Genomic DNA, 253,112 nt, shown 5'->3' with positions numbered 1-253,112 from the left:
ACATGAAACAGACAGGAGGGTAGGATGGTAACCCCACTGTGAGGTCAAAGTTGACAAATGGCACAAGGGTGGTTGTACAGCAACTATAGCTAATAGGGAGGTTAAAAAGAGAGAGAGAGACCCATCATCAGATGAGTGGATACGGAAAATGTGGTACATCTACACAATGGAATACTACTCAGCTATAAAAATGAATGAAATACTGCCATTTGCAACAACATGGATGGACCTTGAGAGAATTATATTAAGTGAAACAAGTCAGGCACAGAAAGAGAAATACCACATGTTCTCACTTATTGGTGGGAGCTAAAAATTAATATATAATTCACACACACACACACACACACACACACACACACACACACACAAAGGGGGGGGGAGAAGATATAACAACCACAATTACTTGAAGTTGATATGACAAGCAAACAGAAAGGACATTGTTGGGGGGGAGGGGGGAGGGAGAAGGGAGGGAGGTTTTGGTGATGGGGAGCAATAATCAGCTACAATGTATATCGACAAAATAAAATTTAAAAAAAAAAAAGAGAGAGAGAGAGAAATTGGAGGAGCAAAAGGGAATGAAAGAAGAAAAAAGAAAAAGTGCATGAACTCTTGGTTGCTGTCTATGAACCACTAAGGACAGCTTCTGGAATTATGACAATAAAGTAGTATTGTTTTTCACTTCTTAATATTCAGGGAAATGTACTCCACTATGACCTTCTTCATGACTCGAATCATGTGTAACCCACATAAAGGGAAGCTGGCTTCATGGTTTCTTTCTACACAGAGCTAAATTCAAAGAAACACAGTTAGATAATCAAAACGTGTGCCAGGGATTGTCCTGTTTGCTCTCAAATCTATTTCCCACACTTTCCTTGCTCTGCCGTGTTTCAGAGAGAATTACATTTGCCAGACTCCTTGGCCCTCTGGCTTCTGATATGTTTAGCCACATTAGAGGCTGGGGAGCAGGAGAGAAGCCAGAGTGTTTCTTCCCCTAGCTTTCTGCTTCAAGTTGAATTCATGAAGTAGCGGCATCTCCACTGAGTTTCTAGCTCCCACCAGTCAGCCTCTTCCTCTGGGGCATGAGCTCCTGCTGGCCATCACCACTGTAGTTCTAGATCCTGCCAGATGGCCCTGGATTCTAGGCTGGAGTTACATACACCACCTCCTCCCTGTTTCCTTCTCACGCTGAAGGTGGTAACCACTTCCTGTAGTTGTTCATCTTTATATTGCCTCTGCACCCCCTGTTGGGATTCCCCACTGTTCCATCATCCATGTAACAATTTCCTGGTATGAAATTCCCTCTGTTGTAATATGGTAGTTTCTGTTTTTCTGATTAGACTTTGATACAAAATGTAACTCAGATCTGTACTCATTTTCTCATGTAATTAAAAAAGTGAGACACATATGCCTGAAGAGGAGTGAAACACCTTAAAAATCTGCTCTGTCTCCTCATCTCTGCCACTCTCAAAATCCTCTATAGAGATGACTGGCTGTCCATCGAGCTCTTTGAAACTTCTCCTCTGTACTTCTTCCTTGTACTTCTCCCCCCTTTTCTCTTTCCCTGCCTAATGGTTCATCTTCCCTTATCTTGTCTAAGTCTTCAAGTCTTTCCCACATTTTTCATTGACCTCCAGAAGCCTGTGTTCTGCTGGGGAGGCAATGAGGAGGGGTCCATGAATATTCATACTAGGAAAAAATGTTCCCTGTTTTATAAAAACAAACAAATAAATAAAAACCTATTTCTTGAATTTTTCCACTCCCTTTATCTCCCTCCACAACTTGAGAAGAAAATTTTTAAAAAATAAAGAATATTTTCCATGGGTAATCAACCAGTCCCTCCTATTGCTTGTTTTTCTCCTTTATAAAAATAATCACAGGGCTTTAAGTAGTGATTTCTTGAGAGCTTTAAGAACCTCAATCAGTTTCACAGCTGGAGGAAGAGAGATCAGTTGCAATGAAGAGTAAAATCTTTCTTTTATAAAAAGTAACTTCCCTTTTGAAAACACTGGTTAAGTAAAATATAATGTGCACTGCTCTTAGAAACACAGGCAGAAAGTTTGATAAAAGAGCAACAGGTACTGGTTGGCTGGCATTGACAAGACATGGAGAACGGAGAAATCTGAAGCTCTATGTATTAGCTAACAGTTTCTGTTTTCTCAACCACTTAGGCTTCCATTGTCTCCTAAGCTGTTAGTGTCAAGCTGGACTGTGGTGAACATAAGGATGTACTTACCACCCCCAGCAGGCACTAATGGCCAACACCCGCAGGCTGGTGACTGAAATCCTAGACACCTCTGGCTGGGAAAAAGGAGGGAGAGAAGAAGCAGGATATTCCCTGACTTTGCATCTTGAGTAAGATTCCTTCTTGATAGCTCAAAATAAAAATTAGATTCCTAATTATTCCAAGAAAAATGTGTGAAATTTATGAAGGAAGGGAGATGTGCTACTACAACAAGATTCCCAATGAGTTTTCTTCCTGATGCTGCTAAAAAATGGATTTCTGTTCCTTTTATCTCTGCCATGCATCCTGCTTTTGCCAGAACTGTCGTGCTCCCACTCTATATGCTTCTATGAGTTATGTGGCTCCACATTCCTTGCCTAAGGATGGCTAGTGAGAAGATTTCATCCCACTAGACACAGTGATTGCCCCAGGGGCGGGCACTTGACCCAAACAAGACTAATTCATTTTTTTTTTTTTAAGATGACCGGTAAGGGGATCTTAACCCTTGACCTGGTGCTGTCAGCACCACGTTCTCCCAAGTGAGCTAACCGGCCATCCCTATATAGGGATCCGAACCCGTGGCCTTGATGTTATCAGCACCACACTCTCCTAAGTGAGCCACGGGCTGGCCTTCCAATTTGTTTTTTTCTTTGCATGGGGCAGGAGGGAGTTGTTAGGGAAGAGGAGATCAAGGTTTTTTCTCTTTGAGAATGATGGATGCCTAGTGCCATCTCTACTACCTTGTGCCAAAAAGCTGCACAAGAATTACGTCAGAACAAATAAAATCAGAATCAGTAACTAGGGAAGGTTGGGGAGGTTTGGAGACACATAATAACAATGTTTGAATCCTTGAATCTAATCTGCCTAAGATACCTGGACATCTCAGTTACTCTTGCAGATCTGTTTTCCTGGAAAACAAATGCTGAGGATGGATTTTAGTGTGCAGGAATTTTATTAGGGAATGTTCTTGGAGGTAAATACCTGTGGAAGGGAAGGAAAGATAAGAAAGCAGGAATGGGCAGAAGGAGAAGTTGAACTATCATGTGGTCACAATCAGGCCTCAGCAGTCCCGTGAGGAGATTGGAAGCTAGGATGACCCTGAGTGACCTTGTACGACTGTTCTTTTCACTGAGACAATCCCAGTAGGTGCTGACAGCAAGGAGTAAGTCCTTCATTCTTGAAGTTAGACATGGTCACAACATCACAGTATTTAATCCAATTACATACGATGCAAAATTACCACCACTATCACTTTCTGCTTAAAGAAAATGGTTTGAGTTGGATTTCTACTGCTTACACCAAGAAGAGTTCTTATTATAGCATGGTATAACGAAACACACTTTTATTCCATAACCAGAGTCTCAAAGGTTAACGAAAGTTCAATAAGACTGCTGGAATGGGATCCAGATGTTCTATCTCCTATTTGAGGGAGAAAATAAAGTAAAAGAAGAGACATTCAGGGAGCAAGGGTAATTTACTGACCCAGGCATTTAAAGGCTTTAAGAACACAGTTTTAACTGGCATTTTACTTAACAGAAAGTGAAAATGTCTGGTGATTAAGATTTACATTTTTATCTCTTTATGTTAAATGAGATATATATACATTAATTCATCAAAACAAGGGGAAAATGAGGAAATCTCTCTAATTATTGATTTGAATTTAAACCTTTTCAGTATGTTTACTGTGATAAATTTGGGTTTTTTTTCATTAAAAAATCTATTTTTACAGACATAACTTGGTCTTATTAACAACAGCTAACATTGACAAAGCGATTTATACATGCTACATCCCTTATGTGTTTTGTCTCATTTATTTTTCATAACCACCCATTAAGGTATATAAAATGATCACATCCATTTGAATATTGGCCTGCTGAAGATGTCTAGGTACTAATCTCTGGTACCTGTGAATACGTTACCTTACGTGGTTAAAGGGGCTTTGCATGCGTGATTAAGTTAAGGATCTTGAGATGGGGAGATTACCATGGATTATCTGGGTGGGCCCCATGCAATCACAAGAGTGATAGAGGGAGGCAGGAGGCTCAGAGTCAGAGAAAGAGGATGTGAGGATGGCAGCAAAGGTAAGAGAGGAGAGAAGATGCTATACTGCTGACTTTAAAGATGGAGGAAGGGGTCATGAGCCAAGGAATACAAGAAACACAGCTCTAGAATCTGTAAAAGGCAAAGAAAGGGATTCTCTTCTGGAGCATCCAGAAGGAATGCAGACCTGATGATACCTTGATTTTAGTCCAGTAAAACTGATTCCAGATCTCTGACCTCCAGAACTGTAAGAAAATTAGTTTGTGTTGTTTAAAGCCAGTCAGTTAGTGGTAATTTGTTATAGCAGCACTAGGAAGCTAATACACCATTTTACAGATGAGAGATACAAGCCCAGGCAGATAAAGTAACTTGCCCAGGATTGCATGGCTACTTAATGCCAGAGGTGGGATTTCAGTCTGGGTAGTCTGATGGATCACTGCTTATTTGAGCCACCAGAACCATTCTATAATGCTAGGGAGTTTCATTGTAAATAATAAAATCATTTCACGAACTTTAACTGCCACACTAAGGCCCCTTGCTTGAACTCTGGTATTCTGTTCTCGGCTTTGCAATATGTAACTCTTCCGCACAACTGATCAGAGTGGCCCCTGGTTTCCAGTCTTCTTTCTGCAGTAAGCACATGCATGCAGAATCTGCTCAGTGCAAGAAGCCTGAAGAAATCTCTTGAGCAGCAGGTGTTAGGTTCCTACAATCAGCTTCTACATATTTCATCTAGACCTAAAGGAGGAAAGCTCACTCTCTGTGTCTCCTACATCACTTTTTCTTGTCCCAGGATGTATCTGAGCTCACATAGTCCCACCTCAGGCAGTTGGCAAAAGCTTGTTCTTGTGAAGATGTTAACTAGTGACTTAAGTGTTAGCCAGGTGAGAATTTCAAGTGTCAGTTTTCTTAGGAATGCTGGCATTGTAATAGAATTCTCTCCAAGACAAAAGACACATGCATTTCATATGACACTGAGGTCTAGCTTCCTTGATACTTTCAGTACATAATATTTGGCCTAACAAAACTAATAGGGTCTGACCATCTGCTAGGGAGAAATTGAAGATGTTTCACGTAAACAAGTGTATTCACAAGCAAAAATCTGTTAGCATACAAATCTGTTAGCATATAACTGTCAAAATTAGAAAATGTAACATGAATACAATATTATTTAATCTACAGTGCATATTCACAGTTTGCCGACTGTCCTAATAATGTTCTTTTATCATGATTCCTTTTTTGTACTAGTCCAGTATCTAATCTAAGGTTGTGCATGGAATCCAGTTGTCATTTATCTTTGGTCTCCTTCGAGCTGATCCAGTTCTTCAGCCTTTATTTTTGTTCATGACATTGACATCTTTGAGGAACACAGACTGGTTATTCTGTAGAATGTCCCTCATTTGAAGTATGACTGATATTTGCTCATGACTAGATTCAGGTTATGCATTTTTGGCACATCCTAGAAGTGATGTGTGTCATTCTCAGTGTTTCATATCAGAAGGCACACAATGTTGGTTTGTCATAGTACAGGTGATGGCCTTTATCTTAGGAAATATACACTGAAGTGTTTAAGTGTAAATGTAGGCAACTTACTCTCAAATGGTAGGAAAAAAAATAATATGGAGAGAGAGAGAATGATAATGTAAATGCGACAAAATGTTAATAGTCAACAAACCGGATCAAGAGTACACTGGATTTTTTTGTAATATCCTTGTAACTTTTCTGTATGTTTAAAAGTATTTAAAAATAAAACAGTTTTAAAAATCCGACATATTAGAAGCTACCTTCAGTGTGTGCACATTGCTATCGATGTTGGGGGCAGAATTATTTTGGGCGAGAGGCTGCTTTTTTGTTAGGGAAGATACTTTGATAGACTATTTGGTAATTAAAAGGCACTGCCTAGTTTAGGGGTTTAAGGTTGAGTCAGAGAAGAACTAACCTTCTCATCACAGTAAATTAAAAGGGTAGCATTCGTGGGTAGAGAAAATTCCAGTGTTGCCTGATTTGAGGCTTGCACTGGAGACTGTGGAAGAGAATATAATGGTGGATAGAAGAGGTTCTTGCAGAGATGAGAAATAGATCCCAGAGGAGGACAGAATGTCTGGCCCAAGAAAGGACATGGTCAATAAGGCCATGGCTTTTTTGTTCATGGTGATAATCTTAGAGACCAGGGATACACAATAATGATGGCTGGTTTTCCCTTCTTTGTATTGTAATTCCTTTATGTCTTAGCAAAACTCATTAACAAGGACAACACAGTGTCAGCCTTGAACTAATGGTGTTCTTGGGGGATAAGGCAGAAGCTGGCCATGGGGTGAAGTAGACTAGAGGGGCTTGAGGCAGCAGGGAGGAGCAGTGATAAGATGGCTAAAGGTGACCCAGAGGAACAGCAGGAGACAACCAAGAGGATATCAGCGGTCTGCAAATATCTGGAAATACTTAGGAAAGACACTGGACTTCCACCGTTCTCCGGGATGTGAATTGTAGTGATTTGGATATTAAAGGGAGGAAGACTGTGGAACTCTGGAGAACTTGATTATATGCAGGAAAGTAGAGTTAATTTGCTACATATGGGTCAAACGCAAGAAAAGTTAAAAACTATGTTTCAATGGTTTATTCAAGTTCAAAGGACAGAATTGGTGTGCCCATTTTCTACTGCAACAATCATTAGAATAATGATTTGGCCAGGCAAAGTCAGCCATTGCAGATGAGGTGGACCAAAAATGAGAATTTTGCTATGTGTGTATTTTCAAACTTTGCTAATTATAGACTATGTGTTAAAAATAATAAAGCAGATAATGACTATTTATTTTATTTTAATGCAGTGAGATTATTAATTTGTGGGCATTTGTGAGATTTATGGAATTACTTTCTGAAATTGAGTAGCTCAGTAATTAAAGAATTCTAAGAGACTCAATCAGAAAGACTTCAAATGAATCACAAGGCTTTACTTTCTCACGGATGTAAGAAGACATCTGCACACACTGAAGTTGAAACTACAGACGGAATGTGTGAATACTACTCTCAGTCCAAGGAAGTGAAAATATTCAAATTCAAACAAGAGTTGTATATAAATCAGGGACTACATTCATTTTTCTTGCTAAACTTCCTTGGGCTCAGTGGAGTAACAATTCTGAACAACGACAAATATTTTGGTGAAAATGAAACCACAATTTTTTGTTGTTGTTGGTAACTATGAATGTCATGTAAAATTTCTTCATTTGCTTTTGAACCTTAAATATCTATATCTATACATATGTAATTGAATAAATATTATTTCTGTCAGTGTGGTTCAGTTTTAAAAGAACTGATTGGACTTAAAAATGAAACATGCCCATCAAAAATGGTAAAGCATCAATAGAATTACTGTACACATGTGACTATAGATCACAAAACTCCCATAAAACACCTAGTAATGTGGCCCAGTGATGAACAATGCTTCGGTCTCAGGTGACTGTATAAAATTGCTATCATTGATAAAACAGCTGAAATCAGAGGCATGATGAGCAACGCAAACCCAGTGTCAAAATGAGGTACTCTCAGGCTGCCTCCATTTCTCATTTTCCCAGAAGAGTCTAATCTGTTACGTACCAGCATGGCAGGCATTGTTTCTGACTACTCTAAAGATTTTCTCATCTCCCTTCTCCTCAACTGCCTTTTAATGAAGAGGATAGAAAAGCCAATACTAGCTCTTCTAAACTTCCCAAACTTCCTTACAACTAGCCTTACAAAAAATATTCCAGGGGAGGAAGGTGGGAAAGCATTGTTGGGAAAACTTTTTATTTTTAAAAAATAATGAAAATAAAGTCAGGGGTGATGTCAGCAAAAATGGCAGCATAATGGACTGAATTGTGTCTGTCCCCCACAAATTTATATGTTGAAGCCCTAACCCCACATATGACTATATTTGGAGATAGAGTCTTTAAGGAGCTTCTATGTCATAAGTTTAAAGGTTATAAGAGTGGGACCCTAATCCAATAGTACTAGTGTCCTTATAAGGAGAGGAAGAAACTCTAGAGATCTGTCTCTCTGGGCACACACAGAGAAGAGGCCATATGAGGACACAGTGAGAACATGGTTGTCTATGAGCCAGTAAGAGAGGCCTCATTAGAAACCAACCCTGACAGCAGCTTGATCTTAAACTTCTAGCATGCAGAACTGTGAAAAATAAATGTCTATTGTTTAAGCCACCCAGTCTACTTTGTTATGGTAACCTGGCTAACTAATAATAAAGGCGAAGTAAGAAAATCTGTGGGCCTGTTGATCCCCAGAATCATTGAAAAATCTGGGGAAAACTGTCAGGATAATATACACCACGGAATACTCCTCTGCCATAAAAAAGAATGAAATTCTCCCATTTGCAACAACATGGATGAGCTTGCAGAAACTTAGGTTGAGTGAAATAAGCAAAGCACAGAGAGATGAATACTGCATGAGCTCACTCATAAGTGGGAGCTAAGAGAGAAGAAGGAAGGAAAGAAAGACCACAGTGGTGTGTTGGACTTGCAGAGGAAGAGAACATTCCTTGGGATACAAAGTGGAGTGGGGGGAAAGGGGGAGGGGGAGGGAGGTCGGGGATAATTGGGTGGGGGACACGGGGTACAATCGCAATTTGTAGTAATGGGCATGCTGCCAGTATGGATCTGGCCTTCACATCTTGGGCACAAGGGGTGACAATCAGCTTTGTATCTCATGAATATTCAAAACCAATAAAAAATAAAATAAAATAACATTTATTAGAACTCTGGAAGATAATGAAAGGTTTACAGCAGCCAAGCAAATGCTAACCCAGGAGAAAAGACCACTAAAACAGAGCTTTGTGGCATTTTAATTTACCCCTGTTACATTTCCCTCCCCAGTGGGGCGGTGAACTTGAAGACAGCAGCTTGTATTCCCATTGTGGGTACCTGGTTCTGAATGGAGCAGAGCAGACCTTGTTCCCAGGAAATAGTGTTTCTCTGTTTTGACCTGTCTGGGGGTTCCCCAAAGGACTGACATCAGGTTCTTGCCTTTGTTTCACCTAATTCAGAGCTCTCTCAGGGAGAAGCGGTCATGTGAAGATCCTTTCTCAAAAATATTAAAAAACAAGCCACTACCACCTGGGGCAAAAAATGAAAGTTGGAGAAAAATAATAGCCACCCTGAAAGTCTGGCCGGAAAAGCTGGGGTGTGAGATTCTTTGGGAAAATAAAGGCTTTGAAAAGCTTCCACACAGACCAGTGAAACTAGAAGTACACCCACATGTCCAGGGCAGGATGCATGCTCAGAAAAGAGCTAAGAAAGACAACCTTATGCTTCCACGTCCGGCTGATTTATAAGCTCAGAGCAAGCAGGAAGTGAAGGTTAAGGCACAATTGTACATGGACTGGCTAATTGAAAGATTGCCCCTACACAGAGCCAATCTTCAAGGACTTGGAGGGCGTGTTTTTCTTTTCTTCTTTCCTTCTTTTCTTTTTATTTTTAAAAAATTTGATCACAGGTGTTTGAGAAAATCTATGTCAAATGACTTGTTGAGCACTCATCTAAAGGAAGACAGACCTCATATACCACTCATGGCAAAGAATATAATCTTTACCAAAGCAGTTTGGAAAAATCACCAAACAAATAAACAGCTATAATCCACAGCAAACCACACAAATCCTAGAAAGGGAGGTGAATCTGAGCTACCACATTGCAATATTTAAAATATCCAGTTTTCAACAAGAAATTAGAAGGTAAGCAAAGAAAAAAGTAAGTATTTCCCATTCACAGGAAAAAAAAAAAGAAAAAGAAATTGACAGAAACTGTCCTTGAGGAAGCACAGATATTGGACCTACTCGATAAAGACTTTAAGTCAGCAGTCTTAACACAGTCTCCTAGAGCTAAAAGAAACCATGGACAAAGAACTAAAAGAAAGCAGGAAAATTATGTCTTAACAAATAGACATTAACGATAAATGGATAGAAATGATAAGAAGGAATAAAATATAAATTTTGAATTTGAAAAATACAATAATGGAAATAAAAATATATTAGAGGGATTCAATAGCAGATTAGAGCAAGCAGAAAAAAGAATCAATGGACTTGAATATAGATCAAATGAATTTATCCAGTCTGAGGGACAGAAAGAAATAAAAATGAGGAAAAATGAAGAGACTAAAAGACATGTGGGACATTATGAAGAATAATAACACACACATAGCGGAAATTCCAGAAGAAAAAATTTTTAAAAAAGAGAAAGGAGCAGAAAGAACATTCAAAGAACAAATGGTCAAAAAAGTCCAAAATTTAATTAAAAGATATAATTTATACGTGCAAGAAGTTCAACAAACCTCAAGTGGTATGACATATTTAAACTGCTGAATGAAAAAAGTCTGTTAACCAACAATTCTATGTCTGACAAAACTATCCTTCAAAAATGAAGAAATAAAGATATTACCAGATAATCAAGAGCTGAGGAAGTTAGGCAGTAGTAGACCTGCCCTATAATAAATTCTAAAGGGAGTCCTTCAGGCTGAAATGAAAAGACACCAGACATAACTTGAAGCCATATGCAGAAATAAAGAAAACTGGCAAAAGTGACTACATAAGCAAATATGAAGTCAGTATTAATGTATTGTCTTGACTGTATCTTTCTAGGTTTTTTTTCATGTCTTTACTGCTTAAAATGTGTTTTTTAAAATTTGTGAATAGGCTTCATTTTAGTCATCACTTTAAAAGTTTTGTGTAGGTAGAAAAATATGTTAACATTTACCTAAGAAAAGAGTTTGGATCAAATCTTGATTTTTCTGATCATGCCTTGTTTTATGAATATGACTTGGGAACTATGAAATATTTTATATGATTATAAAACAAAACTAATTAATATCTAAAAGTCAATCTCTAAAAATCAAAGTGAAATTAATGAATTAAACTGTGTAGCAAAACTCCTTTCTGACTAGAAAACAAAAAGAACTCCATGGATTTTTCACAAGACCTCGCTACTGAGTGCATTTTCCTTTGCTTTTGCTTTGTGACAAAAAATGAAAGGACAAAAATAAGGGAGATATGCAGAATTCACCTTTCTCCTCAACGTCAAAAGAGACCAAATCTAATTCCTCTAACATTAGCCCAAATGTTAAAAATAGTCATTGTATCTCCTTACTAAATCAAAGGGCAGATGGTGTTAGTGCTTTTGATGCAAAGTTGCTTAAAATTTCAGGAGCCAAAGACAATCACTGAGAGAAAGATTGGCCAAGAAATACTAAATTAATTTCACTCTACTCAAGCAAGGGGGATGGGGGGAAACATTAGGTCAAGCTCTGATTGAAAACAGTGAAAGATGAATGAGAAAAATATCTACCTCATTTGTCTCAGTGTTAGTTTCTGTAAATCATACATCCTATTTTAATACAGCATACTTTACTTTTATTTCCCACCATGGCCAATTTCAAGGATGGTCATGTTTAATATTCAGCTCAAAAAATTTCTGAAAATTTAACAATTAACTTTTATGAGCCAATAGGAGATGGCTTTGGCATAACACTGAGTGGATAAGAGCAAGATAAGGCCTGGGATATAAGATGAAAAATAAAACTGCTAAAAGGTATTTGTGGTTAAAAAAAGGGGGGGAAGACTTTACTTCTAAGATAAATTTAGTAGTTTGAAAAAAAGAAAAGAGAGACACTTAGGAAATTAGCAAGTAGGAAAAAAGAAAATTCGAGAGTCAGAGTTCATAAATTCTGGGAAACGACCAGGAGAAAATTAACCAAAAATAAGTAAAGTGAAAGAATTCCATGCAAACAAGTAGAGAAAGTTATTAATTTACCATTTTGGCTGAAAGAATTTCTTTAAAGAGGTTTTGGAGAAAAGAGCACCAGGAATAAATTCTGGCAGCTAGATATATTTGTTATCTATTGCGACAAAGATGTTGCATAAAAAACTATTCCAGATTATTGTGGCTTAAAATACTAATCATGTATTATCGCTTCTGGGTCTGTGGGTTGTCTGGGTAGTTCTTTTGGTCTTCACCAGGTTCACTCATGTATCTCTAGTCATCTTTCGGTCTGCTAGGTAGCTGTGATGATCTTGGCTTAACTTTTTTTATCATTTATTTGTTTATTTAATTGAAGTATAATTAATTATACATATTTTGGGGGTATGGCATTGACTACCACCACTTGTGTTCAACATGTGATGATCCAATCAATGTTATTAGCATATTCATTATTACAAATCGTAATTATTCTTTGTGCCCCTTACCCAATATCTTCCCAATTCCCTCTCCCTTCCCACACCCCACCTCTAGTAAACACAGATTTGTTCTTTCCTTCTGAAAGTTCAACTTATGTGGATTCTTTTTCTTTCTCTTTCTTTCTTTTTTCTTCCTTTTTTTCTTCCTTTCTTTCTTTCTTTCTTTCTTTCTTTCTTTCTTTCTTTCTTTCTTTCTTTCTTTCTCTCTTCCTTCCTCCCTCCCTCCCTCCCTCCCTCTTTCTTTCTTTCTTTCTTTCTTTCTTTCTTTCTTTCTTTCTTTCTTTCTTTCTTTCTTTCTTTCTTTCTTTCTTTCTTTCTTTCTTTCTTTCTTTCTTTCTTTCCCTCTCTCCTTTCCTTTCCTCTCCTCTCCTCTCCTCTCCTCTCCCCTTAGAACCCACTTATGAGGAAAGACATGCAGTATTTTTCTTTCTGTGTCTGGCTTATTCCACTTAACATAATTTTCTCCAAGCTCATCCATGCTGCTGCGAATGGCAGAATTTCATTCTTTTTTATGCTTAACTCTTTCATATATTTGAAAAGCATCTGGCTCTTGGCTCTTAGTTCTTCTCCATAAGTTTCTCATATCTGTCCAGCAAGATAACCCAGGCATACTCTCATGATGAGGCAAAGGTGCAAGAGTGAACAAGCCCAATCTTACCAAAGAGCAAGTAGAAACATATATCGGCTTTTCAAATCTCTGCTTGCATCACATTTGCTGGCATTCTTTTGGCCAAAGCAAGTCATCTGGCTGATGATTTAGAGTGACAGGGTACTACAAAGTTACGGTCAAAGGATGTAGATGGGGGAAGCCCTTATTTGGTACCATGAATAAAATCAATCTACCGAACTAAGTATTATGGTGACCATGACAAACATAGTCTTCCCCTTCTTCGTGGAATTCATAGCCTATTGGATGATGCAGAAGTGTTCACAGGCAATTAACATACAGTGTGGTAATTGGTATAATGGGGGAAGTTTATAATGTAATCGCTCCATATTCAGCAACTCGTGCCATCTTGTTTATGCTTGCTTTCAATACTGTTTAAATTAGACAGTGTCTGGAATAAAAACCAGACTAGTCCAGTGCGTTTTAATTCAGTCCATTAGTAGATTCATATAGCACCTGAAGTGTTTAGTTTCTGTAGAGAAAAAAGAAGACAAAGATAAAAAAAAAAAAGATATATTTCCTGTCCTAAGTGAAGCCAAGGTCTATCGGGGATTCTAGTATTCATTTTTTGGAGTCTGTGACTCTTTACTCATAATTTCTTCTTTATAGTTTATGAAAGCTGGACCAGGAAAGGAATGGAGAAAGACTCTTACCCAAAGCATTATTGATACAACTATTCAGAACGCAATGTGCTATTTGGCAAAGATCCAAGTAAATCTCCCTAAAATGGGGATGAAACCTATGGCTTCTGCCTCATTAATAATATTAGTATTAAGTAGGCAAAGAAATCTGTTATTTAATTACACTATAATGAGTACCATTATGGTGCTCATTTCATTTGGGGTGTTGTTCCAATCACCAGTTAATGAACCCCATCCTTCAGCAGATGCTGCCATCCGCATATCTACAGAAATATGCCCTTAGAAGTCATGTTTGAACTGCATAACCCTATCCCAGTTTGTAGCTGGTTGATCAATAGGTTAACACTAACCCAACATGGGCCAACCAGATTATTTTCCCTGAGATTTTTGAATACCTTATCTCTGTCCTCATGAATGGTTGAACCACTAATATCTAAATTTGGGGGCAATGAGATGGCCATAAGTTTGTGTCTGACAAAGAGCAAAAAGCCCATCTGCATCTAGAAAGACAAACAATACTTAAGTGCAAATGGAAACAGCCATGAGAATGGAAAGAAAGTCATGAAAGTGTTTGAATTTCTGGTACAGTCTGGTTTCGTAGTTTGCCTTAGAGACATATAGCTGATACACGGCAAGGCCAATATCAAACCTACATCTACCACCATTACATTCAGAATAATGTAAGATTCCATTCATTTGGAAGCCACTGAACCAAAGTTTATAATGTAATTGTATATTCAGCAACTCATGACATTTTGTTTATACATTGGAGTGGCACATGTCTAGATCTTGAAGACAATAAAACATTTTCTAAGAGAACTGGTATCGAGTATGACAGCTGATGAATAAGATTAATGGCCAGAAAAAGCCAGTTGGAAGAGTGTGCTGCTCTGGGTTGAACTGTGTATCTCAAAAAGATATGCTGACATCCTAAACAGCAAAACCGCAGAATGCAACCTTATTTGGAAACAAGGTGGTTGCAGATGTAACTAGTTAAGATAAGGTCATACTGGAGTAGGATGGACCCTTAATCCAACATGACTGTTGTCCTTGTAAGAAGATGTGAAAACATAAGGGAGAACACCACGTGATGACAGAGGCAGTGCTGCAGGTACAAGCCAAGGAATGGAAGGATTGCCAGCAATTACTAGAAGCTAGGAGGAAGCAAGGATGAGTGCTTGTTTTAGAGGAAGCATGGTCTGGCTGACAACATGATTTCAGAATTCTAGCCTCTAGAAATATGAGATAACAAATTTCTCTTTTTTTCTTTTTCTTTTTTTTTTTTTTTGTTGCTTCTGACCAGTACAGGGATTGAACCCTGGACCTTGGGGTTATCAGCACCATGTTCTAAACAACTTAGCTAACTGGCCAGCCCAAATTTCTGTTGTTTAATGCGTTTGTGGTACTTTGTTATGGCAGCCCTAGAAATCTAATACATGTGTCCTTTAGGGAAAACAACATGTTCAAAGGCCTAGAAGCAAAAGAGAGAATGGCTCAGTCAAGGATATGCAAATAGTTCAGCGTAGTTGAAATTTAGAGAAAATTATGCCAAGAAATGAAGCTGGCTAGATGAACAAGCAGGGATCAGATTGTGTAGTAGTTTGTAATTAAACATAAACATAAAGAAAAGGTTCAATGAATGGTTTAAGAAGGGAGATAAGGTGATCAGATTTATGTCTTAGAAGAGCACTATAACTTCAGTAGCAAATAGATTGGAGGGCAGTACTGTAGGCAGGAAAAAAAGTTAGGCTACAGAATTTGTCTAGGTGAGTATATAAGTTGCCTGTAACTGTGTCAGAAAAATTCCCAAAACTTGGTGGCTGAAAATATCCAAATGTTACTTCTCACGAGTTTGCAGAACAGTTCATAGGTGGCCGATCTAAGATAGGCATCTGTGGCAAGCTGAGAGTCAGATCTAGACTGGGTTTGGCTGGGAATGGCCACATCCCATGTTTTTATCTTCCTCCTGGAAACAGTGGGCAAACTTGGGCACATCCTTCTCATAGAGATGGGAAGGATGCAAGAGGAGTTGTCAAGTCACATAGCAAAGGGTGTGCATATAGGGAGGGGTGAAGAATTGAGACCATTATTACATTTGTCTGTCGTGTAGAACCCATACTGCAGTATTCTATCCATCATGATAAAATGGTGGCTTCAAGTACAGTACTAGGCAAGCTATCTCACAGGTCACAGAAAAGACTCATTGATCACAGTAAGATACTCAAATTACAGTTTATCAAATAAATTTTAACACACACAGCAAGAATCAAAGGGACTCTCAATGTGGTTTTAATTTTCATTTCCCTGATGACTAGTGATGTTGAGCATTTTTTCATGTACCTGTTGGCCATTTGTATGCCTTCCTTTGAAAAAAAGTCCATTCAGCTCCTTTGCCCATTTTTTAATTAGGTTATTTGGGGTTTTTTTACTGTGTAATTGCTTGAGTTCCTTGTATATTATGGATATTAATCCCCTTTTGGATGCATAGTTAAGAAAAATTTTCACCCACTTTGTAGGTTGTCGTTTCACTCTGCTGATTATTTCCTTTGCTGTGCAGAAGCTTTTTAGTTTGATATGGTCCCATTTGTTTATTTTTTCTTATGTTGCTTGTGCTTTCGGGCTCGTGTTCATAAAGTCTGTGCCCAGACCTAGTCGCTCAAGTGTTTCAGCGATATTTTCCCTTAGTAATTTTAGTTTCAGGTCTTATACTTAAGTCTTTAATCCATTTTGAGTTGATTTTAGTGTAGGATGAGAGGTACATATCTAGTTTCATTCTTCTGCATATGGATATCCAATTTTCCCTGCACCACTTATTGAAGAGGCAGTCTTTTCCCCAATATAGCTTTTGCTGCCTTCGTCTAATATCAGATGGCTGTAAGCCTGAGGGTTGATTTCTGGGTTCTCAATTCTACTCCACTGGTCTGCATGTCTATTTTTATACCAGTACCATGCTGTTGTGGTTACAATAGCTTTGCAGTATAATTTGAATTTAGGTAGTGTTATTCCTCTGTTTTTTTTTTTTTTTTTTTTCCTCAGGATTGCTTTGGCTATTTGGGGTCTTTTGTTGTTCCATGTGAAAGGTAAGATTGTTTTTTCCATTTCTGCGAAGAATGTCATTGGTATTTTGATGGGGATTGCATTGAATCTGTACATAGCTTTGAGAAGTATGGACATTTTCACAATGATAATTTTTCCAATCCAAGAGCATGGAATATCTTTCCGTCTTTTTGTATCTTCTTTATTTTCTTTCAAAAGTGATTTGTAGTACACATTGTAGAGATCTTTCACATCCTTGGTTAAATTGATCCCTAGGTATTTTATTTGTCTCATGAAAATTGTAAATGGGCTTACTTTCTTTATTTCTCTTTCTGTTAGCTCATTATTTGAGAATATAAATGCAACTGATTTGGGGGCATTTAATTTGTATCTTGCAATGTTACTGAAGTTATTAACCAGCTCTAGGAGCTTTTTGATAGATTTTTTTGATAGGTTTTCCTATATATAGTATCATGTCATCAGCAAAACCACATTGTGATACCACCTCACCCCAGTTAGACTAGCTAAAATCAAAAACAAGTGCTGGAGAGGGTGTGGAGAGAAGGGAATGCTCCTGCACTGTTGGTGGGACTGTAAATTAGCACACCACAACAGAAAACAGTATGGAGGTTTCTCAAATAACTACAGATAGATCTTCCATATGATCCAGCAATCCACTTCTGGGTATATACCCAGAGGAATGGAAATCATCATGTCAAAGGGATACCTGCACTCTCATGCTCATCGCAGCTTTGTTTACAATAGCCAAGATATGGAACCAACCTAAATGTCCATCGATGGATGACTGGATAAGGAAACTGTGGTATATATACACCATGGAATACTACTCTGCCATAAAAAGAATGAAATTCTCCCATTTGCAACAACATGGATGACCTTGGAGAAACTTATGTTGAGTGAAATAAGCCAAGCACAGAGGGATAAATACTTCATGTACTCATAAGTAGGAGCTAAGAGAGAAAGAAGAAAGGAAATAAAGACCACAGCAGTTTGTTGGACTTGCAGAGGGAGAGAAAATACCTTGGGGACAAAGTGGAGTGGTGGAGGGGAAGTGGGAGCAGAAGGGAGGTTGGGGATAATTGGATGGGAACATGGGGTACAATCGCAATTTGTAGTAATGGGCATGCTGCCAGTGTGGATATGGCCTTCATATCTTAGGCATGAGGGGTGACAATCAGCTTTGTATCTCATGAATACTCATAACCAATAAAAATAAGTAAATAAATAAATAAATAATTTAGAAACAGGAAAAAAAAAAAGAATCAAAGGGAAGGACATGAGATAGGTTCACACACTTAGGACACTGTTAAGGGAAGCAGAAAGACCACTCTACCTTAATCTTAGGATGTACAGTGGGTATAATTCCTTTCTCTCTCTCTGCTGCATCAGTCTTCCCTGCTAATGGTGCGGTTGTGAACATCTGAGTTGAGGTCTGAGTAGGAGGTCCACAGAGGAAAGGTGTTTGGGACCAATGACACATAATTTCCTCTGAGAGATGCAGAGACAGTTACATCTGGCCACAGCTGTAGCTTGCCAATAAGCCTACTGAACAACCGAGAGTTTTATTTGTTTTTGTTAGGCAGAGGACACTTGAGGCCAGAATGAGTGCCACCAATGAGTGGCTGAATTAAGACTTTATAATATGGAGTGTCTCAAATTCCTGAAATAAAAATAGTGTGCCACATGTACTTATGTATATTTATCATATGCATCATGAATAATAGTTTCCTGGTCCTTCCATCCTTTCTGATCTATGTTCTCACATATGTACTCTACTCTATTTATCTCACATGTCTTCCAGGTTAATAACTTGCTTATTGCTATGGACTGAATTGTGACACCCCCCCCCCCCCAGAATTTATATGTTGAATTCCTAACCCCTAATATGACTGTTTTTGGAGATAAGGCTTTTATGAGATAATTAAGGTTAAATGAGTGCATTGGTGTTGGCCTTTTAAGAAGAGAAAGAGAGAGAAGACTCTTCTTCTCTCTGAGCACAAACACACTGAGGAAAGGCCATGTAAGGACACAGCAAGAAGGCAGCCAACAGCAAGCCAGGAAGAGAGCCCTCATCAGAACCTGACCTGGCTGGCACCTTGATCTGGGACTTCCAGGCTCCAGAACTGTGAGAAATAAATTTACATTGTTTAAGCCACCCAGTCTATTGTATTTTATTATGGCAGCCTGAGCAGACTAAGACACTTATCTCTGCCTAACAAATTGTATGAGTTTTACCCATCCCATTTATTTTCCTGTCTTCTTCAACAGAATTGAACATTCCCAAATAATATAGCAAATACATAGTATATCACCACAGTGAGAGATGGTAGTGAAGTGAATTAAAGTAGAATAGTCAAGAGAGAATTGCAAGGGAGAGAAAAGAAAAGGTTCGGAAGTAATATCATCAGGAATTGTCGACTCAAAAATATGCGAAAATGGGGCTGAAGGACAGGAAGAAGGCAAGGCTGGCCTCGAGTTTCTTTCTTGGGCATCTGAGTTAACTGTAATGCCATTCTTTAAAGAAAAATTGCACAGGAAGAACACTCATTATGTGGAGAAAGAGAATGAATTCAGCTTTGCACAGGATTGAGTTTAGGTGGGTTGGGGAGAAGAGATCTCCAAGGGGATGTATTTGCTGGTTACTGGGACATACACACATGGAGCTCAATAATGAGGTCTGGCCTAGAGACATAGGTGTGGTGTCATCAGTAAGAAGAAGGTAAACAAAGTCATGGGAGAGTGCAGTATGAAAGGTGGAGGCCCCAGGGAAGAGCACTTCTCGTAAATCTTGGTTTGAGGACAGCAGGAGAGGAGGAGTCTGAAGTGGAGAAGAGAAAGGCAGTCAGAGAAGAGAACGTAACCCTGAAACTATGGGGCTTGGCAGCCACTTGAGTCTCACGTACCAGTCATGTGATGCCAAGAGTTTAAGTACAAAACAGGTGGATAAGTGACCCCTGGATTTAGCAACAGAAAGTTGATAGTGACCTCAGTAAGAGATTTCACTGGAGAGCAATGAGAGGAGCCAGATGGTATGGGTTGAGGTGAGAGAGTGAGTCACCTCAAAATGGCCAAGGCTGTGTTAGAGAAGAGAGAGCTTGGTGAGAATTGAGAAGACAAGCAGATGCCAGAGGATTTGGGTTCATTTTGTTTTTCAGTAGGAGCATGTAAGTGTTGTTGAGAAGGAGCTAGAACAAAAAGAGAAACTAAACCTGGAGGATTTTGGATAAAGAAAGGTTTCTGGGCACATGGAAGGAAGGAAATGGAGTTAGCTTTGGACAGGAGGAGGGGCCTCTTCTCTTGTAAAAGGAAGAAAGGAGGGTGCAGATGTGGGAGGGTTTTAGGGCTGGTAGCAGGAGGGTGAGGGACTTCCTCTTTGTGGTTTCCATTTTCTTTGTGAAAGAGAGGACAAAGTCATCTGCTGAAAGTGAAGTGGTGGGTAGACATTTCAGGAAAGTGAAGACAGTTTTCAATATTGTATCTGCTGTTCAGAAGAGGGACTTTAGTGTAGACATACAAAATGATCCCCAGGCCGAGTTAAGGACCCAGTTGAGCCTGGAATGATAAATCAGTAACGGTATGAGTCTGAGGACAACTTTTGTAGCTTTCCTTACAACCCATGTGCAAGGATAGAGGAAGGCAGTTGAGTTGGTCAGGGTTGGGTTTTGCCTGGCAAGTGTTGCAGAAGGACATTGCATGAGGGGATTCAGGAATATACCAGAAAATGGCTGAAATGATGGATGGTAGAATCTCAGATGGGGAGGATATCAACAAGTGAACTCAAGATGGAAATGAAGTCAAAGGGTGAAAAAGAAACTAAGTGTTTTGATGAGGCTAAAAGACGTGCATCTTGGGCATGAGGGAGGGAGGAAGCCCGAGGAGCAGGAGGTGGTGGTCAGAGGGTAGATGGCTGAGATGCATTAGAGTTGGTGCACAGGGATGAGAGATGATAGGGTCCAGGGTGCAGTTGTGAGAGAGGGTGGCTGAAGTGGAGGGAGGTGAGTATCTCTGCATGAGGAAGCCAAGGAAGAGTGAGGGTGTTGGAACCACTGCAGTCCCCCAGGAAGAAGGCAAGTGTGAGTGGAGAAGTGGGCTGCACTGCACTGCACTGCACTGCCAAGGTTCTTAATAAAGCAACCGGGCAGTCAGTAGGTGACCTCGAAAAGGAGGGCAGAGGGAGCTACTGCAGAGTGGCCCATACCTCAGAGGTTCACAGGGATATGCATGTAGGGGGAGGACTGAAAGTCTAGAAATGTCGGTGAGGAGCCAGGGCGCAGACAACTCTAGCTCCCACTCTTAAGCCATGGCACGTGGGAGTCCCAACTACTGTAGCTGCGTTGTCTGCAGGCCGAGTGGTCTTATGAGGGGAGAGAGGCCATGCAGTGGAGGACATGGTCAGCGAAGAGCTGAGGGTGTGGGGAGGTTGTTGGCAATGGGATGAGAAGTACAGATGTCCAGTGAAAGGTTTTGTAGAGGATAGGGAAACGGGAGATAGCGGAGCCCAAGTGGTTGCCCAGATAAATTAGGAGACTGTGGGAAGGATGGGATAATTGGAAAAGCTGACTTCAATGATCCTATTCCCTTTTCTTCATGGGAGTCCCACAAATGTATTTAGATACTTTCCTGGTTCCTTTCATTTAGCTTGAGCTCACTCAATCCTTTCCAATCTTCCCAGATGGATCAGTGGCCAAATCCCTTCCTCCCACCCCATTTGCCCTCCTTTAGTTGCAAAGTGGTTTGATGAAGCTACACAGAATTGTTTGAATCCTGACCCCTGCACTTACCAACTGTATGACCTCAGGCAACCTATTTATCCTCTCTCAGTCTCAGTCTCCTCATCTGAGGAGTGGGAAGTGGGATTAGCACCAACCTCGCTGGGTTGGTGGGAGGACTAAGTGTGTGCAACGCACATAGTCAGGTGCTCGACACATGGTAACTGCATGATGCATGGGTTTTACCTCCCTTTTTACATGTGGCACACAGACTTGAGAGAATGTTCTGGGTGTGGACTGACTGGTCAAGAGTGAAGGGAGATCTTCCTATGTGGTGGAGACCACATGTGTATGGTGCAATCTCAGACTGATTGTGCTACCCTTTTAAAGACTTGCTTCATGTTATTGGCTCATATAGAAGAGTGCAATCAACTACAACCACCAGAGCTCTTCTTTTATATAAACTGCAGCATTTGAGTGGGGGTAGCTGATAAAAAAAATATCAGGCCAAGTATATTATAAATTAAGGAGGAAGTGTTGTTACATTGGTTTGCTTGGGTTGCCGTAAACAACAGAAATTCACAGTTCTGGAGGCTACAAGTCAAAGGTCAAGGTTTGGGCAGGTTTGGTTTCATTCTTAGGTCTCTGTCTTTGGTTTATAGATGGCTGTCTTTTCTCTTTTTCTTCACATGCTCTTTCCTATGGGTGTACATGTCTGTGTTCTAATCTCCTTTTCTTATAAGGCACCGATCACATTGGATTAGAGCGCACATTCATAACCTAATTTTAATGTAATTGCCTCTTTAAAGACCTCATCACCAAATACAGTCACATTCTGAGGTACTAAGTGCTAGGACTTCAACACAGAATTTTGGGGGGACACAACTCAACTATAATGGTTGTGAATGTGAACTCCATTTTTTAAAACACTGGAAATTTCTCAAGACTTCTGGTCATATTTTAACATAAATTAGAAACACACAAGAGTTTAAAAGCTGAGAGAGAATGTAAATTAAGTTTCAGTAACATATAATACAGAATAGGACCTCTATATACCAAAGGGCAAAATCTCGGAAGAATTCTTCACTGAGTGAAGAATTAAGCAATGCATCCTCTTTAATAAAGATAAAATGTATAAAATGTTGAGACTAAGAAACAAAACAAAAATATTCATGTGGGAAGGTGGCTTTTTTCTAGATTTCAGGGCTGGGCTGGTGTTCCGCCATGTGTTTCTCGTTGGAAACATGGGCATAGATGTTTCAGTTATGGAAGAATCTCTGCTAAATTGCTGCAGGGATACTGTTGCTGTCCTGCAGATATATGCCTGGAATTCCTGTTGGAGATGTTGAGTAGACTGCACTAAATCAGCCGAATTCTCTCATCCAGTCCTTATTTGAAAGAGGTCACACAATTTCAAGATGTCCACATAGGCGTGGGAAGGGAAACCAATATTTCTTGAATATCTACTACTAGAACCACTAGCAAGTTCTGTGATAGGTGATGTGCATTTATTAATTTAATACAATATTTACATGAAGGTTAAGAAATACCTCTTCTCATCCCATTTTAAAGATGAGTAGGTTGCCTAAAGTCTCATGGTGGCAGTGACAGAGGTCGGATTAAAATTTAGATTTGTCTAAAAACAAAGCATTTGTACTTTTGATTATACCCACCAAATGGGTCTCAACTAGTGTTTTCCAATATCATAGCCATTAGCTGTATGTGACTCAATTTAAATTAAAATAAAATACAATTTAAAATTGAGTTCCTCAGTCACACTGGGCACTTTTCAAGTGCTCACTATTGGACAACACAGATATAGAACACTTCCATTATCATTGAAAGTTTTATTGCACAGTGCTGGCCTAGAAGTAACAGATCCTGATATACTTTAATTGTATGATGACTTCGTTGAATCTTTCATTGACAAGATATTTTGCAACAACTAATAAAAGCATGTAGACTGAAATCCTTCTTGTACTAATTTTTAGGAGTGTTTACATATTTTAGGTAAAAGTTCTTGTTAGATATTTGTATAAAAATATATTCTTTCATCTCACAGCATTTTTTTTTTTTTTTTGCTCTCTTAATGAGATCCTTGGATGAAGGGATGTTCTTAGTTTTTTATTTTTACTTTTTAATATTTTACTGTGGTAAGAACACTTAACATGTGATCTACAATTCAACAAATATTTAAGTGCTCGATACAGAATTGTCAACTATAGGTATAATGTCATAAAGCAGACCTGTAGAATTTATTTTTCTTGTATAGCTGAAACTTTATACCTGTTGAACCATAACTCCTATTTCCCCCTCCCCCCAGCTGGCAACCACTATTCTATTCTCTGTATCTTGCTTATCTCATTTAGCATAATATCCTCCAGGTTCATCCATGTTCTCATACATGGCAGGATTTCCTTCTTTTTAAGGCTGAATAGTATTCCATTGTACGTATATACCACATTTTCTTGATCCATTCATCTGTCCATGGTCCTTTAGGTTGTTTCAATGTCTTGGCTATTGTGAATAGTGGTGCAGTGAACATGGGAGTGCAGACATCTCTTAGAGACCCTGAGTTCAACTCTTTTGAATATACACTCAGAAGTGGGATTGCTGGATCATATGATAGTTCCATTTTTTTATTTTTTGAGGCACCTTCATACTGTTTTCCATAATGGCTGCACTATTTTACATTCCTACCAACAGTGGACAGGTGTTCCAGTTTCTCCACATCCTTGCCAAACACTTGTTATCTTTTGGGTTTTTAAGGAAATACCCATCTTAACAGGTGTGAGGTGTTATCTCATTGTGGTTTTGATTTGCATTTCCCTGATGATTAGTAATATTGAGCGTCTTTTCACCTACTTGTTGGCCATTTGTATGTCTTTTTTGGAGAAGTATCTATTCAAGTTGCTTGCCCATTTTTTAATCGAGTTTTTTTTTTTTTTTTTTTTTTTTTTTTTACTATTGAGTTGTAGAAGTACCTTATATATTTTGGATATTAATTCCTAATCAGTTATATCATTTGCAAATATTTTTTCCCGGTCTCTAGATTGCTTTTTCACTCTGATTATTATTTCTTTTGGTGTGCAGAAGTTTTTCAGTTTGATGTAGTGCCCCCTGTTTATTTTTGCTTTTGTTGCTTGTGCTTTTGGTTTCACATCCAATAAATCACTCAATAGGAAAATGGGCAAGCAACTTAAATGGCACCTTTATTAAAGAGGACACTGAAATGTACCAATGTCATCAGTAAAATGTAAAATTAAAATTAAAATTACGGAATGACTAAAATTAAAGGTACTAGCAATACTAAGTTGCAGAGAGTGTGTGGAGCATAGGAACTATCCTGTACTGCCCACGTGAGAGTATACTGGTGCAATTAATTTGGAAGTAACTTTGGAGATTTGAGGATATGCAGTAAACTTATTCCTAGATATATAAGTATGTAAAAATGTGGGCACAAACGCAACAGGATACATGCAAGCTTGCACATGGCAACATTTCTCATAATAAAAATTGTTAAGCTTGAAAAAAAGGTGAAAATTTGATCACTGCATTTTTAAAAATCTTTTTTTAAAAATCGTGAAATATGCATATCTGGGAGTGAATATAACATGAACGTACAATATAAATAATGATTTAAAAGTGCATACCCATGTAAACACCATCTGGGTTAAGACAAAGAACACTGCCTGTCCTCTAGAATCTCCCCCTTGGTATATCCCTTCCTGATCACAGTTCCTCTTCCCTCCAGAAGTAAATATTATCCTGACTTTATGTAATTATCACTTTCCTTTATAATTTTATCATTTGATGCATTGGTAAGCCATAGACTTTAATTTTGTCTTTTAAAAACTTTATATAAATCAAATCATAAAGCAGCCATTCTTTTTTCATCTTGTTTCTTATGTTCAGCATGATGTTAGTAAGATTCATCAATGTCATTGCATATAGCTATAGTTCATTCACTATCTTTGCAGTATATATAATATTCCCAGGGTATAATATGCCACAATTTATTTCTCTCTTCTACTGTGGATGGCCATTTAGATTGTGCAGTTTTTGACTATTAGAAATGTTTTTTTTCCTCTGAAAAAAAAAAAAAGTAGGCTTTTCTTCCCTGGCAAGGCGAGACTTGAGTGAGGCTTGGTTTAGTGGCAGTTAACAAACATTTCTGGCCACAGCCACAGTAAGAATACACTTTATATTGTCACTCAGTGCACTCATGACTGTATAGAACTGAAATAAAGATGCATCCAGAGAATACCTGACTCACTGCGTGCAGTGCACTTTGATGTTTTCCTTTATATTCAAGTCTAGTCTACTTTTTTCAAAAAATTCTGGTTGTGACCCACTAAACTGATATAGGGATCCGTTAACGGTTTGTAACCACAGGAGGAAGAATTCTGGCACGTAAGCTACAAAGACATGGCGATGTTAGGCTAGCAGGGCCCTTCCCGAGCAAGCCCTCCACAGTTTCCATGACTACCCACTGTTCAGGCCAAGAGCATCAACCATGCAGTGAACCAAAACCGTCATGGCAATCTGCTCCTTTCACTCTCCTTCATCAGAACTGGAGACACAGCACCCAATCAGAGCAGCAGGACTGTGACATCGGTCCACAGACCTCTCACAGGCAAACTAGGCCAGTCTCTGTAGGAAACCTCATGACCCAGAAATGGCTTGTCCATTCACCTCATCCAGGCCATGGAAGAGCTTTCCCCATCCCTCACCTCAACAGCCATGCTTTATTTTTGTATGGGCCTTTTGAGGACCTGGCTCTTCCCCAGGGTGTGGAGAATTACTGATGACTCAGAGAAGACAAATCCTGGCTCAGAATCAGGGCACATGCCACCTCTAAGCCTCCCCTTGTGTTTCCTGATGTGCCCAAGTCCACCAGGCTCCTGCAGCCCTGCAGGTGGTGTCAGCTCCCTCGCCATATGTCCCACTACCTTTTGCCACTGGGTTGACTTTCCTGTCTGGACATCGTAGGTCCTCTTTCCCACATTTCTGGAAAGGGGACCCTGAAGTAAAAGACCACGGCCTTTCCAGAGTGGCATATCAAGTAGCCGAGTCTGGTTCCTCTGCAGAGCTGTCAGCTGGGGGTGGCCAAGGGGAGTGGTGCCTGGGATTCGAGGGTGGGTGGGCGTGAAGGGGACAGCACTGCTCGACTTTTAGCTGCTGAAGTAAGACCATGTGAAGGCCTGGAGGACCTCGAGGGAGTGAGAGGTTAAGAGCAAGTTTTGAAAGTCAGAGGGCCTGGACTCAATCCCGGCTTTTCCCCTTACAGGCTGTGTGACTCTGACCAAAGTTTTAAACCTATACCGGGGTCTCCACGTGTATAACTTTTACTTTTCAGTCTGTTCTGAAGATTAAAAGAGGTAATGCATGTGACTCCCTAAATGCCTGGCATATGGCTTGGGTTCATTAATGGTGGCTGCTACAGCTAATGCCTTGTCATTGCTCTCTCTCAGACTGGGGAAGAGGAAGCGGCAAAGGTGCCGAGGCAGTGGGCCCCAGAATGCAGCTAGATGCAGGTGTAACCCCTGGGAACCATGCTTGTGCTGTGCTCTAACCCAGAAACTCGCCCTCCCCGATGGCAAACACTGGCTTGCCTGCTGGTTACTAGAAGCTTCCTGGATAGCTGTGCTGAGGACTCAGGCCATGGCAAGTCGCAGTGTGGCCACAGAATGTCGTGACTGATCATCTGAGAGAGCACTGGCAGGCAGCTGAGCGTTTACCCTTTCTTCCCCTTTAGGATTTAACATTATGTGATTTAGTCTTTAATGTTCCAGGCTTTTTAGGGTGACTCTTTAAAAACATGATTTCTGGTCAGCACCTCGGAGGGTGGTGTGTAAGCCTCAATCACATTTCTAAAAGGCCACATCCTACAAGGTGCATATTCGAGGAGGTGCAGAGAAGCATAATAGAAGTGGGCCAAGCAGGGGAGGGGAAGAGAAGTGGAGGGAAGGAAACAACCAGTGACAGAATAAGAAGAGTAAAAGAGAAAAGGTTAGAACTTGTGAAGCTTCCAAAACAGCAACCTGAGCTCCCTCTGGGCCCCAGCGCTAAGGCAGGAGGATGTTCTGTACCTGGCTGAGCAACTGCGCCACCTGCTGGCTAAGGAGGATGTGACTGCCGAGGGATCAGGTTGGAAATCACATATTTGAAAAATGTGATGAAACAGGAGCAATGCAGAGAAAATTTTGCATATTTAAGATGCTGTGTTCTATCACGGGTGTGTAAATATATCATTTGGCTATAAAAACTAGAGAGCACTAGAAGTGAGATAAGTAAATGAGAAACATGCATCCATTTTTTAATAGCTGACATTTATTGAATATTGACAGTATGCTAAGCACTGGTCTAAGTGTTGAATGTGTATTATCTCATTTACTCCTCGCATCAATCTTATGAGACACTACAATTTTACATTTGTCGAAATGGAGGCACAGAGAGGTAAATACACCTAGCCAAAGTCACTCAGCAAGGAATTGGCAGTGCTAAAATTTCAACCCAGGCAGTTTAGCTTAGAGCCTAATGCACATGTTTCAAATATAAAGGAAGCAAGAGACTGAATGTAAGTTTCAAGGATTTGGAGAGTAAGCAAGCAGAGAAAGAAGCTGAATAACAAAGAAGACCTAGGGATAGTTTATTTTTCCCAAGTGAATGAATCCACAAGTGTTTACTGAGCATCCAGTATGTTCTCCCTACTATGCGAGGCACAACCTGGAATAGGACACAGTGCCTGCCCTCGATGAGGTCACAGTCAAGTTGAGCAAATAAAATACACATGTAGGAAGGATCATAAGGCAACACAGAATTGCATTGAAACATGTAAATTGTGTAGGGCTGAGAATAGGTGACGAGCAGAAAAATTTAGGAGGTGGTAATGAGTGAGGCTGTGTAGTGGGGGTGGAGCATTTTAACATAAGCATCACCAGGTTAATGAAAGTGTCCAGAATTGAAAAGAGCCTGAAGCAAAGGACTTGGACTCCACAATGACAGATGAAATGCTGTCCAGGGAGGAGGAGCTCTGATGATAGATAATAAACAATTGAAATCATCTTCCTGCGTTTATTTTTAAATATTACCCTCCAGCTCCTTCCAAAAAGCATATTAGGAGTGAATCTCCAGGGCCTCTCACGTCAAAAGAATGCTTTCTTGCAGCTCTTTATTTTTGTGTCTCCCAAGAGGAGAAGTGGGGAGAGTACAGAAGGGAGATGGGCCATGTGGAGAGAGAGATGAGCTCAGTGTTTAAGAGCACGGACTCTCAGAACGAGAAATCAAGAAAGCCTGCCCATTTACAATAGCCACCAAAAAAATAAAATACTTAGGAATTGAGTTAACCAAGGAGGTGAAAAATCTCTATAATGAGAACTACAAACCACTGCGGAGAGAAATTAGAGAGGATACAAGAAGATGGAAAGATATCCCATGCTCTTGGATTGGAAGAATCAACATAGTGAAAATGTCCATACTACCCAAAGTGATATACAAATTCAATGCAATCCCCATCAAAATTCCAAAGACATTTTTCTCAGAAATGGAAAAAACTATCCAGACATTTATATGGAATAATAAAAGACCACACATAGCCAAAGCAATGCTGAGCAAAAAAAATAAAGCTGGAGGCATAACACTACCTGACTTTAAGCTATACTACAAAGCTATAATAACTAAAACAGTATGGTACTGGCATAAAAACAGACACACTGACCAATGGAATAGAATAGAGAATCCAGAAATCAACTCACACACTTACTGCCATATGATCTTTGACAAAGGCACCAAGCCTATTCACTGTGGAAGGGACTGCCTCTTCAGCAAATGGTACTCGGATAACTGGATATCCACATGCAGGAGAATGAAACTAGATCCATACCTCTCACCATATACTAAAATCAACTCAAAATGGATTAAGGATTTAAATATACACCCTGAAACGATAAAACTTCTTAAAGAAAACATAGGAGAAACACTTCAGGAAATAGGACTGGACACAGACTTCATGAATACGACCCCAAAAGCAAGGGCAACCAAAGGAAAAATAAGCAAATGGGATTAGATCAAACTAAAAAGCTTCTGCACAGCAAAAGAAACAATTAACAGAGTTAAAAGACAACCAACAGAGTGGGAGAAAATATTTGCAAAATATACATCTGACAAAGGATTAATATCCAGAATATATAAGGAACTCAAACAACTTTACAACAAAAAAACAAGCAACCCAATTAAAAAGTGGGCAAAAGAGCTAAGTAGGCATTTCTCTAAGGAATATATATAAAAGGCCAACAGAAATATGAAAAAATGCTCAACATCACTCAGCATCCGGGAAATGCAAATCAAAACCACACTGAGATACCATCTCACTCCAGTTAGGATGGCTAAAATCCAAAAGACCCTGAACGATAAATGCTGGCGAGGTTGCGGAGAAAAAGGAACTCTCATACATTGTTGGTGGGACTGCAAAATGGTGCAGCCTCTATGGAAAATGGTATGGAGGTTCCTCAAACAATTGCAGATAGATCTACCATATGACCCAGCTATGCCACTGCTGGGAATATACCCAGAGGAATGGAAATCATCAAGTCGAAGGTATACCTGTTCCCCAATGTTCATCGCAGCACTCTTTACAATAGCCAAGAGTTGGAACCAGACCAAATGTCCATCATCAGATGAGTGGATACGGAAAATGTGGTACAACTACACAATGGAATACTACTCAGCTATAAAAACGAATGAAATACTGCCATTTGCAACAACATGGATGGACCTTGAGAGAATTATATTAAGTGAAACAAGTCAGGCACAGAAAGAGAAATACCACATGTTCTCATGTATTGGTGGGAGCTAAAAATTAATATATAAATTCACACACACACACACACACAAAAAAAAAAAACAAAAAAAAACGGGGGGGGGAAGAAGATATAACAACCACAACTACTTGAAGTTGATATGACAAGCAAACAGAAAGGACATTTTTGGGGGGGAGGGAGGAGAGGGAGGAGGGAGGGAGGTTTTGGTGATGGGGAGCAATAATCAGCCACAATGTATATCGACAAAATAAAATTTAAAAAAAAAATAAAAATTAAAATAAAAATTAAAAATAAATAAATAAAATAAATAAATAAATAAATAAGAGCACGGACTCTGAAGTCAGTCTCGATTCAAGTCTCTGGTTTGCATTTGACGGCTGTGTGACTTTGGGCAAGTTACTTAATGTCCCTGGGCCCGTTTCCTCATTAGGTTGTGATCAGGATTAAGATGACTTCAGTCACGTAAAGTGTACAGAACAGGGCCTGGCAAATCAGTAAACTGTTTATATGCCTTTTTAATAGGAGTAAAAATTATATCTTATAATTCACATGAATGAACTTTTCTCTTTTGCATGTGTCTAATTCTGTCCATAGTCACACTGAAGCATCATTTGCCTGGGACAGGGCAATGGAGGGATGTGATTTGGGCTTGGAGAGAAGGTAGAGTGTTTGCATTGGGGGCTGGCAGAAATGATATATTTTGAGTTGAAGCCCTGGTCTTGAAAGCCAGTCCTTGTTGTGAGTGAACCATAGTCCATATTCCTCTGGCTCTGAGCACATCGAAAGCAGATCCTAGAGGGTGCAGGCCGCTTTGTTCCTGCAGTGAAGGGAGGACACTCCTTTAGCCTGGGACCCTGGGACAGAAGACTGGCTGCCCCAGAGTATGGAGGCTGGTAGGGAGGGGAAGTGGGCAGTGGGCCCTCAGGGACCGTGGGGTAGGGAGGCTGGAGGTGAGGCCCCTGTGTCCTGACAGTCCTTCTCCAGAACTAAGCCTGGGAAGGGGCATATGAAATTGGTAGAGACAATACCAATTTTTAGGCTGTTGTGCCTCTTCCCATCGGTGACTCTCTGAGGGACACTTGTCTGGGGGCCCTGCCTGATCCTGCATTACCAAGTAGGAGGAGAGGTGTGCTCAGACATACAGGGGCAGGGTCTGGACCTTGGGTGAGACCACACAGGCCCCAGAAGCCCAGCCTTGCCGAGAGGAGGGTGGGACGTGAGCTTTCAGCTGAGGGCTGAAAGCCTTCCGTGGTGCCCTCTGCGGGGAGCAGTCCCGTCCAGGGCCCAAAGAAGGAACAGTGTGGACTTGGGATTCACAGCTCCCAGCAAGCCAAGGCCAAGGACAGGCCCTGCCAGCTGCAGACCTGGGCAGACTCCAGCAGAACTTGGAGGGACTTGTATTAGCAAATGTGGGCCTGACCCAGCTCCAGGACCAGCCTCCTCATACCCCCCGTCAGGAGGTCACGCAGTCTCTCTCCCACACACCTGGGTGCTGCCATCCTACTACAGGAGGGGGCAGGGGAGGCATTCCGAAAGACAAAGCATTTTAAGTCAAAGATGTCCAGTTGTTCCAAAGAGACTCTTCAATTTAGCAGAAAAGGAGATACCAGGCTTAGCAAGTTGGGTTTTTGTGTGTGTGTTTGCTTTTGTTTCTGTTTTGTTCAGTTTGGTGCCCAGTGGGTGTAGGCAATCATGAGGAAGTTCAACTCCATTCTAGAATATAAAGAAGCTACGTTTAACTGAACTTCTGAGCACAGTGTGAGGAAATCAGTCACTCTCCTATCTTAGACACATATCTGATGTATGATTCACTGTTGTTGAGATCCAGACACCTGCCTTTTCTCATAGAGAAAAATTTCTGGAATATTGGAGAGCCCAAGTGCATTGTAATCACTGGGGAACTTTAAACAACCCTGACGCTCGAGTCTCACTCCAAGAGACATGGATTTAATTGATCTGAGGTGTGGCCTGGCATCAGCATTTTTCTAGACACGCCGCTGCCCACAGCCCAAACACACGCTAGGTGATTCTAATGGGCAGCCAATTTGAGAACCACTTTACAGAAAAACATTTTCCCTGCTGCTCAGAACAGTATCTCTGAATTCATAAGTAATAAATCAGAATGAGGAGTCTGTTCTTACTGTAAACACACTTTTCCTGGCAGGAGAGGAGGAAAACGCTATCCATTTAGCAGATCTTGGCTGATCCGGCATTTTTCTGGTGCACTTAGCATCCCTCATGGTTAAGGAGGTCCTTCAAGGTGTCCAAGCCAAACGTCTGGAGCAGCACTGTCCACTGTAACACATGCCACAAATGGGGAAATTTTAAATTTCTTAGTAGCCACAGTAAAAAAGTAAATAGAAAGAGGTGAAATTAATTTTAATAATATCTTCTATTTAGCCTAATATACCCAAAATACTATCACTTCAACATGTCATCAAATGTGAAAATTAAGATGTTTTCCATTCTTTTTTTTTTTTGTACTAAGTCTCCAAAATCCAGTGTACGTTTTGCACTTATGCACATTTCAATGCAGAATAATCACATTTCACATGCCCAGTGGTCACACGTGGCTAGTGGCTGCCATGCTGGTCAGTAATGGTGTAGACGTCGTGGTATTCATTAATATTAGACACTGCATCTGAGTGCTATATAATGATTCACATTCTAGCATCAAATTTATTTCCTTCAGAAACATGTTAGATGATATTAGGGCCCTGAGACATAATATTTTTTTTTTCTCCTATGATTCCAGGTAGCTCTGTCAGGGTACAAATAGTCCTGCCCTACCTGAGTATTCTTTGGGGCTTAAATGAAACACTGACATTTCCCTTTAGAATCAGTTCTTCAGAGAAAGTAGAGAATGAATTCATTCTTGGAGATGGAAAATGGAATGTAAAGAAATACCAAGGAGTTTAAGATCTAAAAAATGATATTAACACTCAGGCAGAGGAATAAGAATCTTTTTTTTTTTTTTTTTTTTTTCCTGTAACCCATGGTCCTGGGAGAAATCTGTGATCGTGGCGGCTGATGAAGACAACTCTTCCTCCTTACACAGCTCCTGGGAGCCTCTCTATCCTTCAAGAAAAAGATGTCCAGAGCCAACTGGTCAGATTTTAGGGCCAGGATTAGTGTACATTAGGCCCTTTATAGGCGAAAGATGTGCCCTCTAGTACAGGTGATTGAACATTTTCTCCTATTGGTCTTGTAATTCTAAGAGTACTGGCAGCGAGAAGAAATACATATGATGCTTATGTAAGTCTCATATATAAGATACTTATAAGAAATATAAGGGAAGGTCTTATGGCCTGCTTTTAAAAATTTAAACTACTTAAACCTTTCTGAAGTGAGGAAAAGGATACTTCCAGATGTGTCAGATCAGCTAACTGGAGTCCTGCATTGGAGTTGTGGGAGATAATTAAACTTATCTCTTTTTCCTCTTGATAAACATTGTCCTTGGTGACATTGAAGGGACAGGTGTATGGTACAGGTAGGGATGAAGTATTTCTTGGCCCCTGGCTTGACACCATCAAATGTCATGTAACTATGGCCCCTTTAGCAAACTGTCTTCCTCCACAATGAGAGCACATAATAGACACCACCACTAAAATAATCAGTTTGAAGAAAAAATTTTTTTTTCCTAATTTATCTATTTAAGATGTGTTAACTTTTTGTTCCCAAAGAATAAAAAATAAGATGTGAAAAAACAGGTTCTAGGCTCAGATATACTCTAACTTACTAGTTGGCCTTGGGTAAGTCCTATAATTTTTTCCAGGAGAGAAAGTATAGCGGCCCTAAACACAAATATTATACAACAGTTGCGTTTCAACTCCAAAGGTCTTTCTCTGTGACCTTCAATGTTTCAGTCCAGTGGCCCCCTTGTGGCTCTTCAGAGCATGGCTATAGCAAGCACTAGAAGCTGTGGAGGTCGCCCCCGGCACCCCCCACCCCCGCCCACCTGACTCCCCAGCAGAAACCACTTTCCGCTATTGAGTAAGGGCTGCCCTATACAAGCTCTGGCCTCTTCATAACAGGAAAATGCTACCAGGCTTGCTTTTTCCTTCAGTCTCTGACATCTGTCATACTAACCACATCTACAAATTGGGCAAAGTTTGGGAGTCAGGAGAGCCTAGTGATGAAGTGCTTGGGCTTTGGCACCAGACCATATTGGGCTTGAATCCCAACCCTGCTACTTACTCACTGTGCAACCACAGGAAAGTTATTTTGATTTTTATTTTTATCTCACCAGTCTCAGCCTTCTTTTCTGTAAAATGGAAATAATTACAGTAGCTGCTGCATAGGGCTGCTATGAGGAATAAAAATGATCACATGTATGAGACACTTAGCCCAGTGCCTGGCTCATGTCAACACTCATTTTCTACTCGCTCTCACAGTGGGGTCCCTGATCACCTTTCCAGTCTCACCTCTTGCTCATGTTCCAGCAACACTGACATATGGGCTTTTCCCTGAATATAAATGTCCTTTTCACTAATGCCAGGCTTTTGCACATACTGTGTCTTTTCCCAGAAACACTTTTTCAGTGCCTTCACCAGGTGAACATTTACTCATGCTTCAGATCGTAGGCAGAGGCAGATCCAATCTTTATGAAGCCTGAAGCTTAGCAATTTGGTTAGGGAAGAGAATTTGAAAAAAATAAAATAAAATAAGCTACATAATGAAAGCATACTTATTCAGAATAAAAAGAAAATTCCAACAAATTATGGGAACCCAAGCCATTCAGGTCCCTTCCTTCTGTGATCTTTTCAGCCAATGTGGCAGAAATGCTTACTAGACATGATTCCCAATTGCATCTTGACTTCTGCTTCCCACCTAGAACATGCTACAACTCCTAGAATTCACTGGGGGTCCCAAGGCTTAATCTTTATAAACTTCAGGGTAAGTTTACCTCCAGTCTCAGATTTTATGTCACTTTCTCTGTGAGTCTTCTCTGAACCTCCAAGACTAAACCTGGTTTTTCTCTGTCCCTAGGACCTACTGCGTATACCCCCATCATAGCTCCTACCCCTGTGCATTGAAATCACCAGGTCAGGTGCCTGTCTCTAAGTAGTCTATGAGTTCTGGAAATGCAGGGTCAGTTTCTTGCTCACCAACCTGCCTTCAGTGCCTAGTCCAGCACCTGGCACCTAGAGGTACTTTTAAAATATCTGTTGAGCTAACAAATATCTGGTTCACCCCCTCTCTAATGTCTGGAATCCCTGATTCTCCAGAGCTGAGCGTTCTCTCCCCTGATCGATCTAGATGGCACAGGTCCACAATTTCATTCCTGAGACACTAACAGAATCCCACTGGTAGGCATTCCCCCAGGATAATTGGGTATACTTGCCTCAATTTATTCAATATATGGCTTCTTAGAGAGGACTTCTTAACCAGGGGAATATAATACAAGAGATGGGGTAAGCAATACAATTTTTTTTTTTTTTGGAAAAGAGGAGACAGGGAGCTTTTATATTCTTCCGCAATTTATCAGCTTACCAGGGTCTTTATTTTTCTAAAATGTTAGTGAACGACATGATAGGCTGTCCAGCAAATGGCCATTTCCCCCAGTCTTTGTTGCTAGTAAGACAACAATTAAAAAAAGAGTTTTGGAGATGTTCTTCCTTCCATATGCTCAGGGATGGTGGCCCCTTCACCTGCTCCAAAAGGTGAATGTTATGTAGTCACAGGAAGCCATGAAAATCTCATTGTCCTTGCCAGAGACAGCTTCAGAGGTGGGAAAGTGACCCAACCCTGGCCAATGAGAAACAGGAAATTCTGCTGCGGGTGATGAGTGGCTTCTAGGGAAGATTTTCCTCCTGAAATAAAGGAGATACCCAGAGGGAAATCTCCTTTGTAATTTTGGATTAGGTTTTGTACATGGGATACCTGGAACTCAGGTGCTATCCTGCAATCATATGGTATGGGCTGGAGAATAATGACAAAGTTACTTTGAAGACAGTGACATTTTTAATCAGTACTGTCCTATCACTCACAACAGCATTTCTGTTGCTTTCAAAAATAACTGTGCAAGTGTGTACTAGACACCGCTAGTTAGTGGAGAGGATCACGATCCCTCTCCAATTCTTGGAGGCCTGCAGCCCTACAGCTGGGCACCATTGTTCTGCCACTCCATTTAAGAAGGTCACCTTGTTAGGAGGTGACAGGAGGGAACCATTCTCCTCTCTGCTGGGGCGGTGATAGGGATGGTTTTGCAGCACTACTCCAAAATAGAACTTCTAAATCCTGTTTTGTTTCTTGAGTACTATCACTCTTGAAAGCCTGGCTGATGAACAGTAGAGTTTAGGTAATTAAGATAGGAAGCTAACTGATAAGAAATTAAACCGGTATGCATAATGCATATGTCGAAGGAGGACGGTATTTCCAGGGCTCTAGGAAGCAGGCTAATCAGGTTACAATTAGGAACTCATCATTCAGAGCGAGATTAATTCAAGATGGGAGGTAGGGAGGGAGCAAAAGCACAGGCAGAATCTCAAAATCATTCTGGATAAATCTATCCTATTTGGCAAACCCCGTGACTCCCTCACATGGAGGTGCGTGTCACAGCAGAGTCTGGGTGGGAAGTTTTCTGATAACCTGCTGCAGAGATGCTGCTGCATAGTGCTGTACACTCCTGTAAAATGCTCTGGGTTCCAAAACCTGCTTAAAACAACACTGTTTTAGACCTCCTTCACCTAATAATTTCCAGAGAAACAGTCATGCAGACAGGGTGAAGAGGTGAAGGCATTCCCTAGAGCAGGCTTCTGCAGCAGGCTCAACTTCTTAGCACTTTAGGGGCCTGGTCTGACAGGGAGAGAACAAATTGGGGATGTTTCTGAATTTCCAGCTCTAAAAAAAAATCTCTGCTGCTATGAAGTGCCTTTTCCTGAAAAAAAAAAAAAAAAAACACTCAAAATGCTATTCATTTAATTATAAGGTATAGATGAGATTTCTGAGCTCTTTCCCAGTTGGAAAGATATTCATAGAAAAAATAGTCTCCTGGAAAGGGGACACCCAGTGTAATGTGGTCACAACGGAATATTATGTACTTTCCTCACCTCATTCCTAATCTTCATAATCTTGGGCCCAAACACTGTAAAACAGGGGAGGGGAGTGAACCACAGGCTCACATATTAAATGGCAAACATTTGAGGCTTCAAGTGGACATCCATGAAAAAGAATCACCCAGTTTGCTAATAAATATTTCAAATTTCTGGTTTTAAGCTATTAATTAGTGCTGATAACATGTATATGTTTTCTTCAAATAGCTTTTCAAAGTCTTCTGTAGTTTTACCAACATTCACAGAAGTTAAAAGTCACTCATAGTTTTAAATAAAGAGAACCCCACAGAAACGAACTGAGTTGATTCACCAGGTTGAGGAAGCTTTGTAAAAACAAATGAAATGATCGGCACAATTAAATGGAATGTGAACTTTACATGAGATCCTAGTACTGTATCAAATTTGATAATTATACTGTGGCTATGTGAGAGAATACCTTTATTCTTAGGAAAAACACACCAAAGTATTTAGAAATAAAGGGTGTAATGTCTTCAACGCAACCTCAAATGGTTCACAAGATAGAAAGTGAGAATAATAAAGCAGACATGGGAAAATACTAATAATAGGTGAATCCAGGTAAAGGATGTAAATTAATTCCTTGCACTATTCTTGAGGATCTTCTATTAGTTTGAAATTATTTCAAAACAAAACATTTATGAACACCAAATTAAGTAATTTCACATTGACCTCCTTGAATGCTATGCTTGTCGACATTCAGTTTTCTTAACACAAAGAGGTCTCTTTTAAAAGATTACACAGCAAAGGAAACATTCAACAAAATGAAAAGGAATTCCAGAGAATGCAAGAAAATATTTGCAAACCTTATATGTGATGAGGGGTTAATTTGAAAACATACATTGTCTCTAAAGAAGACATACAAATGGCCAACAGGTATATGAAAAGGTGCTCGATATTACTAATCATCAGGGAAATGCAAATGAAAACCACAATGAGATAGCTCCTCACACTACTATCAAAAAAACAAAAGGTAACTGTCGACAAGGATGTGGATAAATTGGAACACTTGTACACTGTTGGTGGGAATATAAAATGGTGCAGCCACCATGAAAAACAGTATAGAGGATTCTCAAAAAATTAAAAATAGAACTATCATATCATCCAGCAATCCCACTTCTGGGTATGTATCCAAAATATTTGAAATAAGGAACTCAAAAAGATGTCTGCACTCCCATTTTTATTGCACCATCATTCACAACAGCCAAGACATAAAAACAACCCACATGTCCATTGACAGAATAACTGAAGCAGTGGATTAAATGTTCCCCCAAAACTCACTGAAGCTTGACCCCCATTGTAACAGTGTTAAGAAGGTGGGGAATACAATTATGGTATTTGAAAGGTGGAGCCTTTAAGAGGTGATTAGATTGTCAAGACTGGTGCTCTTATGAATGGACTGATCCATTCGTAGAGTAATAGGTGTGGCTCCAACGGACTTAAAAGGAGAGCAAGTGAGAATGTTAGCACTCTTTCTCCAGCCGTTCTCACCATGTGACACCCTAGTTTCCATGGCACCCTGTAGAAGAATTCCCATCCAGAAGAAGGCCCTCACCAGATGTGCCACCTGAACTGGGAACTTACCAGCCTCCAAAACTGTAAGAAATAAATTTCATTTTCTTTATAAATCGCCCAGTTTCAGGTATTCTGTTATAAGTAACAGAAATTAACTAATACAATTGATGAAGAAAATGTGTTATATTCATACAACGGAATATTATTTAGCTGTAAAAAATAAGGAAATCCTGCCATTTGTGACAACATGGATGAACCTGGAGGACATTATGCTAAGTGAAAGAAGCCAGGCACAGAAGGGCAAATACAGCATGATTCCACCTACATGAGGTATCCAAAAGAGTGAAACTCATAGAAGCAGAGAATAGAATGGCAGTTGTCGGGGTGGGAGGTGGGGCGGGGGGGAGGAAAATGAAGAGTTGTTGTTCAATGGGTATAAAGTTTCAGCTATACTAGATAAACAAGTTCTAGAGATCTGCTATACAACATAGTGCCTATAGTTGATAATACTATACTATGAACTTAAAATTTTAAGAGGATAGATCTCATGTTAACTGTTTTTACAAAAAATAATCAAATCGAAAACAAAGAGGCACAAGGAAACTTTCAGAGGTGATGGATATGTCTATTACCTTCATTGTGGTGATGATTTCATGGGTGTTTGTCCATGTCCAAATTCATCAAATTGTACACACTAAACATGTGCAGTTTTTTGTATGTCAATTATACTTCAATAAAGATATTTTTAAAAGAAAGACTTATTCTATAGCTAAATTCTTTGCAAATTCACCTTCAGAAGCAAAGGGATAATTGAAACAGTCCATGTTTATCTGTCTTATGCTCTGAAATGATCCCTGTAATGACTGATATTTTTTCCAACCATGAACAGTCATTTATATTTGATTATTTGTTCATGTTAATACCAAGAAACCCCTTTGGTGTTTTATATTTCTGAATCAGTATTCCATTTATGTTTGTCTAGAACAGATGTATATCACCTCTCCTTTTTGTATCGCACACGGCAACAGACAGACAACTGAAGAGAATTTTAGTATCCAGCAGTGTAGCTTTAACAAATGGTGTAAATGCGTATAAAACATCGGAGGAGTTTTCATGGACTGTTGCCGTCTTGCAAGACTGAATCCTAGCACTCTCAAATTTCTCATCCTACAGAAGGAATTTCCAGGTGAGGTTACAAAACTATCATTAATCACACACACACACGCACACACATACACACACACACACACACAAATAGTCCCTGAAGTAAAAAAGCCATGTAAGGATTGTACAAGGAATAAAATGCAAGGAGAAACTGAAAAATTAATTTATTATATGAAGAAACATAAACAATATTTATTAGAGTCAATGACTGCGGAGAAGCAATCCACAAAAGCTCACATCCACAATACATTGGCTGAGAAGTACTGGCACATCCATTCAGAACCACAGCACTAATGTTCTAAGGTGGTTTACAAGGAAATGTTGTATTTGACAGTCAATTTTAATGTTTATTTTCCCATTTACAAGACTGAAAAGATTAAACCCACATTCAATTAATGCCTTGAATCAGGCATTCAAGTTGTAAAGCACAATTATAATAAGATGCTATGCCCTTTATGAAAGACGATACCAAAATAATAAACTCATTTGCCATAAGAAGCACTTTTTCAGATTCAGTGAGTCTTTTTCCTCTAAGTCCCATGTGTTTCGGTACTATGTTTTGTAAGCAACCAGTGGTAAGAGAAAGGGCAACTGCTGAGAAGGCCAAAGGCCCACATATCCACTCAAGACACTCATGCGGATGACACTAGGTATTTCTTTTCAAACAGTAAAAAAAAAAAATAATAACTTATGGATTTGAACAACTATAGTCACAACTCTTTAAGTATGCACGGCACTTTAAAAATATTTTCAAAGTATTTTCACATCTATTATTTAATTTGATCTTTCCAACAACCTTGTGAGGTAGGTTGGATAAATAGATCATCTACATTTGGTGGGTGAGGAAACTGAGCAACTAAGTAACTTGTAGGGCTGGACAGAGAGATGCCAATCTCTACACTGGGCTGTCTCCAGTAATGATGACAGAAAGTCTAAACATGCTTGATGATATTATTTCAATATATTTTGAGGAAATATTTCACTCCCATCCAGCCAAATAACAGTTATTCAGTTGGAACAGCTGTCATGACAAGTAATGGCATGTGATTAATTACACAAAGCACTGAGTTCTAAAAATTGGAATTATAACTGAAAGACACATTTTAACTCCTAACACGAGGAAATTTGTTTTTTTTTTTTGATGTCATTAGACAACCTAGCTCTGCAGTGTGAACTGTAATTTTGCCATCTTACAGATATAAACAATTTAAAACAAAAATTCTCAGTTCACCATGACTTATCACCACGCAGAAAAAAAAAAAATAGCAGTGATTTCTCTCCCCCAAAGTGAATGGACATACATGTCCTCAAAGCTGAGGTACCTGTATCACTGCAATGGCCAGATAAATACATTTTGTGGGTTAATACAGGGGTTAAAACTGATAAAATGTCCAGTTTAGTTATCTCTGTCTTTATAAATGTGTGAATTGGGTTTTGGGAATCTGACAGACCATCACTGTTAGTTTGGTTTGGGGTCACTCAAGATGCTTACCTACCTTCTAATTTAGAATTATTTAAAATGCATTTGAAAGTTAACATTTTGTAAAGGTTTTTGAGACAGGGTTCCAAATCAAGGCTGGGAAATACCAGTCTCTCCATCTTTCTCAAATTCTGAACACACCTAGTCAGTCACAGGCTGGTGGCTGCCCCCATTCCTTACTCCCAAGGCATGACATGAAGGCATTTCAGGTGGAAAAGGGGCACCATCACCCCACCATCAGCCATTGCAAAGCTTCCAGGCAAGAATGTTTCTCTCACAAAAAAGCTTGAAAATATCTGGTCTCAATGAACATTACTAACTGGTCTGATATAAAGAAACACTTGGAATAATTTAGAAATGGCCTTACTGCTCTCCTAATCATTATAGAACCCTTTCGTTAATTAGGAAATTACAAAAAAAGGATGTTTTAACATCTTAGCTTTATTTTACTCATAGTCATTATATATTTTCAAGGATGATTTTGTGTATTACCATGGAGTATCTATGCACATATGTGATTACATGGAGAGACATGGAAGTGTATGTTGTATGAAGTATCCATTTGATGATGTATGCTCACTATTTATTTTTGGCCTATTAAAAATAGGGCAAGTAGTAGGTGATGTGCTAACAGCAAGAATATAGACAAACTTGAGTTTTATTCTTATTTGGTTAAAAACAGAGAAAAAACAATCTGTTGCCCAGACATCCTAAAAAAATTAAACCACACATACTGATAAACCAAGAGAATTTTAAATGAGGAAAAGTATCTCATAAAACTAAAAGTGAGGCTGTACAGTTTAGGAGCTTACTGATGTATTTCCATGGAATTGTATTAAAAATATTAATATGCACGCCCTGTGAAAGAATATTTACTGTTTCATTTACTCCTTAATGCAGCATAAATTGTTATCAAATTGCATTTTCATTTGTGTGTATAAAATTTATAAACTTGACACTAAGAATTAAAAAGGAAAATCATCAGAAGGGCAATGGCCAGCTAAATACATTTTGTGGGTTAATACAGTCAGAGAAGTGGATCCCTATTTCATCTGGTAAAGTAGAGTCCATAAATAAGAGTACCTTTTGTAAATTTCTCAGAGTTTTTACTCAAATCTTCACTCTAAATTGGTATGTTCTTTATGGTCATCTGTCTCTAGGTATTTCACTATTAAAATTTTAACAGTAGAAATAATAGGATTGAATCCAAACATTTTTCGAAAACAACTGAGTATATGCTACCCAATTCTCTTTTATGAAATAGAGTTCCAGATTAAAGGAAACTCTATTCAGAAGATAAAAGGTTGTAGGAGGTTAAAATTGGAGATCTTGTCCAAATTAACTCACAATTATGCCAAATCAAAATACATTCAATGAAAGACAAATATCTTCTGGTCATTTCATTTCCTTCTATAATTTAGAAAAGTGTCTGAAGTCAATCTTTGACTAGTGATGGTGGTGAGGATAACTCTTTTCCTTCAAATAATGAAAATTAAAATGCCTTACACAAGTATACTTCAAAAAGTTCATGGAAAGATTCATAATGTCTTTTAATTCTATTTTCCCATGAACTTTCTGAAGTACCCTCATATTCCTGCACTGGGTGAGAGATTTCTGTGAGGTTTTCCAGACAAACTTAAGTTAGCCAAGGTAACTCTTGTCTAAAACTTTCTTGGCAGGTAAGGAAGGGGGAGGCAGGACTGAAGACTATGAATTTTAATTTCTTCTTTCCTAAGAAGGCAAATCCTAGCAAAAACGGTAGACCAGAAATTTCCCAGAATCCCAGGACAGGACTGAACCTTGAGGAGGTTTAAGCCTACCTTCTAGCAGATTCACATGTTCAACCAGCCTGAGAAGGTAAGAATTCTACTTATATAAGCCTCCATCATTTTGATGTTTTAACAACCCTACTGATTCAGAATTTCTTCAACATATTGAACAAACACAACTTTCCTAAACTTCTAGGGCTTCCATAACCAAATTTAAAATTCAATTTTGTGTCAATGGATCCTAGGGAATAAAGTCTCCAAATCTAGGCCCTTGGATCAATTAGCGATAGCATGCCAGGGTGGCTATAGTTGGTTATGTACAAAAAGCCCTAATGAGATGAAAAAACAACATCTCTCTATTCAAAAATCAAACTTGAACAGCCCTCCCTGTTTACTCCAACAAGAACGATGTTGCTGACAGAAAAACCCCAGTAACCTTCTGTGGTCATCAGAACAGCTCTTGGGTAAAAACTATGTTCAGGGATAATAATCATCAGGCTACCCAAACCAACAGTCCAGAAAACTAGAAAACAAGTAAGCCGCTCTCCTCATTCTACCTGATGGATTTAAGCAGCCCAACTTGGATTTCAGGGATACTTTGTCAATGAAAAGGACAGTCATGCCTGGAAGAACATAACATGGTCACCTGTGAACTATGGTGTCTTAGGCTGCTCCTTTAACACTCAGAGGATGCCCTGGCTTCTCCCCATAGTTCCCACATACCCAAGAGCTCTATAAAGAGGAGCAGCTCACAAGGAGTTGACAGTTATCTTCCTGCCTTGTTCCCTGTGGAGGGCTCATTACTTGTATGAAGAACAGGTATCAACCCAGAAAATAACATGCCTGTGCCCTGAGACCTCAGATCCCATTAAGCAGAGGAGAGCTCATCGGCAGTAAAGTTGTGACTGGGATCAGTACTTATTTTACTGCTCGAAGGTGTCTCATCTCTGCTTTTGGATGACTTTACATCTGTCTTTTCTACTGACTCACAGGATTTCTGTTGCCTGTGGAAACAGCAGGCGCACCTAAGCCACATCTGAAAGCCTTCAGAAAAACTGGTGGAAAACAGCTTTTTGCAGGGGTGAAAGAACTGATAGAACACAAGCATGAAGAGGATGGCTGCGCAGTACCCAATGAGCAGCTGTAGAATCAAGAGAGGAGCACACACATACATATAGACGTCGGTCTTAAAAAAATACCACAGGAGGAGGAGGATGGCATTCTCAATTAATCTCACTGTGTAGTACACCAGTAGGTGGTACCAATTTGGAGACTTGCTGATGAGCTCGGGGTTGTTGATTTTCAGCTGCACAGCTGACCAGCAGAACATATTGATACCAGCATAGAGTAAAGTGAGGAAGCACAGCACAATGGTGGTGCCCACCCGACTGAGGGCCTTCTCTATGTTCTCGGGGAATGGGGAGCCACTGAACCAGAAGAGGACCCAGGGGAACAAGAAGAAGCTGAAGAAGTTGAAGAGTATGACGATCACCACCCAGGTCTTCAGGACGGAGGTAAAGAGGACCAGGACTATAACTCGAGTGGCAATCTCAAAGCTCCTCCAGAAGAAGATACAGATGTAAGCCAGAGGCTTCACGTTGACCTCATACTCATCATACTTAATTTTGATGGCTAGGATGTTGCAGCGCAAGGCTCCGTACACGATGGACAACAAGGATAAGGTCATGAGGAAGCCTATGGAGAAAAGAGAAAGAGCACGGTCAAGTCTCACCTCCATCAGGAATCCTACCATAGTAGAACCTCTGCCAGTCCCCTGCCTATATTCCTTGGACTCTTCTGTTTAATGTGCACAGGCTGACTTCCAGCTGTCAATATCTGCCCACTGTGCCTGAGGACTTTTTCTAGAACTGCAGAAGGCTGCTCTGCCCAGGTGCATGGCTGGCTGAAGTGCCAGGGAATTAATAACTGTGGGAGAGCCCTTGATACCCCAATTCCAGCCTTTATAAGAGATGGAATATAAGTACCCTAGTTCCCCCACCCCTTGGGTAGAATAACCCTGAGGCATATGTTCTCTACCATTTCCCAGTGTTTCCTCATGGGATTAACTTCTAGTCACCCATTGTGACAGCTGTCTAATAGTGCTCCTTTTATTGCCTGCCTTCCCTTCCCTGCCTCATTTCTCTTCTCCCATGCTCCTTACACCTTGCCCCCAAAATCCATGCACTCAACTCTTTCTCTCAGGTCTGATTCAGGTGCAGCTCAAACTAAAACACCTTCCTGATGCCATCTTCGTCTGTCTGATATTAGAGTCCTTTATATGATGTCTTTTGTTTCCTCAACTGGCTTATAAGCTTCTGGGAGTAAAGACCGACCACATTGATATTTTCTCTTGATGTCCCTCGACACATACCAGTAGTAGGCACACAAACAGAAGGCACTCAATAATAAATTGCTCAGTATGTTCCTATCTGCAGGACCTTTTAAACGTATATTCTAACTATAGAATGCTCACTTCTGTTGCATTTCTAAACTCTGCAGAGAGCCGAAGAAATGAGAACCTCACTGTTACTGAGAGTCAATATGTCTTGGGCTGAAAGGCCTTAGCGCTTCAAGAAGTCTCAACTCTAGCTGTTTATTTCTTAAAATGACTTATGGCTCATGGGCTTAGCTAGTTTATATGAAGCAGCAATTTCTGGAGACAAGATGTGGCTCATTTAAATGGAGCATGGTATTATGTTCCAGGAACAATGCTGCTAGCCTGAGATCTATTATCTGAGAAATATGCTGCCAACCCATGAGCACAGACTATGTGGTCAAAACTGAAATATAATGACTTAACCACAGGCTGTGACTACCTCCAAATATCGGCACAAGGATGGATGGGAGGCAGGACTGTGAGTAAGGAACTGGTTTTACTCTTGCCTCACCAGTTTACAATGGGAAAATGGCAACCTCTCTGGGTTCTGTTTTCTCACCCATAAAATTGAGATGATAATACGTTCTATGCCTGCTTTTCCTTTTTTTTTTTTTTTTTTTACTATCTTGAAATATTTATTTATTTATTTTCATAGACTTTTTTAGAGTAGTTTTTGGTTCACAGCAAAATTGAACAGAATATACGGAGATTTCCCATAAATTCCCTGGCTGCGCATGCACAGACCCCCCTATTATTAACATCCCTCACCAGAGTGGTACATTTGTTGCAACTGATGAACCTACATTGACACATCATTGACACCCAGAGTCCTCAGTTTACATTAGGGTTCATTCTAGATATTGTATATTCTGTGGGCTTTGACAAATGTATGATGACTTCTATTCCCCATTGTAGTATCATACAGAGTACTTTCATTACCCTGAAAGTCCTCTGTGCTCTACCCATTAATCTCTCCTCCCTAACCTCTGGCAACCACTGATCTTTTTACTGTCTCCATAGTTTTACTTTTTCCAGAATGTCATATAGTTTGAATCAAGAATAAGTAGCCTTTTCAGATTGGCTTCTTTCACTTCTTAGTAACACACTTAAATTTCCTCCACCATATCTTTTCATGGCTTGATAGTTCATTTTCTGTTAATGCTGAATAATATTCCATTATTTGGATACATCACAGTTTATTTATTCACTCTTCTATTAAAGAACACCTTGGTTGTTTCCAAGTTTTTGCAATTATGAATAAAGTTGCTATAAACATCCACATGCAGATTTTTGAGAGGACATAAGTTTTCAGCTCTTTTGGGTTAATGCCAAGTAGCATGATTGCTGGATCACATGGTAAGAGTATGTTTAGTTTTGCAAGAAATCTCCAAACTGTCTTCCAAATTGGCTGTACCATTTTGCATTCCCACCAGCAATGAGTGATAGTACCTGATCCTCCACATTCTCACCAGCATTTGGTATTGTCAGTGTTCTGGATTTGGGCCAATATATTTAAGGTGTAGAACATGATGTTTTGATATACACATACATTGTAAAATGATGACTATAGTCAAGCTAATTAATATATCCATCATCTCATATAGTTACCATTTTTTGTGTGGTGAGAACACTTAAAATCTACTCTCTAAGAAAATTTCATGTATATAGTACAGCATTATTAACTATTGTCACCATGCTGTACATTAGATTTCTAGAACTTATTCATTCTACATAACTGAAACTTTGCCTCCTTAGATCAACATATCCCCATTTCCCCCACCCCATCCCTGTCTCTAGTAACCACTATTCTACTCTCTGCTTCTATGAATTTGACTTTTATAGATTTCACATATCAGTGAGATCAAGCAGTATTTTTCTGTGTGTGGCTTAGTTCACTTAGTATAATATCCTCCAAGTTCATTCATGTTGTTGTAAATGACAAGATTTCCTTCTTTTTAAGGCTGAGTAATATTCCATTTTAATAGGTTATAGTGGTATTTTTTTAATTTGCATTTCTCCGATAACATATAATGTGGAGCAATTTTCATATGCTTATTTGCTATCTGTATATATTGCTATCTGCTATGTTTGGTTAGGTCTTGTTGAAGTCTTGGGACCACTTTTTAGTCAGATTGTTTTCTTATTATTGAGTTTTTTAAGAGTTCTTAGTGTGTGTGTCTATATATATATTATGGGGGGGGCAGTGGTGCATTGTACATATACATTTATTCATGCTGAGAAGTGCATGGTACTTATATAAGTGAACAGTGATATTCCATGTTCCCATCTAACACAGCTTGCTTAAATTTACAGACAGACTGACGTTTCATCTCATGTGCACTCCAAGTGAAGCTGGTTAATGATGACCATGAGCAGGTGCAGGACTCAAAGCTTTCAAAGCTTTATTTTTTTTATCAGCACTCCTTATTTTACAAATGATGAAGCCCATCAACCTCATTCCTACCCAAATTTCCCGGTAAACTTGGATATAGTAGAGCTTCATGGGGATCCAAACATTTTTAATAATGCTTTGAAGCATCTCGGAACAGGACCAACCACTTGGGCTGTACCAGAGAACTGCAGCCAATGACTCTTTGTATATTTTGGATAACAGTCCTTTATCTGACATGACTTTTGCAAATCCTTTCTGCCAGATGTTGATATACAACATCAAGTATTCGCAAATACTTTCCCCTAGGAGATAATCTCTTTTTATTCTCTTGACAGTGTCTTTCACAGAACAGAAATTTTTAATTTTAATGAAGTCCAGCTTATCAGTTCTTTCATGGATTGTGCCTTTGGTGTTGTATCTAAAAAATAATCACCAAATCCAAGTCCATCTAGATTTTCTCCTATGTTATCCTCTGGGAGTTTTATAGTTTTGCATTTTACATTTAGGTCTGTGATCCATTTTGAGTTAATTTTTGTGAAGAGTGTAAGGTCTATTTCTAGAGTCATTTTGTTTTTGATAGTTGTTTTTTTTTGTAAGTAATTTTTTTTTATTATTATTTTTTTTAATTTTATTTTGTCGATATACATTGTGGCTGATTATTGCTCCCCATCACCAAAACCTCCCTCCCTTCTCCCTCTCCCCCTCTCCCCCAACAATGTCCTTTCTGTTTGCTTGTCGTATCAACTTCAAATAATTGTGGTTGTTATATCTTCTCCCCCCCCCCCCGGTTTGTGTGTGTGTGTGTGTGTGTGTGTGTGTGTGTGTGTGTGTGAATTTATATATTAATTTTTAGCTCCCACCAATAAGTGAGAACATGTGGTATTTCTCTTTCTGTGCCTGACTTGTTTCACTTAATATAATTCTCTCAAGGTCCATCCATGTTGTTGTTGCTCCAATACCAATTGTTAAAAAGATTATCATTTTTCCATTGCATTGCCTTTATTCCTTTGTCAAAAAACAGTTGACAATTTTTTTTTTTTTTTTTTTTTGCAGGTCTATCTCTGGGCTCTCTATTCTGTTCCATTGATCTATTTGTGTATTCTTTTGTCAATACACGTTTCAGAGTGTCTTGATTACTTTAGCTTTATCCATGCCTGCTTTTAAAAATGCAATTCCATGTAATTCTGTCCATGTAACTTAATTGTCTCACCTATGGGAATAAAAGGTTTTTTTCTTATTTAAGTTCTGAATCAAAGGAAAAACATCTATATTTGATGGGCATAAAAACTCTGAAAGCTTGTTATTTATTTGCCTGGGAGAAGCTCGATTTTATTCAAAGCATCAACTCTTCTCATAGTCTTTTGACACTGACTTACATTATTGATATCATTCACTAGAAAGACTGGCACATACGAATCAAATTTAAAAGACAGAAACACCATCATCAGAGTAGATCAGGAAGTATTTAGACTGAGATATTTTTTCTGGAGATGCTAATTCAGTGGAGAATTGTAAAGCAGAACATATTAATGATATATTTTTATATGTATAGTCACAAATCTCCACACCCTAATGATCCAGTATTGAATCCTTTTCTTTTAGTCTTTGTTTTCTCCACTATATTAAAATATTTAAATGCAGAATATGAGCTAAGCATAAATGATTAAAATGTAAATTATGTAGTCATATATATACAGTATTTATATTGCTATATTTATGGTATTTTATCTCCAGGTATTAAGCAATAGCTTTTAACAATACAATGACCCAAATAATTTTTCAGCATCTGTTCATTTTTCTTTTGTTAAGCCAATTACTTCCAAATTACATCTTTTTATATATCAATATAATTAGGCAATTATTACCCAGTTGTTGCTTAGTAGTAATCAACCGTGGAAAGCTTCTGAGAATGCAGAGAAATTATCTTGAAATCACTGACTTCAATCATCACTCCAACTGTTGAGTGCTCACTGCACAATTTCATAGTAAGAAATGGGGCCAGGAAAGGAGATACACTTGGGAGACAAGAAGCATGTACAAAATGTGTGCAATGTACATATCTACCTCTAGAATTTAGCTTTTGTCTAATGAATGCCTAGGATGATGCAAATACCTACTTATCCAGGCATAAATAGAGAAAAGTTCCGTGACACCATTTCCCAATCTTATCTTCCAACAGTCAAAACAAAAGGGGATCAGTTGGCAGTCCTGCCTATTTAGATGGCACTTCAAAGAAGCCTAACATTCCTTAATAATCCTATTCTCATTTCCTAGGTGTATGTGTGGGGAGAGGCATTTTGCTGTTTTCATCTTTTATTAAATGACTACATAGCACTTTAGGTAAAGGTGTGCAAGTGGGAATGCAGGGTGCCAGCTCAGGGTGCATGTGTCTGAGCATTCCAGAACCCAGGATGCTTTCAAGAACAACTCTGTGGATTCCCAGATTTAATAAGACCCTAGGCAGAAGCCATGGGCAGCCCCCATCACTCAGCAGAAGGCAGGAGCATGATTAAACATCACTTCTGCATGGGTGGCCCACCAAAACCACCACCACGGCCACGGCCACCACGAAAGCAGCTCACCACCACAGTAGCAGCAACAGCAACCAGGTAGGCAGCCCATCAGCCAATCAACTGCACTGGCACAAGGAGGGTCACCACTGGAGACCAGAAAAAGAAGAGGAAGTCTCTCTCCTTAATGCCCACTCTAGGGTAATAGAAAAAGCAATTGCTCAATCAAATGCTCACAAATCAATGTAAAGATACCTATAGAAATAAGAAAACCCAAGAAAATATAACACCACCAAAAGAATAGAGTAATTCTCACATACCAGACACTATACAGCAGGAAACCCTTGAAATGACTGAAAAGGAATTCCAAGGAACAATCTTAAGGAAACTCAAAGAGATACAAGAAGACTGGGTTAAGCAACATAATTAAATGATTCCTGGGTATTTTGTTTTTTTGGCAACTACAGTAAATGGGCTCATTTCCTTGATTTCTTTTTTTTTTTTTTGACATTATGTTTATCCTTTATTTTTGTATTCTCTGTGGTTGCAAAGTGTATAATTGATGTTAATCTCTTGACAAACTGATTTAACAACAACCAACCACGAAGATTCTGTTTGCAAAATATCCCTTTATGACTTGAAATATAATTGTTAAATAATTTCTGACAAGGAAATATTTTCTCCATAACAACATCTAATGAGATAAATAAAATTATCTTTATTCAAATATCTTTTTGGTAAAGTACTAAATTTGCCTGAAAGAATGTTTTAAGCATGCACGTGTGCACATGCACGTTTATCTTGGTGTCAGTAAGTAAAAAATTCCCTTTAATAGATAATCTGAGGAGTGAAGAAGGAAATGTTCCCTTTTTTTCTAATATTTATTGTTTTTATTTTTTATTTTTTTGGTTGTGAATGTTCATGGTGTAGAAAGCAAATTGTCACTACTCGTGCCTAAGATGTGATGGCCAGATCGATACTGGTAGCATGCCCATTACCATAAATTGTTATTATACCCCGTGAACCCCATCCAATTATCCCCGACCTCCCTCCCCTTCCCCCTTCCCGACTCCACTTTGTATCCCTAGGTATGTTCTCTCCCTCTGCAAGTCCAATGCAATGCACCACTGTGGTCTTTCTTTCCTTCTTTCTTTCTCTCTTAGCTCACATTTATGAGTGTGTACATACAGTATTTATCCCTCAGTTTTGCTTATTTCACTCAACAGAAGTTTCTCCAAACTCAGCCATGCTGTTGCAAAATGGAGTATTTCATTCTTTTTTATGGTAGAGAAGTAGTCCATGGTGTACATATACCACATTTTCTTATCCAATCATCCATTGATGTATATTTAGGTTGGTTCTATACCTCAGCTATTGTAAACAGAGCTGTGATGAACATGGGAGTGCAGGTATACCTTCAACATGATGATTTCCATTCCTTTGGATATATACCCAGAAGTGGGATTGCTGTATTGTATGGAAGATCTATCTGTAGTTGTTTGAGAAACCTCCATACTGTTTTCCATAGTCATTGTACTAAATTACAGTCCCACAAACAGTGTAGGAGTATTCCCTTCTCTCCATACCCTTACCATAATTTGTTATTCACCATTTTTTTTATTAAAGCCAGTTTAACTGGGGTGAGATGATATCTCAATGTGGATTTAATTTGCATTTCCCTGATGACTAGTAATGTTGAGCATTTTTTCATTGTACCTGTTGGCAATTTGTATGTCTTCCTTTGGATAATGTCTATTCAGTTCCTTTGCACATTTTTTTAAATGGGGTATTTGTTTTTTTACTGTGTAATTGTTTGGGTTCCTTTTATATTATGGATACTAATCCCTTGCCAGATGCATAGTTAGCAAAAAATTTCTCCCATTCTGTAGGCTGTTGTCTCACTCTGCTGACTGTTTCCTTTGCTGTGGAGATTTTTAGTTTGATATAGTCCCATTTGTTTATTTTTTCTTTTGTTCATTGGGCTTTTGGGCTCATGTTCATAAAGTCTGTGCCCAGACCTAGTTGCTGGAGTGTTTCACCTTTTTTTCCCTTAGTAATGTTACAGTTTCAGGTCTTATACATAAGTCCTTAAACCATTTTGTGTTGATTTTAGTATATGTTGAGAGATCCATGTCTAGTTTCATTCTTCTGCATATAGATATCCAATTTTCCCAGGACCACTTATTGAATAGGCAGTCTTTTCCCCAGTGTAGGTTTTTGTTCCCTTTGTCAAATATCAGAAGGCTGCAAGCCTGACGGGAGATTTCTGGGTTCTCTATTCTGCTCCACTGATCCAAGTGTCTATTTTTATGCCATTACCATGCTGTTTTAGTTACTATAGCTTTGTAGTATAATTTGAAGTCAAGTAGTGCTATGCTTCCAGCTTTATTTTTGTTGCTCAGGATTGCTTTGGCTATTTGGGGTCTTTTGTTGTTCCATATGAAAGCTGAGATTGTTTTTTCCATTTTTGAGAAGAATGTCATTGTAATTTTGATGGGGATTATATTGAATTTGTAGATTGCTTTGGGTAGGATAGACATTTTCACAATGTTAATTCTTCCAACCCAAGAGCATGAAATGTCTTTCCATCTTTTTGTGCTTTCTTCAATTTCTTTAAGTAGTAGTTTGTAATTCTTATTGTAGATCCTTCACCTCCTTGGTTAAATTGATTCCTAGGTATTTTATTTTTTGTGTGACTGTTGTAAACAGGCTTACTTTCTTGATTTCCTTTCTGTTAGCTCATTATTAGAGAATATAAATGCAACTGATTTGGGGGCATTTATTTTGAATCCTGCAACATTACTGAAATTACTAACCAGCTCTAGGAGTTTTCTGATAGAGTCTTTACGTTTTTCTATATATAGTATCATGTCATCTGCACATAGGAACAGTTTGACTTCATCTTTCCCAATCTGGATGCGTATTCTTTCTTTCTCTTGCCTGACAGCACTGGCTAGTACTTCCAGTACTATGTTAAATAGAAGTGGTGAGAGCGAGCACCCTTGTCTTGTTCTTGTTCTTAAGGGAAAAGCCTTCAGTTTTTCCCCATTCAGAATGATATTGGCAGTGGGCCTGTCATAGATGGCTTTTATTGGATTGAGATACTTTCCTTCTATACCTAATTTGTCAAGAGTCTTTATCATGAAGGAATGTTGAACTTTGTCAAATGCTTTTTCAGAGTCTATTGAGATAATCAAATGGTTTCTGTCCTTGAGTTTATTGATGTGATGTGTCACATATATTGACTTTTGTATGTTGACCCATCCTTGCATCCCTGGGATGAATCCTACTTGATCGTGGTGTATAATTTTTCTGATGTGTTGCTGTATTCTAATTGCAAATATTTTGCTGAGGATTTCTGCATCTATGTTCATCAAGGATATTGGCCTTTAATTTTCTTTTTTTGTTGTGTGTTTATCTGGTCTTGGTATCAGAGTTATGTTGGCCTCATAGAATAATTTAGGGAGAATGGTTTCTGGTTCAATATTCTGGAATAGTTTGAGGAGAATTGGTATTAATTCCTCTTTAAAGGTTTGGTAGAATTCAGCTGTAAACCCATCCAGACCTGGGATTTTCTTTGCTGGAAGATTGCTGATTACCACTTCAATCAAATTGCTTGTTATTGGTCTGTTCAGGATTTTTGTCTCTTCTTGATTCAGTCTGGGTAGTTTGTATGTGTCCAGAAACTTATTCATATCTTCCAGGTTTTCATATTTGTCATACAGTTGTTTATAATAGTCTTTAATGATTCTTCATATTTCTGTGGTATTGGTTGCAGAATGAAATTTTCATTTCTGAGTTTTGTTATTTGGGTCTTTTCTTCTTTTTGTTAACCTAGCTAATGCTTTTTCTATTTTATTTATCATCTCAAAAAAACCCAACTTTTTGTTTCATTGACCTTTTCTATTGTTGTTTTGGTCTCAATTTCACTTAGTTCTGCTCTGTACTTAATCATTTCTTTCTATCTACTACCCTTAGGATTGGATTGTTGTTGTTTTTCAAGTTCTTTGAGGCCTAGTGTTAGGTAGTTTATTTGAAGTCTTTCCAATCTTTTGATGTAAGCGTTTATTGCAATAAATTTGCCTCATAGTACTGCTTTGCAATATGACACAGGTTTGGGTATGATGTATCTTTATTTTCATTAGTTCCAAGAAATTTTTTGATTTCCTGTTTAATTTCTTCTTGGACCCACAGGTCATTCAGGAGCCTGTTGTTTAGTTTCCACGTATTTGTATAGATTCCAGGGTTTTGTTTGTTATTGATTTCCAGTTTTAGTCCATTGTGGCCTGAAAAGATACTTGGTATGACTTCAATTTTTTTAAATTTAAAGAGACTAGATTTGTAACCTAATATGTGGTCTATCCTGGAGAATGTTTCATGTGCTGATGACAAGAAAGTATGTTCTTTAGTTGTTGAGTGAAATGTTCTATATATATCTGCAAGGTCCAGTTGGTCTAAGGAGTAGTTTAAATTCTGTGTCTCTTTGTTGATTTGTTGCCTGAAAGATCTGTCCCATACCGAGAGACAGATATTCAGGTCACCCACTATTTACGTATTAGGTCCTATCTCTTTCTTTAGGTCTAAGAGTGTTTGCTTTATATATGTGGATGCTCCAGTATTGGGTACATACATATTTATGATTGTTATGTCTTCTAGCTGGATAGATCCTTTTATCATTATATAGTGGCCTTACGCTTTTTGGTTTAAAGTCTAAGTTACCCGATATAAGAATAGCTATTCCTGCTCATTTTTGGTTTCCATTTGCATGGTATATCTTTTTCCATCCTTTCACCTTCAGTCTGTGTGTCTCTGTAGGTGAGATGAGTATCTTGAAGACAGCATATACTTGAGTCTATTTTTTAAATCCAATCAGTCAATCTGTGCCTTTTGAATGGGGAGTTTAATCCATTCACATTTAGGGTAGTTATCGAAGGTATTGTTTAATTCCTGTCATTTAATTGCTTTTTGTTTAGATGTTTTAAATATCTTTTGATCATTACTTACACTTTTATATCTCTTCTTCAATGTTAGTTTGAAATTTTAGGAGGTGTGATTTAGCTTCTTACTCTTTCTCACTGGCATTTTTGTTTTAATGGCAGGTTTTCCCCTTTCTTGTGTATCCATGATAGTGATCATTATTATTCAGATTCCAGATGCTGGACTCCCTTGAGAATTTACTGCAGGGCTGGTCGTGTGTTGGTGAACTCCCACAACTTTTGTTCATCTGGGAAATACATGCTTTCTCCCTCATTTCATGCTGGGTAAAGAATACTTGGCTGGCAACTTTTTTCTTTGAGTTTTTGAATATATCATTCCAATTTCTTCTGGCCTGTAGGGTTTCAGTTGAAAAGTCTGCTGTTAGTCTGATGGGAGCTCCCTTATAGGTGACGTGATGCTTTTCTCTTGCTGCTTTTAGAATTCTCTCGTCTTTGAGCTTTGCAAATTTGACTATAATGTGTGTTGGAGAGGATCTTTTTGAATTGAATATGTTTGGGAACCTTTGAGCTTCCTGGATTTGAAGGTCTGCATCTCTCCCTACACCTGGGAAGTTTTCTGTTATTATTTCCTTGAATAGGTTTTCAATACCTTTTCCTTTCTCCTCCCCTTCTGGAATACCTACAATTCGGATGTTAGAGTACTTGAGGTTGTCTGCTATCTCTCTTAGTTTTTCTTCATTATTTTTAATTGTTTTTCCTTTTTTTTTGTCTGCTTGGGTTATTTTGAAAAGAACAACTTCGAGATCTGAAATTCTTTCTTCTGCTTGCTCTAGTCTGCTGCTCAAACTCTCTGTTGTGTTTTTTATTTCACGGAGTGAATCTTTCACTTCTAGGAGTTCTGCTACACTCCTTTCTAAGGTATTAATCTCTTTGTAAATTTCCTCCTTCATATTCTGGATATTTTTTCTTGTTTCCTTGTGTTCTCTAATTGAGTCTTCTTTTATTTCTTCAATCTTCCTTAAGATCATTATTTGGAATTCCTTTTCAGACATTTCAAGGATTCCTTGTTCCATGGGGTCTGGAATTTGAGCACTACTGTATTCCTTTGGTAGTGTCATATCTTCTTGTTTGTAGTTCTAGTATTTTTTTGTTGATGTTTAGTCATCTGGTAGAGGACTTGCTTCATCTGTAACTCCGGGGTTGGCTATAAGGATAAAGATTTCCTCCTATTTGCAGGCTCTACTGGTGACTCTTCTTATATCAGTGTAGTCAAGTGAGTGTCAGCTTGCCTGTAGAGTGGCCCTGGCTGCTACTCTGGTGGTGAACTGTCCTTGTGGTGACAAGTTGTGGCGGTGTCTATAGGATACCACCTTGGCTCCTGCTCCAGCTTTTGTGGCCATAGACTGAGCTCCTGGTGCTGTACAGGTCTTGGCTCACCTCAGTGGCTGGTGGGCTGTATGTGCTTTCCTTCCTCCTCAGGCCTTATACTAGGCCCTGGGGCCACAAGTGTCTCGGCTCAACTCAATGGCTGCTAGGGTGAGGGCACTTCCATTACCCCCAGGGCCTTAGACTGAGCCTCGGTGCTGTCCAGGTCTTGGCTCACATAGGCAGCATTTGGGCTGTGGACACTTCTCTTCTGGGCCTTAGACTGAGCCCTGGTGTCATGTGGGTCTCAGCTCACCTCAGCAGCTGGTGGGCTGTGGGCACTTCCCACCCAGGCCTTAGACTGAGTCCCGGTGCCACACAGGTCTCGGCTCACCTTGGTGGCTGCTGGGCTGTGGGCACTTCCCTCCGGGCTACAGACTGAGCCCTGGTACCATGTGGGTCTTGGGTGACCTTGGTGGCTGCTGGGCTATGTGTGCTTCCTTTGACCCCAGGGCCCGCCTCCCCCTGGGGCCTTCTCTTGATGTCTTTTCCTGCTACTTCATTACTGACGTATAGGAATCTTACTGATTTGGGAGTGTCAATTTTGTATCCTGCAATATTACTGAAATTGTTGATCAGCTCTAAGAGTTTTTTAGTAGAGTCTATAGGTTTTTCTACATATAAGATCACATAATCTGCAAATAGGGATAGGTTGACTTCATCTTTTCCAATCTGGATACCCTTTATTTCTTTCTCTTCCCTGATTGTTCTGACTAGTACTTCCAATACTATGTTAACCAAGGAGGTGAAAGACCTCTACAATGAGAACTACAAATCACTACCAAAAGAAATTAAAGAGGACACAAAAAGATGGAGAGACATACCATGCTCTTGGATGGGAAAAATTAACATTGTGAAAACATCTATTCTATCCAAAGCAATCCACAGATTCAATGCAATCTCCATCAAAATACCCATGTCATTCTTCACAGAAATGGAAAAAAAAAAACAATTCTAAAACTCATATGGAACTTCAAAAGACCCCGAATAGCCAAAGTAATCCTGAGCAAAAATAAATAAATAAAGCTGGAGGCATAATACTACCAGACTTCAAATTAAATTACAAAGCTATAATAACCAAAACAGCATGATGCTGGCATAAAAACAATCAGATCAATTGAACAGAATATAAAGCGCAGGAATTAACCCAGACACTTACAGCCAACTGATCTTTGACAAGGGCAACAAGAACATATATTGGGGAAAAAACTGCCTATTCAATACATAGTGCTTGGAAAATTGGACTTCTGTATGTAGAAGAATGAAACTGGACCTGCACATCTCACTGTATACCAAAATCAAGTCAAAATTGGTTAAAGCCTTAAATATAAAACCCAAAACCATAAAACTACTTAAGGAAAACATAGGGGAAACACTCCAGTAAATGTGACTATGCAAAGACTTTATGAATAAGACCCCAAAAGCAAAAGCAACAAAAGAAAAAATAAACAAATGGGACCATATGAAAATAAAAAGCTTCTGCACAGCAAAGGAAATGATCAACAGAGCAGAAAAACAACCTATGGAATGGGAGAAAAAATCTGCAAACTATACACCCAACAAGAGATTAATATCCAGAATATATAAAGACATCAAGCAACTATACAGTAAAAAACCAAATAATCCAATTAAAAAATGGGCAAAAGAGATGAATAGACACTTTTCAAAGGAAGACATACAAATGGTATACTGGTATATGAAAAAATGCTCAACATCGCTAATCATCACAGAAATGCAAATCAAAACCACATTGAGATATCATCTAACCCTATTTAGAATGACCATTATTAAAAAGAACAAGAACAACAAATGCTGGTGAGGATGCAGGGAAAGGGGGATCTCTTCTACACTGTTGGTGAGACTGTAAATTAGTACAGCCATTATGGAAAACAGTAGGGAGGTTCCTCAAACAATTATAGATAGAACTACCATATGATCCAGCAATCCGACTACTGGGTATATATCCGAAGGAATGGAAATCATCATGTCAAAGGGATACCTGCACTCCCATGTTCACTTACAATAGCCAAAATATGCAAGCAACCTAAATATCCATCAATGGATGACTAGATAAGGAAAATGTGGTATATAAACACAATGAAATACTACTCAGCCAAAAGAAGAATGAAATTCTGCCATTTGCAGCAACATGGATGAGTCTGGAGAAAACTAGGTTAAGTGAAATAAGCCAAACAAGGAAAGATAAATACTGCATGTTCTCACGTATAACTGGGTGGAAAGATAGAAAGAAAGAAAGAAAAGAAAGAAGGAAAGGAAGAGAAAGAAAGACCTAAACAATTCCTTGAACTTTCAGAATACTAGAGATGGGGGTGAGGTGGGGGTGGGGGGGTTGGTGAGCAAAAGGTTGGGTAAATGGCATAAAGAAAAATCACAATTTGTAATAATAATATGTTTATATGAAATAATATTTAAAAATAAAAATAAATAAATCCTTAAAAAAATAAACTGTAAAAAATTTTAATTAAAAAAAATCAAGAAATGAGAAAAAAAAATCTAGGATATGAAGGAGGAAATTTACAAAAACATTAATACCTTAAAGAATGTAACAGAACTCATGGAATGGAAAGATTAATTCAACTAAATAAAAAAAAAAAAAAAACTGAGCACTTAAGCAGCAGGATAGAACATCCAGAAGAAATAACTTCTCATCTTGCAGATGGTCTTTCAAAATAACCCTGGTAGACAAAATAAGAGGGTAGAAAATAATTTTAAAAATTAAAAAATTCTAAGAGATATAGCAGACAACCTTAAACATACAAATGTTCAAATCATAGATGTTCCAGAAGGGGAAGAAAAAGGAAAAGGTATGGAAAACCAATTCAATGAAATAATAAGAAAAAACTTCCCTAGTATAGGGAGAGATATGGACCTTCAGATCCAGGAGGCTCAAAGTTCCCCAAACAGATTCAACCTAAAAAGATCCTCTCCAAGACACATTATAGTCAAACTGGTAAAGCTCAAAGACAAAGTGAGAATCATAAAAGAAGCAAGAGAAAAGCATCAAGTCACCTATAAGGGAGCCCCTATCAGACTAACAGCAGAATTCTCAATAAAATCTCTACAAGCCAGAAGAAAATGGGATGATACATTCAACATGCTAAAAGAAAAAAACTGCCAGCCAAGAATACTATACCCAACAAGACTATCTGTCAGAAACAAGGGAGAAATAATGTATTTTCCAGACAAACAAAAACTGAAAGGTTCACAACACAACCAGCCACATAAGAAATCCTCAAGGGAGTCCTGAATCTGGAATCTGTAGAATTATCATCACTACCATGAGTACATAAGAACAAAACCCACTTATAAAACAAAAAAGGCAAATGAGAAAGAGAAAGAAACTAAATCTTATCACCTCAAAAAACCAACAAACATGGAAAACAAAGATGAAAGGAAAAAAAGATATTTAAAACATGTGCACAAAAATGATAAAATGCCAGGATAAAGACAATATCTTTTAGTTTGATATATTCCCATTTATTTATAATTTATTTTATTGCCTGCGCTTTTGGGGTCACATTCATAAAGCTATGCCCAGTCCTATATCCTGAAGTGTTTCCCCTATGTTTTCTTTGAGGAGTTTTATATTTCAGGTCTTATATTTAAGTTTTTAATCCATTTGGAGTTGATTTTGGTGTATGGAGAGGGATACAGGTTCAGATTTATTCATCTGCATATGGATGTCCAGTTTTCCCAGGACCATTTATTGAATAGGCAGTCTTTTACCCAATGTATCTTCTTGTTGCCTCTGTCAAAGATCAGACAGCTATAAGCATGTGGGTTGATTTCTGCGTTCGCTACTCTGTTCCACTGGTCTGAGTGTCTCTTTTTATGCCATTATCATGCTATTTTGGTTACTATAGCTTTGTAGTATAGTTTGAAGCCAGAGAGTGTTACGCCTCCAGCTTTATTTATGTTTTACAGTTCTTTTGTGGGGGGGGCTCATTATTGCTTTGGCTATTCTGGGTCTTTTGTTGTTCCATATGAATGTTAAGATTGTTTTTTTCTATTTCTGTGAAGAATGTCATCGGTATTTTGATGGGGACTGCATTGAACCTGTTGACTGCTTTGTGAAGTATGAGCATTTTCAAAATGTTAATTCTTCCAATCCAAGAACATGGAATGTCTTTCCATCTTTTTATGTCCTGTTTAATTTCTTTGAACAGTAATTTGTATTCTCATCATAGAGGTCTTTCACCTCCTTGGTTAAATTGATTCCTAGGTATTTCATTTTTTTCAATACTTTTTAAAATGGGCTTTAAAAAATTTCTTTTTATGCTAGTTTGTTATTGGAGTATTGAAATGCTACTGATTTTTGAGTGTTGACTTTATATACTGTATCTTTACTGAAGTCATTTATCAGCTCTAAGAATTTTTTGGTAGAATCTTTAGGTTATTCTATATATAGGATCATGTCGTCTACAAACAGAGATAGCTTGACTTCGTCTTTTCCAATTTGGATTCTGTTTATTTCTTTCTCTTCCCTGATTGCTCTGGCTAGTACTTCCAATACTATGTTAATAGGAGTGGTGATAGTGGGCATCCTTGTCTTGTTCCTGTCCTTAAGGGAAAACCTATCAGCTTTTCCCCATTCAGGATGATATTGGCAGTGAGTCTGCCATATATTGCTAATGCTTCTGCACAGCAGAAAAACCAATTAACAGAGCAAAAAGACAACCTACAGAATGGTAGAAAATATTTGCAAACTATGCATCTGGCAAGGGATTAATATTCAGAATATACAAAGAACTGAAATAATTCAACAGTAAGAAAACAAATGGCCCAATTAAAAAAATGGGCAAAGGAGCTCAATACACATTTCTCATATGAAGATATACAAATGGCTGACAGACACATGAAACAGTGCTCAACATCAGGAAAATGCAAATTAAAACCACACTGAGATATCATTTCATCCCAGTTAGACTGGCTATTATCAAAAAGACAGAGAATAACACATGCTAGCGAGGATGTGGAGAAAGGGAACCTCCTATACTATTGGTAGGACTGAAAATTAGTGCAGCCATTATGAAAAATAGTATGGAGGTTCCTAAAACAACTACACATAGAACTGTCATATGATACAGCAATTTCATTGCTGGGAATATACCCAAAGGAATGGAAATCATCATGTCAAAGGAATACCTACACTTTACTGTAGTTCTATTTACAATAGTCAAGAGTTGGAATCAACCTAAATGTCCACTGACAGATGACTGGATAAGAAAAATGTGGTATATATACTCAGTGGAATACTACTCTACCATAAAAATTAATGAAATACTGCCATTCACAGCAACATGGATGAGCTTGGAGAAAATTAAGTTAAGTGAAATAAGCCAGGCACAGAAAGAGAAATGCTGCATTTCCTCACTCCTAAGTGGGAGATAAAATAAAGAAAGAAAAGAAAAGAAAGGAAAAAATAGAAACAATCACAATAATACATTAAACTTCTGAGAAAAAAAGAGAGAGAACAGAACTGTGGTTATTAAAAATGGGAAAGGGGAAGGGGAGTTCGTGAGAAATTAGTTAAGGATCAAAAAGACTGGATATGTTTTGTAAACATGAGTATACTAATTATCCTGATTTGATCTCCACATATTGTACACATGTATTGATATTCAATTCTATACCCTACAAATATATATGAACATTAAAGAAATTTAAAAAATAAAAAATACTATTCAAAAACAACCCTAAATGTAAATAGATTAAACTCCCCACTCAAAAGATACAGACTGATTGGATTAAAAAGCTAGACACAACTATAAGCTATCTTCAAGTGACTCACCTCACCTATAGACACACACAGACTAATAGTAAAGAGATGGAAAAAGATATACCACACAAATGGAAAACAAAAACGAGCACATGTAGCTATTCTTATATCAGATAAAATAGACTTTAAACCAAAAACCATAAGAAGAGACAAAGAAGGCCATTATTTACTGATAAAGGGTTGTATCCAGCAACAAGACATAACAGTCATAAATATATATGCACCCAACATTGGAGCACCCAGATATATAAAGCAAACACTATTAGGCCTAAATAAAGAGATAGACCACAGTATGACAATCGTAGGGGACTTGAACACCTCTCAGCACTGGAAAGATCACCTAGATAAAATCAACAGATAAACACAGGATATAAACTATACTTTCAAACAACTGGACATGGCAGATATCTACAGAATATTTCATCTTACAACTACAGAATATACATTCTTCTCATCATCACATGGAACATTCTCCAGGATAAACTACATATTAGATTACAAATCAAGTCCCAACAAATTTTTAAAAATTGAGATCATTTCAAGAATCTTTTCAGACCACAATGGATTAAAACTAGAAGTCGATAACAATCAAAACTCAGGAAACTATACAAATCCATGGAAAATTGACAATGTGTTCCTAAAGGACCTATGGGTACAAAAAGAAATTAAAGAGGAAATCAAGAAAATTCTTGAAACTAATTAAAATAAAGACATCATACCAAAACCTGTGGCATACTGCAAAAGCAGTACTAAGAGGGAAGTTTATTGCAATATTAATAGAATAGAAAGATTTCACATAAAGGACCTACTGCTATGCTTCCAAGAACTACACAAACAAGAATACCAAAATTAGTAGATGCAAAGAAATAATTAAGATGAGGGCAGAATTAAATGATATAGAGACCCAAAAAATAATACAAAAGATCAATTAAACAACAAATTGGTTTTCTGAGGAGACAAAGAAAATAGACAAGGCATTAGCTAGGCTAACTAACAAAAGAGAGAAGACCCAAGTAACAAAAATCAGAAATGAAAAAGGAGACATTGCAACTAATACCACACAAATACAAAGAATCATTAGACTATTACTAACAACTATATATCAACAAATTCAAAAACATGGAGGAAATGGATAAATTTCTGGACACAAACTACCAAGATAGAACCAAGAAGAAATAGAAAACTGGAAGAGACCAATAACAAGCAACAAGATTGAAGCAGTAATCAACAGTCTCTCAACAAAGAAAAGCCCAGGACTGAATGGCTTTACTCCTGAATTCTACCAGACATTTAAAGAGGAATTAATACCAATTCTCTGCAAACTATTCTAAAAAACTGAAACAGATGCCATTCTTCTAAACTCATTCTATGAGACCTGCATTACTCTGATACTAAAACCAGACAATGATATATATATATATATATATATATATATATATATATACACACACATATATATATATATATATATGTATATGAAAACTACAGGCCACTATCTCTGATGAACACAGATGCAAAAATCATCAACGAATATTAGCAATCAGAATACAGCAATACATCAAAATATTATACACCGTGATCAAGTGGGATTCATCCAGGGATGCGAGGATGGTTCAACCTTCACAAGTCAATAAATGTGATACACCACAGCAACAAAATCAAGGACAAAAACCACATCATTATCTCAATAGATGCAGAAAAAGCATGTGAAAAAAAATTCAACATGCCTTTATGATAAAAACTCTCAGAAAATTAGGTATAGAAGGAAAGTATCAACACAATAATATATGAGAAACCCACTACCAATATCATTGTAATATTAAGAATGGGAACAAGGCAAGAATGCCCACTTTCACCACTCCTATTTAACATAGTATTGGAAGTACTAGCTACAGCAATCAGGCAAGAGAAAGAAATAAACGGCATTTAGATTGGAAAAGATGAAGTCAAACTCTCCTTGTTTGCAGATGACATAAACCTATATATGGAAAAACTTAAAGACTGTACCCCCCAAAAATTCTTAGAGCTGATTAACAATTTTTAGTAAAGTTGAAGAATACAAACTCAACATGCAAAAATCAGTAACATTTTATACTCCAGTAAAGAACTAGCAGAAAAAGAAATAAAGCAAGCCCATTTACAATAGTCACCAAAAAAATAAAATACCTATGAATGAATTTAACCAAGGAAATGAAGGATCTCTATGACGAGAACTATAAATCATGGCGTAAAGAAATTAAAGAGGACACAAAAAGATGGAAAGACATTTCATGCTCTTGGATTGGAGGAATTAAAATTGTGAAATTGTCCATACTATCCAAAGTGATGTACAGATTTGACACAATCCCATTAAAATACCAATGACATTCTTCACAGAAATGGAAAAAACAATCCTAACATTCATATGGAACAATAAAAATAGCCAAAGCAATCCTGAGCAATAAAAAAAAATAACAATAAAGCAGGAGGCATTACACTACCTGACTTCAAATTATACTACAAAGCTATAGTAACCAAAACAGCATGGCACTGTCTTGAAAACAGAACCTCAGACCAATGGAACAGAATAGAGAATCCAGAAACCAACTCACATTCTAATAGCCAACTGATATCTGACAAGGGCAACAGGAGCATATACTGCCTATTCAATAAGTAGTGCTGGGAAAACTGGACATCCATATTGAGAGGAATGAAACTGGACCCATACCTCTCAGTATATACCAAAATCAACCCAAAATGTACTAAACACTTATATATAAGATCTAAAACTACTGAATTACTAAAAGAAAATATAGGAGACACATTTCAGGAAGTAGGAGTGGGCAAAGACTTTATGAACAAGACCCCAAAGCAAGGCCACAATAGAAAAAATAAACAAAGAGAATTATATCAAACTAAAAAGCTTCTGCACAGCAAAAGAAACAGTTAACAGAGTGAAAAGAGAACCTACAGAATTGGAGAAAATATATGCAAACTATGCCTCTGACATGGGATTTATAACCAGAATATACAAAGAACTCAAACACCCTAGCAGTAAAAAGAAACAAGTAATCTGATTTAAAAATGGGCAAAGGAGCCGAATAGACATTTCTCAAAGGAAGAGATACAGATGGCCAACAGACACATAAAAAATGCTCAACATCACTAAGCATCAGGGAAATGCAAATCAAAGCCACATTGAGATACCATCTCTCCCCAGTTAGAGAATAACAAATGCTGATGAGGATGTGGAAAAGGGGTAATTCTCCTACACTGTTGGTGGGACTGTGAATTAGTGTAGTCATTATGGAAAGCAGTGTGGAGGTTCCTCAAACAACTACAGATAGAACTGCCATACGATCCAACAATCCTGCTGCTGGGCTTACACCCAAATGAATGCAAATCATTATGTTGAAGAGATACCTGCACTCCCATGTTTATTGCAGCTCTATTTACTATAGGTAAGACTTGGAACAAACCTAAGTGTCCACCAACGGACAACTGGATAAGGAAAATGTGGTATAGATACACAATCGAATACTAGTCTGCAATAAAAAGCAATGAAATTCTGCCATTTGTGGCAACATGGATGAACTTAGAGAAAATAATGTTAAGTGAAGTAAGCCAAATACAGTAAGAGAAATACTGTATGTCCTCAGTCATCAGTGGGAGCTGAAAAAAAAGGGGGGGAGTAGAAAGAAAGATACAAAATCACAATAATTCCTTGAACTTTCAACAGGAGAGAATGGGACTAAGGTTACCAGAGGCAGAAATTGTTAAAGGGCCCAAAAAATTTTACATTAAAAAAAAAAAAAAAAAAAGGGCCTCTCTCTTCACAAAGCACACTCCATAGTAATAGAAGAAGAATCTGCTTTACAATAATAGGAGAGGAGTTGATCACACCTGTCTCAGTACTGGAAAGAACATCTAAGCAACAAACCAACAGAAGAACAGTTAATCTATCAGATGGGGAGAACAAATCTATGGTTATTAGACGTGGGAGAGGGAGGTGGAGAGATTGGATAAAGGCATAAAGAATAAGTATGATTTGTAATAATGAATATTCTAATAGAAAATAAATTTTAAAAAATGGTTATACTGTATAATGATAAAACAAAATAAATATATTTTTAAAAAGTAATATTAAAAAATAGATTTAATAGAAAATGAAAATCTCAAAAATAAGTAATAAAGCCTTAAGGATCAAAAGAATAAATAAATCAAGCTAAAAAAAGGCTTTAGCAATATTCCAAACCCTTTCTACACTCCTAAAGCTGCTTTCCACCCAATGCCAGACATATTAATTCTTTCTAAATGAACTTTCTTCCTATTTCACAGAGAAATTAATTGTTACTAGGCATGAATTTGCTTACTTCCTGACTTGACATCATAAACTTAATAAAGGGATGGAGAACATTTTCTTTTCCAGAATTGTTATTAAGAGGGTATTCTATTTGTAGGACAAGAGGAACAGTTCCTCTGTCACTTTGGAGAGATAATGGAGGCTACCTACAAGATAGAGGATGGTAGATGCTTGTAGTCTGCAATGTGGTTCCTGTCTGTAGACACTGAATCTTCAGAAAAATGACTGAACTCATGAAATGCTTAGGTAGAATAGACTTTTCCAAAAAAAATTTGTGAATGACTTCAAGGGGGGGAACTGAGACAGCCTAAAGGAATATGGAGTATAATGGCAGAGGGAAAGTGGAGGAAGTTAGCATAGTAAGCTTCTGCAAATTGGAATTTTAACAGATTTCTGAGAGGCAGTAATTTTTACCTTTTTTTTCTCAACTCACTCAAAGTGTCTTTCTAACTTTTCGGAGCCAGGATCTCCAGATGTACTACATTCCATCACTTGCCTCCTTCTCAAAATCTTTGCTCCATCAGTTACCATCTTTCTCTTCTAAATCTGTAACTGCTCCCTCAATCCTGGCTGTTTTTCTGTGAGTATATAAATCTGCCTAAGTCAGCTGCATCTAAAGAAACATCCTACATTGGCAAAAACATACATAGTTGTTGAAGCTGTGTGATGGATGCATGGGGATTCATTATAACATGCTCTCAATCTTTTTGTATGTTGGAAAATTTCTATAATAACGAGGAAAGGGAGGATGGGGGAAGAGAGGTAAAAAGAAAGAGCAAGAGACTGAAGGAGGCCTTCCTTTACCCTGAATTTCTTTCTGCCTACTACCACACTCTCTTCACCAATTTTTAGTCAATCTCTTTAATTGTCTCTAATAAAAACACTCACTTCCTAATCCTCAACTCCTTGCAGTTTGGATTCTGGTCTTGCTTTTCTTTGGTTTCTCTACAACATCTGATGTTGTTCATTACAACCATCTTGAAACTCTTCCTGGAGTAGTGATCATGTCATTTTCTCCTAATCATCCTCTCACTTTCCTGGAAGGCCCTTCTCAGTGCTATCATAGATACATCTTTCACTTCCCACTCAAGCACCATGGTTATATTTTATTTTTTCCTTCTATCCAAGAGCTTACCAGATTTCTCTTCCTAAATATTCCATAGTGCCTCAAAAAAAAAAAAAAAAAAAGGAACAAAACACATATTTTCCTGAAATCTCTTCTTACATTCCCTCTAGCAGTCCAAGACACCATCACTCCATATCATCCTATCCAGCAATCTACATGTTAGCTAGGACTCTTTTTACTTTCCTCTCTCATCACACCCAAACCCAAATAAATATTTAAGCTCTTGCTACTCAGCCTAGCCTGTGGACCAGCAGCTTTGGCACAGACTGGGAATTTATCAGAGATGCCCCACCCCAGAGCCACTGATTCAGAATCTATATTTTAACAAGGTTTGTGAGGTGATTTGTAGGCACATTAAAGCTTGAGAAGCACTGCACTAAGTCATTTTCCTCCCTCCCTTTCTGGTTCTATCACATGTTAACTCTCATATGGCTCTTGCCACAGGACCATAACTCATTAGTTTCTCTGCCGCCAGCCTTCTTCTTCCTCCTCTTTGTCTGTCTGGCTGAACCCTACTTATTCTTCAAGGTTCAGTTAAAGTGTCACTTCTTCAATGATGCCTTCCTCAGCCTTTATTCGACTACATTCATTCAGGTGTGCTGAATGGTTTCCAAGACTCTGCCAAGCTCAGTTAACTGTCACTCTATTGGGATCTCACAGCCACCTATGCATATGTTTACCTCATCACTTGGTAACTTTGAGTTACTTATTATTTTCTTATTAGAGTACAATGTTCTCAAGGTAGGTACTGTTTCATGCAGATTTTTATCACCAGCAGCTAGCACAGTGACTGGCACGGAAATTCAAGGAGGTCTGAACAGGGACCAAAAGGGTAAATAAATCTTAATTTGTAAAATGGGCAAAAAGACTTGAACAGTCACTTCACACAGACACACACATGTACACACACACACACAGAAAGATAGAGAGAGAAGGCAAGGGGGGGAGAGAGAGAGAGATTAAAATGGCTACTAAAGACGTGAAGAGGAAAACAAGCTCATTAGTTATCAGGAAATGCAAATTCAAAGTACAGTGAGATACTATCACACATCCACTGAACTACAAAAAGTGAACCCCACCTTCCCAGAAGAAAAGAGAGGGAAAAAAAAGTGAACCCAAGTGTTGGCAAGGATGTGGAGCCATTGGAACTCTCATATGCTGCTTGTGGGAGTGTAAAATGGTAAAAACAATTTGCAGTTTCTGCTGAAGCTAAAATTTGCATTCCCTGTGACAGCAGTTCTACTCCTGAGAATATATGCCACAGAACTACATGCATTTGTGTATTAAAAGGCATGTTCAAGGATATTTACAGTAGCATTATTTTTAATACTTACAATCTAGAAACAACCTAAATATTAATCAAGAGCAGAATATGTTAATACATTATAGTATATTCATACAACAGAATACTATGCAGGAGTGCTAAGGAAAAAACTAACGCTACAAGTCACAAAATGGATAGTTCTCACAAAGTGTTGAGTGAAAGAAACTAGACCCCTGATTCCACAGGAAAAATTCATCTGTGGTATTAGAAATCTGCTTTTTGCTTAGTGGTCACCCTTTGGGGAAGATGGTAGGGAAGTGCCTGAAAAGGAGCACAAAGAGTCTTCTGGGGGTGATGGTACTCTTCTGTTTTTCAACTTGGATAAAGGGGGGTGCATGGATGTATTTATTTTGTGATAATTCATCAAGCTTCGCCCTTATGATGAGTATAGTTTTCCGTATGTATGTTATACTTCAATAAAAATATGTATTTAAAAAAACTAGTGCACTTCTACTATACTTAATAGGCACTCAATAAATGTTTATTAGACTGAATTATTAAAAGGCAAAAACGACTACCCTTTCATTATTATAATGAAGATGTTTCAGAGATGTCCTTCCCTACCCTGTCAAAATGCCAAGTAGAAAATAAACATAGCATAAACCCTTACTTACATCACCATAGTAAAACTTGTTCTACAGATAAAACTGGTATGATATTCTAATGCTGTAAAAAACTTCTTAATGTCTTGGTGACTAAGATCTTACTGTTACCAAAATCTCTCTTGAACATCTGCCATTTTATCTGATGTTCAGTCAGAAATTGAAAATTTTTCCTTCGATACATATTTATATCTTGTTTGGTTTTTAGAAGTGTCAGAACAAATATTGTGGCCAATCATTCACAACCCGCATAATGTGATCACAATTGTACACAATCCCCAGAGATCCTGAATGACTATGTTCTTTTTCTCCCAGACGTATTTCAATTTCTTGCCTAAGGACCTGGATGATAAGTTCTCTTCCAGCTCATGTTTCTTATGCTTAAAAAAATTATTGCACTCCTAATTCATGCCAAAGGATTGCTGTAAAAAATTTACAGGTACTAATAACTTAATTCTATCAACAATCTATAAAGTAGATACTATTATTATCCTTATAATATGGATGAGAAAGTGGAGACACAGAGATGTTTAATAACTTCCCAGAGTTCACTTAGCATCACATATTGCACACCAGTATTGATATTCAACTCTGTAACCCCACAGATATGTACAATCAACTGTTACAATAAAAACAGAAAAAATATTAGATCTATTTCCACAGCAGCTACCCTTAAAATTGCCCAGAACCTCAAAGAATCTTGAGAATCCACCCAGAGTACTTTGCTGAGTTGTCCTATTTTTCCTGCTTCCACTGAGCCCAAATTTCATATTTGTCTTCTATTATATGAGTATTCTAATATATAAAAACCTCCTGAAATCATGCTGTCTACACACTCAGGAGCGGGTAAGCCTCACTGTGCTAATTTCTGGGAATCACCTCCCAGGGCACAACCAATGATCAGAAAGAAGTGGGGCAAGGACAGACCCCTCTATCTGCCCTACCATCTTGTCTTCTTCCTTCCTTATCATCCTGCCGCAGGCAGAGAGAAGAAGTATCAGTGAATTGATCTAGACAAAAAACCTCTTGCCCTCGATAGCTAGACAAAGGAAGTAAGAACCTGGACTCATGTACAGGGCCTTTGTTTTAGTCCGTTTTGTGTTGCTAAAAAATTATTACCTGAGACTGGGTAATTTATAAAGAAGAGAGGTTTACTTGGCTTATGATTCTAGGACAGCTGCATCTGGCATGGGCCTCAGACTGCTTCTACTCATGGAAAAGTGGCAGGCAGCCGGCGAGTACAAGCAGATCACATGGTGAGAGGAAGCAGGAGAGAGAGAGAGGAGGTGCCAAGGTTTTTTTAAACTACCAGCTCTCTCGGGAACTAACAGAGTGAGAACTCACTCATTAATCCCCCCTCCCCCAGGGAGGACATTAATCCATTCATGAGGGATCTGCCCCCATGACTCAATCAGTTTCCAACACTGCCACATTGGGGATCAAATTTCCACATGAGTTTTGGAGCCGACAACACATCCAAACTCCATTAGCCCTCTATCAAGTTATCTAACAGCAAAATGATGGTGGGATAACCTAGAACCCCAAGACTTGTTCTGCACTCTGCTGCATATTCTCAGCTAGATAAGGCATAACAAACCCTCTGTAAATGCAGTTACTAATGTACAGTTAACTTTGTAAATAATTAGCCATTGCCATTAGACCCTCCAGGGCTGAAATAATCTCTTTCATTTTTTCCCTTTGCCAACAATTGAACCATAGACACTCACAAATACTTGCACACACATCCTTTACTCTACCAATCTTTTCAATTCCCACAATAATCCTCAGTATAATTTTTCCCCCAAGTCTCTCTTCCCTCCCTTCTTTTCATATGCTTTATTCTGTTCTCCTTATTTTATGGTCTTGTTTTATATGTGTACTTGGTTGTAATCAATATGAAAACCTTTTAAAAATTGATAGCATATAAATAATAAAAAATAAATGGATAAATGACTTGTACCTTGTAAAGATCTGAGTTCTCTTTCTGTGTGTGATTGTACCTGCTCTGTGCCTACAAATCTAAGCAGCGCTATTGTAAAGTAAGTAGACATGAGGGAGGAATCAGAAGGCTCTCTACTGGATATTGGATTCTTTAAGTATAGGCTCTAGAAGAAAATCTAACAAGCCATTTAAGCACCATTGCCATATGTCAGTAAACCCAAGCACAGCCTTGATAACATACTCTTATGTGGAGGTGGGTGAGAAGTGTGTATCTTCCCACTGAGTACCACTAAATAACTTCCATTGGCTTTTGGCCACAAATTCCAGAAAAAAATCAAAGCCAACACCAGGCAAAAGCCAAGCCTGAATGAAAACTCTTGTTGGTACCATGGAAGCATTTTTTTCCCCAGCGGCATTGGAGGTGGTTTCAATTTAGGAGAAATGGATATGAACTCACTCTCAAGTCTTGCAGACTTTATATCATCTTACATATTGACATATACAATTACACGATCACATAGACCATTTCTTAGATTGCTATAGCAGCTATGTGTGCTATACTGAATACAGCTGAAAATGTCCTTTGGTGTAGAAAAACATTAAATGGAATTGTTGTTACAAGTTTAAGTTAAACAGGGCAGCTGCCTCTGCCTGGAAGCAGGCAAGAATACATGCCAAGGGTCCTAGGTGGGAACCACAGGCAGCCCTCCCAGCCAGAAGCAGGCAAGAGAGCACACCAAAAACACCACTTCTGTGTGGGTGGCCCACCACAGCCAGAGCTGCCAAAAAAGCTGCTCATCGCAACAGTAGTAGCCACAACCACTGTACAGGTAGCCCGCCACACACTCAACTGCAGTGATGCAGTGAGAGTCACCAGCAGAGACTGGAAAAAGAAGACATCTCTCTCATCAAAACACACTTGAGAGTAATAAAAGAAGCAACTGCTCTACCAGATGACCAGAAATCAACATAGAGATACTAGAAATACGAAAACTCAAGAAAATATGACACCACCAAAATAATACAGTAATTCTCACATACCGGACCCTACAGATCAGAAAACTCTTGAAATGACTGAAAAGGAATTCTGAGGAACAATTTTAAGGAAACTCACTGAGATACAAGAAGATTTGTTAGACAACATAATGAAATGAGAAAAACAATCCAGGACATGAAGGAGGAAATTTACAAAGAGATTAATACCTTATAAAAGAATGTAGCAGAACTCATGGAACTGAAAGATTTACTCAATGAAATATAAAACACAACTGAGTGCTTTAGCAGCAGGCTAGAACAAGCAGAAGAAAAAAAATCTGATTTTGAAGATAGTCTTTTTGAAATAACAGGCAGACAAAGAAAAGGAAAAAAGAATTTTAAAAAATGAAGAAAATCTAAGAGCTAGTAGACAACCTTAAGTGCACAAACATTCAAATCATGGGTGTTCCAGAAAGGGAAGAGAAAGGAAAAGGGACTGAAAACCTATTCAATGAAATAATAACAGAAAACTTCCCTGGTATAGGGAGAGACATGGACCTTCACTTCCAGGAGGTTCAAAGATCCCCAAAGAGATTGAATCCAAAAAGATCCTCTCCAAGACACATGATAGTCAAACTGGCAAAGCCCAAAAGGTAAAGAGAGAATTGTAAAAGAAGCAAGAGGAAAGCATCAAGTCACCTATAATGGAGCCCCATCAGACTAACACTAGAATTCTCAACAGAAACTCTATAAGCCAAAAGAAAATGGGATGATATATTCATATTACTGAAAGAAAAAAACCTGCCAGCCAAGAATTCTATTCCCAGAAAGGCTATCCTTCAGAAATGAGGGGAAAATAGTGTATTTTCCAGACAAACAAAAGCTGCAATAGTTCACCACTACACAACCAGCCCTACAAAAAATCCTCAAGGAAGTCCTGCATCTGGAACACAAAAAACGATAATCAGTACCATGAATACTAAAGAAAGAACAAAACCCACTGGTAGAACAAAAATGCAAACAAGAAAGAGAAAGAAACTAAATCTTACTACCACAGAAAACCATAATGACAAGGTAATAATGCCCCTGCTTTATTTCTAATTTCAGTAATATCAGTCCTCTCTTTTTTCTTGATCAGTTTAGATAAAGGCTTGCAAATTTTGTTGATAGTTTTATTGATTTTTATTTATTTATTTTAAATTTTATTTTATTTTGTCAATATACAATGTGGTTGATTATTGTGGCCCATTACCAAAACCTCCCTCCTGTCTCCCTCTCCGCCCTCCCTCCCAACAACCTCATATCGGTTTCCTTGTCTTATCAACTTCAACGAATTATAACTGTTGTGTCTTCTTCCCTCCCCCACCCAGTTTATTTGTGTATTTATTTTTTTATTTTTATCTCCCACAAATAAGTGAAAACACGTGATATTTCTCTTTCTGTGCCTGACTCGTTTCACTTAATATAAATCTCTCTAGGTCCATCCATGTTGTTGCAAATGGCAGTATTTCATTCTTTTTTATAGCAGAGTGGTATTCAATTCTGTAGAGATACCACATTTTCCGTATCCACTCATCTGATGATGGACATTTGGGCTGGTTCCAACTCTTAGGTATTGTAAAGAGTGCTGCAATGAACATTGGGGAACAGGTATACCTTCAACTTGATGATTTCCATTCGTCTGGGTATATTCCCAGCAGTGGGATAGCTGGGTCATATGGTAGATCTATCTGCAATTGTTTGAGGAACCTCCATAACATTTTCCATAGAGGCTGCACCATTTTGCAGTCCCACCAACAATGTATGAGAGTTCCTTTTTCTCCGCAACCTCACCAGCATTTATCATTCAGTCTTTTGGATATTAGCCATCCTAACTGGGGTGAGATGGTATCTCAGTATGGCTTTGATTTGCATTTCCCGAATGCTGAGTGATGTTGAGCATTTTTTTCATGTGTCTGTTGACCATTCGTATATCTTCCTTTGAGAAATGCCTATTTAGGGCCGGCCCGTGGCTCACCCGGTAGAGTGCGGTGCTGAGAACACCAAGGCCCCGGGTTCGGATCCCATATACGGATGGCCGGTTCGCTCACTGGCTGAGCGTGGTGCTCACAGAAATGCCTATTTAGCTCTTTTGCCCATTTTTTAATTGAGTTACTTGCTTTTTTGTTGTAAAGTTGTTTGAGTTCCTTGTATATTCTGGATATTGATCCTTTGTCAGATGTATATTTTGCAAATATTTTCTCCCACTCTGTTGGTGGTCTTTTAACTCTGTTGTTTCTTTTGCTGTACAGAGTCTTTTTAGTGTGAAATCATCCCATTTGTTTATTTTTCCTTTGGTTGCCTGTGCTTTTAGGGTCATATTCATGAAGTCTGTGCCCAGTCCTACTTCCTGAAGTGTTTCCCCTATGTTTTCTTTAAGAAGTTTTATTGTTTCAGGGTGTATATTTAATTCTTTAATCCATTTTGAGTTGATTTTAGTGTAGGGTGCGAGGTATGGGTATAGTTTCATCCTCCTGCATATGGATATCCAGTTATCCCAGCACCATTTACTGAAGAGGCAGTCTCTTCCCCAGGGTATAGGCTTGGTGGCCTTGTGAAAGATCAGATGGCTGTAGGTGTGTGGGTTGATTTCTGGATTCTCTATTCTATTCCATTGATCAGTGTGTCTGTTTTTATGCCAATACCATGCTGTTTTGGTTATTATAGCTTTGTAGTATAGTTTAAAGTCAGGTAGTGTTATGCATCTAGCTTAATTTTTTTTGCTCAGAATTGTTTTAGCTATGCGTGGTCTTTTGTTATTCCATATAAATGTCTGGATAGTTTTTTCCATTTCTGAGAAAAATGTCATTGATGAATATAGACACAAAAATCCTCAATAAAATATTAGCTAACAGAATATAGCAACACATACGCAAAATTATACACCATGTTCAAGTGGGATTCATCCCAGGGATTTAAGGTTGGTTCAACATACGCAAATCAATAAATGCAATATACCATATCAATCATATCAAACACAAGGACCATATGATCATCTCTATAGATGCTGAAAAAGCATTTGATAAAATTCAACACTCATTATTGATATTTTTAAAGAATCAACTTTTAGTTTGTTGATTTTCTCTCCTGTTTTTAATTCCCAATTTCATATATTTCTATTGTAATCTTTGTTATTTCCTACTTATATTTGATTTTGTTTTATTTTGCTTTTCTTTTCTGTTTTCTGAAGGTAGAAGTTTACTGATTTGAGATTTTTTCTTATTTTTAATATAAGGTGTTTACAAGTATAAATTTTCCTCTAAGCACTGCATGAGCCATGCGTCCTATAAATTTTGATATGTTATGCTTTGATTTTTATCTCAAAGTACTCTGTAATTTCTCTGCGATTTTTCTTTTTATCCATTGTTTATTTAGGAAAGGATTGTTTAATTTCCACAAATTTGTTTATTTTCTAAATTTCCTTCTGTTATTGTAGTCAGAGTACATATTTTCTATGGCCTTAGTCTTTTTAAATGTATTAAGACTTGTTTTATGGCCAAAAAAGTAAAGAAATAATATAATAAGCAGTGGTGAGAAGAGATATCCTTGCCTTGTTTCTGATCTTAGCAAGAAATCTTCTAGTTTCTCACCAGAAAGTACATTAGCTATAAGTGTTTTTTCAGAGGTTTTTCATCATGTTGAGGAAGTCCCCCTCTATTCCTAGTTGGCTGAGAGTGTTTATCATAAATGGGTGTTGAATTTTGTGAAATAATTTTTATGCTTTATTGATATAATCATGTGATTTTTCTTCCTTAGCTTGTTGATGCAATACATTACAATAATTGATATTCAAACGGTGAACCAGTCTTGCATACTTTGAATAAATCTCACTTGGTGTATATAATTCTCTTAATCCATTACTGGATTCAATTTGATAATATTTTAATATTCTGTTGAGAATTTTTGCATCTATGTTAATGAGATATTGGTCTGTAGTTTTCTTGTCTTATCTAATTTCGGTATTAGGGTAATGCTGGCCTCATACAATGAGTTAGAAAATATTCCCTTTGTTTCTAACTTCTAAACGAGCAGAGAGAATTGGTATAATTTCTTCCTTAAGTGTTTGGTGAACACCTCTGAGCCTCATGCTGTTTTGAAAGGTTATTAATTATTTTATTAATTTCTTTAATAGATATAGGCCTATTCATAGTGTCTATTTCTTCTTGTGTGACTTTTGGCAGATTGTGTCATTCAAGAAATTGGTCCAGTTCATCTAGGTTATCAAATTTGTGGGCATAAAGTTGTTCATAATACTCCTTTATTATTCTTTTAATGTCCATGGCATCTTTAATAATGTCCCCTTTCATTTCTGATATTGGTAATTTGTGTCTTCTTTCTTTTTTTCTTAGTTTGCCTGACTAGAAGCTTATTAATTTTATTCAACTTATCAGATAACCAGCTTTTGATTTCATTAACTTTCTATATTGTTTGCCTATTTTCAATCTCACTGATTTCTACTCTACTTTTACTATTTCCTTTTTTTCTGCATACTTTGAATTTAGTATCCTCTTCTTTTTCTAGTTTCCAAGGTGACAGCTGAGATGACTGATTTTAGATCTTTCTTCTTTTCTAATAAATGCATTCAATGCTATAAGTTTCCCCCTAAGCACTGCTTTTGTTGCATACGGCAAATTTTGATCAGTTATATTTTTATTTTCAGTTAGTTAAAAAGAGTTTTTTAATTTTCTTGATATATAATATTTGACCCCTATGCTATTTAGATGTGTTTTGTTTAATCTCCATATATTTCAAAATTTTCAGTTATCTTCCTGTTATCAATTCCTAACTTAATTCTGTTGTGGTAGAGAGCATACATTGTAAGACTTCTATTCTTTTAAATTTGTTTAAAAATTTAAAAACTTATCTGAAAATAAAATAAACATGGACCATCAGAATTATCTTTGCTTTCTTGGCTATTAAGGCTTTAAAGGAAGGCAATAGACTCAGTTTAAACCTGTTAATTCTGTTGTAATTGTTAACAGTATCCTTTTACTTTAAAAAATGTGCTGATTTGGAGAGTAAGTTAGATGGATATTCTATGTCAATAAACAAAACAAAAAAGCGTTTCATACAATTTTAAAGTCTACATTTTCTTTTTAATAATATGTGGGAACTATTTTTACATATCATTTTACTTTTAAAAATAGAATTGACTATTTTTTACCTGATCCATTACCACTAGACATTCATACTGTTTCTAACTTTTCCTTAATACTATAAAATATCCACAGAGATAAATATTTATGTTTATCTATAGGTTATTTCCTAAAATTGAAATTTCCAGGTCAAAAGGTATGCACATTTCAAAGAAATTTGGAACATAATGCTATATTTGCCTCTAGAAAGCTTGTGCCAGTTTATACTTCCAGCAGCAGTACATAAGAAGACCTAAATGTAATATAAGGTTTTCTAATTCTTCTTAATCTTTGTAAAATCTATATGTGAAAGAAAAATGGTATGTTCTTGTTTTAATATTTTTATGACTATTGAGTTTGAATCTTTAAATATATCTTGGCCATTTATACATCTTCTGTTGTGAATTGGTTGTTTGTATCTTTTGGTCAACTTGCCAATAGTGCATTTCTCTTTTTCTTATAGATTTATAAGAGCTCTGTGGATATTAAACCTTATTATCTATAAACAGGATTTTTTAAAATTTTAACTTCTCAATATATGTTGTAGTTGATTTTCATGACCCCTTGCCCATTCCTCTTTTCCTCCCTCCCTCTCTCCCCTTCCCACCTACATCATATCTGTTCACTTGTCTTAACAAGATCAAGGAATTGTTGTGATTATTGTGCTGTCACTTATTTGTGGGAGCTAAAAATAACTAAACAGGTTAACTTTAAATAAATAATACTGTTACAAAGAAAAAGAAGTTTAAGCCAAAAAAGTAAAAAAAGTACCAGGAATTCCAGTCTACTATCAGATACATACAAGTCACTTATTTCTTGGATTTGCAATAGTCAAATAAATTTATCTGGATATAGGTTGATGAGAGCAATGTGGGATCCAAACCATAGACACCTAACATAGAGCAGAGGTCTCCTGAGAAACTTCCATACTACACCAAAGTCAATGCAATATAGCTAAATCAACTTTAGGGTAAGAAGAAAACAAATAACAGTAAAAATTTTAGTAACTAAAATTTAAATAACCACAACCTTCAATTAGGCCATATCTTACCAATTCACCATTAACCAATATTCTACTTTTAGGTAAGAAAGACATATGTAAAATCGATATCCCTGAAAGAATGCAAGCTGGACAAAGAAAGATCTTGTATTGTTCACTGATGCCTGGCACCAAGTACCATGTCTGGCACATAGTAAGTGTTCAATAAATATTTGGTAAATAGCTTAATTGGTAACAAGGATTTATTATTAAATAGAAAACACTAACTACATGCAAACCAGTATTACATATCTTCTTCATTTACCAAGTTATATGCTACAAACCTCTTAAAAATGATGCACCATTCTCAATCCTTGAAAGGTATTTCTAATACATATGGGATCTTCTCAAGAAACAGGCAGAAAGATAACAGATATATCTTTAAAAATATTTTCAATAGTAAGGCTGAAAAATACACAAGCAAAATACTATTTATGGTTGGCCAGATTTGCCAGAAAATCAAATACCCAGAAATTTCTATTCCCTCTGGACTGTTTAACAGTTTCATGGCGATTTGGTACATTTGTTTTACCATTCACTCTCACTTGGAAAGAGAAAAAATTGGTTAACAAACTCTGCTCAATATATTATCATCTGTTTTAATAAGCTTTAACTAAATAGCTCAAATGCCCTCTTAAAAGTGTTAAAAATGAGTAAGAAAACTTTGAAATCAAATAATTAGCTTTTTGGTTTCTTTCTAGATATTCATCACTGCATGCCTCTCACATACACACACACACACAGACATACTTTAAATTCTTAAATTAACCTTGATATTAGGGTCCTGGTCTACATACACAAGAACTCATAAAATGTTCACAGAAGCAGAGAACAACAACAGGTCCTTAAGTCTGACTCCAAGTGCCAATTCTAAGAAGTTCTGAAGTCATAAATTTATCATCTTAATTTTTCTTAAACATAATGAACACCATGTGCACAATAAATCTCTCATAAGGTGCTTTGAATTTATATTTAAATTTTTTTAGAGAAAATTCACTTCCATCTGTCCACTGAGTCCAAATTACTTTTAGGTCTCTTGAAGCATAATTAGAAACATCAGAAATAGCTTACAATCTGAAGCAAGCATTAAAACTACTTATCTGTGAAAATATAAAGATTGGCTCTCTGAACTTTCTTTCTCAGTCTCCCACATGCTGATAAAGTGCAAAACCAGCCTTAATAAGGAAAGGCCAGCAACACCAACAGTTATTATCCACATTAACACAGCTACGTGAACCAGTTCGACCCTTTCCACATGTGTTCCTCCTGCCCATTTGCAAATCTCCAGCAATTACCCAACCTTTCATTCTCCTATATAGCAGCCACAGCAATCTTCAACTGTAGAGGATAAGGAAGGATTGCGTATGTCACACCTAAGAAATAAAAATGTGAATTCAATTCACTTAAGAAAAGTCTTTAGCATGTCTACATGCCTGTCACCAGGTTAGGCACTATCAGACATTTGCTTGAAGCGCACGCAAAAAAAAAGGTGTTTGGAGTAATGTATGAGGGGCGCTATTATTTATGCATATTTTTCTCAAATCAAAGTTCCTATTTTGGGACAGTATTGAAAGTAGAAACATAAAAGTTAGTCCTTTGAAAAGATCAACAAAATTGATAAACTCCTAGCTGGACTGATCAAGAAAATAAAGACAGACTATAAATTACCAATATTAGAAATGAAAGAGGAGAGAATACCATTATAGTCCTACACGCATTAAATGTATAAGGAAATATTATTAATAACTTCTTGCCAATAAATTCAACAACTTACATGAAATGGACAAATATCCAAAAAATTAGAATTTACCAAAAGTAACAGATTAAAAATCTGAACAGCAGTTTATTATAAAATTTATTTATTACCAAAAACCTTCCCACAAAGAAAAGTTAATTCATCAGTGTTTTGCATCAGTGTTAATTCATCAGAGAAGGAGCCAAAGACGGAATCTAAGCTCACGTTAATCACCTTTGTGTAAGGTTACACATTATTAAAATCCATTAAGTTTACCAGTGCCGGGTGAAATAAAAAAAGGAAGCACATGCTCCTTCTTGCAGACTTGCTGTTTAGTGCAGTGACCCTAAAAGGGGACCCTCCATAAATAAATGATTAATCGTAAATTAACCTCTAGTGAGCATCTCACCAGCCTGCATCACATGCTAATGTTGTCGGCATATTTAATTTTCACAAGAATCCTGTGAAATCTGTGTTGATATATGCAGTTTATAGATGGAGGTCTGGGAAGTCAGCTTGATCACACAGCTATTCAGTGGCAGAATAGGACATCAGCCCGAAATTCTGACCTTAGATCCAGAACATTTAAACAAAGTAACAGCTGTGTTCCAACTAGGAAGTTGACTAAAGTGAGAGTGTGCCTCCTGAATTTCACAGCCACTGATGCTCCAGAGACGTGAAGAATCCTCTAGGAGAGAACATACCATACTCTTTGAGCCTAGGCCTCTCCAATTCCCAACTGCCCAGTAATGTCTTCCCATGCAGCTTGGCCATTTAGATTTCTGAATGAGTGCCTGTTGGGCAGGAATCTCAGATCCTTCTGCCCCTTCCTGTGCAGGTCATGAGTTAGGTAACTGAAAGAAAACTCTGGTAGCTTTATGCAAGGTAGACATACTTTATTCTCCAGATGTGAGCCTCACAGACATTCTTTATTCTCAGACACAAGCTCAAGCTCTACTCCACTGACACCCCCATGCTCTGCTGTCCCTCCAGGCTCTGCAGACCAGCAGTTCAGAGCAGTTACCTTTTACTTTTAGTACACAGTAACAGCCACAAGCCAAGTGCATAACATAACTACAATAAACATGCTGAATCAGTAAATGGGCACACAGGTGCAGTTACACTACTTTTATAACTTGTTTCTAGTGAATGTGCTGAATCTTGCCCACTTGTAACAGATGTAAGGCAAGAGATCCTGAATAAACTTTTCCTACCTTCCTTACAGTGCCCATATCTTTTAACAGAAATTCATACTGAAGTCTACTTAAGCCAGAAAAAAAAAAAAAAAAAAAAAAAAGAGGGAGAAAGGAAAAGAAAAAGAGTGTAGTGAAAAGAGAAGAAAAGAATAAAACAGACTCTTAAAATTTTTAAGGCACTTACATATCAATTATCTGCCTTACCATCCTATCCTCCTAAAACGAAGTAGGCAAGACGATCACTGTCACTTCTATTAAAAAAAAAAAAAAATTGAGACCCAGAAGTTATATAAATCAAAAGGAGAATGAATAAACAGTGTGACAGTCATACAGTAGAAGTTGGCAAACTATGTCTTATTTTTATATAGCACAAGAGCTAAGAATTTTTTAAATATTTTTAAAGGGTTGTAAAAACAAAGACTGTGACAGACCACAGATGGCCTGCAGAATCTAAAATATTTTCCTTCTACCCCCTTACAGAAAAAGGTTGCCCCTCCCACAACAGAAAACTTTTCAGCCATAAAAAAGAAAAAAAAAAAAAAAAAAAAAAAAACCCTAGCACTATACTCATCACCATGTATAGTTCTCGAAAATATAAAGAATTTGCAGTGTGATAAGGTTTAAAGACCTCAAAAACCCACATTATCTACTATTTATGGATACAGTGCCCATGAAATAAATCATGCATGACAATGGTAAACTCTGAAATTATGACAAGTAAGGCTCATAGGGTGCCCCAACTATACTAGCAAATTTTATTTCTTAAAAAGAAAAAAAGATGTTTCTAAAGCAAACATGTCATGTGAAGATTTGATGAAGCAGGCAACGAGGTACGCAGGTGTTTGTTATATTATTCTTTACTCCTATTTGTTTTAATATTTTACGGTAGCAATGTTTTGAGTTAATGTACAAAGAAAAAATATCTGCAATTAATAAGTTAATGGATATTGTAGATCTTGATGTTGATTATCAACAAGGCCTCCAGAAAAAAAAAAAAAAATCCTCTCGATATCCTTGTGGACAAGTCAGAAAAATCAGAGCAATATGTTAATGTGAATGCAGTTAGATGGGTTTGCAACTGGACAAGCAATCTGTACTCATACTTTCCCCTACTCTGTTTCAGCTAAAAGGTGTTTCTCAAGGAGTGAGCAGGACTATGGCTTTTGGGCTGTCTCACATTCTTGTCATCTACAAGATGAAGACATAAACTTAGAGCTTGGAGGAAACTGAGAAGATAAAGAGTCATAATTTAAAATTATTTCAACAGGCTGCTGCCTTGGCCTTGAATCCAAGAAAAGAAAAATCACAAGAAAAAAGTATCAAGCCCTTCCTTTAGATATCTAAAAATATACTGTCCAGGTACAAGATGGGAAGCGTTGGGCCTGGGACAATGCACTAGACATCCTTCAATATAAATCAACTGTGTGATTCAGCTCCTTAAAAAGCCACAACATTTGGGCACAATAAATAGAATCACAAGGTTCTGATTAAAACAAATATTAAATAAAATAAAACACAGCCCTACTGCTTTTGGCCCTTGTCAAAATAAGTCTGCAATATCATATTCAACTATGAATGCCATGTTTTATGAAAAAAAGTGACAAGCCAGATTTTATCTCAAGTATAGCAACCTTAATGGTAAAGTCTATAAAGCATGCCAATAGAGAAATGATTGGAGTGTCTGGAGAATGAAAAAGAAAAAGGAGATAGGATAGCTGTTTGCAAATATCTGGAGATCTACCATGTGGTATGGGGATGTAGATGTGTTAGTACTGCTTTAGTGGAAAAATTCAGGTCCAACCATCAGGCTAAAAGGAGGCTGATTTCTATGTAATACAAATGAAAATAATTTACTTAGTAGTGTCAACTCAGTAGTGGTATTATCATGAAAGGGACCTATTTTTTTTTCTTCAATCTCCTCTTAACTGTGCTTTGTGAAAATAGAATGTGGAAGAAGTGACAGTGTCCCAGTTGTGATCCTAGACCACAAGAAGCTTTGTGGCTTTACAGGCTTTTACTCCCTCAGAGACCTGCCACCACCATGCTAGCCTGCTGGGGAAGGAGAGACCACATGGAAGAGAGCCATTCCAGGTATAGCCATCCTAGACCAGTCATTCCCAACTGACACACAGGCTGACTGTGTACTCCTGAGCAAGATCGGCCCAGACCAGAACTGCCCAGCTGTGGTGGTTAATTTTACTTGTCAACCTGACTGGTGATGGAGTTTGAATGGGTTGTCCCCTCCAAAACTCATGTGGAAATTTGATCTCCAATGTGGCAGTGGTGGAAACTGATTGAGTCATGGGGGCGGATCCCTCATGAATGGATTAATGCTCTCCCTAGGGGAGGGGGGATTAATGAGTGAGTTCTCACTCTATTAGTTCCCACGAGAGCTCATTACTTAAAAAGACCCTGGTACCTTCTCTCTCTCTCTTGCTTCCTCTCACCATGTGATCTGCTTGTACTTGCCGGCTCCCCGCCACTTTCCGCCATGAGTAGAAGCAGTCTGAGGCCCATGCCAGATGCAGCTGTCCCAGAATCGTAAGCCTAATAAACCTCTCTTCTTTATAAATTACCCAGTCTCAGGTAATTCTGTTATAGCAACACAAAACGGAGTAAAACAACTGGGCTAAGGGATACCCAGATAGCTGGTAAAACATTATTTCTGAGTGTGTCTATAAGAGTGTTTCTGTAAGAGATTAGCATTTAAATCAGTAAAGAAGATCTGCTCTCACCAATGTGGGTGACCATTCCCCAATCCTTGAGGGCCTGAATAGAACAAAAAGGAGGAGACAGAGTGAGTTCTCTCTCTCTTTTTGAGCTGGAACATCTATCTTCTCCTGCCCTCAGACATCAGAGTACCTGGTCCTTGATCCTTGGGACTTGGACGAGGACTTACACCAGCAGTCACCCCAGTTCTCAAGCCTTCAGAATGGAACTGGGACTTACACCACCAGCTTTCCTGGGTTTCCAGGTTGCAGACAGAAGGGGTGGGACTTAGTTTCCATAACTGTGTGAACCAATTCCCATAATAAATCAGTCAGTCTGTCTGTCTCTCCTTATTGTTCTGTTTCTGTGGAGAACCCTAATACACCATTTGACCTGTAGACTACTGAGCAACAATAAATGCTTATTGTTTAAACCACTAAGTCTTTGGTAATTTGTTACTTAGCAACTGCTAGCTGATACAGCAGAGACATCTTACTCCCTTTCCAGGCATATGGCACCAAAATCTCCACTCACTCCAGGCTGTTCCCTAAGTATCCCTTCTTCCGAAGTCTACAAATGAAAACCAGGCCTCAGTCTCTATGCTCATGAATACTCCTTACCTACAAGTTATACACAATAAGCTGTCTCTAAGGGAGATAAGCAACAGTGGGAATGGCCTGTGGGTTCCCAGCCTAGCAAGTCAGGGGATGCCTGGCTATCCTTGCTGCCAGCACCCTCCATCTTGAAACCCCAATTAAAGTGGCTTCTGGGAGAAAGAGAGTAACCGCTCACCATAAATACAGAAATTACAGAAGCTCCTATTTTCTCCCACCCCTTTTCCCCAAGTATTACCTTATAGAATCTGGGGGGAGGAGGGGTGGCGGCAGGTAAACGGTTGATTGTAGTAGGGGTGGTTTGTCACTCTTGGAAAATACTGAAAGAAGAAATCTGGTCAATTCTTAGTGGGTTTTTTTGTTTTGTTTTGTTTTGTTTGTTTGTTTGTTTTCTAAATGTATTATATCCAGAACCTGAGCCTGATGTTATTTCTGGGAGAAAAGGAAAAGTTCCATTTAACTTCTTGATATATAAAGAATAACTTTCTAACAACAGAGTGCTTCATCAATGGAACAGTTTCTTTTGATTACTGAAAGCTCCATTGATGAATATAATCAAGCAGAGGCTGGTAGATTACCTTTCAGGGATAACAAATAAGGGATTTCTACAAAGGGTGCAAAATCAGACATGATGACCTCTTAGATCCCTTCTGCCTCTAACATTTTCCAACCCCATGAGAAGCAGTGTTGGCTAAAACAACTAGCACTGGGCCAAGCATCCAAAAACTGGGTCTTGGTCTTGTCTTTGGGTCCTGAAACTTCCTAAACCTCAGTGTTGCAGATACTATGGGCCTCCATCTTAATTGGTATTCTTCCTCCCTTCCTCCTTAAAGGAAGAACTCTAATTCTGATTAGATGCTGTTTACCCTTCCATGTGACCAAAAAAAGATGCTCCCAGGTTTGGCCCCTGGAGTACATCAAGATTACTATAGACCAGTCTCCTTTTTTTTTCTTTTTTTTGGTCTCACAGACAAATAGAAAAATGATACTATTTGTATGGTGTATTCACTGGGTTAAGTGGATGAAGCTGGTCTATCCATTCCAGGCTCTGCCTAGCTGCTCTGTAGGGTCAAGGGCATCTATACTTCAGAGTTATCTGTAATTCCATTTTGTATACCTGTGGCTAGGAATTTGTTTAACATGGTTATGTGACACAATTCTGGCCAGTGGATCCTGAATAGAATTCTACTGAAAGAAAAGTTGTTCCTGGGCTGGCTGGTTAGCTCAGTTGGTTAGAGAATGGTGTTGATAACACCAAAGTCAGGGGTTTGGATCCCCATACCAGCCAGCCGACAATCAATCAATCAATCAAAAAGGTGTTCCTACCTAATAAAAAGAAGTACACAGAAAGAAACTTCCCTCTTTTTCCTGACTTAGTGGTGCCTGCGTGAGATTTCTAGACCTATACAACCTGTGGATGTTTTAAAACATGGCACCTGAAATTCTTTGATATCCCTCCCATCAAGAAGTAGGGTCTATGTCTTCTCTTCTTGAATCTAAGATCATGTGACTTCCTGAATACTAGAACGTGGGAAGAATGACTGCCATTTTCTAGGCCAATATATCAAGAAACAGAAAACTTCTCCTTCATGTCCTTGGAACCCTCACTCTTTAAAAATTTATTATTATTTATTATTAGCATATTCATTATTACAAATCGTGATTTTTCTTTATGCCCTTTTCCCAACCTATCATTCCACAAATCCCCTCCCTTCCCCCCCATCTCTAGTATACTTAGGTTTGTTCTCTCCTTCTGTAAGTTCAAATGTTGGTGTGGTCTTCTCTTTCTCTCCCTCTCTCTCTCCCTCTCCCTCTCCCTCTCCCTCTTTCTCTCTCATCACCCAGTTATGAATGAGAACATTTCTGTTCTGGTATTTCTCTTTCCTTGTCTGGCTTATTTCACTTAACATATTTTTTCCCATTATATACAGTATTCCATTGTGTGTATATATACCACATTTTCCTTATACATTTGTCCGTCGATGGACACTTAGGTTGGTTCTATAATTTGTCTATTGTAAATACAGCTGCAATGAACATGGGAGTGCAGGCATCCCTTTGACATGATAATTTCCATTCCTATGGATATATAACAAGTAGTGGGATTGCTGGGTCATACAGTAGTTCTGTCTGCACTTGTTTGAGGAAACTCCATACTGTTTTCCATAAGGGCAATGCTAATTTACAGTTTCACCAACAATGTAAAAGAATTCCCCTTTCCCCTCATCCTCATCAGCATTTGTTATTATCAGTCAGACACTTGCATCAATGGAATAGAACAGAAAACCGGGAATCAATCCACATACTTACAGCCAACTGACCTTTGACAAAGGCAACAAGAGTATACATTGGGGAAAAGACTGCTTCTTCAATAAATGGTGCTGGGAAAATTGGACATCCATATGCAGAAGAATGAAACTGGACCTGCACCTCTCACCATATACTGAAATCAACTCAAAATGGATTAAAGACTTAAATATAAGACCTAAAACCATAAAATTACTTAAGGAAAACATAGAGGAAACATTCCAGAAAGTAGGACTGGGCAGACTTCATGAATAAGACTCCAAAAGAACAAGCAACAAAAGAAAAAATAAAGAAATGGGACTATATCAAACTAAAAAGCTTCTGCACAGCAAAGGAAACAATCAATAGAGTGGAAAGACAACCTACAGAATGGGAAATATATATTTGCAAACTATACATTCAACAAGGGGTTAATATCCAGAATATACAAAGAACTCAAAGAACTTTACAGTAAAACAGCAAATAATCCAATTTCGAAATGTGCAAAGGAGATGAATAGACATTTTTCAAAGGAAGACATCCCTGATGATTGCTAGAGGGATGTGTATCTGTTATATATTTCTGCCTAACAAATGATCACAAAACTTAGTGTCTTAAAATGACAAGTTATTTCTTTTATCCACTATTTCGCAATTTGGGCAGGGGTGAGCAGGGTCAGCTTATCTCTACTCTATGTGGCATCGGCTGAGGCAGCTTAACTAGGGTCTGGCAGTTTGGTACTGTTTTGCACTAGTTGCTTAGCTGGCACTGAGGCCTGGAGGCCTTGATTCTTTTCCATGTGGACCTCTCCTAGATCTTAAGAGTGAGAGTTCCAGTCTAACTGGTGTGAGATGATATCTCAATGTGGTTTTGATTTGCATTTCTCTGATGACTAGTGATGCTGAACATTTTTTCATGTACCTGTTGACCATTTGATGCATAGCCTCAGCTTCTCTGTCCTTCAGATGGATTATCTGGGATCCAATCTACATGGTCCTCTGCGGATCCCCAGTGGGAATGAGCCCCATTTGCCACAGCTATAACCAGCTTAATAATGTAGTGTTTATTAGCCTTGCTTCCCTCCCTCTCTCACTTCTCCCTGACTTCTTCATTCTGTTCCCCAGGCTTACCTCCCTAATGGACCGCCTGCACCCTAATGTTTGTCTCAGGCTCTGCCAGTTGAATAGAAACCTCAAACATACTTACCCCTCTATTCTTTCACAGCCTTCATCTGACAGAACTTGTCCCTGGATGAACCTAGCTGCTCTTTTCACAGCTGCAGATGCCTGGCCTGCCGTGGCACAAACTGTCTTTTCAATTCAGATGAATTAGTGATTGATTTCAGAGGTGTTTATTGTCTCTTGGATGCTTGGGAAAGCACTCTTAATAACTCACTCTCACTGTTTCATTTCTGCTGTATTTGTGGGAAGGCTGAACAGACTAGGGCTCACAGGTCTGATTTTTTATAATACAGTTCTTTGAACTTTAGTAACCTGACATAATCGTCTTCTGTTAGATAAGGTCACTGCCCAGAGATCTACCTTGGCCAGACACATTGGCTAGCTTCTGAAAAAACCTTATTTAATTTGTTGCCTCTTTCCAGAACCAACTGCATTTTATGAACTAATCTGTAGATTTAAACTCTTTGATAGTATTTGCTGATGGCAGCAGCATGGGGCTCCCTCAACTGCAAGTGGTTTTGCCAATGGATAAGGCTGTGAGGACCCTCACTTGGCTCCAGAATCCAGGCATCAAAAATTCTCCCTGGACAGGTCATCATTTATATTAATTGTCCCATTCCTAAAGAAGTGGTGGCACTCAGGATTGTGCACTGCCATCTCCACACTATGGGGCAATACACTTCCTGTTGTTGTTGCAGGCCTTGTTGCTTGCCAGCTCCAAGATACAGGTTGTCTGTCAGGTCACCGATAAACATGCAGAATGCATCGCCCAGTGGAGGTTCAATTGTCTTCCCTCTTGGAATGGAATAAAACAAGCTTTGTTTCCAGTTACTTACCTATTTCAATATTTCTACCCAACATTCCTTTGTTTCTTTTCTCTTAAACTGGTTGTAAGATCTGTTCATTCCCTCTTGAGTAAATAACATAGATTCATATCTCTATGAGCAACATGATTTTTGAAAAATATCTTTTAACTGCTTTGGAAGTGATGACGAGGTGCCCAATAGATACACCTGCCAGAGCCAGGTAAACATTGTTGACAGAGAAGTGCACCCTATGTGCAGTTAAAGGCCAAGCATGTCTTTTCTTGGCTCTCACAAGTGAATCCAGAGCACCAATAAAACTTTGTTGATGCTCTCGTTTTCTAATTTTAAATAATCTTTCTACTAATTTTGTATTTCTGTTTTGTTTTGGTTCTTTTATGGCCATTAAGCTATTCCCCCATTGTTGGCAGAAATGGTTGGGCATTTGATTTCAGGGTCTGACCATCTGGAGATCTCTCTAAATGTATTCATGGTTTATAGAAAATCTAGTCCCCACTGGCTGAGAGGCAACAGAATCTGGTTTGTCAGTCTTTTCATTTGTTTGTTATTTTATGTATTTAGTAGCTAAAATCAATTAAGAATTTCATGCCCTTTCAGAAGAGAATGGCTATTTGAAATCTGGATGGGGAGATTTTCTGATTTCGTGTTGACTCTTGACCCATGCCTGAAATTGTACAATTAAAGTTATAAGCTGTATTTCTCCATGCCTGTTCATTCTATGTGTATGCAATTCAGAAATGCCTTCACTTCTGATTGTGTGAGTGTGTAATGTTTTCTTATCTCTGGATGGTATTGATATATTAGATTATAAGTCTCTTAAATTAAAGAAGCTCTCTTTTGAGTGAACATAACTAAAATTTCCTGAAATATGGAAGTTAAACTACTGATACTTTATTTTTTCCAGCTTAAAAATATACATTCTCCCAGAAACCAACTCAAAACCATTTTAAGAGTTCATATTTACATAATTTATTTAAATCTTTGGCAAATAAGCCTAGTTTAAGAGTTTGTTTAATGTAAATAAGTATGTCTTCTCTGAGTCTCTGATTTATCAGTGTTACATATAATGTAAGCACACATTTTTATGCTTCCTGGGTATATTTTTGCTAAATTTATACAGGTTTTTGATCAAATGAGCTAGAATTACTCCTGTTGAATACTTATTATTATGAAAAACCTAAACTTATGTTTAACCAAATTGAATCATTGTTCTGATTAACTTATATTTCCACGGTAATGAGGTTTTGTAGTATGCCACCTTGAAGAGCACTTCCAAAATCTTTAGATAACTGCAGATCTTGGATATTCAATGGTTTTCTAGATCATTTCTAGGTAAGACAGAATATGGAAAAATTGATCAGTAAGCACAATTTTAGTTTATATATTTTTGTTTTTTATTTGTACATGCTACAAATAGGCTCTGTCTTTGGGTCTGTATATGAACATTTTCATTTCTGCCACATTATGAAATTGAATAAAGGAAGCATGCAGCTGAATAAAGCTGAGGTAGGTGTATTCATGAGATCTGCTAGTCTACTAAAATGAAAGAAATTTACAATTTTCCACCCCCTCATTTTCTTTGTGAAATACAAGTGACTGCTTAAAAATTATAATTGATATATGTGAATGAGACTCTACTAGGAATCTCAAGATAATGAGATGTTCTTTAAATTAAGGGCAAAAAAGAGAATGTTTTCATCCTAAAGTAAAATGACTTGTTCTAGAATGGGAAACAGGAAGAATGGTGAAGACAAAACCTGAGTAAATAAAAAAAGTTGTAGAAGGTTTAGAGAAAGAAACACAATTTTGTGTTAAAATTTGGCCAAATCTGGCTCAGTTTTGATGAGTTTATTTGTAAATCTGTCAAAAAAAACATTGTCAGTCCTTTAGAATCAAATATTTCACTGAAATAAAACTAGGATTTAGTTTGTTTTCTGAGAAAATGAAAAAGTTATCTTGCAGTATTGGTCTGGCTCTTAATGAGGGGTTATAAAAGGTCACTCTTCACCTATACTGTTTTCCTATGGCCGCTGTAACAAACTACCACAAACATACAACACCTATTTATTCTCTTACACTTCTGGAGATCAGAAGTCCAAAATCAGTTTTATTGGGCTAAAGTCAAGGTGTCAACAGGGCCACGCTCCCTTCAGAGACACTAGGGGAGAATTCATTTCCTTGCTTTTTCCAGTTTCTACACCTGCGTTCCTTGGCTCCTGGCTCCTTCCTCCATCTTCAAAGCCAGCAGTGTAGCATCTTGCTTCAGTCCTCAAAGAGTCATCCTCTTCTGTGATCAAATCTGCTGCTGCCTCTTCTCCCTTATAAGGACACTTGTAATTACATTAAGGGCCCACTTGGGAAATCTACAATAATCTCCCCATCTCAATCTCCGTATCTGCAAAATCCCTTTTGCCATATAAAGTGACATTCTCAGGATCCTGGGATTAGAACCTACATATCTTTGGGAGTCATTATCCAGCCTACAATATCACCTATGTAATCCTGCCCAAATAGCAGAGATGCCATATCACCACAAAAACTTTTTTCTTCTGACTTTATCACATCCTTGATTATTTTCCTCAATACAACACAAATTCTGCATTTATGAATCTGTTAAGTACTTTTGTATGTTTACCTAAATATTGTATTGTCACTCTAATTAATAGATAGCCAAGCTACAACCATTCATGTACTTAGGAACCCATGATCTTATCTTAATTCTCAAATCTCCTGGCAACTTTTCAATTTTACCTTCCAAAATCAAATCTAAAATGAAAAATGAAATAAAACTTCAAAATATCTTTTCCACATACAACTGTCATTAAAATTTCCCAGAGAGTTCACAGAAAATGCAAATTTCTTTCATCATATGAAAAAGATACTAGAAAAAATTAGCTTTATTTACTATGTTAGCAGTTATGAGTTACATGGAAAATAGTCAAATCAAAAGAGGTACTCAGAATTCCCTAGATAAAAACTGAATAGAAAAATATTATTAATATAAATATTTCAAAAATTCTAGGTTGTATGGAAGTTCCTAGATTTATTAGTGGCCTCACCATTGATGATATGTTTGTAATTATCAGAGTCTTTCTGGTGCTTTCCCTCATGATATTAGGCAACAAAATTATAGTGTTATCCATCATAATTTCAGTAAATTTTTAAAAATATTTGGTCACAACCTTGCTTTTTAAATTTTATCAAGCATGTTCCACCAGTGCTTTTCAACTTAAGGTGCATATCAAACTTTTCTATGGAGCTTTATTAAAATACAGATGTCTAGAAGCTACTCCAGACTTCTTTGAAAATAGACATAATCATTATGCTTACAAACATTTTGTCCAAAATTCTTTTTTTTTTTTTTTTTGCACTGGCTTTATTATCTTATTTTGCATGTCACAAAAAATTCCTATTTCATTGCACTGTTTGTTATGCCTGCCCACCAGACTTTTCACTTGTGAAAATTATCACAAGTCATAAGTGCACCACAGACATTTTAAATCTCTATCTCCTCCAGACTGCTATTTGATTTACACTGATGGTTCCCTCAAGACCCTACAATCAGCCACAGTCCAGAAACTTTCTCTTCAACAAAAAGACTGTCTCAGAGACCCATTAAAAGGCCAGGACCTCAGGGACTTCAATTAACAGGTTCTTAGGAGCAGGCTTCTCATGCCATCACATAACCACACTTGGGATGACATCAGTGGACAGAGCCAGAGTTTCCAGATCCCCTTAACTGAGAAGTATTTGAGTTTATGATACAGCTTAACACAATATCCAGCAGAACAAGACCTAGATTTGCAAATTCCAAAGATGTGTACTCTAAAATCAGTCCTTTTCTCCTAACCTGTCTGGCCTTCCCCAAATAAAACGCAGGTGAAAGTTCCTGAGAGATGCTGAGTACCTTCCTAGAAATCCAAGAGACCCTAATACCTCACTATTAAAGACTTTGGCTTCATTTTCCCAGAGGAGAACATTAAACACTTTCTATCACGAGGCTCTTTTCTCAGGATAGAGTAGAGGAAGGAGCATCAACTCCGGGTAGGAGGGCTGGGCTCTCATCTCCGCCGTGCTACATACTCACCATGTGACCAGGAGTGATCTGACCAACATCTCTGAGCCTCAGTGGCCACACGTGTAAAATGAAAACTCTAAAAAAAGAAAAATAATTCTGCCCTCTGAACCCCATTTGCCCACTTTCAGTAGAAATCTTTTCTAGGAAAAGATCCTGGTCTGGTAATTGTACACCTCGAGCGGACCTTTGAAATAATTTTTCCACCTTCCTCACTTTACAGCAGTGAAACCTCAGAAGCCCCCGAGTGAACTATACTACAGGAGACCAGAACCTGGTTCTCCTCCATCTCCTTTCACTATTTTGTCCCTTCGTGTCATGAAGAGTCCCTTCACAGGTGAGGTGGTGAATTCTTTTCATCTTACATTTCAGAACTCAAGTATCTAATAGCCACAGTATCTAACTTGCCTCCCTACTGCTAACTGCTTTCCTTTTGTAGATTTTGCTTTAACAGAATAAGTTTAGAAATATTTTCCCCACTTATTCTAGAACATTAAGAAAAGCCAATCTCTTACTTTCACGAAGAACTTTGAAGGACTAACACTAAAACACAATTGCAGATCCTATTCACTGCTTTCCGTTAGATTTAAAATGCAACTCATAAAAAAATAGAATATAGTAAATTCACTATTCCAGTGTGATGCGACTGTAATTTCAGGACTGGGGCATGACCACAAACTGCTTGTTACTCATGGGCTCCAACAGGTATGGGAATTGAACACCAGCATTTAAGAACCTTCACAGAAATCTGACTCTGCCACACATTTAAGTGACAGGTTTCATGTCATAGGACAGGGTGTACACCAGGTCTGGGTGTTGTCGAACTCTAGTGATGATTCAAAGGTGAGCTGTACACTAGTCATGCACAATAGCTCCACGTATCAGTTCAAAATTAAATGAACAAGAAAAACAGAAAAGACAGGTCCTAGGCCAAAGATACTTTGAGGAGTACTGCAGAGTCCTAATTCGATAAATGAGAAGAATTAATTTTTCTAAACATTATGGTTTTAGATTTAAATTAGAGTGGAAATAATGGACTCAAGTATCTTCAGGAGACAGGAAGATACTGTAAATGATTGGAAGGGTCAGCAATGGTATACAGTAGGGAAGGGTAAGGACTGTAGCAAACTAGAGACCTGGTCTCAATAGGGAAGCAGGTAATCATTTCTAGTTGACAGCAGTCATGTGTACTCCCAGACATTTTGCTTTCCCAAGAGAAGCCAGAAATTGAGCTTTTCAGGTAAAAAGATCTACATCTTTAATGTTGGCAGCCAATTAATTTTCTTTTAAAACATCACTGCAGTCTTAATGATCCCATCTGCTGCATAGATTAGGTATGGGAGCTGCCACTTTGTAATTTGTGCTTTAGGAAAATGATGTATTTAATGTGCCCTCTTTCCAGAATCCTGTTAAAGTAGTAATAAGGGCCTTTTCTAAAGAATCAAGACATCTCCCTCTGGCCATATCCTACAGGATCTGTCACATACATGGACCAGGGGACCTGGGCCTTCAAAACACTTCTGCTCCCAAAGGATGCTATCAGTGAGAAGAAAGCCTAGTAACCAGGCCTTGTGTTCATGCCAACACCAGCCAATGAAACCCTCCATTTCCCCCCAGGCATGATGCTTGGGTTCACCTCTTTTCACAGGTGTATTCTGCCATGCTGACCTGTGTCTGACCCTGCCCTGCCCTGACAGACTTGTGATCACAGACCTGGCTGGCAGCCATCCCCTCCTCAGCCTCTGTCCTTGCCAAATTGGGTTTTAGCTTTCCCTCTCCCAACAGGGCACTGGTCGCCAACGGCGTCCACACCACAGGGCCCAACTAGAGGGAATCCATCCTGACCACCCCCCCACCCCCACCTTGTAGAAACGCACAGGAGGCCTCAGCTTAGGTGGGTTTGTGCACTCCCTGGGGCCACCATTCTCATCTGGCCTACCTCCCTACCTCCCCTGAGCACAGGGTTCCTTGCACACATGGAAGGGGCTGTGGCAGGTACTACATTAGGCTGCCGCTACGCTGGTCTTGGCTCCCATGTTTGCTGTGAGAACCACAAGCAAACCTCTGATCATGAGCTAAAAGGGATGTCAGGGTCTCCCTGCTGATCCTCCCACGTCCTCGGCTGTGCAGAGAGCTGGCCAACGGGGACTCATTCAAGCTCAACCTCTGAAGAGTCTGAAAGAGCCCGGGAAACCTGGCTTCTTCCATGACTCGCAGTGACCATTGGAGTCGACTGCCACATGGACTGTAAGGTAACCACCTGACCACACAGAACCACTAACTCGACATGGTTAACCCATCAACTATGGCTTCTCTTGCCTTCAGTGAATTCTTCAGATGTACCTTCTGGTAAAGTATCCAGGAGACTGTGTTTGGTTCTACAATAAGCCACAGTCATTAGCAATATACACAGTTTTGAATCATGAGACAGCTATTTAACCACTACGTCAAGATCTGAGTACACCAATTAATTCTCTGTCATCGCCCATCCTAGAAGCACTCAGTTTTGACTGAAGGACACTCTAATATGAGAAACCCATGTCCTAGACACAAAAATGCTTCACTTCAGGGAGAGGAGGGGGTGATGTCACTGTCACGTGATCAGCTGAGGGTGACTCTCCACCTGTGTGTGCTGGGGAGAGGCCTGTGTCCTGCTCCTATGAACAGAACAGGAAGACATGAGTTTGGTAAGGCTAAAGGTGCTTCATGGCTCTCTATGAGGAACCACACGTTTTGGAGTGGACATCTGTACAGTGAGGTGTCTGTAAATACGAGGTTCAGTGGGCATCACATGGCAAGAAAGGCTTTTTGGATTTAGATGAGCATATCTTCCAAAGAGCCCTAAGTACACCCGACACTAGTTCCTTCCTTCTTGGGACACTCCTGTGAATCAGCCAAAGGCCGAGCAAGATCCTTCTGCTTAGAGAGATGGTGGAAAGGGGCAGTGAGAGTGTATGTCACAAGCAGAAGGAGCAGAGAGGAACCCAGAGTGGGGAGTGCCTGGTTCACGCATCCTCCCGTCTTCTTCCTCGGTATGGCACTCTCCCATGTCTACACAAGGCTCAGCAGGAGGTGGTTTCCATAGCCTAAGCATCTGGCCATCGCCTGAGCACCAGGCCCAGTTGCACCTTGGAAAAGGGTGCCTGAGCAACTGGTTTTAGGGGAGGACACTGACGCAGATACTGATTAAGGGCTAGACTATGCCAATCACCGTGAGAAGCAGGAGTTTACAGCAAACATGGCCTTAATTTCTAGGAAAACCTGCCGATGGCGGGTTTCTTATTACTGCATTTACACACAAGCAAACTTGCTCAGACGGAAGAGATGAACGTACATCACATGACCAGATGGAGGTGAACTGGGATCTCAAACCCAGGCCCTCTGACCTGTTCTTGAAGTCAATGGGCAGCCTGTGACTATGACCAGCCCTCTGTGAAAGGCCAGCAGGCAGCAGAGGGAGGCCCTCAAGGACCCCATGAACAGTGAGCTCACAAGCAAGCGAACAGATTGCTACAACGCTTGATTTGATATCTATTTCTAACTTAAAACAGCACATGAAAGTTCTTTTAAGAACTGTATGTGCTTTTGAGTCTATCACTTTGGGACAGAATTTACACAGAGTATACCTATAACTCTCCAAACATGTATTCAGCTACCCATAGCTCTATGTTGTCCTAAGAAATACACAATCTTAGGTTAGCTGTTTCATCTGAGAATGAGATCAATAATTGTGGTCATGATGGAATACATTTACAAATAATTCAATTCATTAATCATTAATAACCAGGAAGAACGGCTTGAATTGCCTGACGTAGGCCAGACAGTAGCTTTGATACAATATTAATATTGAATTTACCAGTGTCCACAAGAGGACAGGAGGATCCGTACCACACAAAGTATCACAGCACTAGCCCCCAATCCGTGTGTCAAGTCTTGTGGAATGCGCACGGTACAAATAAATAAGAAATGAAATCATCATGACCAAGATTCCCTTTTGTATATTTCCTTATGGTTTCCCATCACTCTTCAATCTTCATGTAAAAGCCCCGTCCCATCAAGTTCATGCCAACCAGTGTGCCACCCTCTCCACCCCACCCCGTTGCCATCACCTTCTGACTTTAGACCTTGCCTATCATGAACAAAGCTTTTCCCACCCCAGTCACAGTCTTCAGCTCCACCCCAGTTCCCCGCGTCGTGCTGGGAATTCAACTTGCCTAGGCCCCCCGCCACCTTCCTGGCCTCACAAGGCCTGTGAGGACGACTTCTCTCCCCTTTATCCCGGCCAGCTCCTCCCTCCAGGGCCACGGTCCACACTGTCACCTCAGACACGGCTCCTCTGAAATCACTGATTCAAACACCCCACACCGAACACACCTTCCACCCTGCAACTCTTTGGGGGACAGCTCCCGCTCGATGTCTTAGGGACCCCTCCATCTCAAAAGACAAAATCAGAGGAGTCAGGAGCACTGGCATGGATTTTCATCATTTATTAGCATTTGCTGGTGGCAGCAGCACTGGCTCCTCATCTAGGGGAGTTTTGGAGGTGGGATGGGGCTGTTGATGAGGTCCCGCCAGGCCTTGGTACCCAGCGAGCGCTACTTTTTCTTGCGTTTAGGCATCTCCTCGACCTGAGGTTCGGTACCATGTTGAAAGAGGCTCTGGAGCTGCTGGTTGCTGTCCAATGCCCTCTGCACGTGCTGTGGGGCGATGCGCTTCCTGCGGCAGTTGTCGGCCTCCTTGCCCGCCAGCTCCAGGATGGTGGCTGTCAGGTACTCGAGAACTGCTGCCAGGAAAACAGGTGTGGACGAGCTCAGGCGCTGGGAGTAGCCTCCCTCTCGCAGGAGGCGATCCACACGGCTAACCGGGAACTGCAACTCTGCTCTTGAGGAGCGGGAGAGGGTCGGCCTCCTCTGCCCATTTGATTTCCTGCTGACTTTTCTCCCAGCCATGACGGTTGCTAGGTTTTGCTTCTATTGGCACAGCTTGATTTTCCCACTGGCCTGGGGCTCTCAAGATACCAGTGCTTATTATGGCCCACTGTAGGCCCAGGCTGCAGGCCCTCATGGGTCAGGGAGCTGCCTTTGTGACAACCTAGACTTTGTGATGTCATGGCTGCCCACTCATCAGTCCTCAGCCTAGAAATGCCCATGATAGCAACCTGGTCACCTAGTGATGGGGCCCTCTTGTGGAGGAAACTCTAACTTTCTACCTCACTTGAATATTCTAGCAAAAAACTGTTTCAATGGAAACACTGCCCCGTCTTTAGGATATCACTACAGGTTCTCTGATTCTAGCGTTGCATTGCCTGTGAGCTCATTTTCACCCCTCTGCAAATTGTACATCACTGACAGACATGCTCAGTGTCTTCTACAATAAGTTTCAATTGTGCCCCTCATACTCTGTTATAAAATTAGTTTTACCTTCATTTACATATTCATATTAATATCTTTAGTCAATATTCCTATGTTTCTTCTTTGGATTCTCTTTTGAGCTGTTTTTAACATCTGCTTGTTCACCCATGATTTAAATAGAATCTTTAAAACGTGTTTATTCTTGAAAACATCTGAATCAGAAAGCAAAAACATATGCCTCAAACGTCCCCTTCTCCAGAGTGATTTACCAATACCAATAGGGATCCATGGCTACAACTGCTCATGTCAGGAACTTGAGAACCACTCTTGACATTTCCCTCTATCTCACCTTCATTCCCAATCAATTCCCACTTCGTTCCCCTTCTACATCCTTAACACTGCTCCAGTAATCCACTCTGAGTGTTCCAGTTCACGCCATTACCATTCGTACCTTAACAGCTGTAGCAGTCCCCTTACTGGCCTTCCTGTTTCTCTTCTCACTCACTTCCAACCCAGTTTCCAGAGAAATCAGTTTACAAAAGTAAATTTGAGCATGACACTGTGTTGCTTAAAACTCATCAGTGCCTTCCTGTGGCTTCTGGGATAAAGGCTGAAATTCTTGGATGCTCTTTCCTGCTTTTCCTTCACCTGCCTTCTTATCTATCAGTTTTCAGTTTAATCCTAAATGCTGGACATCTTTGCTTCATCTCCCAGACTTGGTTAGATCCCCCCATATACCCTCATACAGGCTCTTTAACTTTCACTTTGCAGGATTTACATGAAATAGAATAAATATATGATTAATCATCTGTCTCATATTTCTCTATCCTATTCCAAGATGATAGGGGCCTGCTCACCTCATTCTCAGCTTTATCCACAGAGAATAGCCCAGGGTTTGAAATGCAGAACATCATAAATACTCATCGAGCCTGTGAATGAAGCCTTACAAATCTAACCTCAGAGCCTGGCTCCTCTGGTGGACTGTGAGCACAGTTTCCTCTTTAGTAGGATGGAGATAGTATCATCTAACTCACAGAAATGCACTGAAAATGAAACGCAACACTGCCCCTCACAGTGCCTGGCACCAAGCAAGGGTTCATAAAACTGTTGTTATTACTACCAATATTACCACCTTGACTGGATGAGAGAATGGCACTATGAGGTCCAGGAAGGCCAAATGGCAGGCTGCAGGGGCCTTCACAGAACAGTATAACCTTGGGGTACTCACCTGAAGTTTGGCATGACCCATCCTCCAAGGTCAAGAGACTTGATCAAGCCCCTACTGAGAACTGAGTAGGCTCAGGGAGTCTCAGGATGGCTAAACCCACCCAAGACTGAAACTCATAGACACAGTGTCCATTATTCATTGACTGTAACAAAGAAAACTTCCCAAAGATTTTACGAAATACACACAGTAGGCAAATTTATAGAGGCAGAAAGTAGATTAGTGGTTTCCAGGGGCTGAGGGGACGGGGGAAATGAGGAGTGACTACTAATGGGTAGGGAATTTCTTCTTGGCATAATAAAAATGTTCTAAAATTAGATGATGGTAATGATTGCACAACATTGTGAATATACAAAAAGCTACTGAATTGTACACTTAAAATGGTGATATTTATGTGATATGAACGATATTAAAATTAAAAATAAAACAACTCTCCAGTGACCATGTAGCCATGTCTACCTTCTATTCCTCGTGTCAAACTCTGCTGAGGCCAAATTCACCAATGTTTGCTCAATGAGCACTGAATCAGAGAGTGAGATGAGGGTTATAAAATTTGAATGCTGAATGGGGTCAGGCTCTGAGGGACTCCATATGCTTCTCCTGTCAAGAGTATAGACATTTCTATTGGTCTGGACTGCACTTAGATGGTGTGGCAGATACTGTTAGCTGCCTATTCAATATTGATTCCTCCCACTGTCTGTTAAGAAAACAGGGCTTTGTTCTGGGTGGCAACAGGCCAAACCCCAGGCAGGTCATGAGTAATCTGATCCAATGTTCCCAAACTTTGCTGATAATAAAATCACCTAAAATTCTTGTTTAAAAAACAATAGAGAAATAAAAATATATACCCTGGGCTTCCATACCAAACCAAGCAAATCACAATTTCCAGAGATGTGTCTTGTTGATAGGTATATTGAGCAAGCCCCCTGATACCTCTAGTCGTCATCAGGGAAGTATGAGGAATACTGGTCTAAGCCATTGCTGGCAATCACTCCTGTGCCTGGCTTTCCTAATATCCCGTGCAGCTCGGTGACCATGTGATCAGTTCTGGTCAATGAGACCTAAAGTCTATTAGGGAGATTTCTGGGAAAACTATACTTAGCAATAAAAGGAGAAAGAGATCCATCCTTCCCTCTTCACTGCTTCTTTTTGTCTTCAATGCAGCTATGATGGTTGGAGCTGAAGTAACAACACGAGTGAAAGGCCAGTGGATAGGTGCGGACATCAACTTTGCCACTGTTGAGCAGCTTAAATAATGCCACCAACCTCCAATTTCTTGTTAAACGAGCAAAATAAACCCTGGGTTGTCTAATCCTATGGTCAGGTGTTTGTCCCTTGGACCAAATGCATTCCTAAGCATGTAATAGATACTACCAACATTTGCCTCTGTGACACACCCTAGCCCATGCTCCATTTATAGGGGCTTTGCCCCTTCTGGGTGAGGGATTCCTTCTTCAGATATGTCAGGGCAGTCATTGGGGTTAGTCAAGACCTACATAAATGGCAGCCATCTGTCTTTTCCACAGGACCATGTCTACTTCCCTTTTCTATATCTATTTATCACTTCACTCTCAGAAGACTTATATTTTTTCCAAGTTCTTGAGGGACATCTCATAGATAGCTCTTGCGATGCTGACAATTTACAAGGTAGGTTTTATTTTCCTGAAGAGAATTCTGTCTGAAAAACTATAACAAGGGTTAGCAAACTTGCTCCATAAGGAGCTAGACAGTAAATATTTTAGGCTTTTGAGCCACATGGTCTCTGCTACAATTACTCAGCTCTGTCTTTGCAGCCCCCAAATAGCCACAGACAATACATAAATGAAAAAGCATGGCTGTGTCCAATAAAAAACAAATCTTATGAAACAGGCAGTGCCTAGATTAGGCCCTTGGGCTGCAGTTTGCCAACCCCCCATCTATAAGACAGTCTTCACTATCAAAAACTTGAGGAGAAAAATTAGACCTGCCTGAAAATATTAAACTGGTATCACCACTTCTAGTTTTTTGCTGTGTCCCTGCCACTTGGAAAAACAACAACCTGGGAAAAGGGTATAGCGGCATGCAGGGGACCCATCTTGGTCAAAACCCATTCCAGGCATAAGTCCTTAAAGAACAGTGATGTTGCTATATTTATTGAGCACCTACTCTCTACCAGGGGTTGTGGGAGGCATTTACATATAAACGTTAATACATCAAGGTTCAAGAACTCTGCTTAAGATTCTCACTCATATCTTAAGAATCATGGTCACGTAACCTGGATATGCAAGTATCCTGTCACCCTGCCATGAATTACGACATTTTACCATCCAGTCTAAAATACAAGCAGAAGGAGAACAAAATTGAGTGGAGTGAAATAAATAAAAGTGTTTTTAATTCCAATTTAAGTGTTTTCTTAAATATGTATTTTTTTTCAACTTAAGGCTTTTAAATCATTTTGCATATCTGTAGTAAAACTTACCAGAATGTCTGCTTTTACTATAATATTACTATTTGGGAGGGGTTATTTCCCCTTTTCATCTGAAGGCTTTTCACTTATGTCCAATGAAAATAGAAGTTTTTGAGGAAACTTTACTTAACCAAAATAGGCTCTTAATTTGATGATGTGAGAACAGCCCAAAGCTTAGAAACTGTGTTCACTTCATAGCTGATATACCTATTAGAACAAACTTTAAGACGGCAGGAAAGCGGCCTTCATTCCATCTGTCGACACGAAGCATTTACAACCAACTGTCTCAGCCAATCTATAACTATCACTGAAAGACAGAGATGAAATTCCAAGAGGACCAGCCTCTGGCAGCTCTATTTTCAGCCTCTGGGAAACTGTGTATTTTTTAAATGGCCACAATGTTACTTTTGGTCCCACATACTCTTCCGTAACTCTGCCATTCTTCAACAAGAGCCAGAGATTACATCCTTCCCCTTCCCTGGAACCTCAGCAGGACTTTGTGACAGTTTCAACACAGAAGGGAGCAGAAGTTATGTCCCATGATTCCCAAGGCTGGATCATAATAGGTGATATGGCTTCACCCTGGCCTTCTCTCACTCTTAGGACACTTGCCTTTGGAAGCAGCCACTATGCTGACAGCAAGTCCAAGTTTGCCCACACAGAGAGATCAAATGGAGAATATCTGAGACTCCCAACAACAGCCAGCATCAAGACATCTGAATGAATGGGCCTGCAGTGGATTCTAGCCCCCATCTTTGAGTCACCCTAACTGATCCACAAGGGAGCACACGTGAGCTGTCCCTTTTGAGCGCCGCCCAGAATATGGATTCATAGCAAAATAAATATTATTATTTTAACTCACAAAGTTTGAACTTAGTGACTGGAACATAGGCTCAGGAGTAAATTCACATATCAATAACTTTCACTTGAAACAAAATAAACTGTATGTTTTGCTTCCCATTTTGATCTATGTAGGCAGAAATCAAAAATATACATACTTCTTCCAACACTGACGTCCTGCTCCAAGACGCTTATATACAGCTGCAGGGTCAGTTGCGGGGCTGAGCCCAGGAAAGCCTGGATCACTGATGCCCGGCTGAATGCAGATCGGTGGGTGAACAGCTTGCCTTCTGCCTGGCCCACCTCCTTCTCAATCTCCTCTGAGAGGCCGTTTTTGGGTATCTGCCGCTTCCTGGTGATGCTGACATAAGGTTCTTCACTCTGGTCTGACTGGAAGTAGATCCAGAAGGCTTCAAAACACCTGGAAATAAATCAGAAAGTCATAATAATTAGAGACAGATAGGATTTTGCCTTTCTTAGTCACTCTGTTTACACTTAGCCTGATTCTCAAAGCCTTGTCATGGCTACTCTGGACTGTTGTCACTCCTCTAAATCATCCATTCCAAGGACCAGTTCTGAGCATAGAGTCCTCCTGAGACCCTGCAGCAGGCCAATAGAAATTGAGTGAGAAACAAATAGAGAGGTGACACCGAAGGCCATTGAGATGAGGAAACCTACTAGAGAATGGAAAGTGTTTCAGGCTCCAGAGCCATAGAGAAATGTTCAATATTCCTTCATGACACATATTAGCTGACACCACCTCCCCCACACCCTTTGCCTCAATTACAAAGCAGACACAGTGCTGTGAAAGATGATGATAATACAGTATACCTATGTGTTCCACATCCAACAGATATCCCCAAACCACCCCAGTTAAAGCGGAAGCTATAGGTGGAAGATTTCCCAGTACAGGGCAGCTTGCCATATAGCATTTCACTGGAAGACCACAACATATTACCTGACTTTCTGTTCTCATAAGCCCTTACAGGGCAGGGTTAATGTCAATCACGCCTAGAGACCTGCCAGGTATGTCTTATTTATGGAAGTCCAAGCCTGCCCTAGAGACTAAGCCTTAACCTCTACAAACTGAGAATAGCTGGCTTTTAAAATTGAGATGTCCTCTCTAGGTAATAATATGGGTGCTGAAGTGGGAAAGACTACTGACGTCTGCAATTTATCTTGAGTACACACACACAAATGAGTTGGTGGATGGATAGATAAATGGAAAGATGTGGAACAAGATGTTAATTGTAGAATCTAGGTGTTGTGGGTACTTGGATGTTCACTGTAGAATTGTTTCAAGTTTTCTTCTCTGTGTTTGAAAATTTCCATAAGAAAATGCGGGGGGAAAGTGGGTTTTCCCTAGGAGTAAGAAAAATACTAATGGCCTTAGGTTTAAAAATTATTAAAAGACTTTTTTCCCATAAACATTCACTTTTATAACGACCTCATAATGCTGCCCGAAGATTTTATGGCTTCATCTATTTTATAGAATGTTGTCAACTTTATACTCTCACCCCGAGACAACTATGGCAAGGAGAATACATCATATTTTGAAATAACAAAATAAAGCTTCACATAAGACAGGAAATTCAGGAAGCTTTCTGGTGAGTACAAAGTGGACACATTTTGTGATTATTACCATTTGGTCCTGGGATAAGGAGTACAGTAGTGTGTGTGTGTGTGTGTGTGTGTGTGTGTGTGTGTGTGTGTGTGTGTGTGTGTGAGAGAGAGAGAGAGAGACAGACAGACAGACAGACAGACAGACAGGTCTGTCCACTACATTTTGTCCAGTGGGGTCAAGGACACTTTAATATATTACATAAAAACATACAAAACAGGTACCAGTGTGCGACCCAGGAGGTAGGCCTTGCTGTCGCCGCCTGACTCCATCCCGAGCCTGGCCAACTGCGCACCAGAGAGGCACCCAGCCAGAGAGGCCCAAGATCTGTGGAGACCACGCTAGCTGCGGTGCCAGCATGCAACCCAGCAGGTAGGCCTCGCCATCACTGCCGGACATCATCCCCACCCCAGCCTAGTGCGTGCTGACCAGAGAGGCGCCTACCCGGAGAGACCCAAGACCCAAGGTGACTACACACCCAAGGACCAGTGGGCAACCGAGCAGACACTGAGGGAGCTGTGCTAAACTGGCAGCCCCAGCAGCATCCTCGCCAGACAATACTGTCAAACCACTGGACCATGAAATCCCTGCCACAATGACTAATCATCAAAGGAAAGGTACCAGAAATATGAAAAATCAAGAAAGTACACCACCAAAGGGTAATAACTCTCAAGCTCTAGATCCTGTAGAACAAGAAGCCCTTGAAATGTCTGACAAGGAATTTTGAGTAATGATTCTAAGGAAAATAAATGAGATACAAGAAAACTCAGCTAGACAACATGATGAAACAAGGAAAAGTATAAAGGGCCTGAAAGAAGAAATGTACAAGGAAATCAATGCCCTGAAAAAGAATGTAGCAGAGATTGCTGAGCTGAAGAATTCACTCAACTAAATAAAAACACAACAGAGAGTTTAACCAGCAGGCTTGCAGAAGAAGAAGAGAGAACTTCTGACCTTAAGGAGGGGCTGTTTGAAATAACACAGGGAGACAAAAAAAAAAAAGAAAAAGAAAAAAGAATTTAAAACATTGAAGAAAATCTAAGAGAGATATCAGACAACCTTAAGTGCTCAAATATCTAAGTCATGGGTATTCCAGAAGGAGAGGAAACAGGAGATTGCATTCAAAACATATTCAACAAAATAGTGGCAGAAAACTTCCTAGGTATAGGAAAAGAAACAGATCTTCAGATTCAGGAAGCTCAAAGATACTCAAACGTATTCAACCCAAAAATGTCTTCTCCAAGACATGTTATAGTCAAATAGGCAAAACTCAAAGAAAAAGAGAGAATCTTAATAGCTGCAAGAGAGAAGCGTCAAATAACCTATAAGGGAGCCCCAATCAGACTAACATCAGACTTTTCATCACAAACCCTTAAAGCCAGAAAAGAATGGGATGATATATTCAAAATAGTAAATGACAATACTTGCGAGTCAAGAATACTCTACCCCACAGGGCTATCCTTCTGAAATGGAGGGCAAACAGGATATTTCTTAGTCAAACAAAAACTGCAGGAGTTCACTACCACATGACCACCCTTATAAGAAATCCTCAAGGTAGTACAGGGTTTGGTACCTGAAAAATAACTACCACTGCCATAAAAACTCAAGAAAAATCAAAACCCACTAGTAAAATAAAAATCCCATGAATGAGGAGAAAAAAGAAAAAATTTTATCTAAAACCCAAGCAACCAACAAATACAGAAGACGAACAGTAAATGTGAAAGAAAGGAACAAAAGACACAAGACATCCAAACAAAAATCAATAAAATGCTAGGAGTAAATCAACACTTTTCATTAAAAACTCTTAATGTAATAGGATTAAATTCCCTAAACAAAAGACACAGATTTGCTGACTTGATTAAAAAGGAGGACCCAACTATATGCTGCCTTCAAGAGAACCACTTCACCTATAAAGACTCACATAGACTAAGAGTGAAAGGATGGAAAAAGATTTACCATGTAAACAGAAATGAAAAACAAGCTGGAGTAGCTATTCTTATATCTGATAAAATAGACTTTAAACTAAAAACCATAAAAAGAGATAATGAGAGCCACTACATAATGATATAAGGACTGATCCATCAAGAAGACATAACAATCATAAATATATATGCACCCAATGTCAGAGAAGCCAGATTGATAAAGCAAACTCTATTAGACCTAAAGAAGGAAATAGACACTAATACCATAATAGCAGGGGACGTGAACACCCCACTGTCAATATTGGACAGATCATCTAGGCAAAGAATCAGCAGAGAAACACAAGATCTAAACAACACTCTGGACCAATTGGACTTGGCAGATATCTACAGACCATTCCATCCAACAACCTCAGAATATTCATTCTTCTCATCAGCAGATGGATCATTCTCTGAAATAGATCACATGTTAGGTCACAAATCAAGTCTCAACAAATTCAAAAACATTGAAATCATCCCATGTATTTTTTCAGACCACAATTGGTTAAAATTAGAAATCAATAACAAACGAAATTCTGGAAACTATACAAACACATGGAAATTAAACAGCATTCTACTTAATGAGATATGGGTCCAAGAAGAAATCAAACAGGAAATTAAAAAAATTATTGAAACCAATGAAAACAATGATACATCATACCAGAACCTGTGGGATACTGCAAAAGCAGTACTAAGGCGGAAATTTATCACATTAAATGTAAGCAGAATTGTAAGCATTCTTCCACTTCAGAAGAATGGAAAGATGGCAAGTAAACAACCTAATACTTCACCTTAGAGAACTAGAAAAACAAGAACAATCCAAAACCAAAGTTAGCAGATGGAAAGAAATCATTAAGATCAGAGTAGAACTTAATGAAACTGAAATCCAAAAAAACGATACAAAAGATCAATGAATCAAAAAGTTGTTTTTTTTTAAAAGATAAATAAAATTGACAAACCATTAGCACAGCTAACTAAAAAAAAAAAAGAGAGAAGACCGAAATAAAAAAAATTAGAAATGAAAAAGTTGGTATTACAACTGATACCTCAGAAATACAAAGCATCATTAGAGACTACTGTAAACAACTATATGCCAACAAATTTGAAAATCTGGAGGAAATGGATAAATTTCTGGACACACACAAACTACCAAAACTGAGCCAAGAAGATGTAGAAAATCTGAACAGACCAATAACAATAAAAGAGATTGAAACTGTTATCAGAAGGCTCCCAACAAAGAAAAGCCCAGGACCAGATGAATTAACAGTAGAATTCTACCAAGCATTCAAAAAGGAATTGACACCAATTCTCTACAAACTTTTATAAAAGATTGAAAGAGAGGCAATTCTCCCAAACTCATTCTACGAAGCAAACATCACCCTGATACCAAAACCAGATAAAGATACAACTAAAAAAGAAAAGTACAGGCCAATATCCTGGATGAATATAGATGCAAAAATCCTCAATAAATTACTAGCTAACAGAAAACAGCAACACATACGTAAAATTATACACCATGATCAAGTGGGATTCATCCCAGGGATGCAAGGTTGGTTCAACATACGCAAATCAATAAATGTGATACACCGTATCAATAAAATCTAAGACAAGGACCATATGATCATCTCTATAGATGCTGAAAAAGCATTTGATAAAATTCAACATTCATTCACGACAAAGACCCTCTATAAGTTAGGTGTAGATGGAAAGTGCCTCAACATAATTAAAGCCATATATGATAAACCCACTGCCAGTATCATCTTGAATGGGGAAAAGCTGAAAGCTATTCCTTTAAGAACAGGAACTAGACAAGGATGCCCACTCTCACCACTCCTATTCAACATAGTGTTGGAAGTACGAGACAGAGCAATCAGAGAAGAAAAGGAAATAAAGGTCATCTAGATTGGAAAAGATGAAGTCAAACTGTCCCTCTTTGCAGATGACATGATCCTATATTTTGAACAGCCTAAAGCCTCTACAAAAAAACTCTTGGAGTTGATATATGATTTCAGCAAAGTACCAGGATACAAAATCAACACACAAAAATCAGTAGCATTTCTATTCTACAATAGTGAACATGCAGAAAGAGAAATCAGGAAAGCTTGCCAATTTACAATAGCCACCCAAAACTTAAATACTTAGGAATAGACTTAACAAAGGATGTGAAAAATCTCTATAATGAGAGCTACAAATGACTACTGAGAGAAATTAAAGAGGACACAAGAAGATGCAAAGATATCCCATGCTCTTGGATTGAAACAATCCAAATTGTGAAAATGTCCATACTACCCAAAGTGATATACAAATTCAATGCAATCTCAATCAAAATTCCAATGATATTTTTCCCAGAAGTGAAAAAAACTATCCTAACATTTATATGAAATAACAAAAGACTACGCATAGCCAAAGCAATTCTGAGCCAAAAAATAAAGCTGGAGGCATAACACTACCAGACTTTATACTATACTACAAAGCTATAATAACCAAAACAGCATGATACTGGCATAAAAACAGACACGCTGATCAATAGAATTAAATATTGAATGCAGAAATCAACCCACACACCTACAGCCATTTGATTTTTGACAAAGGCACCAAGCCTATATACTGGGGAAGAGATTTCCTCTTCAGCAAATGGTGCTGGGATAACTGGATATCCACAGGCAGGAGAATGAAACAAGACCCATACCTCTCACCATATACTAAAATCAACTCAAAATGGATTAAAGAATTAAATATACACCCTGAAACAATAAAACTTTTTAAAGAAAACATAAGAGAATCACTTCTGGAAGGAGGACTGGGCACAGACTTCATGAATACGACCCCAAAAGCACAGGCAACCAAAGGAAAAATAAACAAATGGGATAATATCACACTAAAAAGCCTCTGCACAGCAAAAGAAACAATTAGCAGAGTTAAAAGACAACCAACAGAGTGGGACAAAATATTTGCAAAATATACATCTGACAAAGGATTAATATCCAGAATATACAAGGAAATCAAACTTTACAACAAAAAAACAAGTAACCCAATTAAAAAATGGGCAAAAGAGCTAAATAGGCATTTCTCAAAGGAAGATATATGAATGGCCAACAGACACATGAAAAAATGCTCAACATCACTCAGCTTTCGGGAAATGCAAATCAAAGCCACACTGAGATACCATCTCGCCCAGTTAGGATGGCTAATATCCAAAAGACTTTGAATGATAAATGCTGGTGAGGTTGCAGAAATAAAGGAACTCTCATACATTGTTGGTAGGACTGCAAAATGGTACAGCCTCTATGGAAAATGTTATGGAGGTTCCTCCAACAATTGCAGCTAGATCTACCATATGACCCAGCTATCCCACTGCTGGGAATATACCCAGAGGAATGGAAATCATCAAGTCGAAGGTATACCTGTTCTCCAATGTTCATTGCAGCACTATTTACAATAGCTAAGAGATGGAACCAGTCCAAATGTCCATCATCAGATGAGTGGATATGAAAAATGTGGTGTATCTACACAATGGAATACTACTCTGCTATAAAAAAAAAGAAAAAAAAAGAAATACTGCCATTTGCAACAACGTGCATGGACCTAGAGAGAATTATATTAAGTGAAACAAGTCAGGCACAGAATGAGAAATATCACATGTTCTCACTTATTTGTGGGAGCTAAAAATAAATAAATAAATACACAAATAACCTGGGTGGGGGGTAGGGAAGATGACCTAACAATTACAATTCCTTGAAGTTGATAAGACAAACGAACAGGAAGGAGGTTGTTGGGAGGGAGGGGGGACAGGGAAGTGGGAGGGAGATTTTGGTAATGGGCCACAATAATCAACCACATTGTATATTGACAAAATAAAATAAAACTAAAAAAAAAAACCATATAAAACAGCATGGACTAGTTTGTTCAACTGAAAATAATGTGAATAAAGTTCTGGTCATGAGCTCAAGTCCAGCTGGTCCAAATGAATTTTCTCTGAGGAAGTCTCAGATTTATGACTGAGGACTGTATGAGGCCTAGCCCCTTCACACCGTTGAACCACTGACCACAAAAAGGATTAGAAGATAAAATAAAATGACTATCGTCTTTATTCTCAAATATATGATTGAAGAAGATGCACTTTACTGAAAGATACAGGGAAGGCAAAGACAGCAGGATACTCCTGCCTCATTCAGAGGTGCTCAAATCTAAATGGGATAATGGGACATATACATAATAAGGATAACAAATAATGAAAACAACAAATATTTATATAGAACTCTCAGTTTATAAAATATTTTCTCATATATTATCTTACTTAGAAAGAAACTATTGTTAAGAATTTGAATCACAGCATTATTTGTAATAGCAAATTTCCAGAAATAGTCTAAAGGTCCCCAAAATAAAAGAACCATAATATATCCATTCAATGAAATATTATGCAGTCTTTAAAACTGACGGTACAGAAATACATTTACTGATATATAAATATTTTTACCATATTTGATGAGAAAAAAGCAAATTACAATAGAATATATGTAGAAAATTTCATTTTTTTATAAAAAGAAAATCACATACATATAAAAATACATACAAATTACACACACACATCCACATAAACAGTGGAATGTTTGAACTGGCTCATACTGACTCGAGAGAGCCGACTGTTAAACAGGAAATTTTTGAGCCAGTTGTTTAACAACTGGTAGCTTGATTAGACATGATGGGAATACATGCATTACAGAATCTGCAAATCCCGAAAATCGGGGCTTGTTTTCCCCAACAGATACTTTGCAAGCACACCACGGTAAAAATATTGTAAGAATATGCAACAGAACATTAGGAATTGTTCAAATGTAGTCAAATTAGAGGTTTATTTTCTTCATTGTGCTTATCTGTTTTCTACTCTGTCATCTTAACAAATATGTTTGACTTGCAAAATAAAATCAAGCTTAGAGTTTTTAAAGACTAAAACGAACAAACAAAACACTAGCACATGCCAAGAGCTGAATGAATGAACTGATGGTTCAGAAGAAAAAACAATTCTCTTGATACTGAGGAAGGGCAGTATAATGCAGGAAGCGTTCACAAAATTGTAGACGAAATGGAACTTCAATGATCAATCAATGGAAATGAAAGAAGGTCCCAGAATGAGCTAATGCCTCAGGTAGCCCTAAAGCCCAAGTAGACCCACCAGCAATCCACTGTTTTTCCCAGGTAATACATTTGTCTTCGAACAGAATTCTACACGTAGTAAGTGTTTAATAAATTTGTGAAAGGTCCCAAGACCTTCCACCACTACTGGTTAAGAAAATTGATAATAAGAAACAAACGACTGTTCTTGGAATTCTGCAAGACTCATCCAATTAATCCAAATCTGTTTTTGTTTTTGTTTTCCTTTCTAAATAAACCCACAAATTAGATACTTTCATCAAAATCATTCAAGGTAGTTTTTCAGTATGATAGAGACCAGGGGTCAGCAAACTTTTTCTGTAAAGTATTCATAAAGAGTAAATATTTTAGGCTTTGCAGGCCATGGTCTCTGTAGCAACTGCTCAACTCTGCTTTTGTAGCGTGAAAGCAGCTGTAGACACATAAACCAAGGAGCGTGGATGTGTTCCAATAAAACTTTATTTTAAAAAACAGGCAGTGGGGGGATTTGGCCTGTGGGGCACAGTCTGCCAACCCCTGATGTAGATAATCAACAGGTTAATCCCTTTTTTTCACTTTATTCCATTTCCAACCATCATATATACCATTTATCAAGTATCACAGCAGGAGTTTATTCCTTAGCTGAAACCATGCATGTTGGTACCAGCACAAATAACTTGTGATACCAGAGGCCCTAATAAAGATACTTTTTCCAAAGAAATAGTGACTATGATTTCCTATAAGCCACATTATCTTCATATGACACACACGCTCTGAGAGGCGACACAAGATCTAGACTGGTTAAATAGAAAACGCTGTCAGACCTTTGAAAAGCCACTTAATCTTACTGAGCCTCAATTCCTGGACTGTAAAAATAAGATAATGACAGTTAGCTCACAAGGTTTTAGAGTGGATGGGATTAAATACTGCATGTAAAAGCACTTTGTGAATGAAAAAAAAATGCTCTTCAAATATTATTATTTTGAATTCTTTTGAAAGTATACTATAGAGAGAAATACTGTGATGAATAATTCTGTAATGTTCTATAAAATTTTTGAAACTTCTTAGCCTTCATTTTATAAACCCAGATTTTTCATGAACCACTCTTTCCTCATTATACCAGCAATAAAAATGGGGGAAATTCACTGAACTTGTAATTCATTTATATTTACTTTCCCCAATTAATTTATGAAAATTATTAACATAACTGTAAAAGAATGATAAAAAGTTTTAACAGTTTTTTTTAAAAAAAAATTTTTGGTAAGAGATGTTTTCCAGAATATCTATTTAACTCACAATAAGATTTTCCTTAAAACCGAAAAATAAACTCAAGGCATTACCCAAAGTTCATATAATTCAAACCCAGCCTCAAGCTGAAACAACCATACAAACTGTAACTACGGTTTTAAATGCAAGACTGATATAAATACGATATGGTGCCCCCCCAAGCCTCCCTAAAGAATAGAAACAGCAGGCCCTAATTAGTAGTATTTAACTCATAATCATTAGTGTGACTTATTGCAGTTTAACTGGGCCATCATCCTGCGTGAACTCAAAAACAGCATCCATCTAAAAAGAACATGAGTTTGGCTAGTACCCACCCAAAGATAAATAGAGCTAACCGTCCAAAAACAATTTAGTAAACTTAACTGATAAAGGGGGGAGGGAACACCTTTGTTTGGGGAAATAAGTTTGATCTTTATGTAAGGCTGATGTCTTAGAGTTAAACAGAATCAAACAGTCAGCAGGAAGAAATTCCAGTAAGATATTGTCATGCTAATACACAACAACAAATTGCTTTTCTTTTCATCTGGAAGCTAAGAACCATATTCTGTGTATCTCAGCTCTAAGGTCATAGGTCCAAGTATCCTTGAAATAAATCAGCTGCATGAGAATGAGACTTCTTGAAACTGTGTATGGGGGTGTGTGGGGGGGGGGAGGGTAATGGGAACTATCTGGACTTTCTATAAACCTAAAACTGCTATAACAATAAAAGTCTACTAAAAAAAAAAGAAAGAGACTCCGTGTTGATGGAAAGGGGTTGCTTATTGTTGTTTTTTAATCTTTTATGCTGGTTTTCCTCAGAAACACAATGACCCATTCAGAACTTTCTGGAAATAGGTCTTTTTACACTGCTGAAACTCTCTATAACTGAGAAGTTCTCTCTTCAAAGAACCAAACTTTTTATTTTCTTAATAAAATTAAAATACTTTTATGGTAAAAACTGAAGAATATATAAAATTATATAATAAAGGAGAAAAGTATATACTTTCCTATATTTTTCAAAATTAAAATCACCCATAACCCCACCATCCAGAAATTAATGCTCTTAACATCATAATGTATGCCTTAAGCTCAGGTTAATTCTTGTAATCCTTTTATTATATATAATATTATGTCATTGGCTTTATCTTGTGTTACTCCTAGTGTTTAGAAACACTTTTAATGGCAGCAATGATAGGGTATTATCATTTACTTGGATGGCAAGTGAGGTTGTATTTATTTTTTTAATTTTGCCAAGATGACCAAGCTTTTTCTTAATTTAAGATGGAACTACTGATAAGATGCACTACCTGCTTCTCTGCTTTCTTTCACAGACCACAGGGTACATAATTAACCCAACTCAATTTTTAAGAAGCCTTGGGAATGTGGCCTGGGGCCTCATTTTCCTCATCTATAAAATGGGGACAATTGCATCTACCTCGTGGTGAAGATTCAATGAACTGAAGCATACACTATGTACCACACCACCTAGCACAAGAAGCTTTTGAGAAACGTCAGCTCCCCTTTCCCTGTCACTCTTCTTAAACATGATGAGTTTTCTTTTCATAGAGGTTAAGAAATGATGAGTGCTTTGCCTAAAGTCAGATTACACTTATCCAGGGCTTACTAGGTTCCAAATGGCTCCAGGTTGCAGGGCCTTTTAAATTCCACTCACTCCCTTTCCCTTTTACTTTTCCTGACTAGCTATCAGGACCTCAGTAACAACTTCTCACACCTACCAGGGTACCTGTTTCTCTTTCTTTCTAGGATTCTGAGGCTTCTGGAGCCTGGGAAACTTGTTCACCAAGTTTGCTGTGACTGAGTGTAACCTACAAGTCAGTATTCTGAATGTCCACTGGGATGGTTCTTTAATACAAGGTGCAAAAGTTTTATAATAGGGCTTTGTAAAATCTATCTTGCTATTCCACTTGTGTGTGTGTGTGTGTGTGTGTGTGTGTGTGTGTGTGTGTGTGTGTGTGTGTGTGTGTGTGTGTGTGTGTGTGTGTGTGTGTGTGTGTGTGTGTGTGTGTGTGTGTGTGTGTGTGTGTGTGTGTGTGTGTGTGTGTGTGTGTGTGTGTGTAAGAGGGAGAGAGGCGGAGAGGGGGAGAGGAGGGGAGGGGCCAAGGGGCCGAGGGAGAGAGATCGACTGATTTCCTGGTAGGAAAGGTTCCTGGCTAGCTGAATATTCTGGCAGCTGAGGTGTGTCTCCAGCCTTTCTAGCTCTTCAAATTCCTCTGTCACCTATGTCTAAAGTTCAGTATTATAAATTTATTTCCAATCCAGATACACACCCTTTGTTTTGCTTTCCCTATAGAGATGAAAGATAAGAAAACAAAACACTGCAAACTTCCTTCAAGGTCCTTAGATAAGCCAGTCTGTTTCATTACCACATATTTCTACTTGCTTTGTGCTAATAAAAAATAATTTCCAGAAATGTCACTAACAGTTTTTCTTTGCTTCACAAACTGCCAGTTTATCTCTTCATGTGTATCAGCTTTAATGACTATGTTTACAAATTAGGCACGGCCAGATGACATTTCTACAACCCCATATGTTTCCACACGACGCCACCAAGACAAAAGAATGGTGCGTGGATTTCTAGACTTCTAGATGCGAATTAAATAAATATTCGTAAAGCGCTTAGAACAGTGGCTGGCACACGGGAAGCGCCATGAGTTTGATAAAATTACCTACACACGCTTTTGCTGTAAGCCTGGCTTACAACACACTTCCCAGGGGTTTGTGACCACACAAGGCAGTCCTGCCAGAGCCCATTGGACCGCAGAGAAAGCCATGTATTTTATGAGGATGAACTAAATGAAAATGGTATTTCTGTTGGTCAAATTCAGCTGATTGTTGGCAATTTCATATGATGGCACCTAACCGGAATGCAGCTTTATCACCATTATGCCAGCATTCTGTCTCATTCCTGTGACTGGAATGTGGGGCCGAGGGGCGGGGCGGGCTGTCCCTGTGCCCAGCCCTGAGTGCAGCCACCTGTCCCTCCCGGAAGGCCACCCACCTCCGCTCGGCAAGTGGAGGGCTGTGGCCAGGGGCTAGCTCTGGGTTTCCCCACGCACCTGAAGAGGGGCCCGAGCTGCAGCAGATGCAGCAGCAGCACTAGCGGACGGTCGCGGCTCAGGTCGCGGTGCACGAAGAGGAGCGTGAGCTGCACCATCGCGCAGGGCAGCAGCGAGAAAAGCAGCGTCAGCACCTGCCACATGCGGTCCCCTCCCGTGCGGTAGGTGCTGCTCAGGTAGAGCGCCGCCGTCATCTCGGCCACGAACAGAAACACGGACGGCAGCACGGAGGCCGGGAATTTCATCTCCGCGCGTCAGCAGCGCCTACCGGGGACGGACGCGGGGATGGGGGCGGGGGCGGCGGCGGGTACCAGAGGGGCTCCCGGCATGCCCGGTCCGGACCTGCTCCCGCGTTCTGCGCAGCCCGCCGAAGGCACGCGGGCCCGGCCTAACGGCCGGGACGCTAGAACTGGGCCTGGGGGCGGTTGACCCGGCTGGGGTGGGGCGAGCAGCGCGGCCCCTCCAGGACACGCCCACGCGCACAGTGCGCCGCTGGCGCGCCCGAGTGCCCGCGGGCGTCTCTGCGGCAACTGTCCCCAGGCGGGCCGCGAACCCGCGTCCTAAGATGGCTAGCGCCACGCCGGGGTCCAAAACGGTACAGCGGGCCCTGCTGGCCCAGTACGCAGCTGCTGGGTCCTAGAGTCCCTTTCTGGTGCTCTCTCCGGAAACCATTCGAATCTCCTTGAAAAACTGCGACCGATAGGGCCCAGAATTGGGGTCTGGATGCCTTTCCAGTCCAGTCCCTATTTTCTGGGCCGATGAAACTCCTGAACCCCTCTTCAAAAGCCCAGCGTTTTCGGTCATTTAAAAATAACCAGACCACACAGATGCTTTTCAAAATGCAAGTGTGTTGGCGTGCATCCACCACCAAGCTGGGGTAGGATTTCACTTTTTACTCTGCTATGTCAGCATGCCCCTTCCTCTTCTTCCAGTTACAGTGGTGTGAAGCATTGCTTTCAATGGCGAAAGAGCTCCAGAGATAATCTCTAGGATCCAATACCTTCCTTCCCAGAAAAACTGCTTATAAAATCTGTTTCTCTATTATAACTGTGACTAACTCTGGGCAAAGATCAGGGCCTAATAAGGAAGCAGTTTTCTAGCCCAAGGTATCGTCTGCTTGTCTGCCTGCCAACCCCAAGACTATTCCTTTTCAACCATTGAACTTTTGAGTACCTTCTAGACATCAGGATGGACTCGGCTCACCCTTGTCCCTCAGACCCTGATCAAGCCATTGTACCTCTCGAAAACTCAGTTTTTAACAGGCTCCATAAAGGAATTAGACTTTAACAATTATAAGATCCCTTTCTCTGGTGAAATTCGGTCATTTCAATCTTCAGGCATCTCCGGCATTTTTCTTTTTAGGAAAATAATGTAAACAGAAATAGAATGTGAAGATTCAAAAGGAACAAAGACAAAAAATATAGAGGGAGAGAACATGATGGGCTGTTTTTCTTGGTTCTTGTGTGGCGTGGGAAGCTATTTATAAGGGTTGAGGGGAGGATTCAGCCAACAGCTGAGAGGTACCAGGCCCTTTCTCTACAAGGATTACTAATGTCTATTTATGGAACCCAGCAGGCCATGTCCTGGATCAAGATACATACTGTCACAAATACAGAATCAGCAGCAATGCTCCACAGAGTATTTGTGTAATATTTTATTGACATCGTGGTTAGATGTCAAGGGAAAATTAATTAGTAGCTTAGAGTTATTAATTAGGACACAATCAATATTTAGCATTAGATTTTATTTTAAGGCAAAGGATTATCACAGGTTTTACATTTTTAAGTGGACTATACATAAATGTGTAGCGAGGGAGGGGGCAATAAGCCAATAAATAGCATCACTTTAAACACTATAAAGTCCCGTTTATAGCGAGTTATTTTCTACACTACAAAACTAAATACAGAAAACACAATTGGAAAGATCACAGTGTTTAGAACATTATAACAGCAGTTTTAAAAATAGAAAGGTGCATTGCTAAGCTTCTGATTCAATCTTGCTTCTAAAGAGATATTATACCATGCAGTGGGCTATGGGTAAATCCCCTACTTGAAGGGGAAGCAACATTAACTACTGTACCACTTCCCCCTCCAGGAACAACCAATAACAAAAGCTAACATCTGATGAGCATTTGCAAGTTGATCTTTCAAGGTCTGCACACCAGCTAACTTGCCCCTATAATCATGCCTTTCTGTATTATCATTTGCTATTTGTCCTTGAGAACAATGTGTACATTACAGCTTATGATTGCTAGCTTCCCTGCCAAACACCTCAATGGATTTTAACTAAAGATCCATTTAATGTCATGTATTACATTATTTTTTCTCACTAGGACAAAATACCCATTATTTTTTAAAATATTATATACACAATAACAGACTTATAGAAAGTTATACATTGGTATAATAATATGTAACATATCAGAACATTTGAGAATTTGGTTTTATTATAAAATACAGTAGTATGACATTTTGTGATATAGTAAATTATCTGGCAGAATGCTCTGTTCTAAATTTAGACCTAATTGCTACAGATATGTCTTTGAAAGCCCTCAAAGTACCCCTAAGGAAATATAGTAATTAGCAAGAAGTCCTAGAACCTGTTTTGGCAAAAAGGCATTTTTTAAAAAGCCTCTCATTTTGTGTGCAAGTCTTTCAAAATTTTAGTTATATACAACAGATAAATGGCATTGGACTTAATGCTTATGGAAATTAGTAGGATTTTAAAGTATTAATAACTAATCTCTATTTGGTGTTTTTTCTTATAATTTTGTTTTTAACTCTGCATTTTTTTCTGAGGCAAATATATTGCAAAGGGTACAATTTTATTAATAATGTTGTAGGGCAAACGCACTGAGGAATTCAAAACTGGCGTCAGGGTTGTAGTTTTATAGGTCTTTATTTTAGTGTTGCAGCTTTTTGTTCATTGTTATAGCGCTTTATTGCTTGCAAGCAAGGACGACACTGGAGGGCAGAAAACTCCCAAGCCAGTGTCTCCCAGAACAAAAGAAATGACCTCCTTATATAGCCTAAATTCCCCCCCTTCTTTCTCCTATTTTCTCATTCAGGTCCTCTTATGTAAATGAGAGATGCTGTCCTGTTAATTTAGATTGGCTGATTGTGGGACACAGTCCCTTGGTCACTTTAGAAGCCTAATTTGCCTCTGGCCCCTGGGGGAGGGGTGTGAGGCTGCTGTTATCTCACAGAAGGCGGGCCCAAGAAGCAAGCAGGGTAATGGCAGGGGCTCGAGTTTCCAGTGGAGCATAGAGTTTCTAAAACAGTTTCTCAAGTGGAAAAGGGAAAGGCTCAACAATTAAAAATACTTAGAGTTCCCTGCAACAATAACACTAATTCATTGAGCAATTCTTCAAAATTCAATAGTACTTTAAATAATAGTACTTAGTCATTCCTAGATACAATTAGGAATAACCAGTTATACTATATTAACAGATTATTCCTTCGTACCCCCCCCAAATAATTAAGGGATTGCACCAATTTGCTGCTTGTGAATTGTATCATTAAGGTGAGATTTTTTTTTTCCTCCAATGATAAGTCACATTTCTGTAAGTATTGTGAATTGTGCAAAAAAAGCTTTTTGGTGAAGTAAATTCTATTCACTTGGGAAATGCACATGCACAGTCCAAAACTAACTTGTGGTACTTGACTATTCCCCAGCAGATGGCTTTGCAAAGTGTCCCCCCTAATTCTACAAAATTCTTCAAAACCATTTTTTTTTAATATTTCTTAATTTAGTGCCATTAAATCCAAGAGATTAAAATTCAGACTTCTCTTCTAATCAGAGCTCCCCAAGATGTTCAAATTTGGGAAAGCTGTTACCTTTTTAGAGAATGGGCTGCTTTCCTTATGAGATTCTAACATCAAACTTTTGCACTTAGAATATTCCACTTCTACTCTTGGAGAGTTTATGAAACTCATGTTACACTTTGCATTTTCAAGAGCAAAGGGATTCTACTGCTGGTACAGTTTTCAGAAGGCATCTCTAATATTGAAGTACTGAAATCCTAAGAAACAGACACAAAACTGATCATTTAAATCAATCTGGTTATTTGAATACATCCACTTATAAAGGTTACTGCAGTCAACTTGAACCAAATTCAGTGGCAGAATTGATTTTATTGGTAATTGCCACTTAAACACAGATCTTAAAAGAAAAGTTATGGGAAGAGCATCAGAGGCCCCACTAAAACCAAGTTGCAAAAAGATCATTTGCTAATATTGACAGTAATCAAGTATAGTCTGTATCTGATTGCTATATCCCAGCTACTTCGTACACATTATAAGAACAATACACGTTAAAGCATGTAAATTAACACCACACACAAAATATTAAAAGAAATTATCAGCAGAACTGTATATATCCTGTTTACACATATACACATTTAAATATTTCTCCCATCTTTATAGAGTGTTCATCATTTCTGAAAGAATAAGAAGAAGGTGTGTATTTGGGTACTTTCTGAAAATCTTTGTCCACGTGCAAGACCTTAAAGCCATCTGCTGGTTTCAATTTAGTAAGTGGTTATTCTAGAACAAAAGAGAGAATCTTGACTCTTGGGTGATTCTGAATACATAGATAAGGAGAGATGGGCTCCAGAAAGAGTAGAGAAGGAAAGGAAAACACAAAGATTTTTTTTTAAAGTAGAAACACTTGTGGCAATTTCTAGAATTCTTATACACACGGAACTCAACCACTCAACAACTTCAAACAGGATTCTTCACCCAGGAGTGTTTTCTCAGAGTCTTTACTATGTTAATGAACCATGTAATCTCCAAAAGTGGGTAAAAGAATAGAACTTTCCCAACTTATTTAAACACAGAATTTATTTTTCCACGGGGCAGCTGTTGGTACTGGTGTGCCATGTTTGGGGAAATATCGCGATACTCATGTAACATGCAGTGTTGTTTCCATTTTTTCTTGTAACAACAAAATTATATGTGGTAGGAAGACCTTAGCAATACTGGGAAACAGGAGGGGGATGATAGCCCTGCACTGTCCAATATGGTCGCCAACCCACATATGGCTGTTGTACACTTGAAATGTGGCTAGCCCGACTTAAGATGTGCAGTAAGGGTAAAATACACACTGGATTTTGAAGCCTCAGTACAAAAAATGTAAGATATCTAATTAATATTTTTACATCAATTGCATATTGAAGTGATAATATTTCAGATAAACTGGTTTGTCAAATATGTTATTAAAATTAATTTTACCTTTTTACTTTTCTAATGTGGCTACTAGAAAATATAAAAATTATGTACTTGTTCACATGTGTGGCTGACACTACTGCTGTGGTTGTGAAACTCACACCTGTTATCTGCTGCAAATGGCTACTAATGGCTTTAACTTGGCAGAAGTTTTAATAAAAACAAACACTTAAGATGGATGACTGGAAGTGTACCTAGGGCCCTCATTAATTACATGCTAATTTATTGGAGAGCAGTTAGCACACAATTAAGACCCATTCATTAATCAACTTATGCTAGAACATATCTGTTCACTCAGATTTTATTTCATAGGTGATACTGACTTTCTCTCTCTCTCTCTCTCTCTCTCTCTCACACACACACACACACACACACAAACTATTTCCTACAGGGACTAAGGAAAACCAACAAGGAAGCAAACAGGAAATCCTTGCAAACTGTTGTCACTACCGTGGACAGTTAAGCCTCATATATCTTTATCTCTCTCTCCCTCTTCTTCCTCAGTATTGTGCAGGGAGGAGAAAGGCAAGAAAAGATAGTCTGTTCTTTTAATCTGTACTACTCACCAATCCCCCCCCCCCAAAAAACCCCAAAATATGGATGATTTGGTTTTCGTTTTAAATAATTTTTCACATTCAGTTCCAAGGAGTAAATAACAGATATACAAAGGCAGAAGAAGATGCAGGTAATCCTGCAGATAAGGGACTTTGCCACTTGTGAAGGAGTCTAGGTGTAAATGATAAAGTTCAATACTTTAAAAAATGTAAAAAAAATTTTTTTTAAACCTAAAGGCGTCATCCATCAGGCATCGATTCATTAGCACTTTCAATTAAAGAAACAAAGAGATTGCACCTCCAGTATGAGATTTATGATTTTATGATAATGGATGAGGTCTAAACATTTAACGTAGCATCAACTTTGTTTTTGTTTTTGTTTTCCAACGGTCAATAAAATGACCAGGTTTATTTATGGAGGGGAAGCAAGATACACGCAGCCACCATCCTATTGTCACGCACAGCTGCACTCATGGTGGCTGTCCTGGACTTGTGATCTGACTACAGAATAGACCCAACTCCTGCCACTGCTGACCTTGAAGTGCACTGTTCTGTCCAGAGGGGAGTCCAGGCTTATTCACCCTGGAGCTTTTAGCTAAGAACAGACAGGGATGGGAGAGAAAAGGAGAAAACCTGCCCTCCTAAGCAAAAGAAGATCACGTGGTTAAGCAGACCCAGGAAAAAACATATCAGAATGAACTATTTAAATAGGAAGAGGAGGACAAGAAGTAGCCGAATCAGGGGTGGTTGAGGATGAGAGGTTCCAGGAAGCAATAAAACCCCTGGGTAACACTGGTCTGGTTCGTAGCAGCATTAAACTTGCTTCCACAACTCACTTTGAAATGCTGAGCTTCAGCAAGCTTCCCCCCACCCACCCCTTTGCCTGCCTTCTCATTTGCTTTCCTTGCCAAGTTTATACCAAGAACAGATCACCTTGGTGAATCTGAGGCTTAGTTATTTAGCTATTAATATGAGACAGTGTTGAACAAAAAACCCTGGTCCCTAAAGGAAGGCCTTATACATGCAACTGAAAGTATGTTTCTATTACTACATGTCGCTCAGTTCTCAGGCCTGAATTAAAGTGCAGATCAAATTCACCCCAAAATTACTTTATTTCCCAGTTCATTTTCTCTCTGCAGACCTGGCCTGCCTGCCCGCCCCTTTTCTTGAGTTACTGGCATTGTAATCCTTTGTTTACAGCAAGTAAAATAAATATTTGCATTAAAAGGAGCTCCCAGGCTAGTCTATTCCTCTGTAGTTATCCCTGGTGAATCAGAACATTCTGAGGCACAACTGCTGTAATCACGACTGGTGGTAGAATGTAAAAAATGTACATTTGGTTTTCACTCATCTAGTGATCCAGATCTCAAGTACTGCATCCACAAATGAAGATTCCATTCAGCTGAAATGCTTACTGGAAGTCATAACTGGGCATGATTTTCTATACATAGTAAGTACCTAAAATATAGCATTCTCTTTAAATATATAAAGGACCTGCACATTATGAAACTCTCATATCTATTTTATTGTCGACAACCCTTATGATGACCCTGTGAACTAGACAGGTTGATTATTTTTACTATAGTGGCCCATGAAAGTGGCAGAGCAAGGCTTTGAGATTTCCAACACAGCATTCTCTGCATTATTGAAGTTTATTCTTTTCTTTTTTTTAACTATGTAAATATATTTTTATTTCTTAAATTTTGACCCACTATGTTATTTTTTTCAATTTTTTATTAGCATATTCATTTTTATAAATTATACTTTTTCTTTATGCCCCTTTTAATCATGAGTTTTCTTAACATGGTTATAAACCACAAACTTACATTTGTTGCACTGAACTTATTGAAATTTGCTCTCTACAGAAATTAAAACAACTTGAGTACCACCTTGATTAAAATCTTGGCATGTCAAGGAAAGTTAAAGAAGTAAGTTGCCAGTGGAAGAGTTCCGATTTAGCATATTTGCTTCTCGACTTATCAGTAAGTGAATACTATTATCTTAATAGCATAGTCAATTACCTGAAGAAGCACAGGGAAGTATATGCTGTCAAATCTCTGTTCTCCTCAATTATCAGGTTACAGGAAGAACAGAGAAAGTAAGAACTGATGACAGAAACAGGATTGGGCAAAATAAAGACATAAAATATTTGGGGGTGTGTGTGGAAAAGAAGATATGTAACTGCATTAATGAAACAAAATATGCAGAGTTGTAATGGTTTCCAAAAACATCTTGTTATCAAAGTATAATCCAATCTCCCCATTGCTGAGTGACTCTTTCAATGTGTCCTCAAACATTTTCACTAATATCTTCAGAATTTATCATTGTTCATGCCACACATACCAAATAATATTAAAGTTATACTACTGCTGGTAAAAATGCCCCCATAGCTTCAAGGAGCAACATGCTTCTTGAATTCTTAACATACATTAAGAATGCTACTACATAGAACGGGACGAATTGGAAAATTAAATAAGAAATGACACACCACCCTTTCCTACAGCGACACTTGAGTCTTTTTTCCTCCTTCTTGAGAAAACAAGATAGAAGAGGACCTTCCCCAATCTATGATTCTATTTTTCAGGAAAATGAAAACTTTCAACAACATGTTTAAGTGCTAAACAAGCTTATCCTTGTTTCTAATTTACTGAGGTATTATTTCATAAAGATAGCACCCAAACATGGACTTTTCTTGGATTTGACATACAAAAAGGACTTGTCTTTTCACAATGCTCAGCACAATGTCAAAGTCCCCCTACCAGACCTTAAAAGGGTGGGTAAGCAGGAAAGAGGTCCAGTTTTTTCTGAAGTCCCTAGAAATGGAGCTGATACGATGAAGTAGAGTATCACTAAGTGCTTTAGGGCTTAGGTCTCAAGGATGAATGGCGGAAGTAGCAGCAAACAGAAACAAAGGTAACTTTAAGGGAAAATGGTATTTTGTTCATTGCTGTAGTCTACATTTTAGACTCTATTCTAGAATACCGAATAAATAAATTTGGAAAGTAAAACTCTGAGTTTGAATCCTGTTCTGTCCCTTCCTATCTGTGAAACTTTGAAGCAATTACCAAACACATTTTGAGGGGTTGCTGGATGATGAAAAAAGCATGTGTTCCATAAAGTTCTGTATATTGGATGGTTTTTATCTTCAGCCTCTAGGGACCAAATGAAATGAATTTAAAATGAGATGATGAAAAGCATCACCATCATTTCAAAAGACCATTTTGTAGAAGGCATCTTGCCTTAAGGCTTTCCAAGAGGTGCTGGCTTATTCATGACAGAAGTTCTGGAACCCAAGTTTGGAAGTCATCTGAAAGCTGCTATCTGTGTGGTATTACTCCAAACTAAGCATTTCATAGATGAACAATTGAGGCTAATTTTATATGCTTATATCTGAGGATGTGAAAATGGAACAATAAGCTAAAAAGGTGAATGTTTTTCAACGTTATTTTATCCTAGTTTATTCTGATAAATGCAAACACACAGTCATAAAAAACACAAAGATGATTCTTACCTTTCTTTGGTCAGATTCTTTGAGAATCTTATGAATGCTAGAGGTCCTCTCTTCCAAAAAATTAGTGCGCGCACACACACACACACACACACACACATACACACACACACACACACACACTGGTGCATGCATATACACATACCAACACACACACAAATATTTTTAGGCAACTATCATTCAAGTTGGGAACTACTGAATAAGTATTTGGGTTTACATTGGGATAGATGTAGAATACACACGCACACACACACACGTATATAGCCAAATATTGATGACTTAAAATAATTAAATCTTATGCAGTACACAATTTCCTGGTTAGTCTGATGTATGAAATTGCCAAGTGCCCAAATTCTAGGAACAGGTAAACTCATGTTCCGTGTATTGAAGTGACAGATTCTCCTACAGTGTTCTGCAAACTACTGTTTACTTAAAGCAGTTTCACAGCTTCTATGTGTATATACATAGCAGGGTTGAATTTGATATGACAACCTGGTTCAATGAGTACTGTAGCCAATTTCTAGTGGACTCTGTGTCTAGGAAGGTAAGGTGAGTGGCCAGGGAGCTCACTCATCTCTTAATCTAATCATATGAAATGGAGCAGCATTCTTTCCACAATCACTGTTGCCTTTCTCGGCCTGTGTCTGCCTGCCCCAGGGAAGACAGTATTCCATCACAGGCAGAAATGACATGCCTTTGTACTGGTTACCATGATCTTTAAGATGAATGATTTTTACCAAGAGTATATTTTACAGTTCAGCTAATAGCTTCATAGGGATTACATACATAAAAGCATTTTAAAAATTACTAACAATAGACAATACATAGCTCACACTTCAAATTGAGAGAAACACTTGACAACAACATTTGCTACAGTATTTGCTAGCCTATGAATTTTACTATTCTAATTGAGCTTAGGAAAGAAAACAGAAACAGGAAAAGAGATGTTCTAAGGCCTAAGGAAACTTTGAATTTCAGTATTTAAACTAAGGGTAACGATTAAAAAATACGTTAATATGCAAATATCTCCATTCAGTAAAAATCATGAATTTCAATCAGTAAAAGCATAGGACAACCAAGAGTTTCCTTTATGTCCTGCAGCAACCTGACACTTCATCCTGACACTTTATCCCTCCTAGCAGTTTTTGGCTGGGCAACTACATTAGTTTTTGATTGTCTTTATTTCTGAATTTAGGGTTGGACGGCACCCACGAATGGTCAAATTCTCTCTCTGACTGCGAAGGTGTTAGCATTTTATTGCTATAGTTCTCATTTCAGTTTTGTTTTCTATGTCATAAATGAAAAAGTGATCATTTCTTTTTTTTTTTTTTTTTCTTATCTCTGGTTTCAAATCTATTCCCTGAAATATTAAATCTCTACTGTTTTTAGGTGAGTTGGGGTGTCTTTATTTTGCAGGTTCTCTCTCAAGTCTGGTATCACGTTGCCTTCTCCTGCCTGCTGTCTTCCTTCTGGTGGCAATGTTAAGGCTCCTGGTTGTGATACCATTGAATGTGGCTTATGCGGAAACTGCCTTAGATAGGCTCAGGAAATCTTAGGGGACTTCTGCAGGGCCACAATGGAAGATGGATCCTTCTAAACAAAGACGCTGAAGAGAGGGAATTCAGCCTGATTGGGCTGTAGCAGATCAATGAGAAAGCACACCGTCCCGGAGAAGCCTTCGTACAAGCTGTATATACTTTCAAGGACCCGAGAACCAGCCTTGAATTCCTCAGTAAATAAGAATTGAGCAAACCTATGAGAAAAAGAAGAAAATATGAACAGTTTTAACATGAGTGTTTTCATATTATTGGCCTAGGGGTTGCTTCTTCCTCTTCTGCTAAATCAAAGTTTTAGCATTATTTTCTTTTTTAAAGAAGGGCATTTTCTCTGTAAGAAAAAAAACAAAAAGTGAGGATCTGTTATGTAAGTGTGAATGTTTCACAGCAAATTATGTTGGCAAGCAAAACCAACTATTTTCAGAGTTTGCAAAGCAAAGCAGCTTGGGTATTTTCTGAGGATTTCATTCCTTCTGTCATCCAATAATTAAACATAAATAAGACAGATAAATTGCCCTACTTTTATTTATCTTGAATAGAAGCAAATTGATATATGACTGTTGCTTTTAAAAAAGTAAATATGCTATATTTCTATAGACATATTATTTCTGAGTTAGGTTTTATTTATAGGTGACAGAGGGAACAGAGACAGAAAATAAATGGACAAGATCTTATATAATCTGTGCTTTAGGCAAACAAAAAAATAAGATGAATGAGAAAAGGAAAGCAACCTTTTATAATCATATCATCAAATAGCAAACTCAGCTATACGATTATTTTTAAGACATCGATCTTAAAAATAAATCACAGGCCTCTAAATTATCTATGAAAGACCTGTTTTCTTTTACCTACATTTGCCACAAATCTTATTATTTATAATGAATAACATTTTTATAGTAGTTTACAACTTTTAAAGTGCTATCACCTACCTCATGTTTTTACCGATTTGCTCTACTCATTCCCATCAACAACAAAATAATCAACAATTCAGAGGCTGGAGCTCATAGCTTGGTAAGGTGTGAGGGCTGATAATGCTGTAAATTTAGATTATTGCTACTACATAGGGTCCTATGAAGAGTATTTACTTATTTGTTCTTTTTAGGGCTCTTGGAATTATTGATGGAAGCTTAAAATAAATCAGCAGGAAACAGATTGCAATTCTTTTTAGTATAATTTTTCTGTCAACTGTTTTTCTGAATATGCAACAATTTTTAAATGGAATTTTAAATTTTAAATAGTAGAATAATGATGCATCTTATCAGTTAATTCAAAATTTGTAATCATGTAATGAAGTCAGCACCTATAGATTCGGCCGGGGCAGTGGGGGGCATTAACCTTTCTAGCGCTATGTGTCATTTGGTAGTCTAGACTGCTTTTCAGAAAAAGTGTTCAAATGCATAGAATAACATACACAAGATTCTGAAGGAAATTACTTATATAAAGCACAGTTAGCAAATTATTTAAAACCAAATTTGTAATACAATAGCACATATATTCTTAATAAACAATAAATAACAAGAACTAGTAGTGGTTCTAATAATTGCTGAAATTTTAAAATACTGACAGGAGTAAAATATATTTCACAACGTTTGCAACAAGAGTAATATGACATGAGAATATGACTTTTATTGGTTGCAGAGTCACAGCTACTGGTAATACTTCTGTGACTTTTTAAAAAAATTTTTATTTTATATTGTAGGTTTTTTTTTTTTAACCTATATTCAGAATTGAAGAAAATGCTATATTGCAGTTTGAGATGTAATCTTTTTCTCAAGTTCATGAACCCTAGATAAAGAACTGCTGGCATAGTAGAAAAAGGAAGGGCTTTGAGTCGAGATACCCAAATTTGATAATTTCATGTTACATGACCTTTAGCAAATTTCTTTATTTGACTTTAAAATGGTGACATTGCAGATTTGCATAAGATTATCTGTAAAGATTAAAGATACCACATATTAGGCTCTGAGCATATAGCAACCATTTGATAAATGGAAAATATTTTTCCACATAAACATATCATGACAGAATATTTGCAAAACAGAGAAAACCATTCTACCATACTATGAAAGAAAACCACAGTTAATTTTGCTTGTTCTTTTTCTGACCTTTTTTCTCTAAGCATTGACTGATTTATTACATTATTATATATTATTAAAATGTATACAATCTGGTGTCATGCATTTTTTTCACTTAAAAATAAAATGATAATTATTTTTTGTGTTGTCCAAAATAATTTCTAAAAAATACTGTCTGGCTACTGTCAGGCCAAGGCTAAGGCTGATGTTGCGTATCCTGCTCACAGCACCAACTGTCTAGCTCTTAATCCCGTTTGTGATGCCAATCATTAAGCTAGGCGACCACACTAGTTGTCACTGCTCTTTTACCTGCCAGTAATCCTGCACTGACTGGGCTGATGGTTGAGCTAGGGCTGGGTCTGGAGCTCCCAGACCCCTCAAGCCCATTCACAGACTGGTTCACAAACCGTTCACACACCAGGCTGGGTCACCAGACCCCTCCACACCAGGCTGGGTCACCAGACCCCACACAGCCAGGTCTCTGAGCTAGGTAACCAGCCACACAGTCCTTGGAAGCTGCAGGTCTGGAAAAACATGGCCATGCAGGGCAGGTGCCCGAGGGAGTAAAACACCAGCCAAAGCAGTGCTGCCTTGCAGGCGCACTTACTCCACCCACAAACCCAATGCTTACCGAACTACCCTGAACTGGCTCTGAGGCGAGGGGAGCCTGACCAAATTGTTTCATTTTCCCAACAAATATACAGCAATTTCCAATAGTACCAATAATGTACAAGACTAGCAGTTTCCTTGTATTCTGACCTTCACTGTGTGTTATCGTTTCTGAAAAATGTTGTTGATATTAAAGAGAAAATGACTGTTTAAAAAATCTGCCCAGTGAGCGCGTTGGTGGTATAGTGGTGAGCATAGCTGCCTTCCAAAAAATCTGCCCAAGCCGCGCTCTCCGCGCTCTCCGTGGCGCACCCGGGAGAGTGCGGCGCTGGGAGCATGGCGACGCTCCTACCGCGGGTTCGGATCCTATATGGGAGTGGCCGGTGCACTCACTGGCTGAGTACCGGTCACGAAAAAGACAAAAAAAAAAAAAAAAAAAAAAAAAGACTTAAAAATAAATAAATAAAATAAAAAAAAATAATAAAAAATCTGCCCAATGGTGCAGAAATCAAACTAACAAATGTACTTTTCTAAAAAAATTCTCTATCAAAATGAAAGTCAAAATGGTAATTAAAGAACTAAAAAGAATGAAAGACACTGAGAATAATACAGATCAAACCCGCTTGATTACGACCAAAACTGAATGCTGAGGAAAATTCATAGATCTCTGAGTTATCATTATTTTTAATAGAAAGATAAAAGGTTTTGTAATTAAGTATTTCTTTAACTCTAGAAAATAACAAAATAAAGGAAAGGAACAGTGGAAAACCAAAATAAAGGCAGAAAATAAATTAGGTATCAAAAGAGAAAAACAAAAATCATTAATAAACAATACCAAAAGCCAGTTCCTTGAAAAGATGAACAGATAGAAAAAATGCTAGTGCATCTAAACAAGAAGGAAAAGCATTAGGAATGAGAAAGGCATGCGACCACAGATATGGGAAATTAAAAATATTACAGAACTATACTATTAGAGCTCTATGTCAAAACTTTGAAAATCCATACAAACTAGATAGTTTTACAGAAATATATTCACTACCAAAATGAAAGAGGTAGAAAACCTGAATAACTGAATAATCATAGAAGAATATGAAAAGGGAATCAAATATTTTTCTGCAGCCATAAATTCCAACTGTCTGTTAAAAGAATAATAGGTAGTGACCAAGTGATTTTTGTTCCATGGAGGTACATACTGTTTGACATTACTGTTTCAGGAACTGCCAAAATTATGGAAGCCTACCCAATTTGGGCCATATCATTTTTTAACTTTAAATAATAATGAAGTGGAAATTTTAGTACTCTGAGCAATGAAATGCAATGCCCAAACAATACTCAGGTATTATCTGCACATTTTTAGTCTTCTGCCTCTTAGTGTGAAATTTAAATTGTCCAAAGGGCCCTGGACTCCAGAATCCTATAACCAAGACTCTGTAAGCTAGGACTGGCCTGTCAGAAAATAGGGGGGTTGTTCAGATCTTTTCTAATAGACTTTCTAGGGCACGAGAACGTCTGATGAAATTTATCTCAAAGGTAAAATCCCATTGGCCTGGATAAAATCCAAAATGACTTTCTTTTGCTACATCTGGGCAACAACAGGTCAAGCTTCCACCTAAACAGATTATAGAGCCATGAATTAAATATATTAATAGGATTCCTAAACAATAGAGATTCAAATAGAGGACTTACATATGTTAGCATTTCTCCGTCAGTGCATACATGCAAATATCATAAAAGATATTTTATGGTTTCTTTTTAATATTGAATATTAGATAAGTTGGCTTGGCAAGTCCTTTCTGAGAAAATGACTTTTGAGTAAAGGTGTGAATGAAATGGGAGAACTAAGAGATATATGTAGAAAGTGAGCATTATAGGTGAAAGAACCAATACTTCAAAGGCCTTAAGGCTGTAAGTTACCTGGCACACTGGTAGAATTACAAAGAAGCCCATTGTGGTAGAGAGAACCAGGAGGAAGAAGAGTAGGGGATGAGATCAGAGAGATAATAGGAAGCTAGGTCTTGTAGGACACTCATTCATAGAAGAGACTTTGGCATTTACTTTGAGTCATATGGGAAGCCATTGAATTCCCTTAACAGAGGACTGTCACAATCTGACAAAATATACATTATAAGAAGCTAATATAAAAGATGATGGCAAAGCATAAAAGCATTCTTAATAAAATAATCATAAAACCAAGAATGTTTACTATTCCTCTTACTACAGAACACTTTGGGGATGCACGCATAGAGGACTCATGCAATAGGAAACAACAAAAAAAGTATACATATGAGGAAGGAAGTAACAGAATCATAATTATTTGCAGATAATGTGTATTTATTTAGAAAATCCAATGGAATCTAATGAAAAACTAATAGAAACAGTAATGGAGTTCATTAAGGTGGCTGGACATATTATTATGATATTTATGAAAACTAAGATACTTATAAGATTTATATGAAGAAGTACATCTTAGAATTAATAAACTGCATGTTTCAAAGAGCCTTCATAAATACCAGTGATAAACAACCGGAAAATATAATGGAAGAAAAAATTCCACTCACAATAAACCTAAAAACATGAATAACTAGGGATAAAATTAATAAGAAACATACAAGACCTTCTTCATAAGATCAAAACTTTACTAAATGACATTTTTAAAACCTTAAAGGTATACCATGTTCCTGAATAGAAAAACTCATAAAGATGATAATTCTCAGTAACCTGTAAATTCAATGAAATTCCAATCAAATTTCCATAGGATATTTTAAAAATTTGACAAATTGCTTCTAACATACAACTGGAAGAATAATTGAGAGAGAATAACTAAGAAAAATTAGAAATAAATGAATAATGAAATATATAGCTAGATAAATGGAACAGAAGAAAGTCCAGAAACAAACTCATATATTTATATAAATCCAGTTTACAATAAAATTGGAATTTCAAATCATGGGGGTAGTCAATAGATGCTATTACATTTTTTTTGTTTTTCAGTAAACAAAGATAGATACCCATCTGACACCATTTAAAAAAGTACATTTTAGATGAATCAAAAATTTAAATGTTAAAATAAAATCATTAAGGTATTAATATCAATGTAAATTGATCTCTTTGTAATGTTGGAGTGGGAAAGGTCTTTTTAGCATTAACACAAAACCTAGAAATCTTAAAGGAAAGGTTGACAACTTCGACAAGAAAAATACTCAAAACTTCAAAAGACTGAACAAAGTTGAAAGAAAAATGGCAAAGTAGGAAATTATTTATAGCATATATTGACAAAAAGTTGCAATTCTTAATATAATCATCACAATCAGAAAAAAATAGGCAAAGGATAGACAGGCTAGTTATAGACCAAGAAATACCTGTGGACCTAATAATTTCAGTTCTAAAATTTCTCTGACAAAAACATTTATGCAAGCAATCAGAAATGTACATATTGGATATTTGGAGCAATTTTGTTTGTATTAGTAAAGACTGCACACATATCAAGTATCCATTATTTAAAGATTGGTTAAATTAATTACAGTACATCCATAGTGAATAAATAGATAGATATTTAAAACAATGACATAGATCTATACAAATTGAAATGAAGAATGTCCCTTAAAAATTGTTCATTTAAAATTGTAAGCTGCAATCACTATTCACAATAGCCAAGATATAGAATTAACCTAAGTGTCTGTCAATAGATAAATGGATTAAAAAAAATGTAGTATATATACATAGTGGAATACTACTCAGCCATAAAAAAGTAATGAAATCCTGTCATTCGTGGCAACATGGATGAGCCTCCAAGACATTATGTTAAGTGAAATAAGTCAGGCACAGAATGATAAATACTGCATGTTTTCACTCATGTGAAACTAAAAAATTGAGCTCATAGAATTAGAAAGCAGAAGTGTGGTTACTAGAGGCCAGGAAAAGTAGTGGGTAGAGGAGGTGTGGGGTAGTGGTACCGGTAGTGGAGAGGTTGCTTAATGGATACAAACTTACAGCTGCACAGGAAGAATAAGTGCTAGTATTCTATAGTGTGGTTAGATGACTATAATTACAAACAATTTATTGTATATTTTCAAATAACTAGAAAAGAGGATTTGAATGATCTCAGCACAAAGAAATGATAAATGTTCGAGGTGATGCTAATTACCATGATTTGATCATCACACATTATATACATGTATCAAAATATCACTCTGTACCCCATAAATATGCACAATTAATATGTGCCAATTAAAAAATATTTTAAAAATTATATGCTGAAAACAGTATGCATAGTACTGTTATACATATGAAATAGTAAGAGCCTATGAACATATACATATACACACATACATATATACATATGTGAGGGTACTTCAAAAATTTCATGGAAAGATTTGTATTATCTTTTAATTCCATTTTTCAATAAAGTTTCTGAAGTACCCTTGTATGTGCAGAGTATTTCTAGGAAGATAACCAAGAAACTGGTAATGCTGATTGTGGCTTCACCATTGTACTTGCTGTTGACCTTAGAAAAATCACATCGTTTCTCTCTGTCTGCCTTTTCTTACATGTTAATAAAATAGATCTTTATGCCATAGGCTTCTGATGAGAGTCCAGTGACAAAACACACATAAAGGCTTTTCAAAAAATCAATGCTGCACTGAACATGGAAGGAATCACTATATGAATATTGAATTCCTAGTGTATGTGCACCTATGCACAGAGAGCCTTGTGGTTATCATTATCAGATTTTAGTGACTCCAATTTTCTCCCTCTTTTTTAGCCATTATGTTGTGGGAGACCCATGAAACACAGTAATAATGTCAGAATGGAGCAACATTGTCACTGTGAGGGGTAGGTGTGCCTGTGTGTGTGTGTGTGTGTGTGTGTGCGTGTGTAAGATTTAGCCTTTTTCTCATTGAGTTTCATATATTTCATGCAAAGGATTGCTGAATATTCATTGATCTATCTAGTATCCCACAAGTGTGCTATTAGAAATGCATTACTTATCTCCAGGGAAGTCAATTACATGGCTAAAGGGCACAGTTGATGTGCCCTTTTTTGCACTTTTAAAAACCATATACCTATATTATCAATTCAGAACATTAATTAGATTAAAATTTTGGAAATAAAAAATATGAAGAACAGCTGACCTTTGGGCTCGGTAGATGTATTTAGAGTTTCCCGTGAGCCGGTACAGCAGCAAGAAGACATAGGCACTGCCAGCTACGCCGTGGCAAATCCCTGGCCCCTTCTTCAGGAGGCCCTTCTGCCACGTGAGTTCCCCACACCGGATGCATGTGTCCAGGTATTGTGGTTTCTTGGAAACCAGATAAGCTTTGGCAAACAGATAGGCAATTCCTGTGAAAACATCAAAGAATTAGAGGTGACTTTCAGGGCTTAATACTATATACTATAAAGAACTTCTTGAACTGTAAAAGGCTCTGGAATCACCTGAGTATTGGTAGAACACAGATTCTAATATGGTAGATCTGAGGTGGGGCCTGAGATACTGCATTTCTAACAAGCACCCTTCTGGGGACCACACTTTGAGTAGCAAGGCTATATAGAAGGTTCTACAAGCGGGGGAGTCCTATCTTCCCTGTGGAATTTAGTTTGTTTTAATTGTATTACAGGGTTGGCCTCTAGAGAAAGAGCAGCACTTTAATTGAAATAAGTACACAGATTGATAAAACCCATAATTTATTTTACAAATGGGTTAATATTTAATGATGCATACTCTGGTGAGCATTGTACATATACAGCTATTTAGAATGGCTAAAAGTTTATACAGCTTACCCATTCCCCTACAGAGCTTCAGAATTTGTAATGTTTAAATACTCCTATCTATATACCTTTTCTGAAGAGCAAAACTGGGAGTCTTTCCCAGAACAACAATGTTCCCAAACAACCTTGCCAAGACTTCTACTCGAGCTGTGAAGTGAGTCCTTCCCAAATTGCTTGTTCCAAGGAAAAAATATATTCCTTCAAAACTTGTCAACAAAACTAGTACAACAATTACAAAGGCAAGAACAGAAACAAAGAGAAGCCATAGCTATTAATAGAAACAATTTTCCCCAAGTTCCAGCTGTTCATATTCAGGGAGGAGATTAGTAATACAAGCTCACTTTCTCTCCTTCATAGCCTACCTTTCTCCTATGTAAAAATTGGGAAAAACTGAAATGTGGTACCTTGACTAGCTTATTCAGCAGGGTTATCTCACCTTTCATTGCTTTGACTAGGCTATTTTACAGTTCTGTAGAGTTAGAAATTACCTGGTGGAAAACTGATAGTAATGTAAATAATCCCTGTCCCTAGAAAGTCACATTCTGTCTGGTAGAGGCTAAACTGACTTTGTTCTGCCTTTGTGGAAGAAGCCAGTTTTGCACTTCATTTCATTCATTTCGGCATTCCTAATAACCTATATAAATGTATCTGCTCTTTAGATTTTACCTTGAAACAGCTGTAACACACTGCTTTAATTAATGAGCTCATTAATTAATGAGCTAGAACTGATGACCCTCAGGCACTGAGGCAGCAGCTCCAACTTGTCAGCCCTCACAGGATCCAGGCTAGGTAAATCCCCGCCCTCAAGAGGCCGGAACTGACAGTCCCCAGGCCCTGAGGCAGCAGCTCTGACCCAGCAGCCCCCATAGGATCCAGGCTAGGTGAGTCCCCACCCCTAAAGGGCCTGAAGTGACAACACCCAGACCCTGAGGCAGCAACAGGCAGCTGGGTGACAGAAAAACTCCCTGCCACTGCTGCAGATACCAGGGTGGAACAAGTGAATCATGAAAGCTTTCGCCACAAAGAATAAACATCAGTGGAGAGATACTGGAAATATGAAAAACCAAGAAATTATGACACTGCAAAACGAACATAAAACTCTCAAGTTCTAGATACTATAGAATAGGAAGTCCTTGAAATGACTGACAAGGAATTTCAAGCAACAATTCTAAGAAAACTAAATGAGATACAAGAAGACTCAGTTAGACAGCACAATGAAATGAGAAAAAGTACATAGGAGCTGAAAGAGGAAATGTACAAAGAAACCAATGCCCTGAAAAAGAACATAGCAGAGCTTGTGGAGCTGAAGGATTCATTCAATGAAATAAAAAACACAACAGAGAGCTTAAATAGCAGGCTAGAACAAGCAGAGGAGAGAATTTCTGACCTTGAAGATGGCCGGTTCAAAATAACATAGGCAGACAAAAAAAACGAGAAAAGAATTTTAAAAATTGATGAAAATCTAAGAGAGATAACAGACAACATTAAGTGCTCAAATATCCAAATCATGGATATTCCAGAAGGGGAAGAAAAAGGAAATGGCATTGAAAACATATTCAATGAAATAATAGCAGAAAACTTCCCAGGTACAGGGAGGGATACAGATTTTCATAATCAGGAGGCTCAAAGATCCCCAAACATATTCAAACCACAAAGGTACTCTCCAAGACATTTCATAGTCAAACAGGCAAAACTCAAAGAGAAAGAGAGAATCTTAAAAGCTGCAAGAGAGAAGTGTCAAGTCACCTATAAGAGAGCCCCTATCAGATTAACATCAGACTTTTCATCGGAAACCCTAAAAGCCACATGAGAATGGGATGATATATTCAAAATAGTAAAAGACAAAAACTGCCACCCAAGAATACTTTACCCAGCAAGGCTATCCTTCTGAAATGAAGGTCAAATAATATATTTCTCAGACAAAAAAAAAAAAAAAACTGTGGGAGTTCACTACTACACCCACAACCAGCCTTACAAGAAATTCTCAAGGGAGTACTGGTTCTGGTACCTGAAAAACAACCATCACTACCATGAATATTCAAGAAAGAACAAAACCTGCCAGTAGAATAAAAATACTAACAACAAAGAGAAAAAGAAGTTTATCAACCATCCCAAGAAACCAACAAACACAGAAGAAAAACAGTAAATCAGAAAGTAAGGAACAAAAGATATTTAAAACATCCAAACAAAATCAATAAAATGCCAGGAGTAAATCAACACCTTTCAATAATAACTCTTAATGTAAAAAGATTGAACTCCCCACTCAAAAGACACAGACTGACTGACTGGATTAAAAAGATGGACCCAACAATATGCTGCCTTCGAGACTCAACTCACCTATAAAGACACACATAGACTAAGAGTGAAAGGAAAGAAAAAGACAACCAAGCAAATAGAAACAAAAACGAGCTGGAGTAGCTATTCTTATAAGAGATAAAATAGACTTTAAACCAAAAACCATAAAAAGAGATAAAGAAGACCACTATATAATGATAAAAGGATCTATGCAACAAGAAGACATAACAATCATAAATATATATGCACCCAACATTGGAGCAGCCAGATTTATAAAGCAAACACTATCAGACCTAAAGAAAGAGATAGTCACAAATACCATAATAGAAGGGGACCTGAACACACCACTCTCAACATTGGACAGATCATCTAGGCAAAAAATCAACAGAAAAACAGAAGATCTAAACAATACTTTAGACCAATTGCACCTAGCAGATTATCTATAGAACATTTCATCCAAAAACCTAAGAATATTCATTCTTTTCGTCAGCACATGGAACATTCTCCATGACAGACCATGTTAGGTCACAAATCAGGTCTCAACAAATTAAAAAACACTGGAATTATTCCATGTATTTTTAGACCACAACAGATTAAAACTGGAAATCAATAACAAACGAAAGTCTGGGAACAATACAAACACATGGAAATTAAACAACATTCTACTTAGTGACATATGTGTCCAAGAAGAAATTAAACAGGAAATCAAAAAACTTGTTTGAAACTAATGAAAATAATGACACATCATACCAAAACCTGTTGGATACTGCAAAAGCAGTACTAAGGGGGAAATTTATCACATTAAATGCTTACTTCAGGAGAATGGAAAGATTGTAAGTAAACAACCTCACACTTTACGTTAAAGAATTAGAAAAAAAAGAACAATCCAATCTCAAAGTTAGTAGATGGAAAGAAATAATTAAATCAGAGCAGAACTAAATGAAATAGAAACCCAAAAAATGATATAACATTTCAATGAAACAAAAAGTTGGTTTTCTGAAAAGATAAATAAAATTGACAAACCATTAGCAAGGCTAACTAAAAAATGAAAAGACACAAATAAAAAAAGTTAGAAATGGAAAAGGTGATATTAGAACAGATACTTCAGAAATAAAATAAATCATTAGATACTACTATAAACAACTATACACCAACAAATTTGAATATCTGGAGGAAATGGATTAATTATTGGACACACACAAACTACCAAGACTGAGCCCAGAAGACATAGAAAATCTGAACAGACCAGTAACAATCAAAGAGATTCAAGCTGTTATCATCAGTCTCTAAACAAAGAAAAGCCCAGGACCGGATGACTTCACTGCAGAATTCTACCAAACCTTTAAAGAAGAATTAATACCAATTCTCTACAAACTATTCCAAAAAATTGAAACAGAGGCCATTCTCCCAAACTCTTTCTATGAGGCAAACATCACCCTGATACCAAAACCAGATAAAGAAACAACAACAACAAAAAACACTACAGGTCAATATCTTTGATAAATACAGATGCCAAAATCCTCAATAAAATACTAGCTAATAGAATACAGCAACACATACAAAAAATTATACACAATGATCAAGTGGAATTCATCCCATAGATGCAAGGTTGATTCAACATATGCAAACCAATAAATGTGACATACCACATCAATAAATTTAAAGATAAAAATCAAATGATCATCTCTATAGACACTGAAAAAGCATTTGACAAAATTCAACATTCATTCATGATAAAGACTCTATAAGTAGGGCATAGAAGGAAAGAATCTCAACACAATAAAAGCCATATATGACAAACCTACTGCCAATATCATCCTGAACGGGGAAAAGGTAAAAGCTTTTCCCTTAAGAACAGGAATAAGACAAGGATGCCCACTCTCATCACTCCTATTCAACATAGTGTTGGAAGTACTAGCCAGAGTAATCAGGGAAGAGAAGGAAATAAAGGGCATCCAGATTGGAAAAGATGAAGTCAAACTGTCCTTTTTTGCAGACGATATGATCCTATATACAGAACAGCCTAAAGACTCTACAAGAAAACTCTTAGAGTTGAGAAATGATTTCAGCAAAGTTGCAGGATACAAAATTAACATGCAAAAATCAGTAGCATTTCTATACTGCAACAATGAAGTAGCAGAAAGAGAAATCAAGAAAGCTAGCCCATTTACAATAGTCACCAAACAAATAAAATACCTAGGAATAAATTTAACCAAGGGTGTGAAAAATCTCTATGATGAGAACTATAAATCACTGTTGAGAGAAATTAAAGAGGACACAAGAAGATGGAAAGATATCCCATGCTCTTGGATTGGAAGAATTAACATTGTGAAAATGTCCATACTACCCAAAATGATCTACAGATTCAATGCAATCCCCATCAAAATTACAATGACATTTTTCTCAGAACTGGAAAAAACAATCCTAACATTCACATGGAAGAACAAAAGACCACAAATGGCCAAAGCAATCCTGAGCAAAAAGAATAAAGCTGGAGGCATAACACTACCTGACTTTAAACTATACTACAAAGCTATAGTAACCACAACAGTATGGTACTGGCATAAAACAGATACACAGACCAATGGAACAGAATAGAGAATCCAGAAATCAACCCATGCACCTACAGCCATCTGATCTTTGACAATGGCACTAAGACTACACACTGGGGAAGAGATTGCCTCTTCAGTAAATGGTGCTGGGAAAATTGGACATTCATATGTAGGAGAATGAAACTAGACCCATACCTCTCACCATAAACCAAAATCAACTCAAAGAGGATTAAAGAATTAAACGTACATTCTGAAGCAATAAAACTCCTTAAAGAAAACATAGGGGGAAACACTCCCAGAAGTAGGATTGGGTACAGTCTTTATGAATACAACCCCAAAAGTACAGGCAACCAAAAGAAAAATAAACAAGTGGGTTTATATCAAACTAAAAAGTTTCTGCACAACAAAAGAAACAATTAACAGAGAGAAAAGACAACCTACAGAGTGGGAGAAAATATTTGCAAAATATACATCTGACAAAGAGTTAATAACCAGAACACACAAGGAACTCTTAACAGCAAAAATACAAGTAGCCCAATTAAAAAATGGGCAAAGGAACTGAATAGGCATTTCTCAAAGGAAGATATATGAATGGCCAATGGACACATGAAAAAATGCTCAACATCACTCAGCATTTGGCAAATGCAAATCAAAACCACTTTGAGATACCATCTCACTCCAGTTAGGATGGCTAATAACCCAAAGACTGAGAATTACAAGGATGTGGAGAAAAAGGAAACTTCCTACACTATTGGTGGGACTACAAAATGGCTCAGCCTTTTTGGAAATGGTATGGAGTTTCCTCAAACAATTACAGATGGATCTGCCATATGACCCAGCTATTCCACTGCTGGGTATATACCCAGAAGAATGGAAATCATCATGTGGAAGGGTTACCTGTACTCCCATGTCTATTGCAGTGCTATTTACAATAGCCAAGAGTTGGAACCAGCCCAAGTGCCCATCATAAGATGAGTGGATAAGGAAAATGTCGTATATCTATACAATAGAATACTACTCTGCTATGAAAAAAAAAACAAAAAAACAAAAACGAAATACTACCATTCATAGCAACATAGATGGACTTAGAGAAAATTATATTAAGTGAAATAAGCCAGGCACAGAAAGAGAAATACTGCATGTTCTCACTTATCTGTGGGAGCTAATAAAAATAAATAACTCTACAAGTAAATAAATGGGAGGGGGAAAAAAAGAAGACACAACAATCACAACAATTCCTTGAACTTGTTAAGACAAGTGAACATATATGATGTTAATGGTGGGGGAGGGAGGAGAGGGTGGGCAAAAAAGGAGGAATTGGTAAAGGGACACGAAAATCAACTACATTGTATATTGATAAATTAAAATAAAAATATTAATGAGCTAAAATGTTTGACATATGTTCATTTTATATTTGTATGAGAGTCATGATTTCCTCCTCTTTTAAAAGTTATCCTTAGTACTCCCTGTAATTAACACCTACATAGCAACAGGCTCTTTGCTCAGCCAAAGTTTTCTAGTCAAACACTGACAATGGTTATCTATAGCATCGTCCTCCTTCAGTTTCAGGAACAAAGTATCTTCCACAAACTAAAGGATGATTTTAAAAGAATCTAACCTTTTTAAATTTACATTCATTCATTGACTACATCCATTCATTTGAAAGTGGTCATTGATACTGTATGCACAGCCTTAGGAAAAGCCAGCTGCAGGCCCATAGTCGACAGCCCTTAAAAGGGTCCCATGCTGTGTTTAATGCTCTGTTGTTGCCAGCTTGAAGTTCTTAATAATTTTTCTAAAAAGGGCCTGCATTTTATTTTGCACTGAGTCCCCCAAATTATGTAGCCAGTCCTGGCCCTGGCTGATAAAAAATAAATGCCAAACATGGCTCCTGCCCTTCAAAAAGGCACTGTCTAAAGAGGGAGATAAAAATACAAGGGGTCTTCCAAAAGTTCATGGAAAGATTCGTATCACGTTTCAATCCATTTTTCCCTGAACTTTTTGAAGTATCCTCGTATGCACGTGTGACTCATACACAGTAGGACATGTAGTTCATAATGCCACTGGGACATAAAATGAATGGTACTATCAACAATACCAGAGGGATCAGAAAGGTAGAAGTTTCCTGAGGGAGACAATCAGGCAATGCCTTTGATGAAACTAGGGCTTTTTCAGGACTTTGTAGTATGCATAGGAAACCGCAGGCCCAAGGTGACATAGGGAGAGTGTTCTCGGCACCAAGATGAGCAGGGGCGAAGATTTGGAGTCATGAGGAAGAAAGCACATGAAGGCCAGGGGGGCAGGGTTCTAACCAACAAGCCAGTAGGGGAGAAGGGAGACTGGGTTCAGGTTATAGATGGCTTCACAAATCCAGTTAGGCAGCTTGGACCGTATTCTGTAAGCAATAGGGAACCAATAGAAGTGTTTTTGTTGTGGATTGGTTGGTTTTTAGTTTTGTGTAATGACATTCAACCTGTCTTTTCATAACAGGTTTCTCCTGAGAGCAGGCCCTGCTTCTAGACCTCAGCAAAGAGCATGTTAGAGAGGGAGGTGTTCCAGCTTAGGGAAGGACGGACATGTGGAAAGGCCTTGCCTCTGCTGTCCTCCTTCAGGCTCTAGTCATCCTCTCTGGATGACTGCTATAGCCTCCTGCCCTCAGGACTGCCATGCCTTAAATTCATTCTGTAGCAGAGTGAGTGGCCTTTCTAAAATCATAGAAAGGCCATAAAATCACACTGACCATGTCACTCCCCTGCTTAAATTGCTAAATGGTTCCCTAATACCCAGATGCCTTAGCATGACACAGAAAGCCCTCTGTGACCCAGCTCCTACTGTTCTCCCACCTCTTCTCCCCCATTTCCTGCTTGAAGCTTTTCACTTCAGTAAAACCAGACCATCTGCAGGGCTTCCATGCCTCTGACTGACCATGTGGTTCACTCTTCTTGGAACAAGTTTCCCACCTTTCTTGGCCTAACTTACCTTAGGCATTGCCTACTCCAGGAAGCCTTCCCTGAACCTGGAGGCAGCACCGGGAATCCCTCCCCTGAGTTCCCATCGTTCCCTATACAAAACTCAGCACTTATACAGAATCAGGTTAAATGATCTATTTCCATGTTTGCCTCCCCTAGGATAGTGCAAACAACCCAACAGCAGGAACTGTATCTTGTTCACTTTTGTTCCCCTAGTCTGTGGCATGGTGTTTGGCACATGGCAAGGGCTCCAAAAATGTCTGTTGACCCTATAATGCCTCATTTCTCACCCCAGCACAGGCCGACACTGTGGGGGAGATAAGAGATGTGGAAGGAAGACAGGCTGAGAAGGTTTAATTGCTATACCAGGCCATTAGCCCCAGACAGCTTAATAAGTATTGATTCTGTGGTTCCGGCCAAAATGAAAGGACTTCTTCCTGTAGTCTGAATCACAGAATGGTACATAGAAGGGACCTTGAAAAACTTCTAAATCTGTTGGCTCCTAACCAGACCTAATGGAATCCACAATAAGTCTGCTTAATTTTTAAAAAAATGAATGTTGGCTTTCTTTGCTTTTGATAGGACCCATATAATTTCATCATGGGAACACTAATTATTGTGCACTGATAAGAAACAAGTCAGCAACAATGTATGTCTTTGCCAAACACAACTGGGAAAAGGAATGAATTATTAATAAATATGGTTTGAGAGATTAAATCTTTGAAAACACAGGATCTAGCAGAGCCTTCGTTTCAACATACATACTGGAGAATTACCACCCAGGTTCATTCTAGAATGTGTAAATTTTGCTGAAGCATACATTTTACGGTGTACATTGCAAAGCTGAGTGAACAATGATACCTGTGCTGCAAAAGCATTGTTCTTTATTCAAATTCACCTACCCAAGAGTCTTTGTGAAATTAGTTGTTTTTTTTTAATGCCTACGCTTGTGTTTCATGCAGAGTACGGGAAATGCACTGTCAGTGTTACCACAGTAATGACGTAACCTAATGCAGTTGAGTTTATTTTAGCCCCAGCATTTATTTTAATGATTTTGCAAATGACTTTAGTTCTGTATTTCAGAATCATCAAGGCTATAAAGGGGTCATATGAATCTTCCTGTTACTCTTTATTGCATTTAGTGAGAAAAAGCTATATGCCACATTAGATATTTATAAATGTGGGTGTTTGCAAAGTTTTCAGGACATATATCTCAGGAATGGCAAGGGTCCACAGTATAAAATGTGTCTGTGGCAACAAAAAGATTGAGCTCTACTAATCCATCTCAACATGCTCTTTTTACAAGTGAAATGACAACAGAACAGGACAAAAGAAATAAAGTGACCTTTTCTCAAGGTCACTTAGTGTTACAGCAACAATTAGAACCCAGAGTTATTAACTTGGAGTCAAAAACTATTTCTTCATTGCATAAATGACAACTAGGGCTGTCACCTGTAGAGGTGGGTTGAAGGAAAGTCAATAGGAAACAATTATAGGGAGAGATAAGGTATCATTAATGAAGTTCCACATTGTGGATTATCTCTGGCAGGTTTTTAATCACAGAATTGGTCTGCTGCCCCAAACCATCTGTGCTATTTATAAATCTTCTCTCAAAAAACATTTTTCTCAAACAAATGAAAATGATTTTTCTAGGTCATTTCCTGTTTTAGAATTTTTGGAGAGTTTACTGCTGCCAAGTTCCATGAAATCTTGGTGGTCTTTGACCTGCCCTTATCAGACTTATAATCACTCCTGATACTTTTTTAGAGCATCTCTTAAAAGATCAATATCCTTGAGGTGGGGGTGGGAGTTAGCAGAAATAATGGGCCCCATTTAGTTTTTTATTCATTTGTGAAGTGGTTTATTTTTTGTAGTCCAGTGAATACGTGGGTTGAATGATTTTACTTTGGAACCTATGTTTAATCTTCTCAACTGAACATGAATGATAAAGGAGGATAAATACAGTCCCCAAACTGACAAATTCTATGCTGTACTATTATGGTACATAATTTACAAAGACAGTATTTGGTGTACAGAAAGGATGGAATAACTGCTCTTCAGGACACCCACATCAATTAACTGACCCAGTCACTCATTTTAGTAGATTATCTTCACACTCTTTTCAGGGCTTTTACTAGCACATTGAGTCCTTTAAAAATATTACATATTTAATTTAAGACATCTACAAAATTTCAAGGATCCTGGGATGCTTGGAAGATATCCAGAGACCATCACTGAGAATGAATAAAGGGCATGGGAAATGGAAGTACTGAGCATAACAAGAAGAAATATAATTTCCAGGCTTGTAAATAATTGTTGTTTCTTTCCAAAAAGGTCAGGGCAAGAAAAAATGGGCTGAAATTATAACTGGCAAGAGTTAGCCTGGACTTAATTAATGCACAATGCCCTGGTAGTGGTATGAGCAAACACTTTGAAGTTCCTTCCATGGGTAAATGGGGCAGACAGAGAAAATATGACCACAATATGACTGTGACTTATATTATTCATCAACACAAACTGTACTAAGAAAAAAAATAAATTACAGCTGTGTTAAAGAACATTAATTAAGTAGGGGGTAGGAGTAGGAGGTAACAGAAATCAGGTAACAAAGTAAAGAGAAATCAAATATATTTTAAAGCTCTGCTCATGGGATTGAAGCATAGCCTTGAAAATTAAATCCATTTACTGTCCAAAAATTTTGTTTTGTTTTATTTAAATCTGTTCCCTGGATAATTAACCAAAATTAATTGATTTATCTGGACTTAACTTCTTTCAAATTGTCCCTTCTCTGAAGGTAGACGATTAGCAGTGTAATGGTTTTTTTTTCAAAAAGTGGTGGGAGATGGGGTTTGAGAGTTCCTAGCTCAATTTCAGAGAACTCACTGGGGATGGCTTCTCATTTCTCTGGACTTCTTATCAAGTACCAATGGAAATCCCATTTGAGAAGAATTATAGAACAGTGCATCTCAAACTTTAAGGCACATACAAATAGCCCATGGATATTGTTAAAATACAGATTCTGATTCAGTGGGTCTAGATTGGGGCTTGAGATTTTGCATTTCTAACAAGCTCTCAATTGCCCATACTACTAGTCTAGGGGCCACATTTTGAATTGCCAGGCTCCAGATCTGCACTGTCCAATGTAGCCACTTAGCACTTGAAATGTGACTAAATTGACATGTGATATAAATGTAAAATATATACTAGATTTCAAAGACTTAATATTTTAAAAACATGAAATATCTCAATTTTTAAACTGGTTGCATGTTGAAATGATAATATTTTGGATATATTGGGTTATATAACATATATTATTAAAATTAATTTCACCTATTTCTTTTTACTTTTTTAATGGGTTTACTAAAAATTTAAATTATATATGTGGCTCATATTATATCTCTATTGGACAGTACTAGTTTAACTTTATATTCAAATAGATATAGATCATTTATTTTTTAAAATACAGGATCATTTCCAAAAGTCCTTTAAAGACCAAGACTTTTTTGGCTTTGAAAAAGTTTCATCTTGACCTTTTTATCTCACATAGTAATGATGTAAAATGAGAAATACCCTCACTTCTCAGAAAAGGAACCTCCCTTGGGCTAAGCTAAATGAAAGACAATGATTTCAGGTAACAGTGTTTGCGAGACCTGGAGCACCATGGCACCAGTGGACCAACTCATTCTCTCTCTCGATGGTCTCGCCGAGCTCAGGTGGCCAGTTGCAGTTCTGTTCCTGTTCCATGAGGAAGTCCACACTCTGCCACACCAGCTCCCGATCTGAGGGCTTGAGGTGCTCATGGTAAGAAAGAAGCATCTGAAGAATGGACGACAGGCCATGAGCTGCCCCTATATCGACAGATAAAGCATAATTAATTCATATAACTGGGAGGAGAGCCAGGTTGATTTAGTGAAAAAACAATCACAGAATAAAATACATAATGGCAATATGAGTTGAAAGCACATAGAGTAATATAATAATTGAGTTGCCTAAGAACTAGGCTTCTGGCAAACTACCTGTTTTTTTTTTTTTATTTTTTTCTTCCCCACTATCTGGCCCACTGCCTGTTTTTGTAAATAAAGTTTTATTGGAACACTGCCATGATCATTAGTTTACATATTGTCTATGGCTGCATTCATGCTACAATAGCTTAGGTATATTTGTGACAGAGACCATATGGCCTACAACGTGTAAAATATTTACTGGCTTGCCCTTTACTGAAAAAGTTTGTTGACCAATCTCCACTTCAGAGAAGAAATTTTTAGAGAATTTCGTAATTAACATGTCAATAGCTTTTATGAAAATGCTCCTAAAATTCCTCAAAATAATTTGGTCTTGGCATCCTAAAGATTTATATAATCATTCATTCATTCAACACATAAGTACTAAGCATCTACTATTACCAGGTACTAGGTCTTGAGGACAGATCAGTGAACAAAATAAACTAAATATCTTCTTCTGTAATGCTAAACACTAGTAATTGGTATTAATTTACTTAATCCTTAACATTTATCACTTTCGTATTTGTCATTGTATAACCCTGGGGATATAGAAATGAATATGATTTGGTCCATACCCTTGAAGACATCACCATCTAGTCCAGTGAGAGAACCAGATTTGTAAATAGTTAGAACATGAGGTGATATACGTTCTATTAGAGATGTGCATCAAGAATGTGATGGTTAATTCTATGTGTCAACTTGACTGGGACAAAGGGTGACCAGGTATTTGCTTAATCCTTCTGGGTGTGTCTGTGAGGGTGTTTCTGGATGAGGTTAACATTTTAATCCATAGACTGAGTAAAGCAGACTGCCCTCTCCAATGTGGGTTGGCCTCATGCAATGAATTGAAAGCCTGAATAGAAGCAAAAAGGCTGAGTGAGAAAGAATTATTTCTCTCTGATTGACTGTCTTTAAGCTGGGACATTGGTCTTCTCCTGCCTTCAGACTTGAAATAGGACTAGAACTTTCACCACTGGCTTTCCTGAGTCTGGCTTTCTCAGCCTCCATAATCATATGAGCCAATTCTTTATAATAAAATATATACATATGTATATATTTGTGTTTGTCTGTAGAATTCTGACTAATACAAGGAAGTAAAAGAGAATGAGGAAGGAGAGCTTAACTTGGTCTCAGGTGGAGGCCTGAAGATTTCACACAGATAGTGTCATCTGAGCAAAGTCTGGAAGAATTCCTAAGAGTTCCAGCAGAAGGTACTGAACTAGCAAAGGTCAGAGTCTGCCCTCGGAAAGAAGTTAGCTTAACAAAAGTAGAAGTCAGCCCAGTCCCTACTGGAGTTTTCATTCATTCCCAATTAGTAGAATCCTGAATAGTGGGTGGTACTGCGGTCAATATATTCTGAGAGCATGCTCTTTAAATTCAGCTGTATAATTTTAAAGCTTTCTCTTTGCATTCTGGCACCTTTCACATGCCATATGCAGAACTCGTGACTCCCCAGAAACAGCCTTACAGTTGTATCCAGTCAAAAATTCTACTGCTCTTAAAATTTGGTCATGAAATTTGAAAGTACCTTTCTTTCACTTGGATTTGAAATTGTTAGGGGAAAAAAAGCTTGCTTTTCAGGAAAATGTTTATGCATTAGATAGAAATCTGGTTTATTCTATATATGTAAATGGCCAGAATGGTAATTTCTTAAAAAAAAAAAAAAAAAAAAAAACCATGAAAAATGAAAAGAATAGCTCTATGAGGGGACTATAGCAAACACTTTCAGTGCCCTGCCCATCACCTCATCCACACTTGCCATTCAGGTATACCCACCCTCCCTGCTTTCTACCTCAAGCATTTTGGCTGAGGCTTTCTCTGGTCACAGGGGTGTGCCCAGCCCAAAGGGGTAGGGTTGAACTGCTAGGGAATTAACACCTGTGGGAGCAGATGACCAGTAAAGCACGGAGTTGGCAGATGAACACCCCAGCTTCTTGACCCCTTGGGTGAGACAATTTTGAAGCGTGTTCTATATAGTATTATTTAAGAGTCCCCAGAGGGACTGAGCCTCAGTTGTCCACAGCTGCTCATTATTATACACTCAGTTAGCTTCTTTCTCTTCCCTGTGTCATTTCCTCACTCCTCTACTAACACATTCTGGGATCACCTTTCAAATACACACGAATCTTTATTTCAGGGTCTGATTCCAGGGAAACTTAGACAGGAACTTAAAGTTTCTTTGAGAAAACTCTCATTGAAGTTGTTCATTAGCCATTCATTTATTCATCTGGGCACCCTTATTGTGTGCCGGCTCTATGGTAAAGGTCTAAGGATCACAAAGATAAATGAGATAAAGTCCGTGTTCCCCATCCTGCAGGTACACAAAGCCTGTTAAGGCAGTTGGACAGGTACGTCACTAATTGTAGTGTGAGGTGATAAGGGCTTCAATAGAAGTGGGGGCAGGGTGACATGACATCACCCAATTTTGCTTCCGGGGAAAACCTGTTACTGTTTCTCCAGAAAGGGTACAACAATCCTTTTCTCAAAAGCGCAGAAAACTTCTCAGCAGATCTGATGATGTTTGAGCAGAGTCTTGAAGTTTGGGCATAATTATAACATGTAGATGAAGGAGTTGGGGGAAGTGGGGCATTTCAGATAAAAGGAGCATGTACAAAGGTATAAGATATGAGAGCACTTTGCATGTGGGAGACTATGCTGGACAGAACCTGGAAGGGGGGAGATAAAGTTTGAGTCTGCGGAAAGAGGCAGGGGGTCTGGGCCCTACAAATCTTGCTCAGGAGTGATTGGGAGCAACTGAAGGAGTCAAAAGGGAAGTTAACTAATTTACTCTTTACATGGCTCAGAGCTCAAAATTCTCCACTGCAATTCAGTCGACTATTATTAATCCACTACTATTAAAAACTTTAAAATGTTAGTGGCTGAACCTTATTTCCCTGTGCAGAAGCACAACCTGCAGTCAATGAATAAGAAAATTGTTCACAATCTTTCAGCAAGATTAGGCTGACAAGCTTACAATCTAAAATAAAGATTTTATTCCCATGGCCTGCCAGACATAAATAAATAAACACACAAACAAACAAACAAACAAATAAATAAATAAATAAAATCAGGATTTTAATCTTTAGTGAAAGTAATTGTTAAAATAGCTACCTTTCTGTCAAGTAGACTATGAAAACAAATACTAAATTCTGATTTGCAATATCTATCAATATTTGTTTTTAAACAACATTTTAAAGTATTTTTTTTGTTAAATGAATAGTGATGACCTGTGGCAAAGACAAACTCTTCCAGTCTTTACTCAGTGTTAATCTTAGAGACTCTCTCCATCCTACAGGCTTCTGCGAACATATTTGAACTCACCCAAGTATTCAGTTCCATAGTAAGAATACATCAGAGGGAATGGTTTCCTCTTTTTCATGGCATACTGCTTCCCAGAGTCCAGAATTGCCTGGCAAATTGATTTGATCTGTGCTGGGGCCAGCACCTGAGTAAGGAAATCAAGAAACAGAAGTCAAAGCAGGGTCGTTTTTTCCCCTCAGGCACTGGATTTTCTTGCTTAAAAAGTCCATCAGCACATCCCCAGAATCCTTTTCTATATGTAAATAAGCTTAGCTAACCATAATTTATTATTTCTTTTTACCATTGATTCTACCTTTGTTGTCAAGTTTATCTACCCTCTTCAGAAAATTTGCTGTCCTGAAAGTGAACATACACCTTTACTGCTCTAGGCTGTTATAAAATACAAAGACCACCTTTTGGCTGTTCTATCATTAATCCTCGTCAGAGGAACAAAAATCTGCCCAGAAAAGAACAAATAGTGGTCCTAACTGATCATGCGTAACAAAACTATTATTCCTGGTGTACAGTGCAGGTCTGACCCAGACAACGTGCATTCAATTTGTGCCATTTAGACTGTGTTTATAAAGCCATGAAGCTATGACAAGCTGCTGCATGACATACTCACTCTAGCCATTTACATTCCCTGAATAAAACCAAAGTCCTGTAGTGCTAAGACAAAATAACTTCTAACATCAGGAGGACTCTGAATAGAGAACAGCTAAAATGCAATGACTTGCAGTCTTCCATCATTTATTCAATCTATCCAATCAGTTCTAGGACGATAGAGATTAAAATGTTCTCCGGGCTTTGAAGCATCACTGAGTTTATTAAGATTCTGCTCAGGTTGTGATGTGTTCTGCATCCCACCCTTCCTTGGGGCAGATTAGATCCTCTGGTGTAGCACCTACCACCTGCTGTGTTAGGTCTCTCTCACTAGACTATCCATTGAGAGCAAAGACTGTGGCATCTGCTCATTTTGGTATTCTTGGTGCCTAACACAGAACCTGAGCGGGCCCTCGGTAACTGATGAGTGAGTAAATAAGTGCCAGGTTAACTTCTAAGAAAAGCAGAGTCCTCCCTCCCATCCCTCTTTCCTTGATTCTCTCCTCTCCCTCTTTCCCTTCCTTCCACAATTATTTAAGCTCCTACTATATTACAGGCAAGCATGTTCTAAATGCTGCAGATATGACAGTGAACAAGACAAACAAGACCTCTGTTCTCATGAAGCCAGCCTTCCCAAAAGGCAGACCTGCACAGGGAAAGTACCGGTCAGATTAACAAAAAAAAAAAAAAGAAAAAAGTCATCTAAGTTCAGCCTGATCGAATGAATCTGGGATCAAGGAAAAGTCTGTTGCATTTTGGCCTCTTTCCTAAGACTCACATGTCTAATTTTTCTACCTGATGTCTGGCATTAGACCCACCAATCCGTTTTGAAATAAGGTCCTAATGATTTAAGTCATAACTTGCTCCTCTAATTTACCCAACATTGGGATAAAATATAATCCAGGTTTTATTTTCCTCAAATCTAGCATTTAATTTGGAAAAATAACTAAAAACTGTTCATCAATTAATACTACCAATTAACATTTATTGAGCTATGTCAGTAAGGCCCCCCATTAAGTATTGTGGGGAAATTCTAGAAAGCATGGGGCACATTTTTATTTTCCTACTGGGAACTTACTATCCAGTGCTGGAGATGAGACATGGACAAAAGTCTCCAATAGAGTAATTAAAGTTCATGAGCTGTTGGGAAAATATAGGAAAATGGTCAGGGCCCCTCAGATGTTCAGAATCTTGCTGAGCATTTGATATAAATATGCACGTGCGCCCAGGTGTTCCTTGGTTAGTGTCTAATGTAATTGTGCATGTGCACCCAGGTGTCCTGGGCTATGGACATAAGCATAAAGGACGAGTGGCTCTCATCCACAGGGTCCCCTGCTTCCATGGGCCACACGAAGGATGCTACTGTTGCTGGAGGCTGTTGTTGCCAGTGACCCTGGACCCTCTGAGAGGCGGCCACAGCTGCCGCCACCAGCGCCGTGGACCTGTAATCTGCTGGACCTGTAAGCTGCTGCTGCCCTTGCTGAGGACTGAGCTCATGTTGTCTGCCAATGGTTCCCGGGATCTTTCCCAGTTACCTAGTGTGGACCTGCATGTAAGGGGTCTAGTGACCCAGTCTGTACAATGGGTTTGGAGGGTCTGAGCCCTAGCCCTGACAATACAAGTGGAAACTTATCATAACTAAAACAATGAAACAGTTTGGCTTTAGTTATGAATTGCTTTAACAATAGCCCACCCATATAATTAGCGATGCTATGGCCCCAGCTCGACATGAGCCTAGAGACAGAAAGAAACAGTAACATAGAGTATGTAACATGCACAATGAAGCACCTCTTAGCTTCACTAAGACTTTACTTTCTCCTCGGTTTCACCTCTTTCACCACTCAGCTTCACTAAGACTTTACTTTTCTCCTTGGTTTACTTTCTCCTCTGTTTGCTTAGAAACAAATATGTCATGGCTTTCAACCTAAATTTCTCTTTTATTAGCTACCTATCTGTCTCTTGAGTTTACTCCTCCTTTCTGCCCACCTTTCCTGAAGACCTTCTTTTCCTATGTACTACCACTGTCATGTCACGTCAGCCCTAGGTCTTTCCTTAGTTTAATAGCAAGTTTCTCTAAATGATTTCCTACTCTGCGCCCACTTAAAATTTTCATTTGCTTTTAAGTACATTTACCCTCTATGCCTTTATTGGTAACGACTGATCTTACATTTAGTATTACTCTTTAAAAATCTTGAATCATTAGTCTCAAATCAATCTCTGCATCCTAGCTCTCTCCAAAAAACCTGCTAAGAGCCTTGAAGGGCATGCACTTAATAGGACTCTATCCTGGTTCCATCCCATATTTTTTCTGGGAATATATCTTGCTCTTTGGCTATACTCAGGTTCTGTGTGCCCAATATTGATTTTGAATCCATATGACAGAGACAGTTTTTGTAGTAGGAAACAGTTAAAATTTTCAAGAATGTACTCATGTGAGTCACTAAAAATGGTTCCTATTTGACTTTTGTGTCTATATTTAAAAACTGGCTTATTATCCTTTCCTCAGTTGAATATTTATTCATCTCTCTCTGTGTTTGCCTGCTCATTTTTAATCCAGAAAAAAAAAAAAAATCAACTTATGCTACATGTGGTGCCCTCCCCTTTCTTTCCATCCCTAATCCACAGTTCAGAATAGAGAATGAGTTTATAAAACATTATTTCAAAACCTTCCCTGGTCATGCATCATGTCTGGGTGGTTTCCTCTTATCTCTCAGGAACACTGTGAAAAAAACAAAGAGAAACCAGCGCTTGTTCAGCTGGATAGAGACCAGTTATGCATGCAGTTCTTTATCTCTGGGAACAGACAAGACCTACCCTTGTGTTTACTGATCAGCAAATAAAAACTGAAAACAGTGCTCATTAAAAGTCTGTGTGGGAGGAACACTGAGGAAGAGTGTGCCTGCCTCTTATTCCCCCTGAACAAACAGTACTGAAAGAAGAAAGGAGATGAGACTCTGGGGTAGGGGCCTGCCTTTGTTCTCTGTTAGTCTGCTTTCTCATATCCCTCTGTTCTTTGCTCTTAGCACACAGGTACATGCACATGAGCACACCCACTACCTCCAAGGAGATGGCCTCTGTGCTTTTGAAATACTCAGGTCCTGGGAATGAGGGAGTGGCATTTCCAGTGAACAAAAGTGACTGTGGATGGCAGACAGGGGCTCCCTGCCCATTAGGCCTTTACCAAAACAAGCCCAAATTCCCTCTCCTGTATTTGTAACACCTAAGGTCTATGCGTGTATTGATATTTTGGATAGATTAGGTTCTTTAAATCTTTTTTTTTTACATTTAATTAAAATAAATTAAGATATCTCAAAAATACAAAGCAAGTCTGTGGTAGTTTGATTTATATCGTTTTGTTAGTTTAACTGATTCCCTTCACTGATCCTGTGAAATATTCCTACTGGGCTGTTCTCTGAGTATGAAGAGACAAGAAAGCACTAAAGTGCATGCTATGTTTCTTGGCCTTGCCTGAAGGTCACGCTATGACTGAACCACCTCCATGCAGAGGAGAGATGACCTTCATTAAGGAAATGAATAAAATGGACCAAGCCACAGAATGCTTGCCTCACCACAGACCACTTCCTGGGGCAAATGTCCTGCCCACAGCACCTCTGAAGTGACAGTCTTTGCTAGCTATATTTCTTTTTCTAGGCATCAAACACTTCCTGCCCTTCCCCCATCAGCATGATTGAATCCATGGATAATGGCAGCCAAGTCGTGGATGTGCCAGTGTCTCAAGGCATACTATGCCTATCAAATTCCTCTTCTCAACAATCTGAAATGCATATTAAAAAAAAAAAAAAAAAACGAAGCTGTCAGCAATCACAGCTGATGCTGAAGGCAGGTCAGGAGGTAGAGCTGGGGTACTAAGGGGCCCACGTGCCAGCTGAAGTTAAGAGGGAATAAGAAGGAGCTTTGAGGGAGAAGAACAGAATAAACCATCCAGTAGTGAGAGTGAAAGGAAACTTAGCATATATGCAAAAAGAAACAATGATACTCAGAGAGAAAGTCAGAGAAAGGCTGCTGGTCCTTACATATCCCTAAATTCCAAACAGTTTAGGGCCACTCCCTTTAGGTCTTCCTGCCAAGTTTCCACACAATACCTACCCCCATCCTCCTGCCCCTCCTCTTTGCTTTAGTCATTTCAGTTCCTTGCAAAAACAGCATAACTAGAATAGGCACAAATATAAAACCAACCCTTTCATTTTTCACTCCTCCACCCCTTACATAAACACATCAGCTTTGCTACCATGTTAGACACTTTCAGCCAAAATAACAGAGATGCCTGAATCTAAGGTACACGATAGGGACCCCAGTCTTGAATTATCTGTCTTCGAACTTCTGTCAAAAGCCCATTTGAGACATCTTATATCTGAGAGTCATCTGTTCCTCAAAGTGTGGTCCATGGACCAGCAGCATGGGCATCACCTCAGAGCCTGAAAGAAATGCAGACTCCCAGGCCCCAACCCAGACCCACTGAATTTTAGTGGGTAGTGAGAGTGATAGACCCACACTATCACTAGGCAGTGTGCACATACATGAAAACTTGAGAAGCACTGCCTTAAGAAATGTTACATGTGAATTCTTAAAATTCCCCAATATTAGGTTAGGTCCTGACAACACTGTATATCTGAATTATATAAACCTGGCTTTCCACAGATTTTTTTTTCCATCTCTATCAGGGCCTTGGTTTCTATATGAGGGAAAGGTTGAAAGAAAAACAGACAACTTTTTGCAAAACTACTATTGAAGATATTGCTCACAGTTTTCTATCACCTCTATATAAAGGCCCAAGTGATAAGCTCCTCTCACAGTCCAACTAACAAACTGATACGTTTTGTTTTATCATATAGGGAGAAGTGAGAGCTTTGTCATAGTCCTGAGGGCCAAGGGACAGAGTTAATTCCTGTGCTTAGTGCAGTAACTTTCTTTAGCCTAGGAGTTTGACTGTAAACATTTTTTTTCCCTAAGCCTTCATCACTGGTTGAATGGTTAATGATTTCACTGTATTCATGCATTTTTGTTATAAACCACCCCAAACACTTTTTTGGAAGTAGATAGAGCATAAGTAAAGATTTTTACAATACAGAGAATAGATGTCTTGAGGTGGCAATTCAAGGAATGTAAATTCCTACAGTTCTCAAGCTGATCTGACCTCGAATCCTCATAGTCTGAAACAACTGTCAGAAGATTCTGGATTTCTCACCCCTAGGCCTTGCTCAGCCACGACCATTATCATGCAACAGTCCAAAATGCCTTGAGTGTCTATCTGCATAGAATACACAGAGTCGCTCCAATATCACACCAAATACATATGTAACAGAGTAGGAATCTGATATTAACTTAGGTGTCTTCCTCCAGCAAATTATTTCACCCCAATCCTTTGTCCCACCATTCTGGTTGTAGCATAAGCTTCTGCTCAGAGAAAGAAGCAAGCCATTTGATTACTGATAAACGTCAAAGTGACTTTTGATACCCACAGACGATAGCTTTAAGTAAAAAGGCTTTTGAGTTGTTACAGCCTAGGTATTTTTAGTACTTAAAGTTGATCCCATAAAACAATAGACTTAAAGGATACGTAGAATCAGGACAGAGATCCAAGCTGTTCAAGATGGGAGGAGTTGACATGGAAAGGAAACAAGGAAGTTGAAAGTCAGTGTGAAGTTCCTGCTCTCCTACGTGCACTGCCCTGTGCCAAGCCTTAGGAGAGAAACAACAGTCCCCTGATTAGGTTTGGGGGTCTACAGGTAGTTGTAATGTGTGCTCCTCCTCCTGCCTGGAACTCGAGAAGATGGCAGCCTTGAAGACGTGTCTCTTATCTCAGAGTCCGGGCACGTCCCACATGAGAGAGAACAAGACAATCCTGAGTTTCCTGTGGGTATGAAGGTAGAATAGAAGAACATCCCATACCCAAGATTAAATTTATTTTTAAAATTTGCCAGTCCAAATTATTTTACTTTTAAAAGTTAGGGAAATCTTTTGTACAAAATCAATAATCACAAGTGGTTAGATTTTTATTTTCAATATCTCTTTGGGGTGTGGTTCACTTGGAACACACTAGGTTACAGAGAAGAGCCAGACCTTTCAGGAAATCTCTGGAGTGGGTAGAAATTTATACAAGGGAATGAAAAAAACAGAAACTTGGAGGAGCTTCTTTGAGGCAGAGACACATGAGCAGAGAAGGTGCTGAGGAAGCTCGAAGAGACAAAACACGGCTAAGGGAAAACTTTCAAGCAGGAAACTCATCTTGATAAACTGAACAATTCATGGGTATTATATACAAAGCTTGTGCTAGGCACTTTGGGGGAACATGTAATCTTAATAATTAGACTAACTAAACATTTGAATCATCTAAATAATGTAACATTCAGCATTTGTGTAAGTCCTAAAAGTAGTGACCTACAGGAGTAAGACGGAGGTAGTAAATATTGGCAGCTTCACAAAGAAAGAGGAATATGAGCTGAGCTTTGAGGGACAAGTAGGAAGTGGATGAATGAAATCAGGGGAAAGAGAGGGCATTTTAAGCTATGGGATGATGGGAAAATTCCTGTGTATTCGGGCAATGCTTTTCAAACCACAATGTGTGCACAAATCACTCGGGGCTCTTAATAAAAATGAAGATTCTAATTTAGTAGGTCTAGGGTGAGGCCAGGATTCTACATTTCAATAAGCTCCCAGGTGATGCTGAAGCTGATGCTGCTGTTCCATCCACCACACTTGAAGTAGCAAAGGATTAAGGCAGTAGAGAGGATGGTTGTGGTAGAGAATTTTTCTCGGGAAAGGTGAAAAATTAGACTGAAGGAACTGTAGCAAGTTCCCAAAGACATTCAAGGAAGCAAGAGGGAAAACCAGGCAAGAACCTGGCACACTATAATCTAAATGATTAGATTACCTAGAGAAAGGAAGCAGCAGCAATGGGAAGCTCTCTTCTAATATGCTCCAGGCAGGAGAAACATGTCCAAATTTGCAAACCTCAGTGGGGAGCTCTCTTAGCCAATGTGGCCAGGTTTGTTATTTTCTTAATTCGTCTCCAAATGGGGCATGTGCGCTGGTGCAGAATGAGCAAGTCCCTTCCATTTGCTTTTCTGGATGCTCCCTGACCATTATTATGCTGGGCTATGTGGAATGGGAAGCAGGTTGTTCTAGTTGATAAGTATCCTCCAGTTATTAAAAGGATTCAGCTGAGAATTTCAGTTATGAATATTTGGTCCCAGATACCATTTCACAGTTTTTTTTTTTTTTTCTTCTCTTGTCAAGAAACACAAGCCAAGAAAACAATGAAAACGAGAAAAGAAAAACAGGTTTCACCCCATTCTTACAGACTGACTGCTAGCTTTAAAGATTTATTTGAGGTACCTTGGTAACCCAGCCTGCACCAAGTGTCACTAGATGACTTCTCTCCTCCTCTAAGACACCAAATGTCTCAGAACCTGAGCTTCCTTATCTACAAAAAGGAGATCATAATACTTGCCCCACTCATCCCCTCAGGTGATGGTCAGACTCTTCTGAAAAACCAGTTCCCTATGTCTGGCTGCACACTTCAATCACCTGGGAGTTTTTAAAAATCTTGATGCCCTAACCACATCCCAAACCAATGACATCAAAGTCTCTGGGCATGGGACACAGGCATCAGGGTGATTTTAAACCTCCCCAGGTGATTACAAAATGTGGTCAAGGTTGAGAATTGCTGCTATGAAATATCAAATAACTGCAAAAAGTAGTTTTTAAGAGCAAAGGAATAATAATATAATGATGATGATGATGATGAAGAGGAGGGCTAAAGGAAGATAAGCAAAAGACCTCCCAGGTAGAGAGAAACACCTTTGGTCTCAGTCATGGAGGAGTGGAAGGGAGAAAGCCAGTATGTACATGAATGGACATGCTGAGTCAGGACAGAGGTCCATTAAACCCCATCCAGTATCTGCAACACAGGCACCAATGCATATATTGTGGGAGGGTAATGGAGAAACCACAGATCATAGAAGACAGTGCACTGGACTAGGAATCAGGAGATTTGGGCTTGATGTCCAACTTTGGCACCATAGTCATGGTTGAGTTCCTCTGTTTCCTCATCTGTAAAATAAAGAAACTGGGCTAGAATCTGTCCACTAAGTCAGTGCTTCATAAGTTTTAGTGTCAAACTTCACAATTTTCTAGTACTGTGGATTTGGGAAAGCTACTTGTACTTTCTAAGCCTCAGTTTTCTCATTTGTAAAAAGCAATGATAATAAGACCAACCTCACTATGTTGCTGTGAGGATTCCACATAAGACACTTAGCACAGTTCCTGGCATAAAGCACATGCACAATGCATGAAAGTTAGAGTGAAAAGGGACATCTGAAGTCTAACAGTGACTCAACTCTCACCGTTCTGCACCATAGACCTTGGAGGTATGGGCTCAGGATATTTCTCATAAAATAACCCTTTTGTTGCATACCTCTCACACCCCATCCTCCACCTAACGACCATCTTATACGTTAGCCTGCATTCCTAAATTGTCATAACTTGTAATTCATAGTAATTACAAGTTACTAGTAATATGTGACCCTTTGTCTGTGTATTTAGTTTTCTCATCACCACACTTGCAGCCTTCACTGTCCCACTTTTCCCAAAACAACATGCCTTTGCCCTTTCAAAATACTTCTCAAGTTTATCTGGTTTCTAGGTAAGTCTCTAACTATGCAACTTTAGACAAATCATGCAACCTCTCTGTACCTCAGTTTCCTCATCTAAAAAAATAAAGAGTTAGGCCAAGGTGGTCTGTAAAGTGTATTTCATAGTCTTTTGGATTTTAGCCATCCTAACTGGGGTTAGATGGTATCTCAATGTGGTTTTGATTTGCATTTCCCGGATGCTGAGTGATGTTGAGCATTTTTTCATATGTCTGTTGGCCATTTGGATATCTTCCTTAGAGAAATGCCTACTTAGCTCTTTTGCCCATTTTTTAATTGGGTTGCTTGTATGTTCTCACTTATTGGAGGGAGCTAAAAATTAATATATAAATTCACACACACACATACACACACACACACACACACACACACAAACCGGGGGGGGGCGGAGAAGATATAACAACCACAATTATTTGAAGTTGATACAACAAGCAAACAGAAAGGACATTGTTGGGGGGGAGGGGGGAGGGAGAAGGGAGGGAGGTTTTGGTGATGGGGAGCAATAATCAGCTACAATGTATATCGACAAAATAAAATTAAAAAAAAAAAAGTGTATTTCAGCTATAGAATTTTGTTATTTTGTGATTCAACACTTTATGACAAATATTGAAAAATCTATATATGCTTATTTGGGCTATAATTCTGAAATGTGAATGTGATAGTATGTTTCAGTGGTTTAATTTCTCATAGAATAGACAAAAAGTTATTTGCAATGAAACTATAGCACACATTTAACTTGTCCTTTTCTAGGCATTTGATTTTTATCAAGATGTATATTTTCTTATGTACTGTCTTCCTGGTAAAAATCTTAAAGAACTAGAACTCTTTTTAGCCTCTTGGCATCAGTTACTTGAATATCTGGAGTTGTCAGTCTCCTGATGTCCCCAAAATGAACGACTATATTATTAAGGCTGGATGCATAGTTGACCATTTCACCTCAGACCCTCCTCTAAGCCATCCCTGAATGACTATGTCATTGTAGTATTCTCAAACCATGGTTCAAAATTTTCAAGTGCCTGCTGAGTGCATGACACTATGCTAGGGATTATAGAAACATAGAGATGAGTAGTTGCTTATAGCCAGACATACAGTAAATGTCATTTCTATTAAGAAAGTCCAATTCTGATTACATATTTCGGCTTACACTATTAGTTAGCTACTCAACATCCATTCTTCCCTTATTCCTTGCTAACTACGTTTCAATTTTATTAGGGTGACAACTGAGTCTAGCCCTAAGTGACAGTGATTAGTCTTAGCCAAACATGGCAATCCCACTGTCTTTTGACAGATATTCAGCCTTCCTTGTAGTTAGGGTTGACTATGTGGCCTCATTTCGATCAGTGGGGAAATATGCAGGAGCTTATTGAAAAGCTTTTTGTTTCAAAATAAATGGAAATAAAACAGATGAACTTAGCTGTTACCTCCTTTTTGGGGGGGGTCTACTTTGAATGTATATGTGAGGGGCCTCGAACAGTAGCAGCCATTTTGCATCCTGAGACAATGAGTATGTGAATGAAAGGCCAACATTCAAAGAATGATGGAGGAGAAAGAAAAATCTTGGGGGTTGTGGATATCATTGGGCATCTGTACCACAACCAAGACCACCTATCTCCAGGCCCCTATTATGAGAGAAAACCTAACCCCCACTTTTTTTAAGTCACTGTTCATTGGGTTACATACAGTCAAACTCACATCAATTGGGCAGCCATAAAGTGCCAACCTAACAATATTGCTAGCATTCATTTCCCTGTAAAGCAAATTTTTGCCCATGTACACCTCTATTTCCACAGAAACAGAGCTCCAGAGCTCTTTAAAGTGGAGCTGCGTGCCTGAGTGAGCACATTCAAATGCAGTTTCCAGTTCTGGCTGCACTCACAAGGTTATGATTCATTTTTCTTGTTAAGTACTATCCTAGAGCCCAGGAACAAAGAATGAAAGGCACATTGTCACTTTGCTGCCATTGCCCTGGGTGGCCTCCCTGTTCCTTTCACTTATCCTGTTCCTGGTCAGGGACAATGGACACTCTCCAATCTGCCACCATGACAGTGGGTCCTCAAATTCTCAAAGTAGCTTTAGGAAGACAGAGAGGAGGTCCGCAGGAGCCTCAGCAACAAGTGCTGTGAAGCAATTATCTTCTTTTCCAGGAACCGCTGTTCCCTCAGCTTAAGTGACTGCATTATGTACTACCTACTTTGTCGCCTTAGAGAGCTATTCATGAAAATGGTCCTAGATGAACAATATCTGAACAATTTGTGACATTTTAAGGATCGATAGTTCTTTCATGTAGATGCTTTTGACAGAATAAGCTCAAAGTGTTTCTTCTGCCATGCTCTTTGACGTGCGCCTGTGGGATTGTTGGGTGACTTGAAGGTCATAAATGGGGGAGGGAAGGCAAAGATTCTTTAAAACTGCTTAGATCTTTTTCTTTTCTTTTCTTGTTTTCTTAGTACCTTAAAATTCATTTTAATAAATGTATTCCCCTGGGCTGGGGAAAGCAGTGTAATATAGTTGTGCTGTTTTGGCCGAGCATGGTACCTTCTCTGTGTACAAAATGAAACCTACAGCTATGGGGGGTGGAGGTAGGTGGCAGTTAACTACGGTTGGAAAACTCAGAACTTCTGGCTTTGTCATTATATGGCCCTGAGCAAGTGATTTAAGCTCTCCAGCTTTACTGTCTTCATCTGTAACATGAGGTGGCTGACCTAGTACATTATCAGATCCTTTCTGGTTCATGATTCATTTTATACATATATATGCATGCACACACAAATATATACACACACATATGTAGGTGTATATCTATATCTTTTCCATTCCTCTCCTCTTACTCAGGTGTAGGGAATCCATCTCTGTGTGATCATGTCCAAAGCAGTTTTGTTATGCTGATATTATGTTCTCTGGTATTATAAAGGGAAAATGATTCTGGTTTCTTTTTTTCTGGTTTATTTTAAGAAATAATTTTAGCCAGGGATCTCTAGGAGAACTAGATTATAAAATTCAGATAGAATCACCTTCTATATAAATGACACATTGAAAAAGGAGACTTGAATTGATCTGAGCATGAAGGTCTGATAAAGGGGGCTGCCACCCACCATCCCCTGACTAGGGACCAGGCAGCCATAATGAACAAAAGTGTTGCTTTCAGTTTTCATTTTACGCCTAGGGGAAGGAGAAGGGAATAGAGAACTTCAGGAGGAGCTGCCTCTATGTGGCTGAAGAGGGAAGAAGAGTGAAATAAATTGATACCTTTACTTTGTTAAGGATGAGAATCTCTCCAGAGACTCTTCCTTAAATTTGAGATTTGTCAGGTTCCAAGTGTCGAATGAACACAACCTGGGGAGGCTTCTGGTCCTTAGAAAGTCTGGGGTGAGCAACTGGGATATATAATCTGTACTAAGCAAAGCAGGATTTATAACCTTTTAAGTAACTAAGGTTCTTATCTTAGACAAAGATTTATTCTGTAAATATTTATTGAGCCCTGCTAAGGCTCAGTAGGAAAAGCTCAGTGAACAAAAGAGAGAAAAATCCATACAGTTGTGGAGATTACATTCTAGTGGTATAGTATGAATAAATTCATATCATGCTCCATATTTTATTTCCCCAAATATTTCTTATTCAGCCATTCTTCATAATTGTTTATTATTTTAATGCGGCTGTCTTTATAAAGAAATCAGTGTTAAGTGAATTGTGTGCCTTATCTCATGTTGCCTGGAGAAAGTTTAACAGAAGAAACCTATTCACAGATCTCCAGTGTTCAACTGAGGGCAATCACCAGAATTGTAAGGATGAATATAGGGAAAAAATGGCCAGCTGCTGTGGCACATAACTACATGGAAAGTTTTAAAAAACAGATGTCCTATTCTAAACCAAGATTTGGGGGACGTGGGGGAGAGGGCAGGTAGGACAAGACATTTTTTAAAGCTCCATTTGTGATGCTAGGACACAGATGCTACTTTAAAGGGTTTTGCATTGCAGATCCAGCACTATTTAGTATTGCAAATAACACATGTAGTTGGAACAGGAACCAGCTTAATCTTCTGTGGTTCATGTAGCTTGGCTGGATTTATTACTGGTCACAGACTGGACTCTTAATTATAAGCTTAATGCCAGGTACTCCCCTATAAATTTGCCTCATTAGTTGTAACAGAAAATACTACTGACCATTTACCACTTTTTATATAAACAAAAGCATGCCTCCCCATGATACTGAGAGAGTAGCCTTATGTTTAATATCTAAAGGGGACAGGTACATTAAATATATAATTAGTTATAAGGAGTTACTTACAAAATAAGGTCTCCCAATTACACTATGAAGGAACAACTCAAGACAATTTACCTAGGCACATGCATGTAATTAAGGATAGATAAATGGATGGGTGTATAATTTGGACTTCTATTACAGTACATCAGTGTCCAAGGGAAGTTAGTACCTAGGTCCACTTGTATAAGAATGTCCATAGCAGATTTATTCATAAGAGTTAAAACCTGGAAACATCCTAAATGTCCATCAACAGGAGAATGGATGAACAAATTGTGGTATAGTCATACAATGGACTACAACTTAGCAATAAAAAGAGAACAAATTACTGATACATGCAACAACATAGATGTATCTCATGAACATGTTGAACAAAATAAGCCAGACACAAAAGAGTGCTTGCAGTATAATTCCATTTATATGAAGTTCAAAAACAGGCAAAATCAAACTATGGTAATAGAAGTCGGAAAAGTAGTTACCTCCCTGGGTCTGTTTATGCATGCGTGTGTGTGTGAGTGATACTTATTGGGATAAAGGAAACTTCTGTATTGATGGAAATGTTCTGTATCTTGATCTGGGTAATGGATATATGAATTACACAGTTAAATTATTGAGCTATACACTTAAGATTTGTACGCTTTGCTATATGCAAACTATACCTCAATTTTAAAAAAGCAAAAATAGGTCAGGGTATTGAACTGAATATCTATCAAATAGTAGAACAAATGGTCTAGCTGTCTGTTCACACATGTTGTCTGAATGTCAAGGTCCTTTGGTTATAAGTAACAGGCACCAACTTTACCAGCTATCCTGAAGAAGGGCCTTCCTAAACCCATGTGTGAAATAGAAAAAAGTGTGCTCCCTTCTGGGTAGACGAATTACATAAAGAAGCACATCACCTCTGCTTACTGACCAGAACACGGAGGCTGGATTTTACTTCCCTCACCCTGGCCAGGCACCATTGTGCAGGGCACAACCTTGCTAATGATGCAGGGTTGCCCTGCTATCTGGAAGGAAGCTGGGGCAACTCCTGGAACCTGAAGGCAGCCAGGCCCGAGAAGCAACTAATATGTAGACCCAGAAAGCTGCCAGGCTACAGGCAGTGTTCTCTCTCCTGGTGATACTGGTCTCTGCCTTTATCTCACTTTCTGTAGTCCTGTTTTCTCTACTCTGCAGCTGAAGGTGACTTCTCATCACACCATAACACACACCCCTCTTCCAAGTTTTAACACATCTCTCTCAGTTTTAGCCACACTGCAGGATCAACTAAAATCACTGAAACCCAATTTCAAATTCCTGAATCTGATTGGTTCTGCCTCCGTCAGGTATGTTTACCTAATTTCATCCACTCCAGCTGACGTGGCAGGGCCAAGAAGTTCAACATAACTGCAAAGATCCAGAGAAGGAGTGGGACAGGATTTCACAGAGAGATGGGGTTATTCGGGGCTGGGAAGACATGCCCAGGAGGGTCTACTACATTTGTATTAGGAATGCGTTTAACTTAAATTAATAGAAAATCTAACTTCCAGTGGCTTAATTAAATAACAGGTCATTTTCCTCACGTAACGAAAAGTCTGGAAGTAGCTGACTGCTGATATTGTTTAGTGATTTGTGATGCCAGAGCCAGGATGGTGCAGTTCTCTCTTCCTTTCCTCATGTTGGCCCACGGGCACAAAATGGCTGCTATACCTCCAAACACCATGTTTACATTCACAAAAGAAGGGCTGTATCAGCCATATGCATTCTCTTTTATCAGGAAAGTAATAGGTTTCCCAGAAGTCTCCAGCAGACTTACATTGACATGTCATTAGTTAGTACTGTTTGACATGGCCACTCTGATAGACTGAAAAATCCATTATCGGAGAACATCGCTATGCTGAACAAGATCAGGTTACATTAGTAAGGACAATGTGGAAAATGGAGCTCTGGTAGGCAACTATAGGAGTCCATATTCTCTGAAAATTTAAGTTAGCCATTCATGATTGTGTCTGAACACAGGTGAAGGAAGGTACACTTAATTCTTTTTTATTAATTCGTTGCTTCTCACCAGACACTAAGCCACTATATATGCAATTTTGTGCGCCACCACCTAGGATCCTTCGGCTAGGATATACATTCTATTTCAAAAGCTGTTGTGGAGGTAATTGGTCAAGGCAGGTTTCTCGGCTCCTTGACTGTCTTACCACTACACACAAATGCCTTTTCTATACCAAAAGTAATACAGGACTGTAGGAAATATGCTTAAAGAATGCTCAGCTTTCTTTAAATATACTACTTTTTCAGAAGTGATCTAGAAAGAATTATTTCAATATATACAAATAGATAACGTTCCATTTTAAATCCATTCCTTAGTGTGAACACAGTGCAAGAAATGGAGAGTGTTTAAGTAACCAACTGCAAACAGTCTTCACCTTTAAAAGGAATGGGTGGGACTAGATTGCTTCTAGGTGGCCCTCCATGCCCGGATATTATGCTTTCTAAATGGATTGCAATCAGAGTCTCTCCAGATCATGAGGGACATTTCCAAGAATTGAATCTAGATTAGACTCTCCTTTCAATTGAGAGTCAATGTGTCCTATGAAGTAAGAAAAATGTGATGGAATAGGACAGAATTGCCCATCCATATGATACATGGAGAAATTCAAATCTTCCAGCTGATTTTCATATGTAAATAAGATTGTGTTGAAAGATAATTACCTACTTTTCTATATTTAAATATTTTATTTATCATATATGTGTTTAAGAACAAAATTTTTAGGGGGAGACCATGTTAATCATGGAGGTGAAATGTATAGATATTTGTTCATAGAATATATATTCATGTTACTGCATACTTATTTAATTTTAAGGAAAAGAACAAACTTTGGTGATCTGTTTATAAACCAATATGAACAGGAGTCCTAAATGTCTGCAGTTGAAAACTGTTTTAATTATGTATGAGTCCTTGGGCAAGTTACTTTTGCTGTTTGGATCTCAGTTTTCTCATCCATTAAATGTTCAAGGACCTTAAAAGTCGTTCTTTTGTTCTTAAGTTGAAGGTTTCTTTTATTCTCTATCAAAGAAGTTTATCCGGATCAAAGTTTGTTCTGGTGGCATCAAGTCTTCCCTCCCAGTTCCCAAAGTCCTCATGCTGCCCTGAATCTTACATCTTTTCCTTTAGTTCTGTGAGTTATTCTGCTAATAACTCCCCCTTTTAATTCTATTTTTGTAACTTTTTAGTCTATTACTGCAAAGAGTTATAAGATTATATAACTATATACAAAAATTCCTATATAGCAATAACCCATAGTCATCTTTTATTAACATTTTGCCACATTCCCTTTATTATTCTATTTCAGGAGGGGAGGTGTTTTAGATTAAGTTGCACACATGATGCGCCTTTACCCAGAAATACTTCAGTGTGTATTTCCTATAAATGAGGACATTTTCTTACCTAACTACCGTGCAATTATCAAAATCAGGAAATTTAACACTGATACACTACTAACATCTAATCTACAGTCCATACTTAAATTTTTCCAATAATACTGATAATGTTCCTTAAAGCTATTATTTTCTATCACAGGACCCAATCCAGAATTATGCATTACATTTAATTGTCATGTCTCTTAAGACTTCATTAATCTGGAACAGATCCTCAGCCTTTCTTTTTATTTCTTGACTTTGAAATCTTTGAAGAGTATGGGCAATTTATGTTACAAAATATCCCTCAATTTGGATGCTTGTGACATTCCTTGTGATGAGATTCCGCTTAAGCATTTGGGGCAGGAATATCCCAAAAGTGATGTCTGGTCCTTTGCAGAGCATCATATTGGAGGTACATGATATTTGACCCATATTGGGGCCCCCCTTTTAAAATTAATCTACTTAAAGTTGAATTTCTATTGCCTGAGATTTAAAAAGTTATGACTAATCTAGGGCTTTAATATCGCCTCAGTAGTAAGATGTGTCATCACTTAAGCCTGGCTACATCCCAGCTGGGAAGGTCCAGAACTTAGAAGTTTGACCGGGCCAAAGATGACCAGCTAACACGTCAAATGTACCATGGACGTCAGCCAAGTCTGCCAAGTCGGTGAAGGGGTAGACCAAGTAGGTGCAGGGAGTCAGATTCCGTGAGGTCAAAGTCAGTAAGCACCAGTCAACAAAGACAGTAAGCAGTGATTTCAGACTCACTGCCCAGTGTTATAAAGCTAAAGAGTGGAACTGGCCCTGGGCCAAAGTGTGTTATTCATAGACCTCAGGGAAGTATAGGAGTAAGGTGTTCCTGGCTGAGACAGATTGTGATGTATTAGTACTACCTCACATACCTTGGTGTTGGCATTACTGTGTGCTTTCCCTTTGCTATAGATTAGTGCTTCTCAAGTTGTAAAGTGCATGCCAATTCCTTCGCTATCTTGTTAAAGTGCAGCATTGGATTCAGTAGGTCTGCTGTGAGGCCTGAGATTCTGCATTTCTAACAAGTCCCCAGCTGGTGCCAGTGGTGCTGGTTCAGACCATCCTTTGAGTTTCAAAGCTATAAAACACCATTTTTGGCTATGGTAGACATGGAGATGCTAACACTACCTCACATACACTGGAATCAGCATTACTGTGAGATTCCCTTCTAGTCTACATTATTACATAGAAGTTTCTTTTAATCAATCATTTCAGAATGCACTGAATACCCCATTAAGTAACTTAAATCCAAAAAGTGACTTCAAAAAGATGGAAAGGTGGGAGAAGTGAAAAAGACACATATAGCATCCTGCCAAGCCAGAAATAAAATGAAACTCCATAAACATTAAGCAATGAATAAGGGCTTTATTTAAAAGATCCACAAGAAATCTCATTTTGATAGACCTGAGAATGTGTATGTCCTGAGAAAGGGTGCTCCCTCTGGCAAGTAAAGTGTTGGCTTTGCATCCATCCTCACTTATTCTATGGAAAATTATAGTTTACCTACATAACATAACAAACCTGGTGACTCAGGATAATTTCCTTTTAGCAAGCACCTCTAAATAGGCCCATCACAGCCTTCCCATAATACTCCCGGACGTTCTAAAACTGAGAAGGCTGAAATTGAAGTAACAAGGACATTACTCACAGGAAACAAGAACCTGCTTATTATTAACTATTCACATTTCTGGCAAATTCTTTAAGATCAGTGCCTTTTCTAATGCTCTGTTTAGAAAAGACAATAAATACCAGTTGGTATTACAGCTCTGTGACATGTAAATTTAGGACACAGCAGCATAAACACTATATATGAAAAGGCAGTCCAGCAGTGCAGCGAATTGTTTATTACATTTGCTTTCAATTAAAGGGAAAATATCTTAAAGTCTTGAGAGAAAAGATGCCATTTTACTCCAGCAGAGGGAGCCTATGAAACAGACAAAATCAACTCTAAAATACAAGTGCTCATATGATCTTGTCAAAGTGAATTAAGGGTCAACTGCCAAAAAAGAAAAAAAAAAGTTACAGTTTATTGGTGCATAAAAGCATGACAATGACCTTGAAATAATGACTTCAGATGCTCAATCAATACTTGTGCACAGTGAATAAACGGTTTGTTTCCTCCCTCAGGGAGCTGTCTCTCGGTGACATCTCATCCACTCATCAACCTTATGGAATCACACACCTGTCTCCTGGAGGGGAGCTCATTTAGTAAATAATCAGAGTACAGTGGTGGGGTTGGAAGGCTAACTTCTGTTAAGGGTCTCCTATGGTAGCTGGTTTATGTTTAATCTTCATACCAACACAGAGAAAAGGGCTTAGTGCCATCTTGAAGATGAGGAAATTAAGGTTCTGAGAGACTAGTGACTTGTTTATGTTCACACACCTAGGAAAGGTGAAAGGTTGAATTGTTGTTCAAAGTCTTCATTCTGCTGTAGTAGGAGTATACATCCACACCTTTGCTATGTAACTGCAGTATTTCCCATTGTGGCTGGAGTCTATTTCTGTGCCCTATCGATGGTCTTGGCCATGTGAATTGCTTTTGTCAAAGGAATGTTAGGGACACAAGAAGCAGCTTGAAATAGGCTTGCATAGTTTGTCTTATCCTAAAACATATGGAGTTGGGCTTAACCTTACCCACAGCCTGAAGCTGAGCTAGCCCAGACTTATCGCAGGTCTGCAGATCTATTAGCAAGAAAAATTAACATTTATTTTGTAAGCTACTGAGATTTGGGATTGTTTGTTACAAAGTAAAAACTGACTAACACAACAGCTCTGTGAATTATACCTAGCCCCAATTTACAGATAAGAACACCAAGGTATTGAGGAGTTAAGTGGCTTGCTCAAACAGAAAAATTCCCAGGGGTTCCTGGCAGAGCTCTCCTGATGTCTCATTGGCCAGAATTGTGTAACATGACTACATACAGCTGGAGGAGTATCTGGCATTGTGAGCCTCTACTATGGGGACTAGGGTCCACCGCCTTGGAAGGAAGGGGAGATAAATGGTTTTTGAGTAAATCAACAGTCTTTGCCACCCCAGTGTTGTCAGGCTCCAAAGTCCATTATCTTTACCAGTACTTTATGTTCTATTATGGTTAGGCAGAAGCTACTTGGAGGTCCCTTCAGTCTGGCCTTGGTGAGCTCAATATGGTTGCATGGCTTGGCTTTTCCTTTGGAGTTTCTGCACTTGCCATGAGAAGAACATGCTCCAGGTAACCGATGGTCCTAGTAGAAGGAGGACACACATGGAGCCAACCTGAATCCATATAGAACTGCCCCATGAGTGAGGAAAAATAAATATTTGCTGTTGTAAGTCAGAGATTTAGGGATGTTTGTTATGTATTTCAAAATAACTAATAACAGTGTTTTGAAGTTTATCCAGCCCTACATGGCTATCAATTCCAGACTCCAAAACAATGGTACAGGTTGGCTTCCATTTGTAACCACCCAGCAGTGTCTGTACATGGTACTGCATGGTAGCTCCAAAGTCAAATAGCTCTCCAAAGAGTCTTATACAACATCCCTCTCTCCCCAGTGTCCTCACCCTGACTAGGATACAATAGTGTGGTTTTTCCCCATATAGAGGCAGTTGAAAGGTGGCCAAATCTCACACGGCGGTGCCAGGAATGTGGTGAATGTGAGATGATATACCTGTTGCAGTTACCCAAGGCTCTGAGTATTGTGAGGAGGAAGTAGTGGAGGCCAGGGTCAAGGTTGACTTCCTAAACACCGCCATCACCTCCACGGCTGCCACCCAACTGCTGATGTTTCAGTAAAGTGTGATATGACTGCTTGTCCCTCACAAACTTCAGGTCAGAGAATCTTCTGGGAGGAATGTGGTAAGAAGAGCAAAGAAAATGCCAGGAATGTGCTACCATTATATCCTGGCCACAGCTGATACTAAGTAAATGTGTCAGATACTAGATATACAGTGGCTAATAAAAGAAACCTGGCCTCTGTTCTCTTGAAGCTTACAGCAATTTAAGTGGTATTATTTTTACAGTAAATCAGTATAATAAAATAATTTCCATATGGATAAAATATTTAAGCATCAAAAAAGTAATTGTAAATACTGCAGTAGAAGAAAACACTAAGGAATGATTTTACATATGTTGGCAAAATATATAACAGACAATATTTTATTTTATTTTATTTCATTTTTTTAATTTTATTTTTTAATTTTATTTTGTCGATATACATTGTGGCTGATTATTGCTCCCCATCACCAAAACCTCCCTCCCTTCTCCCTCCCCCCCTCCCCCCAACAATGTCCTTTCTGTTTGCTTGTTGTATCAACTTCAAGTAATTGTGGTTGTTATATCTTCTTCACCCCCCCCTCGGTTTTTTTTTTTTGTGTGTGTGTGTGTGTGTGTGTGTGAATTTATATATTAATTTTTAGATCCCACCAATAAGTGAGAACATGTGGTATTTCTGTTTCTGTGCCTGACTTGTTTCACTTAATATAATTCTCTCAAGGTCCATCCATGTTGTTGCAAATGGCAGTATTTCATTCGTTTTTATAGCTGAGTAGTATTCCATTGTGTAGATGTACCACATTTTCCGTATCCACTCATCTGATGATGGACATTTGGGCTGGTTTCAACTCTTGGCTATTGTAAAGAATGCTGCGATGAACATTGGGGAACAGGTATACCTTCGACTTGATGATTTCCATTCCTCTGGGTATATTCCCAACAATGGGATAGCTGGGCCGTATGGTGGATCTATCTGCAATTGTTTGAGGAACCTCCATACCATATTCCATAGAGGCTGCACCATTTTGCAGTCCCACCAACAATGTATGAGAGTTCCTTTTTCTCCGCAACCTTGCCAGCATTTATCGTTCAGAGTCTTTTGGATTTTAGCCATCCTAACTGGGGTTAGATGGTATCTCAATGTGGTTTTGATTTGCATTTCCCGGATGCTGAGTGATGTTGAGCATTTTTTCATATGTCTGTTGGCCATTTGTATATCTTCATTAGAGAAATGCCTACTTAGCTCTTTTGCCCATTTTTGAATTGGGTTGCTTGTTTTCTTCTTGTAAAGTTGTTTGAGTTCCTTATATATTCTGGATATTAATCCTTTGTCAGATGTATATTTTGCAAATATTTTCTCCCACTCTGTTGGTTGTCTTTTAACTCTGTTAATTGTTTCTTTTGCTATGCAGAAGCTTTTTAGTTTGATATAATCCCATTTGTTTATTTTTCCTTTGGTTGCCCGTGCTTTTGGGGTCGTATTCATGAAGTCTGTGCCCAGTCCTATTTCCTGAAGTGTTTCTCCTATGTTTTCTTTAAGAAGTTTTATTGTTTCAGGGTGTATATTTAAATCCTTAATCCATTTTTGAGTTGATTTTAGTATACGGTGAGAGGTATGGATCTAGTTTCATTCTCCTGCATATGGATATCCAGTTATCCCAGCATCATTTGCTGAAGAGGCAGTCCCTTCGCCACTGAATAGGGTTGGTGCCTTTGTCAAAGATCAGATGGCAATAAGTGTGTGGGTTGATTTCTGGATTCTCTATTCTATTCCATTGGTCAGTGTGTCTATTTTTATGCCAGTACCATTCTGTTTTGGTTATTATAGCTTTGTAGTATAGCTTAAAGTCAGGTAGTATTATGCCTCCAGCTTTATTTTTTTTGCTCAGCATTGCTTTGGCTATGCGTGGTCTTTTATTGTTCCATATAAATGTCTGGAGAGTTTTTTCCATTTCTGAGAAAAATGTCTTTGGAATTTTGATGGGGATTGCATTGAATTTGTATATCACTTTGGGTAGTATGGACATTTTCACTATGTTGATTCTTCCAATCCAAGAGCATGGGATATCTTTCCATCTTCTTGTATCCTCTCTAATTTCTCTCCGCAGTGGTTTGTAGTTCTCATTATAGAGATTTTTCACCTCCTTGGTTAACTCAATTCCTAAGTATTTTATTTTTTTGGTGGCTATTGTAAATGGGCAGGCTTTCTTGATTTCTCATTCTGCATGTTCACTATTGGAGAAAAGAAATGCTACTGATTTTTGTGTGTTGATTTTGTATCCTGCTACTGTGCTGAAATCATTTATCAATTCCAGCAGTTTTTTTGTAGAGGTTTTAGGCTGTTCGATATATAGGATCATGTCATCTGCAAACAGGGACAGTTTGACTTCCTCTTTTCCAATCTGGATGCCCTTTATTTCCTTCTCTTCTCTGATTGTTCTGGCTTGTACTTCCAACACTATGTTGAATAGGAGTGGTGAGAGTGGGCATCCTTGTAACAGACAATATTTTAAATTTTACAAACGATTTAGAAAAAGAGCAACAATTCACTGGAAAAAATGGAAAAGGACATGAACAAGGAATTTGCATATAAAGATATGCAAAAGACTTAAGCCATATGCAAAAATTACCTTCATTCAGGTATACCTGTTCCCCAATGTTTATCGCAGCACTCTTTACAATAGCCAAGAGTTGGAACCAGCCCAAATGCCCATCATCAGATGAGTGGATACGGAAAATGTGGTACATCTACACAATGGAATACTACTCAGCTATAAAAACGAATGAAATACTGCCATTTGCAACAACATGGATGGACCTTGAGAGAATTATATTAAGTGAAACAAGTCAGGCACAGAAAGAGAAATACCACATGTTCTCACTTATTGGTGGGAGCTAAAAATTAATATATAAATTCACACACACACACACACACACACACACACACAAAAAAAAAAAAAAAAAAAAAAAAAAACGGGGGGGGAAGAAGATATAACAACCACAATTACTTGAAGTTGATACAACAAGCAAACAGAAAGGATACTGTTGGGGGGGAGGGGGGGAGGGAGAAGGGAGGGAGGTTTTGGTGATGGGGAGCAATAATCAGCCACAATGTATATCGACAAAATAAAATTAAAAAAAAAAAAAATTACCTTCATTCATAATTAGAAAAATGTAAATTAAAATGAGATACCATTTTTAATCTAGCAGAGTGGCAGAAATAGGTAAGTAAAACTCATAGCACAGGCAACTCTTAGGGAAACAGGAACTCATATACTGTTAAGGGAGGTCAATAAGTGCTGTCTCTTTGGAAAGCAATTTGGCAGCATCAGTCAAAAATTTTCTTAACAATTCCAACAAATATTTTTGCCCAGGTGTAGAGAGACGTATGTACAATTCACTGCAGTGTTCTATACAACAGCAAGATTAGAAACAATCAAAACACCTGTTAGTAGGGTACTAATTAAATGAAATGTGGCACTCCTATATACCATGAAATACTATTCACCCATGAAAGGAATAAAATAGATCTATATGTGTTGATAAGGAAACTTTCCTTATATGGTCAAATAAAAAAACAAGGTGCATAGCGTGTGCATAGCATGCTCCATTCACACATGTATGTTCATGGATATGTTTAGAATATTCCTGAGAAGATTCACAAGCAGGTAAAACTGGTTGCCTATAGGGATGAGAACTGGAGACTGCGAGTCTGAGGTGAGAGGAAGAATTATGTCTCATTTTATACCCTTTTGTACAGTTGGATGTATTTTTGTTTTTATTTTTGGTTTTACCAAGTGTATGCAATACTTTTAAAAATGAAAACCTAATGAAAATAAATCATATAATAAACCAATAATTGAACAGTCCCTAAAAGTGTACAGGAAAACAAACAAAACCAAAACCAAATAGCCTATGACTCTTGAAAAATCAATGCTTTTAATAGAATAGCTTATTTTTAACAATGATCTAGTGATTAGACTGTGGAAGGTTGAATTTTCAAGGACTATTGAATTTCACTGAGTAGACAAAGAATGACCTGAAAAGCAAACTAATGACAGTTTTTAATTTAGTAAGGGAAGTGGGGTTATTTACATAACTCTGAAGACACAGGAAAGATAATGTCCGCATTATCTTCCTGTCTCATCTTTAGAAAGGCTGAAGGGATAAGACCCTCAATTTACATCTATGGTATGACTGGTAGGGAGAATTAGAAAGTTTTTCAGTCACTGAAACTTCATGAAATTTCAAAGAGATCACTTCTGTTGAATTAGAAAAAATAAATAAACTCACCACATTCATGCTCTCCTTAAAGTGGAAATAAGTGTGTTAGGCTTTTGTGGTGGTGAGTGCAGAGTAGTTGAGTTTTGAGGGAAGAAGTGAACTGTACCTTGTTAAGGAAACTGCACTTAACACAAAGATATTGTCTATCAAAAGGTGCCACTTCTATGGTAAATGAAATCCTTGTTATCCATCAATCAAAGAGGTGTTTCATGAATTTCTTATATCCTTAAAAGGAGCTAGAAAGAGTGCAGTTGGGTGTGATATAGCCATGCCTTATGGTATGCACAGGTGTAGGTATAAAATTAGATCTTAACCTGGTGCAGTCCTGGAGACAAAGAGTATAGGCAGAGAAGGGAGAAGCTGGAGAAGGCTTCACACAGGATTTGGATCATAAGCTGTACCTAAGAGTAAGGGTATCCATGTGGGTAAAATTGCATGAGCTAAGGCCCAGTGCTGGAACACCAGCAAATTGAGCAAATGGATACCAGTGGAAAAACACATCATGTTGTGAAGGAGAGAGAGAGAATGTTCAGGGTAAATAGAGAAGCTCACTTCAGTTTGTAGTTGGCTTGGAAGGCATGGGGAAGTGTGCAATTCATGTGCTACCCATATGTTTACAAAATTCTGTCCTACCAGATGATAAAAGATAATCAGTAGTGGGGGTAAAGGGCAGGAATGCACTTGTGGCTAAGTTTGTGGGAAACGTTAGGTTAAAAAATTTTTTTGTTGTTGTTTTCTTCAGTGTAGGATTTCTCAGTGTAGTATGAATCTCCAAGAGTGGGCTAGAGTTTGCAAGGAAAATATTTGACAGAAAGTCCCTCTTTTTGTACAACCTCCATTCACTAGAAAAGCCCATTTGGGAAATGACAGAAAGGAAACAGGGAACTCCTACTGATTCCAGAAAAAGAAGTGACTTGCACAAGTTCTATAAGCTGTGGGTTGAGAAAAGAGTTGAAGTATTGACATGAAAGTATTAGAAGCTCTCTTTTATGAGTATACAAGTTTGTCCCCAACTTGAGTTCTTCTCATGTACATATAATTCTGACACCTTTCACCACTATAAGAATTGTGATTCCAGAGAATGCTAAGTGGGAGGGGGAGGGAGGTTCTTAGTAAAAGAAGGAGCTGAAAACTACGAGGTAAAACAGATGGTAGAGCACAGGCTTCAGCAGCGATGTCTTGGGAAAGATGAGAGTCAGGCTAGGCCTCAGAACTGGAAACTCTCCTTAGGAAGCACCTGAGAGGCATGTGTAAGAGGAGATGACCCTAGGTGCTTTGGCCTGAAGCTATGGGAGCAGGACCAAGGAGATACCACCAGTTTAAGGGGGAGGGGGCTGAGTTGGATCACCACAAATGCAGTTTTTTCCATTACAAGTTTTCAAGAGTCTTCACATCTTTCAGATATGGTGGTTCACTAAGGTGGACTACTTGGAGTTCAAGGTCAACTATTTCATGTCATAAAACCATAAAGACTGTGAACATTTGGACATAGGACCAGGCAGTCTAAAATTATCTTTTAATACATATTTTCTACAACAAAGCAAAACAAGTAATTGAATTGAAACAGCAAGGAAGAAAGACATAGGTCTCACATGAACTGAAGAAAATAGAAAAAACAACAAAATATTATTAAAGATGATAAAATGTTACTGAAATTCCCTTTATTTAGAATGCTGCTTTTGCTTGCCAAGGGATGCCCCCAGCCCAGGCGAGTGCACGCTGCCCAGAAATGCCCCCCCCCAGAGAGGCCCAAGAGCTGCCATGACCACTTTCCCTGAGGCGCCCATACACCAGAGCAGGTAGCCACTGCCACAGGACACCCCCAGCCCAGGCGAGTGTGCACAGCCCAGAGAGGCCCTGAAGCCCCAGACCCTCAGGGCCCCAAGAAACCTGTGTGGGAACAGGCAAACACTGCTGTTGGACTCCCAGCCCAGTCCAGTCCCCATGGCCCAGAGAGGCCTGAGCCTCCTGCCCACAGGCATGAGGAAACCATGCCAAATTGGCAGTCTTGGCAGGATCCTAGCCAGACAATAGGGTCGAATGAGTGGACCGTGAATTCCCCTGCCACAATGACTAAACAGCAAAGGAAAGAGACCAGAAATATGAAAAATCAAGGAAGTACACCACCAAAGGGTAATAACTCTCAAGCTCTAGATCCTATAGAACAAGAAGCCATTGAAATGACTGACAAGGAATTTTGAGTGATAATTCTAAGGAAACTAAATGAGACACAAGAAAACTCAGCTAGACAACACAACAAAATGAGGAAAAGTATACAGGACCTGAAAGAAGAAATGCACAAGGAAATAAATGCCCTGAAAAAGAATGTAGCAGAGCTTGCAGAGCTGAAGAATTCATTCAACAAAATAAAAAACACAGCAGAGAGTTTAACCAGCAGGAATGAAGAAGCAGAAGAGAGAATTTCTGACCTTGAAAATGGGCAGTTTGAAATAACACAGGCAGACAAAAAAAGAAAAAAAAGAAAAGAAAAGAAAAAAGAATTAAAAACATTGAAGAAAATCTAAGAGAGATAACAGACAACAATAAGCACTCAAATATCCAAATCATGGGTATTCCAGAGGGAGAGGAAAAAGGAGATTGCATTGAAAAGAAATTCAAGGAAATAGTGGCAGAAAACTTCCCAGGTATAGGAAAAGACACAGATCTTCAGATTCAGGAAGCTCAAAGACCCCCAAACATATTCAACCCCAAAAGGTCCTCTTTAAGACATGTTATACTCGAATTGGCAAAACTCAAAGACAAAGAATCTTAAAAGCTGCAAGAGAAAAGCATTAAGTCACCTATAAAGGAGCCCCAATCAGACTAACATCAGATTTTTCATCACAAACCCTAAAAGCCAGAAAGGAATGTGATGATATATTCAAAATACTAAAAGACAGAGATTGCCAGCCAAGAATACTTTACCAAGCAAGGCTATTCTTCCAAAATGAAGGGCAAATATATTTCTCAGACAAATAAAAACTGCAGGAATTCACTACCACATGACCAGGCTTACAAGAAATTCTCAAGGGAGTACTGGGTTTGGTACCTAAAAAATAAACACCACTGCCATAAAACTCAAGAAAATCAAAACCCACTAGTAAAATAAAAATGCTAACAATGAAGAGAAAAAAGAAAGTTTATCTACCACCACTAGAAACCAACAAATACAGAAGACAAAACAGAAAATCAGAAAGACAGGAACAAAAGACACTTAAGACATCCAAACAAAAATCAATAAAATGCTAGGAATAAATCAACACTTTTCAATAACAACTCTTAATGTAAAAGGATTAAATTTCCCACTCAAAACACACAGACTGACTGGATTAAAAAGGTGGACCTAACTATATGCTGCCTTCAAGAGACTCACCTCACCTATAAAGACACAAATAGACTAAGAGTGAAAGGATGGAAAAAAGATATATCATACAAATAGAAGTGAAAAACGAGCCAACGTAGCTATTCTTATATCTTATAAGATAGACTTTAAACCATAAACCATAAAAAAAGATAAAGAGGGCCACTATACAATGATAAAATTATTTATCCATCAAGAAGACATAACAATCATAAATATATATGCACCCAACATCGGAGCAGCCAGATTTATAAAGCAAACACTATCAGACATAAAGAATGAGATAGACACTAATACCATAATAGCTGGGGACCTGAACACCCCACTGTCAATACTGGACAGATCATCTAGGCAAAGAATCAGCAGAGAAACACAAGATCTAAACAACACTCTAGACCAACTGGACTTGGCAGATATCTACAGAACATTCTATCAAACAACCTCAGAATATTCATTCTTCTCATCAGCACATGGGTCATTCTCCAGGATAGATCACATCTTAGGTCACAAATCAAGGCTCAACAAATGCAAAAAATTGGAATTATCCCATGTAATTTTTCAGATCACAATGGATTAATATTAGAAATAAATGACATGAAACTCTGGAAACTATACAAATACATGGAAATTAAACAGTATTCTACTTAGTGACATATGGGTCCAAGAAGAAATCAAACAGGAAATCAAAAAAATTATTGAAACCAATGAAAACAATGATACATTATACCAAAACCTGTGGGATACTGCAAAAGCAGTACTAAGGGGGAAATTTATCGCATTAAATGCTTACTTCAGAAGAATGGAAATATGGCAAGTAAACAACCTAATACATCACCTTAAAGAAGTAGAAAAACAAGAACAATCGAAACCCAAAGTTAGCAAATGAAAAGAAATCATTATGATCAGAGCAGAACTTAATGAAATAGAAACCCAAAACACCATACAATAGATCAATGAATCAAAAAGTTTTTTTTGAAAAGATAAACAAAATTGACAAACCATTAGCAAGACTAACTAAAAAAAGAAGAGAGAAGACCCAAATAGCAAAAGTTAGAAATGAAAAAGTTGATATTACAACTGATACCACAGAAATACAAGAAATCATTAGTGACTACTATAAACAACTATATTGCAAAAAATTACAAAATTTGGAAAAAATGGATAAATTTCTGGACACACACAAACTATCAAAACTGAGCCAAGAAGATGTAGAATATCTGAACCGACCAACAACAACAAAAGAGACTGAAGCTGTTATCAGAAGGCTCCCAACAAAGAAAAGCCCAAGACCAGACGGGTTCACTGCAGAATTCTACCAAACATTCAAAGAGGATTTGACATCAATTTTCTACAAATTATTTCAAGAGATTGAAAGAGACGTAATTTTCCCAAACTCATTCTATGAGGCAAACATCAGCCTGATACCAAAAGCAGACAAAGATACAACCACAACAAAAAAAAACTACAGGAAAATATCTTTGATGAATATAGATGCAAAAATCCTCAATAAAATACTAGCTAACAGAATACAGCAACACATACACAAAATTATACACCATGATCAAGTGGGATTCATCCAACTTATGCATGGTTGGTTTAACATACACACATCAATGAATGTGATGCATCACATCAATAAAATCAAACACAAAGACCATATTATCATCTCTATAGACTCTGAAAAAACAGATGACAAATTACACTGTCTAAAAGTTAGGTATAGATGGAAAGTGTCTCAACATAATTAAAGCTATATATGATAAGCCCACTGCCAATATCATCCTGAATGGGGAAAAGCTTTCAGCTTTTCCCTTAAGAACAGGAACCAGACAAGGATGCCCACTCTTACCACTCCTAATCAACACCGTGTTGGAAGTACTAGCAAGAGAAATCAGAGAAGAGAAGGAAATAAAGGGCATCCAGATTCGAAAAGATGAAGTCAAACTGTCCCTCTTTGCAGATGGCATGATACTATATATCAAACAGCCTAAAGCCTCTACAAAAACACTCTGAGACTTGATAAATTATGTCAGCAAATTTGCAGGATACAAAATAAACACACAAAAATCAGTAGCATTTCTATACTCCAATAGTGAACATGCAGAAAAAGAAATCAAGAAAGCCCATTTACAATAACCACCCCAAAACTAAAATACTTAGGAATAAAGTTAGCCAAGGGTGTAAAAAATCTCTATAATGAGAACTACAAACCACTGCTGAGAGAAATTAAAGAGGACACAAGAAGATGGAAAAATATCCCATGCTCTTGGATTGGAACAATCCACATTGTGAAAAGGTCCATACTACCCAAAGTGATATACAAATTCAATGTAATCCCCATCAAAATTCCAATTATATTTTTCTCAGAAATGGAAAAAAACTATCCTAACATTTATATGGAATAACAAAAGACCATGCATAGCCAAAGCAATTCCGACCCAAAAAAATTAAGCTGGAGACATAACACTACTGGACTTTAAACTATACTATAAAGCCATAATAACCCAAACAGCATGGTACTGGCATAAAAACAGACACACTGATCAATGGAATAGAATAGAGTATCCAGAAATCAACCAATACACCTACGGCCATTTGATCATTGACAAAGGCACAAAGTCTATAGACTGGGGAAGAGACTGCCTCTTCAGCATATGGTGCTGGGATAACTGGATATCCATATGCAGGAAAATGAAACTAGACCCAAACCTCTCACAATATACCAAAGTCAATTCAAAATGGATTAAATAATTAAATATACACCCTGAAACAATAAAACTTCTTTAAAAAAACATAGGGGAAACAATCCAGTAAGTAGGACTTGGCACAGACTTCATGAATACGATCCCAAAATAATGGGCAACCAAAGGAAAAATAAACAAATGGGATTACAGCAAACTAAAAAGCTTCTGTACAGCTAAAGGAACATTTAACAGAGTTAAAAGACAACTAACAGAGTGGGAGAAAATATTTGCAAAATATACATCTGACAAAGGATTAATATCCAGAATACAAGGAACTCAAACAACTTTAAAACAGAAAAACAAGTAATCCAATTGAAAAATGAGCAAAGGAGCTAAATAGGCATTTCTCAAAGGAAGAAATATGAATGGCCAACAGACACATGAAAAAAATGCTCAACATCACTCAGCATTTGGGAAATGCAAATCAAAACCACACTGAGATATCATCTCACCCCAATTAGGGTGGTTAATATACAAAAGACTGTGAATGATAAATGCTGCCGAGGTTATGGAGAATAAGGAATTCTCATATACTGTTGGTGGGACTGCAAAATGGGGTAGTCTTTATGGAAAATGGTTATGTAGGTTCCTCAAAAAATTGCAGATAGATCTGCCATATGACCCAGTTATCCCATTGCTGGGAATATACCCAGAGGAATGGAACTCATCAATTCAAAGGGATACCTGTACTCCAATGTTCATTGCAGTACTATTTACAATATCCAAGAATTGGAAACAGCTCAAATGTCCATCACCAGATGAGTGAGTAGGGAAAATGTAGTATATATACACAATGGAATACTATTCTGCTATAAAAAAGAATGAAATACTGCCATTCACAACAACATGGATGGACTTAGAGAAAATTATATTAAGTGAAACAAGTCAGGCACAGAAAGTGAAATACTACATGTTCTCACTTATTTGTGGGAGCTAAAAATAAATAAATAAATACACAAACAAGTGGGGAGAGGATGGGAAGAAGACACAACAATCACAATTCCTTGAACTTGTTAAGACAAGCGAACAGATATCAGGTTGATGGGAGGGAGGGGGGAGACAAAGAAGGAAGGGAGGATTCAGTAAAAGGACACAAAAATCACCCACATTGTATATTGATAAAATAAAATTAAATTTAAAAAAAAGGAATGCTACTTCTAATGTTTTACTTCAGTGAATGTGAAAGTATCTGTAATGGGTTGCCATTGATCCACCAACACTTATTTCCATCATAAACATGAACTTCAATGAGGATTTCCTTTACTGGAGGAATTTTCTGGAACTTAATGCTTGCAGCTAAAGAGTACAGAGTTGATGTCATTCAGAATCAACCAAATATTACTTGTCAAGCAATATTATCTATGTGTTTGGCAAATGCTTTGTCAAGTTCTGTGTTAAGTTTAAAAACTAATAAAAGACACGGTGCATGACTTCAAGGCATGTATAACTGGACAAGATGGGCAAGGGCCACACAAATATTGCAGACTGACTGAAGAACAAAATAATGACTAGAAAAGGGCAAGGGAGCTTGTTACTCTGATATCCAAATCTAGCTTGGCCCAATCAGGAAAGGACGAAACCTTGTGTTAAGATTTTCTTAATTTGGATGTTAATAAAATAGGGGTGCAATTGATGTGACAGAAACAGGCTGTGATCTGTGGGGATGAGTTGAGAAGTCATGAGCTAAGAGTCTGCCATCACTTTCCAGACCTTCAGGTCATTCTGGGAGTATACTAGGAGATGAGAGTGCACGTGATGGTGAGGGCCTCTCAGCTGTAGAAAGGACACCCCTCTAAGTCAGGCATGTGGGGCTCAATGTGAGTGAATAACCAAGAAGCCAGATGATTGTCCTGGAGACAAGATCTCATAAGTTCCACATGGCTATTATCTCTGGTCTAAAGGTATTGAGGAAAGTAGCTGAATCTCTTAGTCCTGGTCATGGTCTCATGGTCAGTCTTACAGTCTTAGCCCCATTTCCAAGTTCTCTGAGGTACTGGGAAGTAAGATAGCCATAGGAATATTGCGACTTCTGATTTTGGAAGTGGGGCCACCAGTAATTAAAAACTGCATGGAGCAGGGAGGAGTTTTTTTCTGGAATGGTGCCCCCAGTCCAGGCTACATTAGATTTAAAGGTCTTCGGAACCTCTCTGCAACTTGTCCTAGCTTCTGTAAGACCATGTAGGCTCTAGAACTGATCCTTATTTCCCCAGACCTGATGGGAACTGGGGAGATGAAACTCAATGACTCCATCACAGGCCTGTATATCTGCCTCCATTTCTTTAGCAGGGGTTTTATCCTCTAACAGCCAAGTGGTACCAGTTGTCTTTCCATGTCTGAGACCTCAAGAGTCACCTGCTCTTTTGCCCTGGGCCTTCTTCCTCTGGAGACTCCTATACTCTGTATTTCACCCTAGAAGTCAGCTGGGTCTTAGGAGAGTACAGTTCCAGAAAATCCCAACTGGTCAATAATGATGAGCTCCTCAGGCATGACAGACTAGGAGGGCTACAGAGATAGAGAAAGAAACCAGGATGTGTCACCTGAGGATTTGTTTACTTTTCTTCAGGGTCTTCCCTATTATATGCCTCCCCACATGTGCTTCAAAGCTCTTTCCCTGGCTAAGTCTTATGAGAAAGGATAGATTTTGGCAGAAAATTAAGAGGGAAAGGCATCCTAGGTAGGAGTGACAGGGTGAGCAATGGCTAAGTGTCATGCTTTTATGAGGATGTGGAGTCCATACTGGAGGAAAATGCTCGTAAGAGAAATGAATGAAGCTTGCTGATAAATAGGGATAAAGGAAAGCAAAGAGTTGATGATGCAAATAAGAGTCTTTAGGAGTTTCCATGCAGCTGTTTTCCATTTCCAGGGAAAATGGGATAAGAGGTTATTTCCACGGAGAAGAAACAGTCTTAATATCTAACAGAGTTGAATGTAAGAAAGTGAAAAGACTACCACCTGCTTTCTTGATCAAGAACAGATTTTGTTACTAAGAGCTAGTATTTAAGTAGCAAGTTTCAAAATGTAATAATAAAGTAAATCACCAGATTAGGACCATATAATCTAAAAATAACTTGGCTCAAGAAAATCTTAATTTCACCTTTGTAAGTGTTCTTAGTCCGCCTGCCAAAAAATATGATTTTTTAATTCAATTTTGTATTACTTAAGTCTTATTTATTGTCTCTCTCCATCTTTCCTTACTTGAATTTCAGCTCAGTGTTTCATGAACTCTGCTAAATTTAGGAAGATTCTGGTTACATCTCTAGGTAAAGGGTTTTCTGCAGACAATCCTGTCAGGAAACATCTGCAAGGAGAATTTACTATGGAACAAAAGTGGATGTCGAAAAGTGATCAATCTTGATCACTGGCAGAAAGGAATGTACTTTCAAGTGAGAATCTGTGTGAAACTGCTACATAAACGGTAATATTGGTGAAAAACTATAATAATTATTATTCAGTCTTTTGATTCTGCTCTTTTTTTATTCAAACACAGGATCCTAATGCCAAGATTGAACACAGGTATATAATTTAGTCCCATGTTTCTTTTCATACACTACTCTACACAATTATCTCTTTAAACAGTGAGGATGAAACATTCCTTGAAATAACCCACCTTCTCCACTAAATTCCACTGTACTGAGTTAAATGGCAGAAGCACGGCCACTGGGACCAAGACTTAAAAGGAAAGGTCCCAGAGAAAGGGAGGTGGAGGTTTGGAATATGGGGTGTGTTATGGGTTGAGTTGTATCCCTCCAAAATGAGATGTTGAGGTCCTAACCTCCAGTACTTGTGAATATGACTTTATATGGAAATAGATGATCAAGATGAGGTCATTAAGGTGGGTCTTAATCCAATATGATTGTGCCTTATGAAAAGAGGAAATTTGGACACAGACATGCATACAAGGAAAACAATGTGAAAGCACACAGGGAGTATGCCATGTGAAGATGAAGGCAGAGATCTACAAGCCAAGAAACACCAAAGACTGACAACAAACCACCAGAAGCTAGGAGAGAGGCAGGGAACACATTCCCCTCAGGGCCCTCAAAAGGAACTGTAAGGAAAGTTAAAGTAAATAGTCAGACTCCCTGAGGGGTTCGGAATCTTGCCGGGCATGACCTAGCCTGTTTGATGTAAGTGTTAACTGCACACATGCACACAGGTGTTCCTTGGCTATTGTCTGACATGGATGAGTGTGGGCACTCAGATGTTTCTGGGTTGTCTGACTCACACTCAGGTGTTCCTGGGTTATTGGACTTAACCATAAAGGAGGAACGGCTCTGATCCACACTGCTCCTCACCCCTGGGACCTCCACCTCCAGAGGCTGCTACTGCTGCTGGAGGCTGTTGCTGCCAGGGCCCCCAGGATGCCCTGGGAGGCCACTGCTGCTGCTGCTAAGGAAGCTGAGGGCTGAGGGCTAAGCTCATGTCAGAATGAAGCATGTCAACTCTGCCAACAGCTCCCAGGATCTTTTCCCAATTGGCTAGCTCATGACCTCTATGTGAGGGGTCTGGTGACCTGGCCAGTACGTGAGGGGACTGTCACCCAGTCCACACAATGGGTTCGAAGGTTCTAAGCCCTAGCCTGACAAGAACCAACCCTGCTTGACACCTCAAACTCAGATTTCCAGCTTCCATAACTGTGAGACAATAAATGTCTGATGTTTAATCGACTCAGTTCACGGTACTTTGTTAGAACAATGCTGGAAAACTAATACAGGACTGTTGGAAAAATATAGGAAAATGGTCAGGGCCCCTCAGATGTTCAGAATCTTGCCGAGCATTTGATGTAAATAGGCATGTGTGCTCAGGTGTTCCTTGGTTATCATCTAGGGTAATTGCGCATGTGCACCCAGGTGTCCTGGGTTATGGACTTAAGTATAAAGGATGAGTGGCTCTGATCCATGGTGCCTCCCACCCCCGGGATGCCCCGGGTGGGTGGGTGGGTGCCATGGGGAGGCCACTACTGCTGGTACCCCTGGGACCCTCCACAAGGCCATTGCCAGCCCTGTAAGCTGCTGCCACAGAGGAAGCTGAACACTGAGCTCATGTCCTATGCCAACAGCTCCCAGGATCTTTCTCAATTACCTAGTATGGACCTGCGTGTGAGGGGTCTGGTGACCCAGTCTGTACAATGGGTTTGAAGGGTCTGAACCCTAGCTCTGACAATGTAAATGGAAACTTAGAATAACTAAATTAATAACTAAAATAATGAAAACATTTTGGCTTTAGTTATGATTTGCCTTGCTTTACACAGGATAGTACTGGCAGGAGGTGAGGAGGCAAGCCACTTATCACCAGGAATAGAGCTCCCCTTCTTCTAGTTGTTTTCCCACAATGCTCTCCTCAACTCCTGTTTTAGCAATTCAGTGTCAGGAATAGAAGGCACACAAGGCCACATGTGTTATTTGCAGATAGCAACACCATAAAAACAAACACACATCCCCAGCCTGAGTCATTATAGTTTCCATACATGCATGTGAAGTTCCAGCTTGGGGCCAAAATGGCTTCCTGCAAGGAGAGGGCTTCAGAAAACCTTGGCTGTGATAAGATCAACATAGCAGTTTCTCTGGCATTCTTCTCCAGGTTGGCCTTCAAAAAGCCCTTTCAGCTGAGGTAGGCTCCAGGTGTCCCACCCTACTTCTGACCAAAGCAGCTGTGCTTTCTTCTCCCTTATGAATTGGACTTCCACATATGATTCCAATTGAATGAAGGGTTCCATGGATTTTTTAAGCGCTAGAAATTACTTTGTAAGACTTATTTGCTTCAATCAAACTTCACTTACACTTCACCCTCCATGCCTTTGCGCATGCCTTTTCCTCTCCTAAGAATTCCCTTACTCCTGACTCCACCTACTGGAGTCCTCCTGTGCCGTCCACTGTTGGTGGCTTACCCAAAAGCTTTGCCACTGAAGAATACTTGTTCCTTGCTAACAGAAGCTAAATTATCCTTGAATATTAGGCTGAGACTGTTGGAGTGAGCAGGACTGAAGCCATGTTGGGACCTAAAACTGCCTGGGCTGTGGAGGGGGGAAGGATTTTTAAAAGGACAGTTTTTTTCTTGCCACTCTTTCTTCCCATCCCCTGACTTTCTTATCTTGCTCACTAGGAAAACAAGGCCAAGAAGCTAATCAGTACTTTGCAAAGTTAACAGTTTGTTCTTTGAGACTTGTAGAGTTTTGAGAAATGATCAAGGCCAAACGACTGGAAGCTGACCTTGGGCACCAGCCAAGTACACTGGCGCAAATCAAAATCTTGCAGGGTCCTGAGATAACAGCGAAGATGAGAACAGAAATCGGACAAGGCCGTGGCGAGACCTTGTACCTGACCCATAGAAACAGACCCCTTGTAACTCACATCTCCTGCTCTCCTGCTTTCCACCTCCCACATTCCATTCCCTCAACCCCTCCTTTAAAAAACCTTCAGTAAATCTAAATCTTTGAGATGGGATAACCTACCATCTCCTTCAGCTGACTACATCTGCCTTTCTAACATCAATCATTTGACTTCTGAGTCTTTTTTATTTCCTTCTCTAGGGGGCGGGCAGTCAAACCTGAGTTCAGTAACAAGACACCAGAAGTCAAGGAAAGTAGTCCAGATCCTGGCCTAGTAGTAGCCATATTCCCCAGTTCTAGTCAATGAGACAAAGGGGAGGTTTGCTGCAAAGCCTCTAGGAAAGAGTTGCCTCCTTGAGAAGAAAGCAGAAGGAGGATTATTTGTGCCATGACTGCCTGCTTTGCATTTGAATGTTTTTGAATGAGAATATAATTCTCAGAGCTACAGCAGCCATCTTGTGATCATAACGGGAAAAGGAGAGGGCTACAGAGACACTGACCCAGAACCCTGACGTCTTTCAGATACCTGAATCAGCACTTCTTAAGTCACTCTCAATCAGGTTTTCTGTTATAGCCAAATGTACTGTGAGCTGAAAACATTTCACATCCTCCAAGGCCTCCTCCAGAAAGCATTCGCAGATCTCCCTACCTACCACCAACCAAACAAAATTTCTCTCTACCACACTCGTCTTTTGTTCCTACAGTTACATCTGTGAATGTTCCTTATCACATTTGATTGTTCATATTTAAAATTTCATTTTTTCTTTTGAATTATAAGCCCTTCAGGACAGGACCTTAATGTGTTCTTCCTCTGATAGAATTGATCTTTTAAAACAGTGCTTCTAAAATTTTAATGTGCATACAAATCACCTCGGGATCTTGTTAAAATGCAGACCCCTGAGCCTCATCCACAGAGCTTCAGATTCAGTGGGTTTGAGGTGGGACCCAATAATCTTAATATCAAACAAGCCCCCAGATGACAGTGATGTGGTGGTCCAGGGGCCACTCTTTGATGAAACTCTGCTCTAAGACACTGAGTATTATTTGTATTATCCTTGTCACACACAATCTCTTACTATTAACCTCTTTCCTGTTTGTATTGTATCCCTAGTAATTTTGTAAACTCCTTGAGGGCAAGGACCATATATTATGCTCCCTGGTACCGCCACAGTACCTAGCACAGTGGCGCTCAACAATCTTTACTGAGTAATTGAATGAATAAAAGGAGTGAATATGGCGACTAATCTTCGAGTCAGATTTATTTCCAGAAGTGATGAATGAGACAAGCCAATACCTCACTGACATTTCTGCAGTGAAAGTAAGAGCTTCAGAATGTTAGTCAATAAAATCCAGTCAAGAGTCCTTTTCTTAACATTGTATCCCATTACAATGTAGAGATGCTAGAATTTCACCCGGTTTATACTGTGTGAAGTCACATATTTTTATGAGTCACATATTTTATATTACACACTTTGTTCCAAGTCTTTGAGCCAAGAAGTGCCTCTTAAAATAATCTAATAAGTTAATAAATTTCCTTCCAGGCAAAAGCTCTTTGTCACATATATGCATAATCTTGTTGGAAAACATTAACCAGAGTTGTGGGAATAGGGTAAAGAGTTCTTCCTGGAACATTAATGGCTGAATTGTTTCAGGGAACATGAAATACGATTTTTATTTTGATCTCCGATGGGCCTTGTTTTCAGGAGGCCCCCTCATAGAGGAAATCTATGATATTAGGATACAATGGGGGATGGGGGCCTGAATCTCATCCACTACACAATTGCATTGACCGTGAGTCAAGGCTACTGATAGAAACATTTCTTTTCATCAAAAAGTGAAAAATAATCTCTTTGCTGATGACAAAACCTTAAATACTGGTATTAATTTTTAATGAATATTGCTTTTATATCTACTGATATTGCTGTTCAGACAGTACAATAAGAAATATTTGTATCAGCAGGATGTAAGGTCTGTGCTACTTTTCAAAAGCAAAGGCAATGGTAAACAGACACAGAAAGATATCCCCAATAAAAAACTGCTGATCTGCTTCCTTTTTGTTCCCTTCTAAGAGCAAGAGTGGAAAAACCTATTTAGGCCATGAGAAGAAAATATGATGAAAATAATGGCTGATGGTAGATTCATTTCCAAGGTGTAAAAAGTACAGATGTAAGGTATATAATTACTTGGGTTCTATTCATTACATTCCAACCTTTGACTATATAATGGTGGTCTGCTGGACCCAGTACTGAATGTCAGTTTACTTATTCATTCAAAAGCCACTTACCAAGCATAGTAAAGCAATCACCTTTGAGACTCAATTGCAGGAATTGTAATTACAGCTTCACTATGTATCTGCTGTGAGAAGCTGATGAAACTACTATCCCCTCTAAGCCTAAGAGTACTCAAAATAGGGACAATAATAGGAATTATCTCATAGGGTATGTCCTCGCTTCTCAAAATGTGGTCCATGAATCTGCAGCATCAACACCACCTGGGAGCTTGTTAGAAATGCAGACTCTTAGGCCCCACTCCAGATCTACTGAGTCAGAATCTGCATTTTAACAAGATCCCCAGGTGACTTCCATGAACGTTAAAATCTGAAAAGTATGGGGGGGGTAGATGATAAGGAAGCAGGTTCTGAGGCCAAACTGCTTGAATCCTAACTCTACCACTTATCATCTGTGAGACCTTGGCAAGGTACTTAACCAATTTGTGCCTCAGTTTCTTAATCCATAAAATGTGGATATAATAAAAACTCAATTCATAAGGTTGTTGAGAAGAGTAAATGAATGAATACATTTAAAGAGCTTAGAACAGAAACAACACATAAGTGCTTAGTAAAACTGCTATTTTATAGTAAGGAATGAGTTGTAAATGCTGAGCAGTAAATAACAAATAGAAAGTACTTGGAAATCATCATGTCAAAGGGATACCTGCACTCCCACGTTTATTGCAGTTCTCTTTAGGCTATGCATCCAACCTAAATGTCCATCGATGGATGACTGGATAAGGAAAATGTGGTATATATATACAATGGAGTACTACTCAGCCATAAAAAAGAATGAAATTCTACCATTCACATCAATATGTATGAACCTAGAGAAAATTATGCTAAGTGAAACAACCCAGGTTCAGAAAGAGAAATACCGCATGTCCCCACTCATAAGTGGGGGCTGAATCCATAAATAAACAATAGAGAGAGAGAGAGAGAATGTAGGGAAAGTGAAGGAAAATGGTCAAGGCCCTTCAGATGTTCAGAACCTTGCTGAGCATTTGATGTAAATATGCACATGCAAGCAGGTGTTCCTTGGTTATGGACTTAAGCATAAAGGATGAGTAGCTCTGATCCACAGGGCCCCCTGCCCCCGTGATGCCCCCCGGGGGGGCACGGTGGGGGGGGGCAGCGGCGGCTGCTGCTCCTGACTGTTGCTGCCAGTGCCCCCAGGATGCCCCGAGAGGCCACGGCTGCCACTGCTGCTTCTGCTGTTACTGCTGCTGTAAGCTGCTGCTGCAAGCTGCTGCTGCGGACTGAGCTCATGTAGTCTGCCAAAGGCTCCCAGGATCTTTCCCAATTACCTAGAGTGGACCTGCATGTGAGGGGTCTGGTGACCCAGCCTGGCATGTGAGAGGTCTGGTGACTCAGTCTGTACAATGGGTTTGAAGGTTCTGAGCCCTAGCCCTGACAATAATGAAACGTTTTGGCTTTAGTTATGAATTGCTTCAACAAAACAACTGGCATAGTCGCCTAGCTTTACAGAGAAGGGAAGGAAGGGAAGGGAAGAAGGAAGAAACAACAATCACAATAATATATTGAACTTTTAGAAGGAGAGAAAAAGAACTGTGGTTACTAAAGGTGTAAAAAGAGAGGGGAAGGGAGGGTTAACGAGAAATTGGTTAACAGACACAAAGAATGATTACGTATTGTAACGATGAATAAGCTAACTATCCCAATCTGACCATCAAGCATTGTACACAACTACTGAAATTCAACTTTGTACCCTACATATATTTATAATTATCTTTGAAAAAAAAAAAGTCCTTGGTAAAAGTTGCAGGGACAAAATAGTGTTGAGTGTTGTCAGGAAAAATGTGATTAAATAATGGACACTGACTTCATGACACATGTAACCTAGTGGTGCCAATTCTGTTTATATGTAGTGCCCATTTTTTTAAAAAAACAACAAACAGTCTTTCAGAAGTATCCATTCAATGGTAGTCAAGGCATGACTGCAACAGCCTGGAATTTAAATGTTAAATCTAAATTTTAACTTAGCCTAATTTTAACGAATACTGCTCTAGACACTGTGGAATGACTAATATAGTGGAAGAAAAAGCCACATTTCTTGACTTCCTCTTTTTTAAGCAGTTTTTATAGGACTTGCTCTTTGTTCACTGAGATCTGTTAAGTTAAGAAACAAATTGATTCTGCCTAATGTGGGGAAAAAGGGATGAGTTGATTCTACACATGTCCACTATTTCCCAGGATAAGATGTGTCCTGCAATGGTTCTCAAACGTGGCTGTCCATTAGAATTGTCTGGAAAGCTTGTAAAAAATACTAATACCTGGGTCCCACCCCCAACAGCACCGATTTAATTGCTTTGGAGTTGGGCCTAGGCATGGGTATTTTTTAAAGTTCCCCAAGTAATTATAATGTGCAGTTAGGGTTGAGAACAAATGCTATAAAACACATTAGGCCCAAAGGTGCTTGTAGTCAGTGGAAGAAATTAGCAGAAAGTGAACAATAACCAAAGACAAAAGAGGAAGCAATGGGAAGGGTGTCAGAAGGGACAGCTCATCAGCATTCTGCTTCCCTGTCCTGGAACAGACCAGCAGGAATGTGAGTTTGTTCTACCACCAGGCAAACTGCGGGTTTTGTAAACTTGTTTTAGTTCCAGGCAGACATCAAAGGTCCAAGCATAAATCAGAACGCTGGAGGAGCAGGAAGAAAGGGGACAGTTCCAGAAATGTAGGACTGACAAAACGGCGTAATAAGGAAAAACACCCAAAATAGTCACCATCAAATCCATGCCCATTACTCACAGAGACTTCCAGGACTTTCTCAAAACTCATTTGTCATAAAAGCCAAACCTGGAAACAACCCACGTGAGTAGAATGGAATAAATATTGTGAAGGTTGATTCTAGGTGTCAACTTGATTAAAGATCGCCAAGAAACATGGAAAAGCTATCTTAGGTGTGTCCATGGGGGCGGTTCCAAGAGAGATTAGTATGAGAGCCTGAGTGGACTAGGTGCCAAAGGCCCACCCTCAATGTGGGAGGGAACCATCCAATCTGTTGGGAGCCCAGAGAGAACAAAAGATAGAGAAAAAAAGTGAATCTTTCTATCCGCTGGAGTTGTGATACACTATTCTCTCCTATCCATGGCCATCAGAGCTCAAGACTTCAGCTTTTGGGTTCCAGAACTTACACCAAGGACACCATCGGCTTCCCTGGTTTTGAGGCCTTGGGACTTGGACTGAGCCACACTACCGGCATCTGGTTTACAGATGAACTATCACGGGATTTTTCTTCACAATCGCGTGAGCTAATTCCCCTAATAAATCCCCTCTCATATATATAACATATCCTATTGATTCTGTCTCTCTGGAGAACCCTGGCTAATACAAATATGTTGCAGTAAACTCACTCAATGAATATTACAAGCAACTATAAAGCATGAACTGATGCTACAAACAACATGGATGACTCTCACAAACATAATGTAGAGAAGGCTGATATTTAAGAACACAAACTATATGATTCCATTTATATGAAATTCAAGAATCAGCAAAATGAATCAATGATGACATAAATCAGAAGAGTGGTTATCTTAGTTATCTTCTGGAGGAGGTCCTGACTGGGAAGGGTATGAGGGAGCCTGAGGAGATGCTGAAAATGCTCTACATCTTGGTCTAAGTGGGGGTTTTATTTTATTTTTTATTTATTTTTTAACAACTTATTTCATCTACTTATTAGAAGTTTTCTATGCTTAGTTTGTAACAGGATAGTCCATAATATTACTTTTAAGAGTGGGCAAACATTACAGAATTTATCTAGTAACTACATTATACTGTTCACTTATACTGAGCTTGAAATAAACTGTGAATGCAAACAATCCTTTTACTCACTCGAATACCTGTCTACCCTAGTGTCTCTCATATTTTTATGACTTTTAAAAATATTTATTGTATCTGTACTTATGATCTTTTTCATTTTAATATCATCAATTCATGCCATCTCTTTTCCTTGATCTGTCTTGCCAGAGGTGTCTTTTTTTTTTAATTGAATCATAATTGATTATACATATTTTTGGGATTCAATGCTGACATATGTTGTTCAAATCAATATTACTGTATGTATATTGTTACAAATTGTACTTACTCTTATGCCCCTTGTCAAATCTCTCCTTATCCCCCTCTCTCTCCCAGCTCCCACCACTGATAACCCTAGATTTCTTTTCTTCCTCTGAAAGAGTAATGGTTACTCTGTTGATTTGTTGCCTAGATGATCTGTCCAACGCTGAGAGGTGTGTTCATGTCCCCCAATATTATCATAGAGCAGATGCTGCTTCTGTTACTCTGGAATGGGCTTTGTGGAAAGAGACATCCTCTTCTTTTCTTTGGTCTCTGCTGGTGACTCTCTTTTTGTCAATGAACTCTAGTGGCTGGTGGACCATCTGTGTGGTGGTTGTGACGTCTAGTCACTTTTGCAGCAGCTGTAGTTACTGTGGTGGCTGTGGTGGGCCACCACACGGAGGTGATGTTTTTGGCATGCTCCTTGGTGCTGGCAGAGTGCCTGGTTGTGGGGGTGGTTCTGGTCCCTGGCTCCATACCCTGGGCCCCTGGGCAGGGCCCCAAGGTGCTGGCAGTGTACCTAGTTGTGGGACTGGGGTCCAGTCCCAGTCTCCATGCCCCAGGTCCCCAGACCAGCCACAAGGTGCTGGTGGTGTGCCTGGTTGTGGGAGTGCAGTCTGGTCCCAGGCTCTATGCCCCGGGTCCCCAAACAGGTCCCGAGGCACTGGCAGTGTCCCTGTCTCCATTCCTCAGGTCTCCTGGCGTGCCCTGAGGTGCTGGCAGTGTGCCTAGACCAGAACTAATTTTTCGTCCTTTGCTTACTTCTAAAACAGGGGAACATCCTGTGGGAACCAGTACTTGAGCTGTGTGGTTGAGCTAAACTGCTGCTTTGCTGCTGTTTCCCTAGGGAAGGCTTTTTGTGCAGCTCAGGGTTTAATGGTTGACCTTACAGGTACTTCTGGCTCTGTAGAGACCTGGTTGACCAGGGTTGTGTAGAAACCCTGATTTGGGCCTGAGTTTTTTCATCAAACTGCACCCCATGCAATTCTGCATTCCTGACCAGTCTCCTCTCAGTGACACTGAGCTAATTGGGGGTCAGATCAGCTGTCCCTGCTGTGTCCCAGTGTTCTCCCAGTGGGCCCGTCTCCCCCACTGCCCCTGCTCCAAACACGTCCCATGGGACAGGCCATGTGCCGGTCCCTTGCAATGACTCACTGGCCTCTGAATGGCTTTCCTTTTTCAGCGGTTCTGGCTCCTCACTCCTGCGTGGTGATGGGACCCCTATTAGTGGTCTTACTGTCCTGTGGGCCACCAAGGCCCTCTTCTCCTCTGCCACCTCCAAGCAACTCTACCCAAAGGGCACAGCTCCGGTTTCTGCCAGTTCCTGCTCCATGCACTCAGCAGCTCCAGCCTTTAAGTGGCCGTGGCCTGAAATGCTCCGAGCAGTTTTTTCTTTCTCTCATCATGGCTTCTCCTGCCTTCATGAACTCTGTAGGTCTCACCTCCTCTTCCCCTGAGCTCCAACAGACCCAGCATGGCTGTTGTTTGATTTTTACAGTTGTAAATTGGTTGATTTGTGGGAGAGAGTGATGCTGGGGACTGTCTATTCTGCCACCTTGACCAGAACTCCTGAGCAGGGGTTTTAATGTGTGCATGTATAACCACTATTCACTGAGTTGAACACTTAAGATGGGTGAAGTTTATTACATGCAAGTTATACCTCAATAAAAAATAAAAGAATGGCAGAATTTCATTCTTTTTTATGGCAGAATAGTATTCCATGGTGCATATATACCACATTTTCCTTATCCAGGCATCTGTTGACAGACGTTTAGGTTGGTTCCAAATTTTGCCTATTGTAAATAGAGCTGCAGTAAATATGGGAGTGCAAGTAGCCCTTTGACATGATGATTTCCATTCCTTTGGGTATATACCCAGCAATGGGATTGCTGGATCATATGGTAGTTCTATTTGTAGTTGTTTGAGGAACCTCTATACTGTTTTCCATAATGGCTGCACTAATTTTGCCATTTGCAGCAACATTGATGAACTTAGAGAAAATTATGTTAAGTGAAAAAAGCCAGGCACAGAAAGAGAAATACCACATGTCCTCACTCATAAGTGGGTACTCAAAGAAAGAAAAGAAAAAAAGTAAGAAAAAAAGAAACAATCACAATAATACACTGAACTTTCAGGAAAAAAAAGAGAACAGAACTGTGATTATTAGGGGTGGGGAAGGGGGCTAGTGAGAAATTAATTAAGGGTCACAAAGACCGATTTTGTTTTGTAAATATGAGTATACTAATTATCCTGATTTGATCACCACATATTGTACACATGTATTGATATTCAATTCTGTACCTGACAAATATGTATAATCAATTATCTTTCAATAAAAAAAACTCAAAAAATAAAAAAAAATAGAAGAAATAAAAAAGAAACTTATTCACTATTATCTCTCATTCAGTAACTACTTATTAAAAGCCGACTGAGCCAGGCTATGTTCTAGATAATGAATACAGGTGTCCTAAATACACAGAGCCCCTGCTCTCCTGGCACCTACATTATAACGATGAAGACAAACCATAGGACATAAACATGATGTCAAATATTAATAAGTGCCACGAAGAAAAATCAAGCAGAGTAAGGGGCTACAGAGTTTGTGTGTGAGGGAAGGGGATGCTGTTTTAGATAGCAAGGTCAGAGAAGTCCTTTCTGAGAGGGGTACCTTCCTGTAAGTTCTGGGTATCTAGTTTCCGGCCCATGGAGCATTAAAAGCAGCACATTAGATGAGGATGGGAATGTTTGAAGGCAGACAAATTGACAGAAGGAGCATCAATTGACAGAAGGAGTGTCAACTGACAGCGAAGAAGAGACATAGGAGCTATATACTAGCAGGCCCAAGTAGTCAGGGGGCCCAGCATGAGGGCAACCTATCTTCCCACTTTAACAGCCTTTACGACATCCCTGTGGTAAAGCTCAAACAGCCTTCTGTTCTATCACTTCTCTTCCTGTCTCATTGCCACTTCCTGGCCTCTTTTCCACTAGACAGTGAGCTTCTTGAAGGCAGGGATTTGGACCTGTTCATCTCTAGCACCTACCATGATGAGGGGACATAGTTAGACAGTCAAATGTTTACTGTCTGCCTGGATGTCTGATGATGCTGAATCACCCCCAAAATACTCTTACCATACTACTATTTCCAGAATTCTCTGTGTAAGCATGTGATACCATTTAGAATTAAGAATGACTAATACATCAAGTTTTAACTTTCGAGATTGGGTGTATAAAACAAGAGGAGTGTCTCTACCATCTGGAAAACTCACTTACAGGAAACTTATTTCCCAAAGTTGCTGGGGACATGAGGCATTACCGTGCTAATCAATCTTGTCTTGACATCACCTCATCTCTCTCCCTGTCTCTCAGCCTGGAGCAGCGGTGTTTAAACTTCAGGATGTATTTGAATCACATGGTGGGGGTGGGGGGCGAGAGGGGTGGTTAGAAACGCAGATTTCCAGGCTCCATCCTCAGAGATTATGACTCACTAGGTCTAGGATATAGACTAGGAATAATAATAAAAAAACAACTAACATTATTGAACACAATAATTGCCGGGCATCATTCTAAATTCACTTCACATTGTATGTCATCTAATTCACAAAACAATTATATGATGTAGATGTATTTTACAGATGAGGAAAATGAGGCACAGAAAGCTCAGGCAACTTTCCCAGGTCACGCAACTCGTAAGTAGCTCTGGAATTCAGGCACTCTGGCTTGAGGGTCCATGTTCTGAAACTCCTCAGTCTATTGCCCCTTTGTAAATATTTACATCAATAAGTCCAGTTATGACAGTGGCCTGGAAGCTTTACTTTAGAAACACGAATCTATAGCCGTCCTTTCCTTTACCTCCTGCATCTCCTATCTATAACGACCATTACCTTGACCCTGGCCATTCAGGGAACACTGATACTTCCTACAACAAAAGGAGACAAAAGGTCCTATCCTTCTTGTTTAAAATGAGAGGATGATGAGGCCTACATCCATGGCAAGGTGGGAATATGATACAAATCATGGTAAGTTAGGGGGCTGGCCAGTTAGCTCAGTTGGTTAGAGCACAGCCTTATAACCCCAAGATCATTGGTTCAGTTCCCCGTACTTGCCAGCCACCAAATAAATAAATAAAACAAATCATGGTAAGTTAGAAAGCAAAGGTACCTCAAACCACAGTTTGGGGTGAGAGACAAAAAAAAAAAGAAACCATCACAGCTATGCAGCAGAGGAGATAGCCAAAGGATGGGGTGCCCATGTGAGAAGAGGAGAGAAAGCTAATCAGCATTCTGCTTCCCTGTCATGTCCTGCCCAACAGGATTATCTAAGAGATAACGTAGACCCACTGCCTGAAGCCTTTCTCTGGTTTCATGAGCATGTTGGGCCTGGGCACAGGGTAGGTTGTAAGTATCAGAGTTAATGTCTCCAGTGAGGGGACAAGAATTGATGGATAAATACTCCACTTTCCTCAATCCTAGCTAATAAATACCCACAAAAAGGTAAAAACAGGAAATAAGTGAAGATAAAGTTTATGTTAATGAAAAGATGTGCTTAGATTCTACTGTGAGAATTTGTTTTTTAGACTTAATATCAAGAAATCTTCCCATTCCAAGAAAAACTTAAAGCACATTTTTGGCAATAAATTTGTTAACTGGCCCAGACAAACAAAATTTGGGGGGATTAAATTCCTGTTTTAAGTTCATTCAATTCTCTTTGTCAAATCAATTACCCATTTTTGTTTTGTTTGTTTTCAGTCATCATTTCTGGTTCTTGTTTCTTATGTTAATGTGAATATTCAAGATGAGTAAAGGCAATTTGACAACTTCCTGGTGAGGATCTGGATTCTGAAGAAGTATTTACAATTGACCGTTATTTTATATCTTAAAAAATCTCTTAATCAGGGATTTGCCTTTCTTTGGCACTGGTTTGCTATGGTCACCTTTTCACATTCTCTAAGTCCAGTGGGTCATAATTTTGAGTCAGGTAAGAAATTCACAAGGCATTTACGCCAATATTTGAAAACTTATCTAGAAATAATTACATGTACAAAAGAAAAAGTAAAGTTAGTAATAAACCTTTCCATTCCCTAAATACAAAGATACTCAGGACTTGCTCCAATAAATCACTTTCCCTGCCCTGCAGGAAATTCAACACTTTTTCTTAGTTCCCTGACTATTCCCTCTACCCCATAGACCAGTGGTTCTCAGTGTGGTCACTGGACTAGCACCATCAGTGTTACTTGGGAATGTGATAGAAATGCAAATTCTCTGGTCTATCCCAGACCTATGGAAACAGAAACTTTGGGGTAGGGCCCAGCAATCTGGGTATTAACAAGCATTCCAGGTGATTCTGATGGCTGTTTGATTGTGAGAATCACTGCCTTAGAATACAAAACTGGGCCCGCCCCGTGGCGCACTCGGGAGAGTGCAGCGCTTGGGAGCGCAGTGGCGCTCCCGCCGCGGGTTCGGATCCTATATAGGAACGGCTGGTGTGCTCACTGGCTGAGCGCAGTGCGAGCGACACCAAGCCAGGGGTTGCGATCCCCTTACCGGTCACAAAAAGGACAAAAAAAAAAAAAAAAAAAAAAAAGAATACAAAACTGGATCAGTGGCACGAAAAGTCAAAAGACCTGAGTTTTGTTCTGTGCTCTGCTTTTTACTGTATGGCTTTCATCAAGTCGATGCATCTCTCTGGATCTCTGTTTTCCCATCTATAAAATGAAGGACTAGGAACAGAAACTGTTTAAGGTCCTTAACAGTTCTCAAAAGTAACAAAGTCACTGCCCTCAAGAGCACTAGTCAAGTACTGTAATATGGCATGTGATTCCGTTTTTTTCATATCAGATTTTTTAAAGTTTCAGGAAAGGGTAACCCAGTCTTGTCAAATGACTAAATACAGCTAAAAGCTGTATTTAAAACATTTCTGTCAAGACCAATTATATATTAAAGTGGCTGGTGAACGCTTCCTGACAGTTTATCTCCCTCAGAATTTATCATTTCTCAGCCAGAAATATTAATTCATCTGATCAGTCCAGGAATTTTGATGCACAATTATTTTTTATTTGACCTAAGAGTAGATTCATAATTCTCCTTTCATTCATAAAAATATTCTCACTGCCCAAAAATGACTCAGCACTAGTTAGAATTGTTATTAAGATGCCAACCTAGCATATTCTATTGGTAGGAATAATATTTCAACACATTCATATTAAAACTTAATTTTAATGACAAATGTGCATATGATTTATATTCAAAGATGGTACTATTATATTCATTTTAAAAACTTTTCATTTTTTTTCCTGCTGATAAATTCAATTCAATATTTTTGAGCTGAGATCAATCTTAAGCAGAGACACAGAACATGGGCTGGGTGCTCTTTGCTGAATTTCACCAAATGATTCACTCCAATTTGTCAAACTTCAGAATGTGATAAGCAAACCTGTGAAAAAATAGGCTTTCCAGATAGGATGAAATCCAGACACAAGTCGTTTTGAAATAAGCTTAATCTTATTGATTAATGAAAAATGAGGTTTTTACCTAAAGAGTCACTAATAATAGGTAAACGGAAGAGCTTACATAGTCATAATGAAAAATGGTTCAGGATCTGGAAATAGAAAAAAAGAATGAAATGTACATCATATGGGGGTGGGGGGATCCTTTTACATGGCACCTTTGCCTTTAAAAATAACCATTCAAAGAAGACACTGAGACACTGCTGGCATAAATATTACAATGATACGCAGATAAAGTCAAATGGTCCACCTAGGCCAGTTTTCAGTACAAACCAGTTAGTACATGTTTAAAGGCAATATAACATTTATGTAGCACTGTGCAAGGTACTGTGGATGACAAAAAAACAAATGTGGTAAAGAGGAAAAACAGCATGAAGAGACTCAGATCCTGCTAAGCAAATAACTAGGTTTCTCTGGACATGCTGCTCCTGAGCAAATGGACTCTTGAGAGAGAAGGTCCTTGCCATGCTCCTATGCTGTATGATTCCATCATAAGGGTTTGGGACTTTGTTGAGGAGACAGACTTACATGTGAAGCAATCAGCAAATCAGATTAGGGTACAGGGGCTGGGCTTGTGTCAGGCTCCCTGGACAAGGAGATGCCTGAGTAGGAGTGTAAAGGCCTGCTGCTTCAGATAAAGCCTCAAGGGGGTTAATCAGGACATTTTTCTTCCTTTGCATGGTATTGATGCCACAGAGAAAGTTCACTCCAGGGCCTGGGATCCATCTATTCATTCAGAAAATATTTACTGAAAAGAGAGACAGAGAGAAAGAAAGAAAGAAGCAACAATCACAGTAATATGTTGAACTTTTAGAAAACTAGAGGTGGAGAAGGTGAGAGGGAGGGGGGCTAATGATTGTGTATTGTAATGATGAATAAGCTAGCTATACTGATCTAACCACCACACATTCTACACAATTATTGAAAATCAATGTTGTACCCCACATGTACATATAATAAAAAATAAAATAAAATAAAAATTAGAAATTAAAAAAAAAATAAAGAAAATATTTATTGAGCACCTACTACGTGCCAGGCACTGTTGTAGGGTATGCATCATGGAACAAAACAAAGATTCCTGTCCTCAAAGAGCTTATATTCTTGCATGGTGTGAAGAAAAGAGTTAACATAGTAGTCTTAAGACTGCTATTGTTAGGTCTGCTTACAAGGCTGGCCCTTGGCTGGCACTTGGGAACTTGGATTTTGGGATGACCATTCCCAGGACTGATAAGAGTGGCTCACTGCTCCTAAACTATTTGTGCTAACAATGTGGCTTATGCTGAACACAAGCTTTTCTTCTGGGAGTCTGGAATTTGGATACACGCTGGCCAGCAGGTGCCTATGTGATCAGCCCACAATAAAAAACATGGGCACTGAGTCTCTAACGGGATTCCCTGGTACACAACATTGCACACGTATTATCACAACTCTTTGATAAGGGAATTAAGTGCATACTTGTTGAATCCACTGGGAGAAGACCCTTGGGAGCTAGTGCCTGGTATGCACCAGACTTCATTCCATGCACCTTTTCCCTTTGCCAATTTTGCTTTGTGTCCTGCTGCTGTAATAAATGACAGCCGTGGTTATAAATATATTCTGAGTCCTTTTAGTTCTCCCAGTGAATCGTTTATCCTGAAGTGGTCTTGGGGATCCCCAACACACAGGAGGAGGAGGCTCAGACAACATGTAACTTATAAGTGACTGAATCATCTAGTGTACTAAAAGGTGATCAGTGTTAAGGAAAAAATAAAATGTAGAGCTGGGAAGGAGAACTGGGATGTTATAGTGAAGTGAGCTATATTAAATAAGAGGGTTGGTGTAGGTCTCATCAGAAAGGTGTCATCTAATCAAGGACCTGAAGGAGGTGAGAACATTAGCCAAGGTATTGTGTGAGAGAAAAGTTTTCTAGGCAGAGGGAGTACATAGTCATGGAAAGGCCCTAAGGCAGGAATGTACTATGTGTTTGAGGAACAGTAAGGAGGCCAGGTGTCTGGAGCAGTAGAAGCCACGGAGAGATAGGTAGGAGATGAGGTTGAAGAGGTAACACGAGGAAGGGCTGTTGCCCATCATTTAGGGTCTTGTAGACCACCATGAGGATAATAAGAAATAAAAATAAGAGTAGAATAACTAAGATGAAATCAGGGTGAGGTGAATATACAAAAGATGTGCACCCCCGATATTCACAGTTGTTAAATAGGCTGCATGTGTGTCTGTATTGGTTGGAGGGGAAATCTCAGGTGTTGTCATTGTATTTCAATCTTAAGCCTGGAACTATGTCAAAAGCAACAACAGAATAGCTTAATAATTGTATTGAATAATCACTATCCATTTTTTGCCTATCACATGAACAGCAAATAGCAAGAACACATTACTGGACAACAACCACATCTACTCTGGCCTCACTCTGCAGTTGTATACATTTAGTTTCTAGCATTGGCTTTATAAAGGGGCAGGGGTAAATAGTCCATGATACTTGTGAAGTGAAGAAAGCTGATTGGGATTATTTATGGTAGCTCAAATGAGAGATGTTAGAGGCAAAGGGGTTGTGGAGGTGTGGAATATTCCTCAGCACCTGCCACATCCATCTTCCAACACTTCCCAAAAGTCTAGAACTCTGAGAACACATCCACACATCCATGCCCAACACACTTCTTCATGCTGCCTCTGATACTACATGCTGTGACAGACTGCAAAGCCTGCCACAAAGTCTTTTCCTCTCTGCATCCATGCCCTTGCAATTTTACTTTGCAGTTTTCCCCATTGAGAGGTGGAGTCTAGTTGTCTACCCTTTAAAACTGGACTGGCCATATGACCTGCTTTGTTCAACAGAACGCAGAAGTGATGTTGCACCAATTCCAAACCTAAGTCCCCAAAGGCCTTGCATATGATTCCATTCCTGCTCTTGGGATTCAGTCATCCCTATCACCCCAGCCAAAAGCTGGCCAAATGGAAGAGGTATGAATGAGGCCATCCAAGACCAGTCAGTGTCAGCTGACCTTTCACCTAACTGCAGACACATGTGCAAACCTAGTCCAAATCAGCCAAGCCTGACCTGAATCAGAAGAACCACCAGATGACCTGTAGACTTGTGAGCAGTAATAGCAAACAAAACATAAGCTACTAAGTTTTGAGGTCATTTGTTATGCAGCAATAGATAAGTGTCACATGTGCCTACGTTTCTCCAGATAACTCGTAACAGGAGCTCCAAAGATAAAACAACTGGAGAATCTTTCACAGCATCTCTTAGGACAAGGGCAGATCTGACTACCACTTCAAAGCCAGAGGACTTGGAGGGAAGCCACCAACTTCAAAAATGGGATGTTTAACTTTAGAACAGCCCTTACATTTTGGCTTGAGAATACAACAGTTGTCACACTGCTTCTCTGTCTCTCATTCTGGCTCACCAGGAGAAGAGCAATTGAAATGTTGGAAACATACCTTGCTAAGGTACAACAAAGGGCAGATTCCCACATGGCTCAGGGAGGCTGAGGCTTTGGCAAAGCGGGGAACAGCAGGAAGAGCACAGATGCCAAAGTGGCTGAGAAAGAACTCAGTGCCTGGGTGAAATGTCGGCAGGCTGCCCAGCAGGGAAGCTGGCAATGTTTCAATACTACAGCCTCATCTTATAGAGCTGAGATAATATTTTCATCTCCCAAGAATAGCAGAGCTGTCCATTTTATTGTATGTTTCTTAGGCAGCAACATATAAAGTTAGTTGAAAACCTTAATGTGCCCATGCCTATCAACTTTAACACTTTTTTCTTTATCCCCATCTCCCCACCATTTGTTTTCTTTTAGTCCTGCACGAGGTATCCCCTCTAATCACTGTGCTCTGAAAAGAAAAAAGATCAAGATATTTCAAGTACTTTTCAAAGTCATACCAAGAATTTTCTCAACACAAGTTGATTAAGTACAGTGGAAAGCAGGCACAACTTTCCGATGAGAATGTAGATCTTAAAATGAGATACAAACTCAAATTTAAGAATCACAGTGGAGTTTTTCACCCATTGATCAATTTACCGGGCACTAAGTATGGTGGTGAACAAGACAGAACACAATCCTTGCCCTCTAGAGTTTGAGTTCTTGGGTCTGCCCTTAAAGAGCTCTCTGCCCTTAAAGAGCTCTCAGCCCTGGCAGTCCTCAGGACCCAAAGTGCCAAGTACTGTGGTGGAAGTAAGGTCTGTGCAAACACAAAAGAGGGGAGGGGTGCTTACATGTTATGTCAATAGGGGCAGAGGGATCAATGTGAAGTTAGAGCTCAGCACTCCACTGCAATGCTCACATCTCCCAGGGTCTGTGAGTTCAGTTCACTCACTCTGAGGCATACACGAAATCCACAGAAATTCTAGTTTCTGATATCCAGGACCCTGCCCATCCTTTAGACTCTGGCACAAGATAATTTATATTTCCTTCAGGAAGCAGGACAAATAATTCTCTAGTAAGAACTAATCTCCTGATTCAAGATGAAAAAATGCCCGCCCTTATCTTTTCACAATCACTATCGCCAGCCAGACTTTCTATGGAAATCTGTGAAATACTTCTATTTACTTTAGATGAGTGAAACAAAATTAAAATTTGTACTATATCTCAACTTTCTCCCCAAATTCTAAAATCTGTGCAACACAGAAATCATTCCTTTTCAGCCGGTGACTAGACTACAGATAAAAATGTATGAGCTAATTCAGAACCAGAAAGCACAGAGAAAGAGCATTAAATAAGACAACTACCTTCAAGATGTTACAAAGCCAAGCTGAAAGCCTGATTTTGACCATATATACTACGTTTTTAATTGAGAAAAAAAAAATCACTCTTCCAACCAAAGTTTCACTTTTCTTCAGTTTCAAAAGAAGAGTTAACTCCTAGTAACTAAATTATTTTAATAAGGTTAAATGAAGAAGGGGACAAAAAGTTACTCAGGCTTAACAGTGTGCAAAATCCTAGTCTAATACAGGTGTAATTAGCTTTACTTGATGAAAAGTTTAGTTTGATTTTTATCTAAAAATCAAAAGCAAATATGTACTAACATCATTAGAAAGATATTATTTAAAGAATCATCGTCCAAAGGACATCTTTAAAAGGAATACACCCACAAGATTTTCATGCTCTCTGCTGCTTCATTCTGCATCCAAAGACCTTATCGATTGCTCCTTATCAAGAACTGAATCTTGAAGCGCCCCAAGAGGCATTCTAATTATAACTAATAGTACAGTTTTCTTTCAAAATCATTAGAGATTCATTAAGCTGACAACAAAGGCTGTTTAATACTTGAACATTCTAATAAGACGGCAGGATAAGGGGTGCCATCATAATTACAACTTCAGAAATTCTGTTCTTGAATTTACAAACTGCTTTATATGCATAACGTGATGTCCGTTTGCCTTTCCTTTTGAATTCAAGTATAATTTGTGCCTCCAAAACCCCATCTGTATATGTATCTCACTGGGAGGGAACAGAGTCTGGATGTTGAAAGACTGTTTGACCTTTGCTTTTCCCTCGACCAAACCTTCCTCCGCCATACACTCAGTCAATTTCCTTGTAATGAAGATTGCATTCTGCTAAGAAAAGAACAAAGTTTAATCACAACTGGCAGGGAAATTTTACTTCTAGTTGCTGTGGCACACAGTCAGCTGCCTACCCAATAGCCATTTCTCCTTTCTTGCTAACAGAACCTCATTATTTTTCAAAGTAGCCCAAATAAATGCAAGTTTTCCCAGTCTCCCTTTTGTGGCCATGTAACAGTTCTGGCCAATAGATATAAGGAGAAACTTATTGGGGATTTCTTGGACAGATTTGTTTCCCAAATAAGTTCAGAAATGTCTGGTACAGCCTTCCTTCTTCTTCCTGCCCTGAACATAAATATGGTATCCGGAGCTTCCACACACATTCTGCAACAATGAGGCAGGAGAGGCAAAGAAATGCAGAGACACTGGTCCGGACATCACCAACTCATTGAACAAATGCCAGCAGCCACCTACTTCCTGACTACTTTGTATGCTAGAAAAATAACCCTATCCATTTTAAGCCACTGCAAGTCAGGTTTTCTATCACTTACAGCTAAAGCAATGCTAACTGATATATTTGGCCAAGAAAGGAATCCAGCATTTACCCTCAGATCTGAGTAGATTTCATTGTTTAAAAATAATTACTGTTAATGTACTGTAATGTGCTCCTTGGGAACAGAAGTATACTAGGGCCTCACAGTGAGTGATGGCCACACACAGGCTCATTAATAATATTTCTCCTCACTCCTATTTCACCCAAGACCAAGGCAAGCAATGAAATTATTATTTTATTAAAGTTATCTCAGGCACCATTGATCATTGATCACAAGTTGAAGTTTACCAGTAAAAGCTGTGGCCTTCTGAAAACATCAAGTGGCATATTGCACAGCCTGTATCTTATGACTTTCCATAGGATTTAGGGGCGTTTCTCTGATATTATGCTATGGAATTATCTTCATAGGACATTCATGACAACCCTTCCCCCCAACACCATTTTTTGATGAAAATAGATTTGACATTTTTAATGATCAAGGTAAAAAGATCTTAAAAGATACAGACATAACAGGAGTGATTTCCACTATGAACACCATCCATAGAATAAGCCAAATGTTTTTACTGAGTAAACATAAGGATGCAGGCAATGACCACTTCCGGTGACCAGGCTAGGCTTCTGTTGAAGGGTTACACCAACGTCCCACTTGCTATTTCACAAGAGGAAGTACCTTATGAAAGCAGGTGGTTCAAAAGCATTTAGCATCTTGTCACTTATGTGATCCTCAGACCAGGAACACTTGCATCAACTAGGAGCTTAGAAGAAATGTAGAATCTCAGGCCCATTCCAGATCTCTAAAAAGTTCTCCAGGTGCTTCAGATGCATTAAAGTTTGAGAAGCACTGGTTTAGAATCCTAAGAATATTCGTGGCAGGTTACACCTGGAATCAGGAGATGTTAATTATTCCCATTCCAGTGAAGGGCAGGGATTGTCTAACATTCAGAGGGCTGTAGATGTTCCTGTGAACACTGCAAAAATTTGCAGCATTTGCCATGGTGGCAAGGAAAGTTACTTTGCCTGTGGCACCAATAATTAATATATTTGACTCATCCAAAGATACTAATTTTCCCCCAAAGGGTCATTTATCAAGGTCTCTGAGGTTAACATATATTCTCTGAGATGACAGTGGTAACAATATTTGTTGCTGGGAAGCACGCCATGGATATGCAAAGCAGATTTTTCATATAGAAGCTTCTTCCTGTCACCTTGATGAAGCAATACAAATATCTCAGAAGTCTGGTAGGCTGGCTGGCTTACAGCACTGAAAAGGGTCATCTTGGGCATTTATGCTACTTGAACAGACTCTAGAATGCTGTCCACAGATTGTCCACAACATTCTCAAAAGAACTGGGAGCTTATTTACACCCAGTCATGGCACCAATTCACTTGAAAAGTAAAATGCATGTTTTGCTCTTCTAAGAAGAGTGTGAACATCTAATCAAGCATGATCATATATGAGGGTACTTCAAATAGTTCGTGCAAAAATATACTTAAAAGATAATACGAATCTTTTCATGAAATTTTGAGGTACGCTCATATACCCTGCAGCCTACACTGATTGTGCCAGCTCTGAAAGTCAGTGGTGTCCTGAACAGTGTACCAAGGAAAGGAGACTAAACAAACAGGTTTAGAGAACTTCACTAAAACTAAAAGTGATCACTAGAAGCAGAAACTTTCTGAGAGCATTAGAATTTCTTTTCCTACAAATCAAGCTGGATATCCTTGGCAATAAAATTTCTGCTGCCAGCTGCATGGTGGTCTAGGACAGTGGTTTTTAAAGTGTGGTATCCGTGCACCACCAGCATGGGCATCCCCTGGGAACTTGTTAAAAATTCATAGTCTCTCACGTCACCCAAGATGAATATAAGGCCGAGCAACCTGTGTTTTAATAAGCCCTCCAGGTGATTCTGGTAAACACTAAAATTCACTAGGTTCAATGCTATTCAAATTACAATTGGTGAAGGACTAGTCTTGTTTTTTAAAAATTTCTAATCCATCATGGACTGATATTTTTGTAAAACAGCATACATTTTCATTACCAGAAAAATATAATATAGAAATGCAAAATGCAAGTCCTAATTTTTAGATTCAACTGACAAAAAATTACTCAGTCTAATTGCTCATAAAGTTCCTAAAGCTTACTCCCAATTTCTGTACTTAATATTTCTTGTAGACCAGTCACACATTTGCAGAATGGCACTGGCCTGCAGACCACACTTTGAGTCGCACTGGTCTAGATACTCAAAGGGCCTTCTTTTATATAAAAACAACTACATTATTTTATCGATTCAAAGATACAATTCTTTTTTTGCTTTTTTTAATTTAATTTTATTTTGTCAATATACAATGTGGTTGATTATTGTGGTCAATTACCGAAACCTTCCTCCCTTCTCCTTCTCCCCCCTCCCTCCCAACAATGTCCTTTCAGTTTGCTTGTCTATCAACTTCAAAGAATTGTAATTGTTATTCCCTCCCCCGCCTCTGGTTATTTGTCCATTTATTTATTTTTAGCTCCAACAAATAAATGAGAACATGTGATATTTCTCTTTCTGTGCCTGACTTGTTTCACTTAATATAATTCTCTCTAGGTCCATCCATGTCATTGCAAATGGCAGTATTTCATTCTTTTTTATAGCAGAGTAGTATTCTATGGTGTAGATATAACACATTTTCCGTATCCACTCATCCGATGATGGACATTGGGCTGGTTCCAACTCTTGGCTATTGTAAATAGAACTGCGATGAACATTGGAGAACAGGTATACCTTCGACTTGATGATTTCCATTCCTCTGGGTATATTCCCAGCAGTGGGATAGCTGGGTCGTATGGTAGATCTATCCGCAACTGCTTGAGGAACCTCCATACCATTTTCCATAAAGGCAGCACCATTTTGCAGTCCCACCAACAGTGTATGACAGTTCCTTTATTTCTGCAACCTCGACAGCATTTATCATTCACAGTCTTTTGGATATCAGCCATCCTCACTGGGGTGAGATGGTATCTCAGTATGGTTTTGATTTGCATTTCCCAAATGCTAAGTGATGTTCAGCATTTTTTCATGTGTCTGTTGGCCATTCGTATATTTTCCTTTGAGAAATGCCTATTTAGCTCCTTTGCCCATTTTTCAACTGGGTTGTTTTTTTTGTTGTAAGGTTGTTTCAGTTACTTGTATATTCTGGATATTAATCCTTTGTCAGATGTATATTTTGCAAATATTTTTTCCCACTCTGTTGGTGGTCTTTTAACTCTGCTAATCATTTCTTTTTCTGTGCAGAAGCTTTTTAGTTTAACATAACCCCATTTGTTTATTTTTCCTTTGGTTGCCCATGCTTTTGGGGTCGTATTCATGAAGTCTTTGTCCAATCCTACTTCATGAAGTGTTTCTCCTATGTTTTCTTTAAGAAGTTTTGTTGTTTCAGGGTGTATATTTAATTCTTTAATCCATTTTGAGTTGATTTTAGTATATGGTGAGAGGTATGGATCTTGTTTCATTCTCCTGCATATGGATATCCAGTTATCCAAGCACCATTTGCTGAAGAGGCAGTCTCTTCCCCAGTGTATAGGCTTGGTGCCTTTGTCAAAGATCAGATGGCTGTAGGTGTGTGGGTTGATTTCTGGATTCTCTATTCTATTCCATTGATCAGTGTGTCCGTTTTTATGCCAGTACCATGCTGTTTTGCTTATTATAGCTTTGTAGTATAGTTTAAAGTCAGGTAGTGTTATGCCTCCAGCTTTATTTTTTGCTCAGAATTGCTTTGGCTATGCGTGTTCTTTTGTTATTCCATAGAAATCTCTGGATAGTTTTTTCTATTTCTGAAAAAAATGTAATTGGAATTTTGATTGGGATTGCATTGAATTTGTATATCTCTTTGGGTAGTATGGACATTTTCACAATGTTGATTCTTCCAGTCCAAGAGCATGGGATTATCTTTGCATCTTCTTGTATCCTCTCTAATTTTTCTCAGCAGTGGTTTGTAGTTCTCATTATAGAAATTTTTCACATCCTAGGTTAACTCAATTCCAAAAGTATTTTTTTTTTGGTGGCTATTGTAAATGGGCTAGCTTTCTTGATTTCTCTTTCTGCATGTTCACTATTGGAAAATAGAAATGCTACTGATTTTTGTGTGTTGATTTTATATCCTGCTACTTTGCTGAAATCATTTATCAACTCCAAGAGTTTTTTTGTAGAGGCTTCAGGCTGTTTGATATATAGGATCATGTCATCTGCAAAGAGGGACAGTTTGACTTCATCTTTTCCAATCTAGATGACCTTTATTTCCTTCTCTTCTCTGATTGGTCTGGCTAGTACATCCAATACTATGTTGAATAGGAGTGGTGAGAGTGGGCATCCTTGTCTAGTTAGTGTTCTTAAAGGAAAAGTTTTCAGCTTTTCCACATTCAGGATGATATTGACAGTGGGTTTATCATATATGGGTTAATTATGTTGAGATACTTCCCATCCATACCTAACTTATAGAGGGTCTTTGTCATGATTGATCGTTGAATTTTATCAAATGCTTTTTCAGCATCTATAGAGATGATCATATGGTCCTTGTCTTAGATTTTATTGATATGATGTATCACATTTATTCATTTCCATATGTTGAACCAACTTTGCATACCTGGGATGAATCCCACTTGACCGTGCTGTATAATTTTACGTATGTGTTGCTGTACTCTGTTAGCTAGTATTTTATTGAGGATTTTTGCGTCTGTATTCATCAACATTGCCCTGTAGTTTGCTTTTTCAGTTGTATATTTACATGGTTTTGGTATCAGGGTGATGTTTGGTTCATAGAATGAGTTTGGGAGAATTGTCTCTCTTTCCATCTTTTAAAATAGTTTGTGGAGAATTGGTGTCAATTCCTCTTTGAATGTTTGGTAGAATTCTGCTGTTCATCCATCTGGTCCTGGGCTTTTCTTTGTTGGGAGCCTTCTGATAACAGTTTCAATCTCTTTTGTTGTTATTGGTCTGTTCAGATTTTCTACATCTTCTTGGCTCAATTTTGATAGTTTGTGTGTGTCGAGAAATTTATCCATTACCTCCAGATTTTCAAATTTGTTGGCGTGTATTTGATTATAGTAGTGTTGAATGATTCCTTGTATTTCTGCGGTATCAGTTGTAATATCAACTTTTTCCTTTCTAATTTTGGTTATTTGGGTCTTCTCTCTTTTGTTTTTAGTTAGCTGTGCTAATGGTTTGTCAATTTTATTTATCTTTACAAAAAACCAACTTTTTGATTCATTGATCTTTTGTGTCATTTTTTTGGGTTTCAATTTCATTAAGTTCTGCTCTGAGCTTAATGATTTCTTTCCATCTGCTAACTTTGGTTTTGGATTGTTCTTGTTTTTCTAGTTCTTTAAGGGGAAGTATTAGATTGTTTACTTGCCATCTTTCCATTCTTCTGCAGTAAGCATTTAATGCAATAAATTTTCCCCTTAGTACTGCTTTTGCAGTATCCCACAGGTTTTGGTATGATGTATCATTATTTTCATTGGTTTCAATACATTTTTTGATTTCCTGTTTGATTTCTTCTTGGACCCATATGTCAGTAAGTAGAATGCTGTTTAATTTCCATGTGTTTGTATAGTTTCCAGAATTTCGTTTGTTATTGATTTCTAATTTTAATTCATTGTGGTCTGAAAAAATATATGGGATAATTCAAATTTTTTTGAATTTTTTGAGACTTGATTTGTGACCTAAGATATGATCTATCCTGGAGAATGATCCATGTGCTGATGAGAAGAATGAATATTCTGAGGTTGTTGGATGGAATGGTCTGTAGATATCTGCCAAGTCCAACTGGTCTAGAGTGTTGTTTAGATCTTGTGTTTCTCTGCTGATTCTTTGCCTAGATGATCTTTCTAATATTGACAGTGGGGTGTTCAGGTACCCTGCTATTATGGTATTAGTGTCTATTTCCTTTTTTAGATCTAATACAGTTTGCTTTATAAATCTGGCTGCTCAAACATTGTGTGCATATAAATTTGTGATTGTTATGTCTTCTTGATGGATCAATCCTTTTATCGTTATGTAGTGGCCCTCATTATCTTTTTTTATGGGTTTTAGTTTAAAGTCTATTGTATCAGATATAAAAATAGCTACTCCAGCTTGTTTTTCATTTCTGTTTGCATGGTAAATCTTTTTCCATCCTTGCACTCTTAGTCTATGTGAGTCTTTACACGTGAGGTGGTTCTCTTGAAGGCAGCATATAGTTGGGTCCTCCTTTTTAATCCACTCATTCAGTCTGTGTCTTTTGATTGGGGGATTTAAGCCTTTTACATTAACAGTTGTTATTGAAAAATGCTGATTTACTCCTAGCATTTTTTTGATTTTTGTTTGGATGTCTTAAATGTCTTTTGTTCCTTTCTTTCTGATTTACTGTTTGTTTTCTGTATTTGTTGGTTCCTTGGGTTGTAGATAGCCTTTTTTTTGTTTGTTTTCTCTTTGTTGAAGCCATTTTTATTTTACTAGTAGGTTTTGATTTTTCTTGAGTTTTTATGGCAGTGGTAATTGTTTTTCAGGTACCAAACCCAGTACTCCCTTGAGAATTTCTTGTAAGGGTGGTCGTGTGGATGTGAAGTCCCATGGTTTTTGTTTGTGTTGGGTAAATATACTATTTGCCTTTCATTTCGGAAGGATAGCCTTGTGGGGTAGAGTATTATTTGCTGGCCATCTCTGTCTTTTAGTATTTTGAATACATCATCCCATTCCTTTCTGGCTTTTAGGGTTTGTGATGAAAAGTCTGATGTTAGTCTGATTGGGGCTCCCTTATAGGTGATTTGACACTTCTCTCTTGGAGCTTTCAAGATTCTCTGTTTATCTTTGAGTTTTGCCAATTTTACTATAACATGTCTTGGAGAAGACCTTTTTGGGTTGAATACGTTTGGGGATCTTTGAGATTCCTGAGTCTGAAGATCTGTGTCTTTACCAATACCTGGGAAGTTTTCTGCCACTACTTTGTAGAATATGTTTTGAATGCAATCTCCTTTTTCCTCCCCTTCTGGAATACCCATGACTCGGATATTTGAGCACTTAAGGTTGTCTGATATCTCTCAGATTTTCTTCAATGATTTTAATTCTTTCTTTCATTTTTTTTGTCTGCCCATGTTATTTCAACAGCCCATCTTCAAGGTCTGAAGTTCTCTCTTCTGCTTCTGCAAGCCTGCTGGTTAAACTCTCTGTTGTGTTTTTTATTTTGTTGAATGAATTCTTCAGCTCAGCAAGCTCTGCTACATTCTTTTTCAGGGCATTAATTTCCTTGTACATTTCTTCTTTCAGATCCTGTATAGTTTTCCTCATTTCATCATGTTGTCTAGCTTAGTTTTCTTGTATCTCATTTAGTTTCCTTAGTATTATCACTCGAAATTACTTGTCAGATGTTTCAAGGGCTTCTTGTTCTATAGGATCTAGAGCTTGAGAGTAATTACCCCTTGGTGGTGTACTTTCCTGATTTTTCATATTTCCAGTATCTTTCTTTTGATGTTTAGTCTTTGTGGCAGGGGCTTTCACAGTCCACTGGTTTGACACTATTGTCTGGCTAGGATGTTGTTGGGGCTGCCAATTTGGTATGGCTGCCTCAGCGTCTGCTCGGTTGGCCACTAGTGCCTTGGGTGAGTGGTCGTCTCGGGTATTGGGCCTCTCCGGGGAACTGCCTCTCTGGTCAGCATGCACTTGGCCAGGCTGGGTATGGAGTCGGGCAGTGGTCACAAGGCCCACCTGTTGGACCACGTGCCGGCACCAGAGGGCATGTGGTCTCTGTGGATCTTCCACTTCTCCAGCTGGATGTCTCCCTGCTCCATGCATACTCAGCTGGGCCAGGGATGGAATCGGGTGGGAGCAGCAAGGCCTACCTCCTGGGTTGTGTGTCTGCACCATAGGGCACATGGTGTCTGCGGATCTTCCGCTTCTCCGGCTGGACGTCTCCCCACTCCACGCACACTTGGCTGGGCTGCGGATGAAGTTGGACAGTGAGGCCTACCTGCTGGGTCACATGCCGGCACTACACGGCATGTGGTCTCTTTGGAGCTTCCACTTCCCCTGCTGGACGTTTCCTTGCTCTGCGTGCACTTGGCTGGGCAGGGATGGAGTTGGGCAGCGGTGGTGAGGCCTACCTGCTGGGTCGCACGCCTGCACCACAGGGCATGTGGTCTCTGCAGAGCTTCTGCCTCCCCTGCTGGACATCTCCCTGATCTGTGCGCACTGGGCTGGGCCGGGGATGGAGTGGGGCCGTGGCCTACACTTCTTTTTTTTCACATCTTAACATCTCTGAAATTGGAATGTATCTCAAAATCCCTATTGTCTGGTAGGCAGCAAGACTTACTTAGTTCCCATGGTCTGTGCATGTACACCAAAGTGGTTGTCAACCAATTGGGAAAAGAATCCCAGAGTAGAAGATGCTTTTAATAAATGCTGCATTACCAATACTTTTGATGGTAAAAAAAAGATGATACTTTGTAAAAAATATCAGGGAAATCAGTGATTGAGGAGAAAGTAATTCAGAACTGTAGGAGTCTGTGACAAAGTTTTATGAATAGTTTAACCAATTTATTTTGTTTATATTTTTCTGTTAGGTATACACAAGAATGATATGATAAAAATCAGTGTCTAACTCTCAGACAACTCTTTCAACAAGTATAAAATCTCAAGTGATAAGAAAATATTGTCAGTTTATTTGACAGTGTTTTTTCTTTTTCTTTCTGGTACATAAAAAATACATCTTAAATTGATAGACTATTATAATTGATTAAATACTGCATATCCTTTATAAAACTTATTTACCAATACTTAGTTAGGATCAGAGAAAGTAGGGGAAGCTCCAAGGTCCCCTAAACAAAGCAAAACAAAATAAAAAACTTGAGCTGAAGTATATGTGATAAGGCAAGTTTGCCATGAACGCAAATGTTGGTATTTCCTGCATCGTGCTGGGGAACCAGAAAGAAGGCTAAAGTGGCCCCAGGCTAGCAACATCCCTGGCTCCCAGAAACAGCAAACACAAATTTTCTATGTAGAGAAACATCCTGAATTTAGGTACCACATATTAAAGTCAACCAAATACGTGTGCATGTTGAAAGATCAAAGATGCAAGGAAGCAAGCCACCATGAGTGACAGTCTACACAAAGAAAATTAGACCATACAGGACTTCCAATATTGAGAAGACCAGATATGGAATAAAAAAATTAAATATTTCAAGAAGAAAAGGTAAAAATCACAAACCTTAGCAAGCAATATAAAACCATAAAAAATATCATCTGGAACATATAGAAAACTAAAATTGACAACTATAAAACTCAATAGATGCACTAAACAGCAGACAAAACACTGCTCAAGAGGGAACTGGTGAGCTAGGAGATAGATCTAAAGAAGTTACCTAGGATGCAGCACAGAAAAATAAGTAAATAAAAAAATATAAAGGAGAGGATAAGCAATATGAAATGATATGAAGATGTAATATGTGTCCATTAGGAATCCCAGAGAAATATAAAGCAGAATGTTCTTCCTTGATTGTACACTGTAATTACCCAGCGAACATTAAAACTATTGATGCCTAGGTCCTAGCCCAGGACATTCTGATTTAATTGGTCTGGAGCATGGCTTTGATTCAGGAATTTTGATAGTTTCTCAGGTGATTGTAATGTGCAGAACAGGTAGAGAAGAATTGAAATTTAAAAAAGAGACTATCATAAACTCGATTCAAAGTCTTCTTAGATATGAAACCAAAAGCACAAGGAATAAAAGATAAAGTTGATAAATTAGACTTCATAAAAATTAAAACTTGTGCTTCAAAGGAAACCATCAACACAGTATGGGAGAAAATATTTCTAAATCATATTTTATTTTTATTAAAAAATTAACATTTACTTGTACATATTTGTGGGGTACAGTGTGTTGTTTCAATATATGCATATACTGTATGATGATTCACTTAGAGTAGATAGTGTGGTTTTGTCCACCCATTTTCCTCCTTCCTCCCATCCCTCCCTCACCTCTGGTAACCATTCTTCTATTCTCCACTTTTATGAGAACCACTTTTTTTTTTTAAAGATTCGACACGAGTGATATCATGTGGTATTTGTCTTTCTGTGCCTGATTTACTTCACTTAACATGATGGTTTCCAGTTCCATCCACATTGCTGCAAATGATGGGATATCATCTTTTTTAATAGCTGGGTAGTATTCCATTGTGTTATATATACCACAGTTTTTTGGTTTTTTTTTTTTTTTTAATCAATTCCTTTGTTGATGGACATTTTGGTCAATTACATCTTTTGGCTATTGTGAATAGTGCTGTGATGAATATGAGGGTGGGTTTTTGTTCTGATATGTTGTTTTCATTTCTTCTGGGTATATAACCAGTAGTAAAATAGCTGGGTTATAGGGTAGACCTATTTTTAGTTCTCTGAGGAACCTCCACACTGTTTTCCACAGTGGCTGCACCCATTTACACTTCCACCAGCAATGTGAGATAGTTCGTTTTTTTTTTGCATCCTCGCCAGCATTTGTTATTTTTTTGCCTTGTTGATAACAGCCATTATAACTGGAGTGAGATGATATCTCATTGTGGTTTTAATTTGCATTTTCCCTGATGATTACTGATTTTGAGCATTTCTTCATGTGCTTGTTGGCCATCTGTATGTCTTCTTTTGAGAAATGTCTGTTCAGGTCCTTTGCCCATTTTTAAAATTGGATTATTTGCTTTTTTTCTGTTGAGTCATTTAAGTTCCTTATATATACTGGATATTAGCCTCTTCTCTGATGTGTACTTGGCAAACACTTTCTCCCATTCTGTAGGTTGTCACTTCACTTTGTTGACAGTGTCCTTTGCTGTGCAGAAGCTTTTTAGTTTGATGTAGTCCCATTTCTGTATTTTTGCTTTAGTTGCCTGTGCCTTTGTAGTCTTGCTCACAAATGCCCTGCCCACTCCCATTTGATGTAGCACTTCTTCTGTTTTCTTCTAGTACGTTCACAGTTTGGGGTCTTAAATTTAGGTCTTTGACCCATTTTGAGTTAATTTTTGTGTATAGTGAAAGACAGGGGTCTAAGTACAATACTTTGCATGTGGATATCCAGTTTTCCCAGCAACACTTGTTGAAGAGGCTGTCCTTTTCCCAATGTATATTTTTGGCACCTTTCTGAAAAATCAGTTGGCTGTAAGTACGTGAGTTTATTTCAGGGCTCTCTATTCTAGACCATTGGTCAATTTGTCTGTTTTCTTTTTTTTTTTTTTAAGGCCTGTACCATGCTGTTTTGGTTGCTACAGCTTTATGGTATACTTTGAATTCAGGAAGTGTGATGCCTCCAACTTTGTTCTTTTTCTTCAAGATTGCTTTAGCTATATAGGGTCTTTTCTGGTTCCATACAAATTTTAAATCATTTTTTTTTTCTATTTCAGTGAAGAATGTCATTGTATTTTGACAGGGATGTATTTTGACAGGGAATATGTTGAATGTATAGATTTCTCTGGGTAATATGGACATTTTGATGATGTTATTCTTCCAACCCATGAATGTGGAATATCTTTCATTTGTATTCTCTTCAATTTTTTTCACCAATGTTTTACACTTTTCAATGTAGAGGTCTTTCACCTCCTTGGATAAATTTACTCCTAGGTATTTCACTTTTTTTTATTCTGAATGGGACTACTTTATTTCTTCTTTGGCTATTTCGTTGTTGCCATCTAGGAAGACTATTTATTTTTGCATGTTGATTTGTATCCTGCCACTTTACTGAAGTCATTTATTAGTTCTAGTAATATTTTGGTGGAAACTTTAGGGTTTTCTGAGCATAGGATTATTTCATCTGCAAATAGGGATAGTCTGACTCCTGCTTCCTGATTTGGATGCCCTTTATTGCTTTCTCTTGCTTTATTGCACAGGCTAGAACTTCTAGTACTATGTTGAATAAGACTGGGGAAAGTAGCCATCCTTGTCTTGTTCCAGATCTTAAAGGAAAAGCCCCCAATTTCTGTCTATTCAGTATATGCTGTGAGTTTCTCATAGATGGTGTTTATTATATTGAGGAACATTCCTTCTATACCTAAGTTGAGTGTTTTTATGGCAAAGGGATGTTGGATATTATAAAAGGGTTTTTTGGCATATGTTAAAATATGTTTTTTTGAAATTCATTTTGTTGATGTGATGTATCACATTTATAGGTTTGAGTATATTGAACCATCCTTGCATCCCTGGGATGAATCCCATGTGACCATGGTGAATGATATTTTATTATTTTTTAAAGTTTATTTTATTTTATCAATATACAAGGTGGTTGATTATTGTGGCCCATTGCCAAAACCTTCCTCCAGCTCACTCTCCCTACACCCTCCCAACAACCTCATACCTGTTCGCTTCTTGTAACAACTACAAGGACTTGTGATTGTTGTGTCTTCTCCCAACCCCCAGTTTGTGTATTTATTTATTTTTAGCTCCCACAAATAAGTGAAAACATGTGGTATTTCTTTTCCTGTGCCTCACTCACTTCACTTAATATAATTTTCTCTAGGTCCATCCACGTTGCTCCAAATGGCAGTATTTCATTCTTTTTTATAGCAGAGTAGTATTCCATTGGGTAGACATACCACATTTTCCATATCCACTCATGTGATGATGGACATTTGGGCTGGTTCCAACTCTTGGCTATTGTAAATACTGCTTCAATGAACACTGGGGAACAGGTATACCTTTGACTTGATGATTTCCATTCCTCTGGGTATATTCCCAGCAGTGGGATAGCTAGGTCATATGGTAGATGTATCTGCAATTGCTAGAGAAACCTCCATACCATTTTCCATAGAGGCTGCACCATTTTGCAGTCCCACCAACAGTGTATGAGAGTTCCTTTTTCTCCGCAGCCTCGCCAGCATTTATCGTTCACAGTCTTTTGGATATTAGCCATCCTCACTGGGGTGAGATGGTATCTCAGTATGGTTTTGATTTGCATTTCCCAAATGCTGAGTGATGTTGAGCATTTTTTCATGTGTCTGTTGGCTATTCATATATCTTCCTTTGAGAAATGCCTATTTAGCTCCTTTGCCCATTTTTCAACTGGGTTACTTGTTTTTTTGTTGTAAAGTTGTTTCAGCTCCTTGCATATTCTGGATATTAATCTTTTGTCAGATGTATGTTTTGCAAATATTTTCTCCCACTCTGTGGGTGGTCTTTTAACTCTGCTAATCATTTCTTTTTCTGTGCAGAAGCTTTTTAGTTTAATATAACCCCATTTGTTTAGTTTTCCTTTGGTTGCCCATGCTTTGGGGATCGTATTCATGAAGTCTTTGTCCAGTCCTACTTCATGAAGTGTTTCTCCTATGTTTTCTTTAAGAAGTTTTATTGTTTCAGGGTGTATATTTAATTCTTTAATCCATTTTGAGTTGATTTTAGTATATGGTGAGAGGAATGGGTCTAGTTTCATTCTCCTGCATATGAATATCCAGGTATTCAAGCACCATATGCTGAAGAGGCAGTCTCTTCCCCAGTGTATAGGCTTGGTGCCTTTGTCAAAGAACAGATGGCTGTAGGTGTGTGGATTGATTTCTGGATTCTCTATTCTATTCCATTGATCAGTGTGTCTGTTTTTATGCCAGTACCATGCTCTGTTGGTTATTATAGCTTTGTAGTATACTTTAAAGTCTGGTAGTGTTGTCTCCAGCTTTATTTCTTTTGCTCAGAATTGCTTTGGCTATGCATGTTCTTTCATTATTCCATATAAATGCCTGGACAGTTTTTTCCATTTCTGAGAAAAATATAATTGGAATTTTGATGGGGATTGCATTGAATTTGTATATAACTTTGGATAGTATGGACATTTTCACAATGTGGATTGTTCCAATCAAAGAGCATGGGATATCTTTCCATCTTCTTGTATCCTTAATTTCTCTCAACAGTGGTTTGTAGTTCTTATTATACAGATTTTTCACATCCTTGGTTAATTCCATTCCTAAGGTTTTTTTTGTTTGTTTGTTTGTTTGTTTTGGTGGTTATTGTAAATGGGCTAGCTTTCTTGATTTCTCTTTCTGCATGTTTACTATTGGAGAATAGAAATGCTACTGATTTTTTTGTGTTGATTTTATATCCTGCAAATTTGCTGAAGTCATTTATCAACTCCAGGAGTTTTTTTGTAGAGGCTTTAGGCTGTTTGATATACAGGATCATGTCATCTGCAAAGAGGGACAGTTTGACTTCATCTTTTCCAATCTCAGTGCCCTTTATTTCCTACTCTTTGCTGATTTCTCTGGCTAGTTCTTCCAACACTATGTTGAATAGGAGTTCTGAGAGTGTGCACCCTTTTCTAGTTCCTGTTCTGAAGGGAAAAGCTTTCAAGATGATATTGGCAGTGGGTTTATCATATGTGTCTTCAATTATGTTGAGATACTTTCCATCTATACCCAACTTGTAGAGAGTCTTTATCATGAACAAGTGTTGAATTTTGTCAAATGCATTTTCAGCATCTATAGAAATGATAATATGGTCATTGTGTTTGATTTTATTGATAAGGTTTATCACGTTTATTGATTTGCGTATGTTGAACCAACCTTACATCCCTTGGATGAATCGAATTTGATCATAATGTATAATTTTGCGTATGTGCTGCAGTATTCTGTTAGATAGTATTTTATTGAGGATTTTTACATCTATATTCATCAAGGATATTGGCCTGTAGTTTTCTTTTTTTGTTGTATCTTTATCTGGTATTGGTATCAGGGTGATGTTTGCTTCATAGAATGAGTTTGGAAGAATTGCCTCCATTTCAATCTTTTGGAATAGTTTGTAGAGAATTGGTGTCAATTCCTCTTTAAATGTTTGGTAGAATTCTGCTGTGAACCCATCTGGTCCTGGTCTTTTCTTTGTTGGGAGCCTTCCGACAACAGCTTCAATCTCTTTCATTATTATTGATCTATTCAGATTTTCTACATCTTCTTGGCTCAGTTTTGGTAGTTTGTGTGTGTTCAGAAATACATTCATTTCTTCTACGTTTTCCAGTTTGTTCACATATAGTTGTTTGTAGTACTCTTATTGTACTTTTTATTTCTGTGGTATCAGTTGTAGTGTCCTCTTTTCCATTTCTGATTTTGAATACTCTCTCTTTTCTTCTTCATTAGTGTAGCTTAAGGTTTATTGATTTCATTTAACTTTTCAAAACACCAACTCTGTTTCACTGATCTTTGTATTTTAATCTTTAATTCATTTATTTCTCCTCTGAGCTTTTTTATTTCCCTTCCTCTACTGGTTTTGGGTTTGGTTTGTTCTTGTTTTCCCAGCTCCTTAAGATATAATGTTAGGTTTTTTATTTGGAGTCTTTCTTTTTTGATGTAGGCATTTATTGCTATAAACTTCCCTCTTAGAACTGCCTTCACTGTATCCCATATGTTTTTGCATGTTGTGCTTTCATTTTCATTTGTCTCCAGAAATTTTTAAATTTCTTTCTTGATTTCTTCTTTGGTCCATTCGTTGTTTAGGAGCATATCCTTTAATTTCCCTGTAGTTGTATGGTTTCTAGTGTCCATTTTGTTGTTGACTTCTAGTTTCATTCCAATGTGCTTGGATATGGTAGTTGATTTATATTTTTTAAAAATTGCTGAGACTTGTTTTGTGTCCTAACATATGATCTATTCTACAGAATGTTCCTTGTGCTGCTGAGAAGAATGTTTATTCTGCAGCTGTTGGGCAAAATGTTCTATAAATGTCCATTCGGTCAAGTCTGCATAGAAAAGAGATTAATTCTGATGTTTCCTGGTTGATTTCCTGCCTGGATGATCTGTCCTTTTCTGAAAATGCAGTATTAAAGTCCCTAAGTAATATTGTGTTGGAGTCTCTTTCTCTTGTTTGGTCCAATAGTAATTGCTTTATATGACTGTGTGCTCCGGAGTTGGGTGCATATATATTTAGCATTGTTATATCCTCTTGGTGAACTGACACCTTTATCATTACATAATGACCTTCCTTACCATTTTTCCTTTCCTTAGCTTGAAGTCTATTTTATCTTAATCAAGCATAGCTACTCGTTTTTTGGTTTCTATTTGCATTAAATAAAATATCTTTTTCCATTGCCTCCCTTTCAGCCAGTGTGTGTCTTTATCAGTTAAATTAGTTTCTTGTAGGCAGTATATTGTTAGTTCTTGTTTTATAATCCATTCAGCCACTCTGTCTTTTAATAGGGGCATTTAATCCATTTTGATTTAGGGTAATTATTGACACATAGGGACTCGGTACTGCAATTTTGCTTTTTTTTAATAATTGTTTTATGGATCCTTTTTTCCTTTTTTCTGGTGTTACTGTCTTCCTATGTGATTGAGTGGTTTCCTCTACATTAACATTTTGCTTTCTTGCTATTTATTTTTAGTATGTCTCTTCTAGGTTTTTGTGTTAAACAGTTACCACGAGTCTTACAGAAAATATGTTATAGTTATAACAAATTATTTTAGAAGTCCAATGCGCTATCCATTGCGCGACGGAGCCACGTTATAACAAATTATTTTAGATGAATAACAATTTAACTTTGATATCTAAGAAAAAAGAAGAAACCAAAGACAACTCTACACTTTGGTTTCATTCCCCCCAACTTTTTGACAATTTGTTGCTTCAAGATACATTTTTTAATATTGCCTATCTCTTATACAGTTATAGAATTTGTTAGCATCTTGTTAGTCTTCATAATAACAATGCAAGCAGTTTACCCACCACCATTATGATATTGGAGTATTCGGAGGTTGTGGACTTACTTTACAAATAAGTTATGAACCTTCAAATGTTTTCTTGCTGCTCCTTAGTGTTGTCTTCTTTCAGATTGAAGAACTCCCTTTAGCATTTCTGGCATTGATGAATTCCCTCAGCTTTTGTGTGTGGGGGAAAGACTTTACTTCTTCATATCTGAAGGTTGGTTTTGCTGTATACAGAATTCTTTGCTGACAGTCTTTTTCCTTCAGAACTCAGAATATATCATCCTATTCTCTTCTGGTCTGTATGACTTCTACTGAGAAATCTGCTGAGAGGCATAATGGGGCTCAGTTGAATGTTATGTATTTCTTTTCTCTTGCTACGTTCAGTATTCTTTGTTTTTGGTTTTTGATAATTTGATTACGATGTTTTCTATCCTTGGGAAATTTTCAGCCACTATTTTCGTGAACATTCTTTCTTCATCTCTTCCTTTTTCTCCTCATTTGAGTGTGCCAATTCCGCAGAGGTTATTTCACTTGAGGGAGTCCCATATTTGCTGTAGTTCTGTTTCATTTTTTCTTACTTTTTTCTTTTTCTGACTGGATAATTTCATGTGTTTTACCTTCAAGCTCACTGATTCTTTCCTCTGTTTGATTAAGTCTACTGCTGAAGCTTTCTATTGAGGTTTTCAGTTCAGATAATTTATTCTGTATTTCAAGAATTTATATATTTTAACTGATCTATTCCTTTGTCAAGTTTCCTGTTCTGCTCCTGAATTATTTTCCAGATATCATTTAATCTTCTATCTGTATTTTCTTGTGACTCCCTGAACATCCTTAAGAGGGTTATTCTGGATTCTCTGCCAGACATTTCATAGATCTGCTGTTCTTTTGCATCTACTCCTGGTGTTTTGTTTCATTTGGTGGTGATATATTTCCCTGTTCTTTCTTTATCTTTGTGTCTTTATGTTGATGCCTAGGCATTTGAAGAGAATGCTATTTGCTACTGATTCTCTGGAGGAGGCTTTATGTAAGGATCATTAATCACTTCCAGGTCTGGATTGTGTGGAAATTCCAGCCCGGGAGGAGTCTTTCCTACAAATTCAGCCCCTACAGTTCTATTTCCCTGACCCGTTTTCACTGAGACCAGCTGCCCATGCATTATGCAGTGTTCCCCAGGTAGGCCAGCCCTTCACCTGTACTCCAACCCTTTCCCATGGTGGGGCCATGTACATGTCCCTCATGATAACTCACTGCCTGTGGGTGGCTCTTTTCTCTAGTCAGTCACAGCTGTTTGCTCCTATACAGGCCTAGGGGAATCCTGCCAGTGGTCTTTATGGCCTGTGGGCTGGTACAGTGTGTACTGAAGCCATACTCCCCCCTGCAGGCTCCTAGCAGGTTTACACAAAGGATACCACTGCAGCTTTTCCCAGCTTTGATCCATGTGTAATACCTAGCCCTCACCTCTGTACCAGCCTGGTTCGGAATAATAGGCACCATCCCTACACCCTCTCACTGTTGCCTCTCATGCCTTTACAAACTCCTTGGATCCCTCCTCTTTTCCCCCAAACTACAGTGGTTACAGCTTGACAGTCTTCGCTTTTTAATAGTTGTAAATTGGTTACTTGTGGGAAGGTGTGACACTGGGAATCATCTGTTCCACCATCTTGATGACTTCACTTGTAAATCATATTTCTAATAAAAGAGTCAAACTCTTACAACTCAATAATAATAATTCAATTATAAAATGGGCAAAAGTTCTGAACAGACACTTCCCCAAAGATGTGCAAATGGCCAATAAGTACATGAAAAGATGCTCAACATCTTTAGTCATCAGGAAAATGCATACCAAAGCCACAACTAGATACCACTTCACACTCACTTAGCGTGACTATAACTTAAAAGACAGATAATAACTAGTGTTAGTGAGGGTATGGACAAACTGGAGCCCTCATACATTATTGGTAGAGTTGTAAAATGGTGCAGCTGCTGTGAAAAACAATCTGACAGCTTCTCGAAATGTTAAACATAGTGTTGCCATATGATCCAGCAATTCCATTCCTAGGTATATAACAAGAGAAATGAAATCATATGTCCACGTAAAAAAACACACATGAATGATCAAAGAAGCGTTATTCATAATAGCCAATAACTGGAAATAACTCAAATGCTCGTGAACTGACAAATGCATAAATAAAACATGATGCATTCATAGAATAGAGTATTATTTGGCAATGAAAAGAAATGTACTAATACATGCTACAACACGGATGGATCTTGAAAATATTTTTGCTAAATGAAAGAAGACATTCACAATAGACCACATACTGTACTATTCCATTTGTATGAAATACCCAGAATAGGCAAATCCATCTGGACAAAAACTGGATTAGTGGTGCCTAGGGCAGCAGGGGTGGGAGAAGAGGTTGAGAGGAATAAAGGAGTGACTGCTAATGGCTTCAAGGTTTCTTTTTAGGGTGAGGAAAATCTTCTAAAATTGACTGTGGTGATGGTTGTCCAACCCTATGAACATATTAAAACCACTAGATGGTATACTTTAAATGGGTGAATTGTATGGCATATGAATTATATCTCAATAAAACTGTTAAAAATTTGAGAAGAGGCAATATCTAAAGGAACAACAGCTGAGAATTTTCCAGAACTGATTAAGGATACAAATCTACAAATAGAAGCACAACATATGACAAGTAGGATATTTTAAATGAAATCTACACTAGACACACTACAGTGGAACTGGAGAGAGCCAAAGACAAAGAAATCTCTGGCAATCAAAATTCAGAGGGGACTGTGAACGCACTGAAAGCATTACAGCATTTTAACTTCCAGAGAACAGAACTTCAGAATACAGGACTACTCAGGCAGTACCACCTTTGGCCTGAAATCTCTAGAAAGAAACACTAGACAGTAACAGAACTCAAAATAGCATTGTTCTGCTACATTTGGTTCATCAGGGTAGGAACACAGCTTGCCTGATAGAAAACATAAAACCTCTCAAGCTTGAAAGCTAAATGTTAAAAGCCATTTGACACAGCAATTTTTGTTTGAACCTCTAAGAAGTTACCTGCACCAAGGGGAAGAATTGGGGACTTTTCTCTGAATGCTAGACATACTGATGGGGGGTTAACTATTGGTCCATACTCAACAGCATAAATAAGAAAACCTCATGCTACTTAAAATGGAGAAATATTATACTTAGTCATACCATACTACAGATAAATTCTGAGGATTCATTTTTCCTTCCAACATCTGATTTAATTATCTCTTCAGATGTATGTTTATTAATTATAGGAACGACATGATTAGGTATTCATTTTAGCTGTAGAAAAAGTAAACTTACTGGAAACCAACTTTGACTCTTCTACTCCTACACATACATGATTCATAAATATTTAATTTAACAACTGTTTGAGGAACAGTATTTTAATATGAAATTAAAGTGACAGTTTTCTACATTAAGTTGTTCTTTTTCTATACAACAAAAGCATAAGTCCTCTAGAACAAACTAGAAATTAATAAAACATTTATAAAAAAATTTTTAGTAAATTATTTTACTTTAATTTAAAAAACAGAAATTATAATAGCACATTAAATGTCTAGATCTGTCAGTGTTCAATTTATGAAGAGTGAATGAATGCAAGCTTTAAACAGAAGGAGATAAAGGTCCAGAGACATACACAAGATTTTATCACTTGTGTGAATATAAATGTAATGGAGATTATTATTTTTTAATTTTAACTTCTCAATATACATTGTAGTTGATTTTTGTGTCCCTTTACCCATTCCTCTTTTCCTCTTTCCCCATTCCCTCTCTCCCCTCCACCCCCCCCCCCCCCCAGTATATCATACCTGTTCACTTGTCAGCACCACGCTCAGCCAGTGAGCGAACCGGCCATCCGTATATGGGATCCGAACCCGGGGCCTTGGTGTTATCAGCACCGCACTCTCCCGAGTGAGCCACGGGCCGGCCCTCATACCTGTTCACTTGTCTTAACAAGTTCAAGGAATTGTTGTCTTTGTTAAAAGCAAAATAAAAACCTTTTTAGATGCAGGTATTCTACAAGTCCAAAATTATAGTTTCCTAAAAGGTATCTTTAATATTAGAATCAGAGAATTCTATTTCTCAGCACATAAATGCATAAGTGGATCATTTTGACCTGTCACAAACTAGGCATATTTCCCATTTTGTAATGTAAAAATGTTAGGATTTTCTCATCCTTTGGCTGTCAAAAGTCCGATTGTGAGTGAAGATATGACAGTATTCATGACCAACCAAGTACCCTGTCCATCAAATACTTAATCCTAAGTGGCTCTGTTGTCAGATCCATAAAAGCTAAAACATTAAGGGAGGGGCTTGTAAAGAGCTAGTTTTAAAACACAGTTTGTCCCTTCTTGATATTTTATACTTGAGCCTCAGATAAAGGAAGTTATTTGGTTTCATGAAATTAAAAATATTTCATCTGTACTCATTCCTTCCTTCAGTAAATATGTATTGAGGATGTTCTGTTTGCCAGAAGGGGGCCTATTATTCAGCTCAGTAGTAAAAAGGCAGTGGCGATTAAGAGCTCAGTGTTCCCTAGGAAACATGTAAGATAAAAACAAATATGATAGGTGCAGCAAACAGTACAGCCAAAAGGGCACCAAGAGATGCCTTGGAGTGGGATGGAGAAAGAAAAAAGGCTTATGAGAAAAACAGCAAAAGAAACTCAGGGAAAAAATGTGATGTCAGATACTTTCTGCTTAATAATTTATTTCAAAATTTTCCATCTAATTTCAATACACACACTTACCCATCCATTTCTGTCTCCAACATCACATCACCAGTCCTTTCACCATGTTTATTATAGGAACTTCTTACCTGTACCTGAATGCCTCAGACATCTCCCCTCTATGAGTTTCTAAGCTATTCTGCTGAGTATGGGGTGAGAATAAACAACTAATTCAGTACTGAATCCCAAAGACTGGCTCAGAAATTCTGCCCACTCCCTTAAGAGTTCTCTAAAGGAACAGAAACAATAATTTGCCATTCAGTCAACATTTGTTGGTATATTTAGGGAATGGGGAGTTTTGCTTAACATTAATGATACCACCAGCCCAAGGCAGTAGAAAGATTACAACTTTGGAAAAGAACTTGGGTCCTAAATTAGGCATGATCCCTTTTCAATTGGGGACCATAAGTCCTATAGATAAATCTTGGTTTGTGTCTGTTGTCTTAGATTCCCAACTGTTTCGTGCCTATCAAAAGTACCCTGCTTGGAAGATAAATGTAATCCTATTTCTCAACCATATAAACTTGGAAAAGTTATTTAAACTCTCTACAATGTTTTTTATTTTCTATTCTGAAAATGAAAACAGTAATAATATCTAACTCAAAGAACTGTTGTGAGAATTAAATAGGACAGCTTATGTAAAAATACTTAGCAACTTAATGGTCTATATAATTATTAGTTACTATTAGTTGCAATAACTTGGAAGCATTTTAGGATCTTGGAGCATCTCAGAGCCACTGCCATGAAAAACTGTTACCATTGTTCTGCTTTACATAAATGGTTCAACCAGTCTTTATTGTATTCGAATCATCTTTTTACTTTTAATTACTTTACCTGGGCCCTCTCCTTCTCCTCCCTAGATAGAAGCTTAATAAATATAGTTCTGATCCTTCTTATTTTACTCAGTACTTTACTAGAGAAGGCACAACTGTATAAATTAAACAATACAAAGATTTCAATTGACATAAAGCTATCGACCATTCAAACCAATAAAACATCATCATTAAATCTTAGTACAATTTATAAGGATATACGGAATACATCAAGCCATATTTTTTTGTGGGAACATATCTGTTGACAAAATTTACCTATAAATGACACCATTATTTCTGTTATTAGATGACATTCTATAAATATTCTCCCAGAACATTGTTTAATCATGGGCAGGATAACAAAGTAGCAAAAACGAAGGATCAGTAAGTCTAGAGAGCTAATGTTCAACACAAAGACTATTGGTAATAAAATTGTACTATATTTCAGATTTACACTAAATGATTAGATTTTACCTGCTCTTACCACAAAATAAAAAGTGGGTAACTATGTGAAATAATGGATATGTTGATTTGCTTCACTATAGTAACCTTTTTACTATCTATTTGTATCTCATAACATCATGTTGTATGCTTTAATTATACACAATAAAATTTACTTAAAAAAAATCATTGGCCAGGAATAGGATAAATATGAAGAACAGAACAGACTATGGAGAAATCACAGCCAAAAAGCACAGGAAAGGTCAGTTAAAAAAGAGAGTCCTTATTTATTTTATTAATGTTTATATTTCTCAAAGAAATACATGTGCATAATTTAAAAAGTCAAGAGTTCCTCAAAATAATAGCGGGGTCCTGCCCCTCCCCTCTCCACCCACATTCCTTCAAGGTAAAAAATTAAAACACTTTCATACGTACATTTTTCTAGCAACTTACCTCCATATGTACTTCTTAAATGACATCCTTATACATTATTTCTTGATTTTCCCATTTAGGCATTATCTATTAATCTGCTAACATGAAAGATGAAAATTTAGCTCCCTTATAATCTCTCCATGTATACTTCTCCTTTCTCACCTACCCCAAACAGTTACAACATATTATTTAGCTAAATCAATGTTCATTGAGCAATACCATGAACAATGATTACCATTTCCTTTCTCCTACTTCTCCCCTCCTTGGTGTTAATACCCAGCCATCATCCTGGGTTGTCTTATACCACCACACTCTGGTAGTTTCCCGTGACTCCACCTGTATTGGAACCCCAGGTTTTGTGATCCCATATTTTCCTATTTCTTGATTCATTCCCTCTTTATGATGGATAAAAAAAAAAAATTAACATTTTTGGAGATCTTACATATCTAAATATATATTTTCTACCTTCATATTTGATCTATAATTTTGGCTGCTTTAGAATTTTAGTTGAGAAAAAATTTTCTCTATGAATTTTGGAGGTCTTGCTCCATCGTTTTATAGCTTCTGAAGTTGCTATGAAAAGTCCAGTGCTAATCCTTGTATAATTTTGTTTTTCTTTTTGGAAGCTTTTAGAATCTCTTTATTCTTTTTTATCTAACATGGTGGTGGGCCCCTTAAATCTGGCAACTGATGCCTTTAATTTATGAAAAACATTCTTGATTTACTTTTTTATAATTTTCCCCTTTCACTTACTTTGTTCTCTTTTAATTGAGACTGACTAGTAGACAGAGATTGGACTTCCTCCAACTAATCTTTTCTCTTTTTATCAATCTCGTTGTCTTTTTGTTAAACTTTCAGGGACATTTATTCAACTTAATATTCTAATCCTTCAGTTGAATTATTTTTATTTCTGCATTATCTTTTAAATTTCTCAGCATTCTTTTCTGTTCTCTGAATGTTCCCTTCAATAATATCCTGCTTTTATTTCATAGCGATTACTTTCCTCTCTGACAATATTAAGTATAGATTTAGGCATTTAAGAAGTTTTCTTATGCTCCCAGTGTTATCTGTGTCCTCTAAGTTTGGTTTTCCTATTGTTTATTTTGTTATGATCGCTGCCTTTCACATCAAATGTTTTCCTCAAATGCTTTTTGAATGACTTCCTCTTTAAGAGTTTCCCCTTAAAAAGATCATTGGGAAGTCTGGATGTGGGAAAGAGCTAGCCAACTGGTGAGCTTTACTGTAGGGTGAGAAGACAAAAATGTAACTGCCTCTACACTGGGATGGAGCACTCCTCCAAATGTCATATCTCTGGTTCTTATTTCTTGAATCTATGTGATAACCATAGACCCTCCTTCAATATACTATTTAGTGGAAAGTGTGGCTGCCAGTGTTTTCGGAGCTGATCTGAGAAAGAGACTAAATGTGTGTGTGTTGGGTGGGGGGTCCTCACAATTCAGCACATAAACTTTCATGTCATACTGTAATTTTCAGTGAAATACCTCATCTCTGTCCTTGACTGTGCCTTGGGCCTTAATGCTGAGTTTTTCTGATTCAATCTGTGAAGAAAGTAAACCTCAAGACTTTTACCAAAGTCTGGAGGGCCCAGGAAGTAGAACTGTAGGTGTTCCTACCAAACCTCCTCAAATGCTTCTTATGTGAATCTATCACCCAGTGTGCATGGGCTTTGCTTCTAACAACTCTCACCTGCAGACTTCTTCAGAGCCCTATGTTTGGGCTACAAGAGCCACTTTGGCAGCATGCCAAGAGAGCTGGTTGTAGCTGGAAGTCTACATCATCTGAAGCTAATTACTGGTACAAGAGTGTGCCTCTAGTCTGAAGTGTAATTTACACTCCAGAGCTCTCCTACAAGATGAGAAAGAGGCTAGGACTCAGCCTAAAATTGCACCCTTGCTTCGCTTCCTATACTTCACTGCTTTGAGCTTTCTCCACTTCTCATTCTGGTTTCTCCTGGGATCACTTCCTCAATAAACACTTCCATATGAATCCACATCTCAGGGTCAGCTTTTGGCAAACCTGGCCTAAGACCATCATCTGGGTGCTTGGATTTAGGAAAGGATCTGCAAGTCTATTTCCTCTTTATCAAACCTGCGACTAGTTCTGTTTTCGGAACTGATCCACACCCCCACTACCACCAGAGGCATCTGGAACCTTTAATTCTGGAACCTTTCTACTGTCCATGAAGGCTTCTGGAAGTTTGGAACAAATGTAAATCACCTTCCTGTATTATCATTTTTAGTCAATTTTAACTGAAACTTCAGAAACACTTTGAACTTGATAGAGTTGAATTGAAGCTATTCTTCCAAATGTTTTGGAGTACAAGCTCCTTATCCTCTCGGAAGTGTGTGCTTTCGTAGAAAAACTGGCTACGGCCTTATGTGTCTTAAATCTATAGAAGTTAAGTTCTATAGACAGACAAATGTGGGTTCAATTACCTTACCAGATTTGTGGTGACAGGAAAGCTACTTAACCTCTCTAAGTTCCAATTTTCTCATCTGCAAAATAGAGATAATATGCTTATCATAGTGTCTGTCATATAGTAAGTCCTATTCTTTCGAGTTCTTTTCTGCTGTTGATAATAAGTTTGTGGTATTACCACCATATGCCCTCACCTAATTCCCACATTTAAGATATATTTGGCCAAGGATAAGTTTATAGTCTAAGGAAGTGGTTCTCAAAATATAGTCCCAGACCAGCAGCGGCATCACTGGGAACTTGTTAAAAGTAGAAATTCCCAGACCCAACTCCAGATCTACTGAGTCAGAAACTTTGGAGGTAGAGCCAAGTCATGTGTGTTTTAACAATCTCTCCAGGGATTCTAATACATGCTCAAGTATGAGAAACACTGGCCTCAGAAAAAAATAGAACCATATGGAGACTAAAGCCAAGACATACACCCAGTTGGTGTGGTACTGAAGATCATAAGCAGAACTAATGAATATACATGACACCTCACTGATTAGAGATAGGAGAAAGTCATAATTATAGCTTTATTATTAGAGTAGTGTAGTTGTTAGTATTATCAGTATGATGTTACAAATGAATACAAATAGGAGCTATGAGCTAAGGAGTGAAATACAGATCTAAGTTTGTAAAATTGACAGTGAGTCTATACCACATAGTTCCAAATATAAATAGAAAAATGCATTAATACAAGAAAAAAATATTTCTGAGCCCAGAAGCTGAAGAAACACTTGAAAGAATACTTAATTATACTAATCCATTTCTGAAACAAGCTACCAAATGTACATGATCTGGAATATTTGCTGAGGAAAACTCACTTGAAGTCATTTTGACAGAGTAACCACTACTGTAATTCCTCTGAAATTCTGAGTTGGTGCCATGCAAGCAAATGATCTATAGGAGCAAAGAAGAGAACTTAAGAGCAATAAAAAGCTCTTTGAATCTGCCACTCAGAATATGGGGGAGAGTGGGAGACAGAGCAAGAAATAAACATTCCAACATCACTTGCATGATAATTTACAGTAGTTTAAGCCAATCAGGGATTTACTCCCAGGAGTACAAATTAGAGACATAGGAAAGGAAATTCTTATATTAAGTCTGCAAAGAGCCTAAAATTAAAAAGGAAAAAAAAAAAAAAAAAAAAAGAAAGAAAAGAAGAGCCCTTTCCCTGGAGGAAGTGCAGAGGGTAACTCACACAGATGCCCAGCCACTGAGTTTACTTTGACACATCATCTGTCTCAGTATCTCAGTTTAATCTCCTGCATGGCAGAGCAGAGAATATTTCCCTCCAGCCCTTTATGGCTTTTGAGTGAAAATCTCAAAGCTTTGCTATTGCCATCAGGGACATGGCAGCTCTGAAAACTACCACAGGGAATATTAGACAGACTGGCTGAATGTCTGAAAAATACACATATGCTATTTAGTCAACACAGAGTCTCACTTCACATTGTTGACAGTAATACTCAAAATAATAATAAAATAATGGCTAACACACAGAATCCTGACTCTGTGCCTAGGGAACCCTTTGCTAAACACATTACATGCACATTCTCAATGGCTCTTCATAGCACACCTATGAGGTAGGTGCTGCTAGGATTGCAGTTTGCAGATGAGAAAGTTAAGCCTCAGAGATGCTAAGTAACTTGTCTAAGGTCAACCAGCTACTGCAATGGAGCCAGGATTCAATCCCAAGCCTACCCAAATTCGAAAGCTCTGTTCTTAATCTCCATGTTTTAATTCCTGCTTTGAGAGTCCAACCCATTTCAACAGTTGTAATTTGTAATATGTGTGCAATTCTTTTTACCTCAAAGGAAAGAAGAAAACATTTTTAAAAGCAAGATTATATTACTAAAATGTGCATGAGGACAATTCTTCCCTTCTGGTTGGGCATTGGATCTCTTTGGCCTTGGATAGCTGTAAAGTCTGTTAGGAATGTGGCTCTTTCCTAAAGTCATTGTATGAGAGGAGATTTAGCTGGTCCCCACAGAGCTTGCTTTGAGACTGGTGATGCTTTGGTTGCCATGGACACCAGATTTTAACACACCACTGAGCACAGGGAATCCATTCCACACAAAGCAATGGAGCCAGCAGATGGGCACAGTAACAGCCAACTGCACATAATGCTATGACCAATGTTTGTTTTGCCACCTCTTATTTAGATGACGTTCTCACCAGTGAAGTCTGTAAGACTTTATATCTCATCTGGGAAACAGCTTCTTTATGTCCCAGATAGCAATACTCACACTGCAACATGTAAAAGTCATTCATTTGTCTGGGTTGTTGAATGGTAAAGCTATTCAGAAAGGGAAATCTGATCTTATAGAAAACACTTCTTTGCTCAGTTTGCAAAAAGAAAGAATAGATCAAATAACTTCTTAAAAATTCATTTGTCCAAGTAGCTAGCACCCCAAGAATAATGGGTCTGCTAACTTGGTAGGCTTCCCTAGTAACTAAAATCCATACAGAAAATAATTAGAAAGAGTTAAGTGATACTTAGATATATATAAGTAATGCATGAGAACAACATGTTCTTTTATGAGATAAACCAAACATCCAAGGTATTGTACTTAATTAAAGACTGTAGGTCAAAGACGAATTTGTAAAACTGAATCATGAAGAGAAACACTTGGATACATTATGGACTATTGAGCCAGTTTACCAGGAGACCATCACCACACGGGGATATTCAAGGACCTCCCCGACACCTGGAGAAACCTCATTGTGTATTATATTGCAGCCAGTCACATGATAAACATCATTCATTAAATTAACCAGCAAAAGTGAAATTAGCCAATAAGTTAATAAGAAATTAATACAATTATTTTTACATTTAGAGGTCAATAAATATAATAAAATTCCATTAAAACAACATCCTTATAGAACCCTAGGAGTTTAAGTTACTGGCAAAATAAATAATTCAGCATATTTAAAATAATTTTTACTCTGTTTATTTCCCTAATTTATCTGTTCAGTAACAAGAAAATTATGAATCATGCTCTCTTCAAATAATTACAATACAAATAATAAGTTTGGGTTTTAGTGGATATATATTAATAGATGAAAAAATGTAAATAAATTATATCTAAAGCAAACTGGATAATTTTGAACAGGTCTGTTAAATCACTGTACATAAAAGATTGAAAATAAAAAGGAAAATGTCTGATCATCTTCAATTTAAATTAATTTAGAGTTGGGGGAGAGACACTACTTTGTGTCACATAGGTAAAACTGATTGAATGATTCTAAAATGGGTGTGGTACCATGAGTATCAAGCTCATGTTTTCTATCTGATCTGGGAATGTTGTAATAAAGTGACTCTTCCTGTATTATCATGAAATAATTGAAAACTGCTGGAATGTGGTTTATTTGGGCCTTTAAAGAAATTCTAAAAACCTATATACAGTGCAAAATTACATTTATTAGGAAAAATAAATTTATACATTCACTCATTCATTCAACAGATGTTAACACCTGTAAGGAGATGTGCCAGGCAGCGAATCATTTCTTCAGCATAAATTACAAACTGGAAAGCTGATATTCTGGCATCTGTGAAATACGTCATTCTCAGGACAAGGAAAAATGATAAAAATCATGAAGTTTGGGTGATTAGTCAAATTTGTCGATAGGCAATCCCATATAACTGGGAAAAAATATTGATTTAGAGCTTTGTACTCAAGTCTCCTCAATGCACCATCAGAGGCAGCATTACCCAAAAGCTCAATAAAGATGCAGAATCTTGGCCCTCTCCCCAGACCCACTGAGCCAAAACCTGATTTTTAACAAGACCTCCAGGATTTCTGTGCACATTAAAGTATGAGGAATACCAACTGAAAGCACAGATTTGAAAACCAGCCTGCAGGGGATGGAACTCCATCTGTAACACTCACTGTGTGGTCTGGAAAAAGTTCCTTAACCTCTCTGTGCCTCAGTTTCCTCACTGGATATGATGGAGATAGTAATGGTACCCATGCCATAAGATCATTTGTAGTATTAAGCGACATATACGTGGAATCTTAAAAAGTCAAACTCATAGAAATAGAGAGCAGAATGGTAGTTACCAGAGGCTGAGGTGTAGGGGAGGGCAAGGAAAGGGGAAGTGTTGATCACAGGTTACACAGTCTCAGACAAAAGGAATAAATTCTGATGATCTACTGCACAGCAAGGTGACTATAGTTAATAATGTATTGTGTATTTCAAAATTGCTAATGGAGTGGATTTTAAATGTTCTCACCACAAAGATATAAGTATGTGAGGTGATGGATATATTAATTAGCCTGATTTGCTCATATCACAATGCATACATGTATCAAAACATTACATCATACCCCATAAATATATACAATTATTATTTGTCAATTGAAACAAAAATTAAATTAAAAAATAAATAAAATAAAATACACTTAGGTACATTAAAAAGTGACATAATATATGTAAAGTGCTTACAAAAGTATGTGGAAATAAGTGACCAATCATTGTTAGTTCTTATTATATTCTTTTAGCATTCACAAGGTCATGGGTAACAAAGCATTTAAGCTGTAGCACATAGAAATGCCCAGCTTCCTGGCAGGTCTATAATCAGGCAATTAGGAACTGGATCCGGCCTGCAGAAATCCAGCTTCCCCAACCCTGCTGTCATTTCAAGCCAAACTTCAGGATTTACGTAGGCAGTGCACAACACATATCTGCTTAAAAAACAGAGATCTCTCGAATCCAAAGACTAAGTGAAATCCTGCGCATGCATTTGTTTGGTAAGAGTTGAAAGGAACAATAAGGGGACTCTTTTTCTACCCCAGAAACCTCCATCCTCATTCCCACCCAGTAGTTTGGCATATATTAAAAAGTCTGACGAAGCACAGTATTGAAAAGAATGTGAGAATGCAAGCACTCCTAAACGCTGGTGGAAGGAATGGAAACATATGGAACATTTTTGGAAATGTCAAATGGAAAAATATGTCTACAGCTACACCATACTGAACGCACCTGATCTCATCAAATGAAAAATATATGCAAACTTTATCCCAAAAACCATGTTTTAAAAAATTTATCCTACATATACTCATATACTTTCAAAAGTAGGCGAAGATACATATATAAAAATGCATGTATGTATGTACATACATATTACATGTATACGCTGGATATGTACATTTGCATATTACATTTATATGTGTGTGTATTCTTTATGGCATTTTTTGTGATAGCAAAAAAAGTAAATAAAAACTTGAACCAATCTAAATGTCTATCACTAAGGGTTAAATTATGGTATAACCATTAAATGGAACCAATATTAAGAATCACACATCTCTCTATGCATTAATGTGCAAAGACTCTCAAGGTACATTAAGCGAGAAATCAAGTTGTAGAATATATGTATAATATGATCATTTGTGTAAGTGGCCAATAATAGGTATTTTATGGAATAGACTATGTCTAAAAAAGAAAAACAATGTTAACAACTATTAGTTGGAAGAAGACTCATTTTCTGTTATATATTTCTGTATCCTCCGTTTCAATTTACCTTGTAAGTATGATGACTGTAACAATTTTAATGAAAAACTAGAGAAAATGCAAATAATTGCTACCATAAAATATATTCCCCAAACTTTACTAGTTTAAATTTTAATTAATAGTTAATTTCTTGGCTTGTATTTGATTGACAGCTAGCTGGCAGGAAAAATAAAAAACCTTGCAGGTGTCATGGGACATGCAGGTGACCTGGAAAAAGGAAGAGAAGCACTGCAGGGAGGAAAAGTGAATGGATAAAGGAGATGGGAGGTCACAAGACAGACCTTGACAAGGGATAGCAAAGGGCAGACACTTTGGTGGAGGTCACAAGACAGACCTTGACAAGGGATAGCAAAGGGCAGACACTTTGGTAATCACCGAACAGCCATTTCCTTTTCCCTTTCCTTTTTCTTGTCAAAATCTGTGTCCAATGATAGAGATTAGAAGTGAGACATTACCCATCCCAGCCTCCTTTGAAACTAGAACTGGCCAGTGCCCAGGTGCTGGGCAATGAGTAAGAAGGGAAATTCTTCTAGGATAGAATGTTCTACATGATAAAAGGAGACACAGGAAAGTAGCCTCAGACCTTCCCTTTTTACTTAGCTGAGGGGAACAGGATGCTTGGAATGACAACAGCCATCTTGCAACATTGAAGGGTGATAGAGCTCATGTACTGAGAATAGCAGAGAAAACAGCTGGAAAGGGATTGGATTATAATAATTCTCCCGAGTTGCTGAACCAATCCTGGAATGGCCTAGCTCTACACTCCTTGCTAAGGGAGGTAATAAATGTTCCTATTATTTAGATCACTTTTTATTGAACATTTGCAACTAAAAGCATCCTAACTTACACAGCTGCCAATCACCTGCCTTAGGAATGAGCTGAGGACTCAATTTACAAACTTTCGATAGTTTTTGTTTTGTTTTTAAACACAGAAGGAAGATAGGTACCTTGTATTGAGTATCATTTTCTATCTGACGTGCAGAATTACCTTTGGTTTTCTGTTAGGCTAACACTGATTTCATCAAGCAGCTACTATGTGCCAATCACTATGATAGGAACTTTATCTAGGGTTAGTCATCACAGCAACTTCCAAGCAAGTCCCCTTTGGCTGGGAAAATAAAATCACATCTATATGTTTCCTACCTTATTTAAACAATTTAGCATTTCCTTTCATTAGAAATATAGACCACAAAACACCAGTAGTACTTGTGACTTTTCCATCTATAGAAATCACAGATATGTGCATATCACACAGCAGTTGTTGAGGTATCTCGAAATATCATTGACCCTCATTGCTGTTTCAAAAGTACCATAAGATTTGGCCTGCTGCAAAATCTTATTTCAATGGGTTAATAAAGAAGCACATATGTTACTGCATCACACATTTTAAAAATGTTTTGGCAACTGAATTGCAATATAATTGGCTTCCTTTGTAATCCTATGCATTTTATTTTATGCATTTAAAAATGTTACTCTAAGAAGTGGTACTGTAGGTTTCACCAGACTGACAACGAAGTCTTTGACACAAAAGGGGTTTAGAATCCCTATAACCAGTCTCTCCTGAATATTGTCCATCTGCTTTCCATACAGAAAACCAGAGTGATCTTTTTCCAAGGTAAATAATACCAAGATATTCCTTTGTTTAAACATGAAACAAGTGCAAACTCCTTAGTTTGACTGACCTGGCCCTGAAGGATCTGATTTTACACTGCTCATGTCTCCTTTCACAGTTTCGAATTCCTCTATCCCCTGCTCTCTCTGCTCCAGCCATGCTGGCTTCCTTCCATTTCTATAAAATTTCCTGGCCGTTTCCCACTTCAGGGGCTCTGTCCTTGCTGTCCCCTCTGCCTGGAATGCCTGCTTTTAGAGCAGCCACTTCATTCTCATGCTCCAGTGATGAGCCAGGACACTGTCTCCATAGAGAAGCCTTCCTCCCAGCCTATCCCCAGCAGCAGCCTTCCTCTCTCCCACCTGCCCCCAGTTCATTTCTGTTTACTTCCTTCAGAGCACTTATCACAACAGAATCATATATATTTTTTTTTGTACACTACTGAATCCCAGCATCTAGTAAGGTGTCCAGCACCAGGTAGAAACCTGATATTCACTGAATGAATAAATAAAGGACAGAATAAGTCAATGTGGAAGCTCTTATTAATTCATTTACAAGTGAGGAAATGGAGGCTCAAAGATAAATTATTTGTCCATGATCACTGAGTGGCAAAGTCATTTTAACTGAGGTCCTGGGCCTCTCCTTAATCCCTCCACCATTCCCTGCTACATTCTCACCAATAAGAATAGACCCAATACACTTTTTTATGGCATGGTTTCTTGGGACTTCAGTGTCCCGCTGCTCAAGGATATCTGCCTAACAAACCCTTGAAGATTTTTCTCTTGAGTATTTTTAGGAGGGCCAAGTTAAATAAAATTATATTACCTGGACAGAGTGATTCTGTCTGTCTCTATAATCACACATATTTTTTTCACCTCTGAATCTTATAAACATAAATACAAATAACAAAATCAAATGGAAGGAAAAAAATCCTGAAAAGAGTACAGTAAGGAAGAAAATTAGATAAACCCAGGGGTAAACACTGGTATATAAAAATACATGTGATAAGACACTGCATACTAGCTGATGTGGAACATGATTCTGGCCAAACACTTTCTAATAGCCAACACAAAGTGAGAAACACAATCAGTTACATGACATAATTTGAAGATTAAAAAATTCAATCAATTGCCAGGAGAAGCACAACTATTTCTGTTTCTAAGTCCTGGGGGAAATTCCTCTTGTGAGTCTTTATAATGAAAGCATAATAGGATATAGTAATCAGCATTCTAAACTACAGTCTTATAAATAAATATACCAAGCTTCATAGAATGGTGTCTTACAGCATTCCTTTATAGATGTGGCTGGTATAATGTCAAAATTATGTGGCATTGTATTGCTTTGCCATTCATAGCATGGTCCATGGATCAATAACATCAGCACCACCTAAGAACTTGTTAGAAATGCAGAAAGACCCCATCCCAAGTGTAAATCAGAATCTGTATTTCATTAATAAGATTCGTAGGTGATTATTATGTACATTAAAGTTTAAGAAACACTGGTATAATGGTTGAGCTTGACCTGAGAAAAAATAATTGTAAGAAACTCTCATTCATTCATTTATTCAACAAATATTTGCTGAGATCTTGGCAGTAGGAAAGGATTTCTTTAAACATGACACCAAAAGCACCACCATAAAAGAAAATGTTGATACATGGGACACAATTAAAGTTGAGTGGACAATACTTGCAACAACACCAAAACAAGAAAAGTTGGGTACCTAAATATGTGCCAGGCACTGTCTTAAGGCTGGGAATACAGCAATGAAACCAAAAAGCTCTACCCTTATGGAGCTTACATTCTAATTGATAAAGAATTTTTTTAAAAAATGAGTAAAATAAAGCAGAAAAGGGGGATAAGTCAGGGAATGGGGTTGCAATCTTAAATAAGGTAGATAAGAATGGCCTGATTGAGGAGAAAAAGGCCTGTGCAAGGTCAGGAAGTTAGCTGTAAAAATACCTAGCGGAAGTGTTCCAAGCAGAAAGAACAACAAGTACAAACACTGTGAGAAAAGAGAGTGCCTAAAACAGCAAGAGGGCCAGCATGGCTGAAGAAGAGTGAACAAGAAGTAGAGTAGGTATGCAGGGGGCTAGATCATGCGGGGCCCTCTTGGCTCTTTTAAGTATCATAGCTTTAACTGTGACATGAGAAGCCACTGGAGAAAAGACAATAGGGAGCCACTGCAGGATGTTGAGCAGGGAAATAATATAATGAAAAGTGTTTTTAAGATTTGTTTCATAGAGGTAGATCGAATGGCTTGAGTGGGAGAATACAGCTCAGAGTACATTACACTAATCCCAGTACATGGTGATTCATTCATTCAGCTATTTATTAGGTGGCAAAGATGTGTCAAGTAGTGTGGGGAGGATCTAAACTGGGGTGACAGCTGAGGGAACTTCCAGAGGAAGATGAATATACATGATATTGGAGGGAAAGAAACTCAGGATGTAATGACAGATTATTTATAGAGAAATGACACAAGTTCACAATTCAATTTAATCAAGGTTTATGGATAATCTACTAAAGGCAAAGTCATATGATGGCTAGGACTTGGAGGTGAGGGTGGTGCATAAGGTTTGTATTTACCCCTCAAAGGGCTTCCAGCCTGGCATGCTAAGGCCCCTGCCCTACACCTCTGAAGGCTGAACCACGTACTTGCGTTGCTGCAGCTAAGGCTGGCACTGGGACTAGCTGACTTGCTCAGGTTAAGAGCTATTTGTTGTTGTTTTGGGGTTTTTTGTTTGTTGTTTTTTAATAACCATTGGAGCTTGTTGGGAGCAGCAGCCAAAGCATCTCAACTTGATTAGTACAAAAAAACAGATCTGGTTTGGCAGGAGGGCAGAAGAGAGCTCTTAAAAATGTCTTTGTGGATCAGTGTTGCAGACTGGCCCTGGACCACCAGTCTTTGGGCAAAGAGTCCTTCTGGTCTACTTCCACCTGTGTGACCTACTGTGACTCCCACTCTTTGCATTCCATTCTGGAGAAAAGACCCCAATACGTGGAAAGTGGAAGAGGCAAGCTTAAGGAAAACAACAGGGAAAAAAACGAATTTGAAAATTGCCTATCACCAGACTGCAAGGTCTGGGAAACAGATGCAAATAAAATGCAAATGATATGCAAATAGGTCGGTGGCCTTCTAAGAGGTTTTATACAACTGGAAGGGCCCTTGGGAAACTACTAGCTGATAACAGTGACTCAGAAGCAGAGTGAACTATTTCAAGACAACTTTGTCACACAGACCTTTGCTGCCCTTTTAGCACAGTGCACATTCTTTAGTAATCTTTTTACCTCACTTGAATCAATCTCACCTGCTATAAATCAAAAGAAAAAAAAAATCAAGTTTGCTTCAGCAGAGGTTATCTAAGTTAATTACACTTTTAAACAGCCTATATACGTTTAATTTTTCTTCAAACGCCTTTCTCACTCAAATAAAGCCAAGTTAAATGTGTCACTTCCTGCCTAGAACAATATTTGGCTCCAGTGGATTATGAATGAAAGTGCCTCTCTTTCAGTTCTATTTACTATGATCCTTTAGAGGTTTTGTTTTCCTACTCCACAGGAACTGGCACATTCTCTTCTAATACCCATCCATATGCTGTATTCAAAGTGAATACAGAAAACATATACATATATATAGTTGTAAAATCCAATTCACTTGAAGGAGCCACTGAAAAGCTGTTTATCAAGAAAAGGTGCCCTGTCAAGAATGCTGTGGTCTTGATCATCCTAAGTGCACATTTTAAAATTAAAAATGCAAATTTGACCATAATAAAGTACATTTCTGTCTGCATTTATGTATTTAAAAGGGGAAACTACCATCAAATATGCATTTACTAAAAGCCATTGAATGAACTAAATAATAAACAACACAGTAAGCACATGAGACCTACAGCTGTGCAGTTACAGACTCGGGGGTCGAGAAGCAACTTACCTTCACACCAGCCCCCAAAAGCTCCATTACTTTTCTAGTACTCTAATATTCGAGGGTACCTCAGCTTTGGACAACAGGGTCAAATGAAAGGAAATCTTTTTTTAGGGTTTTATCTCACTTGAAAGGGCTACACTGTCAGCCCCCAGAAAGCTGCTGAGCAAAGAGGCATCTGGGTGGTGCCATGTTCAGTGTAACACGCAAATAAAGCGCAAAGACGCGGAATCCCAACAAATGAGAGATTGAAAAAGAGAGGGAAGACAGACAAAAGCAGGAGATAAACCTCAAGAGACTTAAAAAATGAGAGAGCCAGACAAAGATTAACAAAGAGAGAGGGAGAAGAACAACCAGGGGCAGTGCTGTAGGAACCTGGGAATTCAGGGAAGGGCGGCAGGGTCGGGCGGGCGGCGAGCGCCTCCCGCGGCCAGGGCTGCCTCTTACCTCCTGTGCGAGTTTCTGCTTGAGCACCAGCGCGGCACATAGGTAACCCGCGCGGCCCACGAACAGCTCGTCGGAGCCGCACTCCAGGAAGGAGACCGGCGCGCAGACGGCGCACAGAGCCCGGAACTTGCCCAGCGGCTGCACGTAGTCCGACCGGCCCAGGGCGTGGTACACGAGCGTGGCCACGGCGTACACGCCCGCGCCCCCGAGCAGGAAGGCAGCGCGTGTGTCGGCGTCCGGCTCGCCCCACTCCTCGGCGCGGGCGCACGCGTCTATGAGGCGCTTGGCCGAGCGCAGGTAGCGCTCCCGGGCGGCGGCGAAGAGCGGGCTCTGTGAGACATGGTAGAGCATGTAGGCCACCCCAGCCACGCCGCCGTACAGCCCCCCCTGGCAGCTGCTGGCCCCAGCCGTCGCCCCCCGGGCTTCAGCACCTCCCCTCAGCGGGGGCAGCTCCTGGAGGATGCGCTCGATGGTGGCGGTGACCAAGGGCGCCACCGCCTCTTCGCACTGGCCCGCCAGCAGGCTGCCTTGGTAATCATCGAAGCGGTTGGCGAAGCAGCGCTTGGTGTCCATGCTGTTGCCCGTGCCCCCCAATGCCGAGCTGGGGACTGCTTGAGGGCGCGCCTTGCAGCCCCGCGCACCACCTCCGGCTCTCTGAAGCACTCGGATGGCGGTGTATACGGCGAGGATGGAGCGCGAAGAGTGAGACGGGAGGTGACAAGAGGAGGCGGGTGCGAGGAAGAAGCACGGAGCGGATGGCCAAGTGGGACACCGGGCTGCTGCGAGGCCCAAGTGGCCAGGGAGAGCGCGGGGGATGCGCGTCGTGCGCCCCCCTCCCAGAGGCCGCGCCCTCGCTGAACCCGCCCCCTCCTGCGCCGCCGCAGCTCGGTCGCCTCTCCAAGGGGCCGAGGTGATCTCCTACAGGACCCACGCGGGGCCCGCGCCACGCCTCCCGCCCCGCCCCCGGCTCCTCCTCTCCCGGCGGAAGGCCAGAGACATGCGGGACACCGCTCCGGAATGCTGAGACTGGGCATACACGCACCTGGAGGTGAAGGTGACGACCTCAGTTCCTTGTGTATTGAAAGTGTGGTCCTCGGGTCAGCGGTGGCAGCATCACCTGGGAGTATATTAAACTCCCCGGCGTCTCTGGCTTCGTCCCGGACCTATTCTATCAAAATCTAAATATTTAGCAAGATTCCCAGGTGATTCACATTAAAGTTTGAAAAGCCAAAGAACTAGGCTACAATACCAGGGAAAAACTGAGCACCTTCTTCAAAGCCTGTTTTTCATCTTGGTCACTTTGGAGTTCTCATTCTGAATGTTTCATTCCCAAAGACTGAGGGTTTGAGCTCATCATGTTTCGTGCATTAGAATGGTGAAATGCCCCATACAGAAACTTTTTCTTGGCTTTGGTTGTTGTGTTGTTTTTCTTGGGGTATACAGGAAAAAGTCGAAAAACAACAGGTTAAGGCAAGGGAGTGGGGAGTCCCTGTCCCCCATGCCTGAATAGTAATTGCCCAATAAATACCTTCAGGTTATTAACTAGTTAATGTAAAGGTAAACGCTGTGTGAGAATTTAATTAGACTTTTAATCTTTTTTCCTGTCCTTAGTCTCCTCCTTCCCTCCCTCCTTTCCTGTGTTACCTTCTGCTTTCCTTCCATGGGCCTTATTGAGGGTCTCCTATGTGTCCTGGAACCTTGACATAGATGGATGAATAAAAGACATGATCCTAATCTCTTGGAGCTTATAGTTCAGTGGGAAAAACAGAAAATGAACAGAAATCACACAAACTAGTTGCCTTTCTTGTGCTCAGCTGTTTTAAAATAATCATTCCTTTTCCAAAGTGTTGACTCTTGAAGGCTAGAGAGGTCACCTCTCCCAGTGCTTTTTTTTCTTTTGTGTGTGTGTGTGTGTGTGTGTGTGTGTGTTGTTTATTTATTTATTTATTTGAATCATAATTGATTATACGTATTTTTGGGATTCAATGTTGGCATATGTTGATCAAATCAATATCACTAGTATGGATATTGTTACAAATTGTACTTATTCTTTATGCCTCTTGTCCAATCTCTCCCTATCCCCCTCTCCCTCCTCCCTCCCACCACTGATAACCCTAGATTTCTTCCCTCCCTCTGAAAGAGTAATGGTTACTCTGTTGATTTGTTGCCTAGATGATCTGTCCAATGCTGAGAGGTGTGTTCAGGTCCCCCAGTATTATCATAGAGCAGATGCTTCTTCTGTCACTCTGGAATGTGCTTTGTGGAGAGACATCCTCTTCGTTGGTCTCTGCTGGTGACTCTCTTTGTGTCAATGAACTCCAGTGGCTGGTGGACCATCTGCGTGGTGGTTGTGACGTCTAGCTACTTTCACGGCAACCATGGTTACTATGGTGGCTGTGGTGGGCCACCCACATGGAGGTGACGTTTTTGGCATGCTCCTTGGTGCTGGTGGTATGCCTGGTTGTGGGAGTGGGACCGGTCCCCAGCTCTATGCCTCGGGGCCCCACCACTGGTGGATTGCCTAGTTATGGGATAGGGGTCCAGTTCCCGGCTCCAAGACCTGAGACCCGAAGCGGGACCCCAAGGTGCTGGCAGTGTGCCTGGATGTGGGAATGAGGTCTGGTCCCTGACTCCATACCCTGGGCCCCCAGGTGGGTCCCTGAAGTGCTGGTGGTGTGCCTGGTTGTAGGTGGAGGTTCTGTTCCCCGGCTCCCTACCCCAGTCCCCGGGTGGGACCCTGAGGCACTGGTGGTGTGCCTGGGCCGGAACTAATTTGTTGTCCTTTACTTCTAAAACGGGGGAACTTCCTGTGGGAACCAGGACTTGAGCTGTGTGGTTGAGCTAAATTGTTGCTTTGCTGCTGTTTCCCTAGGGAAGGCTTTCTGTGCAGCTCAGTATTTAATGGTTGACCTTATAGGTACTTCTGGCTCTCCAGAGACCCAATGTACCTGGGTTGTGTAGAAATTCTGATCTGGGCCTCAGTTTTTTCATCAAACTGCACACCATGCAATTCTGCATTCCCTACCTGTCTCCTCTGAGTGGTCCTGTGCTGATTGGGGGATGGATTGGCTGTCCTTGCTGTGTCCCAGTGTTCTCTCGGTGGGCCCATCAATCCCACAGCCCATACTCCAAACACTTCCCATAGGACAGGCCCGAACCAGTCCCTTGCAATGACTCACCGGCCTCTGAATGGCTTCCCTTTTTCAGCTGTTCTGGCTCCTCGCTCCTGTGTGGGTCCACAGAAACCCTATTAGAGGTCTTGCTGTCCTGGGGGCCACCAAAGCTCTCTTCTCCCCTGCTGCCTCCAAGCAATTACATCTGAAGGGCACAGCTGCAGCTTCTGCCAGCTTCTGCTCCATGCACTCAGCAGCTCCGGCCTTAAAGTGGCTGTGGCCCGAAATGCTCCGAGCAGTTTTTTCTTTCTCTCATCGTGGCTTCTTCTGCCTTCATGAACTCCGTATGTCTCTCCTCTTCCCCTGAGCTCTAGCAGCCCCAGCTTGGCTGTTTTTCCATTTTTATAGTTGTAAATTGGTTGATTTGTGGCCGTGACTGACACTGGTGATACCATCTGTTCTGCCTTCTTGACCAGAACCTAACTCAAGCTTCTTTTTTTTCATTTTGATAGGACTGTGCATGACGAAAAACAAGTGACTCATAGAAAAGTTGCTGACGCTTTGTGGGGAGAACGACTGCCCCACTTACTTGAAAGACCAGTTCTGTTTGGAGGTACGTTTTTTCCTCAAAAATGTTAATCGTCACAATGACTGGGAAGCAGAGATTTAATAGCCTGCCCCTCTGCTCTGTCTTTGTTTGAGGTAGTGTGAGAAAAGACCTCAGTTTGCTAAGATTATTGCCAGAACTGACACATCTACGTAGTTCAAGGATAGTATGGCCATCATCCTTCTATAATGCTGCCACAACAATTTTATTTTTTAATAATGATAATAAAGCTAAGTCCATTTTAGGCAGGGACCTTGTTTTATTGAAGGAAGGACATCAAAGAAGCAACTGAAATGTTTAGTTTCTCCTTGAGGCTTCCTTCCTCATCCCTCAATTGTAATAGGAATTAGGAGTGATTTTTTTATGCTCTTGGAAAAGGAGACAGAAAATGCAAGCCCTTACAAGCAGAAATGAAGCCTTATTCCACTTCATTCCTCTTTACCTCATCTTTGTTATGAATCTAAAAGCAACTCTATTAATTCTGATTCTGATTATCTTTCCACACACCCCAGTCCAAAGGTAGCACCAGCAGCAATGACAGGGACCTGTGCTGACTGGCTTCAAAATAGAGTTGTAAACAAGTCTCCAAGAGAAAGAACTCCACTTTTTTATAGTTGTGTCACCTCTCTGTTGCTCCAAAATGCTGGATAGCAAACAACCACAAAATTGTGTAGCATATAACAGTAAGTTTATTGTTCATGCATCTGGGATCTTGGCTGGGCTTATTCATTTGTCTGGAGGTGGGCTGGCTCTCACTTGGGGGGCTGAGATGACTGGGCTCTGGTCCACATGTCTCTTGTCCTCTAGCAGGTCAACCCCAGCATGCTTGCATGGCAACAGCAGAGGGCAAAATCAATAGTAGTAACATGCAAGACTTCTTAGGATCTAGTCTCAGAAATGGCACACTTTTCTATCTCATTCAACTGGCAAATCACATGAGGAAATATAAGGTGTCATTATGGAACTCCAAAGTTCCATGATGAAGTGTGTGGATACAGGGGAGGGTAAAATACTGGGGTTCCTAGGGATTTCTTTTGGACATTAATGCAAATAAGTAAAACAAGAATCACAAGATGGATATGAAACAGCATGATTTGGGGGAAGCAAACGATTAACGATATCCAGAAGCTCTTTCGAACTCACAGGATAAATTAACTCTTTTACCTATAAAATTCTTTCCCAAAGACCTCTTCACTTTGTTTGCCATGTACAATCACCTGGCAAAACTCCAGCACAAAACATTCTTCAAGGCAGAACAACCTATATATACCACATGAAGCCTCACCTTTAATTGTTTTTTACTTAACTTGCAAGCAGTGTTTTTTCTTTAAAAATCATTACTCCACTAGAATACACTCTCCACGAGAGCAGGGCTTTTGTTACATTTATTTACTGATATGCACCAAGAGCCTAGAATAGTCCCTAACTATTCTACTACTATTACATGTAGTAGGTACTCACTAAAAGTTTATGAAATTATGAATAAATTACCACAAGAGTGCCGTGAAGTAGCTTGGAGTGTAGAATACAGAGTGAGGCCTTTGTTGAAACTTTAACCTGACTTATTTAAACTCCTACTCTATTCCTTTTGCTCTTGTGAGTGCAAGAATGTAAACATTCTGCAGTTTCTGCCTCCTTACTTGGTTCCTCTACAAGATCTGGTGACCTTTATACTTTACCTTGAATTCAGTGACTCTACAAGTTCTATTTTTATTAACCCTGTGTGGCAGATTATATTTTCCAAATATGCCCACAGCATATCTCCTATGCCACATGCTCCTCTACAATCAATGTGATCTTGACATTGCTTTCATCAGGAGATAAGAACATGTTATCTTCTTTTGAATCTGAGTAAGCTTGCGACTCACTTGTAACCAATAGAATGTGATGGAAATGGCACGGCATGACTTCCAAAGCTAAGTCATAAAAGGTAATGCACCTTCTGTCTTCCATGCTGGAGCACTCACATTTGGAACCTTGTGCTGCCTTGTAAGAATCTGACTACACTGAGGCTGCCATATTTTGAGGAGGCCCAGACAACGTGAAAAGGTCATTTGAAGGTTCTTGGGCCACCAGCCCAGCTGACAATATCAACTGATAGCTATGTGAGTGAGCCACCTTAGATATCCATCCCAGCTGAGCCTTCAGATGACTGCAGCTCCAAGTGGCAACCACCACCATCTCAAGTCCTTCCGTAATTCCTAATTCCTGACCCACAAAATTAGGAGCAAATAAAACAGTTGCTTTAGGGTAATTTGTTATGTAGCAATGGTAACTGGAATACTCTGCTAGCTTCCAGTGCCACAGAAGTTCCCACTAATCAATACTGTCCACTAAACAGGACAACGAGCAGTTGGGAAGAGGAATAGTTCATAGGAATTGGAAAGACAGAGAAGTATGCAAGCACCCAGAAAGTTGTGTTCCAAAATAGTAATTTTACTTAGATTATTAAGAAGTAGTAATGACCCCACAAGAAATATGCAGCTTACACAAAATCTTTCCAAGGCTATTTATTTTACCCTTATCTGCAAGATTTGTCCTGAGATTGACAGAATTTCTAGCAGCATTTGCTGACAGACAGCTCCCAACACATGGCTTCTGTGATCTTGCTGAATTGCCCAGTTCCCAGTTCTTCCTCAATATTTCCTTATTATGGAGATTATGTAAAACTGTGGATGGAAAATAGTTTTACTGGCTTTGTCAAGGAAATCACATAAAATTATGCAAACTATCCAGGAAAAAGAGTATTAAAATCAAAGGGTTCTGCTTATGCAAATCATTGCTATCTAAGGGTGAATATGAAAAAAATCAGCAATCGTGCAACTGTCAAGCCTCACCACTTAAGGTTCAATACATTTTATGGGATAGGCCATCTTAAAAATGCTTTCAGAATGTTGTTCAAAGTTCTGCTCAAAGGGTGCATCCTGGAAATGGTTGAAATTACTGAATAGTGCTACGTCCAGTCCTTATAGCATATTCTCTATGGAGACTCATCCCTGATGTATTAGATTAAAAACCTAATTGGAGAGTTCTCACTGCTTCTGCTCATTTACCTCCTCTAACCTCTTCTAAAAACAGCCACCAGAATATGTCAGATCCTGTCTTCTGACTTATGGAAATGTTTTGCATGTCCCTCAAAGGAATCTCCAGAGTCCATAGGATGGCCTACAAGTCCCGCTGCCATTCAGCCCTCATTACTTCTCTGATCTATCCTCCTATTCCTTTACCCCTTGCTCCTTCAGCTCTAGCCATGCTGGCTGCCTTGATATCCCTCAAACTTACTAGTCACAGACTTAATGCACAGTTTCCTTTGCAGTTTCCTCTTCTTAGAACACTCTTCAAAAGGTGTACTCATGGCTTGCTCCTTCACCTCTCTCTCAGAGTTTTCCACAACTTATTATTTTAAATTACAACTCCTCCCCAACCATTAGTATTAAACAACTATATTTTACTTATTTATTTTGTTTCTCATCTGTCTTCCTCCACTAGAATGTAATCTGCACGAAGACAGGAACTTTTATCTGTGTTGTTTCCTGCTGTATCAACATCTAGATCAATGCCTGACACAAAATATGTGCTTAATAGATATTTATTGATGTCTGTAATACCCTTTATAATGTCAAAATCTTCCCATCAGTGACTGAGTTTTGCTGTCTGTTTTCTTGACCAGTTTCTTGATTGAACTCCTGCCACAAGCAGCCATAAAAATGTGCATTTCAAACATAGGATTTGATTCTTATTCTTGTCTCCTTTTCTCTACCTCCAGCATTATCAATTTTAAGCATTTTTTTAGCCATTATAGGCCAAAGATAGTCAACAGTATGCAATGTAATAGCAGAATTAGAAGCCAGGTGCAGTAAGTAAGCAAATGGTAAGCAAATAGGCACTCACCACTCCACCTGAAGGAGGGGCAGCCCAGTTTGACTGGTCACATTGGCCAAGAGCAAGTAGTAGTGCACACCCTAGCTTACTGGATGTGAGGAAAACATGTGCCAGTTATACCTTTGGGTACTAAAATGTGTGTGTATGGATGTGTGATTTGAATGTACTATAATAAAACATTCCTCTATGGGGCACTGCTAAAACAGGTATGTCTCTACTTTAAACTGTGAATCTGTGTAAGGTACATTAAATTGTTAAGTGGAGGTATAAGCCTTCCTTTAGTCAGAGTAAATTTTTTAACTTGAAAATTATAACAGCTTCCTACATGCAGTCACTTCTAAGGTTTTCCCCAGGCTGTGGGATGTTAGAAGGAAAGAAGTAATTAAGAATATCTATGGTGATATAGTTCAGTGGCTGTTAAATGATAACCTAGTAATGATAATGCATTCATACACCAGCTTTTTGTCTTATGGTCAACTGATATTTCTACTTCTAAATTCATAGTTTTCATTGTTGTAAAAAGCTCCACTGCCATTAATATACAGTAGAATTTATTTTCTGATAGTCAATTTCTAGACATTTGCATGAGTGCGAGAGGTGGTAGTTAAAAGGTATGTCTCAAATAATTGATATTGATTATGATTCTGGAATACACATGCTGACACTTTTCCAGATGTTCTTAATATGAGATGACTGCTCAAGATAGCTTGGCCAGCATTCCCATGAGATACAATAAGGGGTAATATCCAGAAAGAACCTGGGTCTCAGCCAATAATCTAAAAAAAAGAAAAATCCATT

General features: G+C 38.7%; 3 protein-coding genes across 3 annotated transcripts; all 3 read right to left on the bottom strand.

Moving 5' to 3' along the window:
- Positions 1–40,262: 40,262 nt before the first annotated feature.
- On the bottom strand, positions 40,263–117,277 carry LOC134367354 (endoplasmic reticulum membrane adapter protein XK-like). Its single transcript, XM_063084082.1, has 3 exons — positions 116,863–117,277; positions 103,969–104,231; positions 40,263–45,059 (listed from the first exon to the last, which is right to left on the bottom strand). The coding sequence occupies exons 1-3, from the start codon at positions 117,105–117,107 to the stop codon at positions 44,233–44,235; spliced, it is 1,335 nt and encodes a 444-aa protein (XP_062940152.1). The 5' UTR covers positions 117,108–117,277; the 3' UTR covers positions 40,263–44,232.
- On the bottom strand, positions 48,098–48,280 carry LOC134366640 (ATP synthase subunit ATP5MJ, mitochondrial-like). Its single transcript, XM_063082993.1, has one exon. The coding sequence runs from the start codon at positions 48,278–48,280 to the stop codon at positions 48,098–48,100; it is 183 nt and encodes a 60-aa protein (XP_062939063.1).
- Positions 117,278–127,742: 10,465 nt separating the features above from the next.
- On the bottom strand, positions 127,743–245,285 carry LOC134367731 (lanC-like protein 3). Its single transcript, XM_063084460.1, has 5 exons — positions 244,713–245,285; positions 151,294–151,417; positions 147,622–147,819; positions 135,522–135,729; positions 127,743–127,902 (listed from the first exon to the last, which is right to left on the bottom strand). The coding sequence occupies exons 1-5, from the start codon at positions 245,283–245,285 to the stop codon at positions 127,743–127,745; spliced, it is 1,263 nt and encodes a 420-aa protein (XP_062940530.1).
- Between the last annotated feature and the right edge of the window lie 7,827 nt (positions 245,286–253,112).

Source organism: Cynocephalus volans, chromosome X, assembly GCF_027409185.1.
Source record: "Cynocephalus volans isolate mCynVol1 chromosome X, mCynVol1.pri, whole genome shotgun sequence".
NCBI lineage: Eukaryota > Metazoa > Chordata > Mammalia > Dermoptera > Cynocephalidae > Cynocephalus > Cynocephalus volans.
The sequence above is the reverse complement of the archived record's forward strand: the minus strand, read 5'-3'. Positions and strand labels throughout refer to the sequence as shown.

Excerpts from the sequence above, each read along its gene's own strand:
- LOC134366640 (XM_063082993.1), bottom strand. The coding sequence starts at position 48,280 with ATGCTTCAAAGCATTATTAAAAATGTTTGGATCCCCATGAAGCTCTAC.
- LOC134367354 (XM_063084082.1), bottom strand. The coding sequence starts at position 117,107 with ATGAAATTCCCGGCCTCCGTGCTGCCGTCCGTGTTTCTGTTCGTGGCC. Across the intron at positions 104,232-116,862 it reads CAGCTCGGGCCCCTCTTCAG|GTGTTTTGAAGCCTTCTGGA; the intron begins GTGCGTGGGGAA and ends ATTTATTTCCAG. Across the intron at positions 45,060-103,968 it reads GGACGTCAGTGTTGGAAGAA|GCTTCCTCATGACCTTATCC; the intron begins GTATGTATATTT and ends TTTTCTCCATAG.
- LOC134367731 (XM_063084460.1), bottom strand. The coding sequence starts at position 245,285 with ATGGACACCAAGCGCTGCTTCGCCAACCGCTTCGATGATTACCAAGGC. Across the intron at positions 147,820-151,293 it reads CTATGGAACTGAATACTTGG|GGGCAGCTCATGGCCTGTCG; the intron begins GTGAGTTCAAAT and ends CTGTCGATATAG. Across the intron at positions 127,903-135,521 it reads TACATCTACCGAGCCCAAAG|GTTTGCTCAATTCTTATTTA; the intron begins GTCAGCTGTTCT and ends TTTTTCTCATAG.